Raw genomic sequence first — 279,207 nt, forward strand, 5'->3', positions numbered from 1 at the left:
TTAGGGTGTTACATGCTTTGGGTCTTCAGACCATCCCTGCAGGTACCATATCTCCCATTATATGGACAAAGAAACAAAGGCTCAGAGAGGCAAAGTGATTTGCTGATATAACCTGTGATATCTGATGCCAAAGCTATCACTCCTTACGCCCAGGCCAGACCACTCTTCCTGGGCATAGCCCCAGGCTCCTAGAGATGCCACTCAAAAGTCCTTATGTCAACACTTCCTGTGCCCTCCCAATGGCCAGGCTCTGTGTGGGGCCCTGAGGGGGTGACAGGGACAAGGAGGACTTGGGGTCCCAGCTTGCGTGCAGGTGTTTTTCTGAACCCAAGGCAGAGGCTGCTGCATGTGTGTGTGGCAGGGGGGAGGGGGTAGGAGAGTAGGGACTGGAGTGGGGAAGCCTATCTAGTTGAGGGGAGGTCCAGGAAGGCTTCCTGGCATAAATGGTATTTATGGGTTCATAAACATTCTGGGTTCAATTGGTAGAGATGAGAGAGTGTGTTCCAGGCAGAAGGAACTGCCGGGGTAGAACTCTAAGAAAGCCAGGAGCTCTCCAACCCACTGGCTTATAGAGCAGCAAAAGGGTGATGGGAGGGAGGCTGAAGGTGGGCAGGTTGAAGTGGGGATCTTGCTGCCCCAGGTGTCCCGGACATTCCTGATAGGCTTCCTCGTCCCTCAGGACTTGCTTGGCACATAGTAGGTTTTCCATAAAGACCTCTCAGTCTCTTCTGGCTTGCTTAGCTGACTTCCCCTCAGCCCACATGCAGAACTGGCACCTGCCAGGCCCCCTGCCACTCTCTGCTGGCTGCACCTTTACTTGCCCCTGCTGCCCTACATCTTCTAGCACAGGCACATCTGGCCAGATGGGTAGCCCCAGGCTTTTGCTGCCAAACCTGTCAATGTTCCTGCCCAGGAAGTCCCCCTATTTGCTAGGAAGTCTTGATTTTTCTTCCCATGATCTTAACCTGTGGCTGGAGCCAGGAGCCAGGAGACCGAGGATGTTGAGAGCCTCTGAAATTGGAGTGTGTAGACTCTTACTACCCGTTTACTCTTAATTACCTCCCCTCCTTATTTGTCTTCCTTTAACGGCCTGTCAACCAAAATCTCCCACCTTTCCCTCGGCACCAGCGGCCTCAATTAGGTGCACATCTGTGGAGGCTGGAACTGAAATGCCCAACTACCAATGCCCACTGGCTGCACCCAGCCTGGGTACAGGTACCTGATGACCTGGGCACTCTTTGGGGATAGTGCTGCCATCCTGGTGTCAAAGGGCAGGGAGGCTGCCCCTGACATTTCTCACTCTGCCCCTGCAGAGCTGGCCTTGGGAAGGTGCCCACCTAACCCCAGTGGGCACCCAGGAGGGGTGATGCCCTTTGTGCTGGTTCCCTGGGGCCATAAGCACAGGCATTTATCCAGCAAACAGATGGGTGAGGATACCATGGGCCAGCCCTTCCCTAGGCATGGGGGAGACAGAGGTGCTAGAGACAGCTATCAGTAGGAGGGGCTAGGAAGGGGCTGGTTAGGTTAACTCAAGCTTGTTGACTCTTCTGTGAAGCACCCTGCCCCCATCATTCTGTCCAGGTGGAAGGACTGCCCTGCCCAGAAGTGGGGGTGGGGACATCTGCACAATCAGGGATCTGGCTTGTCCTCCATAGAACTGGCCTGGCTTGGCCTTCCAGAGTCCACTATGCCCCTCCTGTTCACCAGCCCCCAAGGCCTATCAGGGGTTTGGGGCCCAGGGCACTGCCTTCATTTGATACTATGTTTGGGACCTATGGCAAGCCTCAGTCTGGCCTCTGAAGACTCACTCAGGTCAGGGAAGGAGGATACTCCAAAGCTGTCTCCCTGCCTTGTGAGGGTAGGCAGGGGTAGGACTGCCCAGGCAGGAATAAGGAGCAAGTAAAGGTTGTCCTGAGCCCTATTCCCTTGCCGCTGTCTGGGTGAGAGGGGTAGCTCTGCCCTCCTCAGTCCAGGGGTTACCACTCTTCCCGCTCCACTGTAAATCCTCTTTAGGCTGACTTGTAGGTAGGTGATGGGAGACTCACCCAGATATCATAATGTGGGGGGCTCTTGCTCAGGTGGTTACTGGCCCTCACTCATATTAGGCACCGAATCTGTGGGCAGTTACTGCTTAGGGGGTCTTGCTCTGTTCCAGGCTGCTAGGAAGCATTCTCCCATCTTATCTGTGCCAGGGGCAGAGCAGGGCCCCAGGGCAACTTCAGGGGAACCTCAGGGGTACTCTCCCCCAACCATGAGTGTTTCAATTTACCAAGCAACTGACTTCCATTCTCACTTTATCCTGGAAATGGGTGTGGGCACCCACACAAGCATTCACAAGGGAGGAGATTGAGGCTCTGAGAGGCCCACAAGCTGCAGAGTCAGAACTGACACCAGCCCAGCCTTCTCCCGGCAGCAAGGGAGAGCCAGGAGCCTCCAGGACAGAAGGGATTGGATTGTGCAGGGGTGAGCTTACCGGCACTGGAGGAGTTTAAATAGAGGCTGTGCAAGCCTCGGGGGCTGGGACTGGTCTGCACACAGTGCCCGCTTAGCCCAGGGAAGTGAAATGAGTGGTTGCAGAGCGCTGCATCCATTCCCAGCCCCTCACAACTGTGCAACTGGACCTGTTCCCACCCAGGCTTTTTCTTTCTGTCAGAGCCTTGGGACCCAAGTTCCCCCAGAGAGGACTCTTGAAGGTAGCTGGAGCCCCTGGGGGTATGAGTTCAGCTCCGTTGCCCTCTACAGTGGTCTCTGCTGAAGCCTGCCATTCCACCATTAAACCTGTGACTCCAGGCCTTAAGCCTGTTGAAGGTCGAGCCCCCAGCAGAGTCAATATGCGCCTGCCGGGGACTCTTCGCAGTCTGAGGCGTGGGGCAGGGCGCACATTGGAAATTCGGACCGCGGCTGGGGCTCAAGACGCGCGTGCCCCAGCTCGGTTCGGCCACGCGGGCCAGCAGGGCCGGCTCCGGGCGGCGCGGGGACGAGGGGCGCGCAGGCCGCGGCGGGCGCGTGGCCGCGGCGGGGGCGCGCGGGGGCGGACCGGCCGGGGAAGGGGGGAGGGAGGGAGCGGGGAGGGCGGCGCCGGCAGGTTGGCGGCGGCCGCTATTTGAGCGCTGGTCCGGGACTCGGCGCTCAGAGCGCTTCGAGCCAGCGCGGCGGAGAGGTCGTAGCACGCAGCCCGCAGAGGTGCTGCGGCTCGGACAGCCCCGGAGGCCCGGCGCGAAGAAGGTGGAGGAGGAGGAGAGGCGATTGCCGCCTGCCGCCCGCGCCCCCCCAACCCGCCGCCGCCGCTCCCCCCCTCCTCGCGGCGCAGCATCTTGAATGGAAACATGGCGGTGCCGGCTCGGACCTGCGGCGCCTCTCGGCCCGGCCCGGCGCGGACCGCGCTCCGCTGGCCCGACCGCGGCTCGCGGCCCGGCCTCAGCGCCCGGCGGCCGGCGGCCCGGCCCCCGCGCCCGCTGTCGCTGCTACTGCCGCTGCTGCTGCTGCTCCCGCTGCTCGCTGCCCCCGGCGCCTCTGCCTACAGCTTTCCTCAGCAGCACACGTAAGTGGCCTCGGCCGGCCGCGGGACCCCGGCCGAGCCCGGAGCCCCCCTCCGTCCCCCAGCCCGCGCCCGGGCGGGGGCGCTGGGTCCCGCCGCCTGCTGCGCCCGGGGGCGGCGGCCCCAAGCCCAGAGGGCGGGCAGCCGGGGTCCCGGCGCTTCTGGCTGCGTCGCGAAACTTCCCCGCGGTGCCCCTTCTCCCTCCCATCCCCCAAACCGCACAGAGCGAGACCTCTGGGGGGTCTGAGCTTGCCAGCTGATTTCCTTGCCGCTGTCGGGTTGAGAGGGGAAACCTGGGGTTGGGTGAGGGGGCGGCCAGCGACCCCTGCCCGGTGGAGTCAGAGCCCAGCGTCTGCCTCATGTTTCCTCCCGGGTAGGAACCTGGCGCTTTAGATCCAGAGGTGGGGGGCACCTTCACACTTGTCTTCATTGGCCTTTTCCTTTGAGGGGGAGGGCTGGATGCAGAGGATGCGAGCACCTTACTGTTTGGCCAGTGCCACAGAAGGGGTCAGTGTCCCCTGTACTTGCCCCCGCCACTAAACCTGGGGGAAGGGTCCCCTGGAGAGCCCAATTGGGAGGTGCAGGTGCCGAGGTGGAGGCAGAAGGTGAATGGCAGGGAGGACCCCCGCCTGCCCCTGCCAACAGGGTAATAGCATCTCCTGGCCCTGCCAGCTTCTGCTGGTTCTCCGTGGTCCTTCTGAGCCTTCTCTCCCTCCCCAGGAGCCTGGAAACTCAGGCATCCTGCTCTGGGTGAGCTTGGCCAGATGCATCTGGGGCTGCAAATGAGTATTCAGTGCATGTGGCCTTTAGGACAGCAGCTGTTTCTGTGGGCACCATGACCCAGCCTTATGTCAGTGCCCAGACACCCCTGTGGCTTTGGGGCACGGTGACCACCTTGCTGTCTGTTATTTGTCTCTCGGTCTGAGGAGCCACCTGTCCCTGGACTCCTGCACCAGTGACCACACAGGGGTTTTGGGAAATGAGTAGCCGGGCTGCTAGTGGCCAAGAGGAAGGGTCTGTCCTCAGGGAAAGGGAAAGGCTGGCTCTGCGTCATTAGACCAGTTCTGCCCAAGGGTAGGGGCCCCTGGTTCTGCCTACTCCAGCTTGTAGGTTCTTCCAGATGAGGAAAAAACAAACTCAGGAAAGGCGCTGCCTGAGTCTCTCTCCGTCTTGTCATCTCTCTCCTCAAACAGCCTGGCTGTGCTCAGGCGGGTGATCAGTAGGCAAATTACAGGTGCTACACGGACGTGTCCTCTGTCAGCTGTCTGGATTTTTCGTGTGTGTATGTGGGGTGTGTGCAGGGAGAAGAGAATCCTATGGAAGTTCAAGGCTTGTGGGTGCATTATTGTCTTTCATTTGCTGTGATGAAAATGAACTTAAGCCACAATGTTTAAAAAGAGCAAAAGCATTATTTTTTTGTTGTTCTTTTTTCCTCAAAGTCAAGACAGTTATTTTTTTCCCTTGCCGTTTCGTAGCTCCTTGAGTGAAGGTTTAAGTAGACGTCTCTTTTCACCTCTTCCCACCTTGCTCCCTCTCCTTGCAACCTGCGGTGGGTCAGATGGCTGCCGGGCCTGCATGTTACATTTGTGATACCCTGACCAGAGAGGACACCTGTCCCTCTGTCCCCAGCCAGAAGATGGTGAGGCGGGTGTGATGGCAGTGGCACATTTTCAGCTGGACGCTCTTCTCTTGTCGATATAGTTGCAGCTAATTTCAGGGTTTGGGACACATCTGGAAAACCGTAATTAGAGAATGAGAGTGGGGGTGGGGTGGGGGCTGTACAGCTCCGAGGGTCCAGGGGGAGGTGACTAATGGTGCGACGACACGCAGGGCTGGCGGTGACAGCCAGCGCCCTTCAGCTGCCCTGGTCCCGCGGATGCAAACGCCCATTGATCCTTGGAGGCAGGAAGGGGGAGGAATTGAGTGGGGGTCCCTCCCCCACGTTCCCCCGCATGACCATGCTTAGTTGGAGTTGGGACTTTTCTTGAGCTGACATGAAAGGCTGAGGCTGCTGCCCTGGGGCTGCTCGGGGCCAGTGGCCTCCCTGAACTCTCCTGGGTTAGCATGACCAGGCTAGGAAGGGACTTTGATACAGGTACAGGTGGCTTTCTGAGGTGGGCAGTGGGACCCTCAGCTTCACGGCACTAGGGTGACGACCCCTCAGTGGAGAGGGCCCTTGACGGGAAAGTCATTTCCTCGTTAGTGTCTGGCAGTGCGACAGGACCCAGCTTTGCAAGCTGCTGGGTTTTAAGCAAGTGTGGGTTTAGGGTCCGGTGGCTGTTATTTCTGTAATTGCTTTGGCAACATGGCTCTCTGCCCACCAGGCAAAGCAGACCCTTTGCCACCTCCTCCAGGTGGATGGAGGAGGGCAGAGGAGTTACTGCTGGAGGGAGGACAGACCTTTTGTTGGGGGGGGTGGTTGCCCTCTCACCCCACCTGGACCTGGATCAGGTTTTCAAACAAGGGAAGGCGATGTGTGCACAGGCGCATGTGTGTGCATATGTGCACTCATGTGTCTGGGGTGAGGTAGGGGGAGATGGAGTCAGAGCACACACTCTCCGTTTTACCTCCTTCCTCCTGTTTCCTATTTGCTGCTGGCTGAGGGACAGCCCTCACTGCTTTGCCTCTCCTTGTGCCTTTTCCTTTTCTGTCAGTCGCCTTTTCCAATTCTGTCAGTCGCCTTCCCCCTCCCCTGCCCCCTTCTTTGGTCTCTCATCTCTTCTCCTATCCCCCTCCCCCCACTTCCTTGCCCATCCCTCTCATCTCTCTGTGTCCACCCGGCCCTGCCCACCTCTTCTGTCATCTCTATTGGACCTCTGTCCCCTGTTCTCCAGCATTCCTAGGTTTCTCTGTCCCCTGTTCTGTGGGGTCCTGCTGAGCTGCCTGGGTGACTGCACCCTCTTAGCCCCACTCTTCCCCAGTGATGGTGCTGGCCAATACCTCCCTTCCTCTGGGAGTGGGTAGGTGGGTGGGTGGGGAGCAGAAAGGAGCCCGAGGGGTCTGGGCCCCCAGCAGATTAATGACAGCCAGAGTACGTGCGCCTTTTCCTGAGTGTCCACGACAGGGCATGCGTCACTATAGCTATGGTTAATGGTGGGTGACGTGTGTCTGTCTGGGCCTCCAAGCCCGCGTCTTCACCTCCCTGTAGCTCTCCCTATTAGAGGGAGGCAACATCACGCATCTGGGCCCCCCATTTCCCCAACAACCTGCCAACAGCTTTTGCAGGAAGGAGGAGGGGGTTGAGGCTTTACGGCCTGCTGCTGCTACCACTGGCTCACATCCCTCCTCGCGTTGAGGATGGGGGCTGGGGGACCCTTGGCTGCTTTCCCCCTGCAGGACCCACCTTTATTGGGCCAACTATGTCAAGCTAGCCCCTGAGAAGGGAGTAGCCTGTTTTAAGACAAGCCCCCTCATAGTGTGCGGGTGAGTCTCCCTCCAGATTCTTTGTCACACTGGTGTCTCCCAGGAGAGACTGACTCACAAGTGGAGTGAGCACTTCTGCCCTCGGTGCCTCCTTCTCCCCTCTGCCTGTGTGCAGGTTGTCCCTGCCAGCTCCTGGGAGGAGGCAGTTTGGGGACATGGTGGGTGTCAGGTGTGGGCCCTGCAGGTTCAAACTTTGGTCTCCAGAGCTGACCCTCCCCATTGGGATGACCTTGCCTCTGTTTCCCCAAATAAGATAATAGAATCTGCTTAAGAGGCTGGTGGTGAGAATTAGTGGGAGAGGGTGTCACCTCAGGTGAGCAGGGAGGGTTCCATGGGTGGGAGTCATGGCAGCTGTTGATAACATTAACAAGCCCTGATGCTACAGCCTGATGGGCCCCCACCCACCAATCTTTTCACATTCCTGCCATGGACTGAGCGCCTTCCTATCCCTCTGCTTTGCTTATGCTGTCCCCTCATCACTGCGTGCTTTTCTCAGGGGTTTAGATCCTTCCTTCAGGGTCTCATACCCACACCTTCCAGAGGCCTCTGGGTTGTGCCACTAGCTCAGGCTGTACCCACCCGCAGGGATATCAGCTCCGTGAGGACGAACACTGGGCCACCTCCCTCCCTTATTCCCTGAAGCCCAGCTTGACTATGGTGGGGGATGTCACCAGGCTAGTGGTGGCCTCCCCTCACTGAGCTCAGGCCAGGCCCCTTATCCACATTACGTCCTCAGACCCCATGGTCATGCCCATCCCACAGATGGGGAGACTGAGACTCAGAAAGATGAAGGGACCTGCCCAAAGCCCCACAGCTACCAGGGGCAGGGCAGGGAGAGGACTAATCTGTCACTTAGCTGTCCTGCCAGGGGGCTGGGCACATCTGGGCAGGGGGCTAAGAAGTTGGAGTGGGGACTCAAAGCCTGGGTGTTTGGAAGAAAATGAAGAGGCTTAAGACATGTGAGGGACGCCTAGGCTCCCAACTGTAACCTTTCCTGCTCTGTCCCTCTGTCTTCTTCTGGGTCTCAGGCAACCCTGAGGAGGCCTTTCTTGGCCCACGGCCACCCTGCCAGCCCGGTGCTCATAGGCCCTGTGCCTACCTCCACCCCCTCCCACGTGTACACAGGCGATCATGGAGCCCCCCAGTCCAGGTTTTCCCCCTTTCCGAGGCTTCGAGTCATGTGCCAGGCATGCCTGCCGTGCAGGGGTGGGCAAGAGGGACTTCATCTTGAGACTCTGGGATGCCATCTCCCCCTCCAGATTCCAGTAGGACTCCAGAGAGAGAGGCCAGGGGCGTGGGGGTGGAGGCTGTTCATGGAAACCTGAGGCCAGGTCCTCTAGTCCCGTGGCAGGTTTTTCAAGCCCGAGGGGATTTCAGAGGGCTTGGACCTTATAGGTGCTGGGGTTTTCATGCTGTGTGGACAAGAGGGGTCTGGGGGGCTGGGGGACCAGGGTTCTATTTGCTAGGAAACTATTTGGGGGCAGCTGGGGGTTTGGGAGTCAAAGCAGGCCGGCATGTGGCGTGTGCCCTGCCTTGGAGGGTGGTGCTGTCTCTGGGTGGGGAGTGGTCTCTTTCTCCTACCCCCGCCCCAATTCCAACCTCACTGGCTTCCAGATTCAATATCTGCCTCGGGAACAAGTGACCTCTGTCCTTATGTCCTTATGTGAGGGCTCAGGGCCTCAGGCCTGGGGAGGGAGACCAAGGCCTAGGGTGCTCTAAAGGCGAGGGTGGCAGGCTTTCCCACCCCTGGCTGCATCCCTTCAGCCAACTGGGGAGCTTCTCTTAGTGTCAGGTTGTTTTTCTTTTCCTGGTGCCTACTGTCTAAACAAGAAGCTACAGAATCAATATTCGTATTCCCAGAGGGAGGTGTATGTGTGGTTTTTGCTTTTTTTCCTTTCACTTAGTCTCTTGTCCTGTATAACCTGAAGAGCCTCCTGAGCTGCCTGTGGCTAAGAGTTGCGGGGGAGTTGGCGGTGCAGGTGACCATGCGGATTGATATGCCCATGGGGGGCTTGCAAGGGACTCAGGGATGCTGTCACTTAGGTCCACGTAGGCAGGACCTGGGGCAGCACTCAGCCAAGCCCTGCCCTGCCACTGTGGGACTCAGACCATTGGTTTGGTGTCCCTGGCCCTGGTCCTGCTCACGGACCACCTAGTTCCCCTCCCACCTCACCTGGGCCCCCTCCTTCTGGGGCTAGTCCAGCCTGCTGGGCCCCTGACCACTGCTGGTTCTGATGACTGAGCCTGTGAGGGATCTGGCCTTATAGAGCAGGAAACCCTGTCTAGCTGGGATTACATGGTGGGAAATCTTCACATGGGGGACCTGAGGGTCCCCACCTTGGGTTGGCCTGGTCCTGGAGGGCCTCTGTCAAAGGCAGTCCCAACCCAATCCTTTCAGCTGGTAGCTTGCATGGTGGTGACCTTGGACAGTCTCCTCTACTCTCTGGGCCTCAGTTTCCTCTCTTCCAGGCCCTTCTGACTCTGACATTGCAGTCCCCTAAGAAGACAGGTCCAAGGTCTTCCTGCTCCTTTCCACGCTTTGCTCTAGCTGTGGGGTGAGACCTGACCCCAGCCCAGCTGAGCCCCATCTCCCCCAGTGTGAGGAGCCTGCACCTCCCATACTGGCCTCTGGCCACACCTTGGGTGTCTCAAAGCTGCTTCTCAGAGTGACCCACTTTGAGCTCTGATAAGCCTAATTGTTTAGCAGAGAGGGAGGGGCACGGGAAGTCTTTCCTGCTGATTATTAACCATCTCTCCCTACCTTGGAAATGACTCATTAAACAAAGGGGAAAGGAGTGGGTAAAAAGGGGGAGAAGTCACCCCCTCTGCCCCTCTTTCCCGCTCCCCTTAGACCCTGGGCCCCTTGTTCCCGCCTTGGTGCCTTCCTTCCCTGCTGGACAAATCTTTCTGAATGAGTCCCCTGTTGACACACACTGAGACTCTGCCACACCTCTCACCAGTTGTGTGACCTTGGGAACTTCCTCAGCCTCTCTGGGTCTTGGGGCCTTATCTGTAAAACAGGGTTCCCTTGATCACACTGCCTCATTGGGTTGGGGTGTGAAAGGTCATGAGGGATGCATGACAAGGGCGTGTGGATTCTGACTGGATCTATGAGGGTTCTCAGTCCAGCTGGGCCCGTACTCTGAGTGCCAGGCACCTGCCCCATTGCCCATAGCACCTACCACCCAGCCAGGCCCTGCAGGAACCTGAGACTCCATTGTGGTTTCTGGGTCCTTCCTCCTGTGCTTGGTCCTTGCCTTGGCCTGTGTGCACATGTAAGCTTGTGTGTGGAAGTGTCTATATGTCTGTGCTCTTATATGTATTTGTGCACATGTGTTGGATATGTTCACGTTGTGTGCACACTTGTGAGAGTGTCCATTTGTATACGAAGATGTGCTTATGTGAGTGCATGTGAATGTGTGTGCCCATGTGTGTGGGTGTGCTTCATGTATATGTGCAGGTTGTGTGTACATGCATGCGCATGTGTATACACAGGTGTTGGTATATGCATGTGTGTGTGCCTATGAATGCGAATGTGGGTGTGTGCTTGTGCGTGGGTGTGCATATGTATGTGTGGGCATATGTACGGTTTATCTCTGCACCCAGAATGCGCTCCCAGTGCCCACCTTCTGAGCCTGCCTTTGAGGTTAATGCCAGGGCTCAGCTGGGCAAATGCTGACAGTGGGAAATAAAGCCGCCTGTTTGTTAGGACCAGTGTTTCACAAACTTTTATGTCAAGAACAGCCTGAGTTAAGGCTGAGCTGGGAAGTTTGATCATCTACCAACTGGCTCGATGACTGTCTGCAAAGGAAACACACAGAGGCTGCATCCTTGTAATTCAAATTTTTGCAAATCGAATGGTATTTAGATACGCCAGAGAACTTGGGACTCTTCGAAGCTTGGTGAGTCCTTTGTGAAACAAAGCATCTTTGCTAACAGCCCTTCCCATGTGGAATCTGGAGGGTGGGCGTGGAGTTCTGGGCTTAGGCCCAGTGGAAACCCTTGCTGTGTGACCTTGGCCTGGCGTTTTTCTCTCTTGGAGTGGGTGCTTCTCACTTGCACACTCAAGGGAGGGAGACTGGCATCCCTTGAAGCATCTGCTGTAGGTTTGGGGTTCTTGCTCCTAGCAAGACATTTGTACAGTCAGCTGCAGGCATAATTTGGGTATAAAAGCTTCAGCTTGATGATGCCCTCGTGTTCCTCTATTTGGGATGCCTCCAGCAAAGCTCTTCCTTTCAAGGATGAATTTTTGCCTACTGGGTCTTCATAAACAAGACTGTCTGAGTGCCCTGTGCTGGGTGCTGGCCCTTGGCTCTGTGGGCCCTGAGATGATGGGTTCTGATGTCTGAGAGAACTGCAAGTTTTGCTTTCCCGGCATTCTCAGGGCCTGTGTGTTGTCAGTGCTAGGATGACCCAGCATCCTAGGTATCTCGGGAGGGGACTTCTGCAAAGGGCTTGGGCACCTACAGGGCTTGTGAGGGTCCCTATGGGGGCAGGGAGCCTGAGTGCGACCATCTCCTTGGGCAATAATGGGCCTTGCCTGGGTCCCTGATTTGGGAAGGAATATCCCAGCCACAGAAGCCCCTGGGGACCTAGATACCTCCGTTGTACAGACAGGGAAATTGATGTCTGAGTGGCGGGAAGGAGCCTTCAGGCCCTTGATGTATGTATGCTGGCTACATACATCCTGCGGGCAGGGCCCAGTCCCCCACCCAGGGCTCAGTACAGGCTGCTCAAAGGGTGCTCCCCATTCAGCCATCCTTGCGCTATGATGTACAACTGATTATCTTAAATAAAAACATTCTTGCCATGAGATGCGGGAGTGATTTGAGGCCTCCTTTGGCAAACCCTGCAGAGCAAGGTGCCTGTGGTGTGGGCCCCCAGCTTCTGGTGTTTCTCTGGGGCAGACCTTGGTGCCCTTTGCCGTTTTAGAGTCAGTGAGGCTTTCAGGGTATGGAAAGGACAGCTTTGTCGCCGGGTGGGCACGAATGGGTTGGAATGTTCCTCAGATGGGTAGAGGCCCCTGCTATGCTGCGAGTTTCCAGCCTGACATGGCTGACGTGGCATTTTAGCCTTGATAACTTCTCTGCTCAGACTATGTTCTCCTCCCTCTGGCGCTGCCTGAAATGCTACATTTGAAGCCTTAAAGGTCAGGCCTGGTGCTGCCACTGGTTCCAACAAACAAACAACAAAACAACCCACCTCAGCCCTGCCCCCACAACTTCATTTATTAGAAAAGAGAAATGAGCTGGCAGAACAGGCCTCTGCACTGAGGGCTCTCACAGACGGACGTTTCTCCTTTCTCCCTGTGAGCTGAGGCTAGGGTGGACATGGTGAGAACCTAGGAGTCTTCCCTTCCTTTCCTGGACCTGCCAGGCATGCTGCAGTATCTCTCATTGAGGTTAAGCTATGACCTTGCACCCCAGAAGCCTGCCATGGGCAGAGCCCCACTTCTCACCTAGCATTTGAGGGCCCTCCTGGGCTGGCTCTGGTCTCTGGCCACTAGCTCTGTGACTAGACTCCAGCCAGGCCAAGCCACTTGCAGGTCCTGGTAGGAGCTCTGGCCTCTCCACCTTCTGGCTGTGTCCCTATACCAGGCTGGCCTGCTCAGCCTGAGTACTGGGCCAAGAAGCCTTCTAGATCATTGCCCTCCTCTGGCTCCCTACCCCTTGTGGGCCTCTCCTATCACCCTGTGCCTCTCCCGCAGCTCTGTGCCCAGTTCGTAGAGGCCTTTCCAGGAGTAGGCATTGAGCTGACTACTGATCCTTCAAAAACTGAGTCCAAGCAATGGCTGCAAGAAAAAGAGGCTGCTTCTGTGCACCCCTTGGAAATCCCAGCACATTAATTTTTTTCATCATGGTTAGGCCCTCTGGCAGGGAGCTCAGAGGTGGGTATGTATAGGCTGTCATTGAGGACCAAGCCTTCACCTGCACTCTGCCTGGCTGGCCTTACTTTTGGTGTGGCTGTCTGTCCTTGACTGACTTCCTTCATGGCAACAAGATGGCTGCCACAGCTCCAGGCATCACATGTACCAGACATTAGGAGTAAAAGAAGAGATGTTTCCTCTGGGTTCCTCTTAAAAGGAGGCTAGAAAACCTCACCCAGAAGCCCCTAGCCAATTTCCCCTCACACCTCATTGGCTAGCACTGGGTCACATGTCTACTCTAAACCAATCACTGGCAATCAGGAAGATGCATTGTGATTGGCTCAGGCTAATCAGGATTTACCCTTGAGCTAAGGATGGGGTCACCTTGGGACTGGAAGCAGGAGAGATTCTTGCAGACTTGGGTTTTGTTAGCGAGAAGAGGGGGAGTGATGGAGAATGGGGAGGCAGGATGTGCTTCAGGGTCAGACAAGAGGCCTGACAAGAGGAAGAAGGTGGGAGGGGAAGGAAAGGGAGAGTGGCCATGTTCAAGGAAACATTTGTAAAGGAAGTAATTTTAACTGCATCATCAATCACTGTGATCTGAGCCTCGGGTGCTATATTTCACATATGCTATCCAATGAGATCAGTCCATTTTTATTCCCATTTCACAGATAAGAAAAATTGAGGTTCAGCAGGGCTAAGTGATGCTGAAATCACACAGATGGTGAGTGGTGAAGGCAGGATTCACAACCCAGCGCTTGGGTCTGAGCATTCAGCCACTGCTGTACATAGCCCTTCTGCAGCTCACCTCCTCCAGAGAGGCCCCTGACCACAGGACCCTCAGGGTACCCCGCCCTCCTATATTCTTCCATCACATCTGTCCCTCTACCCTTCTTGTCTCAATTTCTTACTACTCCACCCTAGCCCTGGCCCGTCTCCAGCTTACTGTGGGAGTCTGGGCAAGCCACCTGCTCTCCTCCTCCATCCTCAGTGTCTTCATCATACCCAGGACCCTCTAGAGTGATGGATTCTTCTGCAGCTGATGGCGATGCTCCCCTGCCACCCCATCTGCATAGCTGCCATCTCTGTCCTGCCCTGTAAGCTGGTGCTATGGAGACCATGGCCAAGGGGGCTGCTTCTGATCAGCATGGTGGTGGGCACAGGAGGGGATCTCTGCCCTCAGGACCGGCAGCACCAGGGCAGCAGCCATCTCCTTCCATGGGAGCTTAACAAGCACCTATTATGAACTGAGGGTTGAGTAAGCAGGGGAGAGGTTGGGTGGGCTGCAAAGGGCCCTGCCAGTCCCAAGCAGGACCCTGCCTATGGTCTGGCTGACCTCTGCCTGTCCCTTAGTGCTTGACTGGGAGTCACTGTTCCCTGAAGCCTCCCCTGACTTCCCTATGTGGGACAGGGGCTTCCTAGGCCCCCTGAAGTCACTCCTATTCTTGTCCTGCAGTAGACCTGCCGCCTCCCCTTCCAGACTGTGTGCCTGGAGGGTGGGCAGGGGTCACGACCACCTGTCCTTGGCTTGAGCTCTAGGCTAGCGCACACCAAGTGCTCAAAAAATGTTTGCTGAACAGAGAGTCAGCACAGGTGTCTACAGGCCAAGCTGGTTACGTCTCTGGAAGCTGGAACAGCTTTTACATGTTCTGGGACAGGGTCCCACATGGCCCTGGCTTTGCTGGTGCGACAGAACAAAGGCCACCCCACACACCTTCCTGCAGCTCTCTTACAAGGGATGCCCCAGCCAAGAGGCTGCCTCCAAGGGCTGCTCGGGGGAGAGAGATGAAGGTGGGGTCCAGGGCCCCACGGGCTATGTTATTTAATTTGGTGGGGCAGGGCCTGGGCATCAGCATATTTCCAGAGCCACTTAGGTGAGCCAAGGTGGAACGCCAAGGCCATAGAGGATAGGAAGGTAAACATAGGACCCCTCCCCCTGCCCTGCTCTGTCAGCAAGGAGAACTGAGGCTTCCAGGGAAAGGGGGTGGGGACTAGTGTACTGGTTCTAGGGAGTATTCTGGCCATTGTACCTGTTGGGGGGCAGCTGTTCATAGATGCCTGTACATGTGGCCAGTGGCCAGAGTCTGCAGCCTGTTCCAGGGAGATCGCCAGGCCTCCTCAGCTGGCTGCCCTACTCCTTCCCAACTGCCCCTCTGTGTTGATACTTGCTCATGCCTCATCCACACTGCTGATTGGTCCATGGCCCTCCCATGTTTCAGGACCCGCCTCCTGACGGCCCCTGCCCGGCCTGAGTCTCCTCTCCAAACCTTAGCTGTGTGCCAGGGCTGCTCTCGGGGAGCTCACAGTCCGTGGGAGAGATCGTCAGCAAGGAAGAAATGGAAGTGAGGCCAAATAAATAATAACCACACATGACTGGTGCTCTAGGCAGCATCCAAGTGGTGATGAGACGCAGCCCCTACTCCAGACTGAATTCTGACAGGCCCTCTCAGGGTCCCCAGCCATTCCTAAGGCCTTGGGCCTCCCCTGGTCAGGGCTGTGGGGGCCCGGGGAGAGCATCAGGACCCATCTTCCTCTGAGAGTAAGCCGCTGACAGGCGGACAAGGATAAGGGGCAGGTGTGGGGTGGGGGAGAGGCTTGCCTACATGGATCCAGCCCCAGTTCCCGAAGCTCCAGGCAGGCCCCATCCCTCTCCTGCTGACGTGCTCCCTGAGGCTGCTGCACCCCTGCACAGTGCCTCCTAACACCTGAGGTGCTTTGGGCTGCCCACAGCCCATGACTGGGGCCCCACCTGCCTGGTGCCCTGCAGTCCCACATTTCCCGGCACCGAGTGGCTGGGGAGGGGTGGCGGGGAACAATCCCAGAGGACATTAAGCCGAGTGACTTACATGGTTCCCGAGCCAGCGCTAGGGGAAATATATTTCACAGGTGGTTTCCAGACTGGTGGCGTATGGAGGAGGTCATGACTCTAAAATGGAGAAGGGTGGGGACATCACGGGGCCGTCTAGAGGGACCCAGAGCCGTGGGCTTTGGTGGCCTCACTGCGCCGTCTGCCTGCTGCTTGCTAGAAAGCATGGTCCAGGGTACGGGGGTTGAGGAGGGGAGGAGCTGGAGCCCCATATGTGACCATGAGTCATTTTGTCCCTCAGTTTTCTAACCTTTAAAATGGGATCATAAAGCTTCCCTGGTGGCGCAGTGGTTAAGAATCCACCTGACAATGCAGGGGACACGGGTTCAATCCCTGGTCTGGGAAGATCCCACATGCTGCGGAGCAGCTAAGCCTGTGCGCCACAACTACTGAGCCTGCGCTCTAGGGCCCATGAGCCACAACTCCTGAGTCTGCGTGCCACAACTACTGAAGCCTGCACTCCTAGAGCACCTGCTCCGCAACAAGAGAAGCCACCTCAATGAGAAGCCCATGCACCGCAATGAAGAGTAGCCCCTGCACACAGCAACAAAGACCCAACGCAGCCAAAAATAAATAAATAAAATTAAATAGAAGTTAAAAAAAAAAAAAGGACTCTAAAATGGGATCATATTTCCAATATTTTATGATTGTGAACATAGAGCAAATCAAATGCCAGGGCAGGGGTGGCCCGCAGGTCAGTGCGAGGGGGACGCATGGCTATGGGACAGCCCATGGATTTGGTCCTACCTGAGGCTCCCACTCAGTTCATCCTCTTCCAGTCAGTGCCTCCCCCACTGTGGGCACATTTGTTCCCTCCACAGACACTCACCACAACCTGCCATTCATTCATTCTCTCCACACTCATGAGCATCTGCCATGTGCCAGGCACTGATGGGACAGGCAGACAACAGTCTGGGGAGATGATATAGACAGAGGATATGTTATGTTGGAAGGTGACAAATGCCATGGAGAAGGGACAGGATGAATTTGGGGGAGGGTTTAACTAGAGGAGGCAGGTCAGAGTGGGCCTCACTAAAACATTTGAGCAAAACCTGGAAGGAGGGGAGGGTGGGAGCCACATGGGTATCTGGGAGAAGAGTGTTCCAAGCAGAGGAATGGCCAACACAAAGTCCCTGAGGTGGGATGTGGTTAGAGCAGGAGGAAAAGGGAAGAGTGGGAGGAGAGGAGGTCAGAGGGCAGCAGGGACCAGGACAGCCTGGGCCATTAAATTAGCATGACTTTGAAGTGGGGGCCCCCAGGGAGAAGTGTGAACAGAGGAGCACCAGGGTGGTGGCCGTGGTGGTGGTGAGACCTGCTGATGGTCTGGGTGTGAGAAAGGGAAAGGGGTCTCAGGAGACCCCAGGGGTTTGGCTTGAGCATCTGGAAGGACAGAGTTTTCACCAGGTAAGCTGGAGGAGGCTGGGGAAGAGTCAGTCCAGGGGACCATCAGGTATTGGACACATTGAATTTGAGATGCAGACTAGGGCGTCCAAGTGGAGATGTGTCAGAGCTGGAGGTATGCCTCTGGAGAGGGCCAGGCAGAGCTGTGCCTGCCCAGGCTGGGTGCCGAGGACTGAGCAGAGAGCCCTGCTCTTTGAACCCTTAGTTTACCAGCCACTGACTGTGCCCTCTCTCCTCATCTCCCCAATGTCAGAAGCTCACTGTCCTTCACCATCCGTCACATGGAGGCGCTCACCATGTCCTTGAGGATGGAACGCTGCAGGCCTCAGTGTGGGAGCAGCCTGCTTATGCCCATAGTCAGTCTGAGGGTGTTCATAGGGCATCACCATGTGCAGAGCTCACTGCTGAGCCTTCCTTGCACCTGCTGTACCCTCTGTCTGAACTGCCCTGCTGCTCTGCAGTGCCACCTTTACCTGGCCAGACCCCTAGGCTGGGTCAGGCCCCTTGCCATGCATCCCACCCCCCCAAGGCTCGCCGGACTCCTTCTCCCTCCACTTACTGAGTCTGGATCAGATCAGCTGTCTGCTCTGGTTGAATTCCAAGCTTCCGAGGGCAGGCCTGCATCTGCCCTGCTCACCACTGTGTCCCTTGGAGACATGGTGCCTAGCTTGGAGCCTGGCTCAGTAACTATATGAATGAATGAATGAATGAATGAATGGGGAGTGAGGGAGCTAGTAGGGAATCTATAGAAGGTTGGCAACATCTGCAGAGTATTTTGTCTGTGATAAGCCCTACTGGGTTTGGCCAACCTGCTACTCTTCAAGCCATCTCTTAGGACAACACAGGCTCACCAGGCAGTGGCTCCTTTTGTCCTGGCCACCAACCTGGGACTTCTCAGAAGGGGTGGGGCCGCTGGGGTGGCACCTGAAGGTCCCTCCTCATTGCAGCTCACAGAGGGGATTTGCATTGCTAAAGGATTCACCATAGAGCATGAAGAGTCAAGGTGGTCCGAGCACTCACATTTGATTTACATGCAGTTTGGCTTGCGCTGAGAAGCCCGGAGCTCACTAGTGAGGAGCAAATCCCAGGGGAAGTGGGCATCTCCCCCCCGTCATGGGAGGAATTTGAGGGAGCTTGGGCTCTGCACTGCTGAGACATTCCTACAGCAGGGTAGCTCTGGTGGGGTAAAAGGAAGGACTCTGACTGCGCCCAGCTTTGGCTTGCTTGGGGAGGCGGTGAGGGCCCTGATTTGAAGTAGATCCCTTCACAAAGGTGGAAAAGGTCATAAATGAGGGGTGGCCCTTACCCGCACCCTATTTCCTAAATCTTGGCCATTGAAGTCCTCTTTGGGATTAAGGAGGCCTAATTTCCTAGGGAACAGAGCCTGGGCTCTGGAGCCATCCTTTGCTGGGTTCAAATTCTGGTTGAGCACAGACTGGCTGTGTGGCCTTGAGTACATTGCTTCACCACCTAGGCCTCCGTCTTCATCCACGAAGTGGGCCTGAATCAGTTAGCACCTAGCCAAGGGTGCTGTGTGACTTCAGTGGGCTCACACACACAGCACCCAGCACACAACGGGTACTCTGAATCATCTGTTCCTTTCCTTGGTGCTCTGCTACCTGCTGAAGTTGGAAGCCCTTTCCCTGCCCTGCCCTCCAGCCTCCCTCCCACTGCAGAGGGGGTTGGACAGGGCATGTACCAGTCTGGTGATGGGAGGATGTTCAGGGAAATCTATCCCCAAGCATTTCCAGAAGACTCTTCTTTGCCATCCTGCAAGCTAAGTTTTGCAGGAAGCTTGATGATGGGACCAGACTGCAGCTCCAATCTAAGGCAAGGGTTGGTAAAGTGGAGTAAGGACTGTGGGTTTGGGGGGAGGGGTGGAGAGAAATCCTGGAAGACTTTCCGGCAGAGGTGACTTGGCCAGGTAGGGGAGGACAAGGCCAGAGAACAAAGCTTGCCCTAATGGGTTGAGTTCTTTTCTGGTCTTTGCTTCACCTCTCCTCTGCACCCAGGGTGTCCTCTGGGACACTGCCAGCTTCCCTGGGGGATCTCTGCCCTGAGGAGAAATAAAGGATCCCTAGAGAGGTTTCTGTCCTCCTCACGGCTGGAGGCCATGTCGAGGACACACATGGAGGACGGCTATTTGTGGCTCAGAGAGGATTTGACTCATGCTGGGGAGTGGGGAGGATATACAGGAGGGGAGGTGGGGATGTGTGAATCATAGAATCTGGCTGGAGTGGTTGGTGACACAGGGCCTATCTTGCCACCTCCAGTCAGGCTTCAGTTACTGGCATGGGGCAAGAACAGGCAGCTGGAACCCCTGGGTTCCTCCTTGACTCTCCTGGTGACCTCCACAGGTGCCTCAACCCTGCTGTGCACCTCCTGAGACCAGGCTTGGGTGTGGCTCTCCCATCACAGCACCTGGCTGGGCACAGGGGCTGTGTCAACATATCTACCCCTGCCTCCAAGAACCAGCCTCATTGAACCTCAGTTTACCAGTTTGTTAAATGGACCTAGGCAGGGGTTACTTTTGCATTGTACCTGACTACCTGGGGAACATGGTGGGGAGAGAAGGAGGCTCTGCAGACCCCCAAATGTCCATGATCTGTGTCAGTGACTGAGGCAGGTGGTTCCAGGCCTGGGGAGCAGATGGTGGATCCTGGGCAGAGTGACTGTCTGTTCCATACCCTGTCCCTGGCCTGGACTTTTTGCTTTCCTCTGGGGAGGCCTTAACTAGTTCATGCACTCCTCTTGCTCATTGCTAAGTCCCAGGTCTAGATTGCTGGAAAATTCACAAACAATGACACCTGGGTGTTGGTACCTTGGGAACCCATGGTCCTCGGCCCCCTGGGGAGTGGAGGTAGATGATTCTGCTGTCCCTGCAGTTTGAAAACCACCAACTCAGTCAGTACACAGATGGGAAACTGAGGCACAGAGAGGGGAGTGGGTGAGCCTGCACTGAACCAGAATCCCAGTGTCCAGAATCCCAGATGGGGCAGGGTGGGTAGAGGTACTGGGCTATCTGAGATGGGGACAGGGTGAAAGGGATGGGGGGAGGACAGCCTGGGTCTGGGCCATTCTGTGCCTGCACTTTCCTTGCTTCCTGGAAGAAGTGGCTGCTCCAGCACCCGGCCCTCCTGGGAGAGCCATGAATTATGCACGGAAGCCACAGGCCTGGGCAGGCCCATCATAAATGAGCTTTAATAATTCATATGGAGAGGAGCCGGGGAAAGTGGCTGTCCCTGGGGCAGCCACTGCACTTCCAGCCCCTCCACAGGCTGCCACTGCACACCCCACCCGCCTGCTCCTGTGGCCGGCAGCATGCAGGCTGGGCAGGACGGCGGGGAGGTCAGGCCCCTCGGGGAGGTGCGCTTGCTAAGCCAAGTACCTGTTCCTCCAGTCTGGAGAGCAGGAGCCTCCTCCCTCAGGGCTCACAGCCCAGGAGGGCAGTAACCCCAGGAGGGCACCTGAGATCAGTTGCTGCTGGGAGGGTACAACTTAAAATGAGGGGCAAGGTGGACTTCACTGAAGGAGGTGAGAGGGGAGCCCTGAGGACTTCTGAGGAGAGACTGATCCAGGCATAGGGAACAGCATGTACAGAGGCTGTGCAAGGAGTGCAGGAGTGTATTCAAGCCACAACGAGGAGGCCAGCGTGGCCTGAGGAGCGAGGTCAAGGGGGCCATTGAGAGTATGGCCCCTGGATGGGCTTTGTCTTTCTTCTAGTGCCATGGAGCCGTGGCCTGGTGTTGAGAGAGGAGGGACACTGTTCCAACAGGGTGCTCTGGCTGCGAGTGGAGGTGAACGGCCCGGGGGAGGGGGTGCAAGGACAGAAGCTGAAGACCAGTGAACTGGTGACTGCACTTGTCCTGGAGAGAGACGATGGCGGCCCAGGCCAGGCTGGGGGCCAGGGAGGTGGAGGGCAGTGGGCAGACTGTGAAGGTGGAGCCAACAGGACTTGCTGAGAGATTGGATGTGGGTGCGAGAGAAAGCAGGTTGCAGGTTACCCTGAGGCTTCGGGCCTGAACCAAGGAGCTGGCATCAGCTGAGCAAGGGGAGGCAGGGGGTGCAGAGAAAAGGGAGGAGGGGATCCAGAGGGAGGTCAGTGTCTGGGTTTTGGACACATTCAGTTTGAGAGACCTGTTAGGCATCCAAGCGGACATGCCATGCCGCAGCCGGGCATTTAAGACTGGTGTCTGAAGAGAGGTGTGTATCATCCTGACTGGTGTTCATTAGCTGTGTGACCTTGGGCGCATCACTCAATTGCTGTGCCTCAGTTTTCCCTCTGAGGACTGGGGATGATCTGACTGCTGTGAAGATAATTAAGGCAGTGCACTGAGAGCCCTGGCCTCACTGGTGAAGACCCAGTGAGTCAGGCAGGAAGGCCCCAGTCAGACCCCTTGGGAAACAAATCCCCGCATGGCCTGTGGAGGCCCCAGGCCACCCCTCCTTGAGCAGAGAGGGAAACTGAGACCTGGAGAGTCCAAACCACAGAGCTGGGTATGGACCACAGAGCAGGACCTGGTACACGGCAGGGGCTGGAGGAGATTCAGCCCCAGGGCCCATCCCCACCCTGGCCGAGCCCTCCAGCCTGGGTCTGGGCCTCAGTCCCCTGCTCTCCTGCAGAACGGTGTTTTCCTTCCTGCTGCACACCTCCTTTGTCTCCCCGGCTCCCTGGTGCTTCTCTAGCCCCTCTCCTGGTTCTGCAGGGGCTGCTGGGCAGAACTCATTCCCGTGGAAGCTGGAGCAGTGCCCCTTATGGGCTTCTCCTGCTGCTGGAAACCCCAGACCAGGCCTGGTGAGGAGGGTCCTGCTGAGGGACTGCTCGGGAACCTTGTGGCTCTGGGTGTGACAATCTTGACACAGTATTGTGTTGCTGCAGTTCACTTTCTAGATGAGTTACCTGAGGCCCAGACAGGGGAAAGGATGTTACCAAGGCCACACAGCTAACCATGGCAGAAACAGAAATCAGACTCAGGTGGCCCTTCCATGCTGTCCTCCTCATCTCCCCTGGGAAACCTCCTTCCCCTTCTCAGCCTGCATGTCCCTGGCTTGACCCAGTCCTTGTGTGCTTCCCTGACTGCTGGTGCCCCTGTGGGCCCTCAGTCCTGCACTGATGGTGGGGAGTGAGGCAGAGTGCTGTAGTTATTTGCTGTGTGAGCCTGGGACACTCTCCATCCCTCTCTGGGCCAAGTGGACTGCCCGGCTCCCCAGCCCTGAACTGCTCCCTTGTTCCAGGCCTTCTCCCCTCCCCCCATCAGGCTACTGGGTGTAAATACTGGGCTGGACCTGGTGCCCTAATTAAAGTGGATGACTGTTCACTGTTAGTCTAAGCGGGGAGGCACAGGCTTGCTGCCTCCCAGCCAAGAGCCCACTGGAAGGGAAGGCTTCCCCCGCCCCGCCCCCGACAAAGAAAGGGAAGGGACAGCCCCATAATTAATAACCTCATTAACGGGCAGTATTTGGGCAGGGTCCCAAGACACACATAGTCGAGGCCGATGGATTTGGACTAATTTGAGCTTCAGCAGCACCAGCCCCTCCCCAGCACCAGGGGATCTCTGAGGATCCCTTGTGATAAGTGGGCTACCTTCGTCCCTGTGTGCATGGGTTGGGTGGGGGTGGGGGTGGGGATGGTGCTCCTGGGGTCCCCATGTTACTCACACTAGGAGCCCCTTAAGCAGAATCACAAATCCACTGAAGGTGAGCCTGTCCCCTTGAGTCCTGCATCTCAGTTTCCCTGCTTGTAAAGTGGTGGGTGGCGAACTGGGGAGCATTATTCCACGTGAATTGGCTGAGCCAACATGCTCCCCTCTCCCCAGGCCTCTGTGCATCCCCCACCCCACTGTGGTTTGTGCAGTGCCAGGCCAGTGCTGACTGGTCTCCACGCCTCTAGGCACTCTGATCTCAATGCCTGGAGTGGCTTGGCCCACTTGGCCTCTGCGGAGTGAATGACCTTGGCTAGACTTGCCCTCTCTTCTTGGGAGGCTGTGATCAAATCAAGGTTGGGGGCCCTACCCTGGGCTTTGAGTCCTGAAAGATGTTGAGGCCAAGAGTCTTCTCTCCTGAGCGGACAAGCAGGAAAGATGCTCTGGTCATGGGAGGCCCTACCTTTCCCAAGGAGTCTCCCCTGTGTCGGGGTCTCTTAGGTAGTGCAGGGAGTGCTGCAGCCCACCTAGAGGCCCCAGTCCAAGGAGGAGGCACAGCCATCCCACGCTTAATGAGCTGCAGGTCTGAGGAAGGGGACAGGATTGAGGGGAGAGCGGCCCCGCCGCTCAGATGGGTCTGTGTGTGCATGAGTGTGTGGGGCAGTCATCCCTTCCATGAAGCAGTGGTTTCCACCTGCTTCTGTTTGGAGTCCTGGGAGGTAGACAAGCGGTGAGCTTTATCTCCATTTTCCAGATGGGAAAACTGAGGCCTAAGAGGGCACATCTGGTCTAAGGTCACGGAAGAGCCAGGGCTGAATCTGGGCACTCGGTCTAGGTAGAGAGGGATATCCACTGAGTGGTTGGGGAGGACTCCTCGGGGGAGGTGGCTCTGGAGATACCACGATCCTGGGGTGCAGCCTTGAGCTTCCTGCTATTTGCAGCAGGACTGTGGCCTGGGGAGGGGTTGGCCATGTCCCAAGCCCTGCTTCATCAGGGGCCACGACTGCTCTCTGAGCTTTGCGTGGCCTCTCCAGGCTGGAATGGGGAGTGGCCCTCTTGCGCATCCACTGGTAATCTTCCCCTGAGACGGGGTGAACCTGACACCCAGGCCCTCTAGACCAGCTCTCTTGGTCTCTCTTCATGTCTATGTCTCTCTGTCTCTCTGTCTTTCTCTTACCCCTCCTCCTGCCCTATCTTTCTGAAGACTGCTAAGGCACCAAGGTGGGAGGTGGCAGGCCAGCTGAATCAGAATAATTAAATAGCATTTTATTTTAAATCATTGCCTCCCCCAGAGCTGAAAGAATAATTGGCCAGTCCGTCACAAGGGAAGCAGGAGACCCGTGGGCCCTCAGCATTGCCAAGTTTGGCTCATAGTACCCTCGGCAGCAAGTGGCCTCCCCTGTGACTGCTCCCCTGCACCCTTTACCTGCCCTAGCCTAGCCCTGCCCTGCCCTCCACTCCTCCCACCTCACCTGTTGTTCTACCCTCGGCATCTCCCCCTCCACGATGACTGCCTTGATTGAGCTGAGGGGAGGGCTGCAGACTGCTCTTAGGCCCCCAGTGGAATGGGGTTTATCCAGGCAGTCTGCCTGGCAGGGGCAGTCTGTAGCAAGGCTTTGATGGCAAAGAAAACACCTCCTTGGAAGTGGTGAGAAGGCCTGCAGAGGTAGGTGGGGGTCCAGAGATCCTCGCCCATACTGGGCCTTAGCCTCTCCTGGGCCTTCCCCTGTCTGGTCTTGAACAAAGCCCTCCCCCTTCCCTCTCGTCACTCTGCAGGGTCCAGCCGCCCACACCTACCCTTGCCCTCTGAGGGTGAACCTGCAGTGTCACCCGTCTCTGGTTTTTTGATTTGTTTAATTATAGATGAGTTTTCTGCATAATTTATTCCAAAAGCCTGGATTATACTGTACAATTAAATCACATTCTGATCAACAACTTCACGTATAAAATTAACAACTGGCAACAGTTTAAACTATGCTGTTGCATCTGTATACAGGCTCTTTCCCTCTTCTCTTCCCTCTCCTCCCCTCCCCTCCCCTCCCTTACCCTCTCCTCCCCTCCCCTCCCCTCTCCTCCCCTCCCCTCCCCTCTCCTCCCTTACCCTCTCCTCCCCTCCCTTCCCCTCCCTTCCTCCCCTCTCCTGTCTTCCCTACCTCTTCCTCCATGTCTGGGGGAGCCTGTGCAGCTGGCTTTGGAGCTGGAGGCCCTCACTGCTCTTGTAGCTTGACCTGGGGCCTCCCCAGCCTTCTAGCGTGAGTCTTGATAGTTCTGTCTGCTAAAGGGGGTCCTCAGCTCCAGCTCCTCACTCCACACATGGATGATTTTGCTCCCTTGCCTAATGATGACACCTCCTCTTCCCTCATGTACTCCTCTTGGTTCTGAAACATGCCCTGGAGACTAAAAGACCTGGAGTCCCACAGCAACTGGTATCATCTTCTTCCTGCTGGGCTGCCCTCAACCCTCTAGCCCTGGGACACACACATCTTTGCCCTGTGCCTGCTCCCGGCCTCTCTCAGCCTGGGGAGCAGGGGGTTACAGGGAACCATTAGGGAAACCCTTTCCACAGTTCCCTCCCTCTGTGCTCTCTCCCCCCAGCAAGCACTCAGGGAAGATTTTCTGAGCACTGGGGGGCGAGGAAGGACTGGATTTGATGAGCTTCTAGCCCTCAGGGGACTGCCCAATAATAATACTGCCCATCAAGGTTCCGTGTGGATTTGGCCCTGAAAGGTATTCAGCCAGTCATTATCTTCCCTGTTTACAGACCGGAAAGCTGAGGTTCTAAGGGGCAAAAACTCTCCGAGGTCACACAGCTGTCAGAGGTAGCCTCTCCCTTAGGCTTCCCAGAGGCTGCATTGTCCTAGGAGGGTGGGGTCATGGAGCTGATGGAGCCAGGAAGACAGGTCTGGCTTCTCTCTGTAGAACATGGCTCCGCACCTGTCCTTGCCAGGGGCCTCAGTTTTCTTGTTTGTGAAATGGGGGCTCAGTGCCTGCACCCCACTAGGTTTGGGCACATTGGAGGACATAATGGTGTGAGGCTGTCCCCAGCCTGTCATGCCCACACCAGACATCATGCCGGCTGCAGTCCCTGGCTGCACGTGCCTCCTCCCAGACACTCTCCTCACTGTCTTGCTAATTTGGCACTTAGAGACACTTGGAGATAAGCAGTGTCATCTCAATGAAGCCCATGGAAAATCACAGGGATGTGGGGAGCCAGCAGGGGGATCTACCCTGTTGGGGGGGTGACCCATGGGCCACACTGTCTGGTCAGGGAGGCAATGGGAGATCCAGGCACCTGGGTCCAGGTTGATGGGATCCCAGGCAGGATTTGGTCAGTTTGCCTTTGACCCAGTGGTGCCATGAATCCTGATGCATCCCCAGTCCTTTCAAAGCCCCCTTGCCCTTCTGTTGGTGTGAGTATGACTGCCTGGCCAGGGTTAGTACGGGCTTGGTGGGTGGTTTCTCCTGCCTCTGGGCAGGAACACTGCAGGTGCATAGTTGACTCCTGGCCTCCTGGGTCCCAGGTGTCACTCCTTGGAACCAGCACTGGGACACCAGCCAAACTCTGGAACCCACAAAGTCATGTCTCTGTGATGATGAAATGAATGATCTATCCGTTCTTTTAAACTCTTGGACACGTGTTGCCTTCCTAGTTGGGTTTGGTTTAGGTGAATAATCAGAATAACTTGTTTTCCCTGGCATCGTGATGATGGGCATTGCAGCTGGGGCCTGGGGTCTACCCATCAGACCCACTGTGCCAGACCAAGGACTAGAACCACCTCTAGACCCCAGGAGGGTGTGCCTGTTCTGATGTGTCATGGGTAGGCCAGTCCCTGTGGCCCATAGCAGCATCCTAGGCTCTGTCTCAGGAGCATAAAACAGCCACCTGACACACTGTCAGGTGCTTATGGCTCAGCCAGGGCCAAGCCATCAGCGTCTGGTGGACTGGAGCCAGGGGACAAGCAGGCTCTCCATTCTCTGCTGGGCTTTGCCCTCCCCCAGCAAAAAACCTCCCCTGGTGGTTGAGGCCTGATCACCCTTCATAGCCTGGCCTGCAGCCTGGCCTCCACCTGGGCTTGGGGTTAGCTTTTCCCCTGCAGTGGGGAGCAGAGGTGGGCATCAGGCTGTGTCTCAGCCAGCAACAAGCTGAAGCTGATACCTCTTTCTCTTTTTTTAAAAAAATAGATTTTATTTATTTATTTATTTATTTTTGGCTGTGTTGGGTCTTCGTTGCTGCACACGGGCTTTCTCTAGTTGCGGCGAGCGGGGGCTGCTCTTTGTTGTGGTGCGCGGGCTTCTCACTGCAGTGGCTTCTCTTGTTGCGGAGCACTGGCTCTAGGCGCGTGGGCTTCAGTAGTTGTGGCTCGCAGGCTCAGTAGTTGTGGCTCACGAGCTCTAGAGCTCAGGCTCAGTAGTTATGGCTCATGGGCTTAGTTGCTACGCAACATGTGGGATCTTCCCGGACCAGGGCTTGGACCAATGTCCCCTGCATTGGCAGGCGGATTCTTAACCACTGCACCACCGGGGAAGCCCAATACCTCTTTCTTTTGATGTTGACTTTTTTTTTCCATCATGGTCCTGACATTCAGCTTGGCAAATTGCAATTAGTGATCCGCCCGCTTCCTGATCTGAGTTCCCATGCCAACCGATGCGGGCACACACAATGGCAAGGGCCCAGCCCCCAGCCACAGGGATATGGGGCAGGGGGCTGGGGTAAAGACTTAAGCTGTTCTGACTCAGGGAGCTATAAGAGTCCTGGCCCCGAGTGGCAATAGGGGAGGTGGGGAAGGTAGCAGGCCCAGGGCAGGAGTTGGACCCAGACTCAATCTCCCGGATCCCATGGCTCCTGGGGTACCCCTCCAGAGGTTGGGGACTGGCTTCACCCCACCCTTACCTGGCCTCACGGGATGTGCTTAACCTGTGAGCATATTTCAGTCTGTGTGGTAATTCTCCTATGAGCCCTCCCGGGGAAGGCTTTGTTCTGTGTCTGGTGGGAAGGGGAAGTTGAGATGCCTTTCAGATGCATTAGGGCAGGGGCTTTGGTCACAGCAGAAAGTGCTTTTGGCAGTGTGGAGAGTGTCTTTCTGGCCGGCAGGCCCTGGCAGGCGCTGGTGTGATTTTGCTCACCTGATTTGGCACTGCCTAAAGTGGGATCACAGGTTAGAACCCAGGCCAGCCCTCTCCCCAGAGACCATCCCTGTTCATGAGCGCGGGCTGAGAATACAGGACCTGTGACCACCTGTCCATCCTGTCCCCTCACAAAGATCCCTGTGCAGCACCCTTGACCCTCCAGTTCCCGTGTGTTCTTCTCAGACCCTACAAGGTGGCCCCAAATTATCCCCACTTTCTGGAGGAGGATAGTGAGACCCAGGTAGGTTAAAACGAGCTCAGCGTGGCACCAGTGCAAGGGAGACCTGCTCAGGCTGGTGGCTCGGGTGAAGGGCTCATGGGGCTTGCCATGCCCCCAGAAAGGTGCGGGATAGTCTGAACTGGACCTGTGGGTAGACAGTTCATGCGGGGCATCTAGTGATGAGCCTCTGTTTACTAGGGTACTAGAAAGGCGGTGGCCGTCTGAGCAGGAAGCTCTCCATGTCCACTGTTTAAATGAGGCCCAGAGGGGCAGGGGCCTGCCCCAGGTTACACAGCGACTTGGTGGTGGCAGCAGCTCTCATGTTCCCTCCCCTTGCGCAGGTGCCACCCAGCCTTGGGGCAGAAGGCTCTGAGATCCAGCAGATACCAGGCTCACTCATGTCCCCTCCTCCCTGGTATCCTGAGTCCCCATGTTCAGAGCAGCAGCATCAAGGGCTGGCTCTTCACGGTGAAAAATAGTCTCCCTGCAGGCTTCTTGGAGCCGCTGGACTCCCTCAGTGCATTTAAACTATAATCTGCTCCCCTCCCTGGCTGTCCAACAGTACGTGAGGAGAGCCTGGGCCACCGGGTCCAGACTTCAAAGGGAATCAGAGGCACGCTCTGGTTCCCAGCCTCTGTTTCTCTTCTAGTGAAAATTGGGTTCTGAAGGGGCGGCTGCTGCAGGTCACCCCTAGGTGGCCGGGGCGGGGCTGTTCCAGCCCCAGGCGGGTCCTCCTGACACTCCTCTCCTCTCTGCACACAGGATGCAGCACTGGGCCCGGCGCCTGGAGCAGGAGATCGATGGTGTGATGCGGATCTTTGGGGGTGTGCAGCAGCTCCGTGAGGTAAGCCTGGTGCCACTGGCTTTCCCTTTAGGGACCCTCTTCCAGCTGGAAGTGGGGGAAGGGCTTCAGCAATAAGGAGTGAGGAAGGCTTGGTGCAGTTGAGGACCCAGCGTGATGGGACACTGTGGACTCATGGGGGCAGGTGGGGAAACAGCTAGAGAAACAGTGACTCCTTCGGGTCCTGGCCTGCTCTTCCCCAGGTCACAACGTTGAAGTGGTACTTAGTCGGCTCTGATGGGTAGGTGTCGGGCTTTTCAGGAGGGTGAGATCTGTTTTTGAGGCAGCATACGGGGTGGGAGTCCAGGTCCTGGAGGGTCCCGTGGGTGTAGTTGTGCACGGAAGCCAGAGAGACTGTCCTCGCAATGAGTGGGGTGGCCAGGCCGAACAGCCCCAGAGAGCAGTCAGTGCTGCCTGCTCAAGGAGCTGCAGCACGAGACAAGAGGCAAGCGAGTGCTTGGTGAGATGAGGTATTGGGGGTGGGAGGGGTGATTGATTAGGCACGAGCGACCACATTCATCCTGGGAGATTATGTTAATATTTGAAATAGTGATGTGAAGAGCAGGCCATCCGTCACCCCCAGAAGGCTGCAAAATGTGTCGCTGTCGGGCCACAGGCTCCTGAGCTGTCGCTCTTTACGTGGAAACGCAGAGGCTTGGAGAGCTGAGCTCTTGGAGTGCTTGGGGTGGGGCTCCCAGGTACGTGCTGGACTTTAAGGAGCTCTTACTGGCGGCTTGGGCCAGAAAGTGCAACCTGAACTGTACAGGGGGTTAACGGGGATCTCGTACTGCTGGTGGGCTTGGGAACAGCAGAGTAAGTGGAGTTATTATTGGGGGTCCAGGCCCCCGGCTTGGCGATTAGATACTCCACTGTGTTCCTGTGTCCCTCTTGGTCAGGGCCAGGTCAGCAGAGGTACGTCTGTGGGGCAGCTGCTATGAGGTGGTGTCCTCGGGCCTTTCCCCATGCTTAGCTTGTAGCAGGTACCCAGGAAATGGGGGTGGCAGTGAATGTGTTGACATTGGCTGTGGATGTAGGACCTCTGGCACAGGATGGGGCTGATCAGGGGTGGCTAACGTGGTGATAACATAGTTAGGAGGGGGAGTCCAGGTGGGGGTCTGCACCATCAACTTGCCGGGGTTCCTTCCGCCCAACCCCAGTGGCCCAGCCTCTCTGAATCTCCCTTTCCTGGTTACTGGGCTTGAATTGCAGTAACCCGCATCGTACTCTCTTCCTGTGAACTTTCAATAACTCAGCCACACTCGGAGGCCAGCAGAGCTTTCCAGAGAAGGCACTGTAGGAAAAGCTGTTCCGGAACAGAAGTCAATTTATGCTCAGGAATAGCACCCAGCACTTACTAGGTTCTAAGTGGGCACTGCCAAGTGCAGCTGTGTAGGTTAATGAAGAAATGAGAGTTCCCTGGAATGTGTGTAATGTGCCTCTCCAAGCTTCATATTGGGACATAAGATGTACCCCACATAAGGAGTTAACCATGCACTTCCAGTCAAGAATCTTCCATACTTTCAATCCTCAGCTTAAGGATACTGCTTATTTTATAGTCGTGGGCAACTCAGACCCTAAAAGTTTGCCAGTGGGAAAATAACGTACACATTTCATGCCTGAGACTCAGGTCTGTCTGAACCATAGCTTCCTGGGTGGTGCAGACCAGAGATGGAATCCAGCTCAGCATACCCACTGTGTGCTCCTGGGCAAGTCCTAGACCTGCTCTGATCCTCATTCTTGGTCCATGGTGTGGCCGGGAGGTCTGACTGGAGGATGAGGTGGTGAGAATGGCAGGGGACAGGCTGACACAGATACGCTTCTAGAAATCAAACTTGAATTTCCCTCATTGATCATTTTCATTCCCAGGATATGTTGTTCCCTTCCTTTCTGATGGGAGTTGAGTGATTCCAGACACTTTCATCAATGAGCACATCTTTCCCCGCCCCCACCTTCCCAGTGGTTACCAAAGTCATGCAGCCAGGTACGGCAGAATGGGGGCTTGAACACAGGGCTCCTGACTCCTGTCCCAGGGTGTTGCTTCTCCTCTAGCTAGGCCTTCCCTCTTGGGGTGGGCAGGATGAGCCTGGGAAAGAGGGGAGCTGGGCCAGGTTTGGTGTGGCTATAGTCAGGGAGAGAAGTGCTGACCTGGCGTTCCGGGCTCCTTCTGGCATCCCTCTGCCTATCGACAGCTGCCAGCTCTCCAGTGGCTCTCTGTCCTGCTCCAGTTTTTCTCACCTGCTTCCTTAGCCTCTTGTTTCCCACTGACAGCTCTGGGGCTGCTTCTTGGCACAGGACACCCCTGTGAGGTGGGCGGCCGGGGAGCAGGTGAAGAGTTCTAGAGGAAAAGGGCAACCCTGTGAGAGCAGGAGGGAGCCAACCGGCCCCTCTTCCCCAAAACCCCTGGCACCCCTGACTAAGCCACCAGGGCTCTCCTTCAAGTGCATATGAGAGGGCCCATGTGGCCAGCCCATGCCCTGAGAGCCAGACTCTGAGAGTCAGGAGGATGCTTGCATCGAAGCCCTGACCCAGCTGCGATGCTCCGTGGACCCTGGTACCACCTCTGCCAAGCTTATGGCCTCAGTCCCCATTGGGGCCGCCCCTCTCCATGCTTCCTCGAGGTGCCCCCAAACACCTTGCCACTAGGGTGATCCTTGGCTTTCTTCCCCAACATGGTTGCCCTCTCCACCGGCCCCAGTCCTAGAGGCAGCCCGACCCCCAGAAGCTGGGTGCCATAGAGCTGCAAGAGTTCAGAAACTGCAGACGGTGGCATTTAGGAGCATTTTCCTTGTCTTGGCACTTTCCTCCTCCCGACCTCACCACAACCCCATGGGGGCGTGGTTGGGTGCAGACTGTGGCCCATTTACAGGCTGGGCACCATGGCACACCTTGGTGGAGTGTGGGGGCTGTCTGCAAAGACCCTGTCACATTTCCTCATCTAACCCCAGAGCGCCCACTGTGGCCTGGTGCTCCTGAGCCGTGCCCCACCGGGTAATCCCAGCCCCACCTCCCCGCCAGCCCTGGCTTACTCCTGCCGTGAACAGGCCACAGAAGTGTGGGCCCTACTGCAGTCTGCCCCCTCCAGGGCCCCTAGAAGCTGAGCAAGGTCTCCTGAGCCCCTTTCCTACCCTCCCCCATCAGCACCATATTGTCATCCTTTGGGGGGATAGCAGAGAGCATATGCTTGGGCTCTGAGCTCATTTACATAATGAGGCTGATCAGGATGAATAATTCATCAGGTGCCTGGGGGTGCACGGGGGACCATGTGGAGACGGCCTGTCTCCCCACTCTGAAGCCCAGGTCACTCTGATGGGTACAGCCAGGGACCTATCCCCTTCTGACTGGGTGTCCAGGGTAGAAAGGGAACAACTCTGGGGACCTTGTGGGAAAGCAAAGCAAGACAGATTATAGTCAGACAGGAGGAAGAACCAGTGGCTCATCAGGTGCACCAGCCCTGGGACGGATTCCTGATTCGGGTGAGACACCTTCCGTGGAGGGTCTCTACAGAAGGAAATGAGAAGATCCTCTGTCTGGGGTGGGGGTCGGGGGTGAGGAAAGTCTGTCTGGCTAGAGCTGGTATGGGAGCGGAGACCTGGGATAGTCATGTCTGTGGACTACAGGCCATCCTCTGGGGAAGCTCAATCCAAGCCTGGACCTGTGGGAGCATTTCTCAGTCCACATCAACCCCCACACGTGTCTCAGGGCAGAAGTGGCCAGAGCCCTGCCTACGTCCCTGGTTGCTTCCGCCCCCATGACGGCCTTAGCCCGGCTGTATGCTGCTAGTCACTCGTGGGGAAACCGAGGTGTGGTTGACTGTCTTTACCCACCAGTCCTATCCTGGAGCCCTGACTTGCTAGCCCTGGGTAGTGGTGGGCTTGGTGAGAAATATCAAGGCAGAGGTGCAGGCCTGGTGCGGCCCCTCCCCTGGACTGCTGAGCTGCATCCACAGAGAGCAAGACCCCAGGGCTCAGAGATCCCTGACCCCAAGTCTCCTGCTCCCCTCCCCACGGCTGTGCTTCTCTGGACAGTCATGGTGAATCAGACAAATGCTGTTCATGTGTCCCCACTTCTGTGGGTAGCCAGAAATGGGATTTTTGAACCAGTGACGGCACCATAGTCCTAGCCCATCTTGTCTGCCCCTGGCCATCCCCACACCGAGTCTGCTCAGTGCTCCCTGGGAATGTGTAATTAATATTTGCAGAGTGCCACATCTGGAGCTGGCTCCAGGCAAGGACCAAAGTCTGGCCGCATTGAGGACCCCTTTCCTGAAGGGCTCAGGGAGGCAGGAACAGGGCCCTCTGCAGGTGCCCTTGAAACAGGCTTCTCCCAGGACTTCCCTGGTGATGCAGTGGATAAGACTCCACGCTCCCCCTGCAGGGGGCCCAGGTTCGATCCCTGGTGAGGGAACTAGATCCCACATGCATGCCACAACTAAGGAGCTTGCCTGCCGTAACTAAGACCCGGTGCAACCAAATAAATAAAAAAATACAGGCTTCTCCCTGTTCCTCCACTCCCACCCCCCGCTGGTACCGCCAATTACTGAAACACATGCGCCGTCACTCACTGGCTCAGGGGGTGCTGGCCGAGGCTGTGTTTGGCACCCCTTTGGGGTAAGGGGTCCTCTCTGGGCATCTCAGGTGGGATCAGCAATGTCCAGGAGTGCCAGGGAAGCTCAGAACGCTAGAGGGGCGGCAGAAGAGGATGAAGGAAGCTGGGGTGGGGGAAGGTGCCAGGGGACAGAAGCAGCCCTGAGAGGGCCAGAATGGGGAGTTCAAGTGGTTGTGACCCCCAGACCTACAGTTGGTCCTTCTATCAAAGCACTGTGGTTCACATGTGCCCCAAGAGGCAGTCCATTTTGGCCAGGTGGACCCGCACTCACGCAGGACATGCACGGTTGTCCCAGCTAATGTGCTCAGTCCAGAGAGCGGTGGTGAGGGAGACCCACCCAGGCCCATCACACTCCCTCCCCAGGGTTACTGTAGCCTCCGAACCATCATCCTAGGGGCTCTGCTCCTTGTGCAGCAACCCCTTCCTCCAGCCACCTCCCGCTGAGGCCCAGCGGCACCCTGCTCTCTCCTAGTGTAGATGATTGGGGTGTGGGGTGCGTGAAGGGGGGTGGGTGGGCGGGGCGCGGGTGTGAAGTATGCCACTGGGTAGGGATTGCTGCCGCTCGCCTCTCTAAAAACCCACATATATTATTCTTTAATGGAAAGTTAATTGTCTTATTATTCCCTCCATATGGTCCTCTTGCTCAGCACCCAGCAGGGATGCATGGGACTGAGGGGGGGCTCCTGGGAGGGCGTCTGAAACGTGGTGAGGCTGCCACGTGAGCATAATTGGATATACTGAGGCAGAGCCATTGGAGCCTGGCGGAAGCCCTTCCTGGACCCCCTCTTTGTCCCCCTAGCCCAGCCTGCTCCTCACCTCTTTCCTTCCCACGTCCTGCCCTGGGGGTGGCCTCTTCTGGCACCACCTCCCCACTGTGAGTTCTGGGAATGCTCTCTCCCGAGCCCTGTGCAGGGAGATGGAGGGTGGTTGTTGCCCTCCTGCTTGCCCCTCCCCGCACATACTCCGTTGTTGCCTGAAGCAGAAAATTCCATTTTTGAGAAGCTTTTCAAAAGCCAGTTCGTCTGTGGCAGGAGCTCCTGCCTGACGGCCAGCTGACTGGCTTTGGTCTCCTGCACCTCTTCTACATGTACCCCACCAGAGAGGGGGCACGGGGAGGTCAATGTTGGGAGGAGGGCTGCCCCAAGACACCTGGCCCAGGGGCCCTGGCTCATGTTGGCCATGCCTTCCATGGGCACCAGCTGCCTGGAGCCACCCCCAAGCTGATGGCTCCTCTGGGGCTGCTAAGCTGAGCCAGTAGTTGTGCCCGTCTCAGCCCCTGCCCCTCCCAAGGCCTCTCCTCCTCCTCCCCAGAGTGTGAGGGTGTGAGGTCAGAAGAGCCTCACAGCAGGTGGGGGATACAGTGACAGGAAGGTCCCCAGAGGGGCATGCCTGGGTGGTCGCATCTCTGGCTAACTCAGAACCCCTTGCTTCTGGAGTCTTGCAGGGGAAGACAGGGGCAGGGAGCCCTGCTAGGAGGCTTCAGGGTTCTGGGACAGCCTCAGCAAAGAGCTGTTGCCCAGGTTCCTGTGGAGGTTGTGGGTGTGGAGGGAACAGGTCTATGGGAGAGGCATCTCTGCGTGGGATCAGCAGACCCATGCCTGGTGATACAGGCACGGGAGAAGGGCCAGCAGCTTCTGTCTTGTGCCAAGAGGTCACCGTGGGGCCACATCTGAGGTTAGCTCCCAGAGGACAGAGAATGGCTCAGGGCAGGAGAGAAGAGCTGTGTCTTCTGAGCTGCTACAGCTGGTAGGTGGCAGAACTAGAATTTGAACCTGGAGCCTGTGCCGTGGGCCACACTGAATGGTGGGTGGTGGAGGAAAGACTGAAGTGGGGAACAATGGCAGAGCTGGGCCTCCCCGTACCGTGGGACCTGGCACATGCTGTCCTGCCTCTCTGAGCCTTGGTTCCCCCATCTGTGACATGGGGATCCAAGCCCCTGTCCTCAAGGGAGCAGGGGCAAGGAAGGGCTGCAGACAGAGCCCTGCAAATGTGGGGGTGCTTTTGTGACCCCCTCCACTATCAGTTGCCTGCCCTTCCAGGAGTTAGTTATAGTTTTAGACAGTTCAGGTGCCCAAAGTGTCACCTTTGCTTGTTGAAGCCCAGGAATTTGGAAATTGGTTTCCTCTTCCCTGCCCTCTTAGTCCTGTTTAGGCTGCTATAACAGAATACCATAAACTGGGTGACTTATAAACAACAGAAACTTCTCATGTTTCTAGAGGCTGGGAAGTTCAAGATCCAGGCATCAACAGATTTGGTGTTTGGTGAAAGCCCACTTGCTGGCAGCTGTCTTCTCACTGTGTCCACTCGTGGTGGAAGGGGTGAAGGATCTCTCTGGGGTCTCCTTCATAAGGCACTAATCCCATTCACAAGGGCTCTACCCTTATGACCTAATCACCTCCCAAGGGGCCCACCTCTAAATACTATCACAATGGGGATTGGGTTTCAACATATGAATTTGGGGGGGAGACACAAACATTCAATCTGTAGTACCTTCTGACCATGACATCTTTGGGGGACCTTACTGGGAGAGGCACAAAGGCCACCAGAGCTTGAAGAAACAGGGCCTATGGGCCACGAAAGGGAACCAGCTGCAGAGGCATCCCCTGGGGAGGAAGCAGGTGGAGGTGAAGGGAAGGGCATCTCTGCCCCTCAATCCTTCCATCTTGGGAATCTGGGCTGTTTGTCCAACTTTCCTAAGGCAAGGCCCACCTCCCATGGCAAGAGTTCTGATAAACACCTTGGCTCTCTTCTGGGGTCCCCAGGGAGGCTGACCTTGCAGCAGAACAGCTGGGGGTCAGCTCCGATGGGGACCAAGTGCTTGCAGATTGTTGAGGAGAGGCCAGAGTATGCTTCCTTCTCCCCTGGCCTCTGCATCCACCTCTGGAGAGTGATGGAGCTGCATGTCCAGAGCCGGAGGCTCAACTGGATAATCAAGGGTGGGAGATGGGGGATGGAGTAGAGGACCGAATGGGTTTCCATGTTGGGCCCCCAGGGATGGCTGACCCCATCTGCATTCCTCCGCCCTCCTCCACCCCCATCCATGGCTGGATCAGTGGCAGCCACGGGGACACTTGCCTGAGATCCGTGGAGCCCCAAGCATTTGGCAGAGGCAGAGAAGTAATTGGTTCTGACAAACCACAGCCGGCCCCAGGGGCAACATGAGCAGCATTTACCATGACCAGGCAGGAGACGGAGGCTCAGCCTGGCCTCCCTCCACCTTCTCTGAGCATGGCTCCCCTCTCCTTGTGAGTGGAGATCTGGTGTTTGGAGAAGGTTACAGAGCCCCAAACTCCCCATCTTTCCTATACCTCTCTCTCAGTGCTGGGAGCTGGCTGGCTGGAGGTGGGGGGTAGGGGGGACAAGGACAGGGGGTAGATCCTGGGCAGACTCGTCAGGCCCCCTCCCCATCCATCCTTGGGTTCCCATGAATCAGGGAACCAAGTGACTGACCCTAGGACTTTTTCGCCCTAGCCTCAGGATGCAGAGTCAGGGGCTGGGCCCCCACCTGAGAGGATGTGCAGTCTGGGTGGAGGAACGGGCTGTGCACACACACAGGGTGCACATATACATACATGCCTGCAGTGTACAAACATACATATATGTGGACCACAAGGTTTGGCATGGAGTAGGTGCTCAGCTAGTAACTCTTCAGTGGATGGATTAGCAAAGGGGCAGGCATCTGAGGACTGAGAAGGGAGGGACTGAGGGTCTAAACCATCCCACAGAACAGTGGAAACCATCCAGACCACCTAGGGGAACTGAGGCCCAGTGCATCAAAAAGGTAGAGCTTCGGTGCCAGATGCCCTGAGAGAGGTAAACTTGCATAGGGTCTGCCAGGCTTGGCCCACGTAGAGGGTCTCTGACTGCTCTTTGTGAGGGAATGGAGGGTGCGGGGGCTGGGGGGGAGGGCCCAGAAGAAGAGCTGGCTGCACAGTGTGCTGGCACTCAGATGTCAGGCTGGGGTGAGGGAGGCTGGGCTGTTCCCGGAGTGACTCAAAGGCCTGGCCAAGGTGTGTGGCCTGGGCAGGAGGAGCCTTTAGGCCTCCAGCCATCCATGTGTCCTCCCCGCCCCCCCACTAGCCTTCTCAGCTTCTTCCTCCTACTCCACTTGCCTCTCTCCTCACTCATCCCCCTTCCCTCCAGGCCTCTCCCCAGTTTTAAACCCAGCCCACAGCTCCCTCCCCATGGAAACCCTCCAGATCAGTGCTGAGGCCAGTGGTGTCCCATGCTCCCCTCTCCCTTCTGCTTTTGCATCCTTCGGGTACACATAGGAGGCAGGAGATGCCAGGGACCTCTGGTGGGCCCAGTTCAGTCTTCCCATCATATGGGGTAGGGAGACCATGACCAGAAGGGCAGGCTCATGCCGGGGCCTCGCAGGAGTCCACCTGAACACAGGCAGTCAGACCTAGAAGACAACTAGCCCCTGGTGATTATTGGTCCCATGACTCACTGGGAGACACAGTCTCTGACCTGCAGAGGCTTTGTGAGGTGGGATGTGGCTGGTCAGGTGTGGAAGAGAGACGAGAGAAGTGTGATGCTGCGTGTGGGAATGTATGTGCATATGTAGACGAGAACACGTGAACCTGTGTGTGTGCATGTGCTGCCAGCGGGAGCGGGAGCAGGTGAGGTTTGTGTGTCTGTGGAAGGGAGTAGCTGTGCCCGCATGAAATGCTGCATGTAGGAGCATGACCAGGCACGCATGTTTATGTGTGTGTGTGAGAACGTGTGATCCCACATGAGTGTGTGCTTTGTGGGATGTGTGACCAGGCAAGCATGTACGTGTGTGTGTATGTGGTGAGTGCAGAGTTCTGCATGCTCTGTGTGCAGGTGTGAGCAGGCACACTTACAGGCCAGGGTGGGACTGCGAGGAGGCAGGTGCCGCAAGCTCTGTCACCCGAGCAGGCGAGAACTATTTAACCGATTAATTAGTGAAGCCGAGAAATCTCAGTTGTGGGTGAGGAGCTCACACACACACACACACACACACACACACACACACACGCCATGTCCCCATGCACAGTGCACATTCCCCCAAGTCGCTCTGCCTGACACTGTGCTCAGCAGCCCTGCAGGGGGGCAAGGTGCCAGTCGCTTGTGGATCTGTGTCCTCACACCCCTGTGCATCCGTGCCCTGGGCTGCTGGACCAAGCGACCCCTATGGAGAGCACAGCTTTGTGCAAGCCGTCCGTCCTCAGTGCCCCCAGTCAGTGGTGAGGCCGCCCAGACTTTGCCCCGTTTCACAGATGAGAGAGCTGTGGCTGGTAAGGGGCACTGGGCAGGAGCCCCATTTCCAGGTTCTGGGCCTCCTGGTAAGGGGGAGCAACCCTTTCTGCCCTGGGCTGGGGTCCACTGAAGTGCTACCTTCATCAGGTTAGGGGGAAGAGTATGGGTGCCTGTAGCCTTAGAGCTGAGCTGGAGTCCACGGGGAGCTTCCTACAGCTCAGGACAGGCCACTCTTACCTGCAACCCCCAGGTGCCTTGTCACCAGCCAGCTTCCTCCACATGCCCTGCAGGCAAGCACAGGGGCCTCATCCCTCCCACCCCACAGCCTGCTGACTGCCTTCTCTCTCCTGTCCCTAGAAAGGGAGAGCCCTATGCTCCCCAGCTCCCCCAGCCCTGTGTGCCTCCCCATCAGCATGATTGTAGCTGCCTCTTTTCTGAATCTTCCATTCGAGCGCAGCTCCTGGGGCACCGATGGGGTTTGTCGGGCTTTTTTTTTTTTTTTTTAATTTTTTAAAAATTAATTAATTTATTTATTAATTAATTTATTTTTGGCTGCATTGGGTCTTCGTTGCTGCACACGGGCTTTCTCTAGTTGCGGCGAGCGGGGGACACTCTTCGTTGCGGTGAGCAGGTTTCTCATTGTAGTGGCTTCTCTTGTTGCGGAGCATGGGCTCTAGGCGCACGGGCTTCAGCTGTCGGGCTTGGTCCTGAGGCTCCTCCTGCTGCCCCTCGCAGACCCCAGGGGCCTACTGCTGTTTGCCTTGTCGTGCAGGAGACCTGGAAGCCGGGTCAAGTAGCGGCCAGTTGCCTCCTGATCAGGTATTGACAGAGGAGCCTTCCTTATGCTCCATTACAGACATGGAATAAATTGGTGTGCCGTGAATTTATTCTTAAAGGGACTTTCACACTGGGGAAAACTTTTTATAAGAACATTTATATAAAAAGCAATTACCGTGCCAATAATTTTTATGTATTTTCCCCCTTCCCTCGCCGCCTTTGTGTTTGAACGTGACCGCCTCCCGGGCAGCTGCAGCCTGGCTCCTCGGCCTCCTGGCTATAGCCTACCGCCTGCTGGAGCGCCTCCTCCTCCCGGAAGGCTGCGGATGCAGGTCCGGCCCGGCTGCAGGCTCTGGGAGCACGGCTGGGTGGAGTTATGTTCAGAACTCAGGTGCTTTCAAAATTTTCTCCCTCTTGCATCTCTGTCCTGAGGTTGCTCTGTTTCCAGGGCTGGCATGGCCCTTCCAGGCCCCTCTTGGCAGCAGCCAAGCACTTCAAGGCACCTACTTCCCGGCAGCCTCAGGGCCCTGTTCCATGAGGGAGGAAGTGGTGGTGTGGGAGCAGGTATTTTCCCTCCCAAGGAGCCACTAACGGGCACCCTGCTTCCGCAGCCATTATTGCTCTCACACTCGATGCATTATGTAAATTGTCTCCGTTGCTAAGTGGTGGAGGAGCTGCTCAGGGAGAACGGAGGTCTGGAGCCTTCTGGGGAAAGGCAGGAGACTGGCCCTGAAAACTCACTGATCCGTGTCAGGGAGGGTCTGGCAGCCTCCCAGCTTAGACTAGGCCCCCTGGGGCTTGCACTGTCTCCGCCCCAGAGCACAGCTTGGTGAGGGTGGTGGCTGCACCCCACGGCAGACTGGAGGCCGGGTGGGCTCCCTCATTGGACAGGGACGTCAGATTGGACCTTTGCCTCCCTCCTCAGATGGGCTCCCGGGGTAGGACACATGCCCCTCTGCTGCCCAGGGAGGCGTGCTTCTCCCACCTGCACGAGTTTCAGCAGCAGTATATTTGCCCACAGAGCCTCCTCAGAAACCCTTGGCAGAGCTGGAAATGTTATGTCGATCTGTGGGACTGGGTGACCCACTCCTCGCCTCCTGGAGACCCTGGGGCTCCTTCTGCAGTGAGCGCCCAGTGAACTCGGGATACAAAAGGGTGAATTTTGGAGCAGCACCACACGCTAGGGCGCCAGCAAATTCTTGGGTCCCCAAGGGTCTGAGATCTCAGTGAGGAATATAGGGGCATGAAGGTTCCTGGGCCTGGGCAAGGCCTCAGTGATGGATAGGGCTCTCCCAGGTACTCACCTGGCTTTCCACCTTCCCTTTTGAGACACAAGATCTGTTGCGGGCCCCAGCCCACCAAGAGAGCCAAACACTCTGGGCTTCTTCCAGACTGAGCGGGACTCTCATCTGAGCTTGTACTTTGCATGAGGCTGGTGGGTGCAGACTTCACACTTGTCATCCCCCTCCCTGGGACTGAGGGGCCCCTGGGGCAGGATGTTTGTTCAGTGCAAGGGGGCCACTGGAAGGAATCACAGATTTGTGTGTTTCCTGGAAAATTTGGGATTCCAGGGAGGGTGTGAGGTTGGCAAAGACATTGGTAGCCCACCCAGCCCACTTCTCAGGTAGTACTTTCTCTCTCCACCCCTCCCCAGGCATGGCTGTCTGTGGCTCTGGATGAGACCGACCACATGACCCCGGCATAGGCTTCAGCAGAGGTTGATGCAAAGGGAGTGAGTGCTTCCATGGCCTCACAGATGTTGTGGAAGACTCTGAGCTTCCTCCTCCCTACCCAGCACGGTCCCTCACTGTCCCCAGGATGATTGGCATTCTCTCCCAGACCCCTGTGGTTTGCTGGCCCTCAACTTGCTTTCTGATTGCCACCAACTTTGGGGAAATGGAGGAGTGGGGGCGAGGGGTCATCAATGCCAAATTGGAGTTTTAGTCTAAGGACCCTGGTTTGTGTACTCCGCTGATGAGGGAATTGAAACACTGAACTGTCTTCATTGGTGGTAAGAGTTAACAGAGGTGATGACAGTGCTGTCAACAGAGCATAATGTCAGCTGCTGCCCTTTGGGGGTCCCTGTCTGCAGGCCAGAGGCTGGAGTCAAAGCAGTCAGTCTCCTGTCCCTGACTCCTCTCTCTCCATTATTTTCCCCTCTCTCTCCCTCCCTCCCATCCTTCTCCCCCTCACCAATTCTTTTCTTCCTTTATGTTTTTTTTTCCTTTTTCTTACATTTCTAGATGGATTTTTAAAGTCAGGGTTTGTAAATCAGCATCACACTCATGCATAGTGAAAAGTCATAGTTTTACCAGGCGTGTTGTGTTAGGAGCACAGCAGCCCCCTCCTCTCCACCTCCAACTCCCCAGAGGCTGTCACTTTCTAATCTCAGAGCTCCATACCTCTAAATGACATACTTATGTCGCTACTTCATGATTGTTCAGTTTTAGGCATTATCCATGGACATCCACTGGGGAGTGGAGGACATAGCTCTCCTCCACCACCACCCACCCCCCCAGTGTCATATTGTGATATGGCAGGTCAGGACTCAGTGTTAACATTGTCCTGATGGGGCAAATGCTGTTCAGAACTGTGTGACTCGTAATGCACACTTTGGGGTACAATTTTTACATTTTTTTCCTGCAGGTGACAACTGTCTGGTATTTGTTTGTTTGCTTAGTTTTCTGTGAACCTTTACTAATTCTGCCCCAAACTCCCTGCCCTTCTATCTGACCTCTTCTCATACATGCACGTGTATCTGGGGTTCTGGGTCACTGCCCAGAGAAGTCTTGTCTGGAGCCTCCTGACTTGTGCCTGTGAACAGAGCCTTCGGCTCGGACATGTGCCAGGGATTTCCTTCACCTCTCTTCTGAGTTGGAGTCCCTCTTTCTGCATACTGTAGACTCCTCTTCCTTGGTTTCTGATTTTCTCCCTTGGTGCGTAGAGAACATTTTCAATTAGCATCATGAGCAAAGGTACATGGGAGCCAGACTTCTGGACTTTCATGTCTCAGAAAGCCCGCCCTCTCCCCCACACCTGGCAGAGATTTTAGGTGAGTGTGGAAGTCCAGGGTGGAAACCATTTGCCTCAGAATTTCTAAGGCAGCACTCCATTCCTTCCAGCTTCCTGAGTTGCTATGCAAAGGTCCAGTATGGTTCGGATTCCCAATCCATTGTGTGACCTGATTTTTATCTCTAGAAACTTGCAAATTTTTTCCCTGTGCCAAGTGTTCAGAAATTCTACCCTGATATACCTCGGTGGGGTTTATTATCATTCCTTACCATTTAGTGGACATTTTCAAACTAGATTCTTGTGTCCTTCAGTTCTGGGAGGTTTTCCTGAATGATTTCTTTGACTATTTCCTCCCTTCCCTTTTCTCTGTTCTCTTTCTAGAACCTTTAACTCAGATCCTTTTCTTTTTTTCTGTTTCCTCTCCAATTTTCCATCTGTGTGTCTTTTTATCAGATTTCTCAATTTTATCTTCCAACCTTTCTGTAATGTTTTACATTTTATTACCATAGTTTTAATTTTCAGGATCTCTTCTTAGTCCTTTTAAAAAATAATATCTTGCTCATATTTCATTGATGCCATTGATTCTGTCAGCTCTGTGAGGATGATAGCTTAAAAAAACTTTTTATCTTGAAATAACTTTAGATTTACAGAGAGGTTGCCAAAATAGTACAGAAATTCCCTAACCCTTCACCCAGTTTCCTTTAAAGTTATCATCTTGCATAACCACAGTACAAATATCAATGAAGAAATTAACATTGGTACATTAATACTAACCAAAGTGAAAACTGGATTTGGATTTCACCAGTTTTTGCACTAGCCTCCTTTTTCTATACCATGATCCAATCCAGAATCCCACATTGCTTTTAGTTGTCATGTGTCCTTAATCTCCTCCAATCCCTGGCAGTTTCTATGTCTTTCCTTGTCTTTCATGACCTCGATACTTTTTAAAAGTCCTGGTCAGTTATTTTGTTTACTGTCCCTCAATTTGTGTTTGTCTAATGTTTTCCTATGATTTGACTGAGGTTATGCATTTTTAGGAAGTACACCATAGAAAATAATGTGTCCTTCTCAGTGCATCATATCAGGGAGAACATAATGTCAGTATATCTTATTATTGGTGATGTTAACTTTGATCATATGGTTAAGCTGGTATCTGCTTGGTTCTCCTCTTCCCTTTGTAATCAGTACATTTCTTGGGGGAAACTTTGAGACTATGCAAATATCCCATTTCTCTCAAACCTTTGCCCATTAATTTTAGCATCCACTGGTAGATCGTGCCTGCAGCAATTATTACTGCAGTGTTCTCATGGTACTTTTCTATTTCTCTCATTCCTTCTACATTTATTAATTGGCATTCTTCTGTAAGGAAGAACTGTCCCTTCTCGCCTGTTTATTTATTTATTTGATTATTTATTTATGTCAGTTTGGACTCATGAATACTTATTCTATGGGTGGTAATTCAATATTATAATTTTCTTGCCCAAATTATTCTAGCTTTGGCATTGGGAGCTCTTCCAGGTTGGCTCCTGTGCCCTTTTGACATGCCCCTGTCCTTATTTGATCACTTCCTTACTTTTTGTTACCACAAGATCTTCAGCTCATCTTGTATTTTCCCTGGAATCAGCCACTTCTCAAGGAGTTCTGGTTCCATTTATTGGTGAATGGCATTTAGAAATCAAGATCTGGGTGCTGAGTGTGCTCATTGCTAGTGGGATGTCACTGCTTCTAGACTCTCTCACAAGAACTAGGAAATATGTATATGTATAGCCCATGTATACACACATATCTATAATTACATCTTTATCTGTCTATCTGTATATACATTTACAACAGTGAGTCTATACTGAAACCTCGGACTCTACTCCAGCACAAAAGGGTTCATTGATGTCTTCCTCCATTCCTTTCTGGTGACTACTTTCTCCAACAGTGAGAAATCCAGTTCTCATTATCTGCAGTATATTTATTTCTTCAACCCTTGTATACACAATTTATAGCATTTTTTTTACACTTCCATCTCCCCATGTAGCCCAGGTTCCTTCAGGTTTTTGTTTGTTTCTTTTGGTCTCTGACTTCTTTGTGCCTGTCTCCCCCCAGTATCTGGGCTTCCAAATGGTCTGCTCATATTTAAGCAGACAGAGAAGATAACGTGATAGGAGCTGAGGAGTGGGATTAACAACCCTCTGGACCTCAAGTCAAAATGCCACCAAAGTGCAGAGCATGGAGGTGGAGGTGGAACTCTAGGCATGGTGGGGGGAACCTTGGGGTTCATTGTGGGTACTCTGGCCATATTGCCCTCCTCGGCTGCAGGTTCCCCAGAGAAGTTTCTCTCAGTATCCTATTTGGGGTTTCAGGGCTTAGTCTTTGGAGTTCCCCAACATTTTTTTAATATCTTTATTGGAGTATAATTGCTTTACAATGTTGTGTTAGTTTCTGCTGTACAACAAAGTGAATCAGCTATATGTATACATATATCCCCATATCCTCTCCCTTTTGAGCCTCCCTCCCACCTTCCCTATCCCATCCCTCTAGATGGTCACAAAGCATCAAGCTGATCTCCCTGTGCTATGCAGCAGCTTCCCACTAGCCATCCATTTCACATTTGGTAGTGTATATATGTCAATGCTACTCTCTCACTTCATCCCAGCTTCCCCTTCCCCACCGCCCCCCGCCATGTCCTCAAGTCCATTGTCTACGTCTGCGTCTTATTCCTGACCTGCCACTAGGTTCATCAGTACCGTTTTTTTAGATTCCATACGTGTACGTTAGCATAACGGTATTTGTTTTTCTCTTTCTGACTTACTTCACTCTGTATGACAGACTCTAGGTCCATCCAACTTATTACAAATAAGGAGTTCCCCAACATTAACCTACTGCCGGCAGAGGTAAGCCTTCCACAGCCTGCTGAGTCAGTCACACATGGTCCATCTGCTTCTAGCTTCCAAAATGTTCCTGGTGCCTCCTCCACATATTCTTTGACCCATGGGTTTTTACCGTTTTGAATAGCCCTTTAGTGTTGTTTCAGGGAGTTTTGAGAAAAAATGAAAGTTTAATGCACCTGGCACCACTGCTTTCACTCCCTTGTAGCAACTGAGCCCTTACTATTTGTTTGCCAAAATACATGTAGGGCCCCAGCCAGCGAATAGATGAACAGGAGGTTCTCTGGCTGAGGGAGGTGGCAAGCCAGGGCTGGCCTCCTGACCTCCCTCTCACTACCTGTGACCCTCCACACAAGCCCGGGGCCCCCTGCCTACTGCCTAGGGCTCCAGAGAACACAGTTTGAGAACTGTTGCCCTGTGCCTGGGAGTGTGTCAAGCCCAGGGCTTGGTTTGGGGTTAGCAGCAGGGAGCCTCTGGGAACAGAGGAGGGGGATTAGGGAGGAGGGGGATTAGAGAGGCAGGGGACTCAACCAGCCTCACAAGGAACTTGAGTAGCCTGGTTCTCTCCCTGTAATCAGGTGCCCCTCATCCTGAGCCTCAGTTCCCCCATCTGTGTGGTAGGAAGCCCCAGCTGGGCTGGCTGACACAGTCAGCAGTGGGGAAGAGCTTGGCTGATAAAGTTCTGACTTGGTTGACAGCATGCCAGCCATTCCCTGGGTGGCCCCCCAACAGCACCGTCTTTGCACTCAGATGGGGTTACCTAGGCGGTAGGTACCAGCAAGTGGGGTTACCTAGGCCACCCATGACCAGGGCAGAGTAGTACCCTGAATCTGGCTGGTGGCTGAGGGCACATCCCTTAGGGGTAGCTCCCAAAGACACAGCCCAGCCTGTTCTGAGTGAGTCAGGGTCCTCTCTTCAGCTCAGTCCCAGGTCTCTGAGCCTCCCCAGGGCCATGCTCTTGCCCTAATTGTTACATCTGCCTGGGGTGCCTTCCTCAGTCCTTACTTCAACCCACTGAAATTGAGCTCCTTCTCCCAAGGCTGGGGGAATGGGCCCCTGGCAGGGTTTGGGAGCAATCAGACCAAAAGAAACCCCTCACAAATCAGGTAACCTGGGCCTCAGTTTCCTCATCTGTGGAAGAGGGAGAGTTGTCTCTGCCTTCAGGGTCACGCTGAGATAAAAAAGGATGTGAAGTAGCTGCAGGTAACAAAACCAAGCCCCTTGTATGTTGAGGCAGCAACACAGGGACATGGAGCTGCAGGAGCAAGAGGCTGCACTGGGGCTGGAGGCCAGGGACTAGACTGGGAGCCAAAGGTTGGAGCAGGAGGCAAGGACTGGACCAGAGTACCAGGGGTCAAGGGAGGGACTGGGGGGCCAGGAAAGGCTGGGCAGTGCAGTGCCTTCTAGAAGTGGGCCCACAGGCTATTTTTGAAAAGCTCCGAGGAAGGGTATAGAGTAATTTTTTGCAGGCAGCCACTGGTTACCAGCAAGGATATTTAGCAGGAAAGGAGGCCTCAGTCCCAACTTCCCTGCTGGCATTTTGGGAGATTGGGTGAGCTGGACCACCTGCCAGAGCCCAATTTATCGTTTTATGTCCTGGCTTCTTTCTGTGAAGGATGGGGGAAGGGCACAGAAGGCCTTCAGAACTCTGAGACTGCAGCATTCTTGGGGAGGCTACAAAGAATGTTGTGAAGGGCATGGGACTGGATCAGAGACCAAGTCCTGGTCTTGGCTGTGCCTCCTCTGACCTCTGTAGGGTGGCCTTGGGCACGTGACTTCCCCTGCCTGTTTTTTAGTTTTCTCATGTAAAACCAGGTAGGGGGACAGGACACTGTCCATGTTTCTGGTTTGGGGCAGGTAGGCACAGCAGGTGGACAAGGGACAGAGTGAGGAGGGGCAGAATATAGGGGGCAAGCCTGGGAGCGCATCAGGGTTCCTGGCAGGTCCTCAGTCCCTCAGATCATCTTAGCCAATCGCTGGGGGAAATAGAGGCCCAGAGAGGGCAGGGACAGGCCCTCAAACACACAGCAGGGTGGTGGCAGAGCTGAGGCCAGAACACAGGTATTCACCCCATCCCAGGCCAATGGGTGAAAATGGTGAAATAACAATGTCACCCTGGCTGCAGCGGGCAAGACACATCTGTTTAACAGACTCACTCAGCCTTTCCAGGAGCTGGTCCCATCCCCTGAATGTGTGAGCCTCTCCCATTCCCCACCCTACCACCTTTGCCCCTTCTTGCCCTGGGCAGCTTTTGTTTCTTGGGAGCCAACCACGGAGATTCAGGTTAAGTGCTAATTAAAAGCCACCAGCCTCCTTTCTGCAGAAGCTGAGCCCCCTCCATCAGCACACAGCCCAGGCTAGTCCTTCTTCATCATTTCTAGCCTTTGGCAAATGATTCCACATCACTGTGCCTCAGTTTCCTCATCTGTAAAGCAGGGATAACATTCCTTGTCCTGCCTCCCTCCTGTGGCATCGTGAGGTTTAAAGGACACATACCACGTGTGTAATTCGGTCGGGGCTACAGACATAAGGCCACCTGGATGATGGGTGAGACCCGCCTTCCTGGGCAGGGTCGTAGGATGCTGCCCAGGGGTCAGTCAGAAGCTGAGGATGCTTGGCACTGGTGACAGGCATGGACAGATGGGGGCAGAGTGTGGTGAGGATTGGTGGGGGGGAGCATGTGGGACCGAGTGTCTGTTTTGCTGATTGCTCCTTTTGCTTTCAAGGAGATTAAACTATTTTTAGTCTACGCCACTGCTGGTGAGACGCCGGAGGAAGCCTTTCCATCGCCGAGATTTTCTGGAAGCTGCCAAGTGTGGTCTTCAACTCCATTCTGGGAGCCTCCCCAAGCAGGCGGGAGGGGACATCACTGTCTGGGGGTTGTGGGGACAGGTTGGTGCGCTGTTGCTCCCCAAGGTCCTTGCTGTGCTGGCCTCCAGAGCTGCACGGCCCCAGACTGTGGAGACCAGTAATCTGATGCGCCCGATGTTTGTAACGCTGTGTTTAAAAAAAGTAATTTATTTTCTAATTATTCCTTGTCTTGCATAACCGTGCATCGCCAAAGTGTTGCTATTTAAAATATTTATCTCTGTACGCTGCAGGAGCAGCTCTGAAGCGTAGAGGGGGAAGAAATAAAAGTCCGCGTGCTGGTCGCAGTCATATTACTTTGACTCGTCCTGGCAGTTTTGATGTCTCCCTGTAAATACATTTATTTTTCATTAGGATGTTTCTGAGCTTGTGGCCCCCGGAGAGCCGGAGTGATTACGCTGTCCATCTGTGAGAGATGCCATAGAGAGGTGCTTGTGGAATGAGGTCCACCAAACGCATCCCATGCCTACCTGTACCAGGGCGAGTGTCCAAGCGAGTGTGGCCTGGGGTGTGCATGTGCAGAGAGGGTGCAGTGCTGGGCTTCATGGAGCTAGGTGGGCCACATGGCCAGAGACTTTGGTCATTTGCTTCCATGGGAAAACCGGGCCCAGAGGGAGTCTGCTTTGGAATGGAATCAACCTCACTGGCAAAGTAGACAGTGCGCCTGTGGCCTGTTCTATCCGAGGGGCCGACGCTTTTCACTACAGCTCAGCAGGCTTTGAGATTGGGATCAGAGAAATCCTAGGTGGCTTCAAGGGGTACACACATCCCAGAGGCTTGAGAAGAGGGCCCATGGCTTCCCAGCACGGAGGACGGGCACCTGACTCTTCCCCCTTCTCTGCCCCTCCCTAGGCTGCAGGTTTGAGCCTGTTGCAGCAGCTGTCGGCATCTGGGGGCTGGAATAGCACCCTTCCTTCAGCCACCCGGGAGGGCAGGGACTGGACCTGGCTCCTCCCTCACTAACAGGCTCTTTTCCAATCAAAAAAATTTTTTCTTTTTTAGCTCACTGAGTCTAAGAGAGAGTTTTATGCTGAATTTTAAAATACCTTATTTTTTCCAGTCTCTAAACTACTAATCTCCTGGGCTAAGGGATTCTGGGACAAAGGCGAGGCCTCGGAGTGGAAATCTGTAAAATTAGCTTCGGCGGTATTAGTGTTTGCAGTTGGAGATTGAAAAATTGCTTTCCCAGGGTCTGATTGGAGGTTCGGCTCTCCTCAGGGAAGAGGCAAGAACTCGGCACAGAGACACCTGGGAGGGCGGGGGCTGGGAGTGGGGGCAGCTGAGGGACAAATGCTGGGAGGCTGTTTTGGGGTTCAGAAAAGCTTCTCCTAGGAGGCCCTCTCCTGGGGCCCGTGAGCTGGATGTTCTGCAGAGCGTGTGCTGGTGTGAGTGTAGTTCTGCCTGGGTCTCCCCCATCAGTGCACAGCTTCTCCAGAGCTCTGGGTACACAGCAGGTGCCAAGTAAATGCCATGGAGCCCAGCTGGGTCCCTTCCCCTTCTCTTACTGAGGCCTCCTGGTTCCCTGATCCCCACTCGAGTGCTCCCACACAAGGAGGGGAGCTTCCGGAACCTGACTGAGGGGCCAGCTCTGGTGCCTGTTGGGGCGCCCGCCCGTGTGGCCCATCAGGCCTCTTGTGTGCTTGATTGCCTCTGATTGGCTGCAGCTGAATTCAGCAAAAGCTATTATTTGCCCTTGATGAGCCAATCAGATGGCCTCATTGGCCATTCAGAGCAGGCACCAGAACCTGGGTGGGGGGAGATGGGACACAGCGAGGCGGGGGCAGGGCGAAACAGATGCGGGACCCGAGCCCAGTCTGTGTCCACCACGACCTTCACACAGATCACATCTCCCTTCCCTGACCTATCCTCCCAAACCAGGGCTCCTTACCCGCCATTAGGCCTGCCTCCCAGCCTTTGCCCTCACTGTTCCCTCTTCCTGCAAAGCCTTTCCTCGCACATCTGCCTGCCCGAACCTCTCAAGACCTCCTCCGTGAAGTCTGTTTCCATCTCTCCAGGCCAAGGTGAGCTGTATCCTCCAAGCTCCCAGAGCCTGTTTGCTGCCCCTCTCACTCTGCCAGAAAATACAGAAGTCACCAGGATGGTGGTCAAGGAGATTGGGATAGATTGGGGTTCAAACTCTGATCAGCCCCTTCCCACCTCTAGGTCCTTGGATGAGCTAGTTCCCCTCTAAAGCTTTGGTTTCTTCACCTTTAAAAGGGCCTAATAGTCGTACCTTCCTGAAGGGGGTGGGGCCTGAATGCAGAGGTTGGGGGATGTGAAGGCAGGCCGAGGTGGGGGACTAGAGGTCCAGTAGCCACCATGGCAGGGCTTTCTTGAGCCTCTGTAGCCTGGCCCAGGGTTTGGCAATGGTGGAGGCAGACAGCATGTCTTAGGTCATGTTCGTGGGAAACAGGCTCTGAGACGCTAGGGTCTGCACACAGAAGGTTTATTTCGGGGAGAGGAGCTGCTCTGAGAAACACTTTAAGGGGATGTGTGGAGCAGGCCTGGGCAGGGCAAGAAGCTGACCACAATGCAGCTGAATGGAGGTCTCAGCGAGCCCTGTGGAGAGCTCTGGAGCTGGGATGGCTCCTTAGAGCTGTCCTAGATTGAGGCCAGGGGTCCTGGCTTTTGTACCCTGCACTACCTGGTCACTGGAGCAGGCTGCTCCTGGGGAGGGGGCATAACCATGCATGGGGTGTCTCCCTTTAGTCGGGGGAGAGTCCCAGATAGGCTCAGCTGTGGGCCGTCAGCATCTGGCAATTGGAGAATGAGCGCTGATCCTGAAGGGGGACCTTCAGCCGTACCCACAACAGCCTACCTCTTGAGTCACCTGGACCCCGAGCTTCATATAGTAAATTTTGTCCATGTGGGAGCTCACTTGCTCTAGAATTCCGGTTGTTCCCTTTTCCTGGGAAACTTGAGCAAGAGGAAGAATTGTAGGATGAGTTATGGTCTCCAACACAGAGGCTACAATTGGTATGCATCCTCTCCTTCCTTTACCACCCATCCTAGATTCCCTTCACCCTGACCCAGGCCCTCATCCCTGGTGGGTCTGAGCCCCGGCCCATCTTGCCCTTCTCGGGCCATGGCTTATGCCCTTGTTCATCCTTCATTAAAACTAGACAGGGGAGTACCAAGAAATGCCCCAGTGAGTCACCTGGGTGTCCAACATATTTTTCCCTGTCCCAGCATCTCTTGATAATGAGAATCAATTATTGTTCCGACTGCTGCTCTCTTGGCCTGAGGAACGTAAAGTGACAGGCCAGTAGCATATTTTTCTCTCTGATGCTTGTGCCCTTCTCACCAACACAATGCTTCTCACTTTGGTAAACAGTATCCTCTGGGCCCTTCCACAGAACATGGTCATGAGAGGTTTTCTGGCCTTTTGTGGTAGAACTACTCTGGTATGTCCACTTGTCTAAACCTTTGATCCCTTTCTCAACTTTGCTATGGGAGTTCTGGCATTTCAACTTCTCTTAGTGTGGGCCATTGCTTTTTTCAGGTTTCCAACATCTCTTCGGTTCCTTTCTGGGGTGTTAGATCCTGTATCATGAGAAAGTGCTCTCATGTCAATTACCTCTCCCATATCCAACCTTATCTTCTGCTGTCCTTGATCCAGCAACCTCAGGATCCAGTCCTGCTGTTGGCTAGATACTACAGTACCTTCAGGACATAGTCCTTTTTTCTTCCTTAGCAGGCCCAGCGCTTCCTGGGGTTGGTGGGTTGGTTATGTTGTGACTTGATCCTAGTTTTTGGTCTGGTGAGTGGGAAGGGGGGGGTGTTGTTTTGTAACATGGAGGCCTCTTCATCATCTTTAAGCAAGGGGGGTCCTAGCCGTTAACAAGGAGGAGCAGCCACTTCTGTAGGCTCAGAGAGTTTAGGGCAGGTTTCAGGGTTCTCGAGTGCAGTGACCCAGATGCCCCCACCTCACAACTCAGGGACCCATTCCTTCCCAAGAAGGGTCCTGACCTTGGGTAGCCAACCTGCTGAGATTGAGACTGTAACTCCCTCTGGATCTTTGTCACTCTTCTAATTAAGTCCTGTGCCTGACCCTCAGCTTTTGCTGCCTCTGGCTGCAAGAGATGAGACTCTTTTTATATCCTGCCAAGGGGGCTTCTAACTTTCACACTTCACCTTAAATTCGTGATTAATCACACTCAGCCTTTCATTGTCTCTTTCCAAAGCACTGATAGCCCTCAGCAACAGCCATCCTATGCCATAGTCCTTATAATTACACTTCCCTGAAATTCTCAAAACCTGAAATATTGCACCCATCCACAGGTATCCCATTTCAGTTCACGATGTGTGAACGTTTGATCAGTTGTACCTTTATCACAAGCCAGGATTGTCAGCGCTCCACCGACCACTGTGGTGAGGCCCTCAGTGCCATTAGGACAGCTCCCACTTAAGAATCGGCTTCCTGGGACCACTCCCAGCACCAGCTGTAGCAAGGTCGGGTCCCTGGAATCAGACTCTGAGGTGGAGGTTTGTGTGCAGGTGTTGGTTGGTGGAGTACTCTCAGGGACCACACCTGTGAGGGACAAAGGAAGCAGGATTGGGCAGCAGGAGAAGTTTGGCTGTGATTTAACAGAAGCCATAACAGAGGCCTCAGCCAATTCCACATTGAGCACTGGAGTGGCCTCACCCCTCAGAGTCGTCTCTGATTGAGGCGGACCTTTGTACTCCTCCACTTGACCTGTGTGTCAAGCAGAGCGCGGTTGAGGCAACTCCCTTCTGCTCAGGCCATAGCCTGGGCAGGGACTCAGCTGAGAGCCGTCAGCAGGCAGCATCTTGGCTGCTGGGGGAGTGAGGGCCTCGTCCCGAAGGGAGAGTCTGGGCGGCACACCACAGCATCCACGTTGTGGTGCCTCACACCTCGGATCCTGGTCTGGTTGTGCCTCTTACCAGCTGAGACCTTGGGCAAGTCCCAACAGCTCTCTGAGCCCAGTGCCCCTCCTGTAAACGGGGCGTTGCCAGGCCCCCACCTTCTGGGACTTCAGGGATGGGATCTGAGGGTGGCTCAGATCGGTGAGAGCACCAAGACTGCACACGTGTGGCAGGGCCAGGGCCAGTCACCATCCAAGTGGGGGCTCAGGGCTCAGGGACCTCCAACCCCTGGAGCCACCAGTCTCCCCACCTTCTCCCTTGACAAAGAAACCAAGGCCTGGGGCCGCCCAGGTTTGGAGAAATGGGAAATGTGGGCTAAGTCTTCACTGTTGATAAAACCTCATTAAGTTTGACTGGCTCCTGGCAGTGAGTGAGATCAACCCGGCACTTGGTCAGGGGCTCAGGGGTGAAAATAGTGTTTCCTTTGAAGGGACAAGCAGAGGCTGTCTGCTCAGCCTATTTAGTGAGTCAATAAATTAGTGGCACGTGGAGGCAGCCTGGGTTCTGGGGCTGGACTCCAGGATGACGGGTATTATTTGTTCAACAAAGTGACCAGAGAGTAGGTGCCATTAGGCATCTAGTAGAGGGGGATAAAAGCGATGATGGGGACTAGCACAGGCAGTGTGGCTGTTCATGGCTGGCGGGGGTACTAAGGGCCATCAGGCAATGGACGATAAGACCTTGCAGAGGCCATGAGCTGGTCACTTCTATTGAGGCCTCTGTAGGCCAGGTGGCTCTGGACCCACCACAAATGACTCCTCACTTGCAGGGGCACCATGCAGGTTGGGAGATGGCTCAGAGGCCGTTCCCATGTCCAGGGCTGGCCCAGGGTCAGAGACCCTGGGTCACGTTAGCCAAGAACACCCATGATGTCAGCTGTGTGGCTGGTGTGTTGGGGCCTGACTGTGGGGGCAGGCGCCTCGGAGTTGTGGCTGAGGGCAAGGAGGAGATGGCAAGCAGAGAGGAAGGGAATGTCTGGGATGGGCATGCGCGTGGCGGGCATGCCTTTTGAAACGATCATCAGCCTTAGTGTTCCAACAGCCTCTTTCACTTTGTAAAAGCCTTTTCTTTTGAAAAATAAAAGAAGATTGGAGGCAAGTACAATATTTGGCTGTGGCGGCTGCTAATTTGGCACTGAATGTCACCTCCGCTTTTCTCTTCCCTCATGCCAAGTGCTCCTTCCCTGGCTCTGGGTGGGTGGGCGGGGTGATGGGGGTGCAGGGCGGGCTCCCCGAGCCTCTTAAGATGCGAGATTCATTTCCTTAAACACACATTGTCTCATTCCAATTTCACGTCCGAGCAGTTCTGGCAAGGAATTAGCAGCCCCTGGGAGAAAGCGGGCAGGTTCTATTTACACGGGGTGGGGGCAGGCTGGGGGGATATAGGGGTGGTAGTGCAAGCAGGGGGCTTGGGGCTATTTGAACAGGGAGTCCCCAGAGGACCTGGGTCAGGGCCTGCCTCGCCTGGCCAGACAGCTCTCGACGGGAGCCAGGCCGATCCTCTGTCAGTATGCAGAAATCCTGCCCCATTTGAAATGTCCTGAGTACATGGAGGACGGGGACTATATAATGATTTGGGGGCAAATTGAGGATATCGTGCTTTCAGGTCAGAAAGGACACTTAAGACCATTTGGTCCAACCCCTCACCAAACAGGACTTCCTGAGACCTGGGGGCCAACTTCTGCTGACCCCCTCTGTGAGGGGGGCTCACTCACTAACTGGAGGCCGCCCTTTGCTTTGAGTCAGGCCCCTGGACCTCTCCTCGACTTGGCTCCTCACCTCTGCCTACGGGTCTCCTCCATGGCCCTTGCGAGCTTAGGCGGCTACAGTCCTGTAGCTGTGTGGGAGAAACAGCCCCCTCCGTGGGTGGCCCCCGGGACCCAGCGTTAGGTCCCTCCCCGTCCTGGTCAGTCCTTAGGGCACAGGCTCCCACGCCGCAGGCCTCCCCTGAGCCCGGCCACTTCTTTCTTTAAGGCGTTCAGGCCATTGTGTGTGTGGTGGTGATGGTCTTAAGGAGGAGTCAGGAGGGCGATGCTTCGACCTCCCTCCTCAGTGGCACCCTTCGGACAGCGTGACAGCAGCCTGGGTGATTAGGGAATTCAGGCTCCCTGTCTGGGTTTGTTTGGGGATGTCTTCCAAGGCTAGGGCTGCCCTTTTATGCCCTTTCTGCCCTCCCCCTGCCCATACCCGCAGTCACCCCCAGCCCCCACCTGCCCCCACCCCTGGGGAGTCTCGGCACTGGGCTGGGCACCCCATAGATGCCAAGTCAGAGCTGAGCCTGAGGAGTACTGTGGAGAGGTGGCCCGTGCCCCAGCTCTCCTGGGCAGCTGCTCATTCATCACCTTTTAGAGGGGAGACGTGCTAATTTGTCAGCCCATTAGCTGGGCACAAGTAGCATATGGACCCGGTTCCTGTTGCCCTCCTTCTGCCTGCCTCGGACAGCATCATCTGGACTCACTGCACAGCCCAGTTCCGGTTTGTATTGTGGCGTGGGTTTGGGGGCACCATTTTGCCCCAAGGCTGAGCCCGTGGGTGAGGCAGCCGAGGGTTTAGTGGCTCTTGGCTTCTCCAACAAATCTACGTTTGGAGTTAGTGACAAAGCTTCTCGAAGCCATGAGCTGAGAAGGGTCCTGCTTTCAGGAAAACTGGGCTTTATTTTTGGTGTTCAGAGAAAGATAATTTTTTCTCACCCACTATCAGTACGGAGATCAACTGTTTTCGTGGTGTTTCTGCATCCTCTTGTCTGTGGGTGGGGGTGGGCAGGAAGGACCACCTTGCCTGCTGGTTCTGTTGTCACTCCCCACGCGCACAGGAGGGAATGTGTGCCCTGGAGCTCTCTCTAATGCAGCCTGGCATCGTCGTCAAGAGGGGTCTCTGTGTCTGTGGGGTCAGTGGCTGGCAGGAGGCACCAGCCCAGTATGGCCGGCCTGAGTCTGAATGTGTGACCAGTGCCGGGCTCCAGTCCCTCTGAGACGATGGTAAGATGGGCAGGGTACTGGGTCTGCTCAAGGACATCCCGGGCCTGTCACATGCACACAGATGTTCCTGAGGCCTACTGTGTGCTGCACTTGAGCAGAGGGATACAGGGGACTCGGGGCTGCACTCAGGGAAGGATGCATCCCACCTCATTCATAGCGAGCTTTCCCCCCACACGCACGTGTGCCTGGACACACACCAGGACACGTGTTTGCGCATGCATTGCACACACACAGCAACACTATCATCCTTCCCATGTGCAGGCTGGTGAACACTTGTGTACACACACCCCGCTGTAAACTACACATGATGCCTCCCAACATACACATATGGACACACACTCAGGCACATACACTGGCATCACCTGGATTTATGGCAGGAGATAAATGTGCACTTTAGCAGCCCTAACCTGCTAGCTCTGTAAACTCAAAGAGCCTGATAGCCAAGTCTTCACAGCGTGTTGGCAGCCCAGCAAAGCATGGGCCCATATAGGAGGGGGTTCCCAGCCAGTTTTGCAGGCCAGCCCTCCAGGGCAGAGTATACCCAGGCCCAGCTGGCAAAGGGGCCTATGCTGGGAATGCCTGTGCCAGGCAGGGGCCGAGAGGCAGGACACCACCTTGGGGCCTTGGCCTGAGGCATCTCCAGTGCTCCCCAGAGGCCCTAGGATGCGGGGAAGAGACAGCGACTCAGAGGGGTCCAGGCCCTGGGGTCAGGTGGGAGGCTAGATTGTGTATATGGCAGGGGTAGTCCTGTAGCCATGAGGAACTGGCTGGTCTGGCATCTTAGCCTGGTTCTGGGTCTGAAGGAGGGGCCTTCCTGCTTGGACCCCTACGAGGCACCGGAAAGAGCAGACCTGAGCCATGTTCCAGTGGGAGTGTGGTAGGGCAGGGACCATAGCTGCATTCTAGAGAGGCTCAGAGTTCCCCAGGGCTCCATGGTGTCTGGGGCAGGGGAGAGGCCTGGGGCGTGGAGTTCTGGGCAAGCAAGCGGGGAGGCTGCCTACCCTAGTGTACAGGCAAGGAAACCAGAGGGGCTGGGGTATGCTCAAACACCTTCAAGGAACAATGATTGAACAGGGCCGACCCAGGCCTCTTACCCTGATCCTACCCTGCAGGCCACAGGAAGAGGGCCAACTGGAGTCCGTCCCCAAGTTCCTTCCCCAGTACCTCAGATGACCTGGGCTCAGAGATCCTACTTGGGGGGACCTCTCAGTAGGCCCCCTGTGAGGGATCTCCCAGCAGGTGCAGTGGCATAGGTAGGAGTGGGGTAGGAGGAACATAATTTTCCTGTTCTCTCCCTGCTAAGGAGGAAGTAGGGCCACCTTACATAATTGGGGCAATTTGTTCTGCTCTTGTCCTCCTGGCATCGTTGCCCTCACTGCCTTCTTGCTCAGGGGGCCCTCGACAGAGCTGGAAGCTCATGCATCACTCCCTCCTGCTGGAGGTTGCTGAGCAGAGGACGCGGGAGCCCAGAGCATCTTTGCTGCTAAGACCTGAGGTGCCTAGGCCTGGGGAAAGTGGGGGGCAGAGGGGACAAGATCATTCCATGTGCAGGGACCCAGGCCTTCTGCCCCCAGCCCACCAGATGACTCCACGGGTTCTCAGAGAGTTCACGCCAGCAGACCGTCCCCCAAGACCCTGGTGACGGGTTGGGGTCGGAGCTGCCTCTGCCCTGCCACTGGACCTCCCCACCCTCGGCAGCTTTCTTCACAGGCCCTTGTGCCTGGACGATCACCTTTGCTGTTGTTCCCCTGCCAGGTAGGCACTCTCTCGGCCCATCCATTCACAGCCCCCTTCTGGAAAGTCTTCCCTGACCTCCTGAGCACAGAGGAGGTGCCAGTGGCTGGAGCCTGGGACTGCCTGGCCCTGCCCTGCTGCTTACCCCTCCCTTTTGGGCCTCAGTTTACCCATCTGTATCCTGATGGGTACAGGATACCCATCGGCTTGGGCCGATGTCTTTGAGAGATGAGCTCTTCAGGGACATTCAAGGCAGGATGAGGTTTGCAAACACCAGACTCAGCTGACCCCCACTGACTTTCATAGCCCTGGGGGCACGCAGCCCCACAGACATTACTAAGGGGGCAGCCAGAGCCGCTTCCCAGAGGAGGGGGCCTGGGGCAGCATTGGGGCTGAGGAAGGTCACAGGATCCCATGGAATGGAGACAAGCTTCTAAGAGGTGGGCACAGAGGTCTGGAACAAGGTCTGTGTTCAAGTATGTGGTTAGTCTGTGTCACCGAATCCCAGCTCCACCAATTACTGTCTGCCTCAGTTGCCTCGTCTGTGAAATGGGACGATGACTAGGGCCTATAAGGGTTTGATACTGTGTACGCCTAGCATGGAAGCTCACTTGGGCCCCATTGGTGTTGACAGCTATTCCTGTGGCAGTCATCACCCCAAAGCAACCCCCAAAGCTGGGCAGTGAGGAGGTGGCCCACCTGGAGTGTGAGCCCAGGCACAGTGTTTCTGCCTCCCCTGAGCACAGCACACTTTGAAGTTCATGGCTGTTCAGACCGAGGGCCCTCGCAGTGTTCACTGGCGTGGCCAAGCACTGGGTCCTGTTTGCACAGTTCATTTGCATGGCAAACACTGAGCACTGTCACGGTGAAGATAAATGTTGGCTGCTGAGCTTCTTGCATTCATGGAGAGCGAACCTGGAGCTGGGGATGCCAAGGATTGTCCCTCTCTCCCCACAGTGAGGTGAGGGGACACTGAGGTGCAGAGAGGGACCAGGGCTGCCCAGGAGCCCAGCTGGGAGTGGGTGTGGGGATCACTAGCCTCCCAGCTCTAGGAAACCCTGTGTGGTCACCGCCCTGGAGTTTTCCAACTCTCCTATGAGGGCTCAGGAGAGCCTGTGAATGACGGGAGAGAGTGGGTTCCCTCTGGGTGTGTGTCCCCAGCATGTGTGTGTCCTCAGTGCATGCATGTCCCTAATGTGTCCCCAGTGTATCTTCAGCATGTGCAGGGCCTCAGTGTCTTCATCCTGTTTGTTTGTTTATTTATGCCTCCAACTTATTCTGCAGAAGATTTAAGGGCACTTACAAGGATACACAAAATTCAAGAAAAGCCTATAAATGGGAAGTAGGAGAAATATAAAAGAAAAACTAGCAAAAGGACTAAGATGGACCTGGGAGATGCCGACAGAGGACGTGAGCAAGATAGCCCAGGCGCGAGTGTACTCCCTCGTACACTCGCTTGGACACTCACCACCAGCGAGGTTCTGGTCCCCACTGCCTGTCAGCACCTGACACTCGGGCACTGTGACCAGAGGAGGGAGCCCAGCCCTCCTGGGGATGCTGATCCAGAGGCCACTGTCAGTCAGGCCATACCCTTCCCCCAGCAAGCCCCTGAGCCCTCCATGCTGTTAGGAGCTTCTCCAGTGCAACGTCCAACAGGAAGATTTAGGGCCACGACCTTCAAGTAGCCCCAACCATCTGGGGCCAGAAAAATCTCACTGCTTAAAACATTTCAGATGGCTGCAGACCACCTTCTGGGGTGCAGATGGAAACCCACAGAGACTCACCCAGGCCTGGGGCTGCTGGGCATCCAGTGACAGTGGATAGGTCCGTCTGGGCTGTGGTGCTTTTTCTGGACCCTAAGTGTGAAGCATGGACAGGATCTGCAGGCGACTTCCTGGGCACTGGGTATGAATGTGGTGAGGTTGATGCGTGAGCTGCTGTGTGAGGTCAGGCACATGTACCTGGAACTATAGTGAGCACATGGGTAGGGGGTAGGGCCCTGGGATGACCCTGCCCCAAAAGGGGCCCTTGATACCATGGGAGGCTGCAGCCACTCCCAAGCTTACCTCCATCTCTGCCTTTATCCTGCGTACCTGACATGCCAAGATCCGGTGTTTTCACAAGAGCAGCCAACCCGAGGGCCTCTCGTTGTGATTGGCGCTGTCATTATTTGGCGACATCTTCAGCAGCAAATCTCAGCAGCAAAGGGCAGACTTCCAGCCTACGAGGCCTGGAAAGTCAGGCCCTGCAGGACAGTGTGGGGCAGGGCAAGCTCTCAAGGCCTTGGGAGCAGCCCTGGAAGGAGGCCCCATGAGAAGCCAGCAGCACCTTGCATTTGACCTTTCATCTTTGAGGAGCACCCCACAAAGCCTGGCTGAGGCAGCTCAGGGCTGTGTGGGCGCTGAGGGTGAAAGCTCGGGCCATGCCACATGGCTGGTAAAGAGCAGGGCAGGGATTCAGACCCACGGCTTTTTAGCCAGTTCTCAGCTGTGAGTGCAGGGGACTCGGGGGTGGGAAGGTCTCCCCTTTGGACAGATTTTGACCTTCCTGGTATTTCAGTTTCCTCATCTGTGAGATAAGAAGGGTGCCCTCCTGGTGTCCTTGTCGCAGCTAAGGGAGGGAGATGGATGAAGAAAAATCTGATGAGGCCCCACCACCCAGGAAACCTCCCTAGGGACTCTTGAGGAAAGGTTGGTTTCTGGCCACTGTGGAGTCCCTGAGAGCCCTGCCCCAGCCCCTGAAGAGGGTTGCCCACCCTGGGCTATCAGTGCTAGGAGGGGTGGAATGGAGGTGATGCGGGCAGAGAAGCCGACTTTGTCCTTTGCTCTCTGGCCTTCGGAACTGTGTCTCAGGCCCAGCCTCAAATCCATATCATGAGGGTGTTTATGGGGGTAAATTTCTGCCAGCTCTGGGCTGAAGGACAGTCATCTTAGATGAGATCTTGATAACAACTGGCTCTGTGAAATGAGTAGGAGCCCTCCTTGGCCCACCAGGGGTTTGCTGGAACCTCTGTCCACCCTGACTCCCAGAGCCCTCACCCCACCCTGCCAGTACTCTTGCTCCTGAGAGTGGAGAGACCGGGCCTTACAGAGCCGAAGACAGAGACTCAGAGGTGAAGGGGTTGAAGAGGCCAGATGACAGGCCAGTGCCCAGGCCCTGGACTCTCTCCTGGGGCTGTCGTGTCAGGGAGAGGGCAGGGTCTGTGTCTGAGACCACGCTGGGCCAGGGCTGCTCAAGGTAGTGACCCAGGTAAAGGGCAGACTGGGCTTGTCTGGGGGGTGGTGGGACTGAGGGACCCTGGAGCCTGGAACTGATGACAGGGGTCTGAGGAGCCCAGTATCACGGGCTCCTCCACTCACTGCCTACAGTCTCCAGCCATTTTCTCCACCTGCCAGAGCCTTGCTTTCTTCAGCTGCAAAGTGAGGGCAGTAATTATACCTGCCTTTTCGGATCGTTATGAGGATGACTCAGTGGGTTATGCGCTGAGCCCTGTCTGACCACCTGGGCCTGGGGGTGCCTGTCATCACCATCCTCGTCCTTCTGCCGTTGAGAGGCTGAGGAGTCCTGGGGGAAGGAAGGCAGGGCCACTGAGTGGGGAGGCAGCAGGAGGGAGCCGAGCCAAGGTGGGCGGTGAGGGGGTCCAGACGCAGGCACAAACAATCTGTTTCGCGTAAACATGGGCGCCCACACCAGCCGGCGACACCCGGCGACTTCTGCGAGTTGGGAAAGTGCGGGTATGTTTACTCACACTCCCCCGTGCCAGCTGGCATGCTGGGCACAGCTTCCCTCCCAGCTGCCTCAACAGCCGGCGGCTCCCAGATCAGGGAGGGGGAGCAAGCAGGGGCCCCCAGATCTCACCCGTAGTTTGATTCACTTTGGGCTCACCCCCTCCCCAATCCTGATGCTATCCTGGACCAAATCAAGAGGACAGGGGGCCCTGAGAGTCTCCATGGTAGGTCCACCTGGCTGGGCCATGACACAGTTCCCCCGCTCTCCAGGATTACCTGAGTAGACAAAGGCGTGAAGGCCGGGACTGTCCAGGGACCCACACCTTGAGTGTAGGCAACTGGTATCCCTATAGTGGGGTCCAGGCCCCTGTCCCTCCCCAAAATCTGGCTGCCTTCTCAGAAAGTGCTTCCCACTGGGGTGTACACAGCACCGACACCTCAGTACACCCAGAACTGATGGTGCGCACATTGCAGGTGGGAGCTGTTGCAGGGTTTCTCGTGCCCCATGGGCCCCGGGATGCTGAGGGCTCCACATCTCAGTTTCTCTGCTCTGGGAACGCCTTGCCTGAGCTTGGCAGTGGCAGCTGCAGGAGCTGCATGCACCTTCCCCCATGAGGTCAGGGCAGACTTTTGGCTGGGAAGGAGTCTTCGTGACACTGCACCACCCCACCACCAGGCCTGGGTCAAGCACCTTGGATTCAAGGAGTGTTGGGAACTTGAAGGAAGGGGCTCAGAGAGGGGGCTTCTTAGGTAGGCACTGAGCAGCCCATGCTCGAGCTTTAACTTCTGACCTTGGAGCTGGGTGGTGGGTGATGGAGACCTGACCGTGAAGCATTTGCTTTTGAAGTCACAAGAGTGTGCCCTGTCCCCAGCTCCCATGGACTTGGCCATCTGGCATTGTCACCCCTGTGGGAGGGAGACACCCCTGTCAGATTCCTTTCTCCCCTCCCACCTGTCCCCAGATAGCCCCTTGACCACCAAGGGAGCCAGAACCTGGGGAAGATAGAGTCACAGACTGCAAGCTTCATGTAGGCACACAGCCATGGGAATGCTGTTATTTAATGATGGCAGCCTAGAGTCCTGCTACTGTGCAGGGTGACCGTGGGTGAATCCCTTCTCAGCATTTCTGACAGGTGGGCTTGCATATTTCCTGTGATGGGGAGCTCACTGTCTATCCAGACTATGCTCTTAGAGTTTGAGAGCCTCGAGTGTGAGAAAGTTCCTCCAGTTTCCTCTGAGCTGGAATATGCCTCTCTCCCCACAGGCACCATCAGGAACCTCAGAGTACTGCCCTCAGGAACCTTGCCTCTCACTCTCGGAGCTGGGTAGAGGCCAGGACACTCTCACCTAATATATACAAGCCTTAATACTAGAGGCCACGTTCCAATCAGGTCTGGAATAACAGGTGGATAATCAGAATTGCCACGGTTTTAAAGTCAGTTTAGAAATTCAGTTTAGAAATCTGTTTCAGAGGAGCAAACACTGACCACGCCTAGGAGTGGGCCACGCATCAGCGCTCCCTCGTGGTGGGTCATTGCCTTGCCCCAGGGCCAGCATGGGACAGGGCCTTGCAGAGGTGGGGGCTCTGCATGGGGGCAAGTGCAGAGAGGTTGGCGCAGACTGGCCCTAGCTCAACTGGGAGGATTTGGTTTATTGTTTTGCACTGAGTTGTGTGTCTTTTGAAAAACAAGAGATTGAGCCTTTTTATGACATGGATTTTACAGTGTAACGAGGCAGCGTTAATTTCCCATTCTCAGCAGCAAGTGCACTTTTTACACTAATTGCATAATTAGACATAATGTACTAATTGCGGTAATGGATGACAGTCAACTAAACTTTAACTTTAAAAACAGGGAGGCGTTGCTGGGGGTGGCGGTGGGGGCTTTGTGCCCCTGTGAGTTTTTCAAAGGGAATCTGCTGGTGAAAACTCCTAGCAGCTTCCTCTTAGGGGCCAAGTGGCCATGGAGCCACCACGGCCTTCTCACCTTGTGATCTAGGCTACACCCCCTCTGTCCCTGAGGATCCCCCCCACTCCACCCCCCGCCACCTGGGTATCTACCTCCCTTCCTGTCAGAACCTGTCCCCACAGCTTCCCTTCTGCCTCCCACAAGCCCCTGTGCTCCTGCCACTGAGCAGTCCATTCCCTCCTCCCAGCTCAAGGGCACCTGCCATTACTCCTGCCTAGAGTCCCTTATCCCCCAGTCACCCCCATGTCTGGCAGACTCCTGCCCAGCCTTTCAAACTCTGCTTAGATGGCCTCTCCCCTGAAAAGCCATCTCAGTCTTTTCCTTCACACCCCCAGCCCCCGCCCTCCCCAGGAAGGCCAGTCTCACTCCCACATGTCTCCTGAACACCCCTCCCCACTGCCACCCCTCTGCCACCCCTCTGCCATTAGCAGTCCGAATGGACATCTGTCCCCTCTGGTGGTGAGTCCCAGGAGGGCAGGGACAAGGTCTGGTCCATCTCTGCTGCCCCAGCCTCAAGAGACCCCAACAAGATCCTGTGGCATGAACATGAGTGCCCCAGTGGGGATGTAAGGACATGGGGTGGGGGTGAGGAGGAGATGGGGCCATTTATGGGCCACCAACCAAGGAGGGCCACATCCTCATCTGCTCCTGAAAGCCAGGTCAACACTGCCTTTGTGTCCTCCATCATAGCCCATCATGGGCCACACTGTAATGGCCTGGGTAGGCATCTGTGACCCTCTCTAAACAGAGTGTTCATTCTAGGAAATCCCTATTCAGTATGAAGGTTAGTTATTAATAATGTGACAACCAGCATCACAATATACAAACCCTGCTTGTGACGTGACACCACATACAGCTAACTAACTGTGGAGCCAACCCACCACAGGATGGTGGCAGGGTGGCATGGCCATGTGGGACCCTAACGTGGCAGCTGGTGATTGTCAGCAGCTGATGAAGCGTGCAGCCGGGTGGCCCCATAACCCACTGCCTGTACGCCGACTGTGTGCTCTGAGGGCTCTGGGGGCCCCTTGCCCTTGTCCTACTGTAAGCCTCACACCAGGTGGGCCAGAGAAGGGCCACAACCCCTGCCCCAGGGAACTTTCTGCCACACACACAGTCCAGGGCCTGGTGTGTCCCTAGAGCAGCTGGGTCAGGGTTTTCGTGTACCTGCTGTGAGCGGCCCCAAGGGAACTGGGCTGTGGGGCTCAGGTTGGTTGGGTGTGGGGAGCGTCCAGGATGTGCAGCCTGTCCTGGATCTGACCTGAGTGCTCTCAGTGGGAGGGTCTGCAGGTACCTGGCTACTCCATCCACCCTATGGTCTTCAAGGGTGATTATTAGCAGCTATGTCAATACCCTTGATTTTCCCCACGAAGGCAGGAGACACGGGCAGCAGCCTGGCGGGAGGGCAGGGGCCAGCATTGCCCTGACTGACTGGGGCTCCTGAGCTTGTCACTACCAGTCCCTCCATCCCTCCACCACCCTCTTGGCCCAGCTCAGGATCTCTGGGCCACCATGAGCCCCCTATCCTCCAACCTAAGGCTCCCCTGATCACTGGCACAAGTGTAACCCTTATAGCAGCTGGCCCTTGTCTCCAACCCCAGAGCCTGTGGCCACTCCAGTGCTTGCCCATGCAGGCCGGCCTAGGGAGGCCAGCCCACCATCTCTAGAGACCTGTTGACATGAGGGCTGGGCAGTTAAAACTCCTACCAGCTGCTCCTTTCAATACCAGGGACCAGACACTGAGACATGGCTAAAGGGGGTTGGAGAAGAGAAAATCCCCCAGGAAGGTCATATCATGGGGTTCGGCTCCCCCCACCCTTCCTGTGCCCTGCTCAGCACCCTGGGCAGGGGAAGGGGGCAGGATGCTGAGGCACCCAGATGAACCCCCAGCTGAGTTTGGGCCTTTGAGGAGACAGGCAGCAGCAGGGCCCAGCCAGCATCAAATCTTTCTCGTTCCATTTTCCTTCTGATTTAATTTTCCAGAGATTAGGGCCCGTTCACCTTCGCTGCAGAGAGGAGCCTCGCACGCATGCCTGTTGTTACTCCCAGGGTTGGGTGGTTGGTTAGTTGATCAGGCTGGTTCTGCTGGTCCTCCCCCTCTTCCCCTCCAGAATGGCCCTCCTGCCTTCCATGGGCCTCAGGCTTTCAGCATCACTCTGGGTCCCCCAGGCCCCTTTCAGGCCCCCCAAATTCCCAGCTAATACCCTGTGCCTCACCTTCAAGTTTGGGGATAAATGCAGGGAACAGAACTGCACAGAGTGTGACCTAAAGCAAACACTTTGGATAAGACAGACTGTTCTTATCTGAGCTCTGCCATGTAACATATCCTCTCTGGCCTTCAGTGTCCCATCTGCTAAACGGGCGTGATCAGAATGGTCCTTCCTCAGGGGTTGTACATCAGCGAGGTCAAGTTTGTGAGGCACCCGCCCTTGGGTGGCTAGAGCCATCACTTGGCAAACAGGGCTGTATCTGCCGCCTCCACAGTCCCTCTTCCCGCCTTTCCCCTCCTCTCCCTTGCCGTCCTTGCCCTCCTTTCCGTATCCATTTCTCCCACCTTCCTCCTCTCCCTGGGCAGGTTAGGTGCTGGCTTAGGTCCAGGCCCCACTGCTGCTGACCTTCTGGGACTTAGCAAAATGCCTCAATAGTCTGATGGGGGCCTGTCCAGGTCACTGGTTCTGGGGCCTCTTGTCTCCTGTGGTGGCTGTCTCTATGTTCAGGTGCCTCAGACCTTATTCCCCTCCCAGTCAGGACTGTTTGGAGCTGGTGAGGATGAGGCTGGCTCCATCTGCCCCTGCAAGCATCCAAGCTTCCTGTGCAAGGTAACTGTTCCTCCAAGTGTCCTCCATGCTCACCTCCCCCTTATGTAGGGACACCTATGGAAGCAGGAGGCTAGGCAGAGGGCCTGGGGCCCCTGATGAGGCCTTGGCCCCCACAGGCCCTGGAAATTCCGAGGCCAAAAGGCAGGTTGGCCAGACATGCTGCCTAACAAAAGAATTACTAGAGCTGAGAGAGGGTTGGGGTCGGGGCCAACAATGTGGGGGGTCGGGGGAGGGGGGCGTTGCAGGAAGTGGGTGGGTGGGAGGGAGATGAGAGACATGGAAGGACAGGTCTTGATAACTGGTAGGGGGTGCCTTCAAGGGGAGGAGGATGCCCGGGCGAGCACGGGCCATAGGTATACGGTACAGGATGGGGGAGCCAGGAACTCCTGGGAAGAGGAGCTGCAAACAGCCTCCTGAATTATCCCTCAGGGCCTCAGCTGCCGCCGCTCTCCCTGTTCCTCAGCCCCTCTGTCGCTGTGTCTCCTGCCCTCCCCCACGTGTCCACCTGGCTCCAGCCAGCCTGTCCCCTAGTCTGCTGCCCTGTGCCACTACCATTCCCCATCTCCTCTCTCATGGCTGGCATGGAGCTGTCACAACCTGTAGACCTGCTGGCCCCCGTCTCTCTCTTTGGTCCGGCTGCATGTGCAGAGCCGGGGGCCACGAAGGCTGCGCTGCTGTGGGGGCCGTTGGGTTTTTCCAATTGCCTCTCTGGGCCGAGAACACCAGTGGGCATGCAGTCCTGCTGTGGTTGTTGAGGCCCTGCCCCCGGTGCACCCTGGTCTTCCTGTTGCTTCCGAGCTGACCCCAGGGACCAAGGCTAGAGGCTGTGGTTGAGGGGAGCCAGCCCTGGCTATGCCCTGGAGCTGCCCTGGGCTCTCCTGGGCCTCCTCCTGGACCACATCAGTGGAGAGATAACCTATCCCCCAGGGTGGGACCATCTGCTGGGCTGTGTCATTTGGGTCTCTGGGACACGGGGTTCAGCTCAGGGCCCCACCCCAGGGGACAGGGACAACTGGAGCAGGTCCGGGGGAATGTTGAGCGGGGTGAGGTACCTGGCATGGAAGGATCAAGGGCTGTTGCATCTCAAGGGCTCATTTGGGATTGGGGGACAGGCTTGGCTAGTAGCTCAACCAGCCTCTGCAGTTCTGGAATTCTGCCCTCATCTCACCAGAAACTCCTTCTAGCCCATTTCCCTACCCTCACTCTAGGGAGGATTTAGATAAGTGGGGAAAGGCGGAGGGGAAGTAGGCACAGCGTAAGCAAAAGTGCAGCAGTGGGAATCAGCATGGGCTAGGGACGCAGAGGCCTGCATGCAAGTGCCAGGTCCGTGAGCTGGAGAGGCCTTGAATGCTGGCACCAGGGCCCAGCAGAAGGATGTCTTGGTGGCTCTTTGGGTAGACCCAGGAAGAAAGCATGGCAGATGCAGCCCCAGGCTCCAAGGGACAGCACACCTGCAGGCAGAAGTGGTGGAGTCAGACCTAGGTCACGCTGGCTCCAGAGCTCTGCTTCTGAACATGGAATTGGGCATATGCATTGGCTGAGGGTCCACTGCACACAGGCCTGGTGCCTGGGGAGAGATGGAAGGGAGCTGGCCATGGCTGTACACTATCCATGGTGTCCCTGTGTCTAGGCTCCCCTGTTATCACCACCAGGGCCGAGGCCAAGGTGCTGGGGACAAAGACAGGATAGCTGATGGAGGGGGTGCTGTCCAAGGAGGCCCTGGGTGGGGCTGGAGGGGGGCAGACCCAGGGAGACCAAGGCTGCCTGCCCAGGAATGGGAGCTGATGACTTTGGATCCTAAGTGTGCAGATCTAGCCAGGAGAGAGTGGAGGCAGGGAGGAGACTGTGATTCCTTCTGCAGAATTCTGGTGATCCTAAACAATAGCAGCAGTGACAAAAGTATAGGCTCCTCATGGCATGAATCTTTTGGTCCTTGGTCCGCCTGTGAGGGGAGGACTGCCATTCTCTCATTTAATAGATCGGACACTGAGGTTCAGAGATGGGGTATTTCTAAGCAGGGTCCCTGCTTCCAAGCCCTTGCATCAACTGTCAGGGTCCTCGGGTGTGACCCTGCCACCTGGAAACCCACTCCCTCTGCGGCCTCTGAGCCCTGGTTCAGTCACCATGCCAGGTTGCAACGGGCATCCTGGACGCAGAGGGGAGGGCCCCCAGGTTCCCTAAGGAGAGTTGTCAGGAGGCTGCATGGTCCAGCCTCCAATACTAGGGCTGCCGCCACTATGGACAGCCCTGATTGGGGCACCTGGGAATGACCTTGACAGGGGAGTCAGTTATGGGAACTTTATCCCCTGCCCTGAGAAGCCAGGTGGCTGCGCCCCCTGCTGACGCCAGTGGGCCGCGGTGTGCTCAGCCGAGGTTTCAGCCAGTGTGGCTGAGAGGAGGCCTCAACACACCCAGGGGCAATGGTCCAAGACTGGGAAAGGGTGTATTTTTAATGTCTTGAAACCTGCGAAGAAGGTGTCAGGGAGGATGGGTGACTGGTTTTTCCACTCACAGTCGTGTGGCCTTGACCTATCCTTTCCTATTTCTGAGCCTCGGTTTCCCCAACAGTGGGCACCAGGCACCAGGCTCCCTGCATTTCTCAGTGATCCCCAGGGTCTGACCCCTCCTTGGCCTCAGCCTCCATTGTTGTCTTCCATCCGGGGGCCTCTGTCCGGAGGCAGGCCCTGGGGGGCCCAGGGAACAGCCTGGCCTGGTGCCCACTTGGGGCCTCCATCCTCCCTGGCCGTGTAGCCAGGCCTGCAACTCGCCCTGTAATCGCTGCTTCTCTGTGGGAAGGAGCGACTTCACCACAAATTATTTTGTTCCAAGAGAAGGACAAAAAGAAAAGAGAAGCCGGGAGGGATGGGGGGCGGTGGGAGGAGGAGATTGCCTGAGCCAGCTTTGAGTGGTGCTTTAACCCTTGGACTGCCAGGCGCTGGGTGGGCAGCAGAGCAAGGGCTCTGGAAGCACCCGGTCCCCCACCTCCTCCCCCTATCAGATGCCAGAGGCCTTTATCTCCCCTCATCTGGCTGTCACTCTACTGACCTTATCTCCCCTGCCTGTCTGTCTCTCATCAGCGGCCTCTCCCACCTCCTTATCTCCTCCTCATCACCTCCTCTTTGTGTCTCTCCACATCCCTCCACTTCTGCACAGCCTGATGGCAAAGTGGTGGCAGCAGCTCAGTTGTGCCGACCAGCCTGTGACCTCTGGTGAAGGAGCCAGCTTGCAGCACGGACTTCCTGGGGTAACCTGGATGGACACATGGACTCATTCAGGCTCAGAGGCACATGCAGGGGTGTGCAATGCAAACACACACATATGCACACACACATGCACGTGCACACACCCAAGACCCCAGCCATGAACAAAGATGCCCACAGAAACCTGCTTCTACAATTCCCATACAGCCCCCAGGCTTTATCTAGTGGCCCTAACCCCACCCACCCCAACACTCAGGCTCGTGCACACAGATGGATGTGCGTCGAGCCATAACACACACATTCACACATGCAGATGCAGACTGTCAGATTTACACGCCCAAGTGCATGTGCGCACAGGCCGACCCCACCCCCCCCAAGGAAGAGGGAGAGGGCAGATTCATTCCCCCCATATGCCTCTTTCTCCCTGGTCCCTGCCCCCATATTCTGTGCCCAGAATGACAGAGGAGCCCCTAGGGGCACCCAGAGCTCCCGCAGTAGTTTCTGCAAATGCCCTGAGGGAGCACCAGCGAAAGGGGGTACGGATTCCTGAGCCTGTGTGGAGAGGTGGCTGTGTGTGTGATGCATGTGTGAGTGTGTGGGTTTATGTACACACGTGGGTGTGAGAGCATCTTCTTGTTGGTATGTGGTATACAATGTGTGTCTATTGGCTCCATCTCCCCTCGACACCCTGCCTCCCATCCAGCCCATCCTCCCCACTCTGCTGCTCTTAGCCACCCTGAGCTGGTCAGGGAGGTGCTGCTTACGGCCCCTGGAGGAGGAAACCTGAGTCCCAGAGAAGGTGGCGACAACCTTGTCCCACCAAACACACACAACCAATGCAAGTTGTGGAGCTCATGGCCTGGCACTTCTTCCAAGTCTATCAGAGCACTGGGCCTAACCCCAGACCTCCCTGTTCTCTCTCAGTGGCCAAAGCCAGGGTTGAGGTGGGGGTGAGGACTGTTCTGTGGTGAGCTATGCAGAGAGGGTATACGGGCACCATGACATGGGGATGTGGGACCACCCTGGCCTCACCCCAGGCTTCTGCTTCTTTCCAGATCTACAAAGACAACAGGAATCTGTTTGAGGTGCAGGAGAATGAGCCTCAGAAGTTGGTGGAGAAGGTGGCGGGGGACATCGAGAGCCTGCTGGACAGGAAGGTGCAGGCCCTGAAGGTAGGTGCGGTTGTTTAGGTTGAGAGAAGACCAGGCAGAGTGGCCTGCACTGTGAGGGCAACGTCCCCACCCACCATGAGCACACAGCCCTCCTGGCCCTCTGAATTCAGGCTGGGCCATCACTGGCAGAAGGTGCCGCGGGGACCGTGGGCAGCTGTGGTAGGAGCGGGATAGTTTCATCTGGAGTAGGCTGCGTGAGTGGTGACCTGGGGCCTCGGGGGCCCTGTGTGGGTATGATGGCAGGCCCCACCTCTCCCTTCTGTTGGGAAGGTGGGCTGCAGGCTGAGGCGGAGAGAGTGTGGAGGGCCCTGAATGACTTGCAGAGAAGGCTAAGGCCACGTGATGCTGGGAGCTGGAGCTCCAATTCTGCCCACGATTTCTCCGCCTCCCTCTGGGCCTTAGTCTGCCCATCTATACTGAGTGTGCCTGTGAGCTCCAAGGCACCATGGTCCTGTGAGATTACAGGACCTGCTGGTCCACGCTGACCAGGTCTATGAAGCCCACAAACCCCGGTACTCAACCCACCCCAGGGAGAGCAGGTGGGAAGGGGCTTCTCGAGATGCAAGGTGCCCTGGGCAGGTTGTGCAGTAAAGAAGGGAGGGGGGTTCAAGCTTCCGCCAGATCAGAGGCATAACTGCTGTTGCCCAAGCCTTTGTCAAAGAGATGAGTCCAATTAAAAGGAATGAAGTACTGATACACACGACAACATGGATGAACGTGAAAACATTACACTAAGGGAAAGAAGCTCGTCACAAAAGACCACCTATTGTGTGATCCCATTTCTGTGAAATGTCCACAATAGGCAAATCCATAGAAATGGAAAGTACATTAGTAGTTGCCTAGGGCTGGAAGGGAGGGGATAGGGAGTGTCTGCTAACGGGTACAGGATTTCTTTTGGGGGTGAAGAAAATATTCTAAAATTAGATTGTGGTGATGGTTGCACAACTGTGAATACACTAAAAAAACCACTGAATTGTATACTTTATGTGGGTGAATATTATGGTATCTCAGTAAAGCTTTTTTTTTTTTTTTAACGAGCAGGGCCTCACATGTCATGCCCAGGCTCGGGCCAGAGGCCTGGCAGGGTCAAGTCAGAGCAGCCAAACCCCCACCACATCCAGGCCCAGGGAGGGAACTGTGACCCCCTTCTCCAGGAACTGGGCCCTACTGTCCCCCTGAGATCCCCTGCCTGCCCCTGTGTGACCTGGGATCATGGACTAGGGAAAGGCTGGCCTCCTGGGACCAGAGGAGGTGGGCCCTGAGGGCCTCCCACCCAGTGTGGAGCCGGAGGACCCAGAGCTGGGCCCAGCCTGACCTTGGGGATCTCCTAGTCAGTCACAGGTGGGGACAGTTGGAGGAGTGAACTGTCATGGGGAGGAGGCAAAGCCAAGCCTTCAGCTGGGCCGGCCGGCCCTGTGGGGGTCCAAAAGTGTCCCCCTGGTTGTAGGAACCATCTGCTTGCCTCACGCAGCCAGCACGCCATGTCCCACCTCCTTGCCTTTCCTAGAACTGGGCACCACCTGGACACTCTCCCCTCCTTTCTCTAGTTCTCTGTCTCTTAGTCTCTCTCTCCCTGCTTCATTCCAGACCCCCTGTTTGCCCACTACGTCCTTGCTTTGCTGCGCCCCCCAGCCCAGGCCACCAGCCCTGAACTTGTGTCGAAACCATCTGATAGATTTGGGAAGGGGCACCCTTCATGCCTTTAGGCCTGCCTCCCACCCCAGCTTCAGGACGAGTTGCCTTGCCAGGGGGTGCTGAGTGGTGGCAATGACAGATGCCCAACCTGCCCTCTCCATGTGGAGCCCAGGGCCCAGCCCCTGCCCGTCCCCTCAGAGCATCACAGGGCTGGAGTCGTTCCCCAAGCTCCTTTCCCCACTCCTCGTTGAACAGCTTGGGGGTGGGGGAACCCAAAGCCCGGGGTTTCCACCCGAACTCTCTCCCTATACCCCACATGGCAGACTCTGCCCGGTGAGGCAGTGCAGATGTCTGCCTCCTTCCCACTGAGTCTGCAACCCAGGCACCCGTGGCCTGGTACACAGTTGGTTCTCAAGGGAGGAATGATAGGAAAAGGCACTCACTGATTAGGTACTCAGCGTGTGCTGAGTCTGTCACGCGTCATTCTTACAGCAGCCCCCTGAGAGAGACACTGAGACTCGGACATGCCATGCATTAGGCCAGGATATGGCAGAGCCAGGATTTTAACCCATGTCACTCTGACCCTAAGCCAGGCCCTTGACTGCCCACATTAGTCCGGAGGTGTGCATGGAGCCCAGCAGTCTCCTGGCCAGTGAACTTTGCCTACTGCAGCGCCCCCAGCTCCAGGCCCAAAAGATGCTCCTGTCCATATCCCCAGGCGAAGGAGAGGACTGTCCTTTTCCTGCCTTGGTCCTAATTGTTCAAGCTGAGCTTTGGTCTTAATTACGTTTTAAATTTGCTTTTAATCAAGTTCTGGCTCTTTTCTCCTTTCCCACATTTGTTTGCAGCCTGAGTACATATGGAGGGAGGGATATTGGGGGTCTGGACCCCTCCACACTCCAGTGTCCCTCTCTCCCTGGACCCCATCCAGTAATCCAACTTAAATCCCCTTGCTCTGGTCTGGAATTTTAATGTGGGGCTTGCAAGGAGGGAACTGAGCAGCGCAGGCCCGGAAGTTCATTATCTCATCTTATCAGGGACAATCAGATGTTTGTAACAAGTTTCTCCAAGCTACACAGAGTGTTTTTCCAGGCCAAGAATCAGGCAGAGCAGGCCAGGTCAGGGACTTTGCAACACAGGCAACCATCATCTCCAAGTCCAGGAAACCTGCTGGGGTCTCAGCTTAGGAGACATGGAAGGAACCTTCTAGGAACTTCTGCTATCCAGGCAGATGGGTCCTCTGAGCCAGGCCTGCTCTGTTAGGGTCTTGAGTCCCAGGAGGGGTAGGGAGGTGCCTAAGTTCTTTTTTCTTTTTTTTGATTATTTATTTATTTATTTTTGGCTGCGTTGGGTCTTCGTTGCTGCGCGCGGGCTTTCTCTAGTTGCGGCGAGCGGGGGCTACTCTTGTTTGTGGTGCGTGGGCTTCTCATTGCATGGCTTCTCTTGTTGCGGACCACGGGCTCTAGGCACGTGGGCTTCAGTAGTTGTGGCACGCGGGTTCAGTGGTTGTGGCTCATGGGCTCTAGAGCACAGGCTCAGTAGTTGCGGCTCACGGGCTTAGTTGCTCTGCAGCATGTTGGATCTTCCCGGACCAGGGCCCGAACCCATGTCCCCTGCATAGGCAGGAGGATTCTTTTTTTTTTTTTTTTTTTTTTTAATTAATTAATTAATTTATTTATTTTATGGTTGTGTTGGGTCTTCGTTTCTGTGCGAGGGCTTTCTCTAGTTGCGGCAAGTGGGGGCCACTCTTCATCGCGATGCACGGGCCTCTCACTGTCGTGGCCTCTCTTGTTGCAAAGCACAAGCTCCAGACGCGCAGGCTCAGCAATTGTGGCTCACGGGCCTAGTCGCTCCACGGCATGTGGGATCTTCCCAGACCAGGGCTCGAACCCGTGTCCCCTGCATTGGCAGGCAGATTCTCAACCACTGCGCCACCGGGGAAGCCCAGCAGGCGGATTCTTAACCACTGTGCCACCAGGGAAGTCCCAGGAGGTTCCTAAGTTCTTATAGCACATTGGAGGCAGAGCTGGACCCAAATCAGGACTCTCCTGTCCTCCTAGCTGGGGCCTCTCTCAGAGCCCCTTTCTCAGAAAAGTCATCTCTTGGTTGTATTCCTTCCTCCATCCATTCTTCAATATTCACTAAAGGCCTACTGTGTGCCAGGCTGGTGCTGGAGATGCAGTGGGAAAGGACAGGCCCTGTTCCTATCTTCATGGAGCTCTCAGTCACATCCTGTCCCAGGCCTTAGTTTCTCCCTCTGTGAAATGGGGACAGGAGACTGTCCCTGCCCAGTACTTCTGGTTTCACAGCTCCAGGAGTCATCATTTATAAAGGCCACAGTGAAAACAGTGTCTCTGAAGGTTGTGCCACCTTCAGCACCATTCCTGGCACCCCTGCTGTGTGGCTCAGGGGAGAGCCCATAGGAGGAGGAGGTGAGGAGTGACCCCAGTGTGGGGCATTCCAGCCTGCTGTCAGGGACAAGGCCAAGAGCAGTGTGGCTCAATGGGCTTGGTTCCTGGAGAATGGGAAGCCCAGGGCCAGAGCAGCCAGGCCAGAGCAGGTTCTTAAGGGACATCAGTGTGGCAGCTAGAAGCCTGAACTCAGGGATAGCCTTTCACCTCCAACCTCAGATAAGCCAGAGGCAGTGAAGAGTCCTGGCTGAGGTCCAGGACCTAGAGACCTTGGCCCCTGATCTCTGCCCTCCCCACCATGCCCATGTTCCTCATGCTCCACCTCAGCTACTTCTCACTGTCCCGGGGGCCAAGACCCTTCCAGATGCCATGCCTTTGCACCTTTGCCTTCATGCAGTGTTTTTGTTTTGTTTTGTTTTTTATATATCTTTATTGGAGTATAATTGCTTTACAATGTTGTGAATCAGCTATATGTATACATATATCCCCATATCCCCTCCCTCTTGAGCCTCACCCCTCTAGGTCGTCACAAAGCATCGAGCTCATCTCCCTGTGCTATGCAGCAGCTTCCCATTAGCCGTCCATTTTACATTTGGTAGTGTATATATGTCAATGCTACTCTTTCACTTTGTCCCAGCTTCCCCTTCCCCCCACTGTGTCCTCAAGTCCGTTCTCTACGTCCATGCAGTGTTTTTAACCCTGTTGGCACATTGGAGTCACCTGCAGGGCTTTTAAATTGTGATGCCCAGGCCCCACCCCAGACCAAGTATAGCAGATTCTGTAGGGGTGGGGCTGGGCTTCAGTATTTTTCAGTGCTTCACAGACGATTAAGTGTAGATTCAGAGCTCAGGATGTTTCCCCTAAAATGGCAGAAATAATTCCTTCCCACGATTACTGGCCTCTTTCTGAGTGCCTACCAAGTGTGCAGCCTAAGATGAGCCAGAACACTTCAGAACTCTGCAAATCCTCCCTACAACACAACTCTCATCCCCATTTTACATTTGAGGAAACAGCCCCAGCGAGGTTACACCACTGGCCCCAGGTCTCACAGCAAAACCAGACTACAGATCCAGGCACTTGGGCTCCAAACCCCAGAAACTGCCCCTCGACACTGCCCTCCTCTGTGCTACCTCTAGTGGCCACATGGCACTTGCTATCCACAGGGGGACAGGGCCAAAGGAAGAGAAGATGGGTCCCCTCTGGCAGGGGGTTGCTCTGGGATGACCTAGTGACCTTGGGCAAGTCCTTTTGCCCCTGCAGCATCTTCCTTGGGCAGTGGAGACAAGACACTGAGCAGCCCTCTCAGCCCACCCCCATGTTGCCCAGATGGATGGGACAGGGGGAGGTACGTCTGTGGCTCTGGTTCTGGGGGCTCCAGTGGGCAGCGTTCCCACCATCAGTGGCCTCTCTGGGGAGCAAGCATCATTTAAAGAGTAAAATTAAAAACCCTTCTGCACACAGCCACCCTGCTTTTGCCGCTAATGGCCACTTAACCCAATTAAACTGATGCATTGTTGGCAGTAGCTGGGTCCATTCAGGAACTGGGCTCTGGGCTGGGTGTTCAGAGGAGCAGGAGGAATGAGCGACGGGGAGAGCCAAGGGGCCAGGGCTGTGGGACAGAGCCCCCCACCCCACCCCAGTCAGGAGGGAGAACGTTCTGCCTAGCTCCCACTTACTCACTGCTTCCTTTCTCAGGCTTCGCCTAATGCAGGATTTCTCAGTGTTGGAACTATTGACATTTTAAGCAGGATAATTCTTTGTTGTGGGGGGCTGCCCCATGCATCGTAGGATGTTAAGCAGCATCCTTGCCCTCTACCTGCTAGATGCCAGTAGTACACCACTCTCCCAGTTATAAGAACCAAAAATGTCTCCAAATGTTGCCAGATGTCCCCTGGGGGCACAGTGCCCTTTGGTTGAGAACCACAGGTCTAATGGGACAGAGAGATGCAGCCATATTAAATAGAAGCCCCATAAGCAGGGGGACATTGGGGACCACAGAGAGGTACAGACAGAATAGAGCAGGCCCAGCAGGAGGAAGATCCCTTCAGTTCAAGGGGGTAATAGCAAGCTTGGGGCTGCCTGGAGGAGGCATCAAGGATTTGGGGGAAACGTTCGGCATTTGGGGCAGCTGGAGGCAAGTTAAAAGCTGAGTCCACAGATGCATTCGTTGATGGGGGTTGGACAAGTAGATTGGCCCTGGGAAGACATGGCCAGAGGTATCACCTGCTGCCAAGGCCTGGCCCAGAGTAGGAGCCTCATGAACATCTGTAGAACAGATGCCAGGGCTGTGGCTCCAGGCTCTGGCTGGAGGTCAGCCTCTGGGGTCTGACTCCAGACCAGGGAAGCTCTAAACAGCACACTAATGGTGGACAGACAGGCAGGGAATTCTGTAGCATTGGCTGCCTCCACCCACCCTTCTCTGGGCAATTAAAAGGTGTTTATGTGGGACTGGCGGTGGCTTCTGCCCCCTCTCCATTACGAACATTAAGAGATCTTGACCCTTCCACTTTCCTGCTCTTGAAAGGAGCTGCAGACACGTGGAGCCAATTAGGTGCACGCGTGGGCGCTGAGGGCCTGAGCAGCCTTTTCTCCCTGATTGCAGCGTTTACGGCTGATTATTCTCCCCTCACCCAAACAGCATCTCCGCATCCTGGCAAGGTGCCACTGCCACCCAGAGGAGCCAGCTGGGGCCCCCAGGGATGGGGGAGCGTTGAATTAGTGAATGGGCATCCAGTGAGTGCTGATTGTGTGGGAGCCCTTGGGCACCCCTGCCTGAGAGCGACCACTCAGGAATCGGGGTCAGAGGGAGCCCCTTGGAAGAGCTGGCCTGCCTGGGTCCACTCGCCATACACCCCAGGGTCCTGGGGCTCATCATGAGCTTTGAGTAAAGATGCTACTCCCAGCGACTGGTGGACGTGCATGTGGGACGGCCTCCCCTTCCTGCATCCCTGCCAGGTGGCTGAGAACCCAGAGACCCCTCAAAGTCCCCCAGGCTGAGCTGGCAGGACAGGGAGCTGGCCTCCCTGGAACAAAGAGGAAGACAATGCAGGAGGGGCATGGCTAGGGAGTGGCCGAGGATCCTCAGGGAAGATAAGTCATTCCCTCCTCTTTGCCCACCTGCCCGAGCTAGTGGGGGTCAAGAAGGGCTGAGCTGTGGGTTTGGGGCTGGACTTCCCTGGTCCCGGGATTGCCCCTGTGGAGCAGGCCCCTCTCTTGGCTCCTCCTCCAAGGTGCAGGGGCCTCAGGAGGGGTCAGAAGAGCTGTGGTCGTTCCTCACATCCACTAGCCGAACGAAGGGTCTAGGGGCCTGGGGTGCGATGTCCCTGAGGGCCACAGAGCCTGGTGGATCAGCCTTACACCCACCCACCCTGCTGTTCAGTTCTCCCCCGTGGCTGAAGGTCAGGGGGAAAGGCTGACTGCAGCCACATCAGGCATCTTGCTTACCCTGACCGACAGCGCCCACCACCTGTGGGATTGCGTGGCTGAGACACCTCAGGCCCAGGTCTCACCCCAAGGGGGTGTGTCTGAGCCTCTCGTGCCCGATGGCCCTGCTCATGATGCCAGTTGCATCCCCTGGGAGCAGCAGTTAGTCTCCCTGTCATTCACTTGCTCACTCAGTCATTAAGCAAACCTTCTCTGCTCTCAGCCTGACCCTAGGCGTGGTGCCTTTCTCCACTCACTGTGGGGCAGAATTCCTATTTTACAGATGAGGAAACAGAGGCTCAGAGACAATGGCAGCCCAGCCACTGCCTGGCCGAGACAAGGTCACGATTCCCCCTGCTCCCCTGGCTCCTGAGCCTGTGTGCCTACCCCTCCCAGAGCTCCCAGGGATTGGGAGAAAGCAGAACCATGCTGGCTGGGGCAAAGAGGAAGAAGCCCAGGGTTGGGAAGGGAAAAGGTGAGGGTCTTCCAGGCAGAGGGCAGAGCACAAGCAAGGGCCTAAGGGCAGGACCTCGACTGGAGGACCCTGGGGAACAGCTGGTGAGGGTGGCTGGGATGGAGAGGGCTACAGATGCAGGCTGGGAATCACTGCCGTGAGTTCCCTTTTTAATACCCCTACACCCTGCCCACCACAAGAGGGGGAATCTAGGACGTGGGGGATGGGTTTGGCCAAATTGAGAAAATGAGCCCTGGGACCAAGGGTGATTCACTGGACTCCACTCCCCAGAGGCCTGCACTGAGGGAGGATCCTCTCCTGCTTCTGCCCACCTCCCTGGGAGTCCTAGCTGGCAATGGGAGGCAGATGCTAGGAAGCAGAGTAAAGGGCCTGCAGGTGCCACAGGGACAAGCCAGTCTAATTCAGGATCAGAGAAGTGAGAAATTTAATTGAGTTTTAATAGTGTCTGGCCCTTTGTTCTGAAATCCTTGTGTACAAGGACTGGGGGAGGTAGTGTGCATCTAAGGCAGAGTGAGCTAGTGGCCCTCCAGGACCTTAGACTTCGAGGAGACAGACAACAAGCTACGAGGTCAGTGTGCAGAACAGCTGACATGGGAGGGGCAAGTCTAAGAAGACAGCCTGGAGGAGGTGGCATTTGAGCTGAGCCTTGGAAGGTTGGGGTGGGGGATGCCCAGGATTTCCAAAGCTGGAGAAAGGGAAGAAGGAAGGCACTAAGCCCTGGCCTAACAGTGAGAGGGAGCAGAAGTGACTCAGGCTGAATCTGCTGAGATAAGGGTTGTGGGCTGGGAAGGGAGCCAGGAAGGTGCAGCCTGTGTGTAACTGTTTCCACTGGCGGGGAGAGAGGATGGGGAGGTGACAAAGGCACGGGCCAGGGCTCATCGCCTGAGTTCTGAGGTGGTCGCTGTATATCTGCAAGCATGGCCCCTTCGCTATACAGGCAGTCCTGGGAGCAGCTAGTCACCTCTCTCAGCCCGTTTTCTGTGGCTTAAAATACGCAGCGAGCAGTGCCTCTGCTGTGGCAGAAGAAGTGAGTCATGGGGGTGCTGGTGGGGAGAGCACAGTGCCTTGGACCCAGCCCCAGGGTGGGGGGCTCTGGGGTGCTGAGAAGGCCCTCAGGCCCCTCATGGATCCCTCAGCTGTCTTCTCTAAGCCCACACCTGAAGGCTGGACCAGCCCCCAGCACCATGGTGACCCTGGGCAGGGGCCCCTGAGGTCGACCTTGGCTCATCACGTCATGGAATACCAGTGCCTCAGGTGTCCTTTGCTTCCTTCAGCCTCTGTTTACTGAGTGCCGAGCACCTGCTGTGTACAAGTGCCATTCTAGGTTACTAGGTACAAGGACAGTGTACCTTCAGGGCGCCTCCCTTGAGGAATACAGTTTGCTCAAGGTGACAGTGATGTGACCCATGCCACAATGTGTGGAGCCGGGGTGGTGAGCCCGTGGATATTGACCAGACCTAGGGGACTTTGGGGGGAGGGGAGGGTTACTGGAGACTCAGCCAGGCAGAGGAGAGTAAGGAAGAGGGTCCAAGGCAGAAAGCACAGCAAAGTACAAAGGCCAGAGGTAGAGAGAGTGTGTGCGTGTTGGCATGTTTGGGCGTCTGCATGCATGTGCTGGCAGAGGGCCTCGCTGCTGGCCTGGCTCTGCAGAGCATGTGCACAGATGCACCGTGAGGTGGGCCTTGAGGCAGAGGTGGGAATGGGCTGTGCCCAGTGCAGGTGTCGTTCTTTGGAGTCTAGCTGAGACCTCACCTAGTGACCACAACCTGCACAGTCCTGACCTTATACTACCCCCAAAAGGACCTCTGGCCAAGAGTCCCCCTCAGAAAGGTGCAACATGGCACATAATACATGTGACCAAGCGGTGGCCAAGAATTAGGGGCCTCACCCTCTGCGGTGCTGTGGCCCCCACGCTACACTTGAGTGGCACCGAGCCCTTGGCAACTCACATTCTCTGAGCCTCGGTTTTCCTGCCTGTACAGTAGAACAACAAACATAGCCTCAGAGTTTATGCCCAGGCCTTGGTGACACCAACTGAGCAAGGGACGCTCATGGGGGCGTGATGTGGGATAGGCCCCAACGGACAAGACTGACCTGTGCTCCTTCAGCTCCACCCCGTGTGTGGGCCGAGCCTCGGCTGTAGGACCTCGTGCCAGTCCTCCCCTCTCTGAACGCCTCATCAAGGGCCCGTCCCCAGCTCCTACCTCTGTGGGCCACACTGTCCAGGCTGCTCGATGCTTCCTGCCTCCTGGCACAGGCCTTGGGGCCCTCGTTTGAGAGGCTGGTCACGGTTGCCAGGCCCTTTGTTCCAGCCGTCCTGTGTTTGCCCACTCTGTGCCTCGGCAAATGGGAGTTGCAGCATGTTTGCTGTGTCAACACCAGCTGGAGCCTAGTTATCAAGATAGCCGAGGTTACGAGGCCCCATCCACCAGCTGCCCGGGTGCCTAGGCTCCAGCCCCTTCCTGGCCAGTTGGGGTGGGTAGGTGAGTGGGCAGCTCCCATGCCCTACCCATTCACCCCCAGGACTGCCAGGCCTGGGCTGGGCAGGTGTTTGGAAGCAGCAAAGGCAGCCCCAGGCAGGGAACGGTACTTAGGACGGGCCAGCACAGTCTCCCCTTGGCACAGCTCAGGAGGACTTCCTGGCAGAGTCAGCCTTCAAGCCATTGAAGGCTGTTTGGGGCTTCTCCACCCCCTATGGAGAATCCCTTTGACCTCCCCAGTCCCAGCGCCAGCCCTCTCCTCCCTGGGTTCCCAGTCATCAGATCCAGAAGTGTCAGAGGAGAGGAGGCCTGAACAGTCTGGCAGACGGACAGATGGATGGACAGGCAGTGAGACAGGGTCCAGGCAGGGGATCAGAACTCCAGGAGAGGACTCAGGGGGCCTGAGCCAGGCAAGCTGACATCCATGTGTGAACTGTGCAGGCGTGGGAAGGTGGGGGAGCCACAGTTCTGGGGAGGGCAGAGATGAGCAGCCTTTGGCTGGTGGCTGGTACTGAGGGGTGCCTGTCAGAGACAGACAGGGGAACAGAGGTCAGAGAGGGGGAGCGACTTGCCCTGAGCCTGGGGAGAACTCGGGTTCCCACCCTTCAACCAAGGCTGTCCCACCACCTGGGGGCCTGGTCAGTTGGCCACATGGCAGAGCTGAACCTTTAAACCTTACTTCTGAATGAGACCCCCACCCACTTCATCAGTAGGTTTTCCAGAAATGAGCCTTTGAGGGTGACTCACCCAGGAGACAGAGGTCTCTGAGGCATGAACCATGCAGCTGGATCAAGAGGCAGAAGAGCTGAGTGAGGTCTCAGCTGCAGCACTGATGCATCAGCTGCACGGCCTTTGCTGGTGATTTCCCTTCTCTGAGTCTCAATTTCCTTATCTATAAAATGGGGTGATAAGAGTCCACCCGGCGGGATTGCTGAGAGGATCGTCTGAGGTGAGACTTGGCCAGCTCATAAACATGGGCGTGCCATGGGGTTATCGCTGTTACAGGGAGGGGGCTTGGGCCACAGGGAAGATCCCCATCCCTTGACCTCACTTTGGGATTTCATGGAAAAACATCCCAGTTACCTGGAAGCACAGAGAAGTGGCACTGAGGCTGAGGCTGTGGGGATGGAGAAATTTGCCTCTCAGAGGGCGGGGAAGAGCATTCTGAGAAAGGGAACAGCGTGAAGGGGCCCTGGGGGTGGGGATGGAAGAACACGCAGAGTCCATTATGGCTGCTGGATTAGGTTGGGGTAGGGGAGCAGGGCTGAGACCCTCTGAGTCTCCAATGTTCACCTGCAGGACCCCCACCACAGGTGCAAGCCCCAACCCAAAGATACAAGCTTGTTGGGGAGAGGGTAGTAGTGGAGGAGCACATGAGTGTGGGCGTGTGTGTGTGTGTGTGAGATAGAGAGAGCTCCACAATCTCCCAATGATGACACGGGCCTTTCCCCACCACCCATGTGTATACCTAGGCCTCCTTTTATCAAATATTCTTCTGCTAATCTCATCTCCCTGGGTGACTGCTGTGTAATTAGCTCATTTTGCAAAATATTCCATCTGTCATATTTTCCCCTTGCTTTTTCCTTCTCCCAGTAAATGGTAGGAGTGGACAGGGACGGGGAAGATGTCTAAGCATGGGGCCACCTCATGGGTCAGCTCTGGCCCTGCCCCCTCCCTGCACACAGGGCCCCTCACATGCACCGATACATGCACAAGGCCCCCTCAACACACATCCCAGACCCAGAGCCTGGTGAGCAGATGGAGGTCAGTGGGCAGAGCCCGGGAGTGTCAGAGCCCTTCCAGTGTCAGGAGGAAAGGATGATGCAGGCCTGACCAAGCCCTGCCCTGAGGGCACCTGTGCACTCCTGCTCACACCCAGGGACTGCTGAGGCCCAAGCTGGGCTCAGACTAATGAGCTACTAAGCGGCTTTGCCCATGGTGGACATGTATATGGCAGGCAGGCTGGAGGTGAGTAGGCAGGGACGAGGCAGGATGCCACATGGCCTCTGCTCTGCACATGTGGCCATACGTGAACGGACTGAGCCCCAGGTGTGCAGCAAACACTTGGTTAATACGAACCCCAGTGATCTTTCATTATTACCTGTCTGCCCACTGTCCCCCGTTAGACAAGGTCACACAGAGGGTGGGTTACCCCAAGCCCCCACACACTCCCACTCACCCATCCCAGCCAGGATCTGGTCCAGCTGTGAGATGGGGGCTGTTGGAACAGTGGACTGTGGGCAGGGTACATGTGGAGCCCCCCCAGTTGGTCACATGTGGCCCAGGCCTTGTCCCTGATCCAGCATGACAGCTCCAGCCAGGGAGGTACCGGGGCGGGTACCAGGCCTCAGCCTCACCGCTGGGAGCAGAACATCCTCCCTCCCTGGCCCCAGAGGTGGGGCCGAGCAGAGGGAGCAGCACAGAGGGAGCCATCTCTGCTGAGCCCGCTGCCCCCACCTCCCCCACCCATTCCCAGATGGAAAACCAGAGGTTTCCGAGGCCTCATCTGCACTGAGAGCTCTCAGTGGCTCAGAACCCGCTGCAGCGGTGGACTCTGGGCAGCTGGAAGGATTGGGCTCAGAGCCCTCAGTTGATGTGGCCTACTTTCCCTTGTGCCCGACCCCCACTGTCTCCCTGCCTTCTCTTGCTTTGACTCCCTCGGGTTGTGAATTCTCTTAAACTTTTAATTAAAAACATTCTCCTTTCTCCCCCCAAGGTTTGCTTCCCTGTGATTTTCCTCTTAGAAGGAGAGATGGGGGAAGGGGGCAGAGGGCAAGCAGTGGAGGTCAGGCCTTCCTGGGTCTCCATGGGGGACCCAGGAGAACCAAGGCCTGGCCCAGAGGAGGCTACTGGCTGCCCCCTGCCCTGTGTCACCCTCCCTGGCTTCCCAGCTCTGCCAAGGGAGGCATTTCTGAGGGGTCCAACCCTGGGTGCCACAGCCAGATTTGAGGAATGGCACCAGCTCCCAAGGGCCCTTTGTGCACTCCTACCATATCCCACAGAATCACTCAAGACTACGACAGCACATGCCCAATTGCAGTAAGTAGAAGGCACCCCTGTTTTCCTGTGAGAGTGCTGTGAGCTCCGTTGGTCGCAGGTTGGGGAAGTGTCCCACAGGGTTACTCATCAGGTGAGGTGCAGCCCTGGGTTGTGTCATGGGCCTCAGGGTCACCAACTGGGTCACAGATGCTTCATATGTCAAATTCCCAGTTCAGTTCAGGGGTACAAGTTTAGGTCCTGATTCACAAGATCAGGGCCCGAGGGATGCTGAGGACACAGATCCCTGATGTCAGGGAACCAGAATAGCTTCTCTAATTATGGGGCTGGAGGCGGGCTGGCCTGTCCCCCGTGCCCCAGGCATCAGCCCATTAGCCTAGCCCTGATTCTGGAGGGAGATGCCACCATGTCCTCAGGTTCCCATTTCAGAGTTGGAGCCCTCTAAATGTCTGGAAGTTCTTCCTTGTGTCAGATCATTATCCCTCTTGCTGAACCCTTTCCTTGGCTCCACCTCTAGAGAACTTTTAGACCTCCTTGTCTGTAAGTCCTCCCTTGCCCAGGAGACACTGAATCCCCAACTCCTCATGTTCCTGTCACCTCCCAACTTGTTTGCAGGTGAGGGCCTCCATCTTAGGGCTTCCAGGCCCAGCCCAGAAAGCCTCCCATAAACTCACTGCCTCATCCAGGCACACCCCCACGTCCCATCCTGAGATGCTGCCACAGCAGGTTGTACCTCTCCCACCTCCAGAGGCCAGGCTCCCACCTAGCCCCCAAAGGCCAAGGGACTCCAGCCAGGCCCGAGCCCAGGGGAGGAGCAGGGACATCGCTAGAAGGGCCTGCGCCTCCATGGGGCCCACCCCACACCCCCTCACCTCGTTCTCCCACTCCAGCCTGCATCAGTGGCAGGGGACACCACTGGCCTTCATGGGGTCATCAGGATGCCCCAGAGAAGGGGCTGTGATGAGGGCATTGAGGGGCTCAGACACTCGCCTCCTGGGCTGCCCTCAGCACCCTCCTGACACTCCCTGCATGTGTCCTGCTTCACAGACCTGGAGGCCACGCCAACCGACCCTGGGAACACTCAGGGAGACATCCCCACAGAGGTGGGTGGGGCCACGGCAGGATTTGGGGAATTAGCTGGGAGGAGGGGTGGTCGGGCCAGATGGGGATACAACACAAGCAAAGGCAGGAAGGGGCTCTGGGCAGGGACTGGTTGGAGGTGGGGGCAGTGCAGGGCCAGGAAAGTAGAAATGGCAGTGGGAGGCCTCGAACCCCAGGCACAGGGATTTAGACCCCAGGCACTGGAAGCCCTGGCAGCCTCTTGAGTAAGACAGGGGTATTACTCATTTTACAGCATATGTTGAGCACCTGCTGTGTGCCAGTGCCTGCGTTGTGGCCTGACCCAGCCCCCAGGCAGTGCCCACTTCCCCTACAGATGCTCTGTGGCTCTGGGATGGCAGAGTAGGGGTGACCTTAGGGGAGGAGCCTGTGCATCCCCCACGGGTGGGGGAGGAGAGGGGCAGTATAGCCTCTTCCGGCTAATAGGAGCAAAAGTATGGTCCTGCCTCTCACTGCCGTCTCCTCCTGCCTCGCTTCTCCACAGGACCCATTCAATTCCAAAGCTGATACAGATAGGGATGGAGGGCTTTTCCTCCCATCGCAGCACATCTCAGTGCTCCCTGAACCTGTCATGCCAGGCTCCACTCATGCATTCATTCCCCAAGTGCACACCTGTGTCTACTGTATGCCAGGCCCTGTGCTGGCTGCTGGGAATTCACAGTGACAGGGGCAAACCTGGTCCTGCCTTCTGGGACCTTGTGGTCCAGATGGAAGGCAGAGGATAGACAAGTAATGTGAGGATGTGTAATGGGGTGGCAGAGGGGTGGCAGAGGACAATCACAGCAGGGAGGCCAGGGGCATGTGTCAGCACCCCCGCCCCCCTCCACAAATGCAAACCTGGAGCATGAGCGTGAGTGAAGGCAGTGAGAAGGAGGAGACAGCCCTTCCTCCTGGCTCAGGGTGGAGCCCCATCTCCCCACCAGGGACACAGCTTCCTGAGCATCAATGGAATCTCCCGTGCCCCTGCTGGGAGCCTGAGTGGGCAGGAGCATCCCCCAAGCTCTGCAGACACCAGCATGTGCCCAGCAGGGCCTCTGTGCAGGTGGTAAAATGAGCAGGGTGGGCACAGCAGGCAGTGCTGCATCTTCCTGGGTTGCCCAGCCCCAGGCCACCCTGAGAAACTGCTGGCGTCAGCAAAAGAGAACTCCAAGTGCCCTTTGGAGTTCACAGCAATGATGAGGGGACCCACCCAAGGCCAAATGGCAAGTGGAATATGTGTCTGCTCATGGAGGGTTGTGTCTGGCTGGAACATGCCCTGTGTGCACATCAGGGATGGTACTGGATGGATATGCACGCCCATGTGTATGGCTGGTGGGGTGATGCCGGGGCTCTCTGGGGCAGAGCCTGTGTGCATGGGGGTATAAGATACGTGTGTGGTGTGTGCTGGAAGAGTCGGAAGAGCTGGGGTAGGAAGGGAGTGGAGAGCTCTACCACCTCAAGGTTTCTACTGCACCAACATGGCCCATCTCACTTGTAGGCGCTTGTGTGGGTGTGCTTCAGGCACCCACAAACGTGTGTGTGTGTATAAAACCATGTGCCCGTGTTCCATCTCCCCATCTACAACCACAGGAACTCACTCAAGGCCCAGGCCCTCACGTGAGTGCCTACAGTTGGACGTGCACACACTCGTGCAGGTAATACATGTACTAGTGTGTGTCTTGGCCCACGCTTGCCCACATGTGGTATCTATCTGTGTGTACCGGGTAGACACACACGCACATACACATTCCTGCCTAGAAAGCCCTTGTCACTCCTGGTACGCAGCCCCGTCACAGCCATCTCATTTCTCTCTCCAGTCCCCGCACCACTGCACCAACAGGCAGGCAGGCCCAGGATGAATATCTTATTTTACAGATGGGGAAATTGAGGCACGGAAGGGAAGAGGGACTTGCCCTAGACTCACCAGCTACACCTTGGACCCAGGTCTCCCAAGATCCCGTCTAAGTCTGACACGGTCCCACTGCTTGTGCAGTGTCTCCCCCATACTCCCCTGCAGCACCCGTGGGGTCCAGGACAGAGGGTTGGGGTTTGCAGTGCACCCCCATTCTTGTCTGCTCTCCCCTCGAAAGGGGCTCCCTGAGGCCCACGGTGAGGAATGCCAAATCAGCAGGTGTATCCAGGGTCTCCCCACAATGGGGCCTCTGAGCTCACGGTCGTAACATCTTGAGGAGAAGAAACTTCTTCCCTCTGGGCCTCACGCACAGAGGTGGCCGGCCTACAGGAGAAATAAAGGTCTCAGCCAGGCCTCTATCACCAGCCGCAACACTTTGTCCCCCACCGCCTTCCCGGGACTCTCTCCTCTCCTATCTGTCCCTCTGGCCCTGCCTCCTGTCTTCTTACCCCTCCCCACTCCCCTCTACCCTCCAGGGGTATTTCTGGGTTTGTTTCAGCAGCTCCTGTCAAGCTGCTCAATCTGAGAAGCTCTCAGAGGTAAGCCGTTGCCCTCAGCCCCCACAGACCCAGTTCTGGCCCCAGGGGGCACACAGGAGGAATCAGACCCCACTGTGACCTCAAGAGAACCTGGCCCAGGATGGCCAGCCTTGTAAACCAGACTGGCGCCTGCCCTACGGTAACCATGGCTGTGAGAGGCTAAGCAGGAAGAGGCCCAGCACAGAGTGCAACTGAGCCGGGCATTAAGAGGCAGGAAACAATTGTCCAGGTAGAGGAGGAGGAGAACGGCATTCCAGGCAAAGGGAGCATCAGGTGCAAAAGCATGGAGGTGAGAGAGTGTCATGATAACCAGGCATTATCGAGCCCCTGTCTCATGCCTATGAGTGACTGTGCAGCTAGACATTCATTCATTCTTTTGTTTATTCACCAAATAATTACCAAGAGCTGGGTACTAGGGCCACTGGGATGGAAAAAAACAGCATTGTCCCTGCCTCAGAGAAAGAACAGTCTGCTGGGAAATTATAGGACAGAGCAGTGAAGTCCTTGATGAGGGCACGCAGGCACTGATGGGGATACAAAGGCATCGGAGGAGTATGATGGAAGACATATGGGCATTGTGGGACCCCCAAGGAGGGGTCTGGCCAGAACTGGGGCTTATTTGTCAGCCTTTTTTTTTTTTTCTTCATTTATCAGTACTTGGTACCAGGTCCTCAGAGGCCCTCATAGCTGGAAAGGCCCTTGGCAGTCCAAGTCTATATCCTTCATGGTGTAAACAGTGAATCGGAGGCCCTAGGCCCGGAACTCAAGTCTCCATGGCTCCTTTTCAAGAGTGTAGTTGTATTGGATAAAGCAAAGATTGTCCATAGCCAGAACCAACCCTGGACTCACACAGGACTCAGTGCTCCCTGTGCAACAGCTCCTGCAGCCCAGAGGTGGAATTGCAGGCCCAGGAGGCTGCTTTGGGCTAAGTGCCCTCAGAGTGGGGTCTGTGTCCTTCTCCGGCTGGCAGGGGCAACTGGGGACCTTGGGCATTTCATTGAGCCTCAGTTCCCACCACAGAATGGCAGCGTAGCTCCTGGCTTGCCTACCACACTGGGTGGTTGTGAAGATGGGGAGTGCTGGCTCCCATGACCGAATCTCTCCGGGGGACTTTCTGCCTGGGCGGGGGCGGGGGGGAGCAGTAGGGGGGGTGACATGGGGCTGACCCCCGGCACAGCAGCAGGGCTGATGGCTGGCTTCCCTTCCTCCTCAGGGCTCCCAAGCCATCCGTCACTTATAAATTCTCTTCATTTCTAAATAAAATGATTTGTTAATTTGAGTGAGTGATCGCCACTCGTCCGAGCCTTTTTGCAGGCTCGGAACAGCTTGTGGGCTCCTGGAGCCCCATGCCGCCAGCCTGGCGCAAAGTTGGAGGGGTTGTTTTCGATTTAAATGTGAATTGAATGAGGAGAAAAATGTTTCTCTTGGCAATTCCATAGGAGCTCGCTCTTCTGACAGATGTTGGAGTTTATTATCCCATCGGGCCAGCGTTTTGTCGAGCAGAATTGCTAATTATTTCAGAGGCCCGGCCACAGCCGAGGAGGGGAGGGAGGTGGCAGGTGCGGCTTTGGGTGGCATCTGTCAACAGACAGGCACTGGGATGCTAGGCCCAGCCCGCCATCTCCCCACTCCCCTCCCGGGACTTGCAGACATATGTGGGCAGGGGCTGCCCTGCCCCTTGGTTTCTGCTTCGTGGAGTACCTGGAGGAGGCAGCAGGGTCTGTTCTTGCCAGCACTGCTTTGGCCTCACAGTAAGGACTTTGTAAGGTCACTTTGGGAGCCCTGGATTGCTTGTGGGTCATGGGTGGTGAGCGGGAAAAGGCTCCGGAGAGGCCGGTGCTCTTCTCACTGCGTGAAGCCGAAGTTGTTGATTGTAAGGACCGCACCTGGGCAGGGGCCCTGATTGCGCAGGCGTGTGGCTGGCTATGTTCACAACCGTGGGCTCTGTGTGGTCACGTAGGGGCTTGGCATGACCGTGTGCTGTGCTTGCGGGTCACTAGCCGCCTGGCGTGACTGCATGTATCTATGAATGAGACATCTGTGGCTGAGCTGCTCAGGCCTTCGAGGTACAGCTCAAATTCATTCTGTCCCTGGTCCCTGCACTGCAAGGCGAGGGAGGCCTTGGAAGACAGGTGGCCAAGGGGACTGGACCTCAGGAGGGGTGGGCTAAGGCTGGCCAGGGTGCTGCTCAGCCACTGTCGGGGTGCCCCAGGTTTCACGGGGTCCATGGTGAATGGACTCTGGGGGTGGGTTTCCTGGTCTCTGGAGATGTGGCCCTGGCAACCAGGCCCCTGGCCTCCCAGTCCATCCAGCCCAGGGGTATTAACCTCACACCTGGGCCAACTTAGAGCAGGGGAGCAGGGCCAGGTCCCCTGACACCCAGCAGGGGACCCAAGATTCCTGCTGGACTGGGTCTGAAGGCCTCCTGACTCCACACAGCCCGTGTCTGCCTCCAGTTCACCTCTGACGCTGGGGGGGGGACAATTCCTCCTGCAGTATCCCCTGAGAAGCACGCCCAGTGAGAAAGCCCCCACCTCTGCCCCCTTCCTTACCCCTTCCTGAGCCCAAGACAAGAGTCTGGGTGCCCTGACTGCCCCCAGTCCTAGCCAGCTCAGGATCCAGCACTTTATTCTCCCCATCCTTGCGTGTCCGACACCCTCCCCCTCTCTGCCTCCACCCCTGTTCTCCACCCACCCCCAGTTCCAGGCTAACTGAAGCTCAGCTCCCTAGGTTAACATGAAGGCAGCAGCAGCAGCTGGGCAGGATTTTATAACCCTGATTAACACTGGATTCCCTGGGGTCCCAGCTCTAGAATTGTGATGCAGGCCAAGACCAGCAGAGCAGAAGGCAGGGAGGGTCCACCCTGGTGCTGGGTCAGGGGAGATGGTCACTGCAGATGGGCCCCAGAAGATAGCAGGGAGGCCTGTGGCCTCAGTCTCTCCCCACCTTAAGTCCTGGACCCTGGCAGCCACCCTAATGGGGGGGTGGGGAGAGGGTGCCCAGCCACCCCCAGGCTGAGATCCTGCCACGCATCTCTGATTGACCATGTGTCCCTGGGAGCCAGGCCCTCTCTCTCCTCTGGATAAAACTCCACTGTGACATCCTTCCATTAAATAGGGCATGTTCAGAAGAGAAAATTGCTACTATTTTCCCCTTTTACTTCACTGTCATCAAAAATTGATCCCATACTGCATCCTTATTTCAAAGAATGAGCTAAAAAAATAAAATAAAAATTCCCACTCCTCAGAGTGGCAGCTGCATGAAACTTCCCATTCCTCCCACCTCGCCCCACCCCCCAAAAAAAGAAAGGAAGAAAAGAAAAATGTGGCCATGGAAGGACCATGCAACTGCCAGCCCTTCTGGAGCTGTTGAATGTGGCCTGGCTGTGGCTTTGGGAGAGAGGAGGGGCAGGGCCCAGTCTGCGGGCAGAAGGGGATTTCTATCTGGTGAAATGTGATAGAAAAGGGGTAATTGGGGGAGGTTAATTTGGATCTAAATGGAGCAATTCGTTATCTCAGTAAGAAGCATCTCGTTTGCCAGGGAGACGGCTGTGCCTGCCAGCCAGATGCCGGCCTGCCCGTTGGCAAGGCAGTGGCTCAGAGCAGGGCCCTGCCGCCCCCCCTCAGGCGGTCTAGCCTCACAGAGCCACTCACTCTCCTTGGCTTGTGGGGTGGGGGAGGTGAAGACAGGGGTGCAGGAAGGGGGAAACAAACTGGGAGAGTGTGATGCCCACAGAGCCCTGAGGCCTCCTGACCCCTGGACGGTTTTCCTTCCCACAGGTCTAGCTGCTTCCTGGAAGAGTAGAGAATGGGTGGGGTGAGGAGCACAGTTTAATTTAGTTTATTTCCCACTTCATTCGGCAAAGTATTGAGCAGCTCTTCACCAAAGCACAGGGTTTTTAAAACATAGAATATGAATAATAAGGATGAGACAAAAGAGCCAAGATAAACAACCTCAGGACCAGGTGCTTGGTCTAGTTGAGCCTCCTGATAGCCAAAGGAAAAAGGGAGACCCAGTGCTTTGTGTTCTAACCACAAGAGATGAGACATTTAGATCAACTCCCCACAGAAACCAAGTCTTGCTGCCCGTGGATTGGTGTTTGGGGGAGACTTCCACGATGTGCCCCTCAGCTCCTCCCACCTTTACTAGGAGCAGGGTCTGGGAGCTGGCACCTGGGCTCCAGTCCTGAGCATGTCCCTCCTCCCCAGGCCTCAGATCCCCATCTGTTCCTTGCCAGGGATTACAGGCAGGAGCTGCTGACAGAGCTGGGATCCCTGGTCGCGCAGGTGTGGCCCACACAGGCTACATTGCTTTAGGCCTGGGCTCAGCATCTGAATAGACCTAGGTGTGTGTCCTGGTCCCACCTCGTGCCAGTTCTGTGGCCATGGAGTACTCGACCACATTGTTCTGAGCCTCCTTCTTCTGGAAAATGGACCAGTAGCACCAGCCTCACCCCTCATGGTTGTGTTGGTCACAAGTGGACTGTAGGCCCCCATAAGTGATAACTGTGGTCACAAGAGCACCTGGTGGGCAGTTGGTGTGGGACTGGTGCACAGGATTTCCTTGCTCCAAGTATGTGTCTAGCCTAGTATTGGCTGTACCTTGAGTGCGGGGTGGGGGCAGGGTGAGCATGGAGACAAGTGGAAGCCCCTCCCTCCACTGTGAACTCTGTGAGAATGAGGCCGAGTCTCATTCAGCCTGTGTCTCTGGCGCAGGCACAGGCCATGAACATGGTTGCTGAAAGAAGAAAGAGGAGGGGCCCTGGGCATCTCCTTTTTGTTTATTGCATACTGTGGCGTTAGTTGGGGTAAGATAACACAAAACAAAGTGATCACAGGTTAGGTGAGGGATGGGAGGAAGGTAAACTAATGGACAAATTGAGGGCACATTTGAGGAGCAGATCACTAGGTGTGAATGAGGCAGGTGGCAAAATGAGCCAGAGGGCCTGTTTGGCCAGGTGTGCATGGCAGGCAGTAGGGCCTGTGGGTCCAGGAGCCACGGGCCCAGTGAGCTACCTCACACCCAGCCACAGCAGGAAGCAGCCCTGCCCCACCTGTGTCTTAGGAGGTGAGCTCAGGACATGAAGGCGAGGACCCACCTACCATGTGCAAATGGGCCTGAACACGTTTGCATGCATGCATGCATACACATACGTGTTCCCATGCTCATGTGCACATGTATTCACATACATGGGATTTTTCTATTTTTTATGTCTGCACTTGTGTTCACATGCTCTCATGCAGGTACTCGTGTGTGTACATTCAAGTGCAAATGCACACAGTCCTCCTTCTCTAATTCCAAGCCCTCCACCCCCAGGATTGCAAAGCTGTTGACCACAAAGTCGAATGGAAGAGGCCTCTTCTCCCACCAGCTACTGAAGCCTCTTCTCCCCTACAGGCCTCCTGCTTGGCAGACCTGCCTCAGCAGAGGCCCAAGAGTCCTCAGTCACAGGAGTCCCACTTGCCCCCCCTTTCCTGTAGAAGAGTACTAGGAGGCTCTGGGGTGGGGGCAGGGCAGGGGAATGACATCAGGCTCCAAAATGCTGGGGAGGGAAAGCCCCCATGGCCAGGACCCGAGAGTGGGCCAGCAGGAGTCTGGGAATCAGGTGGCCTGGAGGCCTTGAATACCTTGGTGAGGCTGGGCTGGCACTAGGGCACAAAGACCTCCAGCCCCAGAGAGTGCCTGGCTCTGCGTTCAGGGAAGGGAAACAGACCCGAGGGTGGTGAGCAAGTTCTACACTTAGCCTTACTGCTCACCCCCACCCTAGGGGAGTCCCACCTCTTGCTGAGCTTTGATCCCACCTGTGAAGTGGGATGAGGATGGCTCGTGGAGGTTCTGCCCTGATGGGCATGAAAGGATGGCCCTGGGGCCAATCCAGTCAGCCCAGGACTCAGAGTCTGCTCCTCTGGGGGATGGACTGGCCCTGGCCTTCTCCCTCTCCAGGCCCTTAGCTCAGGCAACAGCCTCAGATCTAGGCAGAGCCAAGCACAGCTGCCCCCAGAGGATCACTAAGCTCAACAATGATGAACATAAACCCATAGCAGCACTCCTGCCCTGATGCCATGAGGGTCACAGGCTGTGCTCGGCAGCCATGCCGGAGGCTGAGCACAGGTGGAAGAGGGCTGCTGGGGGCCAGAGCTCACTGAGTGACCTCAAGGACACACAACTCCCCACCTTCTTCAGGTACCTCTCCTATCTTCTCCAGCCTCAGCCTGTGCCCTGGGAAAGGGGCAAGAACTCCAAGGCCACCCAGTATGACAAGTGCAAGGTCATGCCGTGAAGCTGAGGATGAGCTCAGGCCCACCCAGGTGTCCTCCTGCCCCCTGGATCTCTCACCCAGCCCCACAGTGTTCCCCCATCCCATGCTCTGTGATCCACAGCCAGCCAAAGGCTCATTTCCTCCTCAGAGGGGGTTCAGGGTCTCAGAGGGGGCTGAGGATGTCTCGTGGGTGAATCAATGAGTGGGGGAGGGAGGTTTAGTTACACAGTCCCAGCGACAAGCCCCCACCCTGCCCTCAAAGAGCCATGACTACAGACAAACTGAGTAACCCCCTCTGAGCCTCAGTTTCCTCATCTGCAAAATGGGTTTGGAATGGACCTGCTTTGTAGGGGTTCATGAACAGTGCTGGGGCACGATGAGTGCTCAGTGGTGTGGCCATGACAACAGGTCCATGTGAAGCACAGGTCCTACAAGTGCATTTCCAGGTGCAGGAATTCCCTGCCAACCGTATATATTTTAGAAACACTCAAAGCCCCACCTGATCACCTGGCCATGGGTTTCTCGTCCCTGGAAAACTCCTGGCCCTTCCCTGCAGTTTGCTCTGCCCCGCCTCCAGGAGCTACTCCCTTCTTCAGGCAGCCCCAGGTCCACACCCCCCCTTTCCTGGTGACATCTGACTCTCTTACTGGCCCTTCCTAATAAGCCCAAGTGCCACCGGGCTCCATGTGGCCAGCACTCAGCATTCTCCTGTTTTCTCACTGATGCAGTGATGGTGGATGGTGCCATTTTCCCATTTCACAAGGAGGAAAACTGAGGCCTGGAGAGCTGAAATCACCCAATCAGGATAGATCTGAGTCCACTGTGGGTCCATCACTAAAAGGGTCTCTTCCACACAAAGTCCAACCCAAAGCGCTGAAAAGATCAGGGGCTGAGGTGGCCTTAGCCAGCTGGGATTCAGGGCTTCCTTCCTGGGAGGTGGCATGGTAGAGAACAGACTCCCAGACCCTTGTCCCAGGGGAGAGGGGCTGCAGCCTGAATACAGGTGTGGAGGCAGAGATGCCCCAAATAGGCAGGCACGTGCTACGTGGCTGCTGCCCCATGCTCCCCAGCTGGCGCCGTGGCTGTGTGGCCATTGCTAGGCATCTGTAAGGCCCAGGTGGGCCCTACCTGTTGTGGAGCAGCCGTGCAGTGTGGGGTGGGCACGGGGCCTGGGCAGGAGCAAGGCCGCCTCCACCTGCCCGCCCTCCTCTCACTTGGCAGCAGCGAGCAGAAGCCATTAGCGCCTGGCAGCCCGTGTCCCACGGCTCTGACAAACGCCTTAAATGTTGTCGCCAAGGCTCCAGCTGTCCCTCCGGCCGCCTTTACTCCTCGTAATAACCAAGTGTCGAGGCTGATTGGAACAGCGGGATGCAGCCACTATTCAGAGCAGCTTTTACCCTGGACGTTTCCACCTGCCAGCCAGGCTGTGCCCACCCCACCCTCCGCCTCCAGGCCTTTGTCTGCCTGTCGCCTCTGCCCAGGCCCCCAGTATCGCCCCTGGGCCAACCAGTGCCCAGCTTTGTGTCCCAGGTGGTGCCCATGCTGCTGCCACCAAAGGTGGTAGGCAGCGATGGGCTGGAGTCTCAGGCGTCCACACCCAGCAGAATGGCAGCCCGAGTGGAAAGATCTGGCTCTAATTCCCACTCTTCCGGGTGACCTCTGTGGGGGAGCCCCTACTTCTTCTTGGTTTGGCTTCATCTCTCAGCCTTGGTGTCCTTGTTGGTATAATGGGAATGATGACTGGGCTTCACAGGGCTTAAATGGAACATATGTGTGAAGCAAGGTGTGTATCACCATGTCCTGTGGAAGAGGCTCAGCCACACTGAGACCACAACACCCTTGGACGGAAGGAGGCTCAGGAGGAGCAAAGGCCTGCATCAGCTGCCCTGGCCGAGACCGCCCTCCTCTCCACACAGCTTTGCGCTGCTGAGGCTCCCATTTGGAATCCCCTTCCTCCTCTTCTCTGTCTGGCCTTGTCCTTCAAATTTGGCCTGCTGTTCCCTCTTCCAGGAAGCCCTCCCAGTTTGATCTAACCACACTCCTCTCCCACAGGTTTTATGTGACGTTTTGAGTGGGTCCTAGATACTCAGCGTTCTCTTATTGTTTGCCTTCATCCTCGCACAGCCTCGTGAGGTCAGGACTATTAGAAGCCTCATTTTAGAGACAAAGTAGTCAAGGTTCAGAGGGGGACTAGCATCAGTCTCCCATGTCACACACAAAGCTCCTGGCTCCGCCCCATGGGGCTCTGTGGCCGCTGATCAGGGGAGTAAAGTAAGCCCCACCTCCCAGGGGCTCTGCCAGAGAGGGCGTGCACCCCCATCCCACCCCCTGGCCGTGAGGGCTTCCTTCCTGAGACACCCAGTTATAAGCACCAGTGTCCAGGCCAGATTTGGTTGGTTGATTTATGAGGTCTCTGATCACTGAATCATTTGTTTACAGGTTCCCTAGCCTTCCAGTGATGCTGGAAGGTGATGGGCAGAGAAAGGTAAAGAGTGAGTAGTCTCTGCCCATTCATCAGACTTTCCTCAGGGATGCAGAGGTGATGGGGCAGGTGGTGGTGGTGGTGGTGATCACAAGGAGACGTCAGATGCTAGCGGAGGTACCACAGTGGAGTGATGGCCATACTAGTGACGGTTGTGGTGGTGGTGGAGGTGATGTTGATAGTGGAGTCAATGGTAGATGGTGATGGTAGTAGAAGTGACAGTAATGGTGTTGGTGACTGTGATGATGGGGATGAAGGTAGCGATGGTGGAGCTACTGGTGATGGTGGTGACGGTGATGGGAGTAACACTGCTGATTGGTGATGGGAGTACCACTGGGGATGACAGTGGTAATGGTGATGGGAATAACTTTGGCAATGATGATGGGAGTGGTGCCAGGGTGATAAGAATAATGTTGGCAATAGTGATACGGGTCGCAGTGGTGGTGATGATGGAATAATGTTGGCAGTGGTGATGAGGAGTGTTGGCGGTAGTCATGGGAATGTTGATGGTGCTTAAGTGGGGATCAGTGGTGATGATGGAGGTAATGGTGATGGTAGTGCTGAGAGAAACACTCTGGTGGGGGCAGAGGTAATGGTGGTGGTGGTGATGGGGTTGATAGGACTGTCAAGGCTTCCTGTGGAGTGTCTCTCGTGGGAGAGTCCACCAGGCAGCCCTGTCCCACATGTGGGCTGTGCCCTAGCTGGAGGCAGGACGCAGTGGGGCTTGCTTGATTCTCCTTTTCTTTTAACCTCCAGTGAGCACAGCCTTCTGGGTAATGAGATGCAAATTGACAGAAAAGACAATGAGCCAGCCTGCGGCCCGTAGGGCAGCTTTTAGAGTCAGCCTGATTGCCTCCGTGCCAATTTGCATGGCATTAGCTGTACACGCCTCCTCCAATGGGCTCGTGCATTTCATCAGAGGTCACCTGGATTGTTGCATTCAACAAGGGGTGGTGACCTGTGATCCAGACCAGGGCCAGGGGCAAGGCCACTCTGACCCTGACCTGACAGAGCTCCAGGGTGCGGCACCAAGAAATCTGGGCCTGTGGGAAAGTCCAGTGGATGAGGGACTTCATGATCAGCAAGGGATGACCATGGGTCTGGTTTGGCCAGCACCATGGTTCCATCTGGGTGTGTACTGCAAAGGTGACAAACAGGCCTCAGGCAAAAGGGAGGCCTGGCCCTGGCTTGGGATGCCTCAGTACAGGTCCAGGCTCTGCCCCTAACTGGCACCATCACCTGGGCAGTCCCTCCGGGCATTGGCTCCCCCACTGTGCAGTAGGGGCCCCAGCCTCATTGTCTCCACATTGAAGGTGATGATCATCAAGCCAGGCCCTGCCTATGGTGTGCTCAGCCACAGTTCTCCATGTCAAGGTCACACGTTGCAGCCCACTGAGAAGACCCATCCTGTCACTGTCACCATCACTTAAGGGCAATGCCTGGGATCATTCCTAGAGTGGGACCCATGGGGGCCTAGGCAGGGTGGGACCCAAGTGGTTGCCCAAACCCAGTCCTGCGGGCTGCCTGCCCATCCCTCCCACTCTGTCCAAGGTGCTGAAAACACCGGCCCAACTGCCCTGGGGTCCCTGCTGCAAGGTGAGCCAGGGGCCCCTTCCCTGCTGCCCTTGCTCTCTGGCCCCTGCAACCTCTCTGACCCAGTGCAACCCAAGACTTCACCCCATACCCTCCCCCAGGACAAATGACAGTGGGACCAGGGGCTCTTTCCCTCTGCCCTCCACCTCCAGCCCTGCCAATGCCCCCTCAGGCACGTCCCCGTGCCCCTCTGGGCCCGCCTCCCTCCTCACTGTCCCACTGCCTCTCCTCCCGAGGTTGGGCCTAATCAGAGCTAATCAGAAAATTATGAGCTGCCTGATTACTGATTAGATTCCTAATGTTAATAGAGTCGAGAAGGGCCCGCTCAGGCTGTGTTTTAGGAAAAAGTATAAAAATAACATCAAGGGAAGGGAGCATGGCAGCTGGGCAAGGGCTTGGGCTCTGCTGTCCTCACAGGCAGGGGCTCAGGCTCTGCTGTTCTAGTTGGTGGGGGGCGCTCAAGCTCTCAGGTGGAAATACATTTCATAGCAGGAAGGCCTCCTAGCACCCTTAAATTCTGCCAGTGAAGTTGCCACCCCAGGCGGCTCTTCCTGCAGAAGCCTCTATCAAGTTCTGTGCTCAGGACAGTGAGACTGAATTGTAGTGGGAAGATAGGGAAGACCCTACTGATGGTATACCACATGAGAGCAGGGCCGTGTCTGTACTGCTCACGGACCTACTCATGCCTAACACAGGCCAGGCACACAGTAGGTGCTTAATAAACATTTGCTGACAGGAAAGAGGGAAGGTCACATCACAGCCTTCTCACTGGAACTACCACCCTCCCGTGGTGGGGTGTAGAGGCATCTGAGAAGGCTTCCTGGAGGATGATGTTGGAGCACATCAGGAGAACGCACTCGTCTGGGGCCTGGGCAGGGGGTGCTGAACTCCCCAGGGACCCAACTCCTGGCTGACCTGTCCAGATGAGGGGCCCATGTCCATCACCCCCTAGCCTCTTACTCCAGCAGGGCCCCTATGGCTTCTGCTTCAATACCACCTCATCACTGACTTGGCAGCAGCTGGGTGGGACTGGTAGATAACATTTTCATGAGGTCCAGAGTGGGGTCGGGGTCCCAGAGAGCAGACGTCAGCATTTCAGACCCCTGAGGCAACCCCTTGGCCCCTCTACATGGCGTGCCCAGTGTGACCCACACTTAGACTCAGCCTCACCCTGCCCTCACTTTTATCTCTGCACCACCTTGGTTCCCTGTGCTCTGTCAGTGCTGCTTCTGGCCTGGTCTATGAGTCTCCATCCCAGGGAAATCCAGGGCCTCCAAGACAGCAGGTCCCTAAGGGCACCTCCTGATCCACCCACCCACCCCACTGGCCATGGTAGAAGCCTGTGCCCAGCTCTGGGGCCACACCAATCCAAGAATCAAGTCCCTGCCCTCAAGAGACCACATCTGGGAAGGAGTCAGACACAACAGTGATGGAGACACCACAGGGGATTCTGGAAACCCAGCCTGGCAAGGGCACCAGGCTTCCTGGAAGAGGTAGATGGGCACTGACTCCTAACAGATGAGGTGGAGCTGCCAGGGGAGAGGGCAGGAAGGGCAGTCCAGGTTCAGGGCACAGCACAAATAAGTGTAGGGAACCTCAGCATGGCAGGTGGGCAGAGTTCAAGGTCAGTGTGGTGGGGGTGACGAGTTTGGTGGGACCGGGCCACACAGGGCCCTGTAAAGGATGGCAACAGGAAAGGGAAGAGTGGTCAGGGCATCTAGGAAGCACTGGATGGGGACACAGGGGTCTGTGTGGGAGGCCTGAAGGTGTGAGGGCCTGGGGCAGATGAGCTCATGCCAAGCAGCTTGGGTAGGAGTCTGAAGTTGGGTTGGAGCAGGGGAGGGGAGTGTTCTGGAGAGGTCTGGTCTGGAAAGGAGAAAGGGGGCACAGGAATAGGGGGCTTCGGAGGGGAGCAGCTTCTAAGGGGTGACCTTAGGGAAGTGACAGCCCAGCTTGGGTGGGGTTGGTTGAGTAGGACACTGAAATGGGCCCTTGGTCCCTTCCTGGGGCAGGGCAGGGCTGGGCTGAAGGCCAGGCCAGGGTGCTGGGGGTTAGTGGACAAAGGTGGTGCTGAGGAGAAGGACAGTCAATTGGCATGAGCTTCAGAGGGGAAGAGGTCAAGCCAAGGTCAGAAGGCCCAAGAGAGAAGCTAAGGTTAAGGGGAGCAGTCAGTAGGTCCCTGGGGTGAAGCTGAGGGGAGGGAAGGGGCAACCCACTCCCTGGGACTGTATCTCCAATTTCCCGGGTGAGTCTACATCCTGTCTTCTGTCCATACCTTATTCACATCTCCACAGCCCTGGGAGGGCCGGGTGGACTTCTGGTCCCTATTATGGACTTGAGAAGCTGAGGTCCAGAGAGAAGAGGTCAGTGCTTCCCAAAGTACATGCTGGGCCAATCACCAAGCCCTAGGAGCTCGGGCCTCCCAAGTGGGAGGGGCATTGTCACACTCAGGCACACACACACCCATGCCCACACATGTATGTCTCTAGAACGTGGCCTGATGAGGGGAAAGGACGTATTCCGTGGTACACTTAGACAAATGACGTGTTGCCCTGCTCCTCTATCTTGAGAGTGGCCAACAGCCCTGGGCCTGATACCTTCACGTGATGCTCTCTGTGTGTTTTTTAAAAAGGTGAAAGAAACTTTGGTGAACTAACAAAACTGGCAAATTTATGAGAAATTTCACCTGGTTCACCAGGGACTGGTTCACTGTGGAGATGTGCAGGTTTCATGCTGGGAACTGAGGAGGTGCCTGCTGGATTGGTGGCTTCTGACCCTGAGGGACTGTGCTGAGCAGGGCAGTGCCTTGGAAGGAGTCCCAGCAGCCTTGGAGTCCACATGGCTCAGCCCTTGGCTTGGGCTCCTCAAGGCCAAGGTGCCTCCATATGGCAGGGCTCCGGGGCCACAGCCCAAGCACAGACCTGATGCGGTACGTGGACTTACTGGCTTATCTCTCATCAAGGAACCTCTCAAAGGTGCCCAGTGGGGGACCTAGGAGCAGCAGAAGTGACCCGGCAGGGCAGGACCCCAAGAGCCGGGACTGTCCTGCTGCCCTCAGCATGAGGCCGTGCATGGCCACATGCATCCCCTCCTGAAGCAGCCTGATGCCAGAGTTGAAATCTCCTGAGAGTGGACTTCATCTGTGGTTCCTGACAACTGCTCTGTAAATTCAGGCTGGCCCCTGCGAATCTTCTGCCCAACCTCCAGAGCCCCTTCCCTCACCCCTTGCCCTGTTCACACGTTTTTGTATTGACCATGGTTCCCATTGAAAGCTAAAGTGTCCACTGAAGCCAGTGGAATTTCTGTCATCATCTGAGTGTGGCTTCACCTCCTTTCCTTCCTGGGAAGGAGCATCTCGGAGCACATGGCTTTCCTTTTCCTGATGTGAAAATGTCCACTTTGGGGTTACATACCGGTAATAGGACAGAGTGGTTTTTTAAATGTCCTCCCATGGCAAAATATAAGCTAGCAACTGTCCTTGGGTGAAAAGAATGATCCTGTCTGGTCTGAAATTCAAGCCTCTGGACACCAGGTTCCCCAGCTGCATCTCCATCTTCATCACAAGCCACCCCTCACTTCTTCGTATTTTTCCTGGGAAATTAAAACACAGGCTGCCCCTTGCAGGCAGGGACCGAGGGGGCACAGGAATCGATAAGCAAGGCCAAGGTGCCCACAGGGAGTGAGCAAGCCCAGGCCCGGGGCTGAAGAGATGGGTGCCTCTTCCAGAGGGGAACAACTCGAATGAGTTTTTCCCTGTTACATGTATTCTGACCTTTTTTTTTTTAAGAAAAAATTCCATTTTACTAATTTTTTTATCAACTCGTGGAGAACACGTGTGGCTGGTGAGGGAAAAGGTCAGGGAGCCTGTCGCTGCCAACAACAGCGTGGGCCTCACGTGATGGCTCCCCCCTCCACCAGGCGCCCTTTACAGCTAGGAGTGTTTGTTGTTTTCCCTGCAGTTTCAGTTGCTAGAATTTTGGTCTGGGTTTTGGGTGTTTGTTTGTTTGTTTTTCATCTGTTCCGGTGGTGGTTTCATTTTTAAGCTGGAAGCACGGTTAATACAGAAAGCGTGGGTCAGATGTGTTGTGGGACAGGAACCAGGTGTGTCTGGTGTGGATGGATGCAGGAAGGGGGTGAAAGAAGGGACCTTGGAGAGAAGGGGTGGAGAAGGCGGGAGGGCTCACCAGAAGGCTGAGTGCTGGTGCTGCCCAGGAGGTGCCAGTGTCGGCAGCACATTTGACAGGAAGGCAAAGCCACCAACCTCTTTATCACCTGCCATGCGTAAGTTATGGGTCCTGTCAGCCTGCTCTGCCCACGCTGGTGCACTTCTCTTCACCCCTCAGAACCCAGCAAAATGGGGATCAGGACAGGACCGCCTTCAGAAGGTTGTGGTGAGTGAGGTTGTGCCCATAAATCTCTGAGCAGTCAGAGTCATCAGGATACCCATCGCTCACATAGCAGGCACTGTCTGCCCACACATGCGCCTTCCCCAGGCACAAGTTGTGCAAGAACAGGGCCAAGTTAGGATTCTCCTGGTCCCTGACTATGGGTGTACCCACTTGAAGAAGGCAGTAGACAGACAGACAAACACCCATTCAGGCTGAGGTGGCAGGAAGAATGGACCCACAGGGCCAGGACTCCTCACTTGCCTGTGCATCTTGCCCTATTGTCAGCCCTGGGGCTCCAGTGCCCTCCTTGCTGAACTGCATCTTGCTTCATTATTATGCAGATATTTTGATTATGCAGATATGTTTTTTAGACAGTTTTAAATATGTATATTATTTACTCATTAGACCATAACAGCTCTGAAAATTGGAAATCTGCATTTAGTATCTATCAGTACACAATACAGAGTTAATACAGGGCCCACAGGTGAGGAGGGAAGCAGGGTGGCAGCGGCGGCAGTGCTGTGCTGGACAGGGGCTTCTGGGCGCCCTGGTGCTTACCCCTTCCCAGGGTCTGGGTCCAGTGACACCAAGGATTGGGGGGATGGGCTCAGAGCAGCATCTGAGAGTCCAGTTACTGATCCCCTCTCCTGGGGAAAGGGCAAAGGAACCACTCTGGGAAGCAGGTAAGGAACACCTGAGCCCAACCAGCCACGCCCCACCTGGCCAGACCTGATCCTTCCCTGGGACATTCGGCATCCAACACTGCTGGTAGACCTACTGATGCCCCCTCCACCACTTCCTCACCAGGGGCCTGGGGCAGTGGCACTAATGCTCAGTCCCCTTACAGAACGGGGAACAAAAGAATCCACCTCTCAGCTGTCTTGCTAGGGGTGGGGTGGGGAGGGTGAGGAAGAGGTACAGTCTTCCACCTGCCGTTGGATTAACTGCACCAGTCAGCTCAGGGTAATTACAGGGGCAGTGTCTGGTATCATCCTGTCATCATTGCCTTCTTTGCAACCCTCTGGCAGTGTTCTTGGGGCACCTACTTGGTGCTGGGACTTTACTCTGGGCTTGCTGCCCCCAACCTCTACCTCAGAGCCCCCATCACAGCTTCTGCCAGGCTCAGCCCCCATTGGCACATATCTCAATATCCTGTGCCCCATGGGTTCAGGGCCTTTTATCCTAAGCCTCTCCTAACCTCTTGGAAGAGAAAGTAGCTATAACCAATTAAGACCAAAAAACTCATTCAATCTTTCCCTCTGGGCTGCACAAAACAAATCCTGTTTGATGGGCAGTTACTCCCCAGACCCTTTCAGGCTAGGTGGGGGGGGAGGGGCTCCAGGTGAGGGGGATGAGGGGAGGAGGCCAAGGAGAAGTGGGGTCACCAACCTGGGGGGAGGAGTGGGACCTCAAAGAGGATTGAGTGGAGAAGCCTGAGGGCTCCAACCCGCCAGGCCCAAGCCCCGCTCCTCCAGGGGCGCCTTATCCTCCAGGTGTTGGCCTCTGAGGGGCAGCCACTGTGGCCTCAGGTCCCTTATCTTAGGTCATGGTCTATCTCAGCTCCAGAGCAATTGAGAGACTTTGAACTTAGTGAAATTCAAAGGTGTCTGTAGAGGGGGCTGCTCCCCCAGGGGAGCTTTGTCCACAGCCCAGTCCTCCTCTTTCTTGCCCTTTCCTGTAAGAACAGTTTCCGGAGCTGAGGGAAATTGATTGTTAAGTGAAACTCTCTGATAATTGCCTCTGAAATACCCGCTGTTATCGTAATTGACTTAGCCGTGAGCAGCCCTGCTCAGCAGTCCCACCACAGTTCCCTCCAACGCCTTGGCCATGATGGCGACATCGCAGGCCAGGCAAGCCACCATCAGCAACTTCGTAGTAGCATCACCTTCATAGGCAGCCCTCATCCTCCAGGATGTGATGAAGAAAAAGAGTCTCAGAGAGGTTAAACCACCCACCCAGGGTCACACAGCTGACCAGGCAGGTCCAGACTCAAGCCTTTACCCAGGTTCAGAGACATTCTGACTTTGATTTATCAGATGTTCATTGTGTACCTACTACGTGCCAGGGACCAGGTTACTGTAAACTTGACAGCTGCCGGATACAGTGCCCAACAAGCTCAGCTCAAGGGGAAAAGCAGAGGGTTCTCTAAGTTCCATGATGGGGAGAGATGGGAGCCTGGCATGGGTCAGGGAGTGGTTAGGAGGAGAATGGGGTCTAAGCTAACGCCTCAAGGGTGAGGGAGTGAAACAGGCTGGAGGAGTCTGGGCAGGAGTGCACAAGGAGGGAGCAGAATGTGCAGGGGCCTGGTAGCAGGAGAGCCAGAGACTGCAGGTGGCTCTGAGAGCAGAGCCCAGAGCCCAAGCAGGGAGCTGGTCCCAGGGAACAGGTATTCAGGGTCAGGGATGGGAACAGAGCACATCTTCCCCAGACAGGCAGGAGCCCTGAGATGAAGCGAGCCATGTTCCCACCGCGGCCTCTGCCCTGCTGGGAGTCTTTGTAGGTTCTCCCTTTACTTCTGGATCTTAGTGTCCTTCCCCATCCTGTCTCCCCCAGGCCATCAGGAGGACTTGGGGGAAGGTGGGAGGGAAGCGCAAGGAGGATGAACCTCAGGGCAGGGCAGAGGCAGAGGCAGGGCTGTGAGCAGTCTCCCAGCCAGCCCCGAGCAGGCCTGACTGTTGCGGGCTCTGCGAAGACAGGAGCACAAGTCTGAGTGCCTGGCAGAGGGGAGGGGAGCCCATGGACAGGACAAGGGCAAAAGGAGGCTTCCAGAAGAGGTGACAGTCTGATAGGACTGACTGAGATGATGGGGAGCACATCCCAAGCAGAAAGAGTGGATGACAGGAAGGCCCAGAGGTGGGCAAGAGGCTTGTGTGCTTAGAGCCAGCAAGTGAAACGCCAGGGGACTGGGCTTTATGGGCAGCTACTGGCAGTTGGAGCAAGGGGGCTGCCAAGAACCTAACTACCCTCTGCGTGGGTAAGGTTACTACTTCTAATTTATAGGCAGGAAATTGAGAGCTGGAGGGGGAAGCTGGGGTCTGAACCCAAGGCTCCAGGGTCCAACCTCTGATCCCCACCTGGGGCCCCTCGTGCGTGCCATGTGTATTCCTGTCCTCTGCCCTCTCACCCTCAGGCCTGAGGGACCGCGTGCAGCCACAGCCTGCCCCATCCATCCCCCGTTCAGCTGCCTCAGCCCTTCCTCCCGCACCACCAGGCCTGTGGATTTAGCAGTTTCCACACGTCCGGTGCCCGGGGACGGACTGATTGATCTGTAACACTGAAAAAATAATAATGGCTTGATCATTACTGAGGATTAAAAGTAATCCTTTCGCTGTGGCTATTGCAACTCCGTTATTCACGAGTCAGCAGGCTGACCCGGGCCTTTGAGCCCGTGGGACTCCATGAGTTCAAGGAGGCTGGGGGCTGGGGCCCTCCCTCCCTGGTCTCCCTCCCTGGTCTCCCTCACCTTGGCCACTAGGCTAGCGAGCCTGAGGGGCCATCAGCCCCCGTGTTCCTGAGGCCTGTGAATCCCAGGGTCAGACCTAAGTCCTGAAAGGTGAAGGAGCCGGCATCCGCTGGCCAGCGGGGGAGGTAGGGGCTGGAGAGGACAGCTCCTCAAGGCCATGGCCCAGTTTGGAGACTTCAGCTAGTGTCAGTTTGGTGTTTGCAACCCTATCAACCGTGTGGCTTTTCTGTGGCAAGGGACCTGATCCAGTTGTTCCCACATGTGTCCCAGCCTCATCGTCCATGAAGTGGCAATGGCTCCAGGCCCACTCTGAGAAGGGTCTGGGGTCCCTGGGAAGGTGATGGGCCACTGGGCAAGGAAAAGGGGTATGCAGTGACTGCCTGAGGCTCACCCCTCAAGATGCAGCCCCAGGGGATGTTCCCTGGGCTCCCACACTCCATTCCAGGCCTGGTGCCGAGCTCGCATGGTCAGTGCTCTGTTAACAGGAGTGACAAGTGTTGTTAACCATGTGTGTCACACAGTAACGTCCTCTGCAGTAGGGCACTGCCAGCTTGTGAATCAGGATCCATCAGGGGGTCAGGCTCGGGTGGGGGTGTTTGTGCTTTAGGCTGAGAGGAGGACCCAGGATGGAAAGGGAGGGGCAGGAGTTGGGCACAGGGGGGCTCCTGGGGCCTTAAGAAAGCTTTGCCTTTTCTATGCAGAGCCATAGGGAGCTGCCAAAGGTTTAGGGGTTTGGGGAGGAGGGGGATGGCCATGTGCTCAGATCCACATTCTGAAGGCTCCAGCTGCTGTGTGGAGAAGGATGACGAAGAGCAAGAGAGGACGCAGGAGCCTGGGCTGGGGATGATCAGTAAGGTGGTGTGAATAGCGTTAAGGGTGGGACGTAGGGGCAGTGGTCACAGGGTGGAGGGGCTCATTCTAAGAGGGGGTGTTGTAAACTCCGGTGGGCCTAAGGGTTACCCCGGAAAGGTATCCAGGAGCTCAGGAGGGGCCAGGATTGGAGGCAAGACCTGGGAGCCATCTGGGAGAAGAGAGGCCTATGGTTCCTGAAGCTGGATTATGGGGGTGGGGCCCACCCAAGCAGTCACTGCAGTAACAGGTGGGCAGAGGACAAAACCTGCAAAAAAGACAGGTGGGGGTGGCAGGAGGGTCTCAGCAATGTGAAGTGAGGAGTTTGACTTTCCCACCCTGCCCCCAGTTCCCCCAGCCTCATAGCCTTCCCAGCATTCAGTGCTGGGAAGCATTCAGTGCTTTTGCCTTGAGGAGGAGGGGGAGCCAGGCCCAGCGGGAGTAGGGATAGCTCTGGACAGCCCTTCTAACAGCCAGAGGTGGCATCCTGCCCAGCGAGTGGAGGCTGCGGATCTACAGGGAGTCCCACCAGGCCCCCACCACACTGTTCCATGCTAGAAGGGAGGAAAAGCTGGTCTCCCATTTCCCCCAATGGGCAGCTGCCAGGCTTTATTTTAGAATCTCCCCTCTTGGGCTCACAAGCCATCAGGCCTGGACTGATGGATGGGAGTGTTTGTCTTGAATACCAAGGGGGCAGGGCCCTCTGAGTAGGGGCTGGAGGCCAGAAGGCAGGACCCTACTGCTCCACTCATGGGGTCAAATAGGGCGGGGAGTTGGGGACCAGAGCCCCTTCCACACCAAGAGCTACTCTATTCCTCCCTGGGCATGGTGGGCCCTGTGGAGCATACCTTTGGACCTTGGTCATGGGCTGGGCAAGGCAAATTCAGTGGTGAGGGCCCCAGCCCAACCCAGAGCCCCTCTGTGACCTTAGGCAGGCTGCTCACCATCTCTGTGCCGGGTACCCTCATCTGAGGAGGACACGGCAAGCACGTTGTGAATGGTGACAGGTACACGTGATGTGTCGCTGGCCTGGGGGAGGGCTTGGATGCAGTAGATGATCAGTTCAGGGTGACAGTCATCATTATGATGAACAGGACTTCACTGCACTCAGCTCTGCAGGAGGCCCTAGAGGGCCAGGCTCAGTCCTGTCCTCAGGAGCCTCAAGACTTCCTAAAGGGGGACTTCCCTGGTGGAGCAGTGGTTAAGAATCCGCCTGCCAATTCAGGGGACAAGGGTTTGAGCCCTGGTCCGGAAAGATCCCACATTCTGCGGAGCAACTAAGCCCGTGCACCGCAACTACTGAGCCTGTGCTCTAGAGCCCTCAAGCCACAACTACTGAGCCTGCGTGTCACAACTACTGAAGCCCTCGCATCTAGAGCCCGTGCTCCGCAACAAGAGAAGCCACCGCGATGAGAAGCCCACGCACTGCAACAAAGAGTAGCCCCCGCTCGCCGCAACTAGAGAAAGCCCGCACGCAGCAACGAAGACCCAACGCAGCCAAAAATAAATATTAATTAATAAATTAATTTTTAAAAAAAGACTTCCTAAAGGGACAGGATCCACGGAGGCACAAAGTAAGACTCTCTGGGTCAGGATTCCGGCCCAAAGGGTAGCGAGTTTCCAGCACCTCCTCCAGGAAGCCTTCCCTGACCTCCCAAGTTCCCACGATGCTGAGCTTCCCAGAAGCACCTCAGCTACTCCTGCCCTAGTTGTTCTGCCTGGTTATGTGTCTGTTTTCTCCTCTGAACTGTGGGAGGGCAGGGCTGGCTCTGCCATATCTCCACACATCAGCACAGTCTGGCACTAGGTGTATTGGGTAACAAGGTGTGGAATGGACAGACGCAGCTGTGCTCACAGGCACAGAGGCCTCAGTGGAGGAGGCCACAGGAACCAGCACCAAAGGATGAACCAGGCTTGTGCGGACAAAAGGCTTAGAGAGCCCTGCTGGGAGGGGGCTCAGGAAGCCAGGACAGGCACAGTGGGGACAGGCCTGGGTAGGCAGAGGTGGGCTGTGGGCACCTCCTTCTGGGCCCTGAGCAAGCTGGGGGCAAAGGTGCATCAGTGAGGCACTCTGTCACTTGTGGCATTTCATCTTTGGCTGGGGAAGGCCTTCCTCTTGACGCTGGGGTGACACTGGTTTGTAGCTAGTAGAGAGTGTCAGTGGGCTTGGCTCCAGGGCCTGGGTCTTAATATGCCTCAGGGGTCCCCCTGCCTTCCTGTGGGCAGGAAATGTGGCTGAGCTGAAGTCCAGGGAGTCCCGTGGAGATGCCACTCAGGTCTGTGCAGGCTTCACCTTTCCTGTGGGAGCCCGATGTGGATGGGGGAAGGGCCCACACAGCAAGCTGGAGAATGTCTGGGGCCAAGGAATCTCTGGGAGTCTGGCACGATATCCAGGGAGTCCCTGAGCCAGCCTGGCCCCAGGGACTGCTGGGGATGGAAAAGGCTTTGGGCTGGGCACAGACCTTCCTCAGTCTCTGACCTCCCTGTGCTCTGTCCCTCAGAGATTGGCTGATGCTGCAGAGAACTTCCAGAAAGCCCACCGCTGGCAGGACAACATCAAGGTAAGAACTGCAGTGCCCTCCCCAACCCCTAGGCCCTGCCCACCTGCAGCAAGGGTGGATGTGCATGCAGGGGAGGAGGGAGAGGGAGGCTGCCCAGACCCACTGGAAGGGCACCAAGGGCTCTGTGGGGTGGAGCCGGGAACCTTTGCCCAATGTTCAGCAAACATTTGAGGCTCCCCCTTTTTTTTTTTTTTAATTTATTTATTTATTTTTGGCTGTGTTGGGTCTTCATTTCTGTGCGAGGGCTTTCTCTAGTTGCGGCAAGCGGGGGCCACTCTTCATCGCGGTGCGCGGGCCTCTCACTATTGTGGCCTCTCTTGTTGCGGAGCACAGGCTCCAGACGCGCAGGCTCAGTAGTTGTGGCTCACGGGCCCAGCTGCTCCGTGGCATGTGGCATTTTCCCAGACCAGGGCTCGAACCCGTGTGCCCTGCATTGGCAGGCAGATTCTCAACCACTGCGCCACCAGGGAAGCCCTGAGGCTCCCCTTGGTGCTGGGACACAGGATGCAGATATGAACGTCTCATTCCACTCCCAGCTCCCAGAGGAGCTATGGAGTCCCCCATGAGCAGATAGGCTGCTCTGAAGTGATGCTCCCCAAAGTTGGCGTCCCCTTGGTGGTTAAGGAGGTGCACAGGCTCCTTGGACAGCCCCTGGGGCAGAGAGGCCTCTTGACTCCAGGACTTCCCAGGCTTTAATACACTGACCTGGAAGAGATGCTGGGGGAAAGGGACCCTATCCCCTTCCCAGACTTCCCCAAGCAGCAGCCTGTCTTCCAGAAGGCTGCCAGGCTGGGATCAGGGACCAGGCTGTCACAGCCACTAAATCCTCTCCTTCCGCCAGCAAAGCTCAGAAGGGGCTCAGGTGCGGAGCAAGTGGAGGCGTGAGAAGCTGGGAGCAGGACTCTTTTTGAGGACAGAAGGGCCCAGAATGTGGAGGAGGGAAGGAAAGCCTCATTGACCCCCAACCTCACACCCAGGTGGCTCACATATTCAGGCAGCTTGTGTTTGATTTGGACAAGACTGGACACACCTGCACCTTTCCTGTCAGAGGATAACAGTAAACCAGAAGAGAGACTGAGGCAGCGTTCCTCCCAGACTCAGGAAACCCCCGATGCCAAGGATGACGGAACCCTCGGGGACCAGACCAGTTGGCAGGGCTCGCTGTGTCCTCCACAGCCGCTCAGGCATGTGGGCCACGCCTCCCAGTGGTCTCTGTGCTAAATGCAGGGAGAGGCACCAAGAGCTGCCCCCTAGGACCCAGGGGCCAATAAGGGGGAGCGGGGAGGCCTTGACTCACTCCAGCTCTGAGCCTGGCACCTCTAGGAGGCGGGAGGGATTATTATCCCTACTTAACTGATGAGAACCCTGAGGCACAGAGTGGTTAGACCTACCTGAGGTCACCTGTTGGGGGCAGAGTCTCACAGCTGGGCCGTCAGGTGCCAGGGGGTGCCTGCCCCCTAAACCTGTTCCTTCTCCCCAGTCCCCATCCCCCCAGGCCACCCTGAGCGCACACCATAGCACTCTTCCTTTGCTGCCTGGTGGGTGCTGGGTGCTGCCCTCAGGGAGCTCACATGGGGTTGTGAGTAACAGATGTTTGTTTACAGTGAACACATTAACGAACTAATGACTCCCTGGACAGATCCTCCCTCCCTGGGAGCTGGGGGCTGGGCTTTTTCTCGCTCCCCATTCCAGCACTACAAACCCATCCCTGGGCCACTGTGCCTCCTGAGCCTCTTGATCAGAAATACACACAGCAGCCTCCATTTGCACTCCCTGGCCACTTGGATGTGCCCCCACCTGCAGATAACCTCACCCTGGCGACTCCCTGCAACGCCCAGCCTGAGCCTGCGCTCGAGGCCCCAGGATCTGGCTGTCCCTGCCTCTCTCGTCAACCTGCCTCCTCCCTCCCCTCCCCCTGTGCTCCAGCCACACCGAACACCTCACTCCAGACCCATTCTTGATCTCTCCACCCAGAATGCCCTCCGTTCCTCCTTTTGAAAGCCCAGCTTGTCTTGCCTCTTCCCAGTGAGGCTACTTCTGCTCCCCAGCCCATCAGCCCCTCCACCTTCTGGGCATCCAGAACCCTTGGCTCCTGCTCTGTCCCTTCTTTTGTTTCTGACATACCTGCTTCCTCCCCTCCCCACCCAGGACAGACGAGCAGAGCAGGCACAGGAGAGGGAATGAAGGAATCAGGAAATAAGGGAATGAAAGCCCTCGGCCTGGCTTTCTCTCCCTCCCAGTGTAGGCCCCAAACAGGAAGACGAAGAGGCTGCCTCGGCCCCAAACCTGTTTTTTCTTCCTGACTCTGCAGAAAGCCCAGGATTTCCAAGGATCATCCTATTGGACCCCTGACCCCTGATTTTCAGCTACTCCAAGACAGAAACGGCTTATTGCAGGCCAGAGTGGGCACCACAGGGGCCTAGTGGGAAGGAAGGCCCAGGTCTCAGGGTGTCCAGGGGATGCTGAGACGGTGCTACTTGAGGACCCACTCCCTGCACACTGGGTCCCTGCGGGACCCAGCAAGGGCTCACCCCTCTCTGGGCTTCAGTTTCCCCATCTGGCAAATGACCAGGTGGTGTTGGGGGCTATCTGTCAGCTCAGGTGTGATGTGTGAAAGGGTCGGTCCACACATCAGGCCATGTAGGTGCAAGTTGGTGATGGTATGGGTGCATCTCTGGCCACACCAGCCCATAGGCTCTGGGTGCGTCTGTCCTAAGGCAGGAGAGGGCTCTGCTGGCCCCATCCCCCTGGCTTGACCTGAGATGCCCCCAGCTATGGGTGTGACCACAGGGCCAGCTGGGCCCAGCCTTGTTTGCCTGATGCTCGTTGCCCACCCCCACCAGTCCATTAGTCTACCTGTTTGTCTGTCCCACAGGTATCTTGGGCAGGGTGGAGCTGTAGGCGTCCCCTCCTTTCCAGCTGCAAGGTCAGGGCCCTTCTCTTCCCCAGGAGCGCTGAGCTGCCCAGCTGCCGGGCTAAAAGGCATCAGTGCTAATGATGGGCCCATTAGCTGACTTGCCAGCCAGCCCTGCCTGGGCTGCCAGGGAGAGCTGCCAGGGTGCAGACTGTCCATGCCAGGGGGGATATGGGGACTTCAGGCTGCAGAAAGGATGGTGTTTTGTCCCTTGAAGGCATACCACCCACCCTTGAAACTATGTCCTTCCCAGCAACGTTCAGGAGGTGACCAATAAGGAGTCATGTTCCTTCCCAGCATTCAGGAGCACACCCAGTGGCAAACTCAGGCCCTTTACACAAGCCAGGCCTTCTTAGGAATGCCCTTACCTCCTTCAGAAGGGCAACACCTTCCATTCCAGTTAACTCCCTAGAGCTCCTCTTTCTGGCCACAACTCTAGGATTAGCCCCCACTGCCCACAGCACCCACCTTTGGTGCCCCATCACAGATGGTTCCCAGTGCAGGCTCCCTCAGGCCAGTGGCCCAGTGGGTTCATCTGTCTGCCCCATCTGGCTCCCCTTGGCCAGAAGCAGTTGAGCCTGACTCAGTGCTGCCCATCACCTGTCCATGTGCCCAGCCAGGTGCCCTGTGGACAGAGTGACCAGGGCCTCAGTCTTCTTACCTCTGAGGTGGGGAGGATGGCAGTCAGCAGTTCTGGGCACAGAGGAAACCCTTGACCCATGGGGCCAGACTGGAATCCACTGCATGATCAGTAGGGTGTGGCCCTGCCTGTGTCAATAGCACACAGTAGGTTTGCATGCAGACCTCTGAGAAACGGGCAATGGTATACACACATACACACAAACATACATACACACACACACACACAATCACACCATTGACACCAGCCCAGGGACTTGGGGGATCCTGGAGTCTGCAAGGTCAAGAGAGACAAGAGAGTGAGGGGAAAATATCTGGATGTGAAGCCATGCTCCTCTCCCTAGTCCCAGGTCATGACCTCACACTCCTTGCCATGGCAAGGGTAGGGAAACTGTAGCCACAGCCCTAGCTGCAGCCCTTGGTCACCACGGCCCTTGTTAGCAGGCAGCACCTCCCATGGCCGCTGTAGACAGGCAGCAGGTGCTTTGGTGCCCATAACACTTAGGGTGGATGAAGATGGCCCGCCTGCCGGACACTGTGCCTGGTGCCAGCACCTCACTGTGCCCGTATTATCTGCTATCTAGACGGCCACCAAGGAGGAACTGGGCCAGGGCATGGGTCGGGGAGGCAGGAGAGGCCATTGGTTCCAGGGCCTCAGTGCCAGCCCCAGAGCCTGCAGGAGACAAAGCGCTGCCCTGGGAGTCTAACAGGAGACATAGCTCTGCCTGGGAACCTAAAGAGAAGGCTGCGAAGGCTGGGCCAGGCCAAGGAGCCGGCTGGACAGGACAGGTGGCTCCCCCGGCCTGAGGTCTGCCCCAGCCACAGGGCCTGCTGCCTGCCTCTCTGCCAAGCCTGTGACAGACGGCTCTCTCAGAAAACCGTCCTCTTGGCTGAGCTGAGCTGGCAGTGAGCCAGGGCAGGAAGGCCAAGCGTCCTCACTGGTGCAGCCGGGTAGCTGCCTGGGTCCTGCACAGGGGCCTGGTGAGCAAGCAGCAAGCAGTCAGGTCTGACCAAGCCACAGCAGCCGCCTTCCATGGCACCAAACGTAGATGCCAACTGCTATTCCCCATGCTCACCCCACTCTCACTTCCTCACCCTGCTGCCCACCTGCCAGCATCCCTCATGCTCTCTCTTGGGCTCAGCTCCAGCTAAGGAGACTGTGTGTGTCATCTATACAAGGGCCGTGTGGGCCCCCTAGCCCCACTCCTCATGTGTCGTGTATGCACAGAAATCCACTTTGCGGGGAGGCATGTGTGTGAGTTCAGAGGGGGTGATTCCCCCCACTCCCTGCCCAGTTTGTGCAAAATGGCCCCTAAAATACCACGTAATGGAGGGGGTGTCAGAGGTGTGTACCCTGGACATTAAGGACACACGTTTCACCCCAACCAGAGGGTTTCTTCCACATTCAGACCCCTCCCGGGCCTGTGAAGTTACAAGCTTAAGGGGGCCACTCATGGGTTGGGTTGGCCCGAACCCCTGGAGAGTCCTCACTCCCTGTCCTCCTAGCATCATCATTCTGATTTTACAAGTGGAAAATCAAAACCCTGAGGTAAAGCCTTACTGAGGCTGAAGGGTTTAACAGGCACCCTTGCCTCATCGGTGAGATGGAGGTGACCTCCAGGAGTCCTCATGGGGCCACAGGGACTTGTGAGGCTTCAGCCTCGGTCTTCACTCACTGCTCAGAATCCCAGAGCTCACACGTTCAGGTCAGGATTTGAGGCCAGGACCCTTTGCCAAGTCCCCTGCACATAATCGCTAGGTGGTACCACCTCCTTGTTGTGTCCCAGAGACAGGGCACTAGTGGTGGACACTGGGCACCTGCAGCCCAAAGCAGACACAGAGGCCTTTCCAGGGACCCTCCTACCAGACCCTAATGGTCCCATCCTGCCCTGTCCCCAGCTCCACATCATATCAAACATAGCGACCACAGCTGGGTTTACACTGTACTTTCACACATGTGACCTTGCCCGCCACCATCCATAGCTAATGCCACTCTCTACCAAGGAAGGGACATGGGCCCTCTCAAGATGGGAGAGGTAGGGAGGAGTCCTGCCCACGTGTATCTGAGCCCCTGGGGCACCAAGACTGCATACAGATTCCTGAGCCTCACCTGCAGTCTGAAGGGGGGGCTAGAATCCTTCTGTGTGATACATTCCCCCTGTGTCACTGATGCCATCAACATCTCATCCTCCACTGAGTCCATGAAACAGCAGGACAAAGAGACAAAGGGAGCCATTGGAGTAGCTGGAGGGGTGGCCCAAGTGAATGCCAGGTGCCCCAGGGACAGCCCAGGTCAGGCAGGACCCAGGCATGGTCTGTGAGGGGAGCCCAGAGGAGGGTCACCGTGAAGGTCACTCTGGAGGCCTAGAGCCACCGACCCCCACCCATCACCCATGCCCTTTCCCGCCCTTGCAGAAGGTTTGCCTAAAAAGTTGGTGAGTGAAGCCCTATGTTCTAATCTGCAGTCCTCCCACTGTGCCTGCCTATTTTCATTACAGAGGGAAAGAGCATCAGAGCCGTGTTTATAACCCCCTTTTAGATAACAAATCACATTTTCTTTTCGCCAGCGACTGTGTTGAATTGATATTTTTTTCCCCTTGGTTTAATAGGTTTGTGTGTTCAGGAATGATCTTCATCAACTGAAACTCCTTATTGTGTTTGATGTAATGTCAGCTTTCATTACGCGCTTGGGTCAGAGCTGGGCCCAGGGAAAGGCTGAGCACCCTGGAGCCTGGGCCCTGGCCCTCACCCCCACCCCGGGCCCACCTGAGCTCCAGTCTCTCTGGACTGGTGGTTGGGCAGGTGTGGGAGGGGTTGGAGATGAGTCGAGAAGGCAGAATGGAGCCAGGGTGCAACACCTTTTTTATCCCTGCCTTAGCTTCCTCACCTGTATAATGGGGTCATAGGGCTGTTGAGAGAACCCTGTACTGCAGTGTGTGTGAGGCCTAGCTAGACACAGCAGATACTTCACAGGACTGAAACTTCGGTCTTTCAGTCATCAGGAGGTGTGGTCTTGCCCAGGCATGGTGCCAGGCCTATAGTCAATGCTCCAGAATGCTTGGACTATACCTATAGGTCCAGCCAGTGGCCTGCACCCCCCAGACCTCTGGTGGGAGAGAACCCGTGACTGTTCCCCACAACTAGCCCCGGTACCAACCACCTCAAACCATGGCCTCAGACCCAGCACCTGGACAGTCACCAAGGCTAAGTCCCTCCCTCCATGAGGAGCCTGAGCTCAGAGAGGGAACAGTGCAGCCCTGAGGTCACACAGCACATGGGGCCCAGCCAGGCCCAGGCAAGGGGTGACCCACCATGGAGTAAGTGCTGGCTCTGTGCTTGCTGTTTTACAGCCAGACCCTTGGGAGCACACTTGGTCATCACCCCCATTTACAGACCACAAAGAAACAGGCTCCCAGTGAACAAGGGGCTGCCAGGGCCATGCTGCAGGTTTTTGCTGTGCAAAACAGGGCTGAGGAGCACCAGGGGAGGGTGACTCGGACAGTGGCCCTATCTTGTGTCCTGGCCTTAGGGCCTATCAAGGCAGGGGTGGGGTGGCCCCTCCTGAGCGGGTGGCACCTGATGGCACCAGATTTACCTTCTGGCAGCCGCTAGCAGCCATGCTCAGTTCTGATTAAAGATCATTAAACATGAAATTAGCCCGTTTGTGTTACGGGTCCCTGGGGTGGCCGGTGATTATGATGTGCAGATGGCTGAGAACCCAGGCGGCGGGCAGGCGGGCGAGGCCAGGACACGCGGTGCTAGCAAAGGCAGGCAAGGGCTGGGAGGCAGGCACGGGGGCCGGGCTTTGTTTTCTCCCGCTCCTGTTGTGTAAACCCCCTTGCATTTCACAACAAATCACAGATAATTAATAAGTACATGCTCGTAATGAGCAGGCTTTTTAATAGAAGAAATTGGAAGATGCGGTGTCGAGTCATTATTTCACTCTTTCCCAGACTCGGCTCTATTTTTCCATCTTCCTCAATTCCCCCTTGGTACTGCCTCAGCCAGAGTCTCTGCAGATAGGCTGGCCCTAACCCTACCTCCCAGCAGGGATGCGGTGCAGAGACCCTGATCCTAGAGTCAGGGAGCCCCGGGGGTACCGACCCGGGGTACCACATCCTCCTGGTGCCTGTGAGAGCTCCTGAGGACGGTCTGGCTGGGGTGTGGGTGGGGCATCCAGCCTGACTCATCCAGCCCTCCCTGGATGGCAGCTCTGGATGGGTAAGGGAGCAGTCTCTGCCCCAGAGGAATCTGAGGAATCCAGGCCTTAGAGCTGGGGGTCCTGGCCGCACCTCAGGAGACCATGAGTGTTGAGGCGTCTCTTCCCCACCAGGAGGAAGACATCGTGTACTATGACGCCAAGGCCGACGCTGAGCTGGTAAGTGCCCCCTCCCATGCTGGCAGGGATGGGGAGCTGCCAGAGCCACACCCCCCTCTCTGGGACCTCATGGCCTTGGCTGTAAAATGAGTGTTAGGACTCAGCACTCTTCAGCATTCTGAGCTTGGCCTTGCAGAGTTGTGGCTGCACAGGTCCCCGCCCTACACCTCCCACAATTCCCTAGAGGCCCTGACCCCTCCAGGGCTGTGTCTCTGTGGCACCAAGGGGCACAGCTTCACTGTACAGTGTGGGGCGGGCCCAGCCCCATCCCTGGGCAGGGTGGTGAGGCTCTTGGACCTCCTCCCCTAGGTCAGTTCAGGTGCCAGCATCGGGAGGACAGAGGGCTGCTGAGTGCTGCGAGAGTAGGGGAGAGAGGGAGCAGGTGGGGAGGGCTTCCTGGAGGTAGGCAGGCGGGGCCGGGATGCAGGTGTGTTTCAGGTGAGTGCAGGTACCCTTCCCTGCGGTGAGGGGAAAGTGGCTTCCGTGTGCTGACCACCCCACAGCCTGGCCCCACGATCAGAGTTGGCCCTGGGCTAAGTCAGTCTCGCCCCAGCTGTAGAGGCAGCCCAGTCCCTGTGCCTGTTCTTCAGATGAAGGAGAGGGCTCTGACTCATCAGGGGTCACCACCCCGCAAGCGGTGGTGCTGGGACTGACCGGAGAACCCAGAGCTACACTGCTCTTCTGCCTCACTGACTGGTTCACGTCTGCTTGGGCGGCCCTGTGACAGAGAGAGGTCCCCGTCACCAGAGGACTCCCATGAAAGTGTGACCATTTGGGGTGTGAGAGGGTCTACAGAGGAGACAAGAGTGTCTGAGGGTGCAGGGCACATGGAACAGACTGTTTTGGTGAACCTGTCAAGGCCCAAATTCATCTGCCTGCTTTTGAGGCAAAAGTAGTTGAACCCGGTTATTTCCTCTGTAAACAGAGGTGTCACAACTCAGTCTCTGGGGCCCCACCTGTGCTGGCTGGTGCAGAAGACCCAACAGCTAGACTCCCACTCCTGGGCCTATTGGCCTGGGGGGTTGCCTGGGGCGAGCAGGAGGTATCCAATGGCACCAAGAGGTGGGCAGGCAGGAAGGGATTCCTGCAGAGGGTCTGTGGTGCCAGGCTGGCCTTGGTGAGCCTTCAGGAGGGCAGGCAGGCAGGGCCGCAGAGAAGGAGGGGTGGGTGGGCTAAAGCAGGTGTGCGTCCCCCTTGGCTGAGCCTCCGTGGCTCCCAGAGAAGTTGCTAAAATTAAAGCTGGAATCTGAAATTCAAATGAAGAACAAACCTTTAATTAGACCCTGAATCTAATTCCTTACCCCCCTCAGCAGCGGGCTGTAATTTTAGCAATCAGTGCATTAAATATAAACCAGGAGACTGCAGTTGCCCACCGTACAAAGCCCCTGGGCGTCGGGGTGACACTGAGGGGTCTCCTTGGCCAGTCTGGTGCCCGGCCCCCTCCCTGGACTCCCTGCTCCCAGCCCCCAACCTCTGGCTCTAAATCACTGACTCCCTGCCCCCAGCCCCTTGGACATCTGCTGGGGGGCTAGGGACAGCACAGGGAGGGAGATTCACCCCGGGTGGGGCTGGGCCAGGGTCAGTTAGGCCAAAATCCCAGCCCTCCCAGCCCCGGTATAAATATCAGCACGCACACATTCCCCAGCTCTCCTGCCTGTTATGTTGTTTTGTTTTTTTAATCTTTGCCAGAGGTACAGTTAGAGATCTTTCTAGACCATTTACTTTTAAATTACCAGCCAGAAGGTGGGGGTAGGGGGGAAAGAAGGAAGGAAAAAGTTCGCCAGCTGATAGCTTATCAGAACAGAATCCAAATGTCACATTAGTTGGGAAAGTTGGGAGATTAAATTTTCCAGCGCCCTTCATATGCCGCTGACATTTCGGGGGCTTTCTTCTCCCGCACTTCCCCCTCCTCCCAGCAGAACGTGAGTGGCTCATACCTCAGAGGCGGCCGGCTCCCTGCTCTGGCCTCCATGCTCAGCAGCTGCCTGCCCCAGCTTTATCCAGCATCCAGGAGCTTCTGAGGGTCCTCTTAGGGTGTGCCGAGGTGGGCAGAGGGGTGGCACACTGGGTGAGGGGCAATGGCAGGGCAGTAGATGGCTTGGATTTTGCTGTTACAAAATCCAATCTTTAAGAGATGAAAAGGTTGTTTGCTGCAGGCCCTCCAGCCAGCTGCACCCACCATCCAGGCAGTAATTCATTCCCCAGGCCTGAGGGTGCACCCAGAGCACTCCCTGGGTGGGGAGAGCACAGCTGGCTGGGTGGGGAGGCACGATCACCCTTTCCCCAGACAGACAGCCTGGCGGCAGGAACACGAGGGGTGTGCCCAGGACCCAGTGAGCAGTGGGGTCGGCCGTCACGTGAGATCCACTGGGGAGAGGAAATGAGCTGAGCCTGGTGCTGAAGGTGGTCACAGGGGCGTTGAGGGGCAGTGAGGGAACATGTGGCTGGTTCAGCTGCTTACACTCCCTCCTCCCAGGGCACAAAGACCCCCAGCTCTGCGCCTACCTCGCCTGGCTCTCCATCTCTCCTTGCCTCCCCATCTGGCTTTTCTCTCTCTGTCTTCCCCTTCACTCTCTACCTCCATCTTCCCTTCCCCCTTGCACACCTGCACCCGTGCCTGCCCACCCCCCACTTCGGCTGCGGCATCAACACTATAGTCGCAGACCCACTCCTGCCCGCCTGTGGTGGTGGGCGGGGGCGCACGGCGCATGCCCAGCCTGCCTGGCCGAGAGATGCTGTAATTGGCACCTGTCAGACGGCTGCGACTCATTTTAGAAAGTCAACGGGGGCCTTTATAGTCCTGCTGCTAGCAGGCACCACAGACCCTCCTTCTGGAGGTTACCAGGTATCAGTGCTAGCCCCTACCCTAGTCCAGCTCTCCCCAGGACTCCCCACTCTCCAGCTCAGCCCCTAGAGCCACCCTGCTGCAGAGGTTGGTGCCCCTCCCCCAGATGAGGCTAGGGACCTCTCCCTGGTGCCAAAGGAACTCCATGCAGGGGATAGGTGGGGCCAAGTTGAGGTGTGTATGTTGCAAAGCTCCTGGGATGGAGTGCTGAGGCCGCCCTGTGATTACACAAGGCAAGTCCATATGAGCAGGGGGTCTGCAGCCCACTCCTTCTCTCTAGCTCCAAGATTTGCCTCCTTTGCTGATAATTGTTTTTCAAGGATGTGAGGAAGGGTTTGGTTTGGTCTTGGCTCTGGAATTTGGGTTTAGCAAATGTGGGGATGGTGGGTGGGGCAGGTGGGTGTCACGGGCCTCCCAGGCAAGGGGTCCATACCCCATGTCTCTCTGTCCCTGTGTCTCTCTCTCTGTCTCTGCAGTAGTCTCTGATTCTGAGATGCCCCTATCTCCTAGATTCTGGCCCCCCTGCCTGCAGTTCTATCCAACCCCACTCCACCATTTCCCAGCCCTGACACTGCCATGGTTGGGGGGTCCCTTTCCACAGGACGACCCTGAGAGTGAGGATGTGGAAAGGGGGTCCAAGGCCAGCACCCTACGGCTGGACTTCATTGAGGACTCAAACTTCAAGAACAAGGTCAACTATTCATACACGGCTGTGCAGATCCCCACGGACATCTACAAAGGCTGTGAGTGTGCAGAGTGATCGGGAGCAGCCCTCCCCACCCACCATGGGGGCTAGGCCCGCTGCCTGGGCACCGCCAGGTCCCAGGTGCCCATCCACCTTCAGCCCCCTACACCCAAGGTCACACATGCTCACCTCTCAGACCCGCCCATACGCAGGCATCAAGCCACTCTCAGGCACAGCCTTACGCTAACTCTCAGCAAGACACAAAACACCGAGCCTCTCACCCCTATGCATGCACGGTCTCCTGCCCATGTGTATACACGTGCTCACACAAATGCATGCACACAACTCTTCCCCCGACGTGCTGGGCCAAGTCCCCACCTGTCCCCAGAGCAGCTCCTCCCTACCCTCTCCCATTCCCTGGCCCCATGCAGGAAGGGTTGAGGGGCTACCACATCAGATGGGCACAGGACAGGGAGCAACTTCTCATTCACAGACACCAACCCTGTTAACACCTCCCTCCTTCTCCTTGGTGAGCAGGGGGAGGTGGAGATGGAGGTCAGGGGGATTGAGTAGAGGGTGGTTGAGATTCCAAGCTCCAGGGACAGTATAGCTTTGCACAATGGGGAAACCAGGTCACTACAGCTAGAAGGATTTGAGTCAGACAAGAGGATGAACTTCCTGAAGAACTTGGGAGGTGTAGGGAGAAGAGGCCAAGAGTCAAACACTGAATGGGGAACTCTAGCTGCAGGATTTAAGGCCCCGGAGTCTCTTGCTTCTGACACAATTCTATGGGCACCTACAGGGTAGCCTCAGAATCCAAGGGGCCCACTGGGTGGAGGTTCTTGAAGCAAAGGTCCCAGAACTTCTGCGTGGTCTTCAGAAAGCAGGGAATCCTCCAGGGTTCTCAGGGAGGCCCCTCCACCTTTAGGGTCAGCCAGGCCTTCTGGGCAGCCTCAGGCAGGAGTGAGGGCGGATGCCCCCCACACCCTCCAAGGGCCGCCCACAGGCCACCTGCCCGAGCCAGTCGAGGGGCACTATCACAGGCAGGCACGCTAATTAAAACAGGAGCCACACCGCCCTCCCCAGTCACCCCTCGCTACCCACACAAATTACATTTTATATGTTTTTTATTTACTGTGTCACTTTTAATTAAATCTGTAATCGCCTGCCTGAGGGGGCATGGTCCCCATTTCCAAGCTCAGTGTGATCTGAGGGTGTGGGCACGTGAGTGTGTGTGTGTGGTCACAGGGCTGAGCAGCACGCCCTCTCCAGGTGTGTCTCACAGTGTATGTGTGAGCGTACATGTGGTCATGGCTACCTGCAGGGACAGCCCAGCCAGGTCTCCTCTCGGCCCTTGACCTGAGTCAGGGACACCCCTCTGCCAGCAGCAGCTAGAGGGGCTCCCAGAATGGTCTGTCTGCTCTAAGCCTCTCATGTGCAGATGGGGAAACTGAGGTCCAGTGAGGGGTGGGACCTGCCAGGCAGACTCTCCCAGGGCAGACAGTACTGTGTGAAACGTTTGAGAGCCTGACTTTATTTTTTCCTTAAAGAGAAAAATAGAAATTGTACAACTCACTAAGTTTCTAAATTAGGAACAGGACCATAACGTACTGTTCAATAGGCACAGCCAATGCTAGAAATGTGTTTTGTTTTCACATTATGGTCAGTTAAGGGAAGCTGCAGGGCCAGAGAGAAGGGAGTGAGAGCAGAGGGGGAGGACTAGACAGCAGACAAGACAGCAGAGGCCCCCCAGTCTGGAGAGAGAGAGCAGAGGGAAGAATGCCCCAGAATATATTGTCGCCCCCTAGGCTGTGGGCCGAGCCTGGAGCATCTGTATCTTTAAATCACAGCTCTGGGAATTCCCTGGCAGTCCAGTGGTTAGGGCTCCGCGCTTCCACCGCAGGGGGCACGGGTTCGATCCCTGGTTGGGGAATTAAGCTCCTGCATGCCAGGCGGTGCAGCCAAAAAATAAAATAAAATAAAAAATAAATCACAGCTCTTCATCTGCTCTAAGGGTTTCTTCTCTGAAAAGAAGAGCAGAGCCTTTGGAAGAAATGCTCTGGTTCCCGTTTGGGGAGTGGATCTTCGGGGAGAGGTGATGGTGTCAGGGCTCCACCCGGAAAGAAAGGAGGTGGGAGAAGTTGGAGGAAGAAATAGCCCCTAGGGGAGGGGGTGCAATACAGAGGCCTGGCAGTAGCAGGTATCCAACTCCTGCTGTTTTTTCTGAGTGTCCCACACGCAGAGACAGGTACACTGCGCATGTGAGAACATGTGCCACACACACACATTGGGCAGATTTAGGGCTGTCCTGAGTTAGGGGGCTGCATACTGCTTAAGCCATCCCAAGTCTCTGCCCGGGTTGCCGGATGGATGGAGTCCATCCATCTGAGAGAAGCCTTGCTCTGTGTTGGAGGGGATGGGTCTGGCCAGGGCGTCACACCTGTGCAGCCACAGAGGTTGAGGGAGGGGGAGGGGGGGGTAACTTGTGGTGGGGGGTTGTGAAAGCAGGACCCATTGGTGTCCTCCTGTAACGGCAGAGTGGTGTGTAGGTATGAGCATGTGTGCCCCTGTGCCCATGGCAGCAGTGAGGCTGCTGGGCAGGTAGGTTTGGGGGTGAGGGGATGACACATCCGGCTGGAAACACAGAGGTTAGACATAGGTACACCTGTTGTATACCTGCATGCAGTATACAAGTGCAGGCTGTGTGTGTGTGTGTGGAAGTGCACGTGCCAGTGTTGCAGCAGGATCATGGCACAGCCCGTGCCCCTCCAAGAGTCCCCGCCCCCACCCCTGCCTGCTCCTTGCCCCAGTTGATTAATCATGGAGCTGAGTGGCTTCCAGCTTATCAGGTACCTTAATAGCTGAATAATTCCAGCACCATCATCGAGCCCTTAATTGCTTTCTTGTGGCTGCAGCCCGGAGTGCGTGCTGAGTGGGTGAGCTCACAGGGGACCAGCCGCAAGCTCCAGGCAGCAGGCTGGATGGGCATCCCGGCTCATAGCTCCCTGCGACCTGGGTGGCCCCTCCGCAGGGGCCACAGGCCACAGCTGCCCTGCCTGATCATGTGGAGCCTGGCCGAAGGGTAGGCTGAGCTGTTTCTTGGGATGAGGACGAGGATGTCTTCCTGGAGGAGCTGGTGCAGTCCCAGCTGAGCCCTGGGAAGTGAGGGAGACCTGGGTAGGCAGAGAGCAGGTGAGGCTTTCTAAGTGAGAGGCACGTGCATGGGTGTCGCTGTGATGAGCCTCAGCGGGAGAACAGCCGAAGCGCTTCCCACCCCAGCCCCCTGCTTCCCCCCTAGCCACCGTCATCCTCAATGAGCTCAACTGGACGGAGGCCCTGGAGAATGTGTTCATCGAGAACCGCAGGCAGGACCCCACACTCCTGTGGCAGGTCTTCGGCAGTGCCACGGGAGTCACTCGCTACTATCCAGGTGAGCGCTAGCCCATCTCCCCAGTCCACTCAGCACCCCACCCTCCTCCATCTCCCGGCCCCCTCATCCTGGGGTGCATGGGCGGGATGGTCACCTTGCTGGTTGCGGGGTGGCCTGGCCACTGCTGCAAGGCCTGCTACCAGCCCCAGGCCCTTCCCTGCCTGTCCCCAGTCACCTCCTCTCCTCCCACAGCCACCCCATGGCGAGCCCCCAAGAAAATCGACCTGTACGATGTCCGAAGGAGACCCTGGTGAGCAAGCAAGCAGGGGCTGGGCGGGGACACCCCCTCAGCTCTCCCGCCTGCTCCCCTCCCTCCCAATAACCAGGCCTCCAAGCAGGGCGCAGCCAGCTCTATCCAATTTTCATTTCACACATCGTTGCCACTGGAAAATGGATCCCATCACCCAGGCAGGCCTCCCAGCTGCCTCTGCCCCCCGTCCACGGCCTGGCACTCCACCCCCTCGGGACTGAGGGATTGGGCTAGTGGGGGTTCCCCAGGGTGGATGTATCCTCTGTGGGTTTGGCCAGCCCCTGCTGTACCCATCTGAGCCCTAGGCACCCCAACCCTCTGCTCTGCCGCTCCTGCAGTACTCCCTGGCCTCCTCTGCCACCTGTTCAATCCCCTACGCAGCTATGACCCTGCCCTTGGCTCCTCAGCCCGGGCCAGGGGAAATGACAAGCCACTGAGGCCATGGAACAGGCCTCCTAGCCTCTCTCTGGATCACCTGCTCACCCCTCCTTGGGGTTGTTCACGTGTTGGGGGACCAGGTCACTCATGCCATGGGCAAGGACTGTCTGCTTTATTAAATGTGGTATCCTCAGTGCCTAGAACCCTGTTTGACCCATGCCATGGATGCTCAATAGAAACATGTTGAATCAGTATGTGGGTGAAGGAAGGAAGAACCCACAAGGTCTCAGTGAGGCTGGCCCTAACTGAGGCTTCTCCTGGGCAGGTATATCCAGGGGGCCTCATCGCCCAAGGACATGGTCATCATCGTGGATGTGTGAGTGAGCGATGCTGGCGGGTGGGGTGGGGGCGGGGCTAGGGGCTAGAATCTGCTGCTGGGGAACATCATGGGGGAGCAGCAGGAGAACGCCTGAGGCCGACCAGGCGCCTCCGTGATCCATCCCCCAGGAGTGGCAGCGTGAGCGGGTTGACCCTGAAGCTGATGAAGACATCTGTCTGTGAGATGCTGGACACGCTCTCCGATGATGACTATGTGAACGTGGCCTCGGTGAGTGCCAAGGGCGGTAGGCGGGCACTCCCTCCTGCCCCATGCAACCCCTGCCTGCCCGGGCCGGCCTGAGGCCACTCACCACCCTCACTTGTCCCTGCAGTTCAACGAAAAGGCACAGCCTGTGTCATGCTTCACACACCTGGTTCAGGCCAACGTGCGTAACAAGAAGGTGTTCAAGGAAGCTGTGCAGGGCATGGTGGCCAAGGGCACCACAGGCTACAAGGCCGGCTTTGAGTATGCCTTCGATCAGCTGCAGAATGTGAGCCCCCTGGGTGGGCGAGCGGGTGGCCAGGGACAGGCAAGGGCCCAGGCTTGGTGACACCAGGGAAATCAAGATAGATGGCCTTGTTAGCACCCAACAGGGAGGTTGGGCAGATAGCGCCGTCTACTGTGGGGTAGGGGAGCCGGAGGGCCAGGCCCATTCTGGGGAAGGAGACCCACCCGTGGACCGGGGAGGGGCTGAAAGCTGCCTGACCCCACACCTACTCCTGCCCAGTCCAACATCACTCGTGCCAACTGCAATAAGATGATCATGATGTTCACGGACGGCGGTGAGGACCGCGTACAGGACGTCTTTGAGAAGTACAATTGGCCCAACCGGACGGTGAGGCTCAGCCCAGGTGGGGGCTGCCCTGACCTGGCCTGGTACAGGGGAGGGCTGTCCTCTGGCAGCCACGGCAGTAACCTCAAGCCCCAAACAGGTGCGCGTGTTCACTTTCTCCGTGGGGCAGCACAACTACGACGTCACGCCCCTGCAGTGGATGGCCTGCACCAACAAAGGTACCTTGTCCGGGTGTCACTGCCACAAGCCCTGCCTGCCGTGTCCTGCCAATCCATTGGGTTGGTTGTCCACGTGTCCTTCATATGTCCAGCTTTCCAGATGCTTGTTCATCCAGTGTCTGTCTTTCTGTATATGTGACTGGTCATCTCTCTATGTGGCTAACTTGTCCATCTGACTCAGCATCTTTCTGCCTATCTGACTGTCCATTGGTCATCTGTCCCTAGCTTGTCTGCTCCTGCATCTGTTTTCTGGTCAATCCAACTCTCCATGCAATTGGGCCTGGCTTCCAGGTGGACTCTGGATGTCACTGCCATCCTAGAATGAGGGAGCCTCAGGCTCCTCCTTTCATCCCAGTTCTGCTTCCTTACACTCCTACACTCACAGCCCCTTCCATGTCATTGGTCCCATTCACAGGGTAATGGCAGGGAGCACTAAAGGGACATGAGTTCAGAGGAAATGACACCAAAAAGAGAGGGAACCTGAGAGACCAGTCAGGGCTGCAGATACACCCCAGGGTACAGGGCCTCCTGTGCCATGGATCCCAAGCAACACCCAGGCCCACCTCTGCCTCCCCTTCCCTCACAGGTTACTATTTTGAGATCCCTTCCATCGGTGCCATTCGCATCAACACGCAGGTGAGACTGTGGGGGCGCCCCTCCTCCCAGCCCCTTGTCTTTGCTTCGCGGGGTCGTGGGAACCATGGGCTGCTGTGTGATGAGAGCGCCCCCTGGTGGCTAATTGACACATGGGGAGGCAGGACAGGGAAGATACAGTGGGAGAGGCAGACTCATGACCTGACCCCCCACCCCTGCCCCCACCACCTCCCCAGGAATATCTAGATGTATTGGGCAGGCCCATGGTGCTGGCGGGCAAGGAGGCCAAGCAGGTTCAATGGACCAACGTATACGAGGACGCACTGGTAAGGCCTCGGGGCAAGGAAGGGGCGGGGCCGGTGACCTTCCCCCAGGATGTGCCCACAGGGTCAGGTCCCATGAGGGCCCCCTTATGGTGGTAAACCAAACAGAGGAGAAAGAGAGGTGGCCTGTCCCCACACCCTTGCTCTGAACATTCAGGGTCGGGGCATGGCTGGCCACAGAGGTCTGACCCATCCTCCTCCTCTCCCTTCAGGGGCTGGGGTTGGTGGTGACAGGGACCCTCCCTGTTTTCAACCTGACGCAGGATGGCCCTGGGGAAAAGAAGGTGAGGTTCCCCACTGGGGAAGGGCTAGTCATGCCTGGGGAGAGCTGGGCATGCCCAAAACAGGTCTGGGATGGAGCGCGGATAGGCAGGCCTCTAAACTGGACAGGGGCAGCGGCTTGAGAGAGCAGCTTGAGGCCATGGGCATGGGCAGTTGGGCACGGTGGCTCCCCCATGGAATTGAGCCTGTTGCAGACCCCCTGCCTCTGCTCCCAGAACCAGCTGATCCTGGGAGTGATGGGCATCGACGTGGCTCTGAATGACATCAAGAGGCTGACTCCCAACTACACGGTGAGTGTCCACCTGCCCATCTCCCTGTTCTGCCTCTCCTGTGGACACAAGCCAGGTTCAGCAGAGGCTCATGGGGATTGCCACACCTCTGTGGAGTTCTCCGAGTTCAGGCGGTCAGGGAAGGCTTCCAGAGGAGGTGATCTTGGGCCTAGAACTGGGATCAGCAAACTTCTGTAAAGGGCCAGATTACAAATATTTTAGTCTCTGCCAGCTTAAATACTCATACTCATACTCAATTCTGCTGCATTGAGAAAACAGCCAGAGACAGAACATAAATAAATGGGCATGGCTATGTTCCAATACAATTTTGTTTGTAGATACTAAAATTTGGATTTCAGATAATTTTCACAAGTCATGAAATAGAAATCCCTCTTTTTCAATCATTTAAAAATGTAAAAACCATTCTTAGCTCACAGCAGTACAGTAACCGGCAGTGGGCCAGATGTGGTCCATGGGCCCTAGTTTGTCGACCCCTGGTCTGTCACATAGGCAGGAGTGTCCTGGGTAGAAAGGAGGTGAAGGCGTACCTTGGAGGCAAAGGGAAATCTCTGGGCAAAGGCCTGAAGGTGAAAAACAGAATCATAAGCCAGGGAAGGGACCAGATCAGTGTGGCTGGCCCAGGGCCTATGGCAAAGGGAGTTTGGGACTTGGTTGTGAAAAGGCTGGGAGATGTGTGTCAGCATGCTTAAACCTGAGCCACATGAAGGCCCCGTGTCTTTGGCCTCCATGTGCAGTGAGAAAACTGCCTCAGAGAGGTAAGGGGTGAGTCCAGAGTCCTGCTTTTCTTTCCCTTAACACTTGGAAGGGACACCCCAGGTCGTCCAAAGGTACACTCGTCCCCCTGCGCTCTACCAAGATGGGGACCAGGAAGAGGCCGTAGTGGGGAGGGGAGGGGAGGGCAACAGCAGCCTTGTGGGGCCAGTGGAGGTGGAGAGGTTCCGCTGACTGATAGCGCCATGAGAACCCGGGGGAGGGGCTGAGAAGGCCAAATCACATTAAGGTCCCACAGAGCTGGCCAGCCTGGGCCAGGGCTAGTGCATGCGGGGCACCAGCCTGCTGGGCTTGGCTTGAGAGGTAGGCTTGGGGCCGAGCGGCATGTGGGGGTCCCTGACCCAGGAAGGCAGATGGCACCCCCCAGCAGCGTGGAAGGCAGGATGAGCAAGAGCTCTGGAGCCCAGGAAATCCCTGCCCAACCCTCCAGGCCCTAAGCCCCCCTATCTATACCCCCAGCTTGGAGCCAACGGCTACGTGTTTGCCATTGACCTGAATGGCTACGTGTTGCTGCACCCCAATCTCAAGCCCCAGGTGAGCCAGGTGAGTGGCCTGCAGATGGGGGGTAAACCCTGTGAGAGAAGGACTCCTGACTTCCTGCCCTGCCTCCCCTAGACCACCAACTTCCGGGAGCCAGTGACCCTGGACTTCCTGGATGCAGAGCTGGAGGATGAGAACAAGGAGGAGGTAAGGAGAAGAAGAGGAGGAGGGATGGGGGGGGCACCCAGAGCAGAGAAGGGTAGGGGCCCCACCCTTCACGTCTTTGACCCTTCCAGATCCGTCGGAGCATGATCGATGGCAACAAGGGCCACAAACAGATCAGAACACTGGTCAAGTCCTTGGATGAGGTGAGAAGGTGGCAGAAGGGGGACAGAAGGTCAGGGTGGACACCCTCCTACCCCCCACTTCACCCCTGCCTGCTACCCCAAGCACCTGACCCAGCCTCTTCTCCCAGAGGTATATAGACGAGGTGATGCGGAACTACACCTGGGTGCCTATAAGGAGCACCAACTACAGGTGAGTGGGGCCAGGCTGGGCAGGCAGGGAGGGGCAGGGCAGCCCCAGCTGCCCCTCCCTCCCCCACCCCCGTGTGTCAGTTCTCAGCGGCTGTGACCAGGATCCCAGTGGGGCCCCAGCAGCCAGGGCTGCTTACTTCTCACTCCTGGGTGCTCAGTCCCAAGGGTCCCTCGCTGACCCTTCATGAACAAGCAGCATCTCCTGGGAGCGCACAGTGGAGACATGACAGTGCATCTGATGCCTCCCCATTCCCCACCACCCTCTCTACATCCCTCCCACCGTGGATTGTATCCCTGGATGTGTGCATGCAGGATGTCATCCTCAGCACGTTCACCGGCCTGCTCTCAGCAGTTGTCACAGCCTCAGAGAGTGTATTGACTGTCTTCTGCGTGCCCCAAGAGCTGGTCTCCTTCACACTCCAGTACCAGCCCATGACTGCCCCTCACTGTGTTAGTGCCAGCCCTGCTTTTAGCTGGCTCTCACATGGCCTGAGTCTCTGGGGACTATGGACCCCGCTCTCATGGCAACACCCCCACCCCCATCCCCACAGCCTAGCTCACTGACAGTATTCTGCCCCTGTGAGTCTGCTGCTGGCCAGCTGGAGAAGACTGGCTGGGCAGGTGGTGTGCTGGGGGAGGCTGCTGGGGCGAGGGGTGGGATGGGGATTTGCTCCGGGGCTGGGAGTTCTGAGGCCTCCAAGAGAGTTCGGGAAATGGAGGGCCCAGGCCCCTAGGCCCTGAATCTCTCACAGCTAACCAGGGAGAGGTGTCCCTGGTGGTCGGGGGAGGGGATGCCACAGCCTGGGCCTCTCTACCCAGCTCCAAAGCCGTGGGGAGGAGGGTGCCAATGGGGCCCGCCTCTCTCCAGCAGTGACCTGTGCTCCTCCCCTCCCCTCCTCCCCAGCCTAGGGCTAGTGCTCCCGCCCTACAGCACCTTCTACCTCCAAGCCAACCTCAGTGACCAGATCCTGCAGGTCAAGTGTAAGTGGCCCGGCCCCTGCCTGCGCCCTGCACCCCCGCCTCTGCCCCGCACCCTGGCTGGCCCCAGGCAGCATAGCCAGCCGCTTGTGGCCAGGCGGCCCCTCCTGCCCAATCTGCCCACCCCCCAGGCGCCCGCAGGCTGGGGCACCAGCCATCGGAAAGTCTGTGGAACTCTGCATGCTCGCCTTTTCTCAGATTTGGTTCCTGACCATTCTCTCATGGTTTCCATTGAGGTTTTTGGTTTCTCCTCCTCAGTGTCTTCCCTCCTTAGCCTGCCTCCCCCACACACGCCTGGGGGCTGAGTTCTTGGAAGACACCCCCTCCTCTCATCTCTCCTGCCCCCTGCTCCCTGCGCAGTGCTCTCGCCCTGCGGCACCACCCCCGGGTCTCTCCCCACTCTGCCCCCTCTTCTGTCCCCCCTTGCTCATCCTCCCTTATTTTCCTCCTCACCTCCTCTCTCAGCTTCTGCCTCCATCGCCTTCCTGCCCCCTTACTCTCTCCCTTTGCCCTTCCTCCTTCCCTCCCGCTCCCTCTCCCCCTCCTCCCCCTCCTCCCTCCTCCTTTCCCCTCCCTGCACCCCACCTTCTCTATCTCCCTCCCTCTTCCTTCTGCTCACTCCCTCCATTTCTCTCTCCCACATCCCCTCCCTCCCACTCCCCATTCAGTCTCTCTCCCTCTCTTCTCCTGTCACACTCTCCTCTCTCCATCTTCTCTCCTACCCCTTCCCCTCCTTTGCTCCCTTCCTCCCACCTTCGTCCCTGCCTCCCCCACCCTCCCTGTCTCTTGCCCTTCCTCCTTCCTTCCCTCCCTCTCCCTCTCCTCTGCCTGTGGCTCATCCCTGCATGTCCTGCTCACCCTGGGCCTCCCCCAGAGGCCTCCGGAGCCCGTGGCCCCGCCTGCCCACCACCTGAGGTCACTGGGAGGGAGGCTGGGGCTCCGGCCCCACCGGGCGCCCCCCACCTGCCTGGCTGACTGGGGCTCATCTCCTTTGAGTTTTCTCGCTCTCTCTTTCTCTCTCATGTCGTTTTTTGCAAGAAGTTTCCTTTCGGTATGATGATGAGACACAATATTTTCATTCAAACAGCCATTGAATAAAATATTGTTTGTGCCCCTCCCCTTCCCCTCCCCCTTTTCGTTTGTTTTTGTGTTTGTGTTGTTTTTGTTTTCCTCGCTTTCTCTCTTGGTGGACTGTCCCAGTGCCAATCAGCAAACTGAAGGGCAAGTATATTCAGAACCAGTGCACCCTCCTCTCCCCACCCCACCCCCTGCCCTCACGCCCCTGCTTGCCCCCCTCCCTGCCCAGGACCAGCCAAACCCCTGCTCTCCAGGGCTCTCCCCCAGCATCCCCTGGGCTCCTCTAGTTCTTGCCTTTCCTCTGATCCCTAAACCTCTATTAGAGCCAGCAGCCCTTTCCCCTGGCCCTGCCTGCAGGGTGGTCTCCGGCGTGTTCTAAGAGCTCAGGCCCTCTCCTCATCCTCCTCGCTCCCTCTGGGCAGGCCTCTGCCCCCCACCCCACCTTCTCTGTCCCTCCAAGACAACTCAACAGTGGGGACAGGGCTAGATGCCTCTCTACCACCTCCCACCCACCAGGGCAAGGGGCCTGAGATGTAGGGGGTAGATCAGTCCTCAGAGGGGCTTATGTGAGGCTTCCTCGGGGATATTCTCCCTCCTCAGATCTCTCCAGTTTCTCTCCAGAAGCTGGCAGCCCTCCCAAGGGGAGACAGAAGGCTTTGGAAGCCCCACACCCTGACTCTGGGGCCCAGGGGCAGGATAGGGCAGTAGCCAGGCCACCAGGAGAGCAAGGCAGACCCAGCGCTGGCCTAGGTGCTGAAACCCCTGTCCCCTGCCACCCCTGCTACTCCGGGTGACTTTGTTAAGGCCCACTGGCCCAGCCCTGCCCTGGGGTGCTGGCTGCTCCTGGGAAGAGTAGTCAGGTATGGGGAAGGTGTTCCCCGGGGAAACAAAGGCAGACTCAGGGCCCCTAGGCCTGGCTGGGAACAGAAGGTGATCTGTCTGGACCCCAAGGGCCAGCAAAGGAACTTAGAGGGAATCAGGCTGGGGGTGAAGAAAAAGATTCTGGCACTCAGAGGTACTTAAGCCAGAGACTTCGGGAAAAGGTAGGCAGTGAACTCACAGGCCCTGGCAAAGAACAAGAGGAGTGAGAGAGGACAGCACACAAGGGTCTCTGCCGCTGGTACACAGAGAGGCCCCCCCCACGGAACACCGAGGCAGATGGGCCATGGAGAGCCATGGGGAGATGTCCTGTCCCCAGTCCACATGGGGAAGTAGGGCCTCCCTAAGAAGCCCTAGTGGCCCTGTCCAGCCTAGTCCAGCAAAGGGGATCCAGCTGCCCCCACTGGCCTGGGTGGAGGTGGAGGACGTGCCCTACTCCCACTCGCTTGAGTTGTCTTGTCTCCCCCTCCCACATCCCTCCCTTCCAGTGACCCCAGAAATGCAGGGCCCTGATAACAATAATAACCATAGCATAGTCTCCCTTCCTGCTCCCCCCACCTCTTTTTCTTTCTCCTCCTCCTCCTCTCCCCACCCCAACCCTTCCCTGTCGGCTTGTGTCCAAACCCCGCCTCACAGTCCTATCAGAAAGCAACAGTCCAACCAGTGACTGCCCAGCCCCTCCAGGCACCCAAAGTCCCCCTCCCCAGAATCTTGCAGTGCACTGTGGGAGTATTTTGGAACAGGGAAGACCCCTCTTCTGCAAAAATAAAGCACTGGGACTTCCCTGGCGGTCCAGTGGTTAAGATGCCGGGCTTCCAGTGAAGGGGGGCGTGGGTTCGAACCCTGGTCGGGGAACTAAGATCCCACATGCCGCATGGCAAAAAAAAAAAAAAATGAGGGGTTGGAATCTGGGTGAAAGGATAGGGAGGTGCATTGCTCAGAGTGCGAGAACAGAGGGACACCTCCCAGACTCAGACCAGCAAGGTGGCCAGCCCAGCTGGGCAGGCAGAGGCCCCAGAGGAGCCCTAGTAGCCACATCCCCAGATTCACTGACAGACCCAAACAGGGACCTTTGCACACATACTTACACACTCATGCAAACACACATACTCACACACACATGCTCTCACATGCACATACACGCTCATACATACGTGCTCACTCTCACACACGTACAGGCCCAGTCGGTGGATCCCTCAACAACACCCCATGCCTTCTCTGGAGCCCCCAGCTTCTCCCTTGCTGCTCTGAGCCCAGACAGGTCCTCGGAAGGATAGACCAGACCCAGCCCTTCTGGATAGACCAGAACCTGCCCTCATACCCCCGGCCCAAGAGGGTGTTCATGTTTGAGCAGCACTTCTGTGCCCTCCCAGCTCCCACACTCTCCTCCCACAGTGTGGGAACATTCAAGGATCTCCCCTCACCCAGCCTCCTACCCCAGGGAAGACCACTGGACCCCCACAATGCACTGCAGCCCACCCCCAGCTGCCCACACTGTCTCTGGTTGGACTGTCTGTGCCCATGAGGAACCCCCTCGGTTTGGCCATGTTGATGCCTGACACAGAATAAAAGCAAGACCTACCAAAATGCAAACAGCTACAGCAAAGAGAGATAAAAATCCGCAGCCAAAAGCCAATTCCATTCCTCAGAGTCTCTTTGGAGGAAGGAAGCTGAGCATGCGGTTTTTTCCATTATGGATGTGATAAGAGCGAGACTGGTGCCTCCCCCAGACCATGCATATATATAGCAGTGTGTGTATATATATATGTGTGTGTGTATGTCCGTGTATATGTGCTATACAGCCGTATGGAAGCATATACAGCCACGCCAAGGGACTGACTGCCGACAGAGGACCAGGCCTGGGCAACATATTGGCTATAACTGCCCTCCTCCTGCGATGCTGTAGTCTCCACAGGCCCTCCCCGCCCGCCCCTTCTCTCTGGCTCGAACTTGAACGTGGAAGTGGCGGGTTTCCTCTTTGCTGGTGTCTCCCTCCCTCAAGCCACCCTCTTCCCTGTCCCTCCAGCCCCGTCAGCTCTGAACCCCTGGCCTCCCGCCTCCCCAGCCCCCGCCGGATAACCCCCCGTTTCTGTTGCAGATTTTGAGTTCCTGCTCCCCAGCAGCTTTGAGTCTGAAGGACATGTTTTCATTGCTCCCAGGTAGCTTGCGTGTGGCCTTGCTGAGGTGTCCTCCCCCAACCCGACCTCCCTGGGCCCACCTCCTGCACTGCTGCCTGGAGCTGTGTGTGTCTGTGTCCTGTGCAGTGTCACCCTGCCATGCACAGCCCTGTATGTGTGGCCGTGTGCATACCTGGGCCATGTAGCCGCACCAGGCACCAGTGCCTATAGCTTCAGCTCCCACCAGGCCTTGGACGGGAGGGCTCTGGACTCTCTGCTGACCTTCCCTGCCCTCCCAGGCCACCAGGAAGGAGCCCTTTCTGCCCTGCGCCGGCTGTCCGCAGCACGCCCCTCACTCACTGGGCAGCTGCTGCTCTGGTTTGTGGCGCCCTCCCCACCGCACCCCCACCCCGCACCCATCCTTGTCCTGTGTCAGTCAGTGTTTGTGTGGGTGTGGGGACCGAGCCAGCCAGAGCCCCTGTCGGCAGTGCCCCATCTAGGTGTGGTGGCTCACTGAGGACTGGGGGGAGGTACAGGGATGAGGGGATGGGGGCTATGAAGAGCTCTCTGGAAAGTAAGGGATCAGGGCCCAGCACAGGCCTGGGCCTGGACCATCCCTGGCGTGCACCCTTGTGTGCACACCCTCTGTCTGTTGGCCCACATCTGAGGAGGTCAGCAGGCCCCCGGGTAGTGCAGCCCTCCCCTGTGGCCTGGGCTTTGCATGAGGGCAGGTGGGTGCAACTGACAGAGATCCATAGGCACTCTCAAGTACCACTCGGGGGCTCTGGACACTCCTAACCTCCATGTGTGTGCACGTGCGTGCATGCACCCACAAAGTTCGCTGTGACTCTCTGTAGATGTGTGTTTGTATTTGTGAGTCATCATGTACATTTGTAAGAGTCCAAGTGTAAATGTGGGGTGGCCGTGTGCATTGGTGACTGTGGGAATGTATGGAAAGGCCTGTGTGACCCACAGGACCCTGAGGGAGCTCTGAGGGCAGGGACCATGTTTGTTTTTGTCACCTCTGTATCTCTGGCACAGGAGAGCTCAATAAATATGTGTTGGGTGAGTGTAAATGTACATACTATGTGAGGGGGAGGGATTGCAGGTGACTTGTATCCCAAGTTCAGCTGTATGGGTGTCACTCTGAGTGTATCAGGTGTGTTCTCCCCCATATAGAACTGCAGGCTGTGTACTACACAAAGGCCCTGGGAGCAAGTGGGGACTGAGATTCAGTCCCAGGTGCCCTTACCAAGCTTTGGGCCCTAGCACAGCCTCGGGAAGAAGAGCATTTAAAAATTTCCCACAAAGTTGCTGCCATGCAGGCCAGTGAGGAGGTCTCTGGTGGCAGGGGTATGGATGAGGGATTAGGCAGGAAAGATAGCTCCATGTACCAGGGTAGAAGGACTGCTTGCCAAGACTTCCTGGGGAGCAGGACCCCAAGCAGATCTCCCTGCTCCCTTCAGCCCCTACGTTCTCTGGACCCACAGTCTGAGCCCAGAGAGGGCCTTGAGGAGGTGAGGGGTTTGGCCTGTCCATCTCTGGGGGAAGAGCACTCTGGGCAGAGGGAACAGCCAATCCAAGGACCCACATGTTCCCACCGACTTGGTGACACCCTCTGTGGTATGATGAAAAACACTATGGCTCAGGGAGCTTGAGTGAGTTGCCCAAAGGTACACAGCCAGGAAGCAGCAGGATGAGGTCTCAGACCTACTAAGCCAGTGCCAGGACTCCACCCACTGTGCCCATGGAACGCAACGGCACACAGTTGGATGAGCCAGCCATGAGGCATTTCCTGGGGCCTCCCAGGTGCACCGTCTAGCTCCAGCTACACAGGAGAGGTGGGAGGCTCTGCAGGGCCATGCCCAGAAGGGAGAACCTGCTTGGGTGGAGGAAGCAGACCCTCATTCTCTGCTTCCTGCACCTAAGCAGGTCAGTTCTGCCCCTGTCCAGACCTGGCTACCTGCCGGGCATATAGTCACTGCAGCCTGTAAGAATACACATGCCCCTCCCTGAGGCCTGGGCTTCTCAGCGAATGGCCAGGCAGGCCTGTTGGGAAGCCTCAACCCTATTGCCCTGTGCATCCCCCCAAGCCCACTCTTCTTGCCCCTCCCCACCCCCAGAGAGTATTGCAAGGAACTGAATGCCTCAGACAACAACACCGAGTTCCTGAAGAACTTCATTGAGCTCATGGAGAAAGTGACTCCAGACTCCAAGCAGTGTGAGTGACTGGTGGGGCAGTGGGGTCTGGGCAGTGCCAGACAGCAAGGGGGCAGCCGAGAGGAACCCAGAGACTGGGCAGGTGTGGAAACATGCAGGCCCAAACCAAGGGCAGGTCCTGGGCCAGGTCACGGGGAAGGTTCGGAGCCTTGGGGGTAGCGGGGAGAGTGGGCAGGGATCCAAAGAAGATCCTCCCTCCACCCCAACCCTCCTGTTCCAGGCAACAACTTCCTTCTGCACAACCTGATCTTGGACACGGGCATCACACAGCAGCTGGTGGAGCGCGTGTGGCGGGACCAGGATCTCAACACGTAGGCACCACCCACCCTGTGGGGGCAGGAGGCTGGGATGGGCCCAGAGGCGCTGGCCCTGCCCTGCAGAAAGTAGGTCTGTGACCTCACCTCCCTGCTGCCCCCAGGTACAGCCTTCTGGCCGTGTTCGCCGCCACTGATGGCGGCATCACTCGCGTATTCCCCAACAAGTAAGTGACCTGACCCACTATCTGACACCCTGCCCCTGCTGGGACCCCGCCTGTCCCGCTGCCCAGAGGCCTTCTTGCATTTGCTGAGACCACTGCCCCCACAAGCCACCCCTCCACCAACCTCTTGTGTGACCAGGGCAGCTGAGGACTGGACAGAGACCCCTGAGCCCTTCAATGCCAGCTTCTACCGCCGCAGCCTGGATAACCATGGCTATGTCTTCAAGCCCCCACAGCAGGATGGTGAGTGTCCTCCCAGGCGCACAGCAGCAGGTGGGAAGCTGAGGGTTCTCTGTCTGCTCGGCCAGGGCGAGGCTCTGCTCTTTGAGGTCCCTCTCAAATACGAGGCTGGCTGGCTGAGACGGGGCAGATAAAGAGAGGGCTAGGCTGTGCCAAACGCTATGCTGGGTGCCTGGTGCTTAGGCTGAGGTCAGCCTTGCCTTGGGTTCCTGGGCTCACAGGGCCCAGCACAGAGTGGTCATGTGGCTGCCAGCCCCTACTCCTGACCACCCCACCTCACCCACCCCCAGCCCGGTTAAGGCCGCTGGAGCTGGAGAATGACACGGTGGGCATCCTCGTCAGCACGGCTGTGGAGCTCAGCCTAGGTGGACGCACACTGAGGCCAGCAGGTGAATACCCAGGGCAGAGGTAGGGAAAGAGAAAATGGGCAGTGTGCTGCCCAGGTAGGTGGGCATTGATGGCCCCTTGCTCTCCCCCACAGTGGTAGGCGTTAAGCTGGACCTGGAGGCCTGGGCTGAGAAGTTCAAGGTGCTAGCCAGCAACCGTACCCACCAGGACCAGCCTCAGAAGGTATCTGGTCAGGGATGAGGGCAGTAAGCCCAGAAGCACCCATTCTGGAGTCCCCAGGAACCCCTACCAGTCCTCCCACTCAGAGTGGCTCTGGTGCCTATGAGGAGGCAGGGTTCCCGATGTATAAAGGGTGATGGGAGGGGAAAAACTGGTGGGCACTTACGGTCCTTGCTCTCTGCCCAGCAGTGCGGCCCCAACAGCCACTGTGAGATGGACTGCGAAGTTAACAACGAGGTGCGTGTGCCCTGAACCCTAGCTTACCCCACTCCCGGACACCCGAGTCCCAACTGCAGCTCCTAGCCCATCCCATCCCTTAGCCAGTGGGTCTCAACATCCCACCCTGACTTCACAGCTTTACCAGAACTGGGGGAATGGTGCCCCCTCCACTCAGCTACTGGACTGCCAGGGTCTGGGGAGGAAAGACTGGGCTGGAGCCCCTCCCCATCTTCTTCCCCCTTTCCCACCTCTCAGGACCTGCTCTGTGTCCTCATCGATGATGGGGGGTTCCTGGTGCTGTCAAACCAGAACCATCAGTGGGACCAGGTGAGGGTCAGGAAGAGGGTGGAAGGAGAGGGTCTGGGTTTGAGCCTTCTGGGGATATGGCACTGCCAGCCCTGTGACTACCACTGCCTCCTGGCATCCCCAGGTGGGCAGATTCTTCAGTGAGGTGGATGCCAACCTGATGCTGGCGCTCTACAATAACTCCTTCTACACCCGCAAGGAGTCCTACGACTATCAGGCGGCCTGTGCCCCCCTGCCCCCGGGCAACCTGGGTGCCGCACCCCGGGGCATCTTTGTGGTGAGCCCCAGCAATGCCTGGCCTGCAGATGGGGGGACTGGGAGACCTGCCCACAGATGATCCCCCACCTCTAACGAGAAAGCTGGGGGTGAACCAGGTCCAGGGACAGCAGTGGGAGCCCATGCCACTCTCTCCACTGCAGCCCACCATTGCAGACTTCCTTAACCTAGCCTGGTGGACCTCTGCTGCGGCTTGGTGAGTCCCCAGGGGAAATGGGAGAGGGAGGGTGCTCCCTGGGCAGGAGGGCTGGAAAGAAATGGGGCATGGTACTGGCCTCTGCTGACCACTCCCACTCGGTGACCCATGCCCTGCAGGTCTTTGTTCCAGCAACTTCTCTATGGTCTCATCTACCACAGCTGGTTCCAGGCAGGTAGGTAGGGCTTTGGAGGTCCCTCCTCAAAGCCCCTCCCCAATCTGAGGCCTACTCCAAAGGGAGGGCGGGGCTTACGGCTGAGCGAGGCTCAGGGTGTAGGGGTGCAGCTGAGGGGCTCTGGACCCTCGCAGACCCCGCAGAGGCCGAGGGGAACCCCGAGGTGCGCGAGAGCAGCTGCGTCATGAAACAGACCCAGTACTACTTCGGTTCGGTGAACACCTCCTACAACGCTATCATCGACTGCGGAAACTGCTCCAGGTGCGCGCCTGGAGCTGGCCAGAGGGGCGGGGCGGGGCGGGGCGGGGCGGGGCCGAGGCTGCAGCGGGGCGGGGCGGGGCGGCGAACCTCAGCGCCCCGCCTTTCTGTGCTGCCTTCAGGCTCTTCCACGCGCAGAGACTCACCAACACCAATCTTCTCTTCGTGGTGGCCGAGAAGCCGCTGTGCAGCCAGTGTGAGGCTGGCCGGCTGCTGCAGAAGGAGACACACTGTATCCTTCCCGCGCTGCTCCCCGGCCCCTCCCGCCCAGCGCGTTCCCTCCGTGCCGCCGCCCCCTTGACTCCCCACCCATGCCCAGCGGACGGCCCAGAGCAGTGTGAACTGGTGCAGAGACCGCGATACCGGAGAGGCCCACACATCTGCTTCGACTACAACGCCACGGTGAGGAGCGGGGCGGCGGCCTTGACCTGCAGCTCCCCTGCCCCAGGGCTAGTGCGGCCCTGCGCATCCCCTGCCCGACCAGCCCGGGCAGACCGGCTGCTCCTTGTCTCTTTGCGCAGGAAGATACCTCAGACTGCGGCCGCGGAGCCTCTTTCCCACCGTCGTTGGGCGTCCTGGTGTCCCTGCAGCTGCTGCTCCTCCTGAGCCTGCCTCCCCGGCCGCAGCCTCAAGTCCACGCCCACCCTTCTCGCCGCCTCTGAGTGCCCCCTCCCCCCACCAGGCCTCCCCGCCGCTCCCCTGCTCCCTCGCCCCACACTTCCCGCCTTAGAGCCTCGCGCCCCTCCCACTGAAGGACCTGAGTGCGCCTGGCCCCGAGAATCTGCGCCTTGGAGTGGGGGGGGGGGGGCGGTCCCGAAGGAGGGCGCCGCAGGTCTTTGGCCCCCAAGCCACGTCTGGCTGCTGAACTGTCAGAGTGTCCCCAGACCCCTCATTCCCACTGGACTCACCCACCCCGGAGGGCTGGGCCAGGGAGGCCACAGTACTGGTGCCAAACCAGGCCTCCACTGCTCGCCCTGCCCCGAGGCTCCCTTTGTGTGGGAGACCTAGGCCTTGCCCCAGCTGGACTCCTCTAACCTGGCCCTTCTGCCCCACCCAGGACTAAATCTGGAAATAATGGAGGAAATTGAGATGGGCAGTTCGAGGCCTGTGCATCCCAGCTTAAGTCCTGGCAGGAGAGAGGTCCTGGGGCAGCCCCCAGTGAGCTCCTGCCTCTCTCAGGCCTACAGCCGCCTCTCCCTCCCCAAGCCCGGCAGGTGGCAGGACAGTGACAGTGACACCGGCTAAGACTCAACCCCATACACACCTGGAGCCCTGAGGGCAGAAACTGGACTCGGACATACCCAGGAGGGCACACACACAAACACAGATGTGCACAGACACACACACCCTGGGGTGGGGTGAGGGTGGGGACTCACAAAGCCTTATACGGGGTGAGGGGTTGGTGGGAGGTTGGCATGTGCACACTCCATCTCCTGCTCACCATCAGCCTCTTATCTGACCTGTAACCCAGCTGGTCCCCCATCTCCAAAGCTGAATGTCAAACAGTGCCAAATGCTGGGGCAAAGGGTGAAGACCCCTCTGTCCTGACCTAGCCGCCAGTGTCCCCTTAATGTCCCTGACCCTGCCAGGTGCTCATTGTAACCATTTCTCACTAGTGTCAGGCCCCCAGTGGGACCACATGCCACTGCCTGCACCCCTCAGCAGAGGAACTCTCACCAGGCATCACCCTTTGCCTTAGCGGGGGTGACTTGATTACTCCTAGCTGGGTCATCCCACCCCCAATCTGCCCCTTATACACTCAGGCCTGTCTCTTTCCCACTCACACACACACTCCCTGGCCAAACTGCTCCTCCCTGCTGAACACACACTTGCACATACATACACACATATACACACTCTGTGCACACATACAGGCTGGGCCTGGGAACACCTCTTCACACCATTCATTCTGGTCATTTCTCGCAAAGGCATCCCAGCCTGGGGGCCATTGGGGGACTGAGGGCAGGGGGATATGGCCGTAGGGCTCAGATGGACTGGGAGGAGGGGGGGGAGGGTGATGCATTAATTAATGGCTCCGTTAATTAATGTCACGTTGCTTGTCGCTTTCTCAGTGTGTGTGTATGGTCCATGCCCACTGCTGGTGCCAGGGTGGGCACCCATGCTGTACACCCAGCTTAGATGCCAGCCATGTCTTGCGGGGGCGTGTGTGTAACTGTAGTGTAGTCAGGTGCTCAATGGAGAATATAAAAATAAAAAAAGAAACATATACAGATAAATAATATATATTTTAAGTTTAAAAAACAGAAAAGCAGACAAAGCAATCCCCATCAGGTAGTTGTCAAACCCCCAGCTGGGTCTGATCCTTCTCATCACCCACCCGACCTGGCTGTCCCCTCACCTTGGGCTCGGGGGATCTGTGGGGGACTGGGGGGCCATTTCCTTTTATCTGCCCTTTTTTTTTGGTTGTTCTATTTTGTACAGACAAGTCGGAAAAACAACAGCGACAAAAAAGTCAGGAAACTTTGTAAAATATTGTGTGTGTGATTCCTTGTAAAATATTTTCAAATGGTTTATTACAGAAGATCAGTTATTAAATAATGTTCATATTTTCACTTCAAATGGTTCCCATACCCTGTCTCTGCCCTGGAGTGAGGACTGGGTGGCTTGAAGACAGATGGCCATGACCTCAGAGCCCCACTTACCACTTAATTGGGAGTGAAGGCCATAGCAATCCAGGTCTCGGGTGGGTGGAGGGCATGACGCTTCCTAGGCCTCCTAAGTGCTAGATCCTTGACATCCTTTGTCTCATATCATCTTCTCAAAAGACTCCAGGAAAAGCTATCTTTAAAAAAAAAAAGTCTCCCAGAGGCTCAAGGCCAAGACTGTGGAGGAAAGAAGATGGAGATGAGATGCAGGCTTCTAGCCAATAGGATCAGACCTCCTTGGCCTACGCAGGTCCTCCAGGTGGAGCAAAGAGTGAATACCTGGCCCAAGTCCATGACTTCGTGCTTGAGGGCCAGTGCTGCTGTCCAGAGGAGGCCAAGGTCTGGCCCGCCCACAAGCATGATGGCTGCTCCTTCCCAGCCCAGGGGAGGCCTGGTGCTCTCAGTGGCCACTGCTGCTCACACTGGGACACAGCTCTGAGTCCATTTCAGCAAATCTTCTCGGGCCTCCCTCTGGCAAGCCCTACACCCTTGTTCATTTTAATCCCAACTCTCTTAATAGTCAATCCTATTCTGTGTGACCTCCGAGTTTCTTTTCAACGGGAAAGACTTATAACCACCAGTGCAGAGATTTCCCAGTACTACTGACACTTGTTCTCTTAGAGTACACACTCCACACTATGCACTCACCCTGTGCTGAGTCCTCACCACAACATTAGAGTTGGATATTAGTTTATCTCCATACCGCAGATGAGCAAACTGAGACTTAGGAGAAATCCTTTCTCCCAGATGGAAGAAATCAGCAAAGGTTTTGGAAATGAGGTGGCCTGTGGATTGGGGACCTTGGATGCTAAATAAATAAAAGAGGGCATTCCAGGCCTTAGTGAAGACACCTTTTCTCACAGTCTGCAAGGGTTGGCCACAGAGCAAAGCGTAACTAGCAACCCCTGAGGCAGCTCCCATGCTCCGCAACAGCCCCAGAGGTCCTGGGCTAGACCTGCCATGTAAAATACAGAACATCCAATCAAATTTGGAATTTCAGATAATCAATGAATATTCTTTAGTATGTTCCCAACATTGCATGGGACATAACTATGCTAAAAATTGAAGACATGCTTATACTGAAAAAATTATTGTTTAACTGAAATTCCAATTGAGTGCCCTGTATTTTGATTTGTTATATCTGGCAACCTTACCCTGGGGTGGCATCCAGCAGGAACCCAGAGCCCAAAGATAAAGGAAAGCAACACCTTTTGTGATCTGGAAGGCTGTGCACACGTCGGCAGTTGTATTGAGATCAGTGGCGGAAAGGAAGGGATTCTGCACTTTATAAATGTACTTTGTCATACATTTATTTTAATTATATGCACATTTTTTAAAAGTAACTCAATATACAAAAAAACAAAAATCAGTTTTGCACAGGACACAACCTACCTGAAGCCACCGTTGCAGTGAGGTGGAGGCCCAAGGCCAGCCTGACCCAAGTTTGTGGAGAGACCTCTCTTCATCAGGATCAGCGATTGACTGTGGTGAGGAAGAGAGTCACTAAGAGAAGCCCAGTCTCACCCCTTTGGGGGCTGGAGATCCGAGTTCGAGTATGGGCTCCACCTCACTTGTAACAAGGGCAGCCTGGGCAACACACTCACCGAGCACCCAGGGTGGACTGGCATTGTACACGCCAGTCCCCTTGGATCCTCACGGTAGGTCCAGTCATCATCTCCATTTTACTGTCCATGAAACTGAGTTTCAGCAAAGTTCGGGAATTTGGCCATTGTCACACAGCCGCCAAAAGGCAGAGCAAGAATTCCAGCCTGGGTCAGGCACACACCAGACCGCGGAAGTTCCAGGAGTTCGCGCCCCCTGGACCATCCAACATTCTTACCTGCACACCTGCCCACTAGGACACGCCCACTCAGATAAACAGGCACACACTGAGCCAATCCTTCCGGGAAATTCAGCACGCGCGTGGCCTGCAGCTGTGCTGCCGCTGGTACCCGCCGCTCTCCTGAGGTTAGCGATGCCCGCTCACCCTCCCCTACCTCTGGAGAACCGACGGAAACGGTCCTGAGAACTACAACTCCCAAGCACACTCTCCTCTTCCGGCGCACAGCCTCCTGGGACTTGTTGTTCTACCCAGAACCCCGATTTCCGCCGGTCCCGGCTCCGACCGAGGACTCCATGTCCCAGCACGCCGCGGAACCTCAAGGCCGACGCTCAGAGGGCATCCTGCCGCCTCCCCGGGCGCGCAGGCGCAGCGCCGCTGTTTGTCGGCGCCTGAGAAGGGAGGAGGTACGGTCGAAGCCGAGGCCGAGGCGGAGCTGACCAGACTTGACTCTGGCCCAGAACCAGCCTCTCCAATCCCGCGTCGACCGTAGGGCCCCAGAGTGGATGGAGAAGATCGAGCCCTGAGATCACCGCCAGTCCGGTCGGCGCGGTGGCCACACAGAGCGGGCAGCCAGGCGTGCCTAAGCTGCCCAGGGCCTTCCCTCAGATCCCGGCGAGGGGCCTAGGCCCCGGCCCCGCGACCAGGCCCGGCTCTGCCCTTTGGGACCGGAGTCGACCCGACCGGAAGTGGAGCTTTCACCGGGGCCATAGGCCAGTGACTAGGTCGGACCCGGGCCTCCCGTCGGGGCCGGACTGGGACGAGGCCCCGGGGAGGCCCCTAGCCCACTAAACCCTTTCCTAAGGCCGACGCCCGCCAGGAAGATGCAGCGCGCCCTGCCGGGCGCCCGCCAACACTTGGGGGCCATCCTGTCCAGCGCCAGCGTGGTGGTAAAGGCTCTGTGCGCTGCGGTACTATTCCTCTACCTGCTGTCCTTCGCCGTGGACACGGGCTGCCTGGCGGTCACCCCAGGCTACCTCTTTCCACCCAACTTCTGGATCTGGACCCTGGCCACCCATGGGCTGATGGAACAGCATGTGTGGGATGTGGCCATCAGCCTAGCCACAGTGGTGGTGGCCGGACGTCTGCTTGAGCCCCTCTGGGGGGCCTTGGAGCTGCTCATCTTCTTCTCAGTGGTAAACGTGTCTGTGGGGCTACTGGGGGCCTTTGCCTACCTCCTCACCTACATGGCTTCCTTCAACTTGGTGTACCTTTTCACTGTCCGCATCCACGGCGCCCTGGGCTTCCTAGGTGGTGTCCTGGTGGCACTCAAGCAAACCATGGGGGACTGTGTGGTCCTGCGAGTGCCCCAGGTGCGTGTCAGTGTGGTGCCCATGCTGCTCTTGGGGCTGCTGCTGCTGCTGCGGCTGGCCACACTGCTCCAGAGTCCAGCGCTGGCCTCCTATGGCTTTGGGCTGATCTCCAGTTGGGTGTATCTTCGCTTCTACCAGCGCCATAGCCGAGGCCGAGGCGACATGGCCGACCACTTTGCCTTTGCCACCTTCTTCCCTGAGATTCTGCAGCCTGTGGTGGGGCTGTTGGCGAACTTAGTGCATGGCCTCCTGGTGAAGGTAAAGATATGCCAGAAGACAGTGAAGCGCTATGATGTGGGTGCCCCATCCTCCATCACCATCAGCCTCCCAGGCACAGACCCTCAAGACGCAGAGCGGAGAAGGTACTGTGGAATCTTCCAAAACCTTGTCGGGCTAGGAGAGTATTATTAATCAAGTCACATTTCATCTGTTGAGGTGCTTGCTGTATGTAGGCTGGCAGCCTACAGTCAGATGTTGGGGCGGATTCAGAAAGAGAGAAAAGCCAGCTTGTGGCCTGGAGCTCAGCATTTAAGTGTCTGGGCTGCAGGAGGTGCTTTCCAAAATTAGGGAGTAAAAGTGGCCTTTCTCAGCACTCAGGCCGCTTAAGTTTCAAGAAATGCCCTGCTTCCTTTTGAGCTGTGTGAGGGGCAGATGGAGAGCCAGGTACACGTAACCCTGGCCTTGTCTCAGAATCTCCAAATCCTAGACACTGGTCCTGTGGGAGCCAGAAACAACCTGCTGGTCCTTCTTCCCCTGTGAGAGAGGAACAGAGAAGGAGACATGGGATCTTTAAGAGATGATCTGGGCCACCCTAGTTTCCAAACGCTGGACTACACCCTCTTCCTGAGCCTTAATTCAGATGTTGTGCTTCTCTGCCGCTTATTTATTGAGGGAAGCCTGGGGTATAACTAGACTTAGACACACCCCCTCACCCCCACCACCACCCCCCTCCGCCTACTCTGGCAGGCATGTGTCACCAAACCCAGGGGACAGCCACATGATCCACCGAGGGAGCCTGCTGACCACACCAGGAAGTAGAGACAACCTTTTCATTATCTGTAAACCAAGCCATCTGCACCATCAGGAATCCCAACTGAATTATTCACTGAATGTACCTTGGCCAGGGCAGGACAGATCTTTTTTAATACATCTCTTTCTCTCTCTCCCAGGTCTGTGGACTTACCAGAGTGGTCACAGCTCTGTTTCCAACATTATTCTTTTTTTTTTTTTTTTTTTTTAATTTTATTTATTATTTTTGGCTGCGTTGGGTTTTCATTGCTTCGCGCGGGCTTTCTCTAGCTGCGCCGAGCGGGGGCTACTCTTCATTGCAGTGCGCGGGCTTCTCATTGCGGTGGCTTCTCTTGTTGCGGAGCACGGGCTCTAGGCGCACGGGCTTCAGTAGTTGTGGCTCGTGGGCTCTAGAGCGCAGGCTCAGTAGTTGTGGCACACGGGCTTAGTTGCTCCGCGGCATGTGGGATCCTCCCTGGCCAGGGCTCGAACCCGTGTCCCCTGCATTGGCAGGCGGATTCGTAACCACTGCGCCACCAGAAGCCCCCTCAACATTATTCTTGAGTGTTGTTTTTTTTTTTTTTTAATTTTATTTATTTTTTGCTGGGTTGGGTCTTCGTTGTTGTGCGCGGGCTTTCTCTAGTTGCAGAGAGCGGGGGCTACTCTTCGTTGCGGTGCGCGGGCTTCTCACTGCGGTGGCTTCTCTTGTTGCAGGGCATGGGCTCTAGGCACGCGGGCTTCAGTAGTTGTGGCTCGCGGGCTCTAGAGCGCAGGCTCAGTGGTTGTGGCTCACGGACTTAGTTGCTCCGCGGCATGTGGGATCTTCCCGGACCTGGGCTTGAACCCATGTCCCCTGCATTGGCAGGCAGATTCTTAACCACTGCGCCATCAGGGAAGCCCTTGAGTGTTTTTTTTTTGATGCAGTTACTTGAGTAGTGAAATTTAGAGCAGGCTCTGTTCATACTTTCTGCATTTGTCAAAGCCTGCTTTTGCTCACCTGTGAAATGAGTTCTTAGCAGGCAGCTTTATGAATTCAGCTGGAGTTGTCCCTGTACTTACTCTCCACTGGGGCTGTGGAGTGTGGGCCACACCCCCTTTCTTGAAGGAGTTTCCAGCTGGGAAAGGCCACAGATTACTATGGTCCAAGGTGGCAGGTGTTGAAAAGTACACACGGCATGCTGCAGAGCTTAATTGTGGGCTCTACAGTTTGTGTCTCTGTGGCTGATGAATCCTAAAGACCGAGGTCTCTATTAACCTTATCCAGTGGAGGAGATGCGGTCAGGAGGGCTAGGCCTGGTAGAAACTGAGCTGTCCTCAGAGCTGTTCAGGTGATCCCAGGCCACAGTGGTGTCCCCTCCCCCCGTGAGAGATCTTGGATTGTTAGGGTTGGCTGAACATTCGAAAAACCTCTGCGCAGCCCCAAGAAAATGGACAGGTGGAAGCAGATTGGGGTGGGGGTGGTGTCAGGAAGTGGGTTCTTGGCATAGTCTTGTGGTTGTTACCTTGCTTGGGGATGGGGGTTACTCCACCAACCAGTTTGACATCTTGCTGCATGCCATTCCCTGACCCAAAGAGCTAGTGATAGTGGGAAGCAGGGGTTCCTATCTTTGACGCTTGTGAGGGAGTGATTAGCATGCCACCATCTCTCTACCTTGGCAGGCTTTAAACAGAATTGACAAGGCAGTCTCCAGAATGGGAGCCTGGGTAGCAGCAGGGAAGGACTCTCCTGTCTGTGCCAACTTGCCATGGTGCCAGGCTGGAGGACAGGGTGGAAGTGTGCTGGGGCTTTCTGTGCCTGAGTTCTCGTTGTCCCTCTTGTCATGTTCCCTGGCATGGTGGAGATTTTGGTTTTCTGCTGGAACATGGAAGGCTATACAGGTCCCCCATGCTGGTGGCACAGAGTTGGAGGCATCAGGGGTCCACAGTGACCACTAGCAGAAGTGTTACCTGGCAGCATGGGCATCCCACCTTCTGGTGGGCAGGGTCCCAAGTGCACGTATATACTTTCTTCTAGCGAACTTTCCCACCTCCCCTCAGAGCGGGGTCTCCAGGGATCTGCCCAGTGGAACCAGTAGGCTCTGGCCTTTGCCCTACCCACATGGATTGTTTCTCCTTCCTCTTCTCCTGCTAGGACGCTGTGTGTTCCTGCTCTAACACAGGTCCTGGTGGGTTTGGAGATTCTTCTCGGAAGGAGAATATTAGAGTCAGTTAGGAGGGGTGAGCTGACCCAGGTTGGCCCTGCTTCCCAGGCTGAGAGCCAAGGCAGGTGCTTGAGTTCCAAACTTCCCCATAGACCCTTGCCAGGAGGCTCAAAATACTCCTAACAAGGAGAGGGGGAGAAGTAATGCCTTGAATGTGATGCCAGTGCCCAGCAGAAACTCACATGTCCAGGGACTTGCCCTTCCACCTGTCTGCCCAGGGACACCAGCTTTGCCCAACCTTAGGCACCATCCTCAGAACCATTCCTGGGGCTGGCCTGGGGGCAGGCTGGCAGGCACCCAGCTGGCCTTCTCAGCCTGGAGGTGCCCCAGCTATGGAAAGAAGGCCCTACAGCCTTTGGGTCCTCATTCTGATGGCAGAGTGTGCCCTAATCCAATCCCTGTGGAGCCCTGGGCCCTGTATAGGGAAGGAGAACCCATAGGGTTCTGAGAGAGGAGTGTGAGCAGTAAGGCATGTCAGTTTCCTGGGGAAAGGGTGCAGGGCATGAGCCAAGTTCAGATCCCGAGTGACCTGTCATCTTTCCCCTGGCCCCAGGCAACTGGCTCTGAAGGCCCTCAACGAGCGGTTGAAGCGAGTGGAGGACCAGTCCGTCTGGCCCAGCATGGAAGACGATGAAGAGGAGGCTGGGGCCAAGGTGGATAGCCCCCTGCCGTCAGACAAGGCCCCCACGCTCCCAGGGAAGGGGCCTGTCCCAGGATCCAGCCTGATCACCTTTGAGGCAGCTCCCCCGAAGCTGTAACTCTAGACCACCTTGAGTGTAGCACCTCTTCTCCCAAGCCCCCCTTGACACACTCTCAGCTACTCCAGGGCACTGACTGCTCTGAGGAGAGGGAAGAAGGCCTGCTGGGGGTTGCCACAGCCTTCTGCTATTTCTCGCCAACACTACCCAGGATTCTTGCTACCTGGTTCCAACTCCAGACAACCACTATGCCACGCATGGGGCCTCTGAAGCACAGCCAGCCCAGGCCATCTGAGGTAAGACTGTACCTCAGCAGGCAGCCACAAGCAAGTGGCTGCAGGGGCACTGGTGCCATGGCTCCTAGGCCAACCCTCACACCTGATACTGGTTGCCGAGAGCCCTGAGCCAAGGCAAGGATTTGCCAAAAACATTCTGGGGGTCCAGCCAGTGCAGGAGCCAGTGCAGGGCTGTACATCCCTGCTCGCCCCCAAAGAGACTACATTCATGTCAAGATGTCTGATTCCCTCTGCTGTGGCCATAGCTGCTTCTGGGCCAGAACAGTCACAGCTCCCAGGTATTTTCTACAGGACCACTTGAGTGGGCAGCCAAGCCCAGCCTCGCAGTATCAATAAAGCAGTTCTTTGAGGTATGGCTCCTGGGCTCTGTTAGACCACCTTGTGCAGCCCCCTCATCATGCTCAACTGAGTTAAGACAGGGACTTAACTCTAGGTTCAAGGGCTCAGTCACCAAGGCTACTCCAGCTGGATAAAAAGCCCATTGCCCTCATCCCCTTCCCCCCATCAGACTCCCCCTTGCCTCACCACTGCATGCCCACTGTCAAGCAGCCTTCCCAGAGCTGTCACCTCAGGCTCTTACTTACTTTCTGCCTCCCTGCACTACCTGGTGAAGGAGGCCCTGCCAGGAGGACCTGATAATTAAGCGCCTCTCTATCATAAGGAGTTGTTCTTATCCATGGCTCACCTCCAAGACAAGAGTGCTCAGGGCTTGACACCTAGGGAGGCAGCCCATCCCCAGCTCCCATCCTGTCATTGCCCAGATTTGACCACCACAGTCTAGAAACTCCAACATAGTGAGCAGCTGGGAGACTGAAATACACACAGCTGCACCATTCACAGCTACAGCCCTCAGGCCTGCTAGGGCCCTGGGTGGCATGGGGTGCTTAGCTGCCAGATCCAGGGGGCTAGTCTGCCAAGAGAGCTTTAGCCCCTCAGTGAGCAGCCAGGGACGGGTCCCCATCTTGCCCAGCTGCCCATTTTTTCATGCTGATGGCATTAGCAAGAACTATCCCCAGCTTTGGGCTATTCCTCCCATCCAGTCTTTTCAGTCTTAATTTATTCTTTTCTTTCTTTTTGGCCGCGCCTCACGGCACGTGGGATCAAACCCACACCCCCTGCATTGGAAGTGCGGAGTCTTAACCACCAGACCACCGGGAAAGTCCCTTCAGTCTTTTTTAAAATTTTATTTTAGTTTTTTCTCTTATCTCATTTCTGGACATACCAGCACAAGTTGAGTTGCTGTGGGCAGGGGGCAGTCTTGCAACCCAACTTCATCCAGACACATGATCCATAAACTCCTCTGGGATGGCAGAGAAAGAAGGAAAGGGGAGGTACTCCAGCATGAGGAGCAAGTAATAATGTCACACAAAGGACTCCGGCTACCCCTGACCGCACCATTGCCTGAGGTGTCCCGTGACTGAGTCAGCTGAGAGAGTCCAGGAGGTCTCAGCCCCAGCTACCACACTGAGGGGCAAATCCAGGCTTCCCCTAGTTCTGGGAAGAGCTCACGGCTGGATCCTCTTGCGGTACAGGTAGGCGTTGCTCACCTGGTTCATAATGACCAAGCTGGTAACGACAGGGCATAGCACAGCCAGGTACCAGACCCCACCGGTGACTGTGGCAGTGAACCAGAGTGAGCACATGCCCAACAAGAGGCTGGCACTACCCAGAAGGTAGCCCACCAACCCAGAAGTGGCATGGTACAGCTTGAGCTTGGCCAGGGGCCATCGAGGCAGCAATTTGGGGTAGAGCAGCCCCACCCCACCTGAGCACTGCAGCCCTGCCCACAGCACAGCTAGCAGCCCTGCCCGCCCATGCCACGTGGCCAGGTGGGCTTTGCCAAGCTGTTCCTTGTGAAGGATGACAAGGCCCAGGCCCAGCAGTGCACACAGCAGGGCCAGCAGCTGCAGAACCCAGTGGCAGCGTGCTCGGCCCTTCCGTGAGAGGGAGCGCAGCAGCGAACTCTCAGGAGAGAACACCAGCAGTGCCTCGGTCATCAGGAAAGAGAACTGGGGAGACAGGGATGGGACACTAAATGAGAGTGCTGCCCAGCAGAAGGGAAGAAAGCTTTAGATATAACCTAAGCTGCCAGCTAGTATGGGCAGATTCCGCTTCATTCTCTCCCCACTAACGAGTATCTATTTGGTGGCAAAAGAGTGGAGAACTCCATCTAGGACAGAACATCTGCTCTGAGTAACCAGCAGGAGGTACCTCTCCACACTTCTTCTAGGTGCTATTCTGAAATGTCATCTCTGCTGTGCTACCCAGCAAACACAAGGTTTGAGATGTGGCAGTTATAAATGATTCACAAGCTTTGTTTTTCTGACACAGGACTGGATACAATTTCTTGGCAAGAGTTGGCCACATGGGTGCACTGTTTCAGGAAAATTAGGTGCATCACTATAAATTAAGGTGAAAAGGGACAAAGGTACACCCAAATGCATATTCTAAGCCTCCTGCCTGGAGGTGGATGAAGCCTCATTTTGTGCTTAGACAAACCCATTTGCCCTGCATCTCGAATACTCTAGTTCAAGCGTGGGATATAAACTATAGGCAGGAGTTGGAGCATACAGTTCATCCAACCCCACATCCCATTACTCCAAACAGATATTAAGTGTTCATTAACATTTAGAGGGCGCTAAGACCACCACCCATAGCTATGCTCCCTCCCATCCCTAAGAGCTGGCCAGGCCCACTACTTACAGCCAGAGACATAAGCACGGGGTGCCAGGAGAAGAGACCTGGAATGAGAAGAGGAAGCCTCGTGAAGCTGAAGCAAGAAGAACCCAGCCACGCCAATCCCCACAGGCTGAGGAGTATGAGTAGCTCATTGCCCAAGGAGGTGCTGCCAAAATGCAAGCCCCCTCTTGCTGCAACAAACTGACCCCATACCTATCATCTCTTCCTGGACCCTCCCTGGATCAGAAGCCATGCTTTGCTACTCCTCTGGCAGTCCTCCCTCCTTCCCCCTTCACTTTGCCAGAGGCAGCTAAGTGGAGCACCAAGACAAGAGAAGCCAGGTACTCTATGGGACCTGGCCAAGCTGGCAGAGCCCCAACTCTCATCTATTCCACCTCACTTATTCCTCCAGCATAGCATGTCCCTCAGCCAACGAGGCCTTTCCCAGGAGTCAGACCCAAGGCTTACTATTGCCCCTGCTCCCCAGGAAAAGTGACACTTTCCTTCCCAAAAGTCAACTATGAATTCTACTTACTGGAGCCAGGCCTGGCAAGTACAGCCACAAAGATGGTGAAGCCCAGGGCCACAATGTGGGCAGCAGCCCCAGATGCAGTGCGCAGAGCTCGGTATATGTGCGACTCGGTCTCCACAGAAAGGGCCATGGTCAACCAGGCCGGCTGTAGCCTGAAAGCATAGCAGAGTAAGCAAGGGTCTCTGGTGCCCGCTCTCCACTCCTTTCACTGGAGCAACGGTTGCGGGGCAGGAATGCCACTCTCTTCTAAAAAGTTAAGGTAGGAAGGGACAGTACTAAGGCAGACACCAGGAATAGTCGAGGACTGCTGGCCTGTCAGTGTGTACCCGCATCTGAATTGGCACTGATCACTGGCCCACCTTCCAGGTAAGATGGGTAAGGCCGTGTAATAGACTACAAATCCCAGCGTGCACCACGCCGTCGCCGGGCGGGAGCGCCTGCTGGAAGGGCGTGAAGCACTACGGGAGTTGTAGTTCCCAGTTGCGTCGAAATTACGGCCTGAGTCCCTTTGCGCACAGCCTCCCCACTTGCCGCTGGCATGCTTCCCCTACACGCTAGGGATTTGCCTGCCTCACCCGCAGCGCCGACCTGACGAGGTGGTTCCCTCCCGAGAAAGTGGGTTACTCTGGGCTCTGCCGCGCGCCCTGCCGCTCCGTCGCGGAGCCTCTTAACTTCCGGGTGCGACGCCTACCCATCCGGGACTTCCTGGGACAGTCCCCCGCAGCCGCACGGCTGAGTCGCGCTGCACAGGCGCTGTTGAGCAGATGGCCTCACGGGTGTTCAGTGCGCAGGCGTGCTTGACCAGGCAGCCCAAACCTCCGGGCTGTTTCTGACAGGTGCTCCCAGGGACAGTGGCGCCATCTACGAACCCCGGCCCCACTAGCGCCATGGGCAGTAGCTGCCGCATCGAATGCATATTCTTCAGCGAGTTCCACCCCACGCTGGGACCCAAGATCACCTATCAGGTGCCATCCGGGCTCGCGGGGCATGGGAGGCAAGGTAGAGGGACGCTCGGGGGAGTTCAGCCAGCTGCCTGGAAGCGGTGGAACCCCGTGCCCCGTGCTGCACGCAGGCACGCCACCCCTTCATTCGCGGAAAATCGTGAACAAACATTCACATAGGCAGTGACTGTGGGAAATTGGGCTGTGGGGGCCCAAGGGAGGTGCCAGGTTCTACGAGAGGTGTGAGTGGTGATCCACTAGTATCCCTGGATGCATAGGAATTTAGGTGAGGCAGGAGTGTGCCAGGTGGAGGGTACAGCGTATGCAAAAGCCAGGAGGTAGGTGAGAACATAATGTGTGTTTGGAAACACAAAAGAGTAGGCCTGGGTGGATGGGAGAGAGGAGAAACCCTGGAGAAGAGGGATTAGGTCTTGGGGGTCACCCTGTGTATTCCACCTAGTTATAAGGTCCACTAAGGGGATTCTTGTCACTCCCTTCCACAGGTCCCCGAGGACTTCATCTCCCGGGAGCTGTTTGACACTGTGCAGGTGTACATCATCACCAAGCCAGAGCTGCAGAATAAGCTCATCACTGTGTGAGGCCCTAGCTGGGGGGTTGGGAGGGTTCCCAGGAGGAGTGGACAGACTTGGGGGTGAGAGGAGACTGACTCTGTTCCCATCTGTTCCCCTCGTCCAGCACAGCCATGGAGAAGAAACTGATCGGCTGCCCCGTGTGCATCGAGCACAAGAAGTACAGCCGCAATGCCCTGCTCTTCAACCTAGGCTTCGTGTGTGATGCCCAGGCCAAGACTTGTGCCCTTGAGCCCATCGTCAAAAAGCTGGCTGGCTACCTGACCACACTGGAGGTCTGCAACACGATGTGCTTGGGTGGATGGGCAGGCAGAGTTAAGGAAGGTGTTCGCATGTCTCCAAAGCCCTCCAGACCCGGGAACCTGCCAGGGTAGGATGCCAGCCAAGGGTCCTGGGGTGTGCCCACCATGCTGTCCATGCTCCATCCAGCTAGAGAGCAGCTTCGTGTCCACGGAGGAGAGCAAACAGAAGTTGGTGCCCATCATGACCATCTTGCTGGAGGAGCTAAATGCCTCAGGCCGGTGCACTCTGCCCATCGGTATGGCCCAGCCTCTGCAAGGACAGCAGAGGGGTTGAGGAGGGATGGGAAGGTGGCAGGGGAAGGTGAGCCCAGTCAAGGACCAGACTCGTGAACAAACTGGTGGCCGGTAAATAGCCATGAGCTGGGCTGATGATGTCCAGGGTCCAGTGCGTGATGGGGCTGGAGAGGGGGAGGCCAGTAGAGCTCTCTAGCTCTGCTCCTTGGGCGTGTTCCTTCCCCTGTATGGACCTCAGTCTGTTGTTCCATAAAAGGGGAAGATGGCCCTACCCAGAGTCACCTGCCTGCCTCAAGGGTGGCTGGGAAGACTGGATGGTAATTGATGGCCTCTTGGAAGAGATGGCACTGAGGATATGGGTGGGGTCCCCTGCAGATGAGTCTAACACCATCCACTTGAAGGTGATTGAGCAGCGGCCTGACCCTCCTGTGGCCCAGGAGTATGATGTGCCTGTCTTTACCAAAGACAAGGAGGATTTCTTCAACTCACAGTGGGACCTCACCACACAACAGGTATGCTAGCCCTCCCTGGCTATCATGACCTGCGGCTGGCCATAGCCCTGGCCTCATCCCACCCCTACTGACCCTGCTCTTCCCTGCCCAGATCCTGCCCTACATTGATGGTTTCCGCCACGTCCAGAAGATCTCAGCCGAGGCAGATGTGGAGCTCAACCTGGTGCGCATCGCCATCCAGAACCTGCTGTGAGTGGGGAACAGTGACACTCAGGACAGGGTCGCCAGTCAGGAAGAGCCCAGGGGCCCTGAGTGTGGGAGCTGGGAAGGCATGGCCCTCAGAAGCTGAGCACAGCTATCTCCCCCAGGTACTACGGCGTTGTGACACTGGTGTCCATCCTCCAGGTAGGTGTGTCTGGGGTCTGATTAAATGGAGAATGGATCATGTGGCTGAGCCCAACTGGGGCTGTGTCAGACTTCCAAGCCCCTCACTCAGGCCCCTGTGCCTCCTGCTACCCTCCAGTACTCCAATGTGTACTGCCCGACGCCCAAGGTCCAGGACCTGGTAGATGACAAGTCCCTGCAGGAGGCGTGTCTATCCTACGTGACCAAGCAAGGTATTGGCAGGCTCTGGGGGAGGCCATCTCAGGGAGGGAAGGGCCACCTGGAGAGCTGACTCCTGATGCCTACAGGGCACAAGAGGGCCAGTCTCCGGGATGTGTTCCAGCTGTACTGCAGCCTGAGCCCTGGCACTACTGTGAGAGATCTCATTGGCCGCCACCCCCAACAGCTGCAGCACGTTGATGAACGGTCAGAGGGGGATCCCCTGGGGCATGGAAGGTTTGCCTGAGGGCAGGTACACTCTCTGTGTCTCTCTCGAGCCCTGGGTCAGAGAGAAAGCAGGAGATTGCTAGTGAGCAGAATCATGTGGCACTGCTACTCCAGGAAGGCTTCCTGGAGGTGATGGGTTTGAAGGCCAGTCTGGTCACTGAAACAAAACTGGAGGGGAGACTGGCCTGGCTAGAAGGAGGCCTGGCCAGAGCATCACCCCTTTCTTCCTCGACCCTCACCCCAGGAAGCTGATCCAGTTCGGGCTTATGAAGAACCTCATCCGGCGACTACAGAAGTATCCCGTGCGGGTGTCTCGGGAGGAGCGGAGCCACCCTGCCAGGCTTTACACAGGCTGCCACAGTTACGATGAGATCTGCTGCAAGACAGGTAGAGGCAGGCAGGACCACTGAGGTGGGGTCAGGGCAGGGTGGCCAAGCCAAGGCTTCTGACCTCACCTCCACCACACCACCCAGGCATGAGCTACCAAGAGCTGGATGAACGGCTGGAAAACGACCCCAACATCATCATCTGCTGGAAGTGAGGCTGGTGGGGGCTGGATCAGGCACATAGCTATGGCTATTCTCTCCTCCTAAGCCCTGCCTGGTGCATGAGGACTAGACCTACAAACTAGTTCATACTGTCTCAAGGTTAACCCTCATTTCTATAAATAAAGTCATCCATTTCAACCTACCTTTATTGAATACTGCATCTGAGTCAGCCACCGGAGAGAACTCGCAGTGAAAGAAATAGCCATGGTCCGACGCCCTGGAGCACCATCTGGTGGACAGAACCAACAATGGGCATGTAAAAGTGCCCGCTAATTATAAACTGAAATAAATAGCCAGAAAGAATCAATGGGGAAGCTGAGATGAAAAGTGAGTTGGGATGGGAGCTGAGGCTGCTCTGCATCAGATTCTCAAGGAAGGCCTAGCTGAACTGACTTAAATTGAACTCTGAAGGAGGAAGAGTATTCCAAGCAGAGGTAACAGGTGCAAAAGCCCTGAAGCAAAAGCCACTTTAGGATGTATGAGGAAGCCAAGGGAAGCCCATGGGGCTGGAACATATTGTAGAAGACAAGGGGGAGAGGGGGAAGAAATGAAGTCCTGAGGTAGGAGAGGGGGCAAGAGCCTGACTGTGCAGAGTTGCTGGTAAGCTGCTTTGGACATAGTATTTGAGAGCCAGAGGCAGCCAGATTCACACTTACGTGAGGAAGTAATGTCTCATGTACACCTTTAAAAGACTCCTGGTGGGAATTCCCTGGCGGTCCAATGGTTAGGACTCAGGACTCTCACTGCCGAGGGCCGGGGTTCAATCCCTGGTCGGGGAACTAATATCCTACATGCCACGTGGCACGGCCAAAAAAAAAAAAAGACTCCTGGCTACTCAGGAGGGTCAAGGGTGGAAATGGGTCCAGTAAAAAGACCACAGTAGTTACCTCATGAGAGGTGACGGCAGCCTGGCTTAGGATGGAGAGAAGTTGTGAGCCCTGCGCAGTATTTCGGGTGTAGAGCCAACAAGGTGGAGCTGCGCGCGAGGAATACTGGAGCGAGGAGGCCACGGAGAGGAGCATGCGTGTGGGCGGAGAGGGAGCAGCTACAGGGAGAGCTGGTGGGGGGCGGGCCGATTTGACGTCCATCCGAGGAGGAAGCTAGGCTGCAAAAGTCTGTAACTCAGGGAGACCCGTGAGCCGCAGCCGGTTGTGAGGGAGAAAGCTCCAGGAGTCTACGGAGGGTTGCTACCTGCAGCCTGGCAAGCAGGCAGACGCTGGCGTGACGGGACCCAGCGCGGGCCGCCAGTAGGGGCGGGACCCAGGCCGCAGTGCGCAGGCGTTGAGCTAACCGTTTCCATGGCGGCGAGGACTCACGCGCCGCAACTGCTCTACAACTGTAGGGTCCCAGACTTCGGCCCCGCGGGAGACCGTGGTCCCCAAGCGTGTCAGCATCCCCATCTCAGCGCAGGCCGCTGCTCGCGGTCAGCCGAACCCCACCTTCCCGCTTCCTGTCCCTTGCACCGACATGGGCGACCTGGAGTTGCTGCTGCCCGGGGAGGCTGACGTACTAGTGCGGGGACTGCGCAGCTTCCAGCTGCGCGAGATGGGCTCCGGAGGGTGAGGCAGCTGGATCCGGGGTCAGGTGGAGTCATGGGGTCAGAGTCCTTGAGTGGGGGAGTGTGGGCCTGACATTGGGGGAGGGGTTGCCCGGCGTGGAGGGGCCCCTCGGTGGGGAGGTAAAGCTCTCCGAGACAGGGTTATATGGTCCTAAGCCATCTTGGACCCTGGTTAGGCTTCAGTAAGACCCAGCCCCCACACCCACTCCTACTGCACACATGTGCACACACACCCTGCCTGGGCAGGTGGAACCAGCAGCATGAGAACCTCGAGAAGCTGAACATGCAGGCTATCCTTGATGCCACAGCCAGCCAGGGTGAGCCCATCCAGGAGCTGCTGGTCACCCATGGGAAGGTACGTTGTAGTCACAGGCAGGGTTCCTGTCTTCTCACCACCCCTCATCCCACCACTCTACCCCTCAGGAGCACCCTGGGTGCCTGCACTTCCCTCTGGCTGGCACCCCTGTCCTCCCCAAAGGAAAAGGAAAAGTGTGTTACACATTTGATTTTGCAGCCCTATGGGACAGGACCCTGGCATGCCAGGTGGGGTGCAGGATGTGAGTTGATTAGGGAGATAGTCCTGGATCCTAGAACAGCCTAGGCTGTAGGGGGAGGGCCCAAGTTCTAAAGGCATTCCTGAATAGACTGTCAGGCTAGAGGGGGGCAACCACTGAAGTGAGGTGCGACTTTGGCATAGAAGGAGGCAACCTTCCCAACATGAGAGAGAGGGAGTTAGAAACCAGGGATTGGCTTAACTGGAATGTGAGCCAGGAGGTGGCACCAGTAGATGACCTGAAATATCACTTGACAGAGAGATTCCTCTGCAAGGAAAAGGTGGAGCCCCCTACTGGGGTGTGAGGTAGGAATAGGGCACTGTGAAGGGCCCTGAATAAGAGTGAGGCCAAGGCACACAAAAGCCTTGGAAGGCCAGAGAACAGGGACAGGGACGAGAGAGGGCATGAGCAGGAGAGCTGGCCTAAGAGGTACACTTGAATGGGGGAGGACTGACAGGGGCTCAGGTGCAGGGGGAGCATGGCAGCCTGGGGACAAGGCAAGGGCCAGTAATAGGAAGCCTGGGGAATGCCCCCACAGAGATGTCGGGGGCAGCTGGAAATGAAGGTCTAAGGTGCAGGAGAGAGATCGGGAAGGAATTCATGGGGCATAGGAGAGTCTGGGGCCCAGGGGAGTTTGAGGCGGGCTGGGCTGGGCTGAGCCAGAGATGGGAGGGTTGCCAGGCTAAGGTAGGCCCACCTCATCCCTGTCCTTTCCCCTCTCCTTCAAAGATCCCGACGCTGGTGGAGGAGCTGATTGCAGTGGAGATGTGGAAGCAGAAGGTGTTCCCTGTGCTGTGCAGGCTGGAAGACTTCAAGCCCCAGAACACTTTTCCCATTTACATGGTGGTGAGCTGGGCCATCGGTTCATAACCCCTCCCACCCCTTCAGAGGGCCCTGGACTAGAGAGAGTAGCTGGTAGCCCCTACCCGTCTCTCAGCAGCCCAGGGCCCTGTCCTCCTCTTTATCTGACAGTTACACCATGAGGCCTCCATCATCAACCTCCTGGAGACGGCATTCTTCCACAAGGTGAGGCACCAGCCCTGCCCACTGGCTAGCCTAGGCCAGGGTCTGGCAGCAAGAGGGGTTGTGTCTGTTTGGGAAGGGCATCAGAGGCAGAATGCTTCCCCTCCACCTGCCCCTCAGGAGGTGTGTGAGTCAGCAGAGGACACCATCTTGGACCTGGTGGACTACTGCCACCGCAAACTGACTCTGTTGGTCGCCCAGAGTGGCCATGGTGGCCCCCCTGAGGAGGAGGAGTCCCAGTACGGCACCCCCATGCAGGTGGGCTGAGGTTCCCAGGGGTTGGCAAGGGCTAGACCCAGGCTCCCCTAGCTTGAACACCATGTGCCCCACCCCAGGAGCTGCAGAAGCAGGCAGAGCTGATGGAATTTGAGATCGCACTGAAGGCCCTCTCAGTGCTGCGCTACATCACAGACTGTGTGGACAGGTGGGCTGTCCTGCTAAGCATGGGGCCTGCAGTGGAGGGCTGGGAGCCTGGGCCTGTAGCCTCAGCTCACCTCTCCATCCCCGTCCCTAGCCTTTCCCTGAGCACCTTGAGCCGCATGCTCAGCACCCACAATCTGCCCTGTCTCCTGGTGGAACTGCTGGAGCACAGTCCCTGGAGCCGGCAGGAAGGCGGTAAGGTCCTCCTCCACCTGCCTACGCCCCAGTTCACTGCTTCCAGGACATCCTCCAGGATTAATGGGGCGGGCAGCTTGCACACAGGCAGAAAACTTTGCCCCCTTGCCCACAGAGAATACCAGGATGCCTCACCCAAAGTGGGCCTAGACCTGGACTCTGCAGCAGGCAGGGCCTGTGTGTCCACCACTGAGGACTCACCCTGCTCTGAAGTGAGCAGCGCCCCAGCATGGGCACGTCCTGTGCCCAGACAGTGGTCAGTCCCCTAGCCCACACAGCTGGCTCACTCACAGAGCATGCAACGCTTGCACACAGTATGCTAGTTCCTCTCCCCAGGCAAGCTGCAGCAATTTGAGAGCGGCCGTTGGCAGACAGTGTCCCCCTCAGAGCAGCAAAAGCTGAGCAAGTTGGATGGGCAGGTGTGGATCGCCCTGTACAATCTGCTGCTAAGCCCTGAGGCCCGGGCCCGCTACTGCCTCACAAGCTTTGCCAGAGGACAGCTACTCAAGGTAGGGAACTCCTCCCACACCAGTCACCACCGCCCCAGCACTGCCCCATGCCTCCCTTTATGTTTATTTTTGCCCACTCACCTCAGCCCCAGCCCTCTCTCCACACCTTGGGCCTCAGATGACACAGCAGCTAGTAGGACATGGGTCCCACTGGCACCCTCAGCTCAGCCCAGCTCAGGCCCTCTTTGTTCCTCGACCCTCTGACCGGCACCGCTTCACACTGGCCTCCTCTGGACACCCTTGCAGCTTCGGGCCTTCCTCACAGACACACTGCTCGACCAGCTGCCCAACCTGGCAGACCTGCAGGGTTTCCTGGCCCACCTGGCCCTGACCGAAGCCCAGCCCCCTAAGAAGGACCTGGTGTTGGAACAGGTAGGCACTAGGAAGTTAGTTGTTCAGGACCACTGCCCACTTAACCAGCTCCTCCCTGCCACTCTCCACTTCTCTTCCCCAGATCCCAGAAATCTGGGAGCGGCTAGAGCGAGAGAACAGAGGCAAGTGGCAGGCTATTGCCAAGCATCAGCTGCGGCATGTATTCAGCCCCTCAGAGCAGGAACTGAGGCTGCAGGCACGAAGGTGAAGCCTGCTGAACTGGCAGAAAGGGTAGAAGGGAGGCAGAAGACATGGATGTGGGCAGGGCTGCTCCCATCCACCCACCCACCAGGTCCAGCCAAGTCCGACTGACCCTTTTCCCAGGTGGGCTGAGACCTACAGACTGGACGTGCTAGAGGCGGTGGCTCCAGAGCAGCCCCGCTGTGCCTACTGCAATGCAGAGGCCTCCAAGCGCTGCTCACGGTGCCAGAATGAGTGGTATTGCTGCAGGTGAGAGTATCCTAGGACCTTGGACCCCTGAGTCCCACTTCCATACCTCTCATAGCACGGCATCCTCACCGGCCCATTTGCCTGCAGGGAGTGCCAAGTCAAGCACTGGGAGAAGCATGGAAAGGCTTGTGTCCCGGCAGCCCAGGATGACAGAGCCAAGTGAAGGCTGCAGCTGCTGAGGGCCGACCACCCATGCCATACAACCCCGTGCCCCTGAACCTCTGGATCTCAGTCCGGCCTCTGCAAGTGCCCCAGCCTCCCAGGTGGTGAAGATAGCAGGCGGGAAGAGCTGCTGACCCATCTCCCCCAGCAAAGCGCTCGCCACTTCCTGCTCCATCCGGCGGGTAGGCTTAGGGTGCAGCCTCAGCAAGCTGGGGCAGGAGGCCTGGGCCGGGGGCAAGGGCCGGATGTGGGGACCCTCTTTCTCTAGTACAGTAAAGCTAGCTTCCAGAAACACGCCTGTTTCCGCGTGGCCCTTTGAGGTCGTCGTGGTTGTTAGGGGGAGGGGAGTTGCTCGCTAGATGAAGGGAGGATAGGAAACGGAGGGCGGGGACTCCGCGAGAGCAGCCCCTCGCCGCGCCCGCCGCCCCACTCCGCCTGCGGGCCGACACAGCCCGGGCGCCCAGGTTTCCATTGCGCCGCTCTCCTCCGCTCTCCCGCCGCTCTGCCTGAATCCCAGGGGCGGCACCGCATCGGGGCCCGCCCCGCGGCCCCGCCCGCCCCGCGCTCGCTTGAGCCCAGAGCCGGTGGGACTCCCGGCCCGACAGGGCCATGTCCGCTGAGCCTGAGCTCATTGAGCTGCGGGACCTGGCACCCGCGCGGTGCGCCGCCCCGGGCCGCACCCGGCTCGAGCGTGCCAACGCGCTGCGCATCGCGCCGGGCACAGCGCGCAACGCCGCAAGGCAGCTGGTCCCAGGCCGCGGCCACCGCTTCCAGCCCGCGGGGCCCACTACGCACACATGGTGCGACCTCTGTGGCGACTTCATCTGGGGCGTCGTGCGCAAGGGCCTGCAGTGCGCACGTGAGTAGCGGCCCTGTGCGCTGGCGGGAGACAAGCGGGTGGCCAAGGGGCAGCACCGTCGCTGAGGGCCAAGTTGGGACGGAGGGGGTCGGCGGGTTCGGTTCCCACGGACCAGGTCCGTTACCTTTACCCCATAGCATAAGAGAGTGCGGGCCGATGGTTTATAACCTTGCCAACCTCCACCTGTGTCTGGGACATAGGCAGAGGCTGTTGCCTGTGAATAACAAGGTGCTGCTTTCAAGTTTAAAGGGTGCCTTGGTCCTTCTTGAGAAAGGCGTTGTGCCTCCCAGTCTCTGAGTTCATATTCCCACACCCGCCCCTTCCCAAAGATTCACTCGCCAAGTCCCGCTGCAGAATCCTTGCCGTGAAGGGAATTTACTCACCTATGGGAGAAGGCCTGGAAAAAGTCAGAACCTCGGGTGGGCCCCCTGCAAGCAGGAGTTTTGAGTATTTAGCAAATACCTATTGCAAGTTCAGTCAACCAGGTGCTAAAACATGAAACACAGCCACACACTAGCTGGTGCTTCTGCCCTCCCAGGAATCACCAGCAAGCAGAGGTTGCTCTCCCACTGGCTATATACCAGCTAGAATCACTTGGACTGCTTTTACAGCCCTCCACACCCCTATGCTTGGACCCTACCACAGACCTGCTGACTCAATCACTGGGAGTATACCAACAATTTTTAAAAACAGATCCTTCTAATGTGCAGCCTGGGTTGAGAATCACTGCTCTGGCCCATTTAGGAACTTAGGGAAGGTGTCCCAAGCCTGTGTGTGCCTGGAGACCCTCTCATCTAGTACAGGAGTTTGTCCTTTATTCAGCTGGAAGGAGCACGGGAGTTGTGACAGAATACAAAGCATGAACAAGGGCTCGGATACAGCATTGTTCCCAAGGAGAACTAAAGTGGCGATGGAAATGAAAAACAGGACAATTTGGGTGTGTGTCAGAGGCAGAAACAAGGGCGGAATCAAGGATGAGTTGGGGTGGTTTTGTTTTGTTTTGCCTCAACTGGGAGAATGGTAGCGACTTTTGCTGAGCTGAGGAACACTGGCAAGGGTAAGGGTGAGGAAAAGTGAAGAATTAAAAGGGGTAGGAAAGTGAGTTAAATTTTGGGCATGTTGGGTTGAAATGTTTATTAGACATCCAAGTGAAGATAGTGACACATAGGATTTGATCTCAGTGGGGAGGTCAGTGATGGAAGCCTTGGATCTGGGGTAGGTCAGCGTACACAGAGGAGGGAAGCGATCAGAACTGAGCCTCGGACACTCCACCATTAGATCTAGGTGAAACAGAACTAAAGGAGCTGAGCAGGAGCTGCAGGGAGGTGGGAGGAAAACCGGGGTAGTGGGGGCCCCCGGGAGCAAGCATCAGACGATGCTGATGAGGTGAAGACGGAGACGGGACAGCCGGATTCGGCGATGCGCAGGAGTTTCCTGGAGGGAGGGGCAAGCCTGACCGGAATGGGTAGAGGGTGAAGGCGAGGAATTAAGAGTGTTTGTAGACCAGTGTTGGTAAGTTTTTGGTGTGAGGGGAATAGAAACAAATGACAACTAGAGAGGGGCACTGGGTTAAAAGTTTTTAATTTTTTCCCTTCAAGTAAATGGGCGGAGGGAGGGACGCTGATAATGAGGAAGGGGGAAGTTCTGCCCTAGGCGCTAGAAATGCAACTGTTGAGCAGGCCTGGATCCCTAACCGCCTGAGGCCTTCCCGCCAGTTTCCAGACGCCGGGGGACCAACACTAAGATCTGCGTAGCAGTGGGCGGTAACGGGGCCTGAGAAAAGGCCGGTCATGCAGAACACCGCGAGCAACGGCCTTCACCCCGGGGCTTCGCTTCTGCCCTCGGGACGCTTCTCCGAGCTGGTGCTGGGGTTCCTCCGCCTCACGGCCAGCCCTCTCTGCAGATTGCAAGTTCACCTGCCACTACCGTTGCCGCGCGCTCGTCTGCCTAGACTGCTGCGGACCCCGGGACCTGGGCTGGGAACCGGCGCTGGAGCGGGACACGAATGTGGTGAGCGCGGGACCGGGGAGCTTACAGGCAAGACAGGTATGCGCAGACGAGCGGGCCACATTGCAGGCGTTCCCTAGGGCCGCCTGGCGCTACGCGCAATGAACGTTCTGATAGCCGACTTCCCGGCGGCAGAGAGTAGCTAATTCTGCGCGCGGGCTCGAAGGGGTGCCGGTGGTGCTGACTCGGCCCTTACCGCCCGGAGCCCCCGCGGCTCCGAGCAAGCACAATTTCCGCACCTTCCCGCAGCCGCATCCGGTCTTGAGGCCACGCTGGTGCACATGCGCACACGTTCCGGCTAGTTCCCTGTGGGAGGTGGGGCCTGCGAGGCGGAGCTGAGCTGAGCTGCCTGAGCGATGAGATCATTCCTGGAGGCGAGGCGCGTGTGGCCCCGCCCTTCGACATTCGTCCTCCAATGAGATGAGCGCTAGATCCCCGCTGTCTACGTTTCAGTGTTAACGGTTGCGGCGCGGACACTGGTTCCGGCGCACGCGCACACGCTCCTGGGGCGGTAGTGGGAGGCTACGGGCGCACGGGAACGGGCGGGCGCGGCGATGGGCGAGGCGGACGCGGGGACTCCCTCTTTCGAGATGACCTGGAGTAGCACGACAAGCAGTGGCTACTGCAGCCAGGAGGACTCGGACTCAGAGCTCGAGCAGTACTTCACAGCGCGCACCTCGCTAGCGCGCAGGCCGCGCCGGGATCAGGTGGGGGCCGGGGGTTGCGGGAAGCGGGCTGGGGGCGGTCGCTGGGACCCCGCTCCTCCCCGGTAAGTTGCCTGGTCGAGAGTTTGTGGGCAGCCCCGCCCTGCCGTGAGCGTGGGCCAGCCCTCGGAACCATGTGTTGGGCTTTCAGCGCGTCGGTACTGAGTGCTGAGGCCTTGCTGTTTCTGTCACAGACCGGTTGAACCAGAGGAAGCAGCTAAGTGGCATGGGGTAGACCAGGGACAGGTATTATCCACCGATTACTAAGGCTGACTGCGCAGTCTAGACTAACACCTCTATTTCCGCGTGCGGGCGCTCCCACCCCCTCTCTGGGGGACCAGGAGGAAGTGGAGGGGGAGGAGTCCTCGCCGGGAATTGAGAAGTGTGTTTAGGAGAGAGGCAAGGGAAGATCCAGGCCCCTCCATTTGCACTCCTGGATGGAGCTAGCTTGGTCCCCATCTCTTGCCGGTCCTGGCCTGTCACCAGCTACTGGACTGTGGAAGATTCTGAGCCTCCCCTCCTCTGCAGTGGACCAGGAGTGCTCGCTTGGGCAGCATATATAGTAAAGTTAGAGCGGACCTGGAGAAAGGGGATCTGGGAATGGATGGGAAGGAAGCCTTGTTCTGGACTGTAAGCATCCAGGAGCACTTTATCCACAAGAGGTGGGGAAGGCTAGATTGTAAAATGCCCTGAGAGGGGTCAAGAGAGATAGGGGTTACTAATCCAGGACTATAAGTTGCAGTGCTGGAGCAGCTGTGCCTCTCGGAGTCTCCCAGTTGTCCCCATTATCAGAGACCTCTGTGATGTGTGCCATGAGTGTGACCACCAGGCTCAGATAACTGTTCCAGAGATGGTACACCTCAGAAGAGCACCCTGGCCAGGGCATCAGGGAAGAGAGATGGGGACCATGAAGTAAAGTTCAGTATACCTGGCAGCAGTGGGGCAGAATTCCTTACATGAGCCAAGAAAAGGGAGTTGTGGATAACGCTTTAGGGGAAAATTCTATACCTGGAAAGCTGAGCCCAGAGTTTGGGTGCAATGTTTGAGTGTGGATCCCTGGGACTGTCCGTGTGTCACTCAGGCCTGAGCCATCTTCCATTGTGGAAAGGTGAGAAAACCACAAGACACTAACCAATTGAGAAGGAGGCTGGGGAGTCCCAAGTTGTATGTAAAATAAAACCATCAGTCACTATGGACAGTGGCAGAGTAGAGGGTGGGTGGCTATAGTGTCGCAGAAGGGAAATTCATGGTATCCCTCTGGGACAGCTGTTGGAATCCTCCTCCAGCAGTCAGCTTCGGAAAATGGAAAAAGATACTCTTCCTGCTCTAGAATCCTGGGAGGACAGTGCAGTACCTCCAGTCCAAGTCCCTTGTTTTATGAATAAAGATACTGAGGGAGGTTCACCTGGAGAAGGGAAGGGGCTGGAACTGAGGTCACTGCATCCCAGCTCAGGGCTCCTAGATAACCCAGGAAGGGAAGAGGAAGGACCCAGGCTAGAGCTCAGAGCCATCACAAGGAAGGGGAATGAGTTAGTGCCATCTCTTTGATCACCCTGTTCTGTAAGTAGAATTCTCTTCCTTTTTGCCTTGGTACTAGTCTGTTCAGCTTTCCTCCTGCCCCTAGCACCCCTTCCATCCTGACACTCCTTCCCACTGGGGCACTTCTTCCTGTCTCAAGCCCTCTCCTTGGGCCTGAACAAACACATCCACCCTTTATTCCCAACCTCCAGCCCTCATTTTACCTCCCAGATCCCTCGTTTTCCAGGGTCCAGACCATTTGTTCTTACTAGTCCTACAGGGTTTCCCACTGTCTCCAACAAGGTTTCTGCTAGAGTTTTTTTGTTTTGTTTTGTTTTCAATATTTATTTGTTTATTTATTTGGTTGCTCCGGGTCTTAGTTGTGGCACGCAGGATCTTCGTTGCAGCATGCGGGATCTTTTAGTTGCGGCATGCAGGATCTAGTTCCCTGACCAGGGATGGAACTCGGGCCCCCTGCATTGGGAGCGTGAGGCCTTAACCGCTGGACCACCAGGGAAGTCCCTAGAGTTTTCACTTCTCAATGCTCTTTTCCATCTAGGAGACTTTTGGAAACTTGGGGAAGCAAATAGGCTTCAGTTCCCACCCCTCCCCCAGCCTCAGTCCTCAGTGCCATGTACTTGCTGGCCACTGAACAGCAGCAGGTTCTAGGTAAAGAGCATACTGCTAAAAGGCTGTGGACTCTACCCTACCCTACCCCCTCATCTGTCCTTCCTATTGTCCCCATGAGATGGTTTAAGCTTAGGGTGCTCCAAGGCAGTAGTCAGGAAGAAGCCTGGCTGTCCTGGGCTCAGAGCTGAGCACAAGGTTAAGCTTATTCTGCAGGAGACCTTCTGATGGGAACTCCCCTGGGACAAGGCATTGGTCAGGGATGATCTCAGCTGTGTCTGTGACACTCTCATTCCTACTAGGGCCTATCTGACGTCAACAGGAGGTAAGGCTGATGCAATGGGACTAAGGGAGTTTGGCAGAAGCCCTGGCCCATACTCCACCCTTCAGACAAGAATCCAGTCCCTGGAGGAACAGAGGAAGGGCTGAGTGGTAGAGCTAACATCTTTGGGCTAAACCTCTAGACAGAAGAGAGGAGGTACATAAGCCTCCCTGTTTGGCAGTTGTGGGACAGGCTTTACCAGGAGGCTGCCCATGCCAACTTCTGGCAGATTGGAGCCTGGCCTGAAGTTGCCTTTTGTGCAGATTGGGTCAAGATCAAATGGCATGTCATAGTGGTTTCCTCACTATGTCTGAGACATGCAGGGCTGGCCCAAGTTCCCCACCAAGGAGTGTTAAGGTTGTAGACGTTGCCCTTCTCCTCCTGCCCACTGGTGGCTGGGCTCCTGGTGTGTACCATTCCCCATACCTCTCACCCTGCAGTGGGCCACGGCCAGGGCAGAGTGGCAAAGTGGACTGCCTTCTCCAGGGTACACCCTGACCGCATCCAACTAGGGTGCTGGGATCAAGCTGTTCCTTTTCAGAGTCCCCGATCTTTTCCTGGCTTCTAGCCTCGTGCTTTCAGTTGCTTTGGTTTTAAGGTATCCTTAGGGCCTCACCCAGTGCTGAGGAGGCTCCAGGCAGGCGGCAGAGAGAAGCCAAATGATTCTGCCTTGGCTGTCTCCACCCATAGCATGCAGAACCAGGGGCAGTGATGGGTTCTTCTCATCAGGCCTCAAACTTTGTTGTCAGTTTCCAAAGGCTGCCCACAGGCCATTTTTCAGAGTGGTCCACCCAGGGCTTACCTCCTTGCCCGTGACATGCATTGCAGAGGAATGGGTTTCATAAGGATCCTGTGTCCATGCTTGCCCATCTTTCAGGATGAGCCCGTGGAGTGGGAGACACCTGACCTTTCTCAGGCTGAGATTGAGCAGAAGATCAAGGAGTACAATGGCCAGATCAACAGCAACTTGTTCATGAGCCTGGTGAGTTGACTGCCTGTTTTGGAGAGAGACAGGAACCCAACTGTGTGCCTGATGCCCAAAGGGTCACAGCTGAGGTATTCTTGGGTAGACCCAAGCAGTGATTTATTCACACCCAGCCTAGCCCTAAGTGGACTGGTAGTGCCCAAATCTGTTCCATCTTATCTGGCATCTAGTCATGGTTTGGTTTCTCCTCTTTAGAACAAGGATGGCTCCTACACAGGCTTCATCAAGGTTCAACTGAAGCTGGTGCGCCCTGTCTCAGTTCCTGCCAGCAAGAAGCCACCCTCCTTGCAGGATGCCCGGCGGGGCCCAGGGCGGGGTACAGCTGTGAAACGCCGCACCTCCTTCTACCTGCCCAAGGATGCTGTCAAGCACTTGCATGTGTTGTCACGCACACGGGCACGCGAGGTCATCGAGGCCCTGCTGCGCAAGTTCTTGGTGGTGGATGACCCCCGCAAGTTTGCACTTTTTGAGCGGGCTGAGCGCCATGGCCAAGGTGGGCTTTCCACCCCACCCCACCATGTGTGAGGGTGTATATGCATGTGCCTGTGCATGCAGGAGCTGAGGGGGCTGGGCCTGGCTCTAATCATACACTCCCTTCCCCCTGCCTGGCCCTCAGTGTACCTCCGGAAGCTGTCAGATGATGAGCAGCCCCTACGGCTACGGCTCCTTGCAGGGCCCAGTGAGAAGGCCCTAAGCTTTGTCCTGAAGGAGAATGACTCTGGGGAGGTGAACGTGAGTAACAGCCCTCCTTAGTTTCTTGGTTGTGACTGGGCAGGACTGGTGGGTTGCAGGCTTGAAGGAGGAATAGGGCTGCAGACAAGCCCTGCAAAGCCTCTCCAGGAGTACATGAGCCTTGTAGCTAAAGTGAAGGCTTCCAGGAAACTCATGCCAAGGTCTAGGGCTTGTCCCAAGAAGCCAGGAAGAATTGTCTTGGTGCACTGCTCTTTCCTATTGTGGAAAGTCCTCAGGAGATGCAGGAGTCCATCTGATGGCATTCTGATCTCAGGCCAGGTCAAAGCCACACAGATGGGCACAGGACAACATGCAGGCACCCCCTTCAGGCATTAGAACCTTTTACCTGGAAGCTTTACAGCTCCAAGGTAGTGCATCTGTAGAGTGAGATCAAACTCAGAGAGAGTGGGCATGACCTGTTCACAGGTAACTAGGGAATGTTTGGTTTGGTTGCCTGTACACGAGGTGACTGCCCTACTTTGTGGGGCCCATCTTCTATATGGATTGTTGTTGGGAATCCTAACACAGACCATTCAGGCAAGAACCTGACATTAGAAAGCCCCATCCTAGTTGTGTGATCGTGATGCACTGGTCTTCTTTGGGGAGAGCCTGCTGGTTTGGCAGTGGCCTGCTGTAGCCTGTGTCTCCCTTCTCCCCCTACAGTGGGATGCTTTCAGCATGCCTGAGCTACACAACTTCCTACGCATCCTGCAGCGGGAGGAAGAGGAACACCTCCGCCAGATCCTGCAGAAGTACTCGTATTGCCGCCAGAAGATCCAGGAAGCCCTGCATGCCTGCCCCCTGGGGTGACCTCTCGTACCCCTGGGTGGAAGGAGGAGAGTAGGCAGCGCCAAGGGCGTGCCGTGTGAGTGTGCAAAGGGCCACGTGGCCCGAGGAATGAGTGTGCATGGAGGCCCTCTCTTGCTGGGGGAATGAGCCCAGAGAACAGCGAAGGAGCTGGCCCCCTGTGTCCACCAGTGGGTGTAGCACAGCATGGCTCTGCATCCTTCTGCCCTTTGTGTACTGGGTCATGGTGGGCCAGGGTTGCCCTGGGAAGCTGCTCCAGGCTTGCAGCAGGGGTAGAGGAGACAGAAGTCTCCTTAATTTGTGTCTCAGATATGAGAATCTTGGAGACCCTACAAACAGAATAGGGTCATGTTTGCAGGGACGAGGGCCCTCACCTATGGTGAAAGGTTGTGTGTTTCGGGTCTTGGATGGGGTCTCAGGACAGCCCTATCAGAACCAAGGATGGGTGTTCAAGATAAGACAGGCATCAAGAAAGAGTCTAGGGTTCCCTCTACAGCACCCTCTGACTCCTCACACACCCTGGGGTCAGGGAGTGCTGGCTCATTGTGCAACAACAGTGCCTCTGCCTCCTCCAAGGAGGATGTCCCTGTGCCAGGGTCTGTGTGAGTGTGGGCACTGGCCCAGCTCTGCGCCTTGTTTGCCAGTCAAAGCCAGGGTCTTTCCCTTGGGTATTTTTGATGATGTGTGCGAATGTATGTAATATTTTTTGGCCTCAGTTGAATGCCTCCTGTGGGGGAAGGGGTGGGGGTGACAGTCATCAGGGCCTGGGGTCTGAGAGAATTGGCTAAATAAAGATTTAAGAATCCTCCTGCTTTTGGATTCTTTATTATGGGCCCTCATCTGCAGTTGCCCCTTGTGCCAGTGGCTGCCAAGGTTGATGGACAGGCTCACAGAGCACCTTTTCAAGTGGGACCATGGGACAAATTTGTGAAGGATGTGGTGTATGGATATGTACTGAGTCATCACGCAAACCCCGGGGCTCAGGTCGTGGTGGGGGAAAGAACATCGGCTGCAGCCAGAGCTTAGGGAAACCACACACTCCAAGCTGTGGAAGGCGCTTCACCAAATATTGAGATAACTACTGTGGATCAGACACTGCTCATGGCACCGAAGGTACAGATATGTTAACTCTTGCCTTCATGAAGCATGGCTTCTGGTGGATCTGGAAAAAATTCTGAATTTGAAGTTCTTCAGCCCTGAATGTAGATATACAACTACATTAAGCCAATTCCTTAATTTTCCTTAGGTTCGGTTTCTTTGCCACGTGCCACAGTGGGGATCGTAAAAACGGTGTGGGCATAGAATGAGGGCAGATGGGCACTGCCCAAACTGGCCTAGGGTCAGGCCCTAAACTGCTGCTTTGGTTGGGCAGACCCGCTGAGCCTGACCACTGGGGGTCGGGGACTTCGGAGCCGCAGTACAAGCTGAAGAAACCAGGTGGACGACGCAGCCACCGCTTTCCAGGCTGTGAGCTGCCCCAGCTGGAGAGAGCGTGGCCTGCTGGGACCTGACGTCTCTCGCAGTGCATGCTGGGATACCTAGCATCTGAGGGCAGCTATTAGTCCAGCCCCGCGGACCGACGAGAGAAGCAGCCAATCAGAGGTAGCAGCATACGCAGTGTTCGGAAGCGGAAGTGAGGTTTCCGTGGAGACAGCGGAGCCTGCGGAAGGCGGCGCCGGCGGCACCTGCGAGCGGAGGCCTAGGCGGGGCATGGTGGCGCCGACGGCCCTGTGAGAGCAAAGCTGTCGCGGGGCCCGCCATGCGCCGGCGGCCCTGACATGGGCGCCAGCGGCTCCAAAGCTCGGGGCCTGTGGCCCTTCGCCTCGGCGGCGGGGGGCGGCGGCCCGGAGGCGGCTGTCGCTGAGCAAGCTTTGGTGCGACCGCGAGGCCGAGTCGTGCCCCCCTTCGTATTCACGCGCCGCGGGTAAGGGCGTGGGGTTCCGCCCCCGGGAGGAAAGACGGGCGGCTGGGTGCCCCGCGTCATGGAGCGCTCCCCCCCGCTGTATCCCCTACACCCGAGTCAGGACAGCTCCCATATTTCAGGCTCCCAGAGGAACAAGGGGTGGGGAAAGCCGAGCAGTCGGTTCCTGGCGGCCTGGCTGCTCTGGAGGTCTCCCGAGGAGAAGGGTGGACCTGAGGCTTGTCCCCGGGCAGGCCCTCCTCACGGTGAAGCTAAGACAGGACCTCCCTGAGACTTCAGAACCTGTTCCTTTCATCCCATCCATCCCAGCCTACAAGCTGAAGGCTCCTATCCTCCCTCACCCCCAGTTCTCCCTCGAGGAGAATGACCTTCTGTTTTGTCTGTTTCCGTTCCCCACACTGGTGGGGTTGGACGTCTCTGGGTAGTGGCCGGGAAAGCAGCACTGGTCCCCAGCGTTGGGGATGGGGCCTGGGGAAAAAGACCCTCACCCAGGTATATTTCCCAGATCTGGAGCACTGACCTCCCCCCTCCCCCAAGCGGCCCAGACAGGAGCACTAGATTGACCTGGCTGTGATGGGCCCTGGGGAGTGACACTCAGGTGATGCTGCAGATCTGGCTGTAGATACTAGGGAGACCCCAACAGTGGCAGTTTGGCTGCATCAGCCACCTGGATGGGGGAGGATGCAGGCTTTTTCCCTTTCGGCTCCCTCCTAGCTCAGGCATCTGCTCTCAGGCTTTGGCCCTGGGCCAGCAGTGTCTTCTGGAGTGAGACCAACATGCCCAGGCCACCATCTTGCCCACTCTAGAAGCCCTGGGTGAAGGCAAGGGCCTGATGGAACGGCTACTCTTGCTGAACAAACCAGTGATTTTTTGGTGTGACCTCTCTTTTCATAGTCTGACAGAGTAGCACTGGCCACCACCCCACTCCCCACTTCCTTCTAGTAGACCCCAGATCCTAAGCAAGGGATTTTCCAGGCATACTAACCTCCCTTCCTCCCACCAAGGTTGTTCCTCCCCATTTGGGGGAGGGCATACTTCGCTGTGGTCTATGGCATTTGCCATGACTGCGTTGGGGCTCCAGCCCAGCCTGTTCCCCTCTTCCTCTGCACAGCTCCATGTTCTATGACGAGGATGGGGATCTGGCTCACGAGTTCTATGAGGAGACAATCGTCACCAAGAACGGGCAGAAGCGGGCCAAGCTGAGGCGGGTACATAAGAACCTGATTCCTCAGGTGAGGGGCTGGGCAGTGGTCATAGAGCCTATGTTGATTGTGTGGAGGTAGACCCAGATGGGGTCTGCTCTTATGGTGGGGGCTCTTGGGGGAGGAGCTGGGAGGAACAGGAAGGCTTCCTGGAGTAGGGGCCCTGAGCTGGCCCTCACTAGCCTCTGTTTCCACGGCAGGGCATCGTGAAGCTGGATCCCCCCCGCATCCACGTGGATTTCCCTGTGATCCTCTATGAGGTGTGAGCCTGGGGGGTGGCAGGCATAAACACACCCTGCCCCAGCAAGAAACCCCCAGGCTCAAGGTGTGGCTTCCATTGAGGAACCTAGGCTGGGGCCACAACCGTGAATAAACTCCACTGGCCCGGAACCTTCAACTGTGAGCAGGGCAGTCCTACAATGCTGGTTGGGTGTTGGTTTGTATGTGGACAAGAGGTGGCTGGTGGCTGGCAAGGGCTGATGGCGGAGTTACCAGTCCACCTTTCCCAGCAATCCCTACAAGGAGCATGGCAGGGCATATGCTGGTCAGGAATGCCTGGTTCCTGTGCCCTTGCCTGGCCTGCATTCTTCCAAGCTTGCCTAGGTCCCAGCCCTGCTGGAGGCTACAGCACTTTACAAGTAAGGTCTGCCTTTTTCCAGCCCCAGGGCTGTGGGAGCTGTACACAAGTGGGAACTTCCTTTCCCTCACTTCCCTTACCCTCTCGTTGGAGCATTTCAGCCGTTTGCTACCTCGATTCCTCCTGTGTTGGACAGAAGCTGGGGGCAGAACAAGCCTGATTCTTCCTGCCTACCTGCCCATCTGTTCCCACCCCCAGATGGATGGACAGTTTGCTGGCTGTTAATAGGTGTGGGAGGTTTCTCCTTCTACCCCGGCTAGGCTGATCCCTCCCCACTGCAACTAGTTGTTGACCCCCACCCCAATTGAGAGGGCATAGGATGGGGATCAGGAAGGGCTCTGGATGCCTGTGCCTATGGGGTGTTGCCACATCCCACCTACCGTGTCTAATCCCCCTTGCCCTTACACATCCACCACCGTGTGATAAGGGACAGCACCCTAGGGCTGGTGCCAGTAGCTCTGAGGAGCCCACCACCCCTTCCCCTACAGTATACCCATCCCTTCAGGATCAGTAAGAGAAAAGTACTGGAGCCCTGGGTAGGGACAGAAAGGAGAGAACAATCATAAAGGAATACTTAAAATGTGAAAACTTGTAAATAGTCTAGTCCATGATGTTGTTGGAGCAGAGTCTGATTCCTACATAAAAATGACTTTTTTTTTTTTTTTTTTTTTTAATTCCTTACTGTGCAAACTCTGTGCTTTAAGCGTGTGAGAAATGGCTTGGGGAGGGTAGCCCTCAATCTAGGAAGGCTGTTGTGTTATTTGTTCAATAAAATTATTTGTAGAACCTGCATACAAGAATGACATCTCTGAGGCTTGATACCCAGTATCTAGACCACCACCTGGGCATAGTAGGTGGGCCTGGGTGGGGGACTCTTGTTGCTCACATCTCCAGCGAGGCCCAGAGTGAGCCTGAGCCTAGCCTGCGGCCATTCCAGCCACAACCAGCAGGTGGCAGTGTATTCACACAGACCTCATTGCAGACCCCCTCAGGATGGAGAGCCATTTGTACTTGTGTATTGTGTTCAATAAGCGGGGACCCCTGGAATTGGAAGGCCCTGGGGTACCTCACTAGGGATTGGCCCCACCTGCCTGACCTGAGGTGAGAGTGTGACCTCACATAGGTCTGGAACAGTTGTCTTGCCCCCAGCTGTGCCAGCTGACCCCACATGAGGTCACAGCCTGAGCCCCATGGACCTCCAAGGCCCAGCCTTAGGTGGAGAGCAGCCAAGTGGGTACCACTGCCCTTGACCTACTGCGAGGCTCTGCAGCCCAAACCTACTTGCACTACCAGGAGAGTAGGCTTGGGGCTTCTGTTCCAGCAGGTAAAGCTCAGCTACCCAATACTTCCTTTCTGCCCTGTCTTCTCACCTGCAGCCTGCTCCCTGTGGACATTTGGCCTACACTTTTCAGGTCCTGCTATGAGGCTGGTTCTCTACTGGGCCTAGCCCTTGGCCATTAGCCCATCTCCCAGTAAGGGAGGAGGGAGTTCCGGGACACAGGCTGCTGGGTCTGGGAAGTTGGCCTACCTGTCTTTTGGAGGTTTAAACTTGTCAAGTGTGGAGCAGGATCACCCTCTGCAGCCTGGACTTGCAGTTCTTCTTTGGGCACCTTCCCGTTTTCCCAATAAGATGCCAGGCATAAGGCCCTATTGTCCTCCACTGTCCCTCCCACTGACTGCCCCAGGGCCACGGTTCTGCCATGCCGGGTGGCATCCCATCACCACTGTCCCAGTGTGGGGGAACTCCCTGTGCTGGGCCTGCCCTAGCTGACCCCAAAGCTGGAAACAATGGGGGTCATGGCTGTGCTTCCCCACTCCCTCCTACTGGGCTGTGCTCACTTCCTTCCTTCCTGAGGAAGTGTCCCTGCCCTGGGACAGTCTGGTCTGGCCTTTGTTTCCCCAGGGGCCCCGAGCGTTGGAGCTTTTAAGGCCTGTGTCCCTTGTGGAGCCAGCACAGTGGTCCAGGGACACCACCCTCCCATGCCATGTCCTGGACTCCTTGGTCATCAGGGTAGATTCTAGGATATGTGCCCATCTCCCCCAGTCCCCCAGTCTTACACAGCCTTCTGTTAGGAGAGAGGGCCTGGGCATGAAGGAGGTGGGCTGGTAGGATCGGGGGGCGGGAAGGCTCAGGGTGATTTGAGGGTGTGCATATTTGTGCCTCTGGAGGGGTCTGCTGGGACCCTGCTGCAGCCCTCCCGGGAGCCAGCCACGTTATGGGCACCCCCTTCCCACAGGAATACACCCCTTTCCTCACCCATGTGGTAAGGAGCCCCTTACTCTGCAGCATCTTAGTGAAATCCACCCAGGAACATCCTCTGGCAGGAGAGCACCCTGCAGAACCCTCCCAGGCCCTGCCCCTCCCCCAACAGTCACCCACATCAACACATTGTCCACTCTGTCACACTTGGGATGCTTCCGCTCTCAGTGGAAAAAATTGACTCAGCTCCTGTAAGTTCCCCCAACACCCCCACCCCAGGGCTGGTTCTCTTCTTCACCACCTGCTTTGGGGGATCATCTGCCAAACATCCCCCAAGTAGTTTGACTCCCTGAAGCACCACCACCAGGGCCTCTCCACTCACAACCTGCTGGATTTGAGGATGGGCCTCAATCTTAAGGGCAGGTTGGGGAGAAAAGCTTTCACTGTTAAGGAAGCTGCCAGCACGGGGGAGGCTGGCACCTGAACCAGGTCCCCCAGCCTTCCTGTCACCTGGTGCAGTTTGCTGGGCCAGGGCTTACTCAGGGGAAGGGTGGGGCGGGCAGCCAGCCAGCAGGGCATGCCGGAGGGAAACGGTCAAGGCGGTCCCCTCCCCCGCGCATGTTCCTGGCCCTTTCCTCTCTGAGGGGCAGCAGGAAGTGAGGAGAAAGGGCCGGGGCGGGAGGCGGGAGTGGGTGGGAGGGATGGGGTTTATCAAGTTGCCGGCGGGCTGCCCGGAGGGCAGCAGCTGGTGCGAGTAGCTTGTCTGGAGACTTACCCCGGGAAGGAGGGAGGCCGCCGACCTACTGGGCCGACGGACTCCCACACAGGTGAGCCCAGGGCAGAAGACTGGTCTGCACCCTGGTACATGCGCTCACAGCAGCGCTCCCTGCCTCTCCTCCCAGGCGCGCGGGCGGGGAATGGGCTGGCCATACAGACCCGAGCCCTTTGGGGAGCTGAGGATCCCGGGGGAGCGTATCTAGGAAGAGGCAAGGAATACTCCCCCCATTCCAGCTCCAAGCCTGCTCCCCAGAGGGAGGGGCTTGCAGGACGAAAGGACTTAGGATACTGGGCAGAGAGGCCCAGGGGAAACCCTCTGGCCGGGCCGGCTTTCTCTGCCGTCTGGCCAGGAACTTCTGCAAGGGTGGCAGCTTCCTCAGAGTTGAAAGGAAGCCTTGGGGGCTCCCACAGGCCCCCAGAGACTGGAGAGGAGGCGATGGGAGCCCAGGGATTGGCCTGTGCCTGATGCAGGTCGGGGGCAGGGGGACGCCCTATCCCCAGGGCCCGCTGGGCTTACTGGCCCCAGCCGGGCGGGCCTAGCTGCGACCCACAGCTCGTGTTGCCAGGACAACCACTGCCTCCACCCAGTCCTGGAAGAGCTAAGACGCGGGTGCTAGGCCCCCTCCCCAAGTCTGGCAGGGGGCGGGGATTCCCTTCAGACCAGGGTCGGGGGAAGGGAGCCCTGATCCGTAGGGGGCGGCACATTACTGTCCTGCGAAAGCAGAGATCGGCTCTGGTCACCGTCCCCCTTTCCATACAAAGGGGCCCCAGGACTGGAGACTACGCTCAGGGATGCTGAGCCAGATTCACTACTACCCCCGGCCAAGGCCTCTGGGTCCCACAGCACCTCCTTCTGGCCGGGTGACGGAACGCCACCTCCTTTATTCCCTCCCCGACCCCGGTCCTTTATGCTGTCCCTTTAAGCGGCTGGCCGCGTCGCAGAGCAGGGAGGACTGTACCACCGGTCGCAGGCTGCGGGGGGGAATTTGGGGCTGACTGGCCCTCACGGCTGAGACTCCACAAGAAAGCCCCATTGGGAGGGGTCTCACGGTCCCAGATTGATGGCCACATTCCTCGGCAGAGGATCTGGGGACCTTGGAGCCCAAAACGCAGCACTGGCTGCCCGAAAGTCAGGCACACCTTTCCGCCCCCGCCGCAAATCCTGCGCAGGGCCCGCCTCCGCGCTGAATTCTTAAAGGGCCCGCGGGCTGGGGGGGCGGAGCCAGTAGAGGCGCCGAACCGGGGCAGTGCCTGGTAGAGCTGCCGGAGCGGGCCGGGCTGGGGCGGGGATGGCGATGGCCCTGGCGCAGGTCCCGGCGGCTCCCTGCGCGAGGTGAGGGAGGGCAGTGCGAGCCTGGCGGCCCTCTCCGCGGGCTCTGTTCTGAACCCCCAGGGAGGCGGCCCAGGACCCCCCCCCTCAACTTTGGGCCGGGTTCAGCCCCCACGTGCGGGGCGGGGGCGGGGTCCCGGACAAAGGCCAGGTGGAGTGGGCTTTACCCCGGACCGCTTGGCCCGCGGGCGCGATCATTCCTGGTAGCTGTAGAGGAAATGCCGGTCTGCCAGCGCCACCGTGGGAGATCCACCACCCCTTTGTCCCCGCGGGGCCTCCACCAAGCTTGGGAGAGTGTCTGCGCTGAGACAAAGTCTGTTAGCCTCACTCTGCTGCTGGGCGGGTGCTAAAAAAGATACCACCTCTGGGGCTGTGTTACAGCTTCCTAGCTGCTTCATCAGCTGTGCCTTGCCTTACCCAAATGCTATGGTTTCTCAGGACCAAGAGTACTTCACAGGGTAAAGTGGGCCTCGGTTTGGGGCTCTCAGAAACCTTGTCCTGGGTGGTATTCAGCCATGTGTGAGTCCCTGGGCAGTGAGTCTATAGCTCAATTCGTCCAGTTCTCAGAGGGGTCACAGACCTAACAAGTTCCTGCCCAGCCGTAGGCTACCTGCTCCAGGAAGGAGCCCTGTGCTCCTGGCAGTGAGTTCGCGGGGTGTCTTGCCTGCCTCTCAGTGGTCTGTGGTCTCTCAGACCTGTTATAGCCAATAACAGGGTCTGAACAACCCTGGGCATGGTGCCCTACGCAGCATGGGCTTTGGGAGTATGGATGGGTTTGGGGTGGACACCTCCAGGATTCTATAGACTGATTTGCTGTCTCCCACCTTTCCCCCAGTTCCTGAGCTAGTGCCAGGCAGGTGACACTGTCTTCCTGCAGCCCCCAGCATGTGGGCAGGCCTGGGCCCTGCCGTCACACTGGCCCTGGTGTTGGCGGTGGCATGGGCCACGGAGCTGAAGCCCACAGCACCACCCATCTTCACGGGCCGGCCCTTTGTAGTAGCATGGGACGTGCCCACACAAGACTGTGGCCCACGCCACAAGGTGCCACTGGACCCAAAGGACATGAAGGCCTTTGATGTGCAGGCCTCACCTAATGAGGGTTTCGTGAACCAGAACATCACCATCTTCTACCGTGACCGGCTGGGCATGTATCCACACTTCGATTCAGTGGCGAGGTCTGTGCATGGTGGCGTGCCACAGAATGGCAGCCTCTGGGTACACCTGGAGATGCTAAAGGGACATGTGGAACGCTACATTCGTACACAGGAGCCTGCAGGGCTGGCAGTCATCGACTGGGAGGACTGGCGGCCAGTGTGGGTACGCAACTGGCAGGACAAGGACGTGTACCGCCGATTATCACGCCAGTTGGTGGCCAGTCGCCACCCTGACTGGCCACCAGACCGCATAGTGAAGCAGGCGCAGTATGAGTTTGAGTTCGCTGCACGCCAGTTCATGCTGGAGACACTGCGATTTGTCAAGGCATTTCGGCCTCGGCACCTGTGGGGCTTCTACCTCTTCCCCGACTGTTACAACCATGATTATGTGCAGAACTGGGAGACCTATACAGGCCGCTGCCCTGATGTTGAGGTCTCCCGAAATGACCAGCTGGCCTGGCTGTGGGCCGAGAGCACGGCCCTCTTCCCCTCTGTCTACCTGGAAGAGACGCTCGCTTCCTCCACTCATGGCCGCAACTTTGTCAGCTTCCGTGTTCAGGAGGCCCTTCGCGTGGCTCACACCCACCATGCCAACCACGCACTCCCGGTCTACGTCTTCACGAGGCCCACCTATAGCCGCGGACTCACAGGGCTTAGCGAGGTATGTGCCTCCCAGGGCCCTGCCTTCGTCCTTGGGAAACCACTGCAGGCCTCCTGCCCCCAAGTTTACTGGCTACTCTACATCTCCTCACGTCATTCTCTCTGTAACCCTATGAAAGGGTGGCATTGTTATCTCCATTTTGTGGATATGAAAATTGAGGGCCAGAGATGCTGAGAAATTTACCCAGAACTTCTCAGCAAATCCAGGCAGAGCAGGGACTTGGGCCTAGTACTCTGACTTTGCGGTCCATCCTGATAGATACATACTAGGCTCAAGTGGGCCCTTGGCTTGGGAATGGGAGGCCGGAAGTGGGGGTGGAAACGGCTTAAACATTTAAGGAGAAAGTGAAACAGCTGCTGCCTAGGGGTGAGAAGGAGAGGACTGGGCTGGGGGAGGTTAGCAGGTCTGAACAGGCTAGGGCCTGCCCACCCTGTCTGTCCTTCTCACCTTGTGGTCTCAGTCTTCCCCAGTGACCATCTCCTTCCCACACAGATGGATCTCATCTCCACCATTGGCGAGAGTGCAGCCCTGGGTGCAGCTGGTGTCATCCTCTGGGGTGATGCGGGGTACACCACCAGCATGGTAAGTAAGATCCACCCAGCCTACTGGAGCTGAGTCTGCAGGGACAGGCAGAGTGTCTGTGCTTTTGGCTGCAAACCTCAAAGTGGTCCCCTCATCTGTCTCCCACCCAAGGAGCCCCAGTCCCAACAGAGAAGACAGAGTCCCTCCCCTTCTCCCAGGAAGGGGGATTTGCTGTCCTGACCAGCTGTTGAGTTCCACCCTGCCCCATCTGCCCTGCTGGGTTCCAGTCCCTGCCCCCACCCCCTTCTTTGAAGGAATAGGAACAGTGAGGGCTCAGGCATGCGTGTGTGTGTGTGTGTGTGTGTGTGTGTGTGTGTGTGTGTGTGTGCGCATTGTTAAAAGAAGGTACAGTCACCACAGTGTAGACAGAGTTTCCATCTGGGCCTGTGGGCTAAGACAGCTGACCCTGATCCCTGACCTCTGCCCCCAGGAGACCTGCCAGTACCTCAAGGATTACCTGACTCGGTTGCTGGTACCCTACGTCGTCAATGTGTCCTGGGCTGCCCAGTATTGCAGCTGGGCCCAGTGCCATGGCCACGGGCGCTGTGTGCGCCGTGACCCCGGTGCTAATACCTTCCTGCACCTCAGTGCCAGCAGCTTCCGCCTAGTGCCTAGCCACGCACCTGGTGAGCCGCAGCTGCGACCAGAGGGGGAACTCAGTTGGGCCGACCGCAACCACCTGCAGACGCACTTTCGCTGCCAGTGCTACTTAGGCTGGGGCGGCGAGCAATGCCAGTGGGACCGCAGGCGGGCAGCTGGGGGTGCCAGTGGGGCCTGGTCTGGGTCCCACCTCACCAGCCTGCTGGCTGTGGCCGCCCTGGCCCTCACCTGGACTTTGTAAGGGTCTCTCACGCAGCTGCCAGGCAAGCTGGCCTCTGCCACAAGGGCTCTGCCAGGCATGTAGGAGCCCACAAGAGGTGGACAAACCAGAGTCTGAAGGGGCAGAGCCCCATGGGATGCCCAGTAGGGTGTCCGTACCAGCTCCCACCCCCTGTTCTAAGGGGGAGGGACAGTCCCGTGGGAGGCCCCTTCTCTCCCTGCCAGAGAGGAAGAGGGGCACAGCTGGGCGGGGGAGGACCTGACCCTACTCCCCTGCCCCTGAATAGTTTATTATTATTATTTTGGGGTCTCTTTTGTAAATTAAATGTGAAACAACTGCTTCTTTGCTTGGACTGTCTGTGCCTGGGCCAGGGCATGTGAGAGAGATTTCAGGGTCTTCCATATAAGGTTTGAGCTCAGTTCTGTCTCTGTGAGACTCTCTGCTGGGAACTTCTCATCTGTAAAATGCATTCCCTGGGATCTGCAGGCCAGAGCTTCCCACTCTAGCTGTCCTGCTAGGGCAGGGGCCACTGGGAGTGGAGGGACTCACAGTCTACCCCAACACCAAGGACCTTGCTTTATCCATATTGATTGGAAAGCAGTTGGGTACAATCTTCTGTGAGGGATGGGGCTCATTGTGCTTCTCCTACTTAGTACTGTATCCCCAGCTGGGCTGGTGCCAGTCGCCTCGCCTTGCCCACCCAAGGAGAAAGGGGAAAGCGGATGTTTGATCTTCCCTGGCTGGGCAGGTAGCCAAATCACTCCTCCCTGCTGTTCTCACAGGCAAGGGCGTCTCCTCCACTCCCCAGTCCGAAGGACAGTGGACTTCAGCCACACGCACTTCTCCCCATCTGGCTCAGAGTCCTCCACTGGGTATGGTCAGAGGGAGGCAAGCAGGGCATTGGGATCTGAATCATGAGGTCCAGTCCCTGTCGCACTGCAGAGATGCATGATGGGGTGAGGGGGAGGCATCCTCAACAGTCAGCCCTGTAATGGCCATGGGAGAGCATAGCTTGTCCCCAGCTGTCCCAGGAGAGAGAAGTAGCAGCCAGAGCAGTCATACCAGCTCTGACCTGCTTCACTTCCTCTGCTTCTGAAGTGAGTTATTCTGGGTGGGGCCCTGCCCCTCCCCTCAGCCATTGGACCCACACCTGGATTCCTCCTGTCCCTATCAGTGATGACTGAACCCCTGCCCTCAGATAACACCGGCTCTGGGGAGATAGACTCAAGAAACTGTCGAGCAGTGAGGAGGGCACCCCAGCCACAAGGACTCGGGAAGTAGCCTCAAGGAAGTGCTTTCTACATTGAGGTTGGGTTGGGTTTTTTTTGGGGGGTGGCGCACCACGCGTGGCACATGGGATCTTAGTTCCCTGACCAGGGATCGAACCACTGCCCCCTGCAGTGGAAGCACGGTTTCCTAACTCCTGGACCGCCAGGGAAGTCCCTACATTGAGAGTCCCTACACTGAGTTTTGAAAGGTGAGGGGGAAACTTGATGCTGGGAACAAAGCATGGGCAAAGGCTGGAGGAAGACAGAACACAAATGGAGACACAGAGTTTGAGGCTAGGGTGTGACAGGGGGGTATGCTGCAGGTGGCCCTAGAGTGGCACCAGGCCTGATTTTGTCTGATGATGGTGACTATCTTACTTGTTCAGTGAACACACTGAGCACACACATGTGCCAGGGCTGGGCTGGGTGCTGGGGATGCACCATGAACCACACCAGCAAAGACTGCCATCCTCAGGGGTATGATGGCATAAAGGGAGATGCACTTCGGATGCCAAGACCAAGTCAGATGTTGGACAGTGGAGAGTGCTCCCCAGAGAGGCATGCAGGCAAGGGGATGGTGTGGTTAGAGCCTGGAGAAGCAATCCTCACCAAATCGATATTGATTCAGGTTGTAAAGTGATCCTTCATCCCTCTGGCTGCTGATGGCAGAGAATAGAGAGGAGGTGGGGTGGTAGCACTGGGAGGGAGATGTCAAATCACATGGTGGGGGTAGGGGAGGGGTCCTGGCTGCTTGTGACCAAGGTGGGGAGAGGCCGGCTGGAGAGAAGATTCAGGTGTAGATCAATAAGGCCATAAGATGGTGGAGCCAGCAGAGGGAGGGCAAGGAAGGAGGAGCTGTGACCTATCTCCCCAACACCTGTGACTTCCCCTACCCAACTGTGACCCCACACACAGCTGTGACCTCCCCTACACAGATGTGACCCATGCACACCTGTTAGCTACCCCGCCCACATCTGTAACCTGCCAACACACAGGTTATCCAGACATACCTGTGACCTGACCCACGCAGCTGTGACCTGGCCATGAGCTCAGGTTCAGACTGGGCTGTAGGCCCAGGCAGTGCTTTCACCTGGGCCAGGAATATGATGTTTCCTTCATCCCACTCTGGCAGGCAAGCCTGGGCCTGAGCACCTAGCAGGTCTCAGTTGCTAGCGTCTGAATCAGCAAACAAGCAAAATCACAAAGGAATGAACAAGCGCGTCATCGCTGATACACTCATGCTCATACCCGTAGTCACACAAACATGGGGTCTCATGGTCATAAGACAACAGGGTCTCACACACACCAAGTCTCAGGCACTGGGTCACACACTTGCACATACACACTACTGGAGTTTGTCGAGAGTCCCAAATGTCCACTGACTGGAGCTTTATACAGACACAGTCACTGATCCAGCACATATACAAAGGGTGACAACGCAGCCCTGACTTCAGGAACACAGTGCCTTTCAGACACAGGTCCCTAAAGGAGGGATGACTTATCCACTAGGCACACCGGTAGGCACAGGGCCACAATACTTATACGGGCCCACAAAAATGTTTTAATTTTAATCTTTTTTAATCAGAAGAAAAAATATAGGAATAATGAATATAAAATAATGAATTCAGTCTGGATTATATCTGTCCTTATGCCAATATAGTCGTAAAATATATTTTTTTAAAAATATGTATTTTTTTGGCCGCGCAGCATGCGGGATCTTAGTTCCCCAACCATGGATCGAACCCGTGCCCCCTGCAGTGGAAGCACAGAGTCCTAACCATTCCCTTAAAATGTTTTTTTGAGGAATGGGTCCACAAAGGTGAAAGTGCCTAGGGCCCATAGGTGTCATAATGCAGCCACGTGGGGAAGGCACCCAGACTCCAGTATCACAGACAGGGCTGCCCAGTCGGATCTGCCACCCAGACAGCCCCCATGCACTGCCTCCATCCCCACATCATCCCAAGTAAAGCCACAAAGTCCAGCCCCAGTGCTGACAGAGTGGGAGGGGCCACTTCCGGCCTAGCCCCACCTCCTACCAAGGGCACTTTGCCAGGAGTGCAGAGGTGGCTCTGCCGTCTGGCCCAGCCCTCTAACCCAGGGCCCGCCCCTCAGCCCGCCCCCAGACTGGGTGGGGTGACCCCTACAAAAGCTCAGGGTTTCCAGCAGCAGCTTCTTCCTCCAAGAGTCTCGGTGCAGCTGAGGCCAGAGTTAAGGAACAGAATCTTGCTGATCCCTGCATAGGCCCTCACCCTGAGGTCAGGAAGTTTGGAGAATGAGGCCTTTCAGCCCTGAGGTCAGCAGGGACAAGTGGGCAGGTTGGCGGGCGTACAGGAGGGCTGGACTGACCTTTCCTGCGTCACTGAGCATCCCCTCCTGCATGCGTGGCCAGGATTCCTGGGGGAAGAGACAGGGAAGCCCCCGCCTCCATCAGTCGGCCAGCCTGGGGGCTGAGGGCCTGGCTCTCAGCCACTTTTCTCAAGACAGATGTCATGGCTTCTGTGGCCCTTGGGGAAGGGGGTGGGCAAGCCAGGACAAGACCTGTGGGAGACAGAGGGCAGAGGTCGGCCCAAGAGGCAACTCGGGTATGCCCTCTAGTGGCCATGTTCCCCTCAATGCCTCTCCTTTGCCCTCTGACTTCCCCGAGCCCTGCAGGTCAATATTTACCTGAAGCCAGAACAGAGGTGGATTAATAAGGGACTTGGCCTGCCTGCCCTCAGTAGGGGTCAGAGAGTTCAAGGACTGCTTTCAGCTCTGCCTCCCCTGGCCAGGTTTCCCTAGACCTGCCCTGTGCCATGGCAGCCCACCTGCTTCCCATCTGCACCCTCTTCCTGAACTTGCTCGGCATGGCCAAAGGCTCCAGGGACCCCGTGGTACCCAACCGGCCCTTCGCCACCATCTGGAATGCAAACACCCAGTGGTGTCTAGAGAGGCATGGCGTGGACGTGGACATCAGTGTCTTTGATGTGGCGGCCAACCCGGGGCAGACCTTCCGTGGCCCTGACATGACCATTTTCTACAGCTCCCAGCTGGGTACCTACCCTTACTACACATCTGCTGGGGAGCCCGTATTCGGTGGCCTGCCCCAGAATGCCAGCCTGGCTGTCCACCTGGTCCGCACATTCCAGGACATCCTGGCTGCCATGCCTGCATCCAACTTCTCAGGGCTGGCAGTTATTGACTGGGAGGCATGGCGCCCACGCTGGGCCTTCAACTGGGACACCAAGGACATTTACCGGCAGCGTTCACGGGCACTGGTACAGGGGCAGCACCCTGACTGGCCAGCTCCTTGGGTGGAGGCAGCAGCTCAGGACCAGTTCGAGGGGGCTGCCCGGGCCTGGATGGCAGGCACCCTCAGGCTGGGACAAGCACTGCGGCCTCGTGGCCTCTGGGGCTTCTATGGCTTCCCTGACTGCTATAACTATGACTTTAAAAATCCCAACTACACCGGCCAGTGCCCACCAGGCATCCGTGCCCAGAATGACCATCTGGAGTGGCTGTGGGGCCAGAGCCGTGCCCTCTACCCCAGCATCTACCTGCCCGCAGCACTGGAGGGCACGAAGAAGGCACAGATGTTTGTGCAGCACCGTGTGGGTGAGGCATTCCGTTTGGCCGTGGGTGCAGGGTACCCTGATCTGCCAGTGCTGCCCTACGTCCAGATCTTCTACGACATGACTAACCGCTTTCTGCCCCTGGTGAGTCTCCTGTGACCCCGCCCACCTTGTAACCTACCTTGTCAGGCATTAGTCCAGTAAGTGAGGCCACACAGCCCTGGGGCACTTTAGCCTTGGGGCACTTTCATCCATTCCCTCCCACATTCTTTGAGCACCTACTGTGTGCCAAGTTCTGTGCTAGGCACAGACAATTCAGCATTCTTCAGAAAGAAATCATCCCTGCCTGCATGGCACTCACAGGCTAGAGTGAGGGCAGGCTTGCCTCTGGCCGCCAGAGCTAGAGCAGGCTATGAATTATTTGTCCCATGCAATAGTGTTACAGCAGTCTGCTGTGGGGACAGAGGGAGGCCCCACAGAGCTATGCTGTCCTTTCCCCAGGAGGAGCTGGAGCACAGCCTGGGGGAGAGTGCAGCCCAGGGGGCAGCAGGAGTGGTGCTCTGGGTGAGCTGGGAGAACACAAGAACCAAGGTGAGCTCAAGTCCAGGATGGGGGTGAGGGTGGGGGCAGGAGTGGGGCTGCCAGGCTGACTGGGGAGACCCTGGCCCACCCTTTACCCCTGCAGTCCTGGCTGACCAGCAGGTGAGTGCCTCAATGCCCTAGGTGGACCCGTGCATGGCCGTGGTGTCCTGACGCTCCCCCTCCCACCTAGGAATCCTGCCAGGCCATCAAGGAGTATGTTGACATGACACTGGGGCCCTTCATCCTGAATGTGACCAGCGGGGCTCTTCTGTGCAGTCAAGTCCTGTGCTCTGGCCATGGCCGTTGTGCCCGGCGCCCCAGTCACCCTGAAGCCCGCCTCATCCTCAGCCCCACCAGTTTCTCCATCGAGTCCACGCCTGGTGGTGGGCCCCTGACCCTCCGAGGTGCCCTCTCACTCAAGGATCGGTTGCGGATGGCTGTGGAGTTCAAATGTCGCTGCTACCGTGGGTGGACGGGAACATGGTGTGAGCAGTGGGGCATGTGGTGATTGGCACATGCACACATTGAGTACCTAATGCAATCTGGACCTGGCTACAGCTTTCTCAAGTACAGGCACAGTCACATGAGCCATGGTCACAGTCAGAAGTACACTCAGGCACTGTCATGAGCATATGCCAGCACGTTCACACTTGCTTACAGACCAAGATAGTTGCATAAGGAGTTTGAGCCTCGGGCACCCACCCAGCAGAGTTAAAAATATTTCCTCCAGAGACATTGAGCCAGTCTTTAAACTGCAGCAATCACAAGAACTGACGTTCTGGATTTCCCTGGCGGTCCAGTGGTTAAGACTCCGCGCTTCTACTGCAGGGGGCGGGGGTTCGATCCCTGGTCAGGGAACTAAGATCCCGCATGCTGAAAGAAAGGGAGGGAGGGAGGAAGGAAGGAAGGAAGAAAGAAAGAAAGAGCTGACATTCACTGGGTGCCTACTCTTTCCAAGTCATGTGCTAGGCATTTTAAGTAGTCTAACTTAATTGTGCAGTCCTAACACGACGCTATGAGGAAACTGAGGCACACACAGGGAGGGTAAGCACTTTACCCAAGGTTGCAGCCAGAAAATAGAGCAGCTGAGATTCAAACCCAGGTGAATCTGGGTTTGAATCTCTACCCTCTACCTCTACCTCTATAGCGATGGAGCCCTTTGGCTCCTACTATATGTCGCCGGTAATCAGCCCTGCACTGCAACCTGAATCCGTTCAGAGGTAACAGCCTCACAAATAAAGCAGACATGATTCTAACTTCAAGAGCTGTTTATTGAGCGCTTAAAACGTGCAGGCGCTGGGATCCAGAGGGCACAGGAAAATTCTTTTCTCTCGCTCAGATTAGATGTCTGTCCGAGGGCGGCTGCTTCTCAGGGTAGGGCCCAAATTTCAGGAGGAAGCTCCACCTGACCGTTTCCACACTGGGCAGGAGGCTGACGTGAGCCGAGACAAAGCTGAATTGGGGGGAGACCTATCTGAGTCTGGGGCGGGGCGAGGCGGGGCGAGATGGAAGCCCAGCCCACCCGTAACGGAGCCGGCGCTCGGTTCGCGCTCTCTGGGAGCTAGGCCTGGATAAGCAAGGGCGGGAGGGGCAGAGGTAGAGCCAGGGCAGAGATCCAGTCTGCGTCGGGTCCGTGTTATGACGCGAGGGGCCGGGGACGGGGGCTGGCCGCCCCGAAGACCCGGGACCTGGTGGTGTGCCGCGGGCCGTGACGGCTGCAGTGCGTCCGCCGCAGCGCTAGGGGGCGAGCGCCGGGGGCCGGAGGGGTCCGAGCCAGAGACAGCGAGATACAGATCCGTGCAGAGCGAGGACACGGAGCGTCCCGGAGCCAGGCGTCAGCATGTCAGTACTGCCCCCTCCCCATGCGCGGCGTATTCCTCCTCATTGTCCCCCGCTCTCCCCGTCCGCTCCGCGCGTACAGTTCTCAAGTGACTAAGCCTCCCCGCACGCCCTCATTGCGTCTGTCGTTCCCTCCCAGAGCATGCCGAGCCACAGCCGCCCAGAGTCAAGTTCCCGAAGCCCCCACTCCCAAACTCCACGGTTTGTCACCCAGTGGGAGGAAGGGGGAAACTGAGGCAGGAGAGACTGCCGCCTCTCTCTGTGGACCCGGGAGCCCCACCCACAGTGGGTGGGGTCGGCACAGAAGGGGTTGAGCCTGAGGGGGAAGTCGGGGGCTCCAGGCTCAGGGGCGGATCCTGGGGTTTCCTCTCTCTTGGTCCAGAGGTGCAGTTGCTGCGGAGGTGGCTGTTGCAGGTGAGGGGCTTATAGCCCTCTGAGTGGGATGTGGTATGAGGGGAGGGGGCTACCTGTTACTGATCAGTGTAGAATTGGCCTCAAGCTCACGGGCCCTTCCTGGGGAGCGGGGGAAGGGGAGCCAAGTCATCCTCTATGGAACAGGTGAGTAAAAGGGTGGGGCCCAGCGGCCACCTATCGCTAGAAATCCCCCAGCATTGACCCTCCTGCCAGCAGAGCCTGGGGTAGGATGGGCACACAGTGGAGTTCGGGGTCAGGAGGTCTGAGCACCCAACCTGGTAGCCGTTGGACACCCCTGTGGATGTAGGAAGGAAGCTGTGGTTCTTATCTAGCTAGGGTGGCTACGAAACAGGCCAGTGGGGAACCAGGCCTGCAGGAGCCACACTGCTGTGTGAGCCGGGCCCTTTCTGAGGGGCAGTTGGGTCCATGCCCAGTCAAAGTGTCCTGAGCTGGGCAGTGTTGGGGAGGGAGCCATGGACTCTGTGCCCCTGGTAGGGAAGGCAGTCCAGGGAGGGGAAATTTGAGCCTGATGGGTGGGTGAATGGCACCCCAATATCGGTTAGGTGGCAGGCATGGCCCAGGTGGTCAAAAAGGCTGGGACCTGGAGTAGGGAGAAGGGTGGGACAGGGGAGTTCCTAGGGAAGCTATGTTCCCCGAAGGGAATACAGCGTTTAAGCAGGGGGTCGTGGTGTCTAGTTTGTATGCTCTGTCTGATGGCCAGCCAGCTGCAATGGTGTAGGGCTGGATCTACTCTCCTGGGGAGGACAAAGCGGTAGCCAGAGCAGGCTGGGGCCTGGACTCTTGAGTTCTGCCCTAGCCTTTAGCCCTCAGCCTCCATACAGTGTAAGGTAGAGCACCCAGGACCCACCCCCTCTGCTCTCCACCTGAGTCAGGTCCCCCAGGTATAGGGGATGGGATCCTCCAGGTCACCTGTGCCATCAGGTGAGTATGGGGACAAGGTGCAGCCCACCAGTTCCAGGATGTGTGGCCCTCCTTAGCACTCTGTCAGCCACTCCCTGCCCCAGCCCCATCCTCCCTTCTGGCACAGCCCAGCATGGCTGTTGTCCACAGGAGGAGCACCCTTCTTGTCTCAGGAGATACCACTGCCTGGAGACTGTGGCCTTAACCCCCAGCCTGCCACTGAGCCACCTGTAACCCAGCAGGAGATGACCTTGGCTCCCAGCCTGGCAGCTGAGCCTGGATCCCACATGTAGGCGAGAGCTGACTCTGAGCCCTGGCCCAGCCAAGCTGACCCCTACCCTAGACCCTATACACCAGGTGGCTCTGATCCTGAGTACCACCCCAGCCCAACTGACTCTGGATCCTGCATGCCAGCCAGAGGTGACCCTGAGATCCAACCTGGCCAAGCTGATCCTGGATCCTACACACCAGCCAGATCTGACCCTGAGCCCCAGGCTAGCTGAGTTGACCCTGGGTTCTGCATGCCATCCAGAGATGACCCTCAGTCCTGGCTCAACTGAGCTGACCCTGGATCCCGCACGCCAGCCAGAGGAGACCCCAACCCCCAACCTGGCTGAGCTGACCCTGGAGCCTGTGCACTGCCGACCTGAGCTCCTGGATGCCTGTGCCGACCTCATCAATGAGCAGTGGCCCCGCAGCCGCACCTCCCGCCTGCACTCCTTGGGCCAGTCCTCAGATGCCTTCCCCCTCTGCTTGATGCTGCTGAGCCCCCGTCCCACGCCAGAGGCAGCCCCCATTGTGGTGGGCCATGCCCGCCTGTCACGGGTGCTGGACCGGCCCCAGAGCCTCCTAGTGGAGACGGTGGTGGTGGCCCGAGCCTTGAGGGGCCGTGGCTTTGGCCGCCGCCTCATGGAGGGCCTCGAAGCCTTTGCTCAGGCCCGGGGCTTCCGCCGGCTACACCTCACCACCCATGACCAGCTGCACTTTTACGCCCACCTGGGCTACCAGCTGGGTGAGCCTGTGCAAGGCCTGGTCTTCACCAGTCAGCGGCTGCCTGCCACCCTGCTCAATGCCTTCCCCAGGGCCCCCTTTCCCCGGCCACCCTGCAAGGCCCCTAGCCTGACTGCCCAAGCTGCCCCAAGAGCCCCCAAGGGGTCATCATTGCCGCCACCCCCACCCCTGCCTGAGCCCTTGACCACCCTACCCCCACCTCCAGGAGGGCCCCCTCCACAAAGCCTGCTGGAGACTCAATACCAAGACCTGAGAAGACGCCCCATATTCTGGATGGAGAAAGACATCTGAGGGCTACCCAGGGCAAGATGCTGTCTTTCTGGGTCAGTTGACTGCCCAGGACAGTACCAGCCTCAGCTCACTGGCCATCCCTCAGCTTCTAGCCCCTGAGGGCAGCTTCAGCCTAGGCATGTTTCCTGAGTGCCAGTGGAGATGGCGCCATGGCTGTGGCTCAGAGCTCTCAGTGTGGCTGAATAAAGGCTTCTGTTGGGTGTGGTTGTGACAGTGTATTTGTTGACCCCCACCCTCATCTCCCAGCCTTGTCTTAGGTCCTCTGTCCCTGCAGGGGCCCTCAGATCCACCTCGGCCTTAGGGCCATGGGTGGAGAGACACCTGCCTTTTACCTCTCTCACTCTGCCAGGCCCAGGGGACAAGGAGACATTCACTCATCACCATTCACTGAGCACCTGCTGTGTTACAGGCCCTGGATTGGGCACAGGCAGTGGGGAACTAGACAGATAGGGTCTCAACCCAAGGGACAGGGCAGGGCATACTGTGGCAGGATCCATGCTGGGACAGTGGGAGCTAAAGTGCCCTCACTCCACTTGGAGATCTGGGAGACCTCCCAGGGCAGGTGATGTCATAGCAGAGACCTGAGTGCTGAGTAGAAATTAAGCCAGGCAAGGTGGGGGCTGAGTGTTCTTGGGGCAGGAAACAAAATGGGCAGAGGAAAGAAGGGGACTTGTGAAAGCTGTAGGTGGGGGAGGTGTCAGAGGGCACGGTGGTGCCATGGCAGAGATGGACAATACAGAAGGGGAGCTGCCCAAACCAGCTTGGGTTGTGGCTGCTCTGAGAGGCCTATGAGACCCCTTGGGAACCAGGCTTTACGCACCTCCCTTTCTTGTGAGGAGGAGCTGGAGGAGTTTTCCCAGCTTTCTCTGCTGTGTGGAAGGTGTGGCCATGGCCATGGAGTCTAAGCTCACACCCCCTCTCTCCTGCAGGTTTCCATCCCTGGGGCATGACCATGCAGCTAGGCCTGGCCCTGGTGCTAGGGGTGGCCCTGTGCTTGGGGTGTGGCCAGCCCCTGCTGCAAGCCCCTGAACACCCCTTCTTGGTGCTGTGGAACGTGCCCTCAGCACACTGTAAGGCCCGCTTTGGCGTGCACCTGCCACTAGAGGCCCTGGGCATTACAGCCAACCGTGGCCAGCGTTTCCACGGCCAGAATATCACCATCTTCTACAAGAACCAGCTCGGCTTCTATCCCTACCTTGGGCCGAGGGACACAGCTCACAATGGGGGCATCCCCCAGGCTGTGCCCCTTGACTGCCACCTGGCATGGGCTGCCTATCAGATCCGCCGCAGCCTGCAACCTGGCTTCGCTGGCCTGGCAGTACTGGACTGGGAGGAATGGTGTCCACTCTGGGCTGGGAACTGGGGCCGCCGCCAGGTCTATCAGACAGCCTCCTGGGCTTGGGCACAGCGGTTATTCCCCAACCTGGACCCCCAGGAGCAGCTCTACAAGGCCCGTATCGGCTTTGAACAGGCAGCCCGTGCACTGATGGAGGACACACTGCGGCTAGGCCGGGCACTGCAGCCCCATGGGCTCTGGGGCTTCTATCACTTCCCTGCCTGTGGCAATGGCTGGCATGGTACAGCTTCCAATTACACGGGCCACTGCCATGCAGCCACCCTTGCCCGCAACACCCAACTGTATTGGCTCTGGGCCGCCTCCAGCGCCCTCTTCCCCAGCATATACCTCCCACCCAGGTTACCACCTGCTCACCACCAGGCATTTGTCCGATACCGCCTGGAGGAGGCCTTCCGTGTGGCCCTCGCTGGGCACCCACATCCCCTGCCTGTCCTGGCCTATGCCCGCCTCACACACCGGAGCTCTGGGAGGTTCCTGTCCCAGGTGAGTGAAAACTGAAGTCTAGGGGTCTGACTGGGGAGGCATGACATTCTCTGAGGGCCTGAGAAGCCACTCAGAGGCTCAGGGCCAAGGGGCCCTCCTCTAGGGGTGGAATCAGATCATGGCAGTGAGCCATGAAAGTTCTTGAAGATGGAGGTAGGGCCAGATGGAGCTGGCCAGCCCAGCCCTGGCTTAGCAGCTCTCTGCCTCCAGGATGAACTTGTGCAGACCATTGGTGTGAGCGCCGCACTGGGGGCAGCCGGCGTGGTGCTCTGGGGGGACCTGAGCTTCTCCAGTTCTGAGGTGATCATTGCCCCCTCCAGCCTGCCACACAGCCCATGCTGGGGTCCCAGAGATGGGGAAAGACCATGTCAGGGCCATGGAGCAGAAGCATTGATACATCCCTTCCCTCTCCTCAGGAGGAGTGCTGGCATCTCCATGACTACCTAGTGAGCACCCTGGGCCCTTATGTGATCAACGTGACCAGGGCAGCCATGGCCTGCAGTCACCAGCGGTGCCATGGCCATGGCCGATGTGCTTGGCAAGACCCAGGACAACTGGAAGTCTTTCTGCACCTGGAGCCAGATGGTAGCCCTGGAGATTGGGAGTCCTTCAGCTGCCGTTGTTACTGGGGCTGGGCTGGCCCTACCTGCCAGGAGCCCAGGCCTGAGCTTGGGCCTGAAGAAGCAACATAAAGCCAGGAGTCACGTGCGTCTGACCTTCATGTTCCTGCTGCCATCTTTCCAGTCCTGGAGGGAGGACTTTGTCCCACTCTTGTTCTATTTAGCTTACCATCACTTCTCCCATGCACACACCCCACTTCCCATGGGATCCCTGGGGAGTGGAAGAGGCCAGAAAAAAACATACTGTTTTAAAACTAGAGGCCCTCTGACATCACCTGATCCCTCCTGACAAGAAAGCAGCCCCAGGAAGAGTCGGTGTTCCAGAAGGTTAAGGTTGCCAGCCCAGGGCTCTGTTCTACACCTCACTGCGTCCATGGAGAGGTCACAGGAGACCCGTCCAGGGGCAGGTGGGCCCCCAAGGAGATCTTGGCTAAGATCTGTAAGGGCTAAGCTGTTGTCTGTAATCTGCTTTCATCATAAAGTTACTTTTTCTTTCACTGCCTGAGGTTTGGCTGTTCCCCAATTCTACCAAACCCATCCTCTTCCTGTCGCGAGCGTCCCGCTGCAAGTGCCCAGAGATGCCGGTCCTGCGTCGTGGGCAGCTACAGAGTTAACGACTACACGTGTTGGGCGAGGTGGGGTTGGGGGAGGAACACCGCAAGGCATTGTGGGTGCATAGTTGAGCTAGAGCGTCGTGGGCTTGTGGGTCCCTGAAGCTGACTACAATTCCCAAGGTGCTCTGCGCCCAGCCGGGGAGTGGCGTTAATCCGCGCTCAGCACCCTGGGAATAGTAGTTTCGGCCGCATGGAGAGGTTCCATGAACCGAGAGACCAGGAACTCGCCTTCCCGGCCACCCATTTAGCAGGGCGGGGCGCTTCGACACGTTTGGCAGGGCGGGGCGCCTCGCGAAGATGGTGGCGCGCGCGGCGTGTGGCTCCCGTCGTCTGCCCGAGTCTCAACTCAGCGCATTGGCCGGCGACTCGCTGGTCTGGAGCCCCAGCCCGCCGGGTCTCTGACCCCGCGCCCCGCCGCGCCCGATTCCCGGCATGCCCCGCGCCCGAAAAGGCAGCGCGCCCCGCAGAGGCGGCCAGCGCAGCGGAGGAGGTAAGTGGGGGGCTCTGGGCAACTGAGGAACGTTGAGCTGGGGCTCTTGTGTGGGTTCCCGTCGGTGTCCCTAAGAGTCCTGGGGTAGAGACTCCTGCCTCGACCAGTCCGGTGCTGCCACCCGCAACTCTCCCCGTGACCGGCACATGCCCAAGGAGTCAGCGGCCACGTGTGCGCCTAACCTTAGTGCGCTGCCCGCTTGCCCGGAGCCCTCGCTCCCCGCCCGCACCTGGTCCGCACCTCCCGGCCTTGGTTGGTTTCCTCATTGCCTCTCTACCCAAGTTGTCTGTTGTGATGGACAAACAGGCCAGACGGAGCAGAAAGCCAGCCCCCTCCCCAAGCCCTGATCCTTGCCTGGACTGGACTAGGAAGTTGGCCAGAGGCCTGGGCTATCCCGGAGAACTGAGAGAGGGGGTGATGGGGAAGCTGCAAAATTTGGGCCTTGACTGCCTGGACCTAGAAGGTTGATGAGCGCCGAAGGTTGATGAGCGCCCTGGAGCCTGAGGCAGTCCAGAGAGTCGCTTATCAGGTCGACCAGAGGAGCATGTCCTGGTGCAGTAAACACATATGTTTACTGTGTAGGGATGGGGTGCCTTTTAGGCACAGCTCAGACCTGGCCGCCACTTCAGTGGGGCTTGGGTGAGGGTGTTACTGAACCAAACGTGGGTCGGCTTGCCCCGGAGGAGTAAAGCCAATCTACTGATGAAACCGCAGAAATGCATTGGGGTGGGGGGGTGCGTGGTCCGAGTAGCTCCCGTTCGTTAGAGCAGAAAGAATTCAGTGAGAGGCAAAGTGTTAGATAAGAAGTGACTTATTAGAGTAGGACACTTGAGAGGCTTACAAGGAGGTGGGTGAGAGGGTGCCATCTGGAGAACATGGTGAGCTGTAGTTTTATAAGCAAAGGAAAAATGGGGAGGGTGAGAAGACCACCTTCTTCCTCATTATTGAGGAGACGTCAAGCTTCCATCATCAATTCCTTTTCCAAGTCGGGTGGGGAGTTTTCTTGTCCCTACATGGTCAAACCAGGACTGTCATGGCGCAATGGAAATGAGCAAAAAGGCAGTAACATACACTAACATATGGTAAATCATTTCAAGTTTTAGTATAATGTCATCCTTTCCTTATATGTTTGTTTTTAGTGCACGTATGTCCTAGGAATCATTAACCTGAGCTCACTGGGCAGGATGTGGGTCTCATTCCACCATTGTTTTGTTGTTTTGTGGCATGTCTCATGCTTCTGTTGCATGGTTTTGTGGTTAAGCAAACCTGCTTTCTTGAGTGATCATTAACTTTCAGGGGTCTCCCATACTTTTTTCTTTACTTATAATCACTTACTGGGATTAACTATTTAATTACTTGCTTTGTCCTTTTACTCTGTCCGTATCATTCCCCCCTCCAGGTGTTTACCCTTTATGCTTAAAGTGGGGTAAGGGGCGACAACCTATCATTAACTACTTTCTGCTGAGATGGGATGTAGGCCTGCCTGGGGAAGAAGTAAAACACCTGGCTGACTGTCCCTTCTCTGTTAGGAGAACCAGAAGCCAATGCCCCTCTGGTTAGCATTATTCTTTAGTCCTTGTGGACGTTGAGCATCGGAAGATGAGTTTATAAAAGATACAAATTGAAAGAAATACAGCAGGGACTTCCTTGGTGGTGCAGTGGTTAAGAATCCGCCTGCCAAGGCAGGGATCACAGGTTCAGTCCCTGGTCTGGGAAGATCCCACATGCCAAGGAGCAACTAAGCCCGTGCACCGCAACTACTGAGCCTGTGCTCTAGAGCCCATGAGCCACAACTACTGAAGCCCACACGCCTAGAGCCCGTGCTCCGCAACAAGAGAAGCCACCACAATGAGAAGCCTGCACACCACAATGAAGAGCAGCCCCCGCTCTCTGCAACTAGAGAAAGCCCGCATGCAGCAATGAAGACCCAGCACAGCCAAAAAAATAAATACATAAATAAAATAAATAAGTTTATTTTTTTAAAAAAGAAAGAAATACAGCAATAAGCATTAGAAGAGTTATTAAAAGAGATTGTAGCTACGATCTTGGAGACCCAAACCATTTTTTCAAAACATTTTACAAATCTGAAAGGCAGATACTTGAGGCCTCAATCTGTTTGCTTTTGGGCTCGGAACCTTAATGTTTTATACTTTGGGGTTTATTGAGACTTTTATTTTAGTTATAGATTTACTCTGTTTTTCTTTATTTTTTGTTAATATCATTTAGTGATAAGGGTGGCTTCCTTGTGCCTCGAGAAACAGAGTGGCCTCTAATCTAGTTAATAAGTCCCTTCCATTAAAGAGAGAGGACAATCAGGCACAAACAAAAAGGAATGTAAAAACGACCGGCCATTGATGTTGCACAAAAGGGGTTCCAGGAAAGTGTGCCCCTGTCTCTTTCTTGACACTCCCATTACATATTTCCTATGGTTGTTAAGGCTTTCAGTCTTGGGTTAAGACTGAAAGGGTTGCACTGGTGTTTATGAGAAAATTTATCAAGTGGCTCGCCATGTCAATTACCACCCGAAGTTTGAGGCTCGACACTAGTTATGTAGATGGTATCTCTAGGCGGATCCCCTTTTGGCCTTGGGCCCCCCTCAGTCTTTCGATTGTAAAACCATCAAAGGCCGAGGGATCCCTGTCGCTTTCTGGCATCTGGGGCATTCCCTCTGCCAGTGCCCTGGCTATTTGCAAAGGGCACATCGATCACAATTTTTCCTTCAGTGCCCCCTTGTCCATGTAGGGTACACTGGTTTTGTCTCGGTACCCACGGGCCCTGTGGTTTACCGTGGCCAGATTGGTCCAGGAAGCCCAGCCTCCCCTTTAGTGGTTTTTCAGAGGACCAAGTTACTGCCATCATTTGGGCCTTTTGTATATTTCTTTGGGTGCATTTAGTCTTTTAGGTTATATTTCTATTATTGAAAACTGAATAAGCCAATTGGAGCAAGTCGCTTACAGGTGTCTGAGGACCGGCCATTGCTTTTTACCACGTATTTATTTATTTATTTATTTTTAAAATGTATTTATTTATTTATTTGGCTGCGTTGGGTCTTCGTTGCTGCACGTGGGCTTTCTCTAGTTGCAGAGAGCTGGGGCTACTCTTCGTTGTGGTGCACACGCTTCTCATTTCAGTGGCTTCTCTTGCTGCGGAGCACGAGCTCTAGGTGCGAGGGCTTCAGTAGTTGTGGTGTGCGGGCTTCAGTAGTTGTAGCTTGCGGGCTCTAGAGCGCAGGCTCAGTAGTCGTGGCGCAGGGGCCTTAGTAGTTAGTAATTCCACTATGGGTCTGCCTCGGGGACAGCTTTGTTCCCCAAGCGGTGTACTGTGTGGCCCTGTTGGTCTCAGGCTGCCAGTATTATATGCTGTTCTTTCTCTGGGGTGCAGCAGTTGAATAAGATTTGTAAATCCCCCCTGGTGAGATCATTAACCAAGTAAACTTCTTTGTGGAAAACTTAGAATCCTCAGAAAAACTTTCCAACTTCTGCCAGACTTAAATCGGACATTGAAAAAAACACATGAACTCTTATTGTTTCTTTTTTTTAAAATTTATTTATTTAAATTTATTTATTTTTGGCTGCATTGGATTTTCGTTGCTGCATGTGGGCTTTCTCTAGTTTCAGCGAGCGGGGGCTACCCTTTCGTTGCAGTGTGCGGGCTTCTCATTGCGGTGGCTTCTCTTGTTGCGGAGCACGGACTCTAGGCTCATAGGCTTCAGTAGTTGTGGCACGCAGTCTCAGTAGTTGTGGCTCGCGGGCTCTAGAGCGCAGGCTCAGTAGTTGTGGCGCATGGGCTTAGTTGCTCTGCGGCATGTGGGATCTTCCCGGACCAGGGCTCGAACCTGTGTCCCCTGCATTGGCAGGCAGATTCTTAACCACTGCGCCACCAGGGAAGCCCTAAATGATTTTTTTTCCCTAGTATGTATAATCCCCTGGTTATAGATTATGGGCATCTAATTTTCATCCAAGGATAGATTACAGTGATCAGCTTTAGAAACAAGCTTAGAATATCTTTTTAATAACTTAATTAACCTTTACAATAATATAACATAGCAACAAAGAGCTATTTGAAAAGTGAGAGTTTTTTGGGAGTTTTTTTTACGTTACAAAATTTTATACTGGAGTATAGTTGATTTACGATGTTGTGTTTCAGGTGTACACCAAAGTGATTTAGTTATACATATACATATATTCATTCTTTTTCAGATTCTTTTCTCAGATAGGTTATCACAGAATATTGAGTAGAGTTCTCTGTATTTTACAGTAGGACCTTGCTGATTATCTACCTTATATATAGTGATGTGTATGTGTTAATCCCAAGTTCCTGATTTATCCTTCTCCCTTACTTTTCCCCTTTGGTAACCATAAGTTTAATTTTGAGATCTGTGAGTCTGTTTCTGTTTTGTAAATTAGTTCATTTGGTATCATTTTTAAAATAAGATCCACATATAAGGGAGGTCATATGATAAATTGTCTTTCTCTGTCTGACTTCCTTCACTTAGTATGATAATCTCTAGATCCATCCATGTTGCTGCAAAGGCCATTATTTGATTCTTTTTTTTTTTTACTGTAATTTTTTTTTAATTTTTTAATTTTATTTTTTTATACAGCAGATTCTTATTAGTCATCAATTTTATACACATCAGTGTATACATGTCAATCCCAATCACCCAATTCATCACACCACCACCCCCAGCCCCCTGCCACATTCCCCCCTTGGTGTCCCTACGTTTTTTCTCTACTTCTGTGTCTCAATTTCTGTCCTGCAAACCGGTTCATCTGTGCCATTTTTCTAGGTTCCACATATATGCGTTAATATACGATATTTGTTTTTCTCTTTCTGACTTATTTCACTCTGTATGACAGTCTCTAGATCCATCCACGTCTCAACAAATGACCCAATGTTGTTCCTTTTTGTGACTGAGTAATATTGCATGATATATATGTACCACATCTTCTTTATCCATTCGTCTGTCAGTGGGCATTTAGGTTGCTTTCATGACCTGGCTATTGTAAACAGTGCTGCAGTGAACCTTGGGGTGCATGTGTCTTTTTGAATTACGGTTTTCTCTGGGTATATGCCCAGTAGTGGGATTGCTGGATCATATGGTAATTCTGTTTTTAGTTTTTTAAGGAACCTCCATACTGTTCTCTATAGTGGCTGTATCAATTTACATTCCCACCAACAGTGCAAGAGGGTTCCCTTTTCTCCACACGCTCTCCAGCATTTGCTGTTTGTAGATTTTCTGTTGATGCCCATTCTGACTGGTGTGAGGTGATACCTCATTGTAGTTTTGATTTGCATTTCTCTAATAATTAGTGACGTTGAGCAGCTTTTCATGTGCTTCTTGGCCATCTGTATGTCTTCTTTGGAGAAATGTCTATTTAGGTCTTCTGCCCATTTTTGGATTGGGTGGTTTGTTTTTTTAATATTGAGCTGCATGAGCTGTTTATATATTTTGGAGATTAATCCTTTGTCCATTGATTCATTTGCAAATATTTTCCCTCATTCTGAGGGTTGTCTTTTCGTCTTGTTTATGGTTTCCTTTGTGGTGCCAATGCTTTGAAGTTTCATTAGGTCCCATTTGTTTATTTTTGTTTTTATTTCCATTACTCTAGGAGGTGGATCAAAAAAGATCTTGCTGTGATTTATGTCAAAGAGTGTTCTTCCTATGTTTTCCTCTAAGAGTTTTATAGTGTCCAGTCTTACATTTAGGTCTTTAATCCATTTTGAGTTTATTTTTGTGTATGGTGTTAGGGAGTGTTCTAATTTCATTCTTTTACATGTAGCTGTCCAGTTTTCCCAGCACCACTTATTGAAGCGACTGTCTTTTCTCCATTGTATATCTTTGCCTCCTTTGTCATAGATTAGTTGACCATAGGTGCATGGGTTTATCTCTGGGCTTTCTATCTTGTTCCACTGATCTATGTTTCTTTCTGTTTTTGTGCCAGTACCATATTGTCTTGATTACTGTAGCTTTGTAGTATAGTCTGAAGTCAGGGAGTCTGATTCCTCCAGTTCCATTTTTTTCCCTCAAGACTGCTTTGGCTATTCGGGGTCTTCTGTGTCTCCATACAAATTTTAAGATTTTTTGTTCTACTTCTGTAAAAAATGCCATTGGTAGTTTGATAGGGATTGCATTGAATCTGTAGATTGCTTTGGGTAGTATAGTCATTTTCACAATATTGATTCTTCCAGTCCAAGAACATGGTATATCTCTCCATCTGTTGGTATCATCTTTCATTTCTTTCATCAGTGTCTTATAGTTTTCTGCAAACAGGTCTTTTGTCTCCCTAGGTAGGTTTATTCCTAGGTATTTTATTCTTTTTGTTGCAGTGGTAAATGGGAGTGTTTCCTTAATTTCTCTTTCAGAGTTTTCATCATTAGTGTATAGGAATGCAAGAGATTTATGTGCATTAATTGTGTATCCTGCAACTTTGCCAAATTCACTGATTAGCTCTAGTAGTTTTCTGGTGGCATCTTTAGGATTCTCTATGTATAGTATCATGTCATCTGCAAACACTGACAGTTTTACTTCTTCTTTTCCAATTTGTATTCCTTTTATTTCTTTTTCTTCTCTGATTGCCGTGGCTAGGACTTCCAAAACTATGTTGAATAATAGTGGTGAGAGTGGACATCCTTGTCTTGTTCCTGATCTTAGAGGAAATGCTTTCAGTTTTTCACCATTAAGAATGACGTTTGCTGTGGGTTTGTCGTATATGGCCTTTATTATGTTGAGGTAGGTTCCTTCTATGCCCACTTTCTGGTGAGTTTTTATCATAAACGGGTGTTGAATTTTGTCAAAAGCTTTTTCTGCATCTATTCAGATGATCATATGGTTTTTATTCTTCAATTTGTTAATATGGCGTATCACATTGATTGATTTGTGTATATTGAAGAATCCTTGCATCCCTGGGATAAATCCCACTTGATCGTGGTGTTTGATCCTTTTAATGTGTTGTTGGATTCTGTTTGCTAGTATTTTGTTGAGGATTTTTGCATCTATATTCATCAGTGATATTGGTCTGTAATTTTCTTTTCTGATAGTATCTTTGTCTGGTTTTGGTATCAGGGTGACGGTGGCCTCATAGAATGAGTTTGGGAGTGTTCCTTCCTCTGCAATTTTTTGGAAGAGTTTGAGAAGGATGGGTGTTAGCTCTTCTCTAAATGTTTGATAGAATTCACCTGTGAAGCCATCTGGTCCTGGACTTTTGTTTGTTGGAAGATTTTTAATCACAGTTTCAATTTCATTACTTGTGATTGGCCTGTTCATATTTTCTATTTCTTCCTGGTTCAGTCTTGGAAGGTTATACCTTTCTAAGAATTTGTCCATTTCTTCCAGGTTGTCCATTTTATTGGCATAGAGTTGCTTGTAGTAGTCTCTTAGGATGCTTTGTATTTCTGCAGTGTCTGTTGTAACTTCTCCTTTTTCATTTCTAATTTTATTGATTTGAGTCCTCTCCCTCTTATTCTTGATGAGTCTGGCTAATGGTTTATCAATTTTGTTTATCTTCTCAAAGAACCAGCTTTTAGTTTTATTGATCTTTGCTATTGTTTTCTTTGTTTCAATTTCATGTACTTCTGCTCTGATCTTTATGATTTCTTTCCTTCTGCTGACTTTGGATTTTGTTTCTTCTTCTTTCTCTAGTTCCTTTAGGTGTAAGGTTAGATTGTTTATTTGAGATTTTTCTTGTTTCTTGAGGTAGGCTTGTATAGTTGTAAGCTTCCCTCTTAGAACTGCTTTTGCTGCATCCCATAGGTTTTGGATCATCGTGTTTTCATCGTCATTTGTCTCTAGGTATTTTTTGATTTCCTCTTTGATTTCTTCAGTGATCTCTTGGTTATGTAGTAACATATTGTTTAGCCTCCACGTGTTTGTGTTTTTTACGTTTTTCTCCCTGTTAATTCATTTCTAATCTCATAGCGTTGTGGTCAGAAAAGATGCTTGATATGATTTCAATTTTCTTAAATTTACTGAGGCTTGATTTGTGACCCAAGATGTGATCTATCCTGGAGAATGTACCATGTGCACTTGAGAAGAAAGTGTGATCTGCTGTTTTTGGATGGAATGTCCTATAAATATCAATTAAGTCTATCTGGTCTCTTGTGTCATTTAAAGCTTCTGTTTCCTTCTTTATTTTAAAGTCTATTTTATCTGATATGAGTATTGCTATTCTAGCTTTCTTTTGATTTCCATTTGCATGGAATATCTTTTTCCATCCCTTCACTTTCAGTCTGTATGTGTCCCTAGGTCTGAAGTGGGTCTCTTGTAGACAGCATATATATGGGTCTTGTTTTTGTATCCATTCAGCAAGCCTGTGTCTTTTGGTTGGAGCATTTAATCCATTCACGTTTAAGGTAATGATCGATATGTATGTTCCTATGACCATTTTCTTAATTCTTTTGGGTTTGTTTTTGTAGGTCCTTTTCTTCTCTTGTGTTTCCCACTTAGAGAAGTTCCTTTAGCATTTGTTGTAGAGCTGGTTTGGTGGTGCTGAATTCTCTTAGCTTTTGCTTGTCTGTAAAGCTTTTGATTTCTCCATCGAATCTGAATGAGATCCTTGCCGGGTAGAGTAATCTTGGTTGTAGTTTCTTCCCTTTCATCACTTGAAGTATATCATACCACTCCCTTCTGGCTTGTAGAGTTTCTGCTGAGAAATCAGCTGTTAACCTTATGGGAGTTCCCTTGTATGTTGTTTGTCGTTTTTCCCTTGCTGCTTTCAATAATTTTTCTTTGTCTTTAATTTTTGCTAGTTTGATTACTGTGTGTCTTGGCATGTTTCTCCTTGGGTTTATCCTGTATGGGACTCTCTGCGCTTCCTGGACTTGGGTGGCTATTTCCTTTCCCATGTTAGGGAAGTTTTTGATGATAATTTCTTCAAATATTTTCTCTGGTCCTTTCTCTCTTCTCCTTCTGGGACCCCTATAATGCGAATGTTGTTGCGTTTAATGTTGTCCCAGAGGTTTCTTAGGCTGTCTTCCTTTCTTTTCATTCTTTTTTCTTTATTCTGTTCCGCAGCAGTGAATTCCACCATTCTGTCTTCCAGGTCACTTATCCGTTCTTCTGCCTCAGTTATTCTGCTATTGATTTTTTCTAGTGTAGTTTTCATTTCAGTTATTGTATTGTTCATCTCTGTTTATTTGTTCTTTAATTCTTCTAAGTCTTTGTTAAACATTTCTTGCATCTTCTCGACCTTTTCCTCCATTCTTTTTCCGAGGTCCTGGATCATCTTCACTATTATTATTCTGAATTCTTTTTCTGGAAGGTTGCCTATCTCCACTTCATTTAGTTGTTTTTCTGGGGTTTTATCTTGTTCCTTCATCTGGTACATAGCCCTCTGCCTTTTCATCTTGTCTATCTTTCTGTGAATGTGGTTTTCATTCCACAGGCTGCAGGATTGTAGTTCTTCTTGCTTCTGCTGTCTGCCCTCTGGTGGATGAGGCTATCTAAGGGGTTGTTCAAGTTTCCTGATGGGAGGGACTGGTGGTGGGTAGAGCTGACTGTTGCTCTGGTGGGCAGAGCTCAGTAAAACTTTAATCCGTTTGACTGCTGATGGGTGGGGCTGGGTTCCCTCCCTGTTGGTTGTTTGGCCTGAGGCAACCCAACACTGGAGCCTACTTGGGCTCTTTGGTGGGGCTAATGGCAGACTCTGGGAGGGCTCTCGCCAAGGAGTACTTCCCAGAACTTCTGCTGCCAGTGTCCTTGTCCCCACGGTGAGCCACAGCCACCCCCGCCTCTGCAGGAGAGCCTCCAACACTAGCAGGTAGGTCTGGTTCAGTCTCCCCTGGAGTCACTGCTCATTCCCATGGGTCCCGATGCGAACACTACTTTGTGTGTGCCCTCGAAGAGTGGAGTCTCTGTTTCCCCCAGTCCTGTCGAAGTCCTGCAATCAAATCCCACTAGCGTTCAAAGTCTGATTCTCTAGGAATTCCTCCTCCCGTTGCCTGACCCCCAGGTTGGGAAGCCTGACGTGGGGCTCAGAACCTTCACTCCAATGGATGGACTTCTGTGGTATAAGTGTTCTCCAGTCTGTGAGTCACCCACCCACCAGTTATGGGATTTGATTTTACCGTGGTTGCGCCCCTCCTACCGTCTCACTGTGGCTTCTCCTTTGTCTTTGGATGTGGGGTGTTCCGCGATATATGGGATCTTCCCGGACTAGGGCTCGAACCTGTGTCCCCTGCATTGGCAGGCGGATTCTTAACCACCACGCCACCAGGGAATTCCTGTTTGTTGGGAGTATTTTAATCACAGTTTCAATTTCATTACTTGTGATTGGTCTGTTTATATTTTCTGATTCTTCCTGGTTCAGACTTGTAAGGTTGTATATTTCTACGAATTTGTTCATTTCTTTTTTATTTTAATTAAAACAAATTTTTTTAAGTGTATATTTATAACCACACCCTACATGTTGTGGAATCTTAGTTCCCCCTTCAGGGATTGAACCTGGGCCCCTGGAAGTAGAAGTGCAGAGTCCTAACCACTGGACTGCCAGGGAATTCCCCAGAATTTGTCCATTTCTTCTAGGTTGTCCATTTTATTGGCATATAGTTGTTTGTAGTAGTCAGTTATGACCCTTTTATTTCTATGGTGTCCATTGTAACTTCTCATTTTTCATTTCTAATTTTATTGATTTGAATCCTCTCCCTCTTTTTCTTGATGAGTCTGGCTAAAGGTTTATCAATTATGTTTATCTTCTCAGAGAGCCAGCTTTTAGTTTCCTTGATCTTTCCTATTGTTTTCTTTGTCTCTATTTCATTTATTTCTGTTCTGATCTTTATGGTTTCTTTCCTTCTACTAATTTTGGGTTTTGTTTGTCTTTTTTGTCTAGTTGCTTTAGATGTAGGTTATGTTGCTTTATTTGAGATTTTACTTGTTTCCAGAGGTAGCAAATTTATCACTGTAAACTTCCCTCTTAGAACTGCTTTTGTGGCATCCCATACGTTTTGGATGTGGTGTTTTCGTTGTCATTTCTCTTTAGATATATATTTTTTTAAATAGATCTTTATTGGAGTATATTGTTTCCCAATACTGTGTTAGTTTCTGTTGTACACCAAAGTGAATCAGCCATATGCATACATGTATCCCCATATCTCCTCCCTCTTGAGCCTCCCCCCAACCCTCCCTATCCCACCCCTCTAGGTCATCACAAAACATGGAGGTGATCTCCCTGTGCTTCCCACTAGCTAACTATTTTACATTCGGTAATGTATATATGTTGATCCTACTCTCACTTTGTGCCAGCTTCCCCCTCCCACCCTGTGTCCTCAAGTCCATTGTCTATGTCTACATCTTTATTCCTGCCCTGCAAATAGGTTCATCAGTACCATTTTTTTTCTTTTTTTTTTTCAGATTCCATATATGCGCTAGCACATTGTATTTGTTTTTCTCTTTCTGACTTACTTCACTCTGTATGACAGACTCTAGGTCCATCCACCTCACTACAAATAACTCAATTTCACTTCTTTTTATGGCTGAGTAATATTCCATTGTATATATGTGGCGCATTTTCTTTATCCATTCATCTGTTGATGGACATTTAGGTTGGTTCCATGTCCTGCCTATTGTAAATAGTGCTGCAGTGAACATTGTGGTACATGTATCTTTTTGACGTATGATTTTCTCAGGGTATATGCCCAGTAGTGGGATTCCTGGGTCATATGGTAGTTCTATTTTTAGTTTTTTAAGGAACCTCCATACTGTTCTCCATAGTGGCTGTATCAATTTACATTGCCACCAACAGTGCAAGAGGGTTCCCTTTTCACCACACCCTCTCCAGCATTTATTGTTTCTAGATTTTTTGATAATGGCCATTCTGACGGGTGTGAGATGATACCTCATTGTAGTTTTGATTTTCATTTCTCTAATAATTAGTGATGTTGAGCCTATTTTCATGTGCCTCTTGGCCATCTGTATGTCTTCCTTGGTGAAATGTCTCTTCAGGTCCTCCGCCCATTTTTAAATTAGATTGTTTGTTTTTTAGATGTTGAGCTGCATGAGCTGTTTGTATATTTTGAAGATTAATCCTTTGTCTTTTGTTTCATTTGCAAATATTTTCTCCATTCTGAGGGTTGTCTTTTTGTCTTGTTTATGGTTCCTTTGCTGTGCAAAAGCTTAAGTTTAATTAAGTCCCATTTGTTTATTTTTGTTTTTATTTCCATTACTCTAGGAGGTGGGTCAAAAAAGATCTTGCTGTGGTTTATGTTAAAGAGTGTTTTTCCTATGTTTTCCTCTAAGAGTTTTATAGTTTCTGGTCTTACATTTAGGTCTTTAATCCATTTAGAGTTTATTTTTGTGTATGGTGTTAAGGAGTGTTCTAATTTCATTCTTTTACATGTAGCTGTCCAGTTTTCCCCCAGCACCACTTATTGAAGAGGCTGTCTTTTCTCCCTTGTATGTTCTTGCCTCCTTTGTCGTAAATTAAGTGACCATATGTGTATGGGTTTATCTCTGGGCATTCTATACTGTACCATTGATCTATATTTCTGCTTTTGTGCCAGTACCATACTGTCTTGATTACTGTAGCTTTGTGGTATAGTTTGAAGTTGGGGAGCCTGATTCCTCCAATTCCGTTTTTCTTTATCAAGATTGCTTTGGCTGTTTGGGGTCTTTTGTGTTTCCATACGAATTGTAAAATTTTTTGTTCTAATTCTGTGAAGAATGCCATTGGTAGTTTGATAGGGATCACATTGAATCTGTAAATTGCTTTGGGTAGTATAGTCATTTTCACAGTATTGATTCTTCCAGTCCAAGAACATGGTATATTTCTTCATCTGTTTATGTCATCTTTGATTTCTTTCATCAGTGTTTTATAGTTTTCTGAGTACAGGTCTTTTGTCTCCTTAGGCAGGTTTATTCCTAGGTATTTTATTCTTTTTGTTGCAATGGTAAATGGGATTGTTTCCTTTATTTCCCATTCTGATCTTTCATTGTTCGTGTATAGGAATGCAAGAGATTTCTGTGCATTAATTTTGTATCCTGCAACTTTACCAAATTCATTGATTAGCTCTAGTAGTTTTTTGGTGATATCTTTAGGATTCTCTACAGTATCATGTCACCTGCGATCAGTGACAGTTTTACTTCTTCTTTTCCAATTTGTATTCCTTATTTCTTTTTCTTCTCTGATTGCCATGGCTAGGACTTCCAAAACTATGTTGAATAATAGTGGTGAGAGTGGACATCCTTGTCTTGTTCCTGATCTTAGAGGAAATGCTTTCAGTTTTTCACCATTGAGAATGATGTTTGCTGTGGGTTTGTCATATATGGCCTTTATTATGTTGAGGTAGGTTCCCTCTATGCCCACTTTCTGGAGAGTTTTTATCATAAATGGGTGTTGAATTTTGTCAAAAGCTTTTTCTGCATCTATTGAGATGATCATATGGTTTTTATTCTTCAATTTGTTAATATGGTGTATCACATTGATTGATTTGTGTATATTGAAGAATCCTTGCATCCCTGGGATAAATCCCACTTGATCGTGGTGTATGATCCTTTTAATGTGTTGTTGGATTCTGTTTGCTAGTATTTTGTTGAGGATTTTTGCATCTATATTCATCAGTGATATTGGTCTGTAATTTTCTTTTTTGATAGTATCTTTGTCTGGTTTTGGTATCAGGGTGACGGTGGCCTCATAGAATGAGTTTGGGAATGTTCCTTCCTCTGCAATTTTTTGGAAGAGTTTGAGAAGGATGGGTGTTAGCTCTTCTCTAAATGTTTGATAGAATTCACCTGTGAAGCCATCTGGTCCTGGACTTTTGTTTGTTGGAAGATTTTTAATCACAGTTTCAATTACGTTACTTGTGATAAGTCTGTTTATATTTCTAACTCTTCCTGGTTCAGTCTTGGAATATTGAACCTTTACAAGAATTTGTCCTTTTCTTCATGGTTGTTCATTTTATTGGCATATAGTTGTTTGTACTAGTCTCTTATAATTCTTTGTATTTCTGCGGTGTCAGTTGTGATTTCTCCCTTTTCATTTCTAATTTTATTGATTTGCATCCTCTCCCTTTTTTTCTTGGTGAGTCTGGCTAAGGGTTTATCAATTTTGTTTATCTTCTCAAAGAACCAGCTTTTAGTTTTATTGATATTTGCTATTGTTTTCTTCATTTCTATTTCATTTATTTCTGCCCTGATCTTTATGATTTCTGTCCTTCTACTGACTTTGGGTTTTCTCTGTTCTTCTTTCTCTAGCTGTTTTAAGTGTAGGGTTAGATTGTCTATTTGAGATTTTTCTTATTTCTTGAGGTGAGATTGAATTGCTGTAAACTTCCCTCTTAGAACTGCTTTTGCTGTGTCCCATAGGTTTTGGGTCATCCTGTTTTCATTGTCATTTGTTTCTATGTATTTTTTTATTCTTCTTTGATTTCTTCAGTGATCTCTTGGTTATTTAGTAGTGCACTGTTCAGCCTCCATGTATTTGTGTTTTTTACAGTTTTTTTTCTTTTACTAGATTTCCAGTTTCATAGCATTGTCGTCAGAAATCTCTAGGTATTTTTTGAATTCCTCTTTGATTTCTTCAGTGATCCACTGGTTGTTTAGTAAAATATTGTTTAACCTCCACATGTCTGTGTTTTTTACAGTTTTTTTTCCTGTTATTGATTTTTTTCTTTAAATTTTTATTGACGTATAGTTGATTTACAGTGTTTGCTTCACATGTACAAAAAAGAGAATGTTATATATATATATTCTTTTTCGAATTCTTTTCCCATATAGTTTATGAGAGAGTGTTGAGTAGAGTTCCCTGTGCTCTACAGTAGGTCCTTGTCGATTGTCTGTTTTATATACATTCGTGTGTATATGTTAATCCCAACCTGCAAATTTATCCCTCCTTGCCCTCTATCCCCTTTGGTAACCATGAGTTTCTTTGCTTTTCTTGGTTTTTTTTGGCCATGCTGCGCGGCTTCTGGGATCTTAGTTCCGTGACCACGGATAGAACTCGGACCTTGGCAGTGAAAGCTCAGAGCCCTAACCACTGGACCCATGGGGAATTACCCATAAGTTTCTTTTCTAAATCTATGAGTCTGTTTCTGTTTTGTAAATTAGTTCATTTGTATCAATTTTTAGATTCCACATATAAGTGATATCATAAGATTTTTTTGATTCTTTGTCTGACTTACTGTGATCATCTCTAGGTCCTTCTTGTTGCTGCAAATAGCATTATTTTGTCCTTTTTTGTGGCTAATATTACATTGTATATATGTACCACATCTTCTTTATCCATTCATTTATCGATGGGCATTTTGGTTGCTTCCTTGTCTTGGTTATTGTATATACTGTTGCAGTGCACATAGGGGTGCATGAGCCATTTGGAACTATGGTTTTCTCTGGGTATTTGCCCAAAAGTGGGATTGCCGGATCATATGATTGCTCATTTTTCATTTTTTGAGGAACTTCGCTGCTGCTCTCCATACTGGCTGTACCCTTTTACATTCCCCCCAACAGTGTAGGAGGGTTCCCTTTTCTTCACGCCCTGTCCAGCATTTACTGTTTGTAGACTTTTTGAGGATGGCCATTCTGACTGGTGTGAGGTGATACCTCCTTGTAGTTTTGATTTGCATTTCTCTAATAATTAGCAATGCTGAGTATGTTTTTGTGTGCTTTTTTTTTTTTTTTGAAACAGTGAGAGTAAAATGTACCTCTTAAAATTGGGTCTTGAAAGTCAGCCCTGTTTTGAATTCTGTTTTGATTACTTACTCCCAGACATTTCTCCAGGGCAGGTATCATTTATTTACAGCCCCGCAGGCCTTGTGAATATTAAGTATCCAGAAGCACTGGTTTTAGAGTTGTTGTTACTCTTAACTGCCACATGGTGGCAGGGTTATGCATGCCCAACTTTGGGTCTTAGGGCAACCAGAGCCTTAATTAAAGGAAGTCCTGTTCCTGGGTTGTAACTGAGTGTAGAATGTGCCAGAAGAAACACCCAAGGGCTTGTGTCTCCTTACTTCTTCCTTCTTACCCTTCACCCTCCAGACAAATCGCAACCCCTGTAAAACCACAATGCTGAGGGTATTGAGCGTACTTTGGTGGGGGACTCTATGGAAGGAGGATGGAGGTGGGAGCTCCACCACCAGGAGACATGCAGCCCAGGTGACTTTTCTTTTCTTTTTTTTTTTTTTAATTTTTTTTTTTTTTTTTTAAGTGTAAAGGGTTTTTTTTAATTATGTGTAACACAAAGTTATTTAAGTCAATAAATTTTTAAGGAATTTCACATGTTCTGATTCTTTCCACTGCCAATCACCTTAGTTCCTCCGAACTCATAATCTTCAAGATAAAGTAGCCCTTTCAAAAAGAAGTTATCGTGTGAGTCAGCCTTGCCACAATTCTTTTAGTTAGGCTTCTTTGATCTCCAATGAAATATGGACACACTTCAAAATTCCCCACCTGTAATCTTTGGGATCCAATTTCCTCAAGCGATTTACTTTAGGACCATGCTTAGGGTCAGGCGATGGTTTTTTTTAATTTTTAAATTTTATTTATTTGTTTTTGGCCGTGTTGGGTCTTCGTTGCTGTGTGCAGGCTTCCTCTAGTTGCGGTGAGCGGGGGCTGTTCTTCGTTGCAGTGCATGGGCTTCCCATTGTGGTGGCTTCCCTCGTGGTGGAGCACAAGCACTAGGCGCATGGGCTTCAGTAGTTGCGGCATGCGGGCTCAGTAGTTGTGGCGCACGGGCTTAGTTGCTCCACGGCACGTGGGATCTTCCCAGACCAGGGATCGAACCCGTGTCCCCTGCACTGGCAGGCGGATTCTCAACCACTGTGCCACCAGGGAAGCCCCCAGGTGACTTTTCAAAGCTCTTCTAGCCCAGAGGGTCCACCATCCTTTGGGTGCACTATGTTTGGTTTAGCTGTAGGAGGACCCGCCTCGATCTGGAGATTTTGTCTCATCCAGAAGGGATCAGGCACTCCAGGTCCAAGAGGGCTCATCTGCTGGCACATCCTCCCCAGCTCGCTCAGGCCCACAACGGTCCTGCCTTTGGACCCAACCTGCTTAAGCTCCATGGATGTGACTCCAGCCTAGGTCCCTGAGGCCTGAGGGGAATAGAGTAGGGATTTCTTTCTCTCTTTCTTTCTTCCTTCCTTCTTTCCTTTTCTTTTCTTTCCTTTCCTTTTCTTTCTTCCTTTCTTTCATTCTTTCAATTTTTCTTTTATTTTGGCATATAGTTGATTTACCATATTGTGTTTGTCTTAGGTGTACAGCAATGTCATTCTGTTACACATTTACATATATCTGCTCTTTTTCAGATTTTTTTTTTTTTAAATATTTATTTATTTGGCTGCGCCGGGTCTTAGTTGTGGCATGCAGTATCTAGTTCACTGACCAGGGATCGAACCCCGGCCCTCCTGTGTTTGGGGCATGGAGTCTTAACTTCTGGACCACCAGGAAAGTTCCTTTTTTCAGATTCTTTTCAGATATAGGGTCTGAGTAGAGCTCCCTGTGCTCTACAGTAGGTCCTTGTTGATTATCCATTTTCTGTATATTAATGTGTAAATGTTAATCCCAGCCCCCTAATTTTTCCCACCCCTCTTCCCATACCGTGCCCCCCCCCCCACCGCCCACCCAGTAATTGTGCCTTCCCTCTCTGGTGGACCTAGGCTGCTGCTGCTTTTTTTTATTTTTGTTTTTGTTTTTTTGGCTACGTTGAGTCTTCGTTGCTATGCTCGGGCTTTCTCTAGTTGCAGCGAGAGGGAGCTACTCTTCGTTGAGGTGTGCAGGCTTTTCACTGTGGTGGCTTCTCTTGTTGCAGAGCACAGGCTCTGAGTGCATGGGCTTCAGTGGCGCGTGGGTTTAGTTGCTCCGCGGCATGTGGGATCTTCCTGGACCAGGGCTCAAACCCGTGTCCCCTGCATTGGCAGGAGGATTCTTAACCACTGCGCCACCAGGGAAGTCCGGACCTAGGCTTCTTAGGAGTACACCCTCATTTGCCACAGTCCAACCTCTTCAAGCTGTCTCCACACAGCCAACCCTGGTCTGACCTCTGAAGCCTGATATTCAGCACCCCGCCCCCACCACCAGAGGAGCGTCTCAGGCTCTGGTGCACAGGGTGGTGCACAGGGTGGAGGTGCCTACCTTATGTGCAGATTACTCTCCTTTTTGCCATTGCAAACAGGTTGCTGCACTGTCCTCTTAGGGTCTGGACCTTCCCCTTTGTCTAGGCTAATGTCCCTGTCAGTGATCAGGCTTCCCAGGGTGCTGGAATATTTTACCTTCACTGCTCCTTCCCTGGGGCACTAGATTCCTAGTGTCTAGATTCCTTCCCCACCCCGCCTTTTTTTTCCTTTTTTAAGCCAGGTCTCACTGCTTCGGAATCTTAGTTCTTCGAAGAGGGATGGAACCCATGACCCCCCCCCCCCCGCCCCCGCCCCCGCAGTGGAAACGTGGAGTCCTAACCACTGGACTGCAAGGAAATTCCCTTTTTTTTTTCCTTTTGTCCTTCCCGGTTATGTGGAGGTTTTCTTGCCCTTTCGGAAGTCTGAGGTGTTCCTCCGGCATTCAGTAGGGTGTGTGTGAATCATTCCACTTGTAGGTGTATTTTTAATGTCTTTGTAGGAGAGGGTGAGCTCCCTGTCCTACTCCTCTGCCATCTTAATCCTGTCTTGAAAAGTGAGTTTTAGACAGTAGATACTGACCTCAATTAGCAAAACTAAAATTTAATATTTATTAAAACATAATTTTTTGTAGGTGTGAAAAAAAATTTTCTTTAAAATAACCCTCATATTTACCAAATATAGCCAAATTAATTGGGTACAAGTTAGTGGGCTACAGTTTTATAATCAAAGGGAGAGTGGGGGGGGAGAAGACCACCTGCTTCCTCATTCTTGAGTAGACATCAATCTTTCATCATCAGCTCCTTCTCCACGTGGGGAATTTTCTTGTCATTACATGGTCAAAGCAGGACTGTCATGGTGCAATGGAAATGAGCAAAAAGGCAGTAATGTATAATAAAATATGAATTCATTTCAAGTTTTAGTATAACGTCAACCTTTCCTTATATTTTTGTTTTTAGTGCATGCAGAGGAGCGTGTCCTGGGAATCATTAATTTATGGAGCTCACTGGGCAGGATGTGGGTCACATTCCACCATTGTTGTGTTGTTTTGGAGCATGTCTCATGCTTCTGTTGCATGGGTTTGTGGTTAAGCAAACCTGCTTTCTTGAGTGATCATTAACTTACAGGGGTCTCCCATACTTTTTTCTTTACTTACAATCCCTTACTGGGATTAACTATTTAATTACTTGCTTTGTCCTTTTACTCTGTCCCTATCATTGACACTGGGTTATGGTGAAGGAAAGTGCAATGTTTATTGTAAGCGCCAATAAAAGGAGAAGCCGTGGCTGGTGCTCAAAAACCCTGAACTCCCCGAAGGGTTTCTGTAAAGCACTTTTTTTTTTTTTTTTTTTTGGCTGCACTGGGCCTTCGTTACCGCGCGCTGGCTTTCTCTAGTTGCGGCGAGCGGGGGCTTCTCATTGTGGTGGTTTCTCTTGTTGCAGAGCACGGGCTGTAGGGCGCGTGGCCTTCAGTAGTTGTGGCGCACGGGATTAGGTGCTCCGCGGCATGTGAGATCTTCCCTGACCAGGGCTCGAACCTGTGTCCCCTGCATTGGCAGGTGGATTCTTAACCACTGCGCCACCAGGGAAGTCCCTGTAAAGCATTTTTAAAGGCGAGGTGAGGGAGAGGGGTCCCAGCGAATGTGATCAGCTCGTGCACAATTCTCTGATTGGTTGATGGTGAGGTAACAGGGCAGTGTCACGGTGTTAACATTATCAATCCTTAGGCGCCAGTAGGTCTAGGGTCTACGTGCTCACGGTCATCACATAGTTAACTTCTTCCATTTGGTGGTGGTTTTAGCACCTGTAAAACAACTCAGGAAATGTGCATCTGATACTGTTATCTAGGAACTTCAGAGATGAGCTACAACAGAGGATATGGTGGAGGGGTCTATCCCAGGAAGACCCCATAGGGTCCTGCTTGGTTACAAGGGGACGTTGAAGAAAGTAGCAATACTCCAGAAGGCCTAGTGCTGGGGGACGAGTTCACAGAGTGGTGTCAGTCCCAGACAGGAACCAAGGAAGCCTCAAGGGAGGGGCTTCTGGGTGAGTCTTGAGAAGGTAAAGAGGAGAGCACCATTTAGAGGCAATACACTGGGCGAGGGCCTGATATCTGGAGGGACCATGGCATGGTGAAACAAATGAGGGAAGGCTGGGCTGCTTTGGTCAGCCAGGGTAGTGAGAGAGGAGTGAGCAGCATGTGCTGGACTTTGTCTGGCAGGCACAAGGGAGTATGTACGTAGTTCCTGGAAGCAGGGCCAGCCTGGTGACCAGAACCTGTCTGGGGCTTCTGCTGCAGCAGCTGCCCTGACACATAAGTGTTCCAGCCCTGCTGACCCTCACAGTCCCCTGTGTTCACCTGTTTTCAAGGGCTCATCAGGGGCAACTCAGCTTTCTGCACTTCCCAGGGTCAGGAGGAGCCTGTGTGTCCATCCACCCAGGGCTGAAGGCCTGGAGTGGACCAAGGGGGGCTCAGGAGACAGTATGCTTGAGGCCTGGGGCACTCACCTACATCCACTAGGAGCTGGGCCTCTGCCCCCAGTGCTGATGGGTGACCTGATGAGCTTGTTGGCCCACCGAAGAGCCGTAGCTAGTCACTTGTCTAGTCATTGTCTTCACTTACCCAGAATAGGTGCTTCTCATCTCTTTTGCAACGGAGAAACTGAGCCTTTGAAGACTAGGCACCTGACCTGGTTACACCCCTGTTAAGATGTAGAGCTGGGATTTGAACCCCGGTTCTGTCAGACTTCCCTGACCCTTGCCCTGGCCCTTTTGGGGAGTAATCTGGGCTGGTGGTTGAGCTCCCCCAGGATGCGCCTGGATATGCCCCACTCCAGGCTGAGCCACAGGCCTAGGTGGGGCCTGTGCAGTCCCTTCCGCCTCTGCCCACCTCTAAGTCTCCTTCTTAAAGCAAGCTCTAGTCTCAGGGAGGATCTGCTCACCAAGCCTGCCAGGATATCCTAGGTTGGGCCTGGCGTGTGACTCTCCCCAGGAGATAGACTTCTTTCCCTTTCTCTTGCTTCCTGGCTCAGAGTCCCCGGCATCAGCCTCTGTGCCTCCCACTTCAGCCTTGAGAAGGGCAGCATTCTGTCTTGTGGGGTCATGAGGCCGGGTGAGGTAACCAAAGCCACCACTCATCAATGAAGGCAGACCATGTGCCCCATTCCACCCTCCCCAGGTGCCCGGAGCAGTACGCAAGCTGACTCAGGTTCCAGTGAGGATGAGGCAGCCAGCGAGGCCCGCAGCACCACCAGTGAATGTCCCAGCCTTCTTAGCACCGCAGCAGAGGAAAGCTTTGGTGAGAGTGGGTGGGAATATGGCAGGGACTCAGTGGGGCTCCGTGGGCTAGGGCAAGAAGCGGGGGATGACGAGCTGGCCTTGCAGGGGGGGATGCCGTGGATGAGCAGGGCCAGCAGGAAGACCTTGAGGAGAAGTTGAAGGAATATGTGGACTGCCTCACAGACAAGAGGTACCCCTGACTTCCAACCAATCCCTTCCCCTGTGTCCCTGCTTAGCCCATGCCAAATGTGACCCAGGTAGGATTGGCCCACCAAACCCCTTTCTTCCTCCCCCAGTGCCAAGACCCGGCAGGGTGCTCTCGAGAGCCTGCGTCTGGCCCTAGCAGCGCACCTACTCTCCGACTTCTTGCTGGAGCGCCGCCTCACAGTGGCTGATGCCTTGGAAAAGTGCCTCAAGAAAGGTTGGGCCTGGGGGCGCACAGGGGGCCTGAACTGGCTGGGTACTGGCCCTTGCTGCATTGACTGACTGGAAGGCATCCCTGCAGGGAAGGGCGAGGAACAGGCCCTTGCCGCTGCTGTGCTAGGCCTGCTGTGCGTTCAGCTGGGCCCTGGACCCAAGGGTGAGGAGTTATTCCACAGCCTGCAGCCCCTGCTGGTCTCTGTGCTCAGTGACAGCACAGCTAGCCCTGCTGTCCGGCTCCACGTGAGTGTTCCTTGCCCTGTGACACCCTTCCTTCACCTAATCCCTAAGCAGAGACATGGGTTCCACCTGCCTCCAGGCTCCCCTGCTCCGAGGGTGAGCCCCGTGGCTGGGAACCCAGGCTCACCCTCTGACCACGGCCTGGCTTTGCCCTCCTCCCAGCAGTGCGCTTCTGCTCTTGGCCTGGGCTGCTACGTGGCTGCCACCGATGTCCAGGTAAGTGGCCTTCAGGCACAGGCAGTAGAGCACGTAGGCCCTAGCTCTGCCCCTGAGCCACTCCCCTGCCTCCTTATGCCTCTAGGACCTGGTCTCCTGCCTCACCTGCTTGGAAGGCGTTTTCAGCCGGTCCTGTGGTGTGGGTGGCTCCACAGCCCCTGTGGTCCCTGTCAGCCTGCAGGGCTTGCTCTGTGCTGCCCTGCAGGCCTGGGCCTTGCTACTCACCATCTGCCCCAGCGCCCATATCAGCCGCATCCTGGACAGGTAGGGGTGACTGCCCACTGGGAGTGGGAGGGGAAGGGTGAAGAGGCCGCCAGCCCACACACATGGCTCAGCCTGCCACTTCCCCAGGCAGCTGCCCCGGCTGCCCCAGCTCTTGTCCAGTGAAAGTGTGAACCTGCGGATGGCTGCCGGCGAGACCATCGCATTGCTCTTTGAGCTCACCCGGGACCTTGAGGTGTGAGAGATGGTGGGGGGGGCGCAGGGGAGGGTGCCTGCTGACACCACCTGCCCATCTCAGGCTGGGTGCAGGGATGCCACAGAAAACAAGGTAGCCTTAGGTCATTATGGAGGGGAAGTAGCCCCAACACAGACTCAGAGGCCAAGTGCTCTGATGGGGCCCCTTAGCGGAGGTGTCTGGTGCAGGCAGGGGCCAAGAAGGGATGCAGAGGAGGGTCAGGCAGAGAAGAAAATGACTTTCTTGGTGAAAGGAAGGATTTGGGCGACCCCACTGTGTTAAAAGCCAACAGAGCTCAGGCTTCTGCTCCCACGTCCTCCATCGCTCCCACTGCAGGAGGACTTTGTTTACGAGGACATGGAGGCCCTCTGCAGCACGCTGCGCACTCTGGCCACTGACAGCAACAAGTATCGGGCCAAGGCTGACCGCCGGCGCCAACGCTCTACCTTCCGGTCCGTGCTGCACTTTGTCGAGGTACGTGTGACAAGGGATGCGTCCTAGCGAGGGTGCACCCCCAGGCATAGCCACCAAGCCCAGTCACAGCCCCTCTACCCTGTAGGGCGGCGAGTGTGAGGAGGAGACAGTCCGCTTCGGGCTCGAGGTGCTCTATGTGGACAGCTGGGCTCGGCGCCGGGTCTACGCTGCCTTCAAGGACGCGCTGGGTTCCGGCATGCACCACCACCTCCAGGTGGGGAGGCGGATGGCAAAGGGGTACCCCGCTTGGCTGTTTCAGACTGGCCTGAGCTCACTGCCTTCTTTGCCCCCAGAACAACGAGCTACTCCGTGACATCTTTGGTCTGGGCCCTGTGCTGGTGCTGGATGCCACTGCCCTGAAGGCCTGCAAGATCTCACGTTTTGAGAAGGTTTGCACCTTTGTCTTCCCTCCATTCCTGTGGCCTGGAGCTCTGCAGGGGCTGGAGGAGAAACCTGGGCTGCCTCCTCCCAGCTCACTAGACCCTCACTCTTTGTCCCACCCCAGCACCTGTACAACGCTGCTGCCTTCAAAGCCAGGACCAAGGCGCGCAGCCGTGTGCGGGACAAGCGGGCAGACATCCTGTGAGGCAGGATCAGCCGAAGAGGAGACTGTCCACATCCTTGCCCATATTTTTAACAGAAGACAGACAGTGCAACACCTGGTCCCTGCCAGGCATTGTCGCTTTATTTTTTTAACGACAAAACCAAAAACAGACATGGGGGTGGGTGGCTGGAGGCCAGGCCACTTGGGACCTTCGTGCTTTGCCCCTGCGCCAGCCCTGTGGCCACTTCCTGCCCTGTCTCAGGGCTGTGGGGCAGGCAGAAGAGGGCTGTCCCTTTCTCAGGCCTTGCTCCCCTGGGATGACCCACTTTTGGGGCGGGGGTGGTGATAGTATCTGGACAACTGCCACTACAACATGTGGGGAGGTGAGGCTACCTGGAGTGGATTTATATGCTGAGTTTTAAAGATTTTAGAGATAATTAATTAAACAATGTGCAGCCTTCTGTGGCCCTGGCTTCTGGGTGTTTCTGCCTGCCCTCCCTATCCACCAACCCAGGCTTGGGCCCAGCTGGGCCTCCCTATCTCCATCTCACCTTTGCCCTCCAAAATAATCTCTCCCCAGGGGCCCTCCTCCCCCTACTCAGAGCCCAGCCTGTCTTTTGAGAGCTGAGGCTGGACCCCCCACTGGGAGGCCTGGCAGAGTTTTTGGGTGACCAGGGTGGGCAGCTATTTTTAGACTTCTGAACCTGCTATCTGGAGAAGGCAAGAAAGGCAGGCAGCTGCGGGGTCAGATCAGGCTCTTATATGAAAACCTCACCAAGGAAGTAATGTGGAGCAGTAGTGGGAGAGGGGAAAGCTACCAATGGCCACTTTATTCCCCCCTACACATACCCCCAGGCCCCAGGTCCAAGTGGCATCTCAACTGGGTGCTCGGGCCTCAGTCGAGTTGAGCCTCCGCAGCTGGCTGAGGCTGGCGAGCCGGAGTTTGAGCAGCATTTCCTCCTGCGTTCGCAGTGTGTGCACCAGCACGCGTAGGGATTCGCTCTGCAGCACTAAGACAGGTGGGCGGTAATGGGGGATTATCAGACCACATGCCACACCACAACACCCGACCCTCCCAGCCCTTCACTGCCTCGGTCTCTCCATTCCACTGGCTTCCTGCGCCCTCCTTACCACTCAGGTAGACGGCCAGGACAGCCAGTGCCAGGCAGGTGAGCACCAGCAGCGCCAGCAGCAGCAGGAAGCTGCCGCGGCTGTGCGCGGGGCTGCAGCTGGTCTGGGCGCACATCGATGGAGGCAGGATGCCCAGCAGCTCATCCCATGGCTGCGCCTCCTCGGCCAGGTAGGGCCACAGTGAACCTGCAGGCAAACGGGATCAGGAGGGCGGCAGGTGCGCCTGCTTTCCTCCCTTCTCCCAGTCCATGGGTCCCACTCCCCTGCACCCTCTCACCTCCACTGTGCAGATCGCTGATGGACTCCACCCGGTGTAGGCGAACCTCCTGCACATGATTAGGAGCCAGTGGTGCCCTGCTCCTTGTTGGTGCCATGGTGTCTGCAGGGGCAGCGTGGGGCTGATTCAGCCAGCGGGTCATGCCCTCCCTTCTAGATGGTGTCCAGCGGCAGCAGGGGCTCAGAAGAGGTAGAAGGGGCATTTGGCTCCTGATCCCCTAAAACCAACTCAGGAGTGACCCGTGATTTGGAACCAAGACAACGTGAAAACTGCGTACGCCTGTTTCACCCACAATAGCAGGAGGTGCTGCTTGACTTACATTTGTTTCCTTCCAAGCACCTCAGGGACTTTCAGGCATTCCCCTCTGCTTGCTCGTTTCTAGAGAATTTATCAGGCTTGGAGAACTCAACCCACAGCCCATGAAGTTCATTCCTGCTTCTGCTACCAGTTTTCCCTGCAGACCCTGTGCCTGGGGCCTTCTCCCGGTACCCAGCAGAAGCAGCCCTATTCTGGCCAGCTTTTTGCCTTTTGCTCCTGGCCTCAGCTCTGCCTCCTTTTACATACTAAGTGTGATTCTGCTGTGAACCCTGCTGTTCTCACTCATCATGAGAGGAGACCCACCTTTGTTAGCAAACTGTTCCACTTGCCTTTGAGGTCTCCCCTCAGGCATCTCTTCGAGGCTGCCTGGGCATTTAGGTTGTTTCCAATCCCCTTCCTAAATTAAAAACCCCTAGAAAAGGACATGCATCATGGAGTATTAAGGCTTTCCCCTAGTTTCCCAATAGTTATTAAGGATGGATTCCCAGAAGCAGAATTACTAGGTCAAACAGCAGGGACTTTTTCTTTTAAGCTGTCATCACATTGTCCTCTGGAATAGTTGTCCACAGCCTCCAAAAGAGTAAAATGTCGCCACCAATAGGCATCTCCATAGAAAAAAATTTTATATACATAAGTGTGCACATATATATTTGCTAAGTTGGGAGATGAGAAAAGGCCTTTCTTGACCAATTTTGTTGGGGGTCTTTGCTTGGAGAGCCTGACCAATATCTGTGTGGCTTCCTAGTTCACAGCCTCTGCCCATTTAGTCACTGGGGCTGTGTACCATTCTTGTGATTTTAATTACTTATTTTTGGACCCAGTGAAGTATTTATTTTGTGATTTCTAAAAATTATATTTTCTTCTGGTGGTGCTTCCCCCCTCCCCTTGAAGTCTTGGCCCCTTTGGGACTTCCCTGGTGGCAGTGGCTAAGACTCTGAGCTTCCAATGCAGGGGGCCTGGGTTCGATCCCTGGTCAGGGAACTATATCCCACATGCTGCAACTAAGACCCGATGCAGCCAAATTAAAAAAAAAAATTCTTGGCCCCTTAAGATCTCCAGATGCCTAGCTGGAAGCTAGATAACAAATTCAGGGGCATTGGCAGGATACCTCCTGATAGAAGCAAGGGTGATTGGACTCTCTGGGTCTAACACTTTCAGAAGAGTACCATAACCTTCATGATTTGCTTGAAACTGACCTTTGACATGCTCAAAAATGTGTAAAACAAAAACCAGTGCTGTCTGTCCGTTAGGTCTGGGTGGTGGTGGATTGGGGTTCGTATTAAATTCTGTGCACTTGGCTGTGTCTTTCCCACACTTTTAAATTGATCTTGGGTTCTTTCTGTTACCAGGAAGAACACATAGTAAATGTCATCCTTAAGACCTCAAAAGGGGACTTCCCTGGTGGCTCAGTGGTTAAGAATCCACTTGCCAATGCAGGGGACACGAGTTCGAGCCCTGGCCCGGGAAGATCCCACATGCCGCGGAGCAGCTAAGCCCGTGCGCCACAACTACTGAGCCTGCGCTCTAGAGCCTGTGAGCCACAACTACTGAAGCCCGGGCACTTGGAGCAGGTGCTCTGCAACAAGAGAAGCCACCGCAATGAGAAGCCCGCGCTCCGCAACGAAGAGTAGCCCCCGCTCGCCGCAACTAGAGAAGAGCCCGCGCGCAGCAACGAAGACCCAACTCAGCCAAAAATAAATATTAAAAAAAAAAAAAAAGACCTCAAAAGGAAGCAAACACTCCCACACCCAGGGCCAGGCCCCTCCCATTCAGTATAAAATGTCGAAAATGTGATGGGGGGAGTTGACCAGTTGGGCCAAGCTGGAGCCTTGGTGCAGCTGGTCCTGCATCCTGGCCAGCACTGTACCTGAAGCTTCCCAGGTCCCTGCTCTGGCCCCTCTGAGCTTCCATACTTCTTGCATGCAGTGAGTCAATTAGGAAAGTGGCCACCAAAGTCTTTAACTAGAAGTCAGTCTGGCCAGGCCAAGGGACCCCAACCTTTAGCCAGTTGGGGCCACACAGGCCCACACTGGAGGCCAGAAGCCTATCCACTCCCAGTCCCTGGGTCATGTGCCCAAATGCTTTGCAAAACCACTGCCGGCCCCCAATCCCAGTGCCCTCCCTTAAGGAAGAGCTTAACTGGCCAGCCTGCCCAGCCCACACCCACTTGGGCACAACCTGTAGTTGACCCTCCCCTGCCCCCAACCCCTCCCTGCTGTCCTCAGCAGGGGTTACAGGTATGAGGTGAGGAGGCGTTCGGGGCATGGTAGGCCCTTCCTTCACGCATAGGGGGCCAGTCCCTTTACTCGAGCTAGGACACGGTGACTGATGACTAGTCAAGGAAGTGAGGTCAGTAGGAAAGGGGCCAGGTTTCTCCGTGGTCCACAGGGTCACAGCATTGGGGCCTTACCCTCCCTCACAGTCATTTCCTACCTTCTTGGGCCTCCTCTGGCATGGTGGGTGTTGGGCAGGCAGGGGGTCGATGGGAGTGCCTAGTACCAGGACCAGATAGAGGCAGCAGTGGCTCCGCTGAGAGCCTGGGGAAGGCCTGGCTGCCTCCCAACCTGGGCTGAAAATAGGCGTGAGCTCAGCACACTGGGCTATATTTAGAGGGGGCACCTCCCAGCCATGGGAAGGAGCAGAGTGACCCACATGGACCAGCCTAGACGAGCTACCTGGTGATGGAGCCCAGGCAAGAGCACACCTCCAGTAGTGCATGTACCCTGGGAACCCTGCTACTCATGTCTGCAGGGCCTTGGTGTCTTCATCCAGACAAGCCTCCTCAGGCTCACCTCCAGTGATGTCCCACATGGCAAGACCATGCAAGGGAGCCCTGTGCATCTCCACCCCTCCACCCCCTGAAGACCCCTACCCACAGCGGGTTCATCTAGCAAATGTGGGACAAGCACCCACCACTGATCTGCTGGCATCACGGATTAGGAGTGATGAACAACTGGAGCCCAGTGCCCTGAGGGCTCTGAGAGCCCCCACAGGGGACAGAGACACCCCCAATACCTGCAGGTACCCATGCTGGTCAGTGGAGGAACATAGGTTGAAGGTTGATACTTCTATTACTAAGTTTACAACTTTGGGTAAAGGAATGCTCCCTTTCAGACCTCAGTTTTCTCATCTGTAAAGCAGGAATAACAATGGTTCCTACCTGGCACAGTGCACATGAGAATGGAAATATAAGCACATGTCTGAAGCACTTAGCCCAATGCAAAGTTTTGATCCTCCTTCCTCTCTCCATAAGGGAACAGAGGTCACACAAGTTCATGTGAGGATGCATGGCACCACCTGCCCTTAAAGAGAGGGAGTGGGCCAGCTTAGGACCCACCCTCTGCTGTTGGACCCCTGTGCCCCTCCTTCCCAAATGGGACAAAGCAAGACAATAGGAGCTACTTCTTAAACATCTGAAATCCATCACTCTGCTGTATCCTTCTTGATATTCCTCAAACGCAAGCTTGTTCCCACCTCAGGGCCTTTGCACTGGCTGTTCCCACCTGGAATGCTCTTCCCTAGATGTTCCCATGGCTGGCTCCCTGTCATTTAGCTCAAATGTCACCCCCTCAGTGAGGCCTTCTGCTCACGTTCTTTTCTACATCACCCAATTTTATTTTTTTCATAGCATTTAGCCCAGAAATTATATCATCCAGAATATACAGTTGACCCTTGAATAACTAGGGGTTAGGGATCCCAACCCTCTGTGCAATGGAAAATCCACATATAACTTTACAGTTCACCCACCCTCTGTAACCATGGTTCCGCATCTGCAGATTCAACAAACCAGGGATCCTGTAGTACTGTAGTACTATTTATTGAAAAAAATCACATGTAAGTGGATCCTATACAGCTCAAGCTGGTGTTATTCAAGGGTTAACTGTACTATGCATGTCAGTATCCCCAAAGGCCCTACAGAATCCACTCAGTCACATGGAAACCACCTTTAATCCTCACCACAGCATCCTTAAAATAAATAGGTTTTGAGACTTCCAGGAAGGTGTCCAAGGCCACACAGCAAGAACTAGTGAGACAGGGTGGGACCTGGCACCTTTTGCTGCAGTGCTTACAACTGGACAAACAACTCCTGGAGCAACAGAATACAAGAAACTATAAGGGACTAAAAATAACTACGCACCTGCAACTAGGGCAAATTATGAACAAGATACAAAAAGACCAAAAACCCAACTGCCACTTCTGAAGTGTTGGGAGCAAAAGGAGTGCACTTCTCACGATTCCTGCCCACGACACCACCAAGAGAGTGGGCAGACCACCTAAGCCACCCCTACCGCCTGAACCATGGATCTGACCCTACCCTCACCCCATTTAAAGGACCAACTCACCCCCCACCCCCGCTTCAGGGAGCAAGCAAGGCAACCTGTTGTTTGTTTCTGCTCCCTTGTGCTGCAGCATGAGTCCCAATAAAGCCTTGCCTGAATTTCTCGTCTGCCCTCTTATCAATTTCTGTTCACTGAAGAGTCCAAGAATCTGGGTCGGTAACGTACTTGGTGGCAACTCCACCAGACACCTATGGGGACTTCTGCCCCCTCCCTGGGAGAGAATCCAGGCACCTCTGGAACCAACAAACGCAGTTTCCCCGTAGGTGACAAGCTGCCGCCTGAACCTCGTTTCAGCATAATCACGTTTGGTAAGTCTGCCTTCCTGGCCCCTGAGAGTCTCAGTACCATCATTCAGGCAACGCTTTCCCCCTCTGGTTTTCCCTTTCCCTCTCCTGATAGCTCTCTACTTCCCCTTTCTCTGTCCTCTTGTTCCAAGAGAGTGGACATCGGGCAGCTACAGCAGCACTCCTCTCAGCTTGTGAGACCATGCTCCCTCTGGCCAACAACGACTCACCTTGATGGATGACAAACAGAGGTGGGAGAGGCTCGCCTCAAGCAGTGCAGATCTTGGTCCAGCAGGCTCTCCCGGACAGGAGATTTCTGAGAGTGATAGAGGTTCAACCCTCATATCCTGTAGTTTTTGCAAGTCCAATCATCACAATATCCTCACCTTTATTTTCCTGCCACCAAGAGAAGTCCCATCAGGAACGGGCCAAGGCAGATTTCTATAAAAACCTGTGGGTGCAAATCCTACCTGTGGGTTAGAGTCCTACGTATGATGTACAAAGTGTACGCATGCATAGAAGTCCCACCTGTGGATCAGAATCCCACAGAGACGTACAAATGGTTGTTTCCCAGGATTAATCACCCAGTGGGCAGTGGACAGGGTGCTGCCTCCTTCACTGGCCCTTTCTGAAGGTGCGCAGACTGGTGCCTACATAGACACCTGCTGGGGGCAGGTTGAAACGGCAATCTCTCTCTTTCTGTCTTTTCTATCCCTCCTCCCTTTACCTCTCCCTTGATTCTTACACCTACACTCCTGTTCCTTTCATCCTGGGGACTCCTTCTTTGTGTCACGAACTCTGGGGAGGAAATTCTGTGACCCCCTTGGTTGTAACTCTAGGCCTCAGCTCCATCTGGCCCCCGGGATCTCCAGTTGTTAGCCCCAAATTTATATGTAAACATGAAAAACACCCAGGGAATCCTCAAAGACTATCCTCGGGGTTGCATTCTTAAAAAGTGGGGACAATTTAAATTAGGCGGTTTAAAAAGGAATAAGCTGCTTTTCTCTTTCAACACAGCCTGGCCCCAATATGCCTTGGGCGACCAGGCGAAGTGGCCACAGAATGAATCCCTTAACTTTAACACCATTTTACAACTGGACCTGTTTTGTAAACAGTCCCCAAAATGGGAGAAGTCCCATAAGCACAGGCCATTATAAAACTCTGTCAAAACTCTGCTCTGAGGGATTCCTGTCGTATGTGTTTAGCCTCTATTTCTGTGTCTCTCCCAGAAGGTTTGGAGCCAGACCCCTCTTTCAACCACCACTAGCCATCAGCACACCGAGCCATCTTTTCGGTCTCCCATTTCTTCCCCTTCCCTGTCTTCAGGCCCGGACCCCCACCTTACCCCGTCAAATCAGAAACCCCCAAATCAGAACCCAGGTGCTTTCCCCAGTGGGGCTCCAATCAGGCTCAAAGGTAGCGCCCACTTTTGCCCCACCAGGCTTTTACGACATCTGGGAAGTAACTGATGAGAATGGAGAATTGCTAGAGTGCAGCATGTCCCCTTCTCACTGCCGGACCTAGAAATCTGTAAGGAGCGATCTGGCAGGTTCTCAGAGAACCCTGAAAAGCATAGGGACAAATTTATCAGGCTGGGATTAACATTCTCCCTGACCTGGTAGGATATCATAGTTATTCTGGCCCACTGCTGTACCCTGAATGACATGGAGCGTATACTGAAAAAGGACAAAAAACACACTGATGGCCTTCTGACCACCAATCTGCACCACCAAATTTATCAAGTGAGTGGTAACACAATCCAAGATCATGAGCCACACTGGGACTATGAGGATCATGTAGGCCAGGCTAAGATGAAACATGTTACTTGTGTATCAGAAGGAATGAAAAGGTATACGGTGAAACCTGTAAATCATGAAGTCCAAGAAGTTACACAAAAACAAGATAAAAACCCAGCACTCTTCCTGAGCTGGAAGGCAGAGTCATTCAGGAAGTAAACCAATGCAGACCCTGAGTTTGCAGAAGGGAAATCACTATTTACCATGCATTTTATCACCCCCTCAGCTCCTGATAGCAGGAGAAAACTGCAAAAGCTTGAGGCTGGGTCCCAAACAAAAGACACAAAATAGCCAAAGCAATCCTGAGATAGAAAAACGGGAGCTGAAGGAATCAGACTCCCTAACTTCACATTATGCTACAAAGCTACAGTAATCAAAACAGGATGGTATGGCACAAAAACAAAAATACAGATCAATGGAACAGTATAGAAACCCCAGAAATAAACCCACCCTAAAACGGTTACTTAAACTACGACAAGGAGGCAAGAATATAAAATGGAAAAAGACACTCTCTTCAATGACTGGTGGTAGAAAGCTACATGTAAAAGAATGAAATTACAACATTCTCTAACACCATATATAAAAATAAAATCAAAATGAATTAAAGACCTAAGTGTAAGGTCAAATACTCTAACACACTTAGAGGAAAACATAAACACAACACTGTTTGACATAAATAGCAAAAATATTTTTTGGATCCACGTCTTAAGAAATGAAAGTAAAGACAAAAATATGGGACATAATTAAAATTCAATGGTTCAGCACAGAAGAAGCCATAAACAAAAAAAGAAAACCGTCAAAATGCTGGAAAGTATCAACATGTCCAAATGAAGCAACCCACAAGGGATTCACCTCCAAAATACAGAAACAGCTCAGGAAGCTCTATATAAAAACACCAACAAAACAAAAAATAAGCTGAAGAATTAACTAGACAATTCTCCAAAGAAAATGTACAGATGGCAAAAAAACACATGAAAAAATGCTCAACATCACCAATTATTAGAGAAATACAAATCAAAATTACAACGAGGTAAGACCTCAACCAGTAAGAACGGCCATCAGCAAAAAGTCTCAAAACACTAAATGCTGGACAGGGCGTGGAGAAAACGCAACCCTCCCGCACTACTGGAGGGAATATACATTGGTACAACAACCGGGGAGAACAGTGCGGAAGTTCCTGCAAAAAGGAAAAAGACAGCTACCATCTGATCCCCCAATCCCACTTCTGGGCAAACACCCAGAGAAAACCATAGTTCAAACACCTACACGCACCCCAACCTGCATGACAGCACTATATACAACAACCGAGACACCGAAGCAGGCAAAATGTCCCCAGACAGACGACTGGATACAGAAGATGGGGTATATATCTACGATGGAATACTACTCAGCCATACAAAAGACGGAAATACTGCCATTTGCACCAACACGGAAGGACCTCGAGATGATCTAACTAAGTGAAGTAAATCAGGTGGAGGTCGATAAATAGCATGGGATATGACTTACATGTGGAATCTAAAAACTGATACAAATCAACTGATTCACAAAACAGCGACAGACTCAGAGACTTAGAAAACAAACTTATGCTTACCAAAGGGGAAAGATGGGGGAGAGGGATACATTAGGAGGTTGGCATTAACATGTATACATGAACATATATACAATACACACTCCACAAAGACCTACTCTACAACACAGGGGACTCTGTTCAACACTTTGTCACAACCTATATAAGAAAAGGATCCTAAAAAAATAGACATATGCATATGTACGACTAAATCACAACGCTTTACACCTGCAAGAGACACAACATGGTCCATCAAGTTGCTTGACAATGAAATAAAAATGCAGTTAAAGAAAAAGAAAGGAAGAAAATAAAATACGTGTACTCGATTTTTTGCAGCTTCAGGGACCTAGGCTGGTGTCACACAGCTGGAGGCTCAGCAGGCTGTGTCTCAAGGCTGGTTGTCGTGGGGCTGAGGGGACTGGGGAGGATGTGCCAGCAAATGAGTCCCCCTGGGACCTGCAGTGTCTGGTCCACTCGAAATGGGACCACAATCTCCACATCCGGGCAGGCCCTCCTATAGCTCAACCAAGCCTAGTGCACTCAAAGGAGGGTGGATCCTCTGGGCTGCAAGAGCTTTGAAACGTCACCTGATCTCCACAACTCCTGCTGCTGGGGTTCCCACCTCCAGCCTCCTGCCTTCGTGTCGTACCAACTACAGTACCCTCGGCACCCTCCCTCAGTGTAGCACTTTGGCAAGGGTTGCGACTTGTGTGGGGGTGAAGGGTAACAGGCAGAAAGGAAGCAGACACAAGCCCTTGGGTGCTGGTTCTGGCACGTGCCCCTCCAAGTTACAACCCGGGAACACTGCTTTCTTTCACTAAGGCTCTGGTTGCCAGAGGGACCAGAGATGGGCACGAAGAAGCCTGCCGCCTTGTGGACGATTCCTGGAACAACAACTTGGAAACCGGTGCTTCAGGGCACTACCATTCACAAGGCCTGCAGGGCTTTAAAATATAACACCTGCGCTGAAGAAATGTCCTAGGATACGTAATTGAAAAGACTTCAGAACAGGCCGGATTTGTCAGAAGACATTTTCAAGAGGTACATTTCACTCACACTGTTGGGAAAGAAGAAAAAAAAAACATGAAAAGATGCTGAAGATCACCAATTACTTGAGAACTGCAAATCAAAGGAGCAACGAGGTATCATCTGAAACCAGTCAGAATGGCAATCATGAAAATGTCTCCAAACAATAAATTCCAGAGAGGGCATGGAGAAATCAAACCCTCCTCCACTGCAGGGGGGAATGTAACTGGTACAGCCACTGGGGAGTACACTTGGGAGGTTCCTTCAAAAATGAAACATAGAACTACCATCTGATCCCCAATCACACTTCTGGGCAAACACCCAGAGGAAACCATAGCTCAAAAACCTACACGCAGGGCTTCCCTGGTGGCGCAGTGGTCGCGAGTCTGCCTGCTAATGCAGGGGACACGGGTTTGGGCTCTGGTGTGGGAAGATCCCGCATGACGCGGAGCGCTTGGGCCCGTGAGCCACAACTGCTGAGCCTGCGCGTTTGGAGCCTGTGCCCCGCAACGGGAGGGCCCGCGATAGTGAGAGGCCCGCACACCGCGATGAAGAGTGGCCCCTGCTTGCCGCAACTAGAAAAAACCCACGCACGAAACGAAGACCCAACACAGCTAAAAATAAATAAATAAATAAATAGAGTAGCTATTAATTTAAAAATAAAAAAAAACCTACACACACCCCAACGTGCATGACAGCACTATATACAACAACCGACACACCGAAGCAGGCAAAATTTCCCCCGACAGATGACTGGATACAGAAGATGCGGTACATATCTACGATGGAATACTACTCAGCCATACAAAAGACGGAAATACTGCCATTTGCAGCAACACGGAAGGACCTCGAGATGATCTAACTAAGTGAAGTAAATCAGGTGGAGGTCGATAAATAGCATGGGATATGACTTACATGTGGAATCTAAAAACTGATACAAATCAACTGATCACAAAACAGCGACAGACTCAGAGACTTAGAAAACAAACTTATGCTTACCAAAGGGGAAAGATGGGGGAGAGGGATACATTAGGAGGTTGGCATTAACATGTATACATGAACATATATACAATACATACTCCACAAAGACCTACTCTACAACACAGGGGACTCTGTTCAACACTTTGTCACAACCTATATAAGAAAAGGATCCTAAAAAAATAGACATATGCATATGTACGACTAAATCACAACGCTTTACACCTGCAAGAGACACAACATGGTCCATCAAGTTGCTTGACAATGACAGAAAAATGCAGTTAAAGAAAAAGAAAGAAAGAAAATACAAGACGTGTACTCGATTTTTGGCAGCCTTGGGGACCTGGGCTGGTGTCACATCCCTGGAGCCTCAGCAGGCTGTGTCTCAAGGCTGGTTGTCGTGGGGCTGAGGGGACTGGGGAGGATGTGCCAGCAAATGAGTCCCCCTGGGACCTGCAGTGTCTGGCCAATCGAAATGGGACCACAATCTCCAGATCCAGGCAGGCCCTCCTATAGCTCAACCAAGCCTAGTGCACCCAAAGGAGGGTGGATCCTCTGGGCTGCAAGAGCTTTGAAACGTCACCTGATCTCCACATCTCCTGCTGCTGGGGTTCCCACCTCCAGCCTCCTGCCTTCGTGTCGTACCAACTACAGTACCCTCGGCACCCTCCCTCAGTGTAGCACTTTGGCAAGGGTTGCGACTTGTGTGGGGGTGAAGGGTAACAGGCAGAAAGGAAGGAGACACAAGCCCTTGGGTGCTGGTTCTGGCACGTGCCCCTCCAGGTTACAACCCGGGAACAACGCTTTCTTTCGCTAAGGCTCTGGTTGCCAGAGGGACCAGAGATGGGCACAAAGAAGCCTGCCACCTTGCGGACGATTCCTGGAACAACAACTTGGAAAACGGTGCTTCGGGGCACTACCATTCACAAGGCCTGCAGGGCTTTAAAAAAATAACACCTGCGCTCAAGAAATGTCCTAGGATACGTAATTGAAAAGACTTCAGAACAGGCCGGATTTGTCAGAAGACAATTTCAAGAGGTACATTTCACTCACACTGTTGGGAAAGAAGAAAAAGAAAAAACACATGAAAAGATGCTGAAGATCACCAATTACTTGAGAACTGCAAATCAAAGGAGCAACGAGGTATCATCTGACACCAGTCAGAATGGCCATCATGAAAATGTCTCCAAACAATAAATTCCAGAGAGGGCATGGAGAAATCAAACCCTCCTCCACTGCAGGGGGGAATGTAACTGGTACAGCCACTGGGGAGTACACTTGGGAGGTTCCTTCGAAAATGAAACATAGAACTACCATCTGATCCCCAATCACACTTCTGGGCAAACACCCAGAGGAAACCATAGCTCAAAAACCTACACGCAGGGCTTCCCTGGTGGCGCTGTGGTCGCGAGTCTGCCTGCTAATGCAGGGGACACGGGTTTGGGCCCTGGTGTGGGAAGATCCCGCATGACGCGGAGCGCTTGGGCCCGTGAGCCACAACTGCTGAGCCTGCGCGTTTGGAGCCTGTGCCCCGCAACGGGAGGGCCCGCGATAGTGAGAGGCCCGCGCACCGCGATGAAGAGTGGCCCCCGCTTGCCGCAACTAGAAAAAACCCACGCACGAAACGAAGACCCAACACAGCTAAAAATAAATAAATAGAGTAGCTATTAATTTAAAAATAAAAAAAAACCTACACACACCCCAACGTGCATGACAGCACTATATACAACAACCGACACACCGAAGCAGGCAAAATTTCCCCCGACAGATGACTGGAAACAGAAGATGCGGTACATATCTACGATGGAATACTACTCAGCCATACAAAAGACGGAAATACTGCCATTTGCAGCAACACGGAAGGACCTCGAGATGATCTAACTAAGTGAAGTAAATCCGGTGGAGGTCGATAAATAGCATGGGATATGACTTACATGTGGAATCTAAAAACTGATACAAATCAACTGATCACAAAACAGCGACAGACTCAGAGACTTAGAAAACAAACTTATGCTTACCAAAGGGGAAAGATGGGGGAGAGGGATACATTAGGAGGTTGGCATTAACATGTATACATGAACATATATACAATACATACTCCACAAAGACCTACTCTACAACACAGGGGACTCTGTTCAACACTTTGTCACAACCTATATAAGAAAAGGATCCTAAAAAAATAGACATATGCATATGTACGACTAAATCACAACGCTTTTCACCTGCAAGAGACACAACATGGTCCATCAAGTTGCTTGACAATGACAGAAAAATGCAGTTAAAGAAAAAGAAAGAAAGAAAATACAAGACGTGTACTCGATTTTTGGCAGCCTTGGGGACCTGGGCTGGTGTCACGTCCCTGGAGCCTCAGCAGGCTGTGTCTCAAGGCTGGTTGTCGTGGGGCTGATGGGACTGGGGAGGATGTGCCAGCAAATGAGTCCCCCTGGGACCTGCAGTGTCTGGCCAATCGAAATGGGACCACAATCTCCAGATCCAGGCAGGCCCTCCTATAGCTCAACCAAGCCTAGTGCACCCAAAGGAGGGTGGATCCTCTGGGCTGCAAGAGCTTTGAAACGTCACCTGATCTCCACATCTCCTGCTGCTGGGGTTCCCACCTCCAGCCTCCTGCCTTCGTGTCGTACCAACTACAGTACCCTCGGCACCCTCCCTCAGTGTAGCACTTTGGCAAGGGTTGCGACTTGTGTGGGGGTGAAGGGTAACAGGCAGAAAGGAAGGAGACACAAGCCCTTGGGTGCTGGTTCTGGCACGTGCCCCTCCAGGTTACAACCCGGGAACAACGCTTTCTTTCGCTAAGGCTCTGGTTGCCAGAGGGACCAGAGATGGGCACAAAGAAGCCTGCCGCCTTGCGGACGATTCCTGGAACAACAACTTGGAAAACGGTGCTTCGGGGCACTACCATTCACAAGGCCTGCAGGGCTTTAAAAAAATAACACCTGCGCTCAAGAAATGTCCTAGGATACGTAATTGAAAAGACTTCAGAACAGGCCGGATTTGTCAGAAGACAATTTCAAGAGGTACATTTCACTCACACTGTTGGGAAAGAAGAAAAAGAAAAAACACATGAAAAGATGCTGAAGATCACCAATTACTTGAGAACTGCAAATCAAAGGAGCAACGAGGTATCATCTGACACCAGTCAGAATGGCCATCATGAAAATGTCTCCAAACAATAAATTCCAGAGAGGGCATGGAGAAATCAAACCCTCCTCCACTGCAGGGGGGAATGTAACTGGTACAGCCACTGGGGAGTACACTTGGGAGGTTCCTTCGAAAATGAAACATAGAACTACCATCTGATCCCCAATCACACTTCTGGGCAAACACCCAGAGGAAACCATAGCTCAAAAACCTACACGCAGGGCTTCCCTGGTGGCGCTGTGGTCGCGAGTCTGCCTGCTAATGCAGGGGACACGGGTTTGGGCCCTGGTGTGGGAAGATCCCGCATGACGCGGAGCGCTTGGGCCCGTGAGCCACAACTGCTGAGCCTGCGCGTTTGGAGCCTGTGCCCCGCAACGGGAGGGCCCGCGATAGTGAGAGGCCCGCGCACCGCGATGAAGAGTGGCCCCCGCTTGCCGCAACTAGAAAAAACCCACGCACGAAACGAAGACCCAACACAGCTAAAAATAAATAAATAAATAAATAGAGTAGCTATTAATTTAAAAATAAAAAAAAACCTACACACACCCCAACGTGCATGACAGCACTATATACAACAACCGACACACCGAAGCAGGCAAAATTTCCCCCGACAGATGACTGGAAACAGAAGATGCGGTACATATCTACGATGGAATACTACTCAGCCATACAAAAGACGGAAATACTGCCATTTGCAGCAACACGGAAGGACCTCGAGATGATCTAACTAAGTGAAGTAAATCAGGTGGAGGTCGATAAATAGCATGGGATATGACTTACATGTGGAATCTAAAAACTGATACAAATCAACTGATCACAAAACAGCGACAGACTCAGAGACTTAGAAAACAAACTTATGCTTACCAAAGGGGAAAGATGGGGGAGAGGGATACATTAGGAGGTTGGCATTAACATGTATACATGAACATATATACAATACATACTCCACAAAGACCTACTCTACAACACAGGGGACTCTGTTCAACACTTTGTCACAACCTATATAAGAAAAGGATCCTAAAAAAATAGACATATGCATATGTACGACTAAATCACAACGCTTTACACCTGCAAGAGACACAACATGGTCCATCAAGTTGCTTGACAATGACAGAAAAATGCAGTTAAAGAAAAAGAAAGAAAGAAAATACAAGACGTGTACTCGATTTTTGGCAGCCTCGGGGACCTGGGCTGGTGTCACATCCCTGGAGCCTCAGCAGGCTGTGTCTCAAGGCTGGTTGTCGTGGGGCTGATGGGACTGGGGAGGATGTGCCAGCAAATGAGTCCCCCTGGGACCTGCAGTGTCTGGTCCACTCGAAATGGGACCACAATCTCCAGATCCAGGCAGGCCCTCCTATAGCTCAACCAAGCCTAGTGCACCCAAAGGAAGGTGGATCCTCTGGGCTGCAAGAGCTTTGAAACGTCACCTGATCTCCACATCTCCTGCTGCTGGGGTTCCCACCTCCAGCCTCCTGCCTTCGTGTCGTACCAACTACAGTACCCTCGGCACCCTCCCTCAGTGTAGCACTTTGGCAAGGGTTGCGACTTGTGTGGGGGTGAAGGGTAACAGGCAGAAAGGAAGGAGACACAAGCCCTTGGGTGCTGGTTCTGGCACGTGCCCCTCCAAGTTACAACCCGGGAACACCGCTTTCTTTCGCTAAGGCTCTGGTTGGCAGAGGGACCAGAGATAGGCACGAAGAAGCCTGCCGCCTTGTGGACGATTCCTGGAACGACAACTTGGAAACCGGTGCTTCGGGGCACTACCATTCACAAGGCCTGCAGGGCTTTAAAAAAATAACACCTGCGCTCAAGAAATGTCCTAGGATACGTAATTGAAAAGACATCAGAACAGGCCAGATTTGTCAGAAGACAATTTCAAGAGGTACATTTCACTCACACTGTTGGGAAAGAAGAAAAAGAAAAAACACATGAAAAGATGCTGAAGATCACCAATTACTTGAGAATTGCAAATCAAAACAGCAACGAGGTATCATCTGACACCAGTCAGAATGGCCATCATGAAAATGTCTCCAAACAATAAATTCCAGAGAGGGCATGGAGAAATCAAACCCTCCTCCACTGCTAGGGGGAATGTAACTGGTACAGCCAGTGGGAAGTACACTTGGGAGGTTCCTTCGAAAACGAAACATAGAACTACCATCTGATCCCTAATCATACTTCTGGGCAAACACCCAGAGAAAACCATAGTTCAAACACCTACACGCACCCCAACCTGCATAACAGCTCTCTATAAAACAATCGAGACACCGAAGCAGGCAAAATGTCCCCCGACAGAAGACTGGATACAGAAGATGTGGTACATATCTACGATGGAATACTACTCAGCCATACAAAAGACGGAAATACTGCCATTTGCAGCAACACGGAAGGACCTCGAGATGATCTAACTAAGTGAATTAAATCAGATGGAGGTCGATAAATAGCATGGGATATGACTTACATGTGGAATCTAAAAACTGATACAAATCAACTGATTCACAACACAGCGACAGACTCAGAGACTTAGAAAACAAACTTATGCTTACCAAAGGGGAAAGATGGGGGAGAGGGATACATTAGGAGGTTGGCATTAACATGTATACATGAACATATATACAATACATACTCCACAAAGACCTACTCTACAACACAGGGGACTCTGTTCAACACTTTGTCACAACCTATATAAGAAAAGGATCCTAAAAAAATAGACATATGCATATGTACGACTAAATCACAATGCTTTACACCTGCAAGAGACACAACATGGTCCATCAAGTTGCTTGACAATGAAAGAAAAATGCAGTTAAAGAAAAAGAAAGAAAGAAAATTCGAGACGTGTACTCGATTTTTGGCAGCCTCGGGGACCTGGGCTGGTGTCACATCCCTGGAGCCTCAGCAGGCTGTGTCTCAAGGCTGGTTGTCGTGGGGCTGAGGGGACTGGGGAGGATGTGCCAGCAAATGAGTCCCCCTGGGACCTGCAGTGTCTGGCCAATCGAAATGGGACCACAATCTCCAGATCCAGGCAGGCCCTCCTATAGCTCAACCAAGCCTAGTGCACCCAAAGGAGGGTGGATCCTCTGGGCTGCAAGAGCTTTGAAACGTCACCTGATCTCCACATCTCCTGCTGCTGGGGTTCCCACCTCCAGCCTCCTGCCTTCGTGTCGTACCAACTACAGTACCCTCGGCACCCTCCCTCAGTGTAGCACTTTGGCAAGGGTTGCGACTTGTGTGGGGGTGAAGGGTAACAGGCAGAAAGGAAGGAGACACAAGCCCTTGGGTGCTGGTTCTGGCACGTGCCCCTCCAAGTTACAACCCGGGAACACTGCTTTCTTTCGCTAAGGCTCTGGTTGCCAGAGGGACCAGAGATGGGCACAAAGAAGCCTGCCGCCTTGTGGACGATTCCTGGAACAACAACTTGGAAAACGGTGCTTCGGGGCACTACCATTCACAAGGCCTGCAGGGCTTTAAAAAAATAACACCTGCGCTCAAGAAATGTCCTAGGATACGTAATTGAAAAGACTTCAGAACAGGCCGGATTTGTCAGAAGACAATTTCAAGAGGTACATTTCACTCACACTGTTGGGAAAGAAGAAAAAGAAAAAACACATGAAAAGATGCTGAAGATCACCAATTACTTGAGAACTGCAAATCAAAGGAGCAACGAGGTATCATCTGACACCAGTCAGAATGGCCATCATGAAAATGTCTCCAAACAATAAATTCCAGAGAGGGCATGGAGAAATCAAACCCTCCTCCACTGCAGGGGGGAATGTAACTGGTACAGCCACTGGGGAGTACACTTGGGAGGTTCCTTCGAAACTGAAACATAGAACTACCATCTGATCCCCAATCACACTTCTGGGCAAACACCCAGAGGAAACCATAGCTCAAAAACCTACACGCAGGGCTTCCCTGGTGGCGCAGTGGTCGCGAGTCTGCCTGCTAATGCAGGGGACACGGGTTTGGGCCCTGGTGTGGGAAGATCCCGCATGACGCGGAGCGGTTGGGCCCGTGAGCCACAACTGCTGAGCCTGCGCGTTTGGAGCCTGTGCCCCGCAACGGGAGGGCCCGCGATAGTGAGAGGCCCGCGCACCGCGATGAAGAGTGGCCCCCGCTTGCCGCAACTAGAAAAAACCCACGCACGAAACGAAGACCCAACACAGCTAAAAATAAATAAATAAATAAATAGAGTAGCTATTAATTTAAAAATAAAAAAAAACCTACACACACCCCAACGTGCATGACAGCACTATATACAACAACCAACACACCGAAGCAGGCAAAATTTCCCCCGACAGATGACTGGAAACAGAAGATGCGGTACATATCTACGATGGAATACTACTCAGCCATACAAAAGACGGAAATACTGCCATTTGCAGCAACACGGAAGGACCTCGAGATGATCTAACTAAGTGAAGTAAATCCGGTGGAGGTCGATAAATAGCATGGGATATGTCTTACATGTGGAATCTAAAAACTGATACAAATCAACTGATTCACAAAACAGCGACAGACTCAGAGACTTAGAAAACAAACTTATGCTTACCAAAGGGGAAACATGGGGGAGAGGGATACATTAGGAGGTTGGCATTAACATATATACATGAACATATATACAATACATACTCCACAAAGACCTACTCTACAACACAGGGGACTCTGTTCAACACTTTGTCACAACCTATATAAGAAAAGGATCCTAAAAAAATAGACATATGCATATGTACGACTAAATCACAACGCTTTACACCTGCAAGAGACACAACATGGTCCATCAAGTTGCTTGACAATGACAGAAAAATGCAGTTAAAGAAAAAGAAAGAAAGAAAATACAAGACGTGTACTCGATTTTTGGCAGCCTCGGGGACCTGGGCTGGTGTCACATCCCTGGAGCCTCAGCAGGCTGTGTCTCAAGGCTGGTTGTCGTGGGGCTGAGGGGACTGGGGAGGATGTGCCAGCAAATGAGTCCCCCTGGGACCTGCAGTGTCTGGTCCACTCGAAATGGGACCACAATCTCCAGATCCAGGCAGGCCCTCCTATAGCTCAACCAAGCCTAGTGCACCCAAAGGAGGGTGGATCCTCTGGGCTGCAAGAGCTTTGAAACGTCACCTGATCTCCACATCTCCTGCTGCTGGGGTTCCCACCTCCAGCCTCCTGCCTTCGTGTCGTACCAACTACAGTACCCTCGGCACCCTCCCTCAGTGTAGCACTTTGGCAAGGGTTGCGACTTGTGTGGGGGTGAAGGGTAACAGGCAGAAAGGAAGGAGACACAAGCCCTTGGGTGCTGGTTCTGGCACGTGCCCCTCCAAGTTACAACCCGGGAACACCGCTTTCTTTCGCTAAGGCTCTGGTTGGCAGAGGGACCAGAGATAGGCACGAAGAAGCCTGCCGCCTTGTGGACGATTCCTGGAACGACAACTTGGAAACCGGTGTTTCTGGGCACTACCATTCACAAGGCCTGCAGGGCTTTAAAAAAATAACACCTGCGCTCAAGAAATGTCCTAGGATACGTAATTGAAAAGACATCAGAACAGGCCGGATTTGTCAGAAGACAATTTCAAGAGGTACATTTCACTCACACTGTTGGGAAAGAAGAAAAAGAAAAAAAACATGAAAAGATGCTGAAGATAACCAATTACTTGAGAATTGCAAATCAAAACAGCAACGAGGTATCATCTGACACCAGTCAGAATGGCCATCATGAAAATGTCTCCAAACAATAAATTCCAGAGAGGGCATGGAGAAATCAAACCCTCCTCCACTGCTAGGGGGAATGTAACTGGTACAGCCAGTGGGAAGTACACTTGGGAGGTTCCTTCGAAAACGAAACATAGAACTACCATCTGATCCCTAATCATACTTCTGGGCAAACACCCAGAGAAAACCATAGTTCAAACACCTACACGCACCCCAACCTGCATAACAGCTCTCTATAAAACAATCGAGACACCGAAGCAGGCAAAATGTCCCCCGACAGAAGACTGGATACAGAAGATGTGGTACATATCTACGATGGAATACTACTCAGCCATACAAAAGACGGAAATACTGCCATTTGCAGCAACACGGAAGGACCTCGAGATGATCTAACTAAGTGAATTAAATCAGATGGAGGTCGATAAATAGCATGGGATATGACTTACATGTGGAATCTAAAAACTGATACAAATCAACTGATTCACAACACAGCGACAGACTCAGAGACTTAGAAAACAAACTTATGCTTACCAAAGGGGAAAGATGGGGGAGAGGGATACATTAGGAGGTTGGCATTAACATGTATACATGAACATATATACAATACATACTCCACAAAGACCTACTCTACAACACAGGGGACTCTGTTCAACACTTTGTCACAACCTATATAAGAAAAGGATCCTAAAAAAATAGACATATGCATATGTACGACTAAATCACAACGCTTTACACCTGCAAGAGACACAACATGGTCCATCAAGTTGCTTGACAATGAAAGAAAAATGCAGTTAAAGAAAAAGAAAGAAAGAAAATTCGAGACGTGTACTCGATTTTTGGCAGCCTCGGGGACCTGGGCTGGTGTCACATCCCTGGAGCCTCAGCAGGCTGTGTCTCAAGGCTGGTTGTCGTGGGGCTGAGGGGACTGGGGAGGATGTGCCAGCAAATGAGTCCCCCTGGGACCTGCAGTGTCTGGCCAATCGAAATGGGACCACAATCTCCAGATCCAGGCAGGCCCTCCTATAGCTCAACCAAGCCTAGTGCACCCAAAGGAGGGTGGATCCTCTGGGCTGCAAGAGCTTTGAAACGTCACCTGATCTCCACATCTCCTGCTGCTGGGGTTCCCACCTCCAGCCTCCTGCCTTCGTGTCGTACCAACTACAGTACCCTCGGCACCCTCCCTCAGTGTAGCACTTTGGCAAGGGTTGCGACTTGTGTGGGGGTGAAGGGTAACAGGCAGAAAGGAAGGAGACACAAGCCCTTGGGTGCTGGTTCTGGCACGTGCCCCTCCAAGTTACAACCCGGGAACACCGCTTTCTTTCACTAAGGCTCTGGTTGCCAGAGGGACCAGAGATGGGCACAAAGAAGCCTGCCGCCTTGTGGACGATTCCTGGAACAACAACTTGGAAAACGGTGCTTCGGGGCACTACCATTCACAAGGCCTGCAGGGCTTTAAAAAAATAACACCTGCGCTCAAGAAATGTCCTAGGATACGTAATTGAAAAGACTTCAGAACAGGCCGGATTTGTCAGAAGACAATTTCAAGAGGTATATTTCACTCACACTGTTGGGAAAGAAGAAAAAGAAAAAACACATGAAAAGATGCTGAAGATCACCAATTACTTGAGAACTGCAAATCAAAGGAGCAACGAGGTATCATCTGACACCAGTCAGAATGGCCATCATGAAATTGTCTCCAAACAATAAATTCCAGAGAGGGCATGGAGAAATCAAACCCTCCTCCACTGCAGGGGGGAATGTAACTGGTACAGCCACTGGGGAGTACACTTGGGAGGTTCCTTCGAAAATGAAACATAGAACTACCATCTGATCCCCAATCACACTTCTGGGCAAACACCCAGAGGAAACCATAGCTCAAAAACCTACACGCAGGGCTTCCCTGGTGGCGCAGTGGTCGCGAGTCTGCCTGCTAATGCAGGGGACACGGGTTTGGGCCCTGGTGTGGGAAGATCCCGCATGACGCGGAGCGGTTGGGCCCGTGAGCCACAACTGCTGAGCCTGCGCGTTTGGAGCCTGTGCCCCGCAACGGGAGGGCCCGCGATAGTGAGAGGCCCGCGCACCGCGATTAAGAGTGGCCCCCGCTTGCCGCAACTAGAAAAAACCCACGCACGAAACGAAGACCCAACACAGCTAAAAATAAATAAATAGAGTAGCTATTAATTTAAAAATAAAAAAAAACCTACACACACCCCAACGTGCATGACAGCACTATATACAACAACCGACACACCGAAGCAGGCAAAATTTCCCCCGACAGATGACTGGATACAGAAGATGCGGTACATATCTACGATGGAATACTACTCAGCCATACAAAAGACGGAAATACTGCCATTTGCAGCAACACGGAAGGACCTCGAGATGATCTAACTAAGTGAAGTAAATCAGGTGGAGGTCGATAAATAGCATGGGATATGACTTACATGTGGAATCTAAAAACTGATACAAATCAACTGATCACAAAACAGCGACAGACTCAGAGACTTAGAAAACAAACTTATGCTTACCAAAGGGGAAAGATGGGGGAGAGGGATACATTAGGAGGTTGGCATTAACATGTATACATGAACATATATACAATACATACTCCACAAAGACCTACTCTACAACACAGGGGACTCTGTTCAACACTTTGTCACAACCTATATAAGAAAAGGATCCTAAAAAAATAGACATATGCATATGTACGACTAAATCACAACGCTTTACACCTGCAAGAGACACAACATGGTCCATCAAGTTGCTTGACAATGACAGAAAAATGCAGTTAAAGAAAAAGAAAGAAAGAAAATACAAGACGTGTACTCGATTTTTGGCAGCCTCGGGGACCTGGGCTGGTGTCACATCCCTGGAGCCTCAGCAGGCTGTGTCTCAAGGCTGGTTGTCGTGGGGCTGAGGGGACTGGGGAGGATGTGCCAGCAAATGAGTCCCCCTGGGACCTGCAGTGTCTGGCCAATCGAAATGGGACCACAATCTCCAGATCCAGGCAGGCCCTCCTATAGCTCAACCAAGCCTAGTGCACCCAAAGGAGGGTGGATCCTCTGGGCTGCAAGAGCTTTGAAACGTCACCTGATCTCCACATCTCCTGCTGCTGGGGTTCCCACCTCCAGCCTCCTGCCTTCGTGTCGTACCAACTACAGTACCCTCGGCACCCTCCCTCAGTGTAGCACTTTGGCAAGGGTTGCGACTTGTGTGGGGGTGAAGGGTAACAGGCAGAAAGGAAGGAGACACAAGCCCTTGGGTGCTGGTTCTGGCACGTGCCCCTCCAGGTTACAACCCGGGAACAAAGCTTTCTTTCGCTAAGGCTCTGGTTGCCAGAGGGACCAGAGATGGGCACAAAGAAGCCTGCCGCCTTGTGGACGATTCCTGGAACAACAACTTGGAAAACGGTGCTTCGGGGCACTACCATTCACAAGGCCTGCAGGGCTTTAAAAAAATAACACCTGCGCTCAAGAAATGTCCTAGGATACGTAATTGAAAAGACTTCAGAACAGGCCGGATTTATCAGAAGACAATTTCAAGAGGTACATTTCACTCACACTGTTGGGAAAGAAGAAAAAGAAAAAACACATGAAAAGATGCTGAAGATCACCAATTACTTGAGAACTGCAAATCAAAGGAGCAACGAGGTATCATCTGACACCAGTCAGAATGGCCATCATGAAAATGTCTCCAAACAATAAATTCCAGAGAGGGCATGGAGAAATCAAACCCTCCTCCACTGCAGGGGGGAATGTAACTGGTACAGCCACTGGGGAGTACACTTGGGAGGTTCCTTCGAAAATGAAACATAGAACTACCATCTGATCCCCAATCACACTTCTGGGCAAACACCCAGAGGAAACCATAGCTCAAAAACCTACACGCAGGGCTTCCCTGGTGGCGCTGTGGTCGCGAGTCTGCCTGCTAATGCAGGGGACACGGGTTTGGGCCCTGGTGTGGGAAGATCCCGCATGACGCGGAGCGCTTGGGCCCGTGAGCCACAACTGCTGAGCCTGCGCGTTTGGAGCCTGTGCCCCGCAACGGGAGGGCCCGCGATAGTGAGAGGCCCGCGCACCGCGATGAAGAGTGGCCCCCGCTTGCCGCAACTAGAAAAAACCCACGCACGAAACGAAGACCCAACACAGCTAATAATAAATAAATAAATAAATAGAGTAGCTATTAATTTAAAAATAAAAAAAAACCTACACACACCCCAACGTGCATGACAGCACTATATACAACAACCGACACACCGAAGCAGGCAAAATTTCCCCCGACAGATGACTGGAAACAGAAGATGCGGTACATATCTACGATGGAATACTACTCAGCCATACAAAAGACGGAAATACTGCCATTTGCAGCAACACGGAAGGACCTCGAGATGATCTAACTAAGTGAAGTAAATCAGGTGGAGGTCGATAAATAGCATGGGATATGACTTACATGTGGAATCTAAAAACTGATACAAATCAACTGATCACAAAACAGCGACAGACTCAGAGACTTAGAAAACAAACTTATGCTTACCAAAGGGGAAAGATGGGGGAGAGGGATACATTAGGAGGTTGGCATTAACATGTATACATGAACATATATACAATACATACTCCACAAAGACCTACTCTACAACACAGGGGACTCTGTTCAACACTTTGTCACAACCTATATAAGAAAAGGATCCTAAAAAAATAGACATATGCATATGTACGACTAAATCACAACGCTTTACACCTGCAAGAGACACAACATGGTCCATCAAGTTGCTTGACAATGACAGAAAAATGCAGTTAAAGAAAAAGAAAGAAAGAAAATACAAGACGTGTACTCGATTTTTGGCAGCCTCGGGGACCTGGGCTGGTGTCACATCCCTGGAGCCTCAGCAGGCTGTGTCTCAAGGCTGGTTGTCGTGGGGCTGATGGGACTGGGGAGGATGTGCCAGCAAATGAGTCCCCCTGGGACCTGCAGTGTCTGGTCCACTCGAAATGGGACCACAATCTCCAGATCCAGGCAGGCCCTCCTATAGCTCAACCAAGCCTAGTGCACCCAAAGGAGGGTGGATCCTCTGGGCTGCAAGAGCTTTGAAACGTCACCTGATCTCCACATCTCCTGCTGCTGGGGTTCCCACCTCCAGCCTCCTGCCTTCGTGTCGTACCAACTACAGTACCCTCGGCACCCTCCCTCAGTGTAGCACTTTGGCAAGGGTTGCGACTTGTGTGGGGGTGAAGGGTAACAGGCAGAAAGGAAGGAGACACAAGCCCTTGGGTGCTGGTTCTGGCACGTGCCCCTCCAAGTTACAACCCGGGAACACCGCTTTCTTTCGCTAAGGCTCTGGTTGCCAGAGGGACCAGAGATGGGCACAAAGAAGCCTGCCGCCTTGTGGACGATTCCTGGAACAACAACTTGGAAAACGGTGCTTCGGGGCACTACCATTCACAAGGCCTGCAGGGCTTTAAAAAAATAACACCTGCGCTCAAGAAATGTCCTAGGATACGTAATTGAAAAGACTTCAGAACAGGCCGGATTTGTCAGAAGACAATTTCAAGAGGTACATTTCACTCACACTGTTGGGAAAGAAGAAAAAGAAAAAACACATGAAAAGATGCTGAAGATCACCAATTACTTGAGAACTGCAAATCAAAGGAGCAACGAGGTATCATCTGACACCAGTCAGAATGGCCATCATGAAAATGTCTCCAAACAATAAATTCCAGAGAGGGCATGGAGAAATCAAACCCTCCTCCACTGCAGGGGGGAATGTAACTGGTACAGCCACTGGGGAGTACACTTGGGAGGTTCCTTCGAAACTGAAACATAGAACTACCATCTGATCCCCAATCACACTTCTGGGCAAACACCCAGAGGAAACCATAGCTCAAAAACCTACACGCAGGGCTTCCCTGGTGGCGCAGTGGTCGCGAGTCTGCCTGCTAATGCAGGGGACACGGGTTTGGGCCCTGGTGTGGGAAGATCCTGCATGACGCGGAGCGGTTGGGCCCGTGAGCCACAACTGCTGAGCCTGCGCGTTTGGAGCCTGTGCCCCGCAACGGGAGGGCCCGCGATAGTGAGAGGCCCGCGCACCGCGATGAAGAGTGGCCCCCGCTTGCCGCAACTAGAAAAAACCCACGCACGAAACGAAGACCCAACACAGCTAAAAATAAATAAATAAATAGAGTAGCTATTAATTTAAAAATAAAAAAAAACCTACACACACCCCAACGTGCATGACAGCACTATATACAACAACCAACACACCGAAGCAGGCAAAATTTCCCCCGACAGATGACTGGAAACAGAAGATGCGGTACATATCTACGATGGAATACTACTCAGCCATACAAAAGACGGAAATACTGCCATTTGCAGCAACACGGAAGGACCTCGAGATGATCTAACTAAGTGAAGTAAATCCGGTGGAGGTCGATAAATAGCATGGGATATGTCTTACATGTGGAATCTAAAAACTGATACAAATCAACTGATTCACAAAATAGCGACAGACTCAGAGACTTAGAAAACAAACTTATGCTTACCAAAGGGGAAAGATGGGGGAGAGGGATACATTAGGAGGTTGGCATTAACATATATACATGAACATATATACAATACATACTCCACAAAGACCTACTCTACAACACAGGGGACTCTGTTCAACACTTTGTCACAACCTATATAAGAAAAGGATCCTAAAAAAATAGACATATGCATATGTACGACTAAATCACAACGCTTTACACCTGCAAGAGACACAACATGGTCCATCAAGTTGCTTGACAATGACAGAAAAATGCAGTTAAAGAAAAAGAAAGAAAGAAAATACAAGACGTGTACTCGATTTTTGGCAGCCTCGGGGACCTGGGCTGGTGTCACATCCCTGGAGCCTCAGCAGGCTGTGTCTCAAGGCTGGTTGTCGTGGGGCTGAGGGGACTGGGGAGGATGTGCCAGCAAATGAGTCCCCCTGGGACCTGCAGTTTCTGGTCCACTCGAAATGGGACCACAATCTCCAGATCCAGGCAGGCCCTCCTATAGCTCAACCAAGCCTAGTGCACCCAAAGGAAGGTGGATCCTCTGGGCTGCAAGAGCTTTGAAACGTCACCTGATCTCCACATCTCCTGCTGCTGGGGTTCCCACCTCCAGCCTCCTGCCTTCGTGTCGTACCAACTACAGTACCCTCGGCACCCTCCCTCAGTGTAGCACTTTGGCAAGGGTTGCGACTTGTGTGGGGGTGAAGGGTAACAGGCAGAAAGGAAGGAGACACAAGCCCTTGGGTGCTGGTTCTGGCACGTGCCCCTCCAAGTTACAACCCGGGAACACCGCTTTCTTTCACTAAGGCTCTGGTTGCCAGAGGGACCAGAGATGGGCACAAAGAAGCCTGCCGCCTTGTGGACGATTCCTGGAACAACAACTTGGAAAACGGTGCTTCGGGGCACTACCATTCACAAGGCCTGCAGGGCTTTAAAAAAATAACACCTGCGCTCAAGAAATGTCCTAGGATACGTAATTGAAAAGACTTCAGAACAGGCCGGATTTGTCAGAAGACAATTTCAAGAGGTACATTTCACTCACACTGTTGGGAAAGAAGAAAAAGAAAAAACACATGAAAAGATGCTGAAGATCACCAATTACTTGAGAACTGCAAATCAAAGGAGCAACGAGGTATCATCTGACACCAGTCAGAATGGCCATCATGAAAATGTCTCCAAACAATAAATTCCAGAGAGGACATGGAGAAATCAAACTCTCCTCCACTGCAGGGGGGAATGTAACTGGTACAGCCACTGGGGAGTACACTTGGGAGGTTCCTTCGAAACTGAAACATAGAACTACCATCTGATCCCCAATCACACTTCTGGGCAAACACCCAGAGGAAACCATAGCTCAAAAACCTACACGCAGGGCTTCCCTGGTGGCGCAGTGGTAGCGAGTCTGCCTGCTAATGCAGGGGACACGGGTTTGGGCCCTGGTGTGGGAAGATCCCGCATGACGCGGAGCGGTTGGGCCCGTGAGCCACAACTGCTGAGCCTGCGCGTTTGGAGCCTGTGCCCCGCAACGGGAGGGCCCGCGATAGTGAGAGGCCCGCGCACCGCGATGAAGAGTGGCCCCCGCTTGCCGCAACTAGAAAAAACCCACGCACGAAACGAAGACCCAACACAGCTAATAATAAATAAATAGAGTAGCTATTAATTTAAAAATAAAAAAAAACCTACACACACCCCAACGTGCATGACAGCACTATATACAACAACCGACACACCGAAGCAGGCAAAATTTCCCCCGACAGATGACTGGATACAGAAGATGCGGTACATATCTACGATGGAATACTACTCAGCCATACAAAAGACGGAAATACTGCCATTTGCAGCAACACGGAAGGACCTCGAGATGATCTAACTAAGTGAAGTAAATCAGGTGGAGGTCGATAAATAGCATGGGATATGACTTACATGTGGAATCTAAAAACTGATACAAATCAACTGATCACAAAACAGCGACAGACTCAGAGACTTAGAAAACAAACTTATGCTTACCAAAGGGGAAAGATGGGGGAGAGGGATACATTAGGAGGTTGGCATTAACATGTATACATGAACATATATACAATACATACTCCACAAAGACCTACTCTACAACACAGGGGACTCTGTTCAACACTTTGTCACAACCTATATAAGAAAAGGATCCTAAAAAAATAGACATATGCATATGTACGACTAAATCACAACGCTTTACACCTGCAAGAGACACAACATGGTCCATCAAGTTGCTTGACAATGACAGAAAAATGCAGTTAAAGAAAAAGAAAGAAAGAAAATACAAGACGTGTACTCGATTTTTGGCAGCCTTGGGGACCTGGGCTGGTGTCACATCCCTGGAGCCTCAGCAGGCTGTGTCTCAAGGCTGGTTGTCGTGGGGCTGAGGGGACTGGGGAGGATGTGCCAGCAAATGAGTCCCCCTGGGACCTGCAGTGTCTGGCCAATCGAAATGGGACCACAATCTCCAGATCCAGGCAGGCCCTCCTATAGCTCAACCAAGCCTAGTGCACCCAAAGGAGGGTGGATCCTCTGGGCTGCAAGAGCTTTGAAACGTCACCTGATCTCCACATCTCCTGCTGCTGGGGTTCCCACCTCCAGCCTCCTGCCTTCGTGTCGTACCAACTACAGTACCCTCGGCACCCTCCCTCAGTGTAGCACTTTGGCAAGGGTTGCGACTTGTGTGGGGGTGAAGGGTAACAGGCAGAAAGGAAGGAGACACAAGCCCTTGGGTGCTGGTTCTGGCACGTGCCCCTCCAGGTTACAACCCGGGAACAACGCTTTCTTTCGCTAAGGCTCTGGTTGCCAGAGGGACCAGAGATGGGCACAAAGAAGCCTGCCGCCTTGCGGACGATTCCTGGAACAACAACTTGGAAAACGGTGCTTCGGGGCACTACCATTCACAAGGCCTGCAGGGCTTTAAAAAAATAACACCTGCGCTCAAGAAATGTCCTAGGATACGTAATTGAAAAGACTTCAGAACAGGCCGGATTTATCAGAAGACAATTTCAAGAGGTACATTTCACTCACACTGTTGGGAAAGAAGAAAAAGAAAAAACACATGAAAAGATGCTGAAGATCACCAATTACTTGAGAACTGCAAATCAAAGGAGCAACGAGGTATCATCTGACACCAGTCAGAATGGCCATCATGAAAATGTCTCCAAACAATAAATTCCAGAGAGGGCATGGAGAAATCAAACCCTCCTCCACTGCAGGGGGGAATGTAACTGGTACAGCCACTGGGGAGTACACTTGGGAGGTTCCTTCGAAAATGAAACATAGAACTACCATCTGATCCCCAATCACACTTCTGGGCAAACACCCAGAGGAAACCATAGCTCAAAAACCTACACGCAGGGCTTCCCTGGTGGTGCTGTGGTCGCGAGTCTGCCTGCTAATGCAGGGGACACGGGTTTGGGCCCTGGTGTGGGAAGATCCCGCATGACGCGGAGCGCTTGGGCCCGTGAGCCACAACTGCTGAGCCTGCGCGTTTGGAGCCTGTGCCCCGCAACGGTAGGGCCCGCGATAGTGAGAGGCCCGCGCACCGCGATGAAGAGTGGCCCCCGCTTGCCGCAACTAGAAAAAACCCACGCACGAAACGAAGACCCAACACAGCTAATAATAAATAAATAAATAAATAGAGTAGCTATTAATTTAAAAATAAAAAAAAACCTACACACACCCCAACGTGCATGACAGCACTATATACAACAACCGACACACCGAAGCAGGCAAAATTTCCCCCGACAGATGACTGGAAACAGAAGATGCGGTACATATCTACGATGGAATACTACTCAGCCATACAAAAGACGGAAATACTGCCATTTGCAGCAACACGGAAGGACCTCGAGATGATCTAACTAAGTGAAGTAAATCAGGTGGAGGTCGATAAATAGCATGGGATATGACTTACATGTGGAATCTAAAAACTGATACAAATCAACTGATCACAAAACAGCGACAGACTCAGAGACTTAGAAAACAAACTTATGCTTACCAAAGGGGAAAGATGGGGGAGAGGGATACATTAGGAGGTTGGCATTAACATGTATACATGAACATATATACAATACATACTCCACAAAGACCTACTCTACAACACAGGGGACTCTGTTCAACACTTTGTCACAACCTATATAAGAAAAGGATCCTAAAAAAATAGACATATGCATATGTACGACTAAATCACAACGCTTTACACCTGCAAGAGACACAACATGGTCCATCAAGTTGCTTGACAATGACAGAAAAATGCATTTAAAGAAAAGGAAAGAAAGAAAATACAAGACGTGTACTCGATTTTTGGCAGCCTCGGGGACCTGGGCTGGTGTCACATCCCTGGAGCCTCAGCAGGCTGTGTCTCAAGGCTGGTTGTCGTGGGGCTGATGGGACTGGGGAGGATGTGCCAGCAAATGAGTCCCCCTGGGACCTGCAGTGTCTGGTCCACTCGAAATGGGACCACAATCTCCAGATCCAGGCAGGCCCTCCTATAGCTCAACCAAGCCTAGTGCACCCAAAGGAAGGTGGATCCTCTGGGCTGCAAGAGCTTTGAAACGTCACCTGATCTCCACATCTCCTGCTGCTGGGGTTCCCACCTCCAGCCTCCTGCCTTCGTGTCGTACCAACTACAGTACCCTCGGCACCCTCCCTCAGTGTAGCACTTTGGCAAGGGTTGCGACTTGTGTGGGGGTGAAGGGTAACAGGCAGAAAGGAAGGAGACACAAGCCCTTGGGTGCTGGTTCTGGCACGTGCCCCTCCAAGTTACAACCCGGGAACACCGCTTTCTTTCGCTAAGGCTCTGGTTGGCAGAGGGACCAGAGATAGGCACGAAGAAGCCTGCCGCCTTGTGGACGATTCCTGGAACGACAACTTGGAAACCGGTGTTTCTGGGCACTACCATTCACAAGGCCTGCAGGGCTTTAAAAAAATAACACCTGCGCTCAAGAAATGTCCTAGGATACGTAATTGAAAAGACATCAGAACAGGCCAGATTTGTCAGAAGACAATTTCAAGAGGTACATTTCACTCACACTGTTGGGAAAGAAGAAAAAGAAAAAACACATGAAAAGATGCTGAAGATCACCAATTACTTGAGAATTGCAAATCAAAACAGCAACGAGGTATCATCTGACACCAGTCAGAATGGCCATCATGAAAATGTCTCCAAACAATAAATTCCAGAGAGGGCATGGAGAAATCAAACCCTCCTCCACTGCTAGGGGGAATGTAACTGGTACAGCCAGTGGGAAGTACACTTGGGAGGTTCCTTCCAAAACGAAACATAGAACTACCATCTGATCCCTAATCATACTTCTGGGAAAACACCCAGAGAAAACCATAGTTCAAACACCTACACGCACCCCAACCTGCATAACAGCACTCTATAAAACAATCGAGACACCGAAGCAGGCAAAATGTCCCCCGACAGAAGACTGGATACAGAAGATGTGGTACATATCTACGATGGAATACTACTCAGCCATACAAAAGACGGAAATACTGCCATTTGCAGCAACACGGAAGGACCTCAAGATGATCTAACTAAGTGAAGTAAATCCGGTGGAGGTCGATAAATAGCATGGGATATGACTTACATGTGGAATCTAAAAACTGATACAAATCAACTGATTCACAAAACAGCGACAGACTCAGAGACTTAGAAAACAAACTTATGCTTACCAAAGGGGAAAGATGGGGGAGAGGGATACATTAGGAGGTTGGCATTAACATGTATACATGAACATATATACAATACATACTCCACAAAGACCTACTCTACAACACAGGGGACTCTGTTCAACACTTTGTCACAACCTATATAAGAAAAGGATCCTAAAAAAATAGACATATGCATATGTACGACTAAATCACAACGCTTTACACCTGCAAGAGACACAACATGGTCCATCAAGTTGCTTGACAATGACAGAAAAATGTAGTTAAAGAAAAAGAAAGAAAGAAAATACAAGACGTGTACTCGATTTTTGGCAGCCTCGGGGACCTGGGCTGGTGTCACATCCCTGGAGCCTCAGCAGGCTGTGTCTCAAGGCTGGTTGTCGTGGGGCTGATGGGACTGGGGAGGATGTGCCAGCAAATGAGTCCCCCTGGGACCTGCAGTGTCTGGTCCACTCGAAATGGGACCACAATCTCCAGATCCAGGCAGGCCCTCCTATAGCTCAACCAAGCCTAGTGCACCCAAAGGAAGGTGGATCCTCTGGGCTGCAAGAGCTTTGAAACGTCACCTGATCTCCACATCTCCTGCTGCTGGGGTTCCCACCTCCAGCCTCCTGCCTTCGTGTCGTACCAACTACAGTACCCTCGGCACCCTCCCTCAGTGTAGCACTTTGGCAAGGGTTGCGACTTGTGTGGGGGTGAAGGGTAACAGGCAGAAAGGAAGGAGACACAAGCCCTTGGGTGCTGGTTCTGGCACGTGCCCCTCCAAGTTACAACCCGGGAACACCGCTTTCTTTCACTAAGGCTCTGGTTGCCAGAGGGACCAGAGATGGGCACAAAGAAGCCTGCCGCCTTGTGGACGATTCCTGGAACAACAACTTGGAAAACGGTGCTTCGGGGCACTACCATTCACAAGGCCTGCAGGGCTTTAAAAAAATAACACCTGCGCTCAAGAAATGTCCTAGGATACGTAACTGAAAAGACTTCAGAACAGGCCGGATTTGTCAGAAGACAATTTCAAGAGGTACATTTCACTCACACTGTTGGGAAAGAAGAAAAAGAAAAAACACATGAAAAGATGCTGAAGATCACCAATTACTTGAGAACTGCAAATCAAAGGAGCAACGAGGTATCATCTGACACCAGTCAGAATGGCCATCATGAAAATGTCTCCAAACAATAAATTCCAGAGAGGGCATGGAGAAATCAAACTCTCCTCCACTGCAGGGGGGAATGTAACTGGTACAGCCACTGGGGAGTACACTTGGGAGGTTCCTTCGAAACTGAAACATAGAACTACCATCTGATCCCCAATCACACTTCTGGGCAAACACCCAGAGGAAACCATAGCTCAAAAACCTACACGCAGGGCTTCCCTGGTGGCGCAGTGGTCGCGAGTCTGCCTGCTAATGCAGGGGACACGGGTTTGGGCCCTGGTGTGGGAAGATCCCGCATGACGCGGAGCGGTTGGGCCCGTGAGCCACAACTGCTGAGCCTGCGCGTTTGGAGCCTGTGCCCCGCAACGGGAGGGCCCGCGACAGTGAGAGGCCCACGCACCGCGATGAAGAGTGGCCCCCGCTTGCCGCAACTAGAAAAAACCCACGCACGAAACGAAGACCCAACACAGCTAAAAATAAATAAATAAATAAATAGAGTAGCTATTAATTTAAAAATAAAAAAAAACCTACACACACCCCAACGTGCATGACAGCACTATATACAACAACCAACACACCGAAGCAGGCAAAATTTCCCCCGACAGATGACTGGAAACAGAAGATGCGGTACATATCTACGATGGAATACTACTCAGCCATACAAAAGACGGAAATACTGCCATTTGCAGCAACACGGAAGGACCTCGAGATGATCTAACTAAGTGAAGTAAATCCGGTGGAGGTCGATAAATAGCATGGGATATGTCTTACATGTGGAATCTAAAAACTGATACAAATCAACTGATTCACAAAATAGCGACAGACTCAGAGACTTAGAAAACAAACTTATGCTTACCAAAGGGGAAAGATGGGGGAGAGGGATACATTAGGAGGTTGGCATTAACATATATACATGAACATATATACAGTACATACTCCACAAAGACCTACTCTACAACACAGGGGACTCTGTTCAACACTTTGTCACAACCTATATAAGAAAAGGATCCTAAAAAAATAGACATATGCATATGTACGACTAAATCACAACGCTTTACACCTGCAAGAGACACAACATGGTCCATCAAGTTGCTTGACAATGACAGAAAAATGCAGTTAAAGAAAAAGAAAGAAAGAAAATACAAGACGTGTACTCGATTTTTGGCAGCCTTGGGGACCTGGGCTGGTGTCACATCCCTGGAGCCTCAGCAGGCTGTGTCTCAAGGCTGGTTGTCGTGGGGCTGAGGGGACTGGGGAGGATGTGCCAGCAAATGAGTCCCCCTGGGACCTGCAGTGTCTGGCCAATCGAAATGGGACCACAATCTCCAGATCCAGGCAGGCCCTCCTATAGCTCAACCAAGCCTAGTGCACCCAAAGGAGGGTGGATCCTCTGGGCTGCAAGAGCTTTGAAACGTCACCTGATCTCCACATCTCCTGCTGCTGGGGTTCCCACCTCCAGCCTCCTGCCTTCGTGTCGTACCAACTACAGTACCCTCGGCACCCTCCCTCAGTGTAGCACTTTGGTAAGGGTTGCGACTTGTGTGGGGGTGAAGGGTAACAGGCAGAAAGGAAGGAGACACAAGCCCTTGGGTGCTGGTTCTGGCACGTGCCCCTCCAAGTTACAACCCGGGAACACCGCTTTCTTTCGCTAAGGCTCTGGTTGCCAGAGGGACCAGAGATGGGCACGAAGAAGTCTGCCGCCTTGTGGACGATTCCTGGAATAACAACTTGGAAACAGGTGTTTTTGGGCACTATGATTCACAAGGCCTGCAGGGTTTAAAAAAATAACACCTGCGCTCAAGAAATGTCCTAGGATACGTAATTGAAAAGACTTCAGAACAGGCCGGATTTGTCAGAAGACAATTTCAAGAGGTACATTTCACTCACACTGTTGGGAAAGAAGGAAAAAAAACATATGAAAAGATGCTGAAGATCACCAATTACTTGAGAATTGCAAATCAAAAGAGCAAAGAGGTATCATCTGACACCAGTCACAATGTCCATCATGAAAATGTCTCCAAACAATTAATTCCAGAGAGGGCATGGAGAAATCAAACCCTCCTCCACTGCTGGGGGGAATGTAACTGGTACAGCCACTGGGAAGTACACTTGGGAGGTTCCTTGAAAAACGAAACATAGAACTACCATCTGATCCCCAATCACACTTCTGGGCAAACACCCAGAGAAAACCATAGTTCAGAAACCTACACGCACCCCAACGTGCATGACAGCACTATATACGATAACCAAGACACCAAAGCAAGCAAAATGTCCCCCGACAGATGACTGGATACAGAAGAAGTGGTACATATCTATGATGGAAGACTACTCAGCCATACAAAAGAAGGAAATACTGCCATTTGCAGCAACATGGAAGGACCTCGAGACGATCTAACTAAGTGAAGTAAAGTCGGAAGGAGGCTGACATATATCATGGGATATGACTTATATGTGGAATCTAAAAATTGATACAAATGAACTGATTCACCAAACAGTGACAGACTCACAGAGATCGACAAATATCATAGGATATCACTTAAGTGTGGCTTAAGAAAAAAAGCACGATACAAATGAACTTATTTGCAGAACACAAACAGAAGCACAGATGTGAAAGCCAACTTGTGGGATTTCCCTGGTGATCCAGTAGTTAAGAATCCGCCTTCCAATGCAGGGGACGTTGTTTTCATCCCTAGACAGGGATCTAAGTTTCCACATCCGAGGGGCCACTAAGCCCCCGAGCCGCAACTAAGACCCAACGCAGCCATAAAATAAATAATTAATTAATTAAAAATAAAAAAAGAAAGCCAACTTATGCTTGCTGGGGATGAGTCAGGAAGAAACATGCAGGTGAGGGATAAATTTGGAGTTTGGGATTTAAGTATACACCCTACTTTTTATCAAAAAGATGATCTATGCGTTTGATTTCTACCCAGAGTTGAAATGTTGAGAGATGATTTTAAAAAAATAATAAAGTGTCTTCCATTGTTAAAAAAAATAATCTACAGAGACCTACTAATATATAGCACAAGGAACTCTACTCAATATTCTGTAATTATTCACTTATATGGCAAAAGAATCTGAAAAAGAATGGATACTTATATATATATATATATATATATATATATATATATATATATAACTGAATCACTTAACTGTACAACTGAAACTAACACAACATTATACATCAACTATACTCCAGTACAAAATTTTTTAAAATTAAGGAAAAGAAAAGGAATAAGCTGATTTTTTCTTGCAACACAGCCTGGCCCCAAAATGCTTTGGATGACCATCAGAAGTGGTCAGAGAATGAATCCCTTATCTTTAACACCATTTTACTACTGGACTTGTTTTGTTAACAGTCCCCCAAATGGGGAGAAGTCCCATATGTACAGGCCTTTATAAAACTTTATCAAGATTAAGGTCTGAGGGATTCTTGTCATGTGTGTTTAGTCTCTATTTCCAGGTTTCCCCCAAAAGGTGTGAAGCCAGACCTTCTCACGGATCCCCTCTTTCAACCGCCAAGTAGCCGTCAGCACACCGAGCCTCATTGTCAGGCCCCCATTTCTTCCCCTTCACCATCTCCCTCAGCCCCCAGCCCCACACCTTACCCTGTCAAATCAGAAACCTCAAAATCAGTACCCGCGGTGCTTTCCCCAACGGGGCTCTGATCAGGTTCAAAGTTGCCCGCACTTTTGCCCCACCAGGCTTTTACCCGCTCCAGGAAAACAGAGGAATTACTAGAGTGTGTGATCCCTTCTCACTGGGGGACCTAGAAATCTGTAAGGAGTGATTTGGCAGGTTCTCAGAGAACCCTGAAAAGCTTAGGGACAGGGGCTTCCCTGGTGGCGCAGTGGTCGCGAGTCTGCCTGCTAATGCAGGGGACACGGGTTTGGGCCCTGGTGTGGGAAGATCCCGCATGACGCGGAGCGGTTGGGCCCGTGAGCCACAACTGCTGAGCCTGCGCGTTTGGAGCCTGTGCCCCGCAACGGGAGGGCCCGCGATAGTGAGAGGCCCGCGCACAGTGATTAAGAGTGGCCCCCGCTTGCCGCAACTAGAAAAAACCCACGCACGAAACGAAGACCAAACACAGCTAAAAATAAATAAATAAATAAATAGAGTAGCTATTAATTTAAAAATAAAAAAAAACCTACACACACCCCAACGTGCATGACAGCACTATATACAACAACCGAGACACCGAAGCAGGCAAAATTTCCCCCGACAGATGACTGGATACAGAAGATGCGGTACATATCTACGATGGAATACTACTCAGCCATACAAAAGACGGAAATACTGCCATTTGCAGCAACACGGAAGGACCTCGAGATGATCTAACTAAGTGAAGTAAATCCGGTGGAGGTCGATAAATAGCATGGGATATGACTTACATGTGGAATCTAAAAACTGATACAAATCAACTGATTCACAAAACAGCGACAGACTCAGAGACTTAGAAAACAAACTTATGCTTACCAAAGGGGAAAGATGGGGGAGAGGGATACATTAGGAGGTTGGCATTAACATGTATACATGAACATATATACAATACATACTCCACAAAGACCTACTCTACAACACAGGGGACTCTGTTCAACACTTTGTCACAACCTATATAAGAAAAGGATCCTAAAAAAATAGACATATGCATATGTACGACTAAATCACAACGCTTTACACCTGCAAGAGACACAACATGGTCCATCAAGTTGCTTGACAATGAAAGAAAAATGCAGTTAAAGAAAAAGAAAGAAAGAAAATTCGAGACGTGTACTCGATTTTTGGCAGCCTCGGGGACCTGGGCTGGTGTCACATCCCTGGAGCCTCAGCAGGCTGTGTCTCAAGGCTGGTTGTCGTGGGGCTGAGGGGACTGGGGAGGATGTGCCAGCAAATGAGTCCCCCTGGGACCTGCAGTGTCTGGTCCACTCGAAATGGGACCACAATCTCCAGATCCAGGCAGGCCCTCCTATAGCTCAACCAAGCCTAGTGCACCCAAAGGAGGGTGGATCCTCTGGGCTGCAAGAGCTTTGAAACGTCACCTGATCTCCACATCTCCTGCTGCTGGGGTTCCCACCTCCAGCCTCCTGCCTTCGTGGCGTATCAACTACAGTACCCTCGGCACCCTCCCTCAGTGTAGCACTTTGGCAAGGGTTGCGACTTGTGTGGGGGTGAAGGGTAACAGGCAGAAAGGAAGGAGACACAAGCCCTTGGGTGCTGGTTCTGGCACGTGCCCCTCCAAGTTACAACCCGGGAACACCGCTTTCTTTCGCTAAGGCTCTGGTTGCCAGAGGGACCAGAGATGGGCACGAAGAAGTCTGCCGCCTTGTGGACGATTCCTGGAATAACAACTTGGAAACAGGTGTTTTTGGGCACTATGATTCACAAGGCCTGCAGGGCTTTAAAAAAATAACACCTGCGCTCAAGAAATGTCCTAGGATACGTAATTGAAAAGACTTCAGAACAGGCCGGATTTGTCAGAAGACAATTTCAAGAGGTACATTTCACTCACACTGTTGGGAAAGAAGGAAAAAAAACACATGAAAAGATGCTGAAGATCACCAATTACTTGAGAATTGCAAATCAAAAGAGCAAAGAGGTATCATCTGACACCAGTCACAATGTCCATCATGAAAATGTCTCCAAACAATTAATTGCAGAGAGGGCATGGAGAAATCAAACCCTCCTCCACTGCTGGGGGGAATGTAACTGGTACAGCCACTGGGAAGTACACTTGGGAGGTTCCTTGAAAAACGAAACATAGAACTACCATCTGATCCCCAATCACACTTCTGGGCAAACACCCAGAGAAAACCATAGTTCAGAAACCTACACGCACCCCAACGTGCATGACAGCACTATATACGATAACCAAGACACCAAAGCAAGCAAAATGTCCCCCGACAGATGACTGGATACAGAAGAAGTGGTACATATCTATGATGGAAGACTACTCAGCCATACAAAAGAAGGAAATACTGCCATTTGCAGCAACATGGAAGGACCTCGAGACGATCTAACTAAGTGAAGTAAAGTCGGAAGGAGGCTGACATATATCATGGGATATGACTTATATGTGGAATCTAAAAATTGATACAAATGAACTGATTCACCAAACAGTGACAGACTCACAGAGATCGACAAATATCATAGGATATCACTTAAGTGTGGCTTAAGAAAAAAAGCACGATACAAATGAACTTATTTGCAGAACACAAACAGAAGCACAGATGTGAAAGCCAACTTGTGGGATTTCCCTGGTGATCCAGTAGTTAAGAATCCGCCTTCCAATGCAGGGGACGTTGTTTTCATCCCTAGACAGGGATCTAAGTTTCCACATCCGAGGGGCCACTAAGCCCCCAAGCCGCAACTAAGACCCAACGCAGCCATAAAATAAATAATTAATTAATTAAAAATAAAAAAAGAAAGCCAACTTATGCTTGCTGGGGATGAGTCAGGAAGAAACATGCAGGTGAGGGATAAATTTGGAGTTTGGGATTTAAGTATACACCCTACTTTTTATCAAAAAGATGATCTATGCGTTTGATTTCTACCCAGAGTTGAAATGTTGAGAGATGATTTTAAAAAAATAATAAAGTGTCTTCCATTGTTAAAAAAAATAATCTACAGAGACCTACTAATATATAGCACAAGGAACTCTACTCAATATTCTGTAATTATTCACTTATATGGCAAAAGAATCTGAAAAAGAATGGATACTTATATATATATATATATATATATATATATATATAACTGAATCACTTAACTGTACAACTGAAACTAACACAACATTATACATCAACTATACTCCAGTACAAAATTTTTTAAAATTAAGGAAAAAAAAAGGAATAAGCTGATTTTTTCTTGCAACACAGCCTGGCCCCAAAATGCTTTGGATGACCATCAGAAGTGGTCAGAGAATGAATCCCTTATCTTTAACACCATTTTACTACTGGACTTGTTTTGTTAACAGTCCCCCAAATGGGGAGAAGTCCCATATGTACAGGCCTTTATAAAACTTTATCAAGATTAAGGTCTGAGGGATTCTTGTCATGTGTGTTTAGTCTCTATTTCCAGGTTTCCCCCAAAAGGTGTGAAGCCAGACCTTCTCACGGATCCCCTCTTTCAACCGCCAAGTAGCCGTCAGCACACCGAGCCTCATTGTCAGGCCCCCATTTCTTCCCCTTCACCATCTCCCTCAGCCCCCAGCCCCACACCTTACCCTGTCAAATCAGAAACCTCAAAATCAGTACCCGCGGTGCTTTCCCCAACGGGGCTCTGATCAGGTTCAAAGTTGCCCGCACTTTTGCCCCACCAGGCTTTTACCCGCTCCAGGAAAACAGAGGAATTACTAGAGTGTGTGATCCCTTCTCACTGGGGGACCTAGAAATCTGTAAGGAGTGATTTGGCAGGTTCTCAGAGAACCCTGAAAAGCTTAGGGACAGGGGCTTCCCTGGTGGCGCAGTGGTCGCGAGTCTGCCTGCTAATGCAGGGGACACGGGTTTGGGCCCTGGTGTGGGAAGATCCCGCATGACGCGGAGCGGTTGGGCCCGTGAGCCACAACTGCTGAGCCTGCGCGTTTGGAGCCTGTGCCCCGCAACGGGAGGGCCCGCGATAGTGAGAGGCCCGCGCACAGTGATTAAGAGTGGCCCCCGCTTGCCGCAACTAGAAAAAACCCACGCACGAAACGAAGACCAAACACAGCTAAAAATAAATAAATAAATAAATAGAGTAGCTATTAATTTAAAAATAAAAAAAAACCTACACACACCCCAACGTGCATGACAGCACTATATACAACAACCGAGACACCGAAGCAGGCAAAATTTCCCCCGACAGATGACTGGATACAGAAGATGCGGTACATATCTACGATGGAATACTACTCAGCCATACAAAAGACGGAAATACTGCCATTTGCAGCAACACGGAAGGACCTCGAGATGATCTAACTAAGTGAAGTAAATCCGGTGGAGGTCGATAAATAGCATGGGATATGACTTACATGTGGAATCTAAAAACTGATACAAATCAACTGATTCACAAAACAGCGACAGACTCAGAGACTTAGAAAACAAACTTATGCTTACCAAAGGGGAAAGATGGGGGAGAGGGATACATTAGGAGGTTGGCATTAACATGTATACATGAACATATATACAATACATACTCCACAAAGACCTACTCTACAACACAGGGGACTCTGTTCAACACTTTGTCACAACCTATATAAGAAAAGGATCCTAAAAAAATAGACATATGCATATGTACGACTAAATCACAACGCTTTACACCTGCAAGAGACACAACATGGTCCATCAAGTTGCTTGACAATGAAAGAAAAATGCAGTTAAAGAAAAAGAAAGAAAGAAAATTCGAGACGTGTACTCGATTTTTGGCAGCCTCGGGGACCTGGGCTGGTGTCACATCCCTGGAGCCTCAGCAGGCTGTGTCTCAAGGCTGGTTGTCGTGGGGCTGAGGGGACTGGGGAGGATGTGCCAGCAAATGAGTCCCCCTGGGACCTGCAGTGTCTGGCCAATCGAAATGGGACCACAATCTCCAGATCCAGGCAGGCCCTCCTATAGCTCAACCAAGCCTAGTGCACCCAAAGGAGGGTGGATCCTCTGGGCTGCAAGAGCTTTGAAACGTCACCTGATCTCCACATCTCCTGCTGCTGGGGTTCCCACCTCCAGCCTCCTGCCTTCCTGTCGTACCAACTACAGTACCCTCGGCACCCTCCCTCAGTGTAGCACTTTGGCAAGGGTTGCGACTTGTGTGGGGGTGAAGGGTAACAGGCAGAAAGGAAGGAGACACAAGCCCTTGGGTGCTGGTTCTGGCACGTGCCCCTCCAAGTTACAACCCGGGAACACCGCTTTCTTTCGCTAAGGCTCTGGTTGCCAGAGGGACCAGAGATGGGCACAAAGAAGCCTGCCGCCTTGTGGACGATTCCTGGAACAACAACTTGGAAAACGGTGCTTCGGGGCACTACCATTCACAAGGCCTGCAGGGCTTTAAAAAAATAACACCTGCGCTCAAGAAATGTCCTAGGATACGTAATTGAAAAGACTTCAGAACAGGCCGGATTTGTCAGAAGACAATTTCAAGAGGTACATTTCACTCACACTGTTGGGAAAGAAGAAAAAGAAAAAACACATGAAAAGATGCTGAAGATCACCAATTACTTGAGAACTGCAAATCAAAGGAGCAACGAGGTATCATCTGACACCAGTCAGAATGGCCATCATGAAAATGTCTCCAAACAATAAATTCCAGAGAGGGCATGGAGAAATCAAACCCTCCTCCACTGCAGGGGGGAATGTAACTGGTACAGCCACTGGGGAGTACACTTGGGAGGTTCCTTCGAAACTGAAACATAGAACTACCATCTGATCCCCAATCACACTTCTGGGCAAACACCCAGAGGAAACCATAGCTCAAAAACCTACACGCAGGGCTTCCCTGGTGGCGCAGTGGTCGCGAGTCTGCCTGCTAATGCAGGGGACACGGGTTTGGGCCCTGGTGTGGGAAGATCCCGCATGACGCGGAGCGGTTGGGCCCGTGAGCCACAACTGCTGAGCCTGCGCGTTTGGAGCCTGTGCCCCGCAACGGGAGGGCCCGCGATAGTGAGAGGCCCGCGCACCGCGATGAAGAGTGGCCCCCGCTTGCCGCAACTAGAAAAAACCCACGCACGAAACGAAGACCCAACACAGCTAAAAATAAATAAATAAATAAATAGAGTAGCTATTAATTTAAAAATAAAAAAAAACCTACACACACCCCAACGTGCATGACAGCACTATATACAACAACCAACACACCGAAGCAGGCAAAATTTCCCCCGACAGATGACTGGAAACAGAAGATGCGGTACATATCTACGATGGAATACTACTCAGCCATACAAAAGACGGAAATACTGCCATTTGCAGCAACACGGAAGGACCTCGAGATGATCTAACTAAGTGAAGTAAATCCGGTGGAGGTCGATAAATAGCATGGGATATGTCTTACATGTGGAATCTAAAAACTGATACAAATCAACTGATTCACAAAACAGCGACAGACTCAGAGACTTAGAAAACAAACTTATGCTTACCAAAGGGGAAACATGGGGGAGAGGGATACATTAGGAGGTTGGCATTAACATATATACATGAACATATATACAATACATACTCCACAAAGACCTACTCTACAACACAGGGGACTCTGTTCAACACTTTGTCACAACCTATATAAGAAAAGGATCCTAAAAAAATAGACATATGCATATGTACGACTAAATCACAACGCTTTACACCTGCAAGAGACACAACATGGTCCATCAAGTTGCTTGACAATGAAAGAAAAATGCAGTTAAAGAAAAAGAAAGAAAGAAAATTCGAGACGTGTACTCGATTTTTGGCAGCCTCGGGGACCTGGGCTGGTGTCACATCCCTGGAGCCTCAGCAGGCTGTGTCTCAAGGCTGGTTGTCGTGGGGCTGAGGGGACTGGGGAGGATGTGCCAGCAAATGAGTCCCCCTGGGACCTGCAGTGTCTGGCCAATCGAAATGGGACCACAATCTCCAGATCCAGGCAGGCCCTCCTATAGCTCAACCAAGCCTAGTGCACCCAAAGGAGGGTGGATCCTCTGGGCTGCAAGAGCTTTGAAACGTCACCTGATCTCCACATCTCCTGCTGCTGGGGTTCCCACCTCCAGCCTCCTGCCTTCGTGTCGTACCAACTACAGTACCCTCGGCACCCTCCCTCAGTGTAGCACTTTGGTAAGGGTTGCGACTTGTGTGGGGGTGAAGGGTAACAGGCAGAAAGGAAGGAGACACAAGCCCTTGGGTGCTGGTTCTGGCACGTGCCCCTCCAAGTTACAACCCGGGAACACCGCTTTCTTTCGCTAAGGCTCTGGTTGCCAGAGGGACCAGAGATGGGCACGAAGAAGTCTGCCGCCTTGTGGACGATTCCTGGAATAACAACTTGGAAACAGGTGTTTTTGGGCACTATGATTCACAAGGCCTGCAGGGCTTTAAAAAAATAACACCTGCGCTCAAGAAATGTCCTAGGATACGTAATTGAAAAGACTTCAGAACAGGCCGGATTTGTCAGAAGACAATTTCAAGAGGTACATTTCACTCACACTGTTGGGAAAGAAGGAAAAAAAACATATGAAAAGATGCTGAAGATCACCAATTACTTGAGAATTGCAAATCAAAAGAGCAAAGAGGTATCATCTGACACCAGTCACAATGTCCATCATGAAAATGTCTCCAAACAATTAATTCCAGAGAGGGCATGGAGAAATCAAACCCTCCTCCACTGCTGGGGGGAATGTAACTGGTACAGCCACTGGGAAGTACACTTGGGAGGTTCCTTGAAAAACGAAACATAGAACTACCATCTGATCCCCAATCACACTTCTGGGCAAACACCCAGAGAAAACCATAGTTCAGAAACCTACACGCACCCCAACGTGCATGACAGCACTATATACGATAACCAAGACACCAAAGCAAGCAAAATGTCCCCCGACAGATGACTGGATACAGAAGAAGTGGTACATATCTATGATGGAAGACTACTCAGCCATACAAAAGAAGGAAATACTGCCATTTGCAGCAACATGGAAGGACCTCGAGACGATCTAACTAAGTGAAGTAAAGTCGGAAGGAGGCTGACATATATCATGGGATATGACTTATATGTGGAATCTAAAAATTGATACAAATGAACTGATTCACCAAACAGTGACAGACTCACAGAGATCGACAAATATCATAGGATATCACTTAAGTGTGGCTTAAGAAAAAAAGCACGATACAAATGAACTTATTTGCAGAACACAAACAGAAGCACAGATGTGAAAGCCAACTTGTGGGATTTCCCTGGTGATCCAGTAGTTAAGAATCCGCCTTCCAATGCAGGGGACGTTGTTTTCATCCCTAGACAGGGATCTAAGTTTCCACATCCGAGGGGCCACTAAGCCCCCGAGCCGCAACTAAGACCCAACGCAGCCATAAAATAAATAATTAATTAATTAAAAATAAAAAAAGAAAGCCAACTTATGCTTGCTGGGGATGAGTCAGGAAGAAACATGCAGGTGAGGGATAAATTTGGAGTTTGGGATTTAAGTATACACCCTACTTTTTATCAAAAAGATGATCTATGCGTTTGATTTCTACCCAGAGTTGAAATGTTGAGAGATGATTTTAAAAAAATAATAAAGTGTCTTCCATTGTTAAAAAAAATAATCTACAGAGACCTACTAATATATAGCACAAGGAACTCTACTCAATATTCTGTAATTATTCACTTATATGGCAAAAGAATCTGAAAAAGAATGGATACTTATATATATATATATATATATATATATATATATATATATATAACTGAATCACTTAACTGTACAACTGAAACTAACACAACATTATACATCAACTATACTCCAGTACAAAATTTTTTAAAATTAAGGAAAAGAAAAGGAATAAGCTGATTTTTTCTTGCAACACAGCCTGGCCCCAAAATGCTTTGGATGACCATCAGAAGTGGTCAGAGAATGAATCCCTTATCTTTAACACCATTTTACTACTGGACTTGTTTTGTTAACAGTCCCCCAAATGGGGAGAAGTCCCATATGTACAGGCCTTTATAAAACTTTATCAAGATTAAGGTCTGAGGGATTCTTGTCATGTGTGTTTAGTCTCTATTTCCAGGTTTCCCCCAAAAGGTGTGAAGCCAGACCTTCTCACGGATCCCCTCTTTCAACCGCCAAGTAGCCGTCAGCACACCGAGCCTCATTGTCAGGCCCCCATTTCTTCCCCTTCACCATCTCCCTCAGCCCCCAGCCCCACACCTTACCCTGTCAAATCAGAAACCTCAAAATCAGTACCCGCGGTGCTTTCCCCAACGGGGCTCTGATCAGGTTCAAAGTTGCCCGCACTTTTGCCCCACCAGGCTTTTACCCGCTCCAGGAAAACAGAGGAATTACTAGAGTGTGTGATCCCTTCTCACTGGGGGACCTAGAAATCTGTAAGGAGTGATTTGGCAGGTTCTCAGAGAACCCTGAAAAGCTTAGGGACAGGGGCTTCCCTGGTGGCGCAGTGGTCGCGAGTCTGCCTGCTAATGCAGGGGACACGGGTTTGGGCCCTGGTGTGGGAAGATCCCGCATGACGCGGAGCGGTTGGGCCCGTGAGCCACAACTGCTGAGCCTGCGCGTTTGGAGCCTGTGCCCCGCAACGGGAGGGCCCGCGATAGTGAGAGGCCCGCGCACAGTGATTAAGAGTGGCCCCCGCTTGCCGCAACTAGAAAAAACCCACGCACGAAACGAAGACCAAACACAGCTAAAAATAAATAAATAAATAAATAGAGTAGCTATTAATTTAAAAATAAAAAAAAACCTACACACACCCCAACGTGCATGACAGCACTATATACAACAACCGAGACACCGAAGCAGGCAAAATTTCCCCCGACAGATGACTGGATACAGAAGATGCGGTACATATCTACGATGGAATACTACTCAGCCATACAAAAGACGGAAATACTGCCATTTGCAGCAACACGGAAGGACCTCGAGATGATCTAACTAAGTGAAGTAAATCCGGTGGAGGTCGATAAATAGCATGGGATATGACTTACATGTGGAATCTAAAAACTGATACAAATCAACTGATTCACAAAACAGCGACAGACTCAGAGACTTAGAAAACAAACTTATGCTTACCAAAGGGGAAAGATGGGGGAGAGGGATACATTAGGAGGTTGGCATTAACATGTATACATGAACATATATACAATACATACTCCACAAAGACCTACTCTACAACACAGGGGACTCTGTTCAACACTTTGTCACAACCTATATAAGAAAAGGATCCTAAAAAAATAGACATATGCATATGTACGACTAAATCACAACGCTTTACACCTGCAAGAGACACAACATGGTCCATCAAGTTGCTTGACAATGAAAGAAAAATGCAGTTAAAGAAAAAGAAAGAAAGAAAATTCGAGACGTGTACTCGATTTTTGGCAGCCTCGGGGACCTGGGCTGGTGTCACATCCCTGGAGCCTCAGCAGGCTGTGTCTCAAGGCTGGTTGTCGTGGGGCTGAGGGGACTGGGGAGGATGTGCCAGCAAATGAGTCCCCCTGGGACCTGCAGTGTCTGGTCCACTCGAAATGGGACCACAATCTCCAGATCCAGGCAGGCCCTCCTATAGCTCAACCAAGCCTAGTGCACCCAAAGGAGGGTGGATCCTCTGGGCTGCAAGAGCTTTGAAACGTCACCTGATCTCCACATCTCCTGCTGCTGGGGTTCCCACCTCCAGCCTCCTGCCTTCCTGTCGTACCAACTACAGTACCCTCGGCACCCTCCCTCAGTGTAGCACTTTGGCAAGGGTTGCGACTTGTGTGGGGGTGAAGGGTAACAGGCAGAAAGGAAGGAGACACAAGCCCTTGGGTGCTGGTTCTGGCACGTGCCCCTCCAAGTTACAACCCGGGAACACCGCTTTCTTTCGCTAAGGCTCTGGTTGCCAGAGGGACCAGAGATGGGCACAAAGAAGCCTGCCGCCTTGTGGACGATTCCTGGAACAACAACTTGGAAAACGGTGCTTCGGGGCACTACCATTCACAAGGCCTGCAGGGCTTTAAAAAAATAACACCTGCGCTCAAGAAATGTCCTAGGATACGTAATTGAAAAGACTTCAGAACAGGCCGGATTTGTCAGAAGACAATTTCAAGAGGTACATTTCACTCACACTGTTGGGAAAGAAGAAAAAGAAAAAACACATGAAAAGATGCTGAAGATCACCAATTACTTGAGAACTGCAAATCAAAGGAGCAACGAGGTATCATCTGACACCAGTCAGAATGGCCATCATGAAAATGTCTCCAAACAATAAATTCCAGAGAGGGCATGGAGAAATCAAACCCTCCTCCACTGCAGGGGGGAATGTAACTGGTACAGCCACTGGGGAGTACACTTGGGAGGTTCCTTCGAAACTGAAACATAGAACTACCATCTGATCCCCAATCACACTTCTGGGCAAACACCCAGAGGAAACCATAGCTCAAAAACCTACACGCAGGGCTTCCCTGGTGGCGCAGTGGTCGCGAGTCTGCCTGCTAATGCAGGGGACACGGGTTTGGGCCCTGGTGTGGGAAGATCCCGCATGACGCGGAGCGGTTGGGCCCGTGAGCCACAACTGCTGAGCCTGCGCGTTTGGAGCCTGTGCCCCGCAACGGGAGGGCCCGCGATAGTGAGAGGCCCGCGCACCGCGATGAAGAGTGGCCCCCGCTTGCCGCAACTAGAAAAAACCCACGCACGAAACGAAGACCCAACACAGCTAAAAATAAATAAATAAATAAATAGAGTAGCTATTAATTTAAAAATAAAAAAAAACCTACACACACCCCAACGTGCATGACAGCACTATATACAACAACCAACACACCGAAGCAGGCAAAATTTCCCCCGACAGATGACTGGAAACAGAAGATGCGGTACATATCTACGATGGAATACTACTCAGCCATACAAAAGACGGAAATACTGCCATTTGCAGCAACACGGAAGGACCTCGAGATGATCTAACTAAGTGAAGTAAATCCGGTGGAGGTCGATAAATAGCATGGGATATGTCTTACATGTGGAATCTAAAAACTGATACAAATCAACTGATTCACAAAACAGCGACAGACTCAGAGACTTAGAAAACAAACTTATGCTTACCAAAGGGGAAACATGGGGGAGAGGGATACATTAGGAGGTTGGCATTAACATATATACATGAACATATATACAATACATACTCCACAAAGACCTACTCTACAACACAGGGGACTCTGTTCAACACTTTGTCACAACCTATATAAGAAAAGGATCCTAAAAAAATAGACATATGCATATGTACGACTAAATCACAACGCTTTACACCTGCAAGAGACACAACATGGTCCATCAAGTTGCTTGACAATGAAAGAAAAATGCAGTTAAAGAAAAAGAAAGAAAGAAAATTCGAGACGTGTACTCGATTTTTGGCAGCCTCGGGGACCTGGGCTGGTGTCACATCCCTGGAGCCTCAGCAGGCTGTGTCTCAAGGCTGGTTGTCGTGGGGCTGAGGGGACTGGGGAGGATGTGCCAGCAAATGAGTCCCCCTGGGACCTGCAGTGTCTGGCCAATCGAAATGGGACCACAATCTCCAGATCCAGGCAGGCCCTCCTATAGCTCAACCAAGCCTAGTGCACCCAAAGGAGGGTGGATCCTCTGGGCTGCAAGAGCTTTGAAACGTCACCTGATCTCCACATCTCCTGCTGCTGGGGTTCCCACCTCCAGCCTCCTGCCTTCGTGTCGTACCAACTACAGTACCCTCGGCACCCTCCCTCAGTGTAGCACTTTGGTAAGGGTTGCGACTTGTGTGGGGGTGAAGGGTAACAGGCAGAAAGGAAGGAGACACAAGCCCTTGGGTGCTGGTTCTGGCACGTGCCCCTCCAAGTTACAACCCGGGAACACCGCTTTCTTTCGCTAAGGCTCTGGTTGCCAGAGGGACCAGAGATGGGCACGAAGAAGTCTGCCGCCTTGTGGACGATTCCTGGAATAACAACTTGGAAACAGGTGTTTTTGGGCACTATGATTCACAAGGCCTGCAGGGCTTTAAAAAAATAACACCTGCGCTCAAGAAATGTCCTAGGATACGTAATTGAAAAGACTTCAGAACAGGCCGGATTTGTCAGAAGACAATTTCAAGAGGTACATTTCACTCACACTGTTGGGAAAGAAGGAAAAAAAACATATGAAAAGATGCTGAAGATCACCAATTACTTGAGAATTGCAAATCAAAAGAGCAAAGAGGTATCATCTGACACCAGTCACAATGTCCATCATGAAAATGTCTCCAAACAATTAATTCCAGAGAGGGCATGGAGAAATCAAACCCTCCTCCACTGCTGGGGGGAATGTAACTGGTACAGCCACTGGGAAGTACACTTGGGAGGTTCCTTGAAAAACGAAACATAGAACTACCATCTGATCCCCAATCACACTTCTGGGCAAACACCCAGAGAAAACCATAGTTCAGAAACCTACACGCACCCCAACGTGCATGACAGCACTATATACGATAACCAAGACACCAAAGCAAGCAAAATGTCCCCCGACAGATGACTGGATACAGAAGAAGTGGTACATATCTATGATGGAAGACTACTCAGCCATACAAAAGAAGGAAATACTGCCATTTGCAGCAACATGGAAGGACCTCGAGACGATCTAACTAAGTGAAGTAAAGTCGGAAGGAGGCTGACATATATCATGGGATATGACTTATATGTGGAATCTAAAAATTGATACAAATGAACTGATTCACCAAACAGTGACAGACTCACAGAGATCGACAAATATCATAGGATATCACTTAAGTGTGGCTTAAGAAAAAAAGCACGATACAAATGAACTTATTTGCAGAACACAAACAGAAGCACAGATGTGAAAGCCAACTTGTGGGATTTCCCTGGTGATCCAGTAGTTAAGAATCCGCCTTCCAATGCAGGGGACGTTGTTTTCATCCCTAGACAGGGATCTAAGTTTCCACATCCGAGGGGCCACTAAGCCCCCGAGCCGCAACTAAGACCCAACGCAGCCATAAAATAAATAATTAATTAATTAAAAATAAAAAAAGAAAGCCAACTTATGCTTGCTGGGGATGAGTCAGGAAGAAACATGCAGGTGAGGGATAAATTTGGAGTTTGGGATTTAAGTATACACCCTACTTTTTATCAAAAAGATGATCTATGCGTTTGATTTCTACCCAGAGTTGAAATGTTGAGAGATGATTTTAAAAAAATAATAAAGTGTCTTCCATTGTTAAAAAAAATAATCTACAGAGACCTACTAATATATAGCACAAGGAACTCTACTCAATATTCTGTAATTATTCACTTATATGGCAAAAGAATCTGAAAAAGAATGGATACTTATATATATATATATATATATATATATATATATATATATATATATAACTGAATCACTTAACTGTACAACTGAAACTAACACAACATTATACATCAACTATACTCCAGTACAAAATTTTTTAAAATTAAGGAAAAGAAAAGGAATAAGCTGATTTTTTCTTGCAACACAGCCTGGCCCCAAAATGCTTTGGATGACCATCAGAAGTGGTCAGAGAATGAATCCCTTATCTTTAACACCATTTTACTACTGGACTTGTTTTGTTAACAGTCCCCCAAATGGGGAGAAGTCCCATATGTACAGGCCTTTATAAAACTTTATCAAGATTAAGGTCTGAGGGATTCTTGTCATGTGTGTTTAGTCTCTATTTCCAGGTTTCCCCCAAAAGGTGTGAAGCCAGACCTTCTCACGGATCCCCTCTTTCAACCGCCAAGTAGCCGTCAGCACACCGAGCCTCATTGTCAGGCCCCCATTTCTTCCCCTTCACCATCTCCCTCAGCCCCCAGCCCCACACCTTACCCTGTCAAATCAGAAACCTCAAAATCAGTACCCGCGGTGCTTTCCCCAACGGGGCTCTGATCAGGTTCAAAGTTGCCCGCACTTTTGCCCCACCAGGCTTTTACCCGCTCCAGGAAAACAGAGGAATTACTAGAGTGTGTGATCCCTTCTCACTGGGGGACCTAGAAATCTGTAAGGAGTGATTTGGCAGGTTCTCAGAGAACCCTGAAAAGCTTAGGGACAGGGGCTTCCCTGGTGGCGCAGTGGTCGCGAGTCTGCCTGCTAATGCAGGGGACACGGGTTTGGGCCCTGGTGTGGGAAGATCCCGCATGACGCGGAGCGGTTGGGCCCGTGAGCCACAACTGCTGAGCCTGCGCGTTTGGAGCCTGTGCCCCGCAACGGGAGGGCCCGCGATAGTGAGAGGCCCGCGCACAGTGATTAAGAGTGGCCCCCGCTTGCCGCAACTAGAAAAAACCCACGCACGAAACGAAGACCCAACACAGCTAAAAATAAATAAATAAATAAATAGAGTAGCTATTAATTTAAAAATAAAAAAAAACCTACACACACCCCAACGTGCATGACAGCACTATATACAACAACCGAGACACCGAAGCAGGCAAAATTTCCCCCGACAGATGACTGGATACAGAAGATGCGGTACATATCTACGATGGAATACTACTCAGCCATACAAAAGACGGAAATACTGCCATTTGCAGCAACACGGAAGGACCTCGAGATGATCTAACTAAGTGAAGTAAATCCGGTGGAGGTCGATAAATAGCATGGGATATGACTTACATGTGGAATCTAAAAACTGATACAAATCAACTGATTCACAAAACAGCGACAGACTCAGAGACTTAGAAAACAAACTTATGCTTACCAAAGGGGAAAGATGGGGGAGAGGGATACATTAGGAGGTTGGCATTAACATGTATACATGAACATATATACAATACATACTCCACAAAGACCTACTCTACAACACAGGGGACTCTGTTCAACACTTTGTCACAACCTATATAAGAAAAGGATCCTAAAAAAATAGACATATGCATATGTACGACTAAATCACAACGCTTTACACCTGCAAGAGACACAACATGGTCCATCAAGTTGCTTGACAATGAAAGAAAAATGCAGTTAAAGAAAAAGAAAGAAAGAAAATTCGAGACGTGTACTCGATTTTTGGCAGCCTCGGGGACCTGGGCTGGTGTCACATCCCTGGAGCCTCAGCAGGCTGTGTCTCAAGGCTGGTTGTCGTGGGGCTGAGGGGACTGGGGAGGATGTGCCAGCAAATGAGTCCCCCTGGGACCTGCAGTGTCTGGTCCACTCGAAATGGGACCACAATCTCCAGATCCAGGCAGGCCCTCCTATAGCTCAACCAAGCCTAGTGCACCCAAAGGAGGGTGGATCCTCTGGGCTGCAAGAGCTTTGAAACGTCACCTGATCTCCACATCTCCTGCTGCTGGGGTTCCCACCTCCAGCCTCCTGCCTTCGTGTCGTACCAACTACAGTACCCTCGGCACCCTCCCTCAGTGTAGCACTTTGGCAAGGGTTGCGACTTGTGTGGGGGTGAAGGGTAACAGGCAGAAAGGAAGGAGACACAAGCCCTTGGGTGCTGGTTCTGGCACGTGCCCCTCCAAGTTACAACCCGGGAACACCGCTTTCTTTCGCTAAGGCTCTGGTTGCCAGAGGGACCAGAGATGGGCACAAAGAAGCCTGCCGCCTTGTGGACGATTCCTGGAACAACAACTTGGAAAACGGTGCTTCGGGGCACTACCATTCACAAGGCCTGCAGGGCTTTAAAAAAATAACACCTGCGCTCAAGAAATGTCCTAGGATACGTAATTGAAAAGACTTCAGAACAGGCCGGATTTGTCAGAAGACAATTTCAAGAGGTACATTTCACTCACACTGTTGGGAAAGAAGAAAAAGAAAAAACACATGAAAAGATGCTGAAGATCACCAATTACTTGAGAACTGCAAATCAAAGGAGCAACGAGGTATCATCTGACACCAGTCAGAATGGCCATCATGAAAATGTCTCCAAACAATAAATTCCAGAGAGGGCATGGAGAAATCAAACCCTCCTCCACTGCAGGGGGGAATGTAACTGGTACAGCCACTGGGGAGTACACTTGGGAGGTTCCTTCGAAACTGAAACATAGAACTACCATCTGATCCCCAATCACACTTCTGGGCAAACACCCAGAGGAAACCATAGCTCAAAAACCTACACGCAGGGCTTCCCTGGTGGCGCAGTGGTCGCGAGTCTGCCTGCTAATGCAGGGGACACGGGTTTGGGCCCTGGTGTGGGAAGATCCCGCATGACGCGGAGCGGTTGGGCCCGTGAGCCACAACTGCTGAGCCTGCGCGTTTGGAGCCTGTGCCCCGCAACGGGAGGGCCCGCGATAGTGAGAGGCCCGCGCACCGCGATGAAGAGTGGCCCCCGCTTGCCGCAACTAGAAAAAACCCACGCACGAAACGAAGACCCAACACAGCTAAAAATAAATAAATAAATAAATAGAGTAGCTATTAATTTAAAAATAAAAAAAAACCTACACACACCCCAACGTGCATGACAGCACTATATACAACAACCAACACACCGAAGCAGGCAAAATTTCCCCCGACAGATGACTGGAAACAGAAGATGCGGTACATATCTACGATGGAATACTACTCAGCCATACAAAAGACGGAAATACTGCCATTTGCAGCAACACGGAAGGACCTCGAGATGATCTAACTAAGTGAAGTAAATCCGGTGGAGGTCGATAAATAGCATGGGATATGTCTTACATGTGGAATCTAAAAACTGATACAAATCAACTGATTCACAAAACAGCGACAGACTCAGAGACTTAGAAAACAAACTTATGCTTACCAAAGGGGAAACATGGGGGAGAGGGATACATTAGGAGGTTGGCATTAACATATATACATGAACATATATACAATACATACTCCACAAAGACCTACTCTACAACACAGGGGACTCTGTTCAACACTTTGTCACAACCTATATAAGAAAAGGATCCTAAAAAAATAGACATATGCATATGTACGACTAAATCACAACGCTTTACACCTGCAAGAGACACAACATGGTCCATCAAGTTGCTTGACAATGAAAGAAAAATGCAGTTAAAGAAAAAGAAAGAAAGAAAATTCGAGACGTGTACTCGATTTTTGGCAGCCTCGGGGACCTGGGCTGGTGTCACATCCCTGGAGCCTCAGCAGGCTGTGTCTCAAAGCTGGTTGTCGTGGGGCTGAGGGGACTGGGGAGGATGTGCCAGCAAATGAGTCCCCCTGGGACCTGCAGTGTCTGGTCCACTCGAAATGGGACCACAATCTCCAGATCCAGGCAGGCCCTCCTATAGCTCAACCAAGCCTAGTGCACCCAAAGGAGGGTGGATCCTCTGGGCTGCAAGAGCTTTGAAACGTCACCTGATCTCCACATCTCCTGCTGCTGGGGTTCCCACCTCCAGCCTCCTGCCTTCGTGGCGTATCAACTACAGTACCCTCGGCACCCTCCCTCAGTGTAGCACTTTGGCAAGGGTTGCGACTTGTGTGGGGGTGAAGGGTAACAGGCAGAAAGGAAGGAGACACAAGCCCTTGGGTGCTGGTTCTGGCACGTGCCCCTCCAAGTTACAACCCGGGAACACCGCTTTCTTTCGCTAAGGCTCTGGTTGCCAGAGGGACCAGAGATGGGCACGAAGAAGTCTGCCGCCTTGTGGACGATTCCTGGAATAACAACTTGGAAACAGGTGTTTTTGGGCACTATGATTCACAAGGCCTGCAGGGCTTTAAAAAAATAACACCTGCGCTCAAGAAATGTCCTAGGATACGTAATTGAAAAGACTTCAGAACAGGCCGGATTTGTCAGAAGACAATTTCAAGAGGTACATTTCACTCACACTGTTGGGAAAGAAGGAAAAAAAACACATGAAAAGATGCTGAAGATCACCAATTACTTGAGAATTGCAAATCAAAAGAGCAAAGAGGTATCATCTGACACCAGTCACAATGTCCATCATGAAAATGTCTCCAAACAATTAATTCCAGAGAGGGCATGGAGAAATCAAACCCTCCTCCACTGCTGGGGGGAATGTAACTGGTACAGCCACTGGGAAGTACACTTGGGAGGTTCCTTGAAAAACGAAACATAGAACTACCATCTGATCCCCAATCACACTTCTGGGCAAACACCCAGAGAAAACCATAGTTCAGAAACCTACACGCACCCCAACGTGCATGACAGCACTATATACGATAACCAAGACACCAAAGCAAGCAAAATGTCCCCCGACAGATGACTGGATACAGAAGAAGTGGTACATATCTATGATGGAAGACTACTCAGCCATACAAAAGAAGGAAATACTGCCATTTGCAGCAACATGGAAGGACCTCGAGACGATCTAACTAAGTGAAGTAAAGTCGGAAGGAGGCTGACATATATCATGGGATATGACTTATATGTGGAATCTAAAAATTGATACAAATGAACTGATTCACCAAACAGTGACAGACTCACAGAGATCGACAAATATCATAGGATATCACTTAAGTGTGGCTTAAGAAAAAAAGCACGATACAAATGAACTTATTTGCAGAACACAAACAGAAGCACAGATGTGAAAGCCAACTTGTGGGATTTCCCTGGTGATCCAGTAGTTAAGAATCCGCCTTCCAATGCAGGGGACGTTGTTTTCATCCCTAGACAGGGATCTAAGTTTCCACATCCGAGGGGCCACTAAGCCCCCGAGCCGCAACTAAGACCCAACGCAGCCATAAAATAAATAATTAATTAATTAAAAATAAAAAAAGAAAGCCAACTTATGCTTGCTGGGGATGAGTCAGGAAGAAACATGCAGGTGAGGGATAAATTTGGAGTTTGGGATTTAAGTATACACCCTACTTTTTATCAAAAAGATGATCTATGCGTTTGATTTCTACCCAGAGTTGAAATGTTGAGAGATGATTTTAAAAAAATAATAAAGTGTCTTCCATTGTTAAAAAAAATAATCTACAGAGACCTACTAATATATAGCACAAGGAACTCTACTCAATATTCTGTAATTATTCACTTATATGGCAAAAGAATCTGAAAAAGAATGGATACTTATATATATATATATATATATATATATATATATATAACTGAATCACTTAACTGTACAACTGAAACTAACACAACATTATACATCAACTATACTCCAGTACAAAATTTTTTAAAATTAAGGAAAAGAAAAGGAATAAGCTGATTTTTTCTTGCAACACAGCCTGGCCCCAAAATGCTTTGGATGACCATCAGAAGTGGTCAGAGAATGAATCCCTTATCTTTAACACCATTTTACTACTGGACTTGTTTTGTTAACAGTCCCCCAAATGGGGAGAAGTCCCATATGTACAGGCCTTTATAAAACTTTATCAAGATTAAGGTCTGAGGGATTCTTGTCATGTGTGTTTAGTCTCTATTTCCAGGTTTCCCCCAAAAGGTGTGAAGCCAGACCTTCTCACGGATCCCCTCTTTCAACCGCCAAGTAGCCGTCAGCACACCGAGCCTCATTGTCAGGCCCCCATTTCTTCCCCTTCACCATCTCCCTCAGCCCCCAGCCCCACACCTTACCCTGTCAAATCAGAAACCTCAAAATCAGTACCCGCGGTGCTTTCCCCAACGGGGCTCTGATCAGGTTCAAAGTTGCCCGCACTTTTGCCCCACCAGGCTTTTACCCGCTCCAGGAAAACAGAGGAATTACTAGAGTGTGTGATCCCTTCTCACTGGGGGACCTAGAAATCTGTAAGGAGTGATTTGGCAGGTTCTCAGAGAACCCTGAAAAGCTTAGGGACAGGGGCTTCCCTGGTGGCGCAGTGGTCGCGAGTCTGCCTGCTAATGCAGGGGACACGGGTTTGGGCCCTGGTGTGGGAAGATCCCGCATGACGCGGAGCGGTTGGGCCCGTGAGCCACAACTGCTGAGCCTGCGCGTTTGGAGCCTGTGCCCCGCAACGGGAGGGCCCGCGATAGTGAGAGGCCCGCGCACAGTGATTAAGAGTGGCCCCCGCTTGCCGCAACTAGAAAAAACCCACGCACGAAACGAAGACCAAACACAGCTAAAAATAAATAAATAAATAAATAGAGTAGCTATTAATTTAAAAATAAAAAAAAACCTACACACACCCCAACGTGCATGACAGCACTATATACAACAACCGAGACACCGAAGCAGGCAAAATTTCCCCCGACAGATGACTGGATACAGAAGATGCGGTACATATCTACGATGGAATACTACTCAGCCATACAAAAGACGGAAATACTGCCATTTGCAGCAACACGGAAGGACCTCGAGATGATCTAACTAAGTGAAGTAAATCCGGTGGAGGTCGATAAATAGCATGGGATATGACTTACATGTGGAATCTAAAAACTGATACAAATCAACTGATTCACAAAACAGCGACAGACTCAGAGACTTAGAAAACAAACTTATGCTTACCAAAGGGGAAAGATGGGGGAGAGGGATACATTAGGAGGTTGGCATTAACATGTATACATGAACATATATACAATACATACTCCACAAAGACCTACTCTACAACACAGGGGACTCTGTTCAACACTTTGTCACAACCTATATAAGAAAAGGATCCTAAAAAAATAGACATATGCATATGTACGACTAAATCACAACGCTTTACACCTGCAAGAGACACAACATGGTCCATCAAGTTGCTTGACAATGAAAGAAAAATGCAGTTAAAGAAAAAGAAAGAAAGAAAATTCGAGACGTGTACTCGATTTTTGGCAGCCTCGGGGACCTGGGCTGGTGTCACATCCCTGGAGCCTCAGCAGGCTGTGTCTCAAGGCTGGTTGTCGTGGGGCTGAGGGGACTGGGGAGGATGTGCCAGCAAATGAGTCCCCCTGGGACCTGCAGTGTCTGGTCCACTCGAAATGGGACCACAATCTCCAGATCCAGGCAGGCCCTCCTATAGCTCAACCAAGCCTAGTGCACCCAAAGGAGGGTGGATCCTCTGGGCTGCAAGAGCTTTGAAACGTCACCTGATCTCCACATCTCCTGCTGCTGGGGTTCCCACCTCCAGCCTCCTGCCTTCCTGTCGTACCAACTACAGTACCCTCGGCACCCTCCCTCAGTGTAGCACTTTGGCAAGGGTTGCGACTTGTGTGGGGGTGAAGGGTAACAGGCAGAAAGGAAGGAGACACAAGCCCTTGGGTGCTGGTTCTGGCACGTGCCCCTCCAAGTTACAACCCGGGAACACCGCTTTCTTTCGCTAAGGCTCTGGTTGCCAGAGGGACCAGAGATGGGCACAAAGAAGCCTGCCGCCTTGTGGACGATTCCTGGAACAACAACTTGGAAAACGGTGCTTCGGGGCACTACCATTCACAAGGCCTGCAGGGCTTTAAAAAAATAACACCTGCGCTCAAGAAATGTCCTAGGATACGTAATTGAAAAGACTTCAGAACAGGCCGGATTTGTCAGAAGACAATTTCAAGAGGTACATTTCACTCACACTGTTGGGAAAGAAGAAAAAGAAAAAACACATGAAAAGATGCTGAAGATCACCAATTACTTGAGAACTGCAAATCAAAGGAGCAACGAGGTATCATCTGACACCAGTCAGAATGGCCATCATGAAAATGTCTCCAAACAATAAATTCCAGAGAGGGCATGGAGAAATCAAACCCTCCTCCACTGCAGGGGGGAATGTAACTGGTACAGCCACTGGGGAGTACACTTGGGAGGTTCCTTCGAAACTGAAACATAGAACTACCATCTGATCCCCAATCACACTTCTGGGCAAACACCCAGAGGAAACCATAGCTCAAAAACCTACACGCAGGGCTTCCCTGGTGGCGCAGTGGTCGCGAGTCTGCCTGCTAATGCAGGGGACACGGGTTTGGGCCCTGGTGTGGGAAGATCCCGCATGACGCGGA

General features: G+C 53.7%; 11 protein-coding genes across 35 annotated transcripts; 9 read left to right on the forward strand and 2 right to left on the reverse strand.

Moving 5' to 3' along the window:
* The first annotated feature begins 3,103 nt into the window (after positions 1-3,103).
* CACNA2D2 (calcium voltage-gated channel auxiliary subunit alpha2delta 2) lies at positions 3,104-141,986 on the forward strand. Of its 7 annotated transcripts, none has more exons than XM_082346738.1 (38): positions 3,104-3,541; positions 28,846-28,927; positions 70,653-70,769; positions 109,275-109,334; positions 117,221-117,265; positions 120,712-120,853; positions 124,094-124,225; positions 124,418-124,475; positions 125,179-125,229; positions 125,361-125,460; positions 125,564-125,722; positions 125,960-126,067; positions 126,165-126,243; positions 126,830-126,879; positions 127,074-127,163; positions 127,373-127,444; positions 127,658-127,732; positions 128,963-129,037; positions 129,119-129,190; positions 129,280-129,351; positions 129,459-129,520; positions 130,424-130,500; positions 134,552-134,612; positions 136,694-136,791; positions 137,011-137,101; positions 137,209-137,271; positions 137,408-137,511; positions 137,799-137,897; positions 137,990-138,078; positions 138,262-138,312; positions 138,550-138,621; positions 138,725-138,877; positions 139,020-139,072; positions 139,192-139,247; positions 139,382-139,508; positions 139,628-139,737; positions 139,825-139,907; positions 140,027-141,986. In XM_082346738.1, the coding sequence occupies exons 1-38, from the start codon at positions 3,327-3,329 to the stop codon at positions 140,165-140,167; spliced, it is 3,444 nt and encodes a 1,147-aa protein (XP_082202864.1). In that variant the 5' UTR covers positions 3,104-3,326; the 3' UTR covers positions 140,168-141,986. The 7 variants fall into 7 exon arrangements, with proteins under 7 accessions (XP_082202864.1, XP_082202865.1, XP_082202861.1 ...); XM_082346739.1 differs by having other exon boundaries at positions 138,265-138,312; XM_082346735.1 differs by having other exon boundaries at positions 128,963-129,046; positions 138,975-139,072; positions 139,628-139,907.
* A 2,377-nt stretch (positions 141,987-144,363) lies between these two features.
* TMEM115 (transmembrane protein 115) lies at positions 144,364-149,876 on the forward strand. The gene is made up of 2 exons (XM_082346773.1): positions 144,364-145,686; positions 149,087-149,876. The coding sequence occupies exons 1-2, from the start codon at positions 144,836-144,838 to the stop codon at positions 149,289-149,291; spliced, it is 1,056 nt and encodes a 351-aa protein (XP_082202899.1). The 5' UTR covers positions 144,364-144,835; the 3' UTR covers positions 149,292-149,876.
* An 815-nt stretch (positions 149,877-150,691) lies between these two features.
* CYB561D2 (cytochrome b561 family member D2) lies at positions 150,692-153,463 on the reverse strand. 2 transcript variants are annotated; one of them, XM_082346780.1, is made up of 4 exons: positions 153,327-153,463; positions 152,742-152,890; positions 152,231-152,268; positions 150,692-151,536 (listed from the first exon to the last, which is right to left on the reverse strand). In XM_082346780.1, exons 2-4 carry the CDS (start codon positions 152,866-152,868, stop codon positions 151,033-151,035), a joined length of 669 nt encoding a protein of 222 aa, XP_082202906.1. In that variant the 5' UTR covers positions 152,869-152,890; positions 153,327-153,463; the 3' UTR covers positions 150,692-151,032. The 2 variants fall into 2 exon arrangements, with proteins under 2 accessions (XP_082202906.1, XP_082202905.1); XM_082346779.1 differs by having other exon boundaries at positions 153,314-153,450.
* A 101-nt stretch (positions 153,464-153,564) lies between these two features.
* On the forward strand, positions 153,565-156,778 carry NPRL2 (NPR2 like, GATOR1 complex subunit). Its single transcript, XM_082346767.1, has 11 exons — positions 153,565-153,703; positions 154,183-154,274; positions 154,376-154,544; positions 154,699-154,807; positions 155,181-155,317; positions 155,409-155,506; positions 155,626-155,662; positions 155,781-155,874; positions 155,950-156,067; positions 156,333-156,475; positions 156,562-156,778. Exons 1-11 carry the CDS (start codon positions 153,626-153,628, stop codon positions 156,627-156,629), a joined length of 1,143 nt encoding a protein of 380 aa, XP_082202893.1. The 5' UTR covers positions 153,565-153,625; the 3' UTR covers positions 156,630-156,778.
* Positions 156,779-157,967: 1,189 nt separating this feature from the next.
* Positions 157,968-162,173, forward strand: ZMYND10 (zinc finger MYND-type containing 10). Of its 2 annotated transcripts, XM_082346765.1 has the most exons (12): positions 157,968-158,195; positions 158,441-158,549; positions 159,478-159,594; positions 159,721-159,774; positions 159,892-160,029; positions 160,107-160,195; positions 160,286-160,386; positions 160,723-160,895; positions 161,142-161,267; positions 161,350-161,471; positions 161,592-161,717; positions 161,805-162,173. In XM_082346765.1, the coding sequence occupies exons 1-12, from the start codon at positions 158,104-158,106 to the stop codon at positions 161,878-161,880; spliced, it is 1,323 nt and encodes a 440-aa protein (XP_082202891.1). In that variant the 5' UTR covers positions 157,968-158,103; the 3' UTR covers positions 161,881-162,173. The 2 variants fall into 2 exon arrangements, with proteins under 2 accessions (XP_082202891.1, XP_082202892.1); XM_082346766.1 differs by lacking the exon at positions 157,968-158,195 and having other exon boundaries at positions 158,230-158,549; positions 160,774-160,895.
* A 267-nt stretch (positions 162,174-162,440) lies between these two features.
* Positions 162,441-171,245, forward strand: RASSF1 (Ras association domain family member 1). Of its 3 annotated transcripts, none has more exons than XM_082346770.1 (6): positions 162,441-162,738; positions 164,642-164,784; positions 168,794-168,898; positions 169,097-169,394; positions 169,518-169,633; positions 170,297-171,245. In XM_082346770.1, the coding sequence occupies exons 1-6, from the start codon at positions 162,489-162,491 to the stop codon at positions 170,441-170,443; spliced, it is 1,059 nt and encodes a 352-aa protein (XP_082202896.1). In that variant the 5' UTR covers positions 162,441-162,488; the 3' UTR covers positions 170,444-171,245. The 3 variants fall into 3 exon arrangements, with proteins under 3 accessions (XP_082202896.1, XP_082202897.1, XP_082202898.1); XM_082346771.1 differs by having other exon boundaries at positions 162,442-162,738; positions 164,642-164,748; XM_082346772.1 differs by lacking the exons at positions 162,441-162,738; positions 164,642-164,784 and adding an exon at positions 165,116-165,452.
* An 830-nt stretch (positions 171,246-172,075) lies between these two features.
* TUSC2 (tumor suppressor 2, mitochondrial calcium regulator) lies at positions 172,076-175,000 on the forward strand. Its single transcript, XM_082346781.1, has 3 exons — positions 172,076-172,364; positions 173,473-173,593; positions 173,764-175,000. The coding sequence occupies exons 1-3, from the start codon at positions 172,219-172,221 to the stop codon at positions 173,827-173,829; spliced, it is 333 nt and encodes a 110-aa protein (XP_082202907.1). The 5' UTR covers positions 172,076-172,218; the 3' UTR covers positions 173,830-175,000.
* A 2,079-nt stretch (positions 175,001-177,079) lies between these two features.
* On the forward strand, positions 177,080-194,555 carry LOC309607384 (uncharacterized protein). Its single transcript, XM_082345821.1, has 10 exons — positions 177,080-177,227; positions 179,343-180,322; positions 180,815-180,904; positions 185,761-186,684; positions 187,042-187,131; positions 187,313-187,627; positions 188,835-188,964; positions 192,528-193,438; positions 193,649-193,738; positions 193,855-194,555. The coding sequence occupies exons 2-10, from the start codon at positions 179,393-179,395 to the stop codon at positions 194,128-194,130; spliced, it is 3,756 nt and encodes a 1,251-aa protein (XP_082201947.1). The 5' UTR covers positions 177,080-177,227; positions 179,343-179,392; the 3' UTR covers positions 194,131-194,555.
* Positions 190,527-191,798, forward strand: NAA80 (N-alpha-acetyltransferase 80, NatH catalytic subunit). The gene is given in 2 exon segments (XM_082346778.1): positions 190,527-190,561; positions 190,563-191,798. Coding segments are annotated over 2 exon segments (1,056 nt in total). The 5' UTR covers positions 190,527-190,541; the 3' UTR covers positions 191,599-191,798.
* A 375-nt stretch (positions 194,556-194,930) lies between the features above and the next one.
* On the forward strand, positions 194,931-224,991 carry IFRD2 (interferon related developmental regulator 2). Of its 12 annotated transcripts, XR_014232554.1 has the most exons (13): positions 194,932-195,162; positions 216,376-216,495; positions 216,582-216,666; positions 216,773-216,897; positions 216,982-217,139; positions 217,299-217,352; positions 217,438-217,616; positions 217,704-217,809; positions 218,095-218,283; positions 218,369-218,497; positions 218,577-218,672; positions 218,789-219,169; positions 219,211-219,292. XR_014232554.1 is itself a non-coding variant. In XM_082346753.1 (12 exons), exons 1-12 carry the CDS (start codon positions 195,105-195,107, stop codon positions 222,044-222,046), a joined length of 1,443 nt encoding a protein of 480 aa, XP_082202879.1. In that variant the 5' UTR covers positions 194,931-195,104; the 3' UTR covers positions 222,047-224,991. The 12 variants fall into 12 exon arrangements, 11 of the variants coding, with proteins under 11 accessions (XP_082202879.1, XP_082202883.1, XP_082202886.1 ...); XM_082346753.1 differs by lacking the exons at positions 218,789-219,169; positions 219,211-219,292 and adding an exon at positions 221,903-224,991 and having other exon boundaries at positions 194,931-195,162; XM_082346757.1 differs by lacking the exons at positions 218,789-219,169; positions 219,211-219,292 and adding an exon at positions 221,903-224,991 and having other exon boundaries at positions 194,931-195,162; positions 217,302-217,352.
* Positions 218,947-223,271, reverse strand: LSMEM2 (leucine rich single-pass membrane protein 2; the record flags this gene model as incomplete). Of its 4 annotated transcripts, none has more annotated exons than XM_082346774.1 (4): positions 218,947-219,837; positions 219,959-220,144; positions 220,236-220,452; positions 222,987-223,271. In XM_082346774.1, the coding sequence occupies 4 exons, from the start codon at positions 223,269-223,271 to the stop codon at positions 219,704-219,706; spliced, it is 822 nt and encodes a 273-aa protein (XP_082202900.1). In that variant the 3' UTR covers positions 218,947-219,703. The 4 variants fall into 4 exon arrangements, with proteins under 4 accessions (XP_082202900.1, XP_082202901.1, XP_082202903.1 ...); XM_082346775.1 differs by having other exon boundaries at positions 220,236-220,462; positions 222,987-223,093; XM_082346777.1 differs by having other exon boundaries at positions 220,236-220,337; positions 222,987-223,087.
* Positions 224,992-279,207: the final 54,216 nt, after the last annotated feature.

Source organism: Balaenoptera borealis, assembly GCF_965194805.1.
Source record: "Balaenoptera borealis genome assembly, chromosome: 12".
NCBI classification, from domain to species: domain Eukaryota; kingdom Metazoa; phylum Chordata; class Mammalia; order Artiodactyla; family Balaenopteridae; genus Balaenoptera; species Balaenoptera borealis.

Bases quoted from the DNA above. Each gene is read 5' to 3' on its own strand.
- CACNA2D2 (XM_082346734.1), top strand. From the start codon at position 3,327: ATGGCGGTGCCGGCTCGGACCTGCGGCGCCTCTCGGCCCGGCCCGGCG. The intron at 120,854-124,093 runs GTGAGTGTGCAG...CTTCCCCCCTAG, and splicing joins CACGGACATCTACAAAGGCT to CCACCGTCATCCTCAATGAG. The intron at 125,461-125,563 runs GTGAGTGCCAAG...TTGTCCCTGCAG, and splicing joins ACTATGTGAACGTGGCCTCG to TTCAACGAAAAGGCACAGCC.
- CYB561D2 (XM_082346780.1), bottom strand. From the start codon at position 152,868: ATGGCCCTTTCTGTGGAGACCGAGTCGCACATATACCGAGCTCTGCGC. The intron at 152,269-152,741 runs GTAAGTAGAATT...TTCTCATTCCAG, and splicing joins ACTTGCCAGGCCTGGCTCCA to GTCTCTTCTCCTGGCACCCC. The intron at 151,537-152,230 runs GTAAGTAGTGGG...CTGTCTCCCCAG, and splicing joins CCGTGCTTATGTCTCTGGCT to TTCTCTTTCCTGATGACCGA.
- ZMYND10 (XM_082346765.1), top strand. From the start codon at position 158,104: ATGGGCGACCTGGAGTTGCTGCTGCCCGGGGAGGCTGACGTACTAGTG. The intron at 160,196-160,285 runs GTGGGCTGTCCT...CCCCGTCCCTAG, and splicing joins ATCACAGACTGTGTGGACAG to CCTTTCCCTGAGCACCTTGA. The intron at 161,268-161,349 runs GTAGGCACTAGG...TCTCTTCCCCAG, and splicing joins AGGACCTGGTGTTGGAACAG to ATCCCAGAAATCTGGGAGCG.
- LOC309607384 (XM_082345821.1), top strand. From the start codon at position 179,393: ATGTGGGCAGGCCTGGGCCCTGCCGTCACACTGGCCCTGGTGTTGGCG. The intron at 180,323-180,814 runs GTATGTGCCTCC...CTTCCCACACAG, and splicing joins GACTCACAGGGCTTAGCGAG to ATGGATCTCATCTCCACCAT. The intron at 193,739-193,854 runs GTGATCATTGCC...CCCTCTCCTCAG, and splicing joins TGAGCTTCTCCAGTTCTGAG to GAGGAGTGCTGGCATCTCCA.
- IFRD2 (XM_082346753.1), top strand. From the start codon at position 195,105: ATGCCCCGCGCCCGAAAAGGCAGCGCGCCCCGCAGAGGCGGCCAGCGC. The intron at 216,667-216,772 runs GTACCCCTGACT...TTCCTCCCCCAG, and splicing joins GACTGCCTCACAGACAAGAG to TGCCAAGACCCGGCAGGGTG. The intron at 217,617-217,703 runs GTAGGGGTGACT...CCACTTCCCCAG, and splicing joins ATCAGCCGCATCCTGGACAG to GCAGCTGCCCCGGCTGCCCC.
- TUSC2 (XM_082346781.1), top strand. From the start codon at position 172,219: ATGGGCGCCAGCGGCTCCAAAGCTCGGGGCCTGTGGCCCTTCGCCTCG. The intron at 172,365-173,472 runs GTAAGGGCGTGG...TCCTCTGCACAG, and splicing joins TTCGTATTCACGCGCCGCGG to CTCCATGTTCTATGACGAGG. The intron at 173,594-173,763 runs GTGAGGGGCTGG...TTTCCACGGCAG, and splicing joins ATAAGAACCTGATTCCTCAG to GGCATCGTGAAGCTGGATCC.
- NPRL2 (XM_082346767.1), top strand. From the start codon at position 153,626: ATGGGCAGTAGCTGCCGCATCGAATGCATATTCTTCAGCGAGTTCCAC. The intron at 154,275-154,375 runs GTGAGGCCCTAG...CCCCTCGTCCAG, and splicing joins CAGAATAAGCTCATCACTGT to CACAGCCATGGAGAAGAAAC. The intron at 154,808-155,180 runs GTATGGCCCAGC...GGTCCCCTGCAG, and splicing joins CCGGTGCACTCTGCCCATCG to ATGAGTCTAACACCATCCAC.
- TMEM115 (XM_082346773.1), top strand. From the start codon at position 144,836: ATGCAGCGCGCCCTGCCGGGCGCCCGCCAACACTTGGGGGCCATCCTG. The intron at 145,687-149,086 runs GTACTGTGGAAT...CCCTGGCCCCAG, and splicing joins CAAGACGCAGAGCGGAGAAG to GCAACTGGCTCTGAAGGCCC.
- RASSF1 (XM_082346770.1), top strand. From the start codon at position 162,489: ATGTCCGCTGAGCCTGAGCTCATTGAGCTGCGGGACCTGGCACCCGCG. The intron at 164,785-168,793 runs GTATGCGCAGAC...CCCATCTTTCAG, and splicing joins GGAGCTTACAGGCAAGACAG to GATGAGCCCGTGGAGTGGGA. The intron at 169,634-170,296 runs GTGAGTAACAGC...CTCCCCCTACAG, and splicing joins ATGACTCTGGGGAGGTGAAC to TGGGATGCTTTCAGCATGCC.